This window comes from Cygnus olor, chromosome 8, assembly GCF_009769625.2.
Source record: "Cygnus olor isolate bCygOlo1 chromosome 8, bCygOlo1.pri.v2, whole genome shotgun sequence".
Lineage (NCBI taxonomy): Eukaryota > Metazoa > Chordata > Aves > Anseriformes > Anatidae > Cygnus > Cygnus olor.
The window spans coordinates 8,650,391-8,896,847 of record NC_049176.1 but is presented as its reverse complement, the minus strand read 5'-3'; the positions used below and the strand labels follow the sequence as shown (position 1 = coordinate 8,896,847).

Below are 246,457 nucleotides of genomic sequence, written 5' to 3'. Positions count from 1 at the left end.
TCTGCAGCTTGCCTTTCCCTTAATTACGCTCTGCTGCCTCCCGAGTTTTGCAGGGGCTCTGGCTTCTGTGAATCCGGGGGAAGGCAGACAGTACCAGTCAGATCTCTGCGACAGGGGAATGTGGGATCCAGCCCACATCTGCCTCCTCTTCCTCTTCATCACAAGCAGGGAGCCATGGTGGCACGGGGCTGGCTCAGGAGCAGCGGCTACGAGCCCGGCGGCGCAGGAGAGGGCACGGACTGCTCGGAGGAAAGGCTCTGCTTGGCACAACGCCGACTTCCACAAAAAAACAAAATGTCTGAATTCAACGAAATGCTCCCGAATTAAGGAGCCTTCTTTCACAGGCAGCTCACTGCCGGGGAGGTGCTGAGAGCATCGGGAGGACGTGGGGCATGGCGATGAGGAAAACGCAGGCGGACAGGTCCCCGGCACTGCACGGCCTCGCAGCAGGCACGGGAGCTGCCGCCCTGCCTTCCTCGCGAGGGAGAGGAGGAATTCCAGTCTGTGTGCTTTAATGGGAAATAAATCCTGTCAAACCCTGCGTGTTAGGTTTTTTTCATGTACTTACAGGCTTGATTGATAAAAGTGAATGTGTTGACATGATACACTTATGCACCGGCACCCGCCGTGGTGTCACCCGTCAGGCTGATTAACGCACACACCATACAACGTGTGTCGTTCACAGACTGAAAATCGGTGCACAGACAGACCCCAGAGTACCTGGAGGTGGGATGGCGCTGCCCCACGGCTGTAATTCTGGTGGCACCCCACTGCTACCGGACCTCTGTCCCAGCCTGCTGCAGTTGGCACTCTTTTCCCATTGGGAAGCCCCAAAGTGAGCAGGAGCACGGTGTTACCCAGCTGGCCCCAGGGCTGATCCCACAGCCCAGTGGGCTAGTGAAGACGCAGGGCTGGGTACAGCCAGCCCCACCAGCACCATCCCTCGTTTGCAGGGTGCTCCTACAAAGCTGAGAGCAGCTCAGCCACGCTCCGGGATGCTGCTCCCCCTCCCGAACCGCCTGGCCCTCCCTGCCAGGAAAGCGCAAAGGCCCTGGTACAGCCTCTGCAGCTCAAATCAAAGCAAGCGCATCAAAGGAGACAATAAAGCAGGGGAGAGCAGCCTTCAAAGGCGGCTGGGCACCAGGCCAAAGAGAATTTATCTTTCATCATTTTCTCCTGAAAGGGAGAAAATCCTGCCAGCCGCTCCTGGCCCTGCCTGCCTCCGGCAGGAAGCAAAGTGGGGGCGACCCCGGCCGTGCACCATGGCCTGAGAGGGATGGGAGCGGGAGGGAAGGGCCGAGGGTCCCCAGCTCACCTGCCCCGAGGGGACTGCATCCTCGGCTAGCGGGGTGCAGGGTTATTGCACATGACTCTGGGTGGTGTGCTGCGTCAGTATTTATGATCCTTTTATTTGTGAATGCCTGAGAATATCTGCTTGTTCCCACAGAATGTGCGTGGAAAAGAAATGTGTCACGGCTCGCTAGGAGCAGAAAGTAGGGGATGAACTTCCATGCCACTTGGAAAAGGTCCTTTAAATACCTGCATAATAAATGTACGGACTGCCAGCCTGCAGGTAATTTGCAAAGGACAAAGTGCTCTCAGCAAGGATAAAAACTCATCTGAAGTAAGCCTCTTTTGCCAAAAAAAAAAAAAAAAAAAAAAAAAAAGACCACATTTAATTTGGATTTAGATCAAGGTTCCAGGCTCAAGCTAAGTGCCTTTGCAAATCACACCCCATGCACCAGAACCACCTTCTGGTAGGCAGGAGAGGGCCACATGCATCTGTATCTCAGCTGTTCAAAAGAATTCTTGGTTTTCATACTTAAAAAGTTTCCTGACGATTTTTTCAGCTGAAGTACATGGGTTCTTGGTAAAAACTTGACTAACTGGAGCATGCTTGCAAGCCCTGCAATTTTTTCCTGCGTGCCCACCGTGCAGCCTGCGCACGCCTGGGCCCCCAGCTGCAGGCACAGCTGGGGCCAATAATTGGCAGGGCACTTAGCAAGAGGGCAGCTCCTGAGCCCCTGCTGCTTTAGTAGCCGGAGGTCTGGGGGTTATGCTGTCTGCCTCTGTCTTCCCTGGTGTGCAGACAAGTGGGAGCTGGGCTGTGCGCTGGGGCTTGGTGCCCACCTGTCCTGTATGAGATGAGTGGTGCAGCATGTGCTGCTTGACAAGCCTTGGCTGGCAGAAGGGCCCTAAGGTGCAGAGCTGGTGTCCCCTGGGTCGGTGAGAAAAGTGGATGGAAATATCCTCTGCTGCAGCCAGAGCCTGTGCTATGTCAGCTCTGATGGCGTTGGGACGTGCAGATTTGCTTCTTAATTGTGCTCTGTGCGTGTTGTTTGTGCACAGATGTGCTTGAGGAAAGGTAAGCATGGAGCTGTGTTATCTGGGCGGCAGGAGGGCTGTGTGGGGTGCATCCTGCAGCTGTTTCTGGGCAGCAGGGCTGTTCCTGGAGCTGATGGGGGGATGCATGATGTGGTTTTTGAGCTGGAGCTGTTTGTGGGCTGCCCCTGCTGGGGGTGAGCCTGGCCATCCTGTCCTCCAAATGTGGCTGCTGGTCCCCCCAGCCCCCACCAGCTGCCAGATGTTCCTGCCCTGTTCCCCTTCAGTCTCCCTCCCTAGATCTCTTTGAAGCAGAGAAGCAGCAGCAGAGATCCCCATGTGAACGCTCGGGGCCTGATTACGCTAAAAGCAGCAGGGCGCTGCCAAACCAGGCTCTGGAAAGGCAGCTTCTTTGGGAACCAACAAGAAGGGGCTTCATTTCCTTTAGGTCCCCAGCTGTCAGGTATTTATAGCGCATTGTTAGCATGGCATCCCTGCCCTGTGCTGTGCAAGCAGACCCCAGGCGTGGAGCAGCACCCGCGTGCGGTGCCTGGGTGCCTGCAGATTGGTACGGACCCGCCGTATCTGTAATCTGCCAGCAGTGATAAACAGCACTCATCTCGCTGCTCTGCGGAGGGGTGGCATCTAATAACTTCTCCCCGGCGGTGTGACTCTGTGCCTTCTCAATTATGTAACTGATAAGGAAAATACTGATGAGGTGACGAGCTCTCAGGAATGCAGAGCAAAGGCTTTCTGCAGCATGGCGAGGGGAAGTCCTTATGTGCTGTATTCTCAAAGAGAGGGCCTGAATTATTTACAGGGAAACCTGTAACGCCTGCACAGAGAGCAGCAAACAGCTTTATCTAAAAGCTGTGTGAAAATCAAGTGGCACCCAACCCTGAGACAGCCCAAACTGGCGGGGTTGTTTTTCCAGCATTAATTATGGATGCTCCAGGCATCTCTGTCCGAACCCTCTGCTGTGGAGCATCACTGCTCTGGGAGCTGTGCTACAGCATCATTTTTTCCTAGAGAAGACCAATCCCCATGGAAATAAGCATTGGGAAGGAGGAGAGCAGAGATGTCCTGCTCCGGCCATGTCAGCCCCTGGGGGCTGAGTGGTTTGAGGCTCGGGGCTCTGGGGCAGCCAGACCCAAACCCTCCCCTTCTGCTGGGCAGGGAGGTGCAGGCTGCTCCATCAGACAGCTGTGGGGGTAAAATGCCCCCCAGGAAGGACGGGGACAGCTCTTGGAAAGTAGTTCTGTGTGATCAGGTGGCACACGGACCCTGGGACAGCACACCTAACCATGAGGACAGGGATGCTCTCCCAAATCCACCCCTGACGTCTCAGCAAGCAGCTCCCGCTTGGGCTGCAAATTGCCCGGTTTACTGGAGTATCTCAGACCTTCCCTTTCTTTTTTTTTTTTAAATGTACGTTAAGCCCTCAGCAGATAGGATCGTTCCCACCTCAGCGTTTCCCTGTGCGCTTAATTCCCGATTTCCCCGGGAGGCTGGTGCTCTCGGCGTTGCCATGGTTACTGGTGCGTGCACTCCGCATCGCACACGCTAATGACCGGCCCAACCTCCTGTTTGTGGGAGAGGCTGCCTAACCCGAAAGCGGTACGGAATGAAAGAGTGACCTGCTGCTGCTGCTGGCTCAGAGAGCAGGCAGTGGAATCAGTGGTCAGCGCTAATCGCGTTACCGAGCCGGGATTAAAATAAGCCGAGCCCCTGGGGTCAAGCAGGAGAGCGGGCCAGCCCTCGAGCCAGGTTTGCAGCGAAGTCCCCGAGATACAAATGCACAGTGGAACATTTAAATATCTAGCACGGGGATGGAAGCATGGCATCACTGACCCTGCAGACGACAAACCTTTCCTCCTGGTGCCCATCGCCCCTTCCAGGAGCTCGCCCGTGCCCCCCAGCACCTGGGGATCAGACCCTGAGCACCGCAGCTCTCGCTGTGCTGTGTTTCCTCCAAGGAGCAGCTCCCAGGCTCGTCCTGTGGCTGTGGGGTTATTTTTTAACCCACTCCTGCTTTGGCAGGAGATTTCCTGGTGTCTCGGTGCCAGGCTCAGCCTGGGAGCACCCTGCAGGGGCGTGGGGCAGGGCTGGGGTCTACGGGCACGCTGCTCCTCTTGTGGTTTGGGCAGGGCAAAGGAAAGGCAGCGAGGGGGCTTCTGCCCACCTCTGCTCCTGCATACATCTCGGTGGCACCTGGTCCCTCTGCCAGACATGGTGCAACGGGCTGGGAGGAGGAGGAAGGTGAGAATGGGATGGGACAGGCAGACAAACGGGCACGAGGCAGGCAGCCCGGGGGCCAGTGCCGTTTTCGGCCAGGTCGAAAGTCACTTCTGCTGTCCCTGAGCACAGTCTCCGAGATAATAAGCTCTTTAGCTGTCCTTACAGCAATGAGTGATTTAAGGAGCTCAGTCTGCTTAGCTTATTAAAGAGCTGGGTAAGTAGAAATATGATTGCAGTCTTTAAGCACCTGTGTGGGGAGATGATGTATGGTATTAAATAGGTCTTTACAGCGGCTGATAAAGACATCGCAATGGTCAGCAATGAAAATTCAGCAAACTTCTAGTGGGGAAAAATGCAGTGAACATGTGTGTGAGAGTAGTTGGCAATCCAGGAGGTGGGCACTCGGGGTCAGAGTGCACCCAGGTTTTCGGTGTCCAAGCAGAAAGTTTCCGTGATCCTCCCAAGCCCCCAGATCCACAAACCTGCCCACAGGTAATGAGCAGGGCTGTCCTGAGGGAGGGAGGGATGGATGGACAGACAGACCCCCGGAGAAAGGAAGCAGCAAGTGGAGGGAAGGTAGGCATAAGGAACCAAAGCCAGAGAAAGAAGTTGAGCAGAAGACCTTCAAAAAAAGTGGAAGAGGAGTTCTGCTCCCCACGGATGTTCACAGTGCCTTCTGATTCAGGTAAGCTCTCTGCAAGCACACACAAGTTAAATTGCTTTTCCTCCTCACCTCCGTGGGCACGGATGTGCTCTGAGCTCTCCCATCACCAGAGCTGCAAATTCTTCAGCTCCCCTCTGAATCAGTTTTAACTTCTCTGCAAGCAGGATAGGGAAGAAAAATTGTACTTGGAGGAAAGCAATTAAAAATGTACATTTTTATTAAGATGCTAGGCAGAACTGGCATTTCTTAGCACTGCAGAGCAAGGACATGGAAATACAGACTTATTACCTCACCTTCAAACTGGTTGCACGAAGCTGGCCTTGGTGTGTGCTCACAGCCTGTAGCTCTGCAGAAACGCATGGGTCCACAGACATGAAGGAGAAGAAAAGCCACCTATGGAGAAAATGTTTTCTGGGCAGCACCAGGCACACCACGTCCTGCCTTCGGGAAAAGCCCTGCAGGGATTTAGCCCAGCCCAGCAGCTCGTATTGCCTTTGTCCAGCCCCCACCTTGCCCTGCCTGACCCCACGTGCCAGGTAATTGTTAATGCATGAGAATTTGGAGGAGGGGAGGGATCAATTATTTATTTAACCCTGTTCCTGAGCATGAGCGTCATGAGTTGGTGGGGTCCTGGGGAAGGTGGGTGAGCGCTGGGGGCATCCAAGCACGTTCCCTGCTGCAAGCCTCATGCGTCTTCGTGCCGGGCTAGCTGCCCCGGTGGTGGCTTGGTCCTGAGGTCTTTCAGTGATTCTCAGAGGTGTTTACTTTCCTGTCTCATGCTATGTATTTGCATACACCCAATTTACAGTTCCCGTCATCTAACAGCCTTGGTAATTGGGCAGCTGGTCTCAGAAATGCTGATTTACTGCTCTGCTGATGGCATAATGTGTGTTTGTACGTGGGAGAGGCAGCCGTGAAATGTCTCCGTCCTGAACCGAATTCCACTATTGATTCTCCTCTATTGAGTTAATATCATTGTGATCTGGTGTTTTTACCTGATGTGCTTAATGCATGGGTGAGAGCGTACCCACGCAGCCCTTTCTCCACCAGCAGTGGGCGAATGGAGATTTCCTCCACTCCTCTGATTTAAATAAACCCTTGTACTGGATTCAGCATCGGTTCTGTGAAACCCTTTGGCTCTCAGACCCCACGTGCTCTTAATCCCCAAACTCAGCCTACAGCTGCTGCCCTTCTGGCAGCTGCCTTGCGAGAGATATCCCGAAGCCTTCGCACCAACACGGAGTGGGGACTTGGTGTGCTGCTGCCCCCAGCACGCCTGCCTTCCTGGGGACAGGCAGCCTGGCTCCGTCCCACCTGGGGACAAACCCTGGCACCCTCCTGCAGCTGGTGACACTTCCCACGTGGGCACTCCGCTGCCCCATTGCTCTCGCAAGGGCCTGATAACCTCGCCGTGTCGGTGAGATTTGCCCAAAGCCTCTCTAAACACGCTTAAAATGAAAGCAGGCTTACTGCTAGAGGCACAAAGCACCGGGATTTAGCGACTCATAGCCAAATGTCACCGGAGGGAAATGCAAACTGGGGCTGAGCCCGGAGCTTGGCGGTGCTTGCCCAAGGCTGGGGGTGCCCAGGGTTGTGCTGGCACTGGGGGCTCAGAGGCGAATGCCCCCTTGGGATACTTCTGCAGCTGGCTCAAGGAGGAGAGCTTGCAGGACGAGTGCGGGCTGCAGTGAAGTGTTCCTGAGCAGGGCAAAAAAGAGAGCAATTTGGTGCTGGTGGTAGCTGCCAATGCTTGAAAGGTGCCAGGAAATCAGACCTCCCTGTCGCTATACCCAGATCGTTCTAGGACCTGGGACAACCCTGCAAAGGCACTGACCTACCTGCCTGCCTCCGCCGCTGCTCCTTCCAAACGGGGGCTGATTTCTGCTCAATCACCGGGTCAATAATGCCATCGCTTCAAACAGCTCAGACACTACCTGCCATGGCACAACTGCGCCTCTCTCAGGCAGCACTGCTTTGTTCTCCTTTGCAGAAATATCTTACGTTCCCCTTCTGCTGCCCCCAAACCTCCTTCCGCACCCCCCCTCAGCCTGCAGGTACAGATAGCAGGGATCAGCCCTAACAAAGCGAGCGAGGAAGCAATTTTGCTTATGGGCATCCATATCCCTGCAGTCCCCCAGGCCTGATTGCTTTTCCCATAATTGGTAACTGTTGCATTTTCTTATTTCCCAAAGGAAAGCTTTGTCTTTCACCACAGAAGAGACGAATGCTGGTGCCAGGTTTGCAGAGTGCTCCGGAGGCCAGGGGTCCCTTTGCAGGCTGCGGTGGCAGGGACACTGTGCCACCCCGGTAGGGCAGCGGGCAGGGTGTCTCTGCTGGATTTCCCTGCCTGACTTTCTAACCGTGGTGTTGGCAACCTGCCTGCAGGGGAATATTTTCTGAGAAGCTGTCAAAATTCCTGTGCAGTTCTTACTTACCAAGGAAGACAGCATGAACCTTGTGGGTTTTTTTTTGCTTGTTTGTAGTTTTTTTTGTTGTTGTTTTTTAATCCCAGCACTGCATGTGATTGACTTGTACACGTCCCTTAATGGGCAGTTTTGGGTAGCAGAAAACATGCACCAGAAGGATAACTTCGAGAGAGCAAGTAATGAGGAGAATGTTAAAAAGTCAAAAGCCCTGGAAGCAAAAATACTTGCACGAGGCAACAGCAGAGAGAAATCTACCAATGTATGCCTGGGGAGGATGTCATCCTAGACCACCTAAAAAGAATGGGGGGAAAAAAGTATATCCCCAGGCAGCGACCCAGAAAGAAAGGCAAGTGTCTATAGGAAAGTGTGGAGACATATTTTGGGTCACTCCTTGCCTCCCTGCCCTGAAGCCCAGCTGTCTGCAGGGTGGAAAGCTGTCCCCAAGGGAGCTGGCAGCAATCAGGAGCTGGGGACATGGGGGGGCTGCGCTGATGAGCTCCAGCCCCGAGCTTCAAGCAGCAGGTGGGCTGCAGCGCCTCGAAATGCCACTCTGCCAGCTTCGCCCATGCTAATTTTCCCCTGTCTCTTAGTAACTGGCTGTTCCAGGTTATGTTAATATGGATTTAAATTCTCCAAAGAGCAGAAAATTAAGGGAAATTATGAATCAATTTACGTTTCATCTGATTCATAAACCTACACACTCTACAAAATGAGTTGATTTGAAATAATTAAGGTTAAGAATGTCCTCATCACCTCTCCAGTAATTCCACTAGATGCGGTGCGTTTTCATTGTCTTTACTCTTGCTCTCTTTAGCATTTCAAATTACACGCCTCCCTTTGTGTTTTTTTCCAAGCTATTGCAAATTTGCCAGGCAATTAAAAAGTGATATGTAATAACAATGACAGCAATAACAACAATAAGAGCAGTCGGCTGTATTTGGTGTATTCGCCAGGTTTGTATTTTGTATATTCACCAATAGGTACAGCAGTTTGGAGAGCAGCTCTAGTCCGTGCTTTCGTGGGTGCACTTCATGGAAATGGGACTCATTCCCCCAGCCTCCTGTGTGGGGTTGTTTCCATTGCTGTTTTTACTGGTGATTATAGATTTATCAGTGGCTACAGGGGTTCTCTCCATGAGCAATACGCGTCAGCTGGGTGCAGCTGTGGCATTTCACTCCAACAGACAGCAGCTTTCTGTCCAGATTGCTTCGGTGATAAAGCAGAAGGAAAATGTCACCTCCCTGCTACTGCTTCTGAAGGTCTGCTGGGAGCGACGATGCATCCTTCCCCACCTGGGCTCTCCGGAGAACTGTCAAAGTGTAAGGTGTGGTCTTGCAAAAGGTCTCACCCCGAGCCTGGAGGGGAACCCCAGCCCTATGGGGGCCCATGGGCAGCTCAGTAGCTCCCATCCCTCCCTGGGCACGCTCTGCGGCACGGTGTCACCCTGACCATCTGCAGCAATTCCTATCCCCAAGGGCATTTTCTTTACCCTCACCCTCAGAGCTGGCTGACGTGGTCACCAGCAGCAGTCCTGTCCAGAGCAGGAGGGGCAGAAGCCCGGACTGGAGACCAAGCAGCAAACCCCGGTGGCTGTGCGAGGTGGGGGCCGTGGCATCCATGGGCAGGCAGCGCATCGCGTCAGATCTCGGCATGCCATGGAGATGCTGAAGGTATCGACCCCCCCCTTAACCACGCTCTGAATTTCAGTCTTGCCAAACAGACTCAGCAGCATTTGAAAGGTGTAGGAAATGCCCACGGGTGATGTCAGAAGCTGTGAAATACAGAGCAATTAGAGCTATGCTGGGGCAGTGAGACTTCAGAGAGCTGCTTTCTCTCCAAGGCACCCGGTCTGCGCCGCGTTTCAGGAGCTGCTCCCGCATCCTCCCACCAGACTGGGTCCAGCTTGCTGACACGGCCATAAATCACTCCTGACAAATTTAACAGCCACTCAAGGGCAGCAAGGAAGCAGTGAATGGCAGAGAATGGATGTCGCTCCTGCCAAAAAGCGCTGCACGGCCCCACGCCACTGGCTAGGGTGGGTGGCAGAGGATGGCAGCAGTCACAGCTCCGTGTGGTTATCGCCTTGCTGCCACAAGTAGAGGCTCTGGCCTCATCTCAGGGGATGTGTCTCTCCTTGCTGTGTGTCTCAGCCCTTCTGCCTTTCAACCATAAACCTCTCCGTGCCTTCTGGGGCTGGGGCACGCAGTGGGCTCCCCGGGCAAAGCCTGGTGGCTGCACCGAGCCAGATGGAGAGTGTGGGAGACCCAGGGGCTATTTGCACTGATAGCAGGAAACGTGATGGGAGTGAGCACCAACCTGCCATCTCCATCATCTCGTGGCCAAGGTAACGGTGGGAGGTGGGTTTGCCTTGCTGCATCCCTCTTCAGATGAAAACTAGCTAGCGTCAAGCTGCTCTCGTTCACAGATTCCCCCAGTTCGGTTTCTAATATAAAGATCCAATTTGTTCAACACAGCTGCAGTTTTTGGGCTCTCTCCAGCTTCCGTGTCTGATAGAGAAAGCGTGCCTCCTGTGCAGAAAGGAGGCACAAAAAGTCCACATGCAGGATTCGGCCCCATCCCCCTGCAACACCTTGCCCCCACTCCAGGGTGCAGGATGGGCACCCATGGGAATCCCTTCCACACCCACAGGGATTTCTTCCTGTGGCAAATCCAGCCCTGAGAGGGGAAGCCTGAGCTGAGCCTACGCACTCACCTCAGCCCTGTATCACTGTTTTTCCACCCACTGAGCCTTTGGGAAGGGGACATGCTGCTGGGGAATGGCACAGGGTTAGTGCAGCTCCTGTGTGGCTTCCCAAAAACGCTTCCCTGCTCCTTCAATCACTCAGCGAGGTGCCTGGTGGGGTTTATAAAGTGTCTGAGTGCAGTTTGTGCTCTTGGCTTGCAGGAAATTAAATGTCTTTTGGTTGTCTCTTAGGGTAGCAGAGAAAGAGTTCAGGAGACTTAATAAACTTCATTTCCATTTTTATTCCTGGCACACTGAATAACTCCGTCTAGCTCGATTTAGAGTATCTATTTGCTTATCTGCTGGACAAACATGACTGCAGCTTATAACAAGTTCAAAATTTAAAAAAATCTCATTTATTTATTTTTTTTTAACTTTTTTTTACTAACCCCTTGCAACTGTGAGCAGCCTGATCAGATGAACTATTGCTTCTCCCCCGTCTCACTTCCCTGTTCCCAGACGCTGACGCTTCAGAGGAATATTGAAATCCAGGCAGGGCCTTGGTGCTACAGCAGGTTTCAAATTTCTGCGATGGCAGGGATGGGCACAAAGGGAATAAGACTTTTATTTCAACCCCCATTCGTATTGTCACTTCTCACTGCACACCTGACTATGGAGCAGGTTGCAAATTGCAGAGCTTACTGGAGATGTGGAGGTAATTTGGGTGAGGGAACTGGGCTTCTGGGAACCTGGGCCTTTTCTCGTTTTCATAAAATCTGTATTTCCATCGCAAAAAGCCTCTTGGCTTGCTGCAAGTGGCAGAATTGATGCTTTTTGGCATTTGTCTTTCTCCGGGACATTTTCCTTTTACATTTTGTATATTAAAATACATTTTAAATGATTGTTATGTCACATGGAAATGGCATAGCTATTTTAGTAATTATCTATTTTATAGTTTCATACATTTTAGGGCCAGGAGGGACTATTACGGTCTGCAGAGCAGCGGCCAGAGAAGCTCACCCGATGGTTCCTCCCTGAAGCCCCGAGTTTCTGGCTGAGTGACAATCCATCTTCGGACGAGAGGAGAGAAACCCGGCTGTAATTAGAAAGCAGCGAGAGCTGGAGAATTTACAGATCCTGGGGGTGCCAGTACCTGCGGCTGGCCCCGTTGCGCACCGAGCCCTCTCCCTCTGAGGCAGCGGAGGGGCAGATGAGAGTGGCAGGGGGTCCCAGGGGTGTTGGGAATGTGCTATAGGAGAGGAAGGTGCTTTAATTGATAGAGTTACATGCGCTGCTGTACAGCCCTGGGGACTGGAGTTATTGCTGCTGGGGACCAGCAGCCCTGGACTCGTAGGCCGCAGCGGCTGCGGGGAGCCCTGGTGTGCTCAGCTGGAGGTCTCGGTGTGTGTGATGGTTATGCTGGTGGCTGCTCACGCCAACCGAGCCCACATGGCCGTCCTACATGGGCAGGACATCACCGGGGTCACAGCTCACAGCCCTGCACATGGCTCAAGAAAAGGGGCGTGTGATAAGGGTGCTTTGCACGCCGGGATGTGGTAAAGGGGGATGACAACCGATTTTTGTGGGGGCTGCTGCAGGTCCTTTTTCCCCTCGCTAGGAATAACCCCTCAGGTTTTCAGGTGCTTTGTAAGCAGAGGAACAGCATGCTGCTTGGTGCTTGGCTTCAGGCTCACCCAGAGCCCATCCCCCTGAGCCATCCCCAGACCTCCCCGCTGCAGCCAGCTCCCTGCGATGAAGCCGGCGCTCCGTTTACACCAGCAAAACCCTCCCTGCTTCTCCTGATTCTCTCCCTCCAAGCATCTGGAGCAGGCACAGAGCAAGGACAGGCTGAGGGCCAGCACGAACCCAGCTGGCTGCTGCCATCTACGGCGGGATTGCTGCAGCAGAGTGGCACCCGCAGCCCTGCGCCTGCTGCAGCTGGGTGAGGGGAGCACGGGGGCTATGTGGGATTCTTACTTCCTTGCAAACTGTTTTCACCCAGAATCCGATTTTTATTTATTTATTTTTTAATCTGAGATTAGATCCCTGGTTGCTGCATGCTACCAGGCATGTGTCTGGGTTGCGGTGGCTTTGTGAGCTGCCTCACCTGCACGCTGCAGTGGGGGACAAGGAATTAAGCAGCCTCTAATTTTATCACCAGGGTTCATTAAGTTAATTAAATACTCTGGACACGCTCCATTAATCAGCTTTGCGATGGGAGAGTGGTTTCGGCAGGAGGCAGGGAGCTGCTCGGCAGCCGCTCTGCTAATGGAGCTGGATCCAGGTTCCTGTGGTGGCACGGCGCCGGGGGGGCTCTTGACGTGCATTTTTGTGTGTCTGGGAGGAAGATTACGGACACCACCTCCAAAAAAAAAATCTCTTCCCTCCACTCTGGTGTACAAGATGTGACTGTGAAACATGAAACTGTGCTGGCTGCAAATGAGTTGAAACACAACTGCTCATTATGTGACCAAAGGTTCTCCTGGCAGAGACAATTACCCCAGACAAGGACGGGGATGTGACCAGCCGGTGGTTTCGGGACAAGGCTCCGTGCAGAGCAGTGGCACGGCTGTCCCTGCATCGTGGTGCTGTCCCAGGTCAGCTGCTGCACACACACAGGAGCAGTGCAACTAGAAATAAGTGTATTTTCCCCCAAAATGGGCAACAGTCTGTGCCAGTGCTCAGGCATTCCTCAGTAACACCACCAAATTAAGGGCAAGTTTATTGGGATTTGATGATTTCAGGGTGGGCAGTAGTCGTGTCATCTGCGGCAGGGGCACTTCTCCCCCACCAGCTCCCGAGCTTGTGCGATGCTATTTTAAACATGTACATACATCTGCATGCACTTTTCTTACAAACAGCAATTTCGGCATCTGTTCTGGCTGCTGAAGCACCTTGCAGCACTAGAATTGCGTGCTCAAATATTTGGTAAAGGACAGGATTACTTTCTGTTGATTTCGGGCTAATCACACAAAGAAAAGCGACATCTGCTCCATGAATGGGCTCCCAAGGAGAATTAACCACTCTCACATGGAAAAGAATGGGAAAGAGTCGAAGCAGCAAGATTCCCTTTTGGAAGAAGAAGATGTATTTTTAGCCCGTCGTGTGGCCCCCTCCCTCCCTCTCCCCGCAGGCGGTGAGTGCTGCTGGCACCTGGGGAGGTTTTTCTCCTCCCTCCCCATCCCCATGCTCGAGGCTGGTGATTGTTTTTCAGAGCATCCTGCTGGTGGAGTGGATTTGGGTGTTTTTTTTTTTTTTTTTTTTTTCCTAGAAGGGCAGAGTCACACAGAGGTAGCTCAGCCTGACAGCAGGCTCTCTAAGGCAACAGCTCAGTCTGTCTTCTCTTTGTACAGACAGGAGAGGGTCAGGGGATTGTCCCCACAAGCCCCCTTTGACTTGCCTCGCTGGCTGAGCCCCTCAGAAAATCACCATTTACAGCGCTTCATCCGTACACAAGGCACACCAACTTGCTGCTGTACGCAGAGGTGGTTTGAATCCAGGCCAAGGTGACCGATAAACACAAGTCAGCCGCACAGAGGTGGAGTGAGGAGCCCTGGCAATGAGAGGAGGCAAACAGGAAAAAAAACCCTAACGAGAGCATGGGACTGAGAGCCGGGCTGCCTGCTCCCCACCGCACGCAGAGGCGAGCCATAAATCAGGCAGGCATCTGCCGTGCACGCTGCCAGGGCTCTCAGAGCAGGAGGAAAAAGCCATCCATCACTGCTAACAGAAGCACGATCCGAGTTTAAATTACAGATTCTCAAGCTCTGTGTATGCAATTGTTTGGAAACAAAGCCCTCTTTAACTCCTCACTCAGCGCTGCGAGCGGGCTGAGCCGGCTGCAGCGGGCTTTGGCTGGGTCCGGATCAGGCCTGGGAAGGAGCAGGAATGGAAAATTCAGGTGGGATCCAAGATCTGAAACACACGTCCTCATACGTGGGGAAAAGGGTGCCCGTTTACCCATTTATTAGGAGCGAGGACCCATCACAAATTGCTTGGCCATGTCACCTGGTGGGCAGGACGAGGCTGTCTCCGTCCTCGCCGTGCCACCCTCCCAAGTCCCCGCACATCCCCCCGCAGATCTGGCAGGCTTGTGTCAGAATTAATCACTCTGGCAGCTTACACAGCAATTAAAGGAAGGGGCCATGTGCCTGATTATACAGCAAACAAGCCTCGGCAAACTGCAAGCACATCGCAGGTAGCTCCAGTCAGCTGCGGTGCTCACAGGGGAGAGCCCCCAGGACACAGGCTCCTCCTCGTGTTGGGGTCTTCTGGTAACGTACCACTCGAATATGGCTTCTTGCTTGTTGCACGCATAAAGCAGCTGCTCTTCCTTGTTGTAAAAGCTGACAAAAGCTACAGGTCTCCACGTCTCTCCTGATGCACCATAAAAGCTAGGGCCAAAGCCACGCTCTCTGGACTGGTGTCAAGGGGACCAGGCACCCACGGAGAGGGCAGGTCTGGACATGCAAATTCTCTGTATTCAGACAAAACCGACCTCAAGCCCTCTCTTTCTGCCCTGAAGCTGCCTTAGGAACACCATCACGACAAGCTGTGGATGAATTTCGGCCCAATGGCTGGCAGAGCCAGCACGGTGCCATGCTGCACACCCAGAGGGCTGCTGCAGGTGGCGCCTTGGGATGGATAGCACTTGGGGTCCTTCCCTCTGCCCTCAGCAACCCCCATAGCCGTTGGTTTGACATTTTATTTTATTTTATTTTATTTTATTTTAATTTTTCCCCCTCCCTGCTGCATTACGCAGCATGGTGCAGCTTGTTTCCCTCATTCAGAGCACCTGGAGAGTGGTGATTTAAGGAGCTGGGACTCACCCTGCAGCTGGGGTCAGGTCTGGGTGCAGTAGGGTGGTGTTTCTGTGGGGGCAGGCAGCAGTGGGGTGGCTGCATCCAGCCCTTGGTGCCTTGCTGCAGGTGCTTTCCAGTCCCATCCAGGTTCTTGGAGCTGAGCTGTGGGGTGTGTGGTGGGGATAAGAAGCCCCACATGTCAAGGTAAGCACTTATTCTTGAATGAATGGCTGTGTATTGATAAGTTTACTCAGAGCTGCTACAGCTGATTGTGCTGAGGGCGGTTAAGAACCGTGTTTATGCAGCGTGTTGACTTTCTCATAATGGCATTTAGGCACGCTTATCGCTAACGGGCCGCTGAGATTAGCACAGGATGAGTAAGTGCTGCATGGGCTGCCTGCAAAATGCTCAGCGTGCGGCAGCGTCGCTTCAGCTTGCCATGGGAGCTCCCTGGCTGCTGGGCCTGGGTAGTGGCATTGCGTGGAGCCCATGTGGGAGGCTCGCAGGGATGGGTTTGAACAGCCTGTAGCTCCCAGCTGGGGGTCCCAAACCTCCTGGGGGGTCCTGTGGGTCCCAAACCTCCCAGCTCTTGCTGCCTGCTTGCAGCCTGTGGTGGGGCTGGCTGAGGCTGGCAGGGAGGAATGTGGATGTTAGCAGGCACCTGTTTTGCTCCAGGGAGTGTGTTTATTTCAGAAGCGCCGTGTGTTTGTCTTTCTGAAACAAAAATGCTTCAAGACTGGGGGGTCTGTGGAGGACTTCCAAAAAACTGGGCTAATTACAAATTGAAAGGAAATGGTATTGCAAAGAGTCGGAATGTCTATGAAGGCCAAATCTGAGTTTTCAGGCTGTCCCGTTAACATTTTTTCCATGCTCCAGCAGATATCAAAGGCAGGCCTGTGGCTTTAAAAGCAACTCTGAAACTGTTCCCAGTTACACCTCTAAAATAAATACGTAAACGTGGCTGGCTGATGAGCGCTGCAAGCTCATCAGAACAAAATGTCAGAAAATGCCAGCAAGTTCCTGACCTTAATTCCAGCAGGCTTGCCTTCCTCCCCTTCCTGAACTTTTTGCTTCCTTCCCAATCATTGCAATTTAGATGCTAATCACCGGGCTTTATTAGGCAGAAAATGCATCTCATTGCTGTGCTGACCCGTGTGCACTGCTTAGCACTCCTTCCTCCTGGGACTGTGCAGGTGACTGGGGACAAGGTGACTCCCTGCTCAGCCCCATCGTGGTGTTCAAGGATGCTTGGAATGCATTTTGGATGGATACTGAGCTTTGGGATGCTCCATGCCAGCAGGGGCTTGATGTTAGCAGTGTAATCTCTACTTATTAGGCTGTTTAATTGCAGGGCCATGACCCTGAAAGAGTTTGTTGCTATAGGAATTTGTGGAAGGACATTAAAGCAAACTGCAGCGCTAAACTCTGAGCTGGATCCTACCTTTCCTATCTGAATTCCTGCTGGAGATCCGATTTTCATTACAACTTATTGCTTAGAGCTGCAAAATCTGCCAACTGCCCGTTTCCTCCCATTGCCATGCTCCGTGACGTTTCTTGTTCCCACCCACCGCCAGCAGAATAACAAAAATATTTGCATATGGCCAAAAGCCCTTGTTCTTATCGCTCCCTGGAGGAGTGGCCTGCCGAGCACAAACAGGGCTCGGTGTGTTTTCCCAAAACTCGGGCACGGTGTGTTTTGCTAAATCTCTGCCACAGTACAGCCATGGAAGCAACATGTGCAATGACGGCTATGGAGTAGCCGGCTGTAGGTACATCAAATTACTTGTTTTGAGAGGGCTAGCAGCAAGAAGAGGAGGGTTTTGTCCTCCCGGTGTGTGCTGAGCTGCTGACAGTGCCAAGGTACAGGTGTTGTCCTGCAGCCCTGTGCTGGGGGCACGAAGCTGCCCGGAGAGGCTGCGGTGCCCGGAGCACACCGAGCGGTGCGGGTGGCTTCTGCTACAGGCCGCAAGCAGCCATGAGCGTGTCCTGCCGATGCAAAGGGTGCAGAGCCCGAGTAGCTTCGGGGGGACAGGAGCGGACACCTCCGGACAGGGGCGGGCCGCTCGCTGCCGGCTCTCCCCCAGCCTCGCCATGCCGGCTGCGCTTCGGGGCTCGCCCAGGAGGTGGCAGGGCAGCGCCAGCCGCTGCCAGCCGACACCCGGAGGGGGCCCGAGGGGACACACGGAGCTCCCGGGACCCCGGAGGGACCCCACAGGGCCCCCGGAGAGCCCCCAGCAAGGGGGATGCAGCACATCTCTTCTGCGCCTCCGCTGTGCTCTGGCACTTGTGAGGCTGTTCCAAGCAGTCCTTTGCTTTTTTATATATATATATATAAATACTAATGGTAGTCCTTCAAACTGTCCTTGTGGTTACTCTGGGCTTATACAGGCCATACTCCCCTCAACAGGTCTCCTTGGCCTCGGTGGCAGCCGTCTGCTCCCGCTCGTGTGGCACACGGGACCTTTGTCCCTGCTGCCCGCCGTGCCAGGAAGCGACTGAGCAAACAGGCGAACCGGTTGCACAGCTTACGTGCATAACTGCGGGGCTCGTAATGATTGATTTTGAAAGGGAGGAAACAGGTTCCGGACTTGCAGGGCAAACAGGAGCGGAAGGCTGGTCCTCTGGTTGGTCCTCTGGCTGCTCCTTTGGGCAGCTCCCATGCCCGCAGCGCCGGCGTGGTGAGCGCTTGGCAGGCGGTGGTGCGAGGGCAGGAGAGTTGGACGTTGCCTCGTTTTCCCCAGATCATGGTTACGTTGCAGACTTATCAGGAGCGTGGAACTGGGTGAAATGTCAGGGGTATCCTCAACTAACTCCCTGGGAGCGCTGCCCAGGGCTGCAGGCAGCTCACAAGTCGTGTTTGGAGTGGCAGCAGGCAGGGACTGGGGACAGGCTGGCTGCAGGAAGAGCTGCTGCCCCTCCGGGCTGTGTTCCACATACTGCATCTGCTGACACGAGAGGTCCAAAGGCTGTAGAGGAACCCAGAGCATCAAATGCCACGGAACAGCCCCAGTCTCAGTACTGTCCAGCCACCACCTTCTGCCTGTCCCAGCCGTCTCTGATCCCCTGCCCCTTCCAGAACTAAGGAGTGAATGTTTTCAGGAGCCTAGGGCTTGCTGGCTGCTTGCCTCCTGTGGGAAATCATCCCTCAGTTGGCTTGTCCGAGTGCTGGCAGCTCTGGGCGATCCCACCTGAGCCCAGCGCAGGGAGCTGGCAGCCCGGCAGGCATTCCTGTGGGCACTGCTGAGCGCAGCCCTTCCTTATCTCCTGGCGTACCTGGCCGTGCCGGGAGCGCCGTCCCAGCCTCTGCAGCCGGTGATGGTGGAAAGTTCACCCAGGGAGCCTGAGCAAAACTGTTTGTCAGATGTGGCTCGAACAGCACACCCTGGGTTGGCTATCAATGATGTCTGAAGCTCAAGAAAAGTTTCAGTATGCTGATTCAGTCTGAAAAATCGATGGCCCTGAACCTGCCCTCCAAGGGAGGGTGAAGAGCCTGCACTGCAGTCACTTGGAAACCCAAGGCTCGTGTAGGGCCGTGCGGGCAGAGAGAGGGAAGGGCTCCTGTGAGGCACGGGGGTGTCCTGTGCAGGGGGGATGTGGGTGCCTGGTGTTCTGGGTGCCACCTCCAGTGCTCAGGAGGGACCAGCCCGAGCCCTGGTTGATGAGGTTGATGAGCCTCTGGGCTGTTAAAGCACCCGGGGACTGGGCCCTGCCTGGGGGAGCACCACACACGTGATACAAGGGGTGAAACACCCCAGCTTGCAGCCAGCACTGAGCAAGTGAGCCCCCGGACAAGTGGAAAGCAACGCTGGGGGGTTAGCCAGGTGGGGAGCCAGTTCGCAGCTTTTCAGGGCTTTTATAGGGCATGGTGTGCCCAGGTCACAAGGGCTGACCTTTCACAAAATAGAAGACCGAGATTTTTCCTTTCTAGCCTGCTTGATTTCCGCGGTGTCTGATGTTGGTGTACCTGGATACGAAGCCGCTCATCCCTTTTACCTCCCCTCAGCATCCCAGGGCTCAGCTCCCAGCCCGAGGGCTCAGAGCATGCCACGGCTCTATCCCCTCGATCCCACCAAGCCCCAGCGCCTCTTTAACCACTCGCCAGCCTTTCTCCCCCTTTTTTTTTTTATTCCCCTGTTTCCTTTTCCACCCTCCCCGGCGCCGGGCTGCAGAGCCGGGGCCGCGCGCTAGATGTCAGCGGTGACTTCCCCAGCGCCCCTTTTGGCTGATTTTTTTTTTTTTTTTTTTTTCTTTGGGGAACATTTTTTTTCCCGGCCCCTCCTTCCTTCCTTCCTTCCCTCCCTCCCTCCCCGGGGCAACGCGGGGCCCTCCGGGCGCCCCCCGTCCCCGCTCCCCCCCCCCCCCCCCGCGCTGCGCGGCGGCGCGTCCCCCCCCCGGGGCCGGTGGGCGGCGAGGGGCGGAGGGTGCGCGGCGGCGGGGCCGGGAGCGCCGCAGGGCAGCGGGGCCGCCATGCCCGCCAAGTCCAAGTACAACCTGGTGGACGACCGGCACGACCTCCGCATCCCCCTGCACAACGAGGACGCCTTCCAGCACGGCATCTGCTTCGAGGCCAAGGTGGGCAGCGGGCGCGCACCCCCCGGTGGTTTCCACCTCCACCCCCCCTGCCCCCAGCGCCTTTTTGCGCGGTTCTTCTGCGCTTTTCCCCCGGGCTCCCATCCCTTGGTGGTGCCCCGACTGTGATCCGGGAGTTGGGTGAGTCCTTCCACCCCGTCCCAAATGGTGGAGGTGGCGGGAGCGGGGTCACCCCGCTGCTTTGCCGAGGAGCCCTCCTGAGCCTCTCCGCAGCATCACCTGGGGACGCGGCCCCGGGGAGCTGGGCACCGCGGGCATCCTCCGGCGCGGGCACCCCTGGGGTGCCGTGGAGGGGCGGCTGGGGTGCAGCAGGACAGCTCTTCCCGCAGCTCTCCAAGGCGAGGAACCCTCCGTGAGAGCGGACGGAGGAGCCCCGTGCCATTTGCGGTGCGCTGGGAGAGGCCAGGGCCGCCCGCCCGAAGTCAGGGCTTGCTGTTTCTCCGTACAAATATAAACCATTCTTGCCTGCGGGTTTGGCAGGAAGCACTGTGTTGTTCTTTTCTGCTGGGACCTCTCGGGCTCTTACTCTGTTTGGGCTGTGACATCCCACAGCGGAGTGCTCGCGACCTCTGAGCAGCGCGAGGAGCAGCCGAGCATCCGTCCGCGTTGGGCAGGTAGCTGGGGGTAGGCAGGGGGGCAGCAAGCCACGAAATTCGGGAAGCAAAAGCGTAAAATCTGCCCCCCCCCCCCCCCTTTGCTATTCATGGGGGATAGGGTTGTCACGATGACGGGATACTCCAAGTGGGGTTGACTTGGATAAACGCTGGTGTAAAAGTTCCTATAAAAGAGCGGCAGGGAGGCGGGCACCTCGTACGCCGTTGTCCTCGGAGCAGAGGTGCTGGCGGGGGAAGGACCACGGGGTTGGCACCCCGTTCCGTGCAGTGGCCTGGTGGCATGCCTGCGCCCTGCTGGAGGGTGCGGGAGCTGTGCTGTTCCCCCTCTCCTCGAGGCTGGGGGGGTTTGTCTGCGGAGGCCGTTGCCTGTCCCGTGGTGGGCACCGCGCTGCGGGGAGCACAGCAGAGGAGTTGTTTATGGAGCAAACTTAAAACCTGCTTTGTGACTGTTCCTGGGAATGGCTGCTCCAATTCCAGGAGTGAAGGGATGCAAAGTGGGTTATCGGAGCTGGGTGCTGTTGTACTGCCAGCACCTGCTGCACAGCGGCACCCTTCCTCAGTCCCTTTCCCTGGGTGCTCTGCCCCTTCCCTGCCCGCCTGGGGCGGGAACGGGGGCTTGGGGGGAGCAGTGGGGCACGGCTTCGTTGCCCCCAGTGTGCTCACATCTCATCTCTCCTCCGTGCTGCTGGTGTGGCTGTGGCACCGGGGTGGCGCGTGAGCCTTTGTTAGCGCCTCTTTCTTTTATTGTGTCCTGTGGCACGCGTTACTGCCAAGCATGAGCTGTGTGAGCCCTGCTCCTGAATTTGTGTGTTTCTCCAGCAGCTCCTGATGCCAGATGCAGGATGCAGATGGCTTAGGCAATTACTCCATCCTTTTATTAGATTGGTGGAGAATAATTAAATGCTTACACTCCTTTAGTTCCTTTTATCCCCAAGAATCCCGAGCGCTTAAACTCACACGGCTCTTGTCTGAGCGAGGCACGGAGCGCACGGCGAGGCGGCAAAATGAGAAGCGCAGGTTTAGAGCAGAGCTTTGTGGGAGCGCAGAAAGAAGAAAACCCCTTGAAAGAAGAAAAACCCCTTGTGTCCTGTCCCCAAACAGCCTCTGGCAGAATTACACGGGTGTTGGTAGGCTGGAGCAGCCCAGGCAGCAAGCGCTGCACCTTCCTCCTCCTCCTCCTCTTCCTCCTTTTCCTGGTACCGGGTGTTGGTCCTCTACCCGCCAGCTGCCACCTTTGTCCTGGCAGTGGTCACCGCTGTCGGGTTTTGGCCTTTCCCAAGCACACAAGGTGATGAAAAGCAAGCAGTGCTGTCGAAGGCGACGCCGTCAGGAGATGGGCGCTGCGCTGCACGCCAGAGCCGCTCGCAGCCATATGCTCTGGCACGGGGACACCACGTCGGAGCGCAGTGTCCTCCGAGGATTATCTTAATCCATTTTCTGGAGATAAACCCCATGGTTGGAAAATCCTGCTCCATCTCCTTAGGGATGGTAATGCGCTTCACACTTTGTGAGCTGTTTTTGCTGGCCACCTCTCTTGGCACCGAAAGCCTCCGTGTCTCTGAAGTGCCTCGATCGGGCCAGTGGGAATCGGAGGAGCTGGCTCCGAGGGAAGGCAGGCTTCAATTTCTGCCCATTGTGGTCTGAATTGTTGAATAAAATCAAAAGGCAGGCCTCTGGAGTGTGCTGAAGCATTCGGATGAAAGAGCTGTGAGCTGCAGCGTGTCGCAGGGGAGCTGGCATGGATTCCCACTTGTGCAATGGTTTCCTGTTTAAATAAATGGGTATTTATAGAGTAAAGACACCTTCTGTCCTCCTCCACCTCTCTGCCCGGCGTGGCTGCTCCACTTGGGGCAGGGAGGAGGGGACGCGAGCTTGCTCTTTATGTTCCTAATGTCACGGTGCTGCGGAACAAAACCTGAAGGCAGCTCGGGTGTAGCTCTGCCATACCCATTATTTGGAAGCAGTTTTGATCCTTCGGTCCCACGCTCATTGATCTGTTGGCAGTGCCCTAATGTACGCGGTCCCCCAGGAGAGGGGAGATGTGATGTCCACAGCACTCTTGGCAGGCAGGGTTTTTGAGGTTTGGATGGGCTTTTGTTTTTTTTCCCTACCCTTAAGGGATCTTGGCAACCAAGCATTTTCTATCGCATTTGTCAGTACTTTTTCTCCACTTTTGTGCGTGGGAAACTGAGAACGAACTGAGCATCTGCTGCTGTCTATGTTTGGAGACAGGACACGGAGGAGACTTCACTGGGATCCAGTACGTCCCTTCCCGTGAATCCTGCCAGCTCCCAGCAGACGGGGTGGCTCGCCTGCCTGTCCCCTCGCGGGGCTGCGATGGTGGCAGTGCCCGCTGGCTGCGGAGGGGACCTGAAGCGAGCCGAGCCGCAGGCATCTCCCACCTGGGCCAGCCCCTTGCCCTGCTGCAGGCTCCCCTCGCGGGCATTTCTCGTCCCCTGGCCGGGTTTCCTGGCACCAGGCAGCGCTGGAAGTGGGCAGCAGGTTGCTCGAAGCTCCGCACCTCTAGCTGGCTGCGAGAGGTTGGCAGCTGCGCCCGGGGGCTGTTTCTGCTGGCAGCTCTCGAGCAGCGAGTTCGGCGAGGTCTGCTCAGCCAGGAGCAGAGCTGCGGAGTGATCGAGCCCGGGACTGCTCGCTGCGGGCTATAAATAACCTTCCCGAGTGCCACACGGCTTCTCTGCAGCAGGGACGTGTTTTTTGCCCTGCTGGTGAAGTCGTTTCATGGGCTGCTCGGCGGGTGAGAAGCCCTGGGGGGCTTTTGGCTCCCGCTGCCTGGTGGCCTTGGGCTGCGTGGCTCTGGCACCTTGTACCCAGGGCCAGCCCCGTACCCGTGTCCCCATGTCACAGGGAGCTGGCACATGACTGCCCGGGCTGGGACGCCGAGGCTTTTCCGTGGAAGGCAGCTGGCACGCTGACTTTTCCCTTCCTTCTGAGTAAGCCTCCCCACAGCTGGGGCAGGGCAGAGCGTGGGGGGCTCACCTGCCTCCTCCCGGGCCGCTCGGGGAAGCCGTGGTGCTGGGATCACCGCCACGGGTTTCCCTCTTCGCACCGTGCTGAGTTCTGGGCTGCGCTCCCCCAGTTCTGCCCTGGCCCTGGCTGCAGCCTCAGCTTTTCCCCCTGATGCTGTAGCACGGCGGTGGGAAGGGAAGGGGTGAAGCTGGAAGGCGCTGCCCTGCTTTTTGGGGGACTTGAGGAATGCGGGCAGGATTTCGGGGTGAGCACCCTGGGGATGATGCCCGCTCTGCACCGCTGCCTGCCCGCGGCTCCTCGCTCCGGCGGCTCTTCCCCCGTGTCTCGGGGCGGCTTTCGGGGCTGGCGAGGCGCCAGGCAGCCTGCCCGGGCTTCCCTGGCCGCCGGGGATGATTCAGCCCTGACCTTTGCACGGGGTCTGGCTGGCGGGGAGGCGACGTGCCTCGCTTCGCGGCTCCTCTCCAGCAAGGCTTCCCCGGCCCCGCGGACGTGGCTCAGGAGGTGTCCCTGGAAAAGCACCTCAAGGAAACTCGTCGCTGCTGGGGCAGAAGAGTATTAAACAACCTCAAGGGGGGGGGGGGGGGGGGGGGCGCGGGGAAGAAAAGCTCAATGAGCTGTGCAAACATTGCACTGGCAAAATGCGTCTCTTGGTTTTCCGGGGGACGAGGAGGCTGCGTGGGGCTGCCTCCGCTCTGGAGGCTCGGCTTCATCCCCCGTCTCGTTCCCACAGCCCGTGGCAGGACGAGGCTCGGGGCCGTGAGTAGGAGGCTGGAGGAGAGCGGGGCCGGAGCAGCCGTCGGGGCGCTTATCGCATGCGAGAGGCTGATAAGCACGGCGGTTTCTCACGCCAGCCCCGCTCCTTTGCCGGGGAGGAGCTGGCTGGAGGCTGACCTCCACGTCTGCATTTTTTGGGGGATGCTCACCGCCCTGTGAAGGGTTGTGAAGGGTTGTTCCTCTGCAGGGCACTTCCCGCTTGTGGTTTCTGTCCTCAGCGCTGAAATAACCCAGGGCCTTGGTCCATCTGCTGGATTTTGTGAAATGTGCAAAAAAAAAAAATAAAAAAAATTAAAAATACCCACTTCCAGAGCAGGGGGAGAGGTGGATGTTTTGGGGCTGAGCACAGTGTCTGTGTGAAGCAAGGTGAGGCCGATGGGGTTGAGGCAGATGGCAGCAGGATGCTCTGGTACCCGGGTTTGGGGCAGAGGTGCATCCTGCAGGGTACCAGGCACGGCGTAGCTGTCTGGTGGCCATCTCGTACTACCTCGTGATGCTTTCCAGACTTTGTATTAAAATAAATAAAAGGGGGGGAAAAAAAATGAAAGTGATTGGTGGAATAGATGCCTCATAGACCTAAATCTTGAAGTAGGAAGGCTCCGTGTAGGGTGTGTGATTGCGAGCTGGCCAGGACTGCTGCCTTTGTGGTTGGGCTTCAGCCGCTGCCGTTCAGAAGGTGCCTGCTGCCTCTGCCCGGGCTGCGGCACGGGGCTTAATTCCCATCGTGTAAGGCTTTCCTGCACCGCTGCAGCACATGATGGCCAAGCCAGCTGTTTGACGGTTATTTTTATATCCGCTCTCTTTGTGTCCTCACAGCACCAGCTGCTCGGTCCCACCGGTGCTGGGGGCTGTGGCCATCGCCTGCATCCTCCCGTGGGAGCAGGATCGGTGCGGGGCTCGGTGTGGGTGCTCAGCTCAGCCAACAGGGCTTGTTCTGCTCCAGCGTGCCCAGGATAGGATGTAAGGGGCAGTAATTAACAGGGAAGGGCCGTAATTAACAGGGAAGGGCCGGTCACAGGACAGGTTGCCCCAGCTATCGCAGGGGTATTCCAGTATCCCGTCTGTCGCAGGTGACCCGGTGCAGCTGGGGGGATTTTGGGTTACCCCCGTGGGCTTTGATGCCAGCGGGGGTAAGTGAGCGCTGCTGGGCTGCTCGCTGAAGCTGTGCTCCTTTACCAGGGCTGAAGCCTTGTGGCTGTGTGTGCTGCCATGGCTCTGTGTTTCATGCCCTGAATTACCATCACCCTCCCCAAAAAGCGTTGGTTGCAGGTCAGGAGACGTTTGAAAGCCTCCTCTCCCCCTTGGTGCGTGATGCCTGCTTAGGGAGGAGTGGTGCTGGTTCAGGGGAGCACCAGGCTCCCGCTGGGCTTTGCACAGCTTGCGCTTTTTCTTCTTGATTTATTAAAGAGATCGATCTGGCTCTTTCTGGCAAGCAGGAATACCATGAAGAGCAAACAGTGGTGCAAGCCATCTTGTGTCCCTTCATATGGTGGGAAGCCCGAGCTGCGCTGCACCCAACAGGCTGCTGCACCACCTGCAAAGGACTACCCCGCTTGAGTCATTGGAGTTGTTGCAGGGTTTTCTTACAAGAAAGCAACTCTGTTCATCTGCCAGGCAGAAAGGATGCTCGCGTGGGGACTTGTCTTGCTCCTAGGGACAGGCAGGTGGGGCAATGCCCAGTCCCTGTGCCCGCTCATGCCTGCATGCTGTGGTCCCCCGCTCAGGATCACCGCACCCTGTGCCACCCCAGCTTTTGCTCTGTTCCTTCTCCAAGTGACCCATCTTTCCGAGCTGCCCCCAGGGCCCGGTTCCCATCTGCTCAGTGGAGTTTCGAGGTCCCGCTGCAAAGGGGTCGGCGTTACCAGCCCGGGACAAGCAAAGGGCGCCTGGGTGCGGGCGGGAGGCAGGGCTGAGAAGCACCGGGGGGCCTCTGGGTGTGGGGGGAGGCGAGGAGGCTGCTTGCCGTGCTCCGAGCAGTGGCCCCTAACCTGCTCTTTCTTTCCCCGCAGTACATAGGCAGCCTGGATGTGCCGCGGCCCAACAGCAGGGTGGAGATCGTGACGGCCATGCGGCGGATCAGGGTGAGTGCCGCGGGGGTGCCCCTCTGCACCCCTTCCCCGGGGTCGTCCCTAACTCTGCAGCTCCCTCCATCAAAACATCCGTGCACCACGTGTCACGCTGCCACCCCGGAGCGTCCCTGGCACCTGGGGTACCCAGGACGTCCCGTGTGCCCCGGCTGCACACATCAGCTGCCCGAAAACGCGGGTGGTGTGTGGGCAGGTTCGCTCCTGGCTGATGGCCCCATGCGAATTTAAAGCCCCGAGTGCGGAGAAACCGGCAGCATGTGGGGCTCGCTCGGTGGCGAGCAGGTCAGGGGATGTCAGCTGGCTATGAAATCATCCGACTTCCCGAAATAGGCACGGGCAGGGTGCTCGGCGCTCCGGCTGCATAATGCCTGGCCGGCAGCCACCAGAGCAGCTCTTCCTCCGCTCCCCTGCCTGCCGCGTGCGGCCGGGAAGCCTCCAGCCTCCCCCCGGGGCTCGGCGGTGATGTTTGGGTTTGTTTGTTTCTTTGTTTGCTCCAAAATTTCAGCACGGAGAGAGCTCGTGGGCTTCTCTCAACAGCTTTCCTGCACGCTGCCCTCGGCAGTGCTTAATGTCGTGGCCTGGGGGCAAGGTCTTTGGGTCTTTTACGTATTTTTAAATTTTTAGATTTGCTCACCTTGGTTGCAGGCTGGGGTTGGGATCTGTTATGCCATGGAGAGCTCTCTGAGGTCTGTAGGCGGCTGTTTCCTCCTCGTCCCCCGGGACCCATGTTGTTCTGGGAAGAGACGTTTGGGGTAAGGCTGCTAAAAAAAAAACACACACGTCTCTGGCCCCAAAATCGCACAGCTCCACATCAGGGCGAGAGAACTGGCACAGCTTTGGGAGCTTAAATAAACCCAAATGTTTAAAAGCAAAACCAAACAAAGCAGTCCTCATGGACCGATGGAAGCAGACTTAAGCCCGGCCTAGACAATTCGTAGCTGAAGCTGTGAGTGGATGCAAATTAGGGTAAAATAATGATTTCTTCAGACAAACAATGTGTTTGAAATGTGCTCGAGCCGCCTTGGTCCGGGGTAACGCGGGACAGATGCAAGTTGTTAAAGGATGCGAGTCTGCAGATGTGGTCTGCCAGAGGGACTCTGAATTAATTTCTCGCTTTGGGGTGCTGCTTGCAAGGAGGGTGCCAGGAGGGGTGGCGTGATGGGGGGTCACGTATATGGGGCCCTTCCTGCCCTGGTGGGGCTGCGGGGGCACAGGCTGGGTGCCGGGGCTGGTGTCGGCTCGGCTGGAGGTCGGGGAAGTTCTCGAGGGGAGCTGGGAGCACAGCACTCCCTGCCCATTGGCACGGGAAAAATGGGCAAAGAAAAAGCGTTTAGGCACAGACAGGGAGCAAGAGGAGAACTCCATATGCAAGCTCTAGCAGTTCTGTGCATCACACTCAGAGCAGCTGCTGACCCTGGATTTTATGCAGCTTTTGATGCGGTGCCTGTTTTAGGGCAAACGTGGGGTCTCCCTGCTTGTTCTCGCTGCTGGTGAAGGAGCAGCCTTTGGGCTACCTCCCCGCTGGGTTTTGGCTCAATGTACCAAAGGATAAAAACGTGCGCGGAGGCACCCTGCCTGGCAGCGGGGGTCCCGGCGAGGGGGAGAACACCCTGGGAGCCCCCAGGAGCTGACGGAGGATGGGGTTGGACTGCAGCATCCCGCTTGGACGGAGCCCTGACCCGGGGAGCAGGGCAGGAGGCGCATAGCAGGCATTGCTGGCATTCCTGCGCTGCCTGCCGCCCGCCCGCTCCCCCGCAGCACAGCACGGCTCCGCCGGAGGTCTCTTTCTTGGGTCTGGAGCCAGAGAGGCTTTTCCCTTTCTCCTCCTCGCCTCACAGAGGGTGACCCAGTCCAGGTCGCTGCGCGCTCGGAAGTGCCGGGCTGGGCGTACCTCCCAAACGCTCCCTGCCTCTGCAGCCGGGAGGGATCCATGCCTTAGTCTCCTTAAGTTGTCGGTGGGCACCTGAACCTCAGAAGGTCCCAAATTCAACAGTAATTAAACACTGGTTAGAGCTGCAGCCAGCCTGCCCTGCACGGAGCTGCTGAGCTGGAGGGATTCAGAAAGGAGCTGCTGCCAGCGAGGGGCTTACTGCGCCGACGTGCCGTGTCTTCCCAACCCCAGGCACTCTCAGCTGCTGAAGAGTTGAGTTTAAAATGCCTGAACTAGCTGCAAGACATCCTTTTATTTTCTTCTTTTCCCAGAATGCTTGAGCGCTGCGGTCGGGCCCTAAATGGCAGCCCTAGCTGTATGTTTTCTCATGGTGTTATGACGTAAATACATGCAAAATGCAAAATCCTCCTGGTGCTGCTGGCACCTCTCCAGTGCAGCCCGTGTTACCTGGCCGGGGCTTGGCTCAGCCCTTCTGGAGGGTTTCGAGTCCTCCTTTTTGCTGCTTGGATTGCCGAACGTGGCCTTAAGCCAGGTTTTCTCTGGTGCCAGGGAGGATGAAATCGTATATAGTTACTGTTTTAAATGCTGCTTATGTGGAGGTCTCCTGCAAGCCTGTTTCTGGGAAGTGTCCAGCAGAGGTTTGCAGGCTCAGAACCACGAGGCTTTTCAGGCACTTTAATGCCTGGCTCCTCCAGACCTCCTACTCCGTCAGGTACATCTGATTTTGTGGGACTTTTGCTACTTCGCATAGCTGAGCTTTTTTTTTTTAAAAAAAAAAACAAATTGGCAAAACTTCTGAATTTTAACAAGCGTGTTGAAAGCCGAATTTTGCCTCCTCTGACAGCCACATGCACAGTTGGTGTGAAAATGGGTGCGCTTGGACGGTTATTTGCATAGAACACGTGGTGTCATCTGGAGCACATTTAATTTAAACCTTTGAGATATACCTGTTTGCACCGCAGAGGGTGTTTAAAAGTGTTAGGCCATTTATGTCTTGCTTGAGGAGAGGAAAAAAAGGAAGGCAAACAACACAGCCAGTGTGGTTTGTGCAGGGAAACGGAGCAGGGTTTGAAAGCAATCTGCCGAGGGTGGGTGGTGCGTGGTGGTGGGCTGGGGGCGCGCCTGGAGGAGGCGAGGAAGGCAGCTGGCTCCTTGCAAACAGCGCTGGGTGCAGGGCGAGCTAATGGCTTCACGTCATCATCCAGGACGGACAGGATTGCCTTCCATCTGGGAGGAACCGGTGGGGTATTTGTCATAATTTCGATTGCTCTTTCGGCATCCTGACAGTCAGAGCAAAAAGGGCAAAGGTTTCCAGGCGGGTTTATTGCTCTGCCAGTGCTGCTTAACTTCATAACGAAATAACCTCCCGTCTGTGTCAGACCTTGCACCGGTGTCGGCGCTGGCCACGTACCTGCGCGATGACTGGTGTGGGTGCCATTACACGCTTGTGCTTCTCTGCTCATCCCCAAAGGCCCGGGACTGTTTGAATAATCTGTTATCAGTTCCCTGCTGCATTGCCCAGAGGTGCGGAGCCGCAGCCTGGTGCAAACCTGGGTGGGAATGCCCTGGGGCAGAGCAGGGCTCGCTCCTGGGGAGCACACAGAGCCTTCGCCTGCTCTTACGGCAGGTGGTAGCTGCAGCTTTCTGGCTATACCAGGTGCCAGCTTCTTCACTGCTAGAACTAATTCTCGGTGGGTTTGGCTTCATGCAACGGGGAGGCTTGTTCTGGGTGATTCCGTGCACCAAACGGCCAAGGAGGGGACAGCGGCATCAGAATCCAGCCCACGGAGGGGCTGGGGCAGAGCAGGAGCATCCAACCGAGATTGTGCCTGCCCGGGCTGCAGCGAAATGCAGAGGAATCCTCTGTTTATGAGAGGAAAACCCCGAGTGAGTGGCCCACAGCTGGCAGCGAGCACGGATGCAGCGAGTGCTGCTGTCCCTCCGGGTTTCCCATTCAGTTCCTCGGAGCCTGCCCCCGGCTGTAGTCTCGAAGGGTAAATTGTTCTGTGGCTGTTTTGAGCAAGGGCATGTGAAAAACTCACGGGTCTTTCTGTGGTTTGGGCGCACCCAAGCTCGCCTTCCGGCTGTTTGATCTGTGTTTGCCCACAGCCAAGGCGCTGGCAGCTGGACGGGGCTCTGCCCAGGGCCCTGCTCTTAGGACAAGCTAAACAGGGTGAGTTTGGGTCAGCCCCTGGGACCTGAGCCTGGGAAACGTGCTGTGTATTCATGTTGCTTTCTTCTGAACCCTTTCCCATTGCTTCATGGAAGTATGCGATGAAATAGGTGATCCTATGTCAGGATGTGATGTATCACTACGGATTTCCACAGCGCTGTGCTTTGAGATAATTTCACCTTTCTATTTTGCCACGCATTCCCTTTTTCATGTGCCTAGGATCGCGCTGAGTCCATCGCAGCAGCATGACAGAGGATGCTCAGGTCACCATCCTCCCTGCTGGGTGGCACCGCTCAGTGTCTGGACCTTTTTCAGCTTTCTGCATCTTGTGCGTGCAGCTTCTGTTCCTTTTTCCTTTGGGAAGCCGCCTGGCCATTGCCGTATAAATCCAGCTGAAACGAATAGATACCAAGATCCTGCACGCTTGACCTGGATATCAAATACGCTGCTCTCTCCCAGACCTGCATAAAGATCAGCACTGAGCTCCTGCTGCTGTGGGGCTTGCTGAAAGAACAGTGGCATTCTGTCAAATTTCTATTGTTGCTTCATTTTGGGATCTAGCAGTTAGTGGATGGCATCCCCTTAGGCCAGGCTGTACTATTGTTTCAGATAACGTTTGTCAAATTGCTTGCAGGGGGGAAACTTGAAATATATTCTGTAAATCTCTCAGCCAGCCTGATGCCTTTGCGTGATACGCTTCTAATTTTATTGGGACAGTTTAGGATCTCATTTTGCAAAGGACTGTTGCTGTGTTGCATTGTGCTGCAGTCCTTGCGGTTGGTGTGAAGTCCCACATTGGCTGTTTTCTAACTAAAGGCTTGAAACCTTTGTCAACTTGCAGGAATTTTTTTCCAGGATCTGAGCCTATAACTCTTTACAAAACCCTCTGTAGGGCATTATTCAGACCTGCTGATTTCAAAACGTAGACTTTAGTGACTAATTTTTAATACCTGTGTTAGCTCTTGCTGAAAGAGGAGCCAGGAAACAAATGTGTGATATGAATAACTGCCTCTTTTCTCCAGCTGCAGACCAGGAACGTTGCTGCGTACTGCCAGCATCTAACGAGACCCACAGGGCCGCCTTGTTTCTGGTGCGCTAAGCATTCAGTGCTGTTGCTCATTCATTCTTTATTAATTGTCTGAATTTCATAATTGCTGATCTAGTTACGTTATTGCCAGCTTGCCTTCTTTGGGTTTGCCATTGCTGTTCCGCCCGGCCACTCTCGGCTGCTTTCCGCGCCGTGTTGCTCAAGCTTTTCACGCAGTGTGGGTGAGCGTCACTTTGGCGTGCAGTGAAACGGGTGAATGAATGAAGCCTGGCTGCGTTTCGCAAGCCGGGCTGTAAGCCTCGCTGTGTTCGGCTTCTGCTCGCCCTCAGCCGTATGGGTACGTGCGTTGTGTCACCCCATTTCCTCACCAAGGTGGAATTGGGGTGAAGCCTGGGGTGGGCACACTCCCCGGCGGTGCTAGCCCTGCGGTTGCCTTGGGGCAGCACCTCTCTTAGTGCTGATCTTGAGCACGGAGAATGTCTTTCTCCCTTGAAGGCACCTGCCAGGCGTTTTCTGGCTCTCTCAGTATCTGCGCACCCCAGGCTGGGTGCAGGACTGCCGGCCAGCCCCGGCCTCGGGAGCGACGTCCCGCGGGATGCTCGGTGCCTCTCGCCCTCCTGGTGGCCCTGCCCCGTGGGATCTTCTCCCTGCTTGGAGGAGCTGATGGGTAGCTAATTAAAAATACCGCAAATTCCAGCCAGATATGGGGTTTCCAAAGAATGTGCTGCTGCTGCTTATATTAGCAAGAGCTGATAAATAGCAGCATGTGTGCGGCTCATCGCTGGTGTCTGTGGGGCAGCCTGGTTGCTGCTGCCCCTGCGGGGGTCTCCGAATGGGAATTCTGCAACAGGGGACTGAGAAGCAGCTCTTATCCATAAGGACCTTATCCCCTTGACCATGCGTTTGGTATTGATTTAACTTTTATCCGTCCTGATTTCTCCAAGTTCCCTGTGAAGTGCTCGGGGTGAGGGCGGCTGCTGCGCGTGCCCCAGCGCGTTAGCTCAGCTAATGGAACTTGGAGGCAGAAAGGAAGGGGATCAAGGCAGCTGTATGGTGGGAAATAGCAAAGCGAGCAGACGGAATTTATTGTGGAATAGTCAATGTTATTGGAACACATTTTTTGTGATAAATGGGCGTGCTGCTGTGATCTGGGCTTATTTCAAAGCACCGAGCCTAGCTCTGCTCTGCCGCTCTCGCAGCGTGGGTATTTTTAGACCGATTCCCATTTATACCCGTCAGGACGCATGGCCATCACAGACAGTTACCAAAATTAAAGCTGAAATTGGATGGGAATATCGGCCCTGACCTTGTCAGCACAAACCACGACGACAGCTATTTTGGATGCACGCGCACCTCGGAGCTGCGCTTTTCCATATGCACAAACACAACCTCAGCTGACCTGCGGAGGAGCTTTATGAAGCAGCGTTAAGCCCAAGAACCAGCCTCCAGCTCTTCGTTTCTCCCTTTCCAAATCCCTGTGCCCCTCGGTGGATTGATAGCCACCGGCAGAACCTGACAGGGGCCGGGCAGGATGTTTTCGGCCCCGGTTCTGGCACCGTCGGAGGGAGGGCTTCCTGGCGCGCCTGCGCGTCGCCGGTGTCCGTGCGCACAGGGAGGACGCGGTGCTCGGCCCAGAGCTCTCTCCTGGCCCTGGGGGACCAGCAGGGACCTGCCTCTGCCTGCCCGAGCAATCTGCTCGGCGTCGTCCCGCCGGGGCTGGGCTCGCTGCAGGAGGCTGCCCGCTGTGGAAGGGACCCAGCGGGAGAGGGGAGTGCACGCAGCAGCGCAGAGAACGGGCTGGTGGTCGGCACCCCTTGCCAGGTGTGTGCGTCTCGTCTACGTGTGAGCTCTCCCAAACCTTTGGCCAAAGACTTGGCTCATGGGACACGTGGGCATGCTGCAGCACCACGCTGCATGCTTTGGTGTGATGCAGCCCTGCCCAGGGCTGGAAATCATCCGTGCACCTTCTCCCGTTAACGGCACCAGAACCGAGGGACCTTCCTTGCACTTTGTTGCCCTTTTCCTGCAGAGATTGTTCTTGCTCTTTGTTTTCCCAGCAACGGGCCAGGTCTGTCTCAGGTTCCCCTTCCAGGGGGCAGCTGCTGGGGCTCATCAGAGCTGGGATTTTGGTGCCATTTCCTTGTGTGGGTCAGGAAAATACAGCCCCAGTACTGCTGTTAGCATCCCAGCAAGGTGCCTCCAGGGTCCCCGCTGGGTTACGCCACACATTTCTGGCAAGTATTGCCATTTCTTGTGTTTTCGGTGCCAGAAATGGCCAGGTACGTAGCTTTCCTCCGGAGCTGTTAATTCTTGGGTTTCTGGAGCTGCGGAGCCTTGATTAAGCTCGCCCTCAGCTGTCACCTGGGAACAAGTTAATTCTTCACGAGCAGGTCATTACTGCTGCTCCTCCCAAGGGCTGGGGAAGGCTTCACAAGGCTGCTGCTTCTCTGTCCTTCCATACTCCAAGCTGATGCTGGGTTGAAGCCTAGCTTGTGCTTTACCAGCTGGGATGGGGACAGCCCGCTGCATCTGGTGAGCTTCCATTAAGGAATCTCACATTTATTTGCATTCTGCTAGCACTGGCATGTAGCGTTCCCAGTAGTCCGTCCCTTCCTGATGGAGAATGCTGGTGGGCAGATTGGAGTTTGTACCCACTGAGGTTTAGGTTTTGGGCTGAAATGAGGGCATCTCTGTTCAGGCTAATCTTTTTCAGATGCTTGTGAACGTGGGGGGATGCCGAACCCAGAGAGGCACCATCTCCCTCCTTCAGCATCTCACCTGCCCAACAGAGCCTGCAGCGCATGGTTAAAAGTTTCCCTACACTTGTACCGTGTAGGAGCCGTGAGACAGGGGCAGATAACACGTTTCTAAGGATGTGGAGGGTTTTTTTTGTGCTTTTCACACATACCCATCGCACTCGAGGCTCGTACATAATTTTACTCCAAACTGACAAGGTTACATGCGCTCCCTATTAAGTAACATATGTTACTCTGCTCTCAAGAAAGGGCAACTCTAATACTCTGCCAGTAGAAATGTGTTGTGCAATGATGCATACACCAGCTGGCATTATTTTCCATCTAAGAGCATGCCTTTGAAGTTATTTAAATAGCCAGCTCTGCATAAAAGACAGATGTTGAAAATAGACTCCCACTAACCTGAGGTCAGTGCTGAGGCTCTTGTGCTCTGCTGTTTAGAAATGTTTCTTTTCTAATTGAGAAGATGAACATGTTGGTTTTTTTTTGTGGGGAATGTAAAATTAAAGGGTAGTCTTTATTCACTTGCTTCACGGCTGCTTGGAGTTTACAAGTCATCTAATAAGTTTTTTCCATTAGTGAGACATCCTTAGTTTTCTGTCTTGAATACATTAAAAAATAAAAAGCACATCTCAAAAGTCCGTTTTCAAGCCTTGAGCATTTTAGCAGAGTTGTTAACCGGAGCTTGGAGCTGTGCAGGCCCAGGAAGAGAAGCATTTTTCTATTTCTCTTTCTCATTTCTGGGCATTTCCCTGAAGTTGTTTATTGCAGTTGTACATCTTCCGGGATCGTCACACTGCTATAGCCAAGGATTAATATAATTAATGTAAGCCTGAAATAATATTATGGATGTTTCAAAATCTAAAATTGTCCCCAAGAGGGGTAAAACACCTGGGTTGAAGGCCCAAAAACCTTTACACCATCTGGTTATTTGTAAGAAAGACGGTGACAGGCAAAGGGGATGGTGGGGAAGCTGCACAGACCCTCTTTCTTCCTTCCTTGCTGCCAGGCTGGATGATGATTTCTGTACCTTTTCTTCATAAAATAGTAAGGCTGGGCTTCATCTCTGCAAACTGGAGACATCTGTAGCCGGGCCTATCCTCCTGGTTCCCCCAGCGGAGGGAAATGTGGGTTTTCTCCTGAAGCAGCTGCTCCAGCACCGTTAGTGGGACGGGTTTTGCTTTCCCCACGTTTCCCTGCGGGTCAGTCCTTCGGCCCCGGGTGAGGTGGGTGTGCAGAGGCACGGGGCAGGTGGCCGTTGCGCTGAGAAATCCGCCGGGCTTTGGTGCACGTGGAGCCGTGCTCGGTCTCGGCGAGGAGCTCGTTAGTGCTGGGAGATCTTATCGCGCGCTTGGGGACGCAGGATGTGACTCCCTGCAAGAGCTGCTCTGGCATTGGCCCAGCATCCCTGGAAACGTGCGGGTTGTCGTCTTCTCCTCCGGATCGATGCTGGCTGATCCCTCCGCAGGCTGGGATAGAATAACAAATTGCTGATTTGAGCAGTGGCACCGTGAGCCGGGAGGTCTGAGCAAGCCCCGCGCGGTTTTGAGTTCATCCCTTAACAGCCTCTGTGGCTCAAACCTCGCTCACAGAAACTGCACAAACCTGGCCCTGCCTCTGACCCTGCCCGTAGCTACTGCTCGGGGTGAAACCCGCTCGGTTTGCTGAATTACAGCCTTGTGAGGGAGGCAGAACAAATTGCATGCTGTGGCTGTGAGCAGGGGTGAAGCAGCTCACACAAGGTGACGATGTTCCTACTTGTTCTGCAGAGCAGCGAGTGCTCCAGCTCGGCTCGCCCTGCTGCTCCCTTCTCCTGCTGCTCTCCCTCCCTCCCTCGCAGCCCCTCTTTGTGCCAGCTCGGGGTCTCTTCCCCAGGGTCACCCGCAGCCTGTGTGCGTTTTGGGGCACGCTGCAGGATAACGTGGGCCAAGGGCAGGTCCAGCTGTGCACCACCCGCAATTGCAGCGTGCACCGAGCCAGCCGGACCTGCCACCGCTCTGCTCAGCAGTTTCGGGTGGGGAGATGTCGGCTCTGCCCTTCTGATCCATCCCTGGCATCCCCCCCTCGCGAGACCACCTGCACCTTGGCAGGACAGGCGTGCACCTGACAGCAGGCTCGGCTGAGCTGCTGCCTTACTGAATTCTCTTCCTTGCCGAGCTGATATTAAATTTCAGTTAGTGCTTCACCAGGGAACCCAAGTGGGCACGAGTTCATTAGTGCTTTATTGGTTGGAGCTGGGCTTGGGTGCAAGGGAGATTATCCCAAAGAGTGCCTGTGCCCGTTGGTGCACCCATGCTAACGAGCTGGGGCTGGTGCAGGACGTGGGGTAGCTCCAAGTGCGTGGTTCAGGCTTGCAAGGGAGCTTGGCTCTCATCTAGGCATCGGGATAAAGGGCGAGATTTACGAGAGCGCTCAGTAAATCTGGCCGCTCGGTCCTCCTGAGCGCTCGCTTTCTTTGCTGCCTTCAGTTCCTGCTGGAGTTCTGCCGTCGGCACGCGGGGATTTGGCTTCGGCACGGCGCGGGCGGGCGAGGGATGAGTCCGGGCAGTGCCCCTGGCCTGCAGCCATGGGTAGGGCCAGGCGTGTGGGAGCGTCTGCCGGGCGCTCTGTATCCCCTGCGTCCCGTATAACCTGTGCTGGGGTTTGGTAACCTCTCTGCTAAGCGCCCTGCTCTGTCTGCGCAGCTTTACAGGGGCTGGTACTCACTGAAGCCCAGGCTAAAAATAGTCCCTCTAACCACGAGGTGTTTTTTGGGCTGCTATCTCTCTGAGCCAAGAATAATTAGCACTCGGGGTCACCCGGAATATAAATCCCCTGGCTCCAGCAGCTGGGTGCTGATGATCAGTGAGCAGGGGGACCCGTGCAGCAGGCGGCAGCGCCGGGGGAGTGGAGCCGTGCTCGGTGCCGTGGAGCACCCGAAATGGCACGCGGGGCTTTGGAGAGGGTCGGGTTGCCTACTGCTGAGTGCTCGGGCTGGAGCCCACCTTTTTGGGGCTAAATCGGGTTGGTGGGGTTTCAGATGCACTGGTCCTTAGCAGTAGCGGGGGCTCCTTTTTGACCAGATTTGGAGGCAGCCCCCTCCACCAGGGATGCAGGGAACAAGCCCTGCAGGCAGCTCGTGGATGGGGGATTTTGGGGCTGGCTGTCGCCACGGCAGGAGCCTGAGCTCTGCTTCCTGCAGCCCATCACCGTGGCTCCGGAGCGCGTGTGCAGGGAGAGGCAGAGCTGCGTCACCCCGCCGGGCGGTTTTCTGAGTCATCGGTATCACTCGTCCCCGCCAGCCACTTCCAAGTGGCTTTGAGGAATTGTATTCTCAGGTCTTTTGTCATTAAATCGCAGGTCGGGGCCGGCAGCTTTCCCTGCCTGCTGGCTCTGGCTGCCGGAGCTAATGCATCACGCGGCGCTGGAAGTGGCACGGAGCCTCGCGTGGGCACAGGGCAGGGCTGTGCATCGGGGCGCCTGGCTGGTGCTCCCCGTGCGGGCTAATGAGGGGATTAATTAAATCCCTCTTCTTCACGTAGAGGCCGTGGGACTGCTGTGCCAGGAGGGGGCTGTCCCCTATGTGTGGGGACTGGCATGTTGGGGATGTGGTGTCAATGGTGGAGCGGTTCTGTGAGTCCTCAGAAATCCCACAGGGATGGAGGTGGGGGCAAGGGGAGGAAAAGGGGTTCACGAGCACAGTTTCCATGCTCACAGTGCAGAGCTGTGGATGCTCAGTGCCTCTCGGGCTCAGCTGGCCAAGTGTGCGCTGTCCCCAGGGCCACGAGCGTGTGCATGGACCCACGGCTGGGGGTCCCCCACCCCACAAAACGCCGTGGTTTTACCCCAAAAGCACAGCTCCTGCAGAGGATGGTTGCAGTGCAGGAGTTTGCCCAGCCAAAACGAGCGCCTGAGCTGTTCCCCCCCGCCCACCCCCTTGCTGCTTGTCGGGCTGTGTGTGCAGGAGGGACTGGATTTAAGGGAGTCGTGGTCTTTCCCCGGGGCTGGGCCGGAGCTTTGTGTTTAGTCACTGATCTTTGGAAGTTCCTGAGTTTTATTTCCCATCCAGTGACTTCTAACTGAAGTGGGTAATCGCATTATGCCATCTCCCCTGGCGAGGCTCACAGAGCCCTCAGGAATCCTGTTTCCGTGCCGAGCCCCCCACACCCCCGCTGATGTAGCATTCCTCCTCCTAGAGCTCCCCAGCGGCCATAAACCGGCACAGCAAACCCGTGGGGCCGGGGAATCGCCCCTCTGCAGGGGATGTGGCCCTGTGGAGGTGCAGGGGGAGCAAAGCCCTGTCCCGTTGAGGGGACACATTGCTTCGAGCATCTCCTCTGGGCGCTGGGCAGGAGGAAAGGATGCGGGTTTGGGGAGCCAAGGGGCCGTAGGGAAGCTTTTCCATCCCGTCGGAGCATCCTCAGGACTAACTCAGGCCTCTCTCTGCAGTATGAGTTCAAAGCCAAGAACATCAAGAAGAAGAAGGTGAGCCTCGTCGTGTCGGTGGACGGCGTGAAGGTCATCCTGAAGAAGAAGAAGAAGGTAGGCGGCCCCAGAGCGGGGCACCTCGGGGTGACAGGGACCCGCGGGGCGTGCAGCAGCATGGTCGGGAAGGTTGGCCTTGAGTTCCTGGGGGCGGGGAGGCCCCTCGCAGTGCTCGCCATGGCTTTGGGCAGGGCGCAGTCCATGGGGTTTTTGGCTGCAGGCAGGGGAGGTCATCAGCTGGGGCTGGAGAGCAGCAGAGCCACGGCAAGCAGCGTCCCAGCACCGTCTCGGCCCCGTTCTCGATCTCGAGGGCAGCATCTGACGTACTCATTTTCAGCTTCTTCCCTTGCAGAAAAAAGAATGGGCCTGGGATGAGAACAAAATGCTCGTCATGCACGATCCCATCTACAGGTAAGGCTGAGCCCCGTGTCCGGCAGCGGCCGCTCGCAGGTCCCTGCCCTGCTGGGAAGAGGAGGGCCGCTCACGCAGAAAAGCCTCCTCCTTCCCCCCGAGCTCCCCAGGACAGCCAGTAAGCCCTTTTTAATGATCCCAATTAGAGCAATAATTAGTGCTGGGAGGGGGCAGGCGCCCGAGCCAAGAGGCCACCTCTCCAAAGAGGCACGCAGGTCTCGTTCCCATGGGTCCCCCGCGTCCCGGGGCCCGTGGTGCTGCCCTGTGTGGGCTGGGCAGAGAAATCCCTGGGCAGCCTTCACAAAGTGTTTGCTGCAGGTTAATTTTCTCAGTGTAGGCAGCACAGCTGCCAAAAAAAATAAATAAAATGGATGGGCTTTAGCAGGGCTGTGCTGCAGAGGCTGGGCAGCTGCCAGCACCCCAGAGCATGCCCTGCAAACAGGCTGCAGCCCTCCAGCCTCCTGGGCACCACGGGTAGCGTGTGTGCGGGAGGCAGACCAACGTTGTCTCCACCCTGGCAGGATATTCTACGTGTCCCACGACTCCCAGGACCTCAAGATCTTCAGCTACATTGCCAGGGATGGCTCTAGCAATGTCTTCAGGTGCAACGTCTTCAAATCCAAGAAGAAGGTGAGGATGCGGGGGGTCCCGGCGGGGTGGCTGGGACGTTTTGCCCTCTGAGCTGTGCTCAGCACCCCGTGGGCCAGCCGGGCTGACCGTGCTCTGCTCGCCTCCTCGCCCGCCGCAGAGCCAAGCCATGCGCATCGTCCGCACGGTGGGGCAGGCGTTCGAGGTCTGCCACAAGCTGAGCCTGCAGCACACCCAGCAGAACGCCGACGGGCAGGAGGATGGAGACAGCGAGAGGAACGGGGACGACCTGGACGTCCCAGGTACCGTGCCGGGGTGGGGTTGTGGGGTCCGGGGCGCTGGCAGGCACTGTGCAGAGCCGCTGTCTCTCCGCGACGTTGGCTGCTGGCTGCCACCTGCGGGGAGCAGATTTGCACGGCGGTGTGCGCTGTGGAGCTGTGGGATCTCACCCAGCGAGGAGCCTTCGCTAGGCGTCAGCCGGCATCCTCGCAGACATCCCCCGTGCTGGGAGCCCATTAGCGGGGTCAGCGGGCGCCCGAGAGCTCTCCGTGCTCGGCTGCACGCGCCGCAAGCGTTTCCTCGCGGCTGCCAGGACGGAGGCCAAAGCGGGGACCGTCCCCACGTCCCCAGGCAGTGTGGGGGCTGGCTCCTGACCCTCTGAGTGTGTAAGGGTGTAAGCGTGTAAATGCTGCGCTGCCGCCGGCTGCAGGGTTCCTCCTGGCACAGCCCAGCCTCCGCAGCTGCACTGTCCTGGGGGGACCATGCCGTCCTGGGCAGCTCCCTGCTTGTTTTTCCTCTCCACAATGTACCGGCCATGGTGTGCTGTTCCCCGGGGATTTCTGAGCATCTGGTTTTTTTAGTTGTTGTTTTTTGTCTCTTTTCCCGTAACCTCCTGTTTACCTTTACTTTTCTGTGCCTCCTACCCCTGATGGCCCATTTCCCCCGAACGCAGGGGTTTTGGCTGCCGTTCCCCGGGTGTGTTTAGGCCGCGAGCGCCGGGGAATGGGGCAGCCGAGGACAGGGTGGCGGGGGGGGGGGGGGGGGTGGTGCGTGGGGTCCCAGCTCCGTCCCTGCCCTCCCGCAGCCTGCCGCCTCACCGCTGTGGAGCGGGCGGCCGCCTCGGCGGAGGAGACCGACATCGACGCCGTGGAGCTGCCGCTGCCTGGGGCCGGCATCCTCGACTTCAGCCGCGGCGTCACCGACCTGGATGCCGTGGGCAAGGAGGCGAGCGCCGACGCCAAGGTGCGTGGGTCCCTCTGCATCCATGGGGCCAGGGGAGGGGATTTTGCAGCGTTCCCCAGCTCCCGAATCAAAGCCATCGGCCGCTGCCCTCTGGCTCGGGGCCCGGGGCGCTCCCGCAGAGCGCCAGCCTCGCCACAGCCATGTGGAAAGTGTCTGGGGCAGAGCTGATAGGGATAATTGTTTTTCACACCAAAAAAGTGCCTTTTATGTATTTATTTATTTTGATACAGTGGAAATTTCCACGGGAAACGTCAGCCTTTTGTGAAATCTTCTGCCAAAGCGTTTGTGCTTTTGTGACATTGCTGGGGGGGATGCGGGGAGGTCAGCGAGCCCACCACCGGGCAAAAACCGTTCCAGAGGTTTTCAGCTCGCCGCAGCACGGCGTGTGCGATTGCTTTGAATGCAGCAGCCTGTTCCCTGCGTGCTTCGAGGGCTGCTCTGTGCCTGGTGGTGGCTCTCTCAGGGGGCACGGACGGGGTCATGCTTTCTCTGTCGGTGTGTTGCAGGGCTGCCTCCACCCCGAGGACATCCTGACCGCCTCGCCCAGGCTGCTGCTGCCCTCGTCCGCCCCGCTGCCCGACCTGGGCACGCCGCTCTCTGCCCACCACCAGATGCAGCTCCTGCAGCAGCTCCTGCAGCAGCAGCAGCAGCAGACGCAAGTGGCCGTGGCACAGGTTCGTCCCGCCGCGAGTTCCTTTACCTTTATCGGTTACCCCAGCTTTCCTTGCTCCTTGACACCTCCCAGAGCTCCCCACAATTACTTGACTTTCTCCCTGGCCCAAGCAGCTGGTTCCGCGCTTTGGCTGGCTGGTGGGAAGGCAGCCTGTAGCCTCGTCCCCCTTTCCGCAGGGTCTGAGGCTGTGTGCTGGACTTGTGCCCGCCGCGGGATGGTTCCCGTCCCAGGAGCTGCCACTCGGCTCCTCTCTAACCCGCTCCGTGTGCGGCGTGGTGCTTCGGTGTCACTGATTTATTAACAAAAACGTTGTGCTCCGTCGTGCCGAATGCCTTTTAGCTGACTGAATGCATTACATCAACGCCTCTGTCAGGGGCGCTCGCTGTCTGCTCTCAAAAGCATGGAGTCAGTTTGTCTCTGGACGCATGGTGGTTGGCACCGGCTTGGTTCTTTACCAACAAAGCCAGTAGATCCCTGGTGTCGTCCAGGATCTGTGTCAGACTGATGGCTCTGTAGCTACGGGGACCGTTTTGTAATTATCCCTGCCTGTAATTACTTGGCTAGGGATGAAACGCCATTTAATTCCCTCGTTGACCAGAAAGACTTGCTTTTGCAAGGTGTTTCCAGATACGTGTAGAAGTTCCTTGAATTATGGCCAAGCAGCCTTCCTGGGTGCTGTCCCCAGGGGACTGGTGGCACAAGCCTCTGTCCCTGTGCCAGCGGTGACATTTGGGCTCTGCTCGCTGCTTCCCTGCATCCCCCGAGCCCTGCAGCACGCCTGTGATGGAGGCAGCTGTCAGGCCGGGAGGAGGGATGCTTTTCAGGCTGATGCTGTCAGCGCTGAGCTTTTGCACCTGCTTAGCATTTAATTGTGGTTCCACCTCTGCCAGTTCCTGCTTCGCCCACCAGCACTGGGCAGAGGGCTCCCCCACCTCCCCTGTGGTCACGTTTCAGCCAAGATAAAACTGATCTTTTCTTTTTTTATCCATCAAATCCATGCTTTCTTGTCTCCCTGGGGGTCTTGATCTGTGCTGGAGGGGGGGTGTGCTGCATGCACACAGGAGCCGGGGGTGCAGGCAGGGTTGGTGCTGTGCCAGCGTGGCTCCTGGGTGGCTCTGTGCTGCTGTCCCCCTGCCTGGAGCACGCTCCTGGGGCTCTGCTCGCTGCAGCTCACAGCAGAGCTGCCCCGCTGTCCCAGGTCTCGCCCAGCAACGTCCCCATCCTTCCCAGGGCCCTGGTGCTGGGCTGATGTAGGTGCTTGCGTAGCGGTAGCTGTGCTGAAATAAACGGACGCTTTGCCCACGGGCATTCCCTGCCAGCTTTTCCAACCTCGAGCTTTTCCGTCGTCCTCCTGCTGCGCTGAGCGTGCCCTGGCGTGACGGGGCTGTCTCCTGTCCCGTAGGTCCACCTGCTGAAGGACCAGCTGGCCGCGGAGGCGGCGGCGCGGCTGGAGGCGCAGGCGCGCGTGCACCAGCTCCTGCTGCAGAACAAGGACTTGCTGCAGCACATCTCGCTCCTGGTCAAGCAGGTGCAGGAGCTGGAGCTGAAGCTGGCGGGGAACAACACCAGTAAGTGCTCCCACCCCGTTCTCTCCCCTCGCAGCTAACGGGATCCCAGTTTTGCGCATTCCTGTGGTTTTGTGCAGGGCCATGTTAGTGCCCTTCTGGCCCAGCTTGTTGCACGTGCAGCGGGGTGCTTGCACGCAGAGTGGAGGGAGGTGTGGGGGCAGCGGTCCCACGTGTCCATTGGCTGCGTGTCTGCTCTCCCCCAGAGGCCGCACGGCCTGTGCCAGCTCCTTCCCTGCCCGAGAACCCCTCCTTGACCTCCCTCTCCAGCAGATGTGGCTGTTGGCTCCCTGCAGGAGCTGGGGTGGGAGACAGATAACCTTTCCTCCTGGCTCTTTGCAGGCCAGCAGCCCCCTGGGACTGTCCTTCCCCTGGGGGTCCACAGCCTGCCTTGGTGGCCGGGGGACACCCAGGAGGACCGGGGTGGCTCTGCGACCACCTCTCAGCCGTGCCCTTCTCTTGCAGCGGGCTCCCAGGACAGCCTGCTGGAGATCACCTTCCGCTCCGGCGCCCTCCCCGTGCTCTGTGACCCGACCACCCCGCAGCCCGAGGACACCCACCTGCCGCAGCTGGGCCCCGGCTCGGGCTTCCCCAGCGCCCTGGGCAGCCCCATAGGTAGGAACGACTGTCTGGTGAAGCTGGAGTGCTACCGCTTCCTGCCGGGCTCGGGGCCGCACGTCCCGGAGCCGGCGCTGGGCAGCCTGGAGCTCCTCAAGTTCCGCGAGTCGGGCATCGCCTCCGAGTACGAGTCCAACACGGACGAGAGCGAGGAGCGCGACTCCTGGTCCCAGGAGGAACCGCCGCGCCTGCTCAACGTCCAGCCCCGGCAGGACCTGGGCGACAGCCTGGAGGACGAGATCGCGGTGTAGGGCACGGCAGGAGGTGGTGCGGAGCAGCCGGGAGCCCTGGCGGGGCCGGAGGAGGGAGCGCGGGGCCGGAGGGCAGCGCATGGCGCTGTGCCGTGCCCAGGGGAAATAAATGGCACCCGGAGACGTGCCAGCTCAGCAGGAGCAGGGCACAGACCTCGTCCGTCCCCAGGCTGTGTCCCTGCTGCCAGCCCCGTTGTCCCGAGCACAGCCAGCCCTCAGCACCCTCAGCTTCGTGCCAGGCTTGTGCTGCTCCCTGGTCCCCGTGCCTGCCCCCGGGCTGCGTTGAGAGGTCAGAAGTAAGGGAAGCAAAGAGCCCTCAGCACCATCACAGCCCCGCAGGGCCCTGTCGTGCTGCTGGCATCGCTGCCAGAGCCCCACGGCACGCAGCTGCCCAGCAGCCCCAAACTGCGGAGGTCAGCCCGTGCCTCCTGTGCCGGGTTAGGAGGTGGTGTAAGTGGTGTTACTGGGGGGGGAGCGGCGAGACAGGCGAAGGTCTTTGCTGGGGGAATGAGAGAGCAGTTGTGGGGTGGTGAGCGGGGACGGGAGGGAGCCAAGAGCCAGTATGGGGCAGCGAGTGGGGTTTCTGCATGTGGAGGTGGCGGGAGAGGAGGCTGGGGCCGTGCTGTCAGGATGAGCGATAGTGTGGGTGCGTGGGCGAGAGCAGGGGGACACTGGGGACGAGCCTCGGAAGGTGAAGGGGTGAGAGGAGGTTGCACAGGATGGCCGGGCACGGGCAGCTTTGGCAGGGTGCTGGGGCTTGTGGTGCTTTGGGACAGGGTTGGTCCCTGCCCGAGACAGGTGGAGGGTGCGTGGGCACTGCCTGCCCCTCCCCGGGGCTGCAGAGCGGGGAGGGAGTCATTACGGGCACGGAGCGGGAGCCAGGGAGCGCAGCACGGGGTGTGCAGTCCTCCTTCCCCTCGCTGCCTGGTCCTGGACCTCCTCAGCACGGCTGCCAGGCTTCGAAGCCTTTCTGGTGTTCTCGAGCCATGTTTTCAAGTGCTTCCGTGCACCCACCGCCACCACCAGCTCCCTGCTTCGCTTTACAGACAAAACCCACCGCATTTCCCAGCAGGTGCTTGCCCGCAAACCAGGGCTGGCAATGGCTGTGCGGAGACAGACACACACAGACCCTCCGTGGGGAGCGAGCTCTCCTCCTGCAGGCACCGTGCTCGTTCGGATTCGGGGTGGTTGCTTTTTGGGGGAAGCTGAGCCCGGTTCGGGGGGCTCTGGCCCCCTGGGAGGTGATGCCAGCTGTGAACATTGCTGGGAGCTGCCCGGGAGCAGCGGGCAGAACGGGATGGAGCTGGCGGGTGGCACGGGTGAGGACTGGCCGTGCGCAGGGGCTCCTTCACGAGCCTGGTTTGCGCCCTCCAGAGGGGCAAATCCGGGATATCAGGGTGCCCCAGCAGCCCCTCAGAGGCCGGTGGTTGTCCTTAGAGGCCCCCAGAGGAGCCTTTCCCTTCTCTGCGAGCACATTTATCAGCTGCCCACTGCTGCAGCCTCCAAGAGGCCACAGCTGAAGCGATACAAGCCAGAGCCCTGATGCCCCCCTGCTCCCTGAGGAAGCGCTGGGAGAGCTGGGGGTTGGCACGGTCATTTTCCACTCCTTCCCCCCTCCTGTCCTGCTTCTGCTTCGCTTTGTCGCTTGCCTGCTGCTCTCCCCTTGGCCAGCTCTGTCTGCTCGCTGTGCCTGCGCCTAACCCCTCGCTGCGCATCTCCCCGCCTCGAGCTCGTGCTGTGCTCCGCTGCTCAGCCCCCTGCCGAGGGAGGCCCGTGGCTTCCTCCTGCCCCAGTCCCCTCGGGGCTGAGGAGCGGGGTGTGGGTGAGACCCCCGGGGCAGGCGAGGGCTGTGCTGGGCACTGCCCACCCAGGAGGAGGCTGGATGATGAGGGCAGTGGGGCTGGCAGGAGCTGGGGGTCCCAGAGGGAAGGCAGGACGAGTTCTGTGCTGGGCCTCTTAGCAGCAGCGAGGGGCTTGTTGGGAACACGAAGGTCAAAGCGACCGTGAGATGGTGGAGTTCAGGGTCCTTAGGGCAGGGAGGAGGGTGAAAGGCAAGCTCGCAAGCCTGGGCTTTCAGAAGAGCAGACCTTGGGCCTCCCCAGCGGTCTGCTTGGAAACATCCTGTGGGACAAGACCCCGGAGGGCACAGGGACCCAGGAAAGCTGGCTAATGCTCAAGGGTTACCTCCAAAAAGCTCAAGAGGTCCATCCCGTCAACGAGGAGGTCAGACAGGAACGCCGGGAGGCCTGCGTGGGTGAACAAGGAGCTCCTGGCCCAACTCAGACCCAAAGAGGAAGAGTACGGAGGGGGGAAGCAAGCATGGACATTGCCCAGGCACCCAGGGGTGAAGTTAGGAAAGCTAAAGCCAAAATGGAACTGAAGCTGGTCAGGGATGTTAAAGCCGTCGGGGCCAGTGATGGCCCCCGTGGCCCCCACCGTCTGGGTGGGGGCACCCTCACGAGGCCGCCCATGGCACGGAGCTGGGGGCAGTGGGTGACGCCAGGGGCCCTCACCGGGCTGGAGAGGCGACTGGTGGCACCGCAGGCAGCTCAGCGAGGGGAAGCACCACTTCCCTCCTTGGAGATCCTCAAAAGCTGCCGGGACGTGGTCCTGGGCAGCCTGCTCTGAGCATCCCTGCTCGAGCAGGGGTTGGAGTAGGTGACATCCCGAGGTCCCTTCCAGCCTCAGCCCTTCTGTGATTGTTTCAGTGTCCCCAGCAGTGGCCTGGTGCCCGGCGGAGCCCCCCGAGGGGACAGAGCAGCGGTGGGTGCTGGTAGCAGGGTGCCCTGGGGGCAGACGAGGGCAGGAGCAGCAGCAGGCAGGACATCTCCTCCAGGCCCGGCTGCCTTGGGAAGCAGCAGGCAGTGCCGAGCCAGCTCCCTGCCTGCAGCCTTGGGCTGGTGGCCAGCGCTGCCCGCAGGGGATGGTGACTGATGCCCCGGGGCCGAGGGGGTGCCGCTGCCCCCTGTGCGTCACCGGAGCCGGCTGGGAGCCAGCCCATGCCGTGGGTACGTGTGTGAATGATCCTCCTCACCCGGCGCTGCCTACCAAATGCCTCTCTGGCCTCTCACTTTTGTTATGGACCTTGACTGGGAATTTATAGCTCTATTTTTTGTCCTTTCTTTTTCCTACGACTGTCCTCTCTGGCCTCTCACTTTTGTTATGGACCTTGACTGGGAATTTATAGCTCTATTTTTTGTCCTTTCTTTTTCCTACGACTGTCGTGTTACTAACCGTCGACTCAGTCTATCTGGGAAACCAATCTGTCAATGTAAGTGCACTTAACCCTTGGGTGTTGTCATCAGTTGATTGGCTTTTGCTAAATAAATCTTTCTATTTCTCAAGGCTTTCTGTTGTCTCTTCCTTCTCGCTGGCTCTCTCTTTCTGTACTCCTCCTGCCCTCCACGCTCTGCCAGGCCGGGCTGGCAGCCAGCACTGGCACCCCTGGCATCGCACAGCCCCCTCGGAACCGAGCATCCTTCCCTGCGGGACCCCCAGCCCTCCCCTGCAGCTCGGCTCTGCCTGGCTTGTGGTGCCAACCGCAGGCTGGCCGTGAGAGCGAGGTGCCCCGAATAGTGTTTTTGGGGTAGAGGCGTGGTGTGGGCTTGTCTCAGGGCTGGCTGATGGTTGGAGGGTGCCCGACGCTGCCTCCAGGGTTTCCAGATGCTGAGCAGTGCTTTCCAGGCTCCGTGACTTTTCTTTTTTTGGGGGGGGATGTGCTGCTGGGAAGGAAAAGTCAGGAACGGCCTCTTAAAGGACATCAGAAGCACTGTGTCAGCGAGGGGCTGCGGCGGAGCCGTGCCTCCTGGGAGAGCAGCAGGCCCTGCTCCGCGTGGCGTTTATTGCGCTGGCGGCCGCAGCGATGGAGCAGTGCCCTCCCGCGGCGGCCGGGGCTACTCGGGTGCCGGGGGGGCCTCGGCCTCCTGCGCCTGGTGCTCCTTCTCCAGCAGGACCTTGAGCTTGCGGTAGTACGCCTTGCAGCTGTAGCCCTCCTGGGAGCTGTGCTGGATGTGGGTCTTGAGCGCCCAGAGCGTGGGGAGGACGCGGCAGCACGCCCTGCACTTGTAGCCGTGCTGCGGCACCGGCTGCCCCCGCGCAGCCCTGAGGATGTCCCGCACGGCGATGCTCACCCTGCTGCTGTTCTGCCGGCCCTGTTGGGAGGGCCGCGGCTCCTCCGAGGAGCAGGAGGAAGAGCAGATGGTCTCCGAGAGGTTGTCGGCTTCCTCTGGCTCCTGGGCGCCGATGGCCAGGCCGGAGGAGAGGTGCTGCTGGGAGGCTGCTGCGGTGCAGATGAAGTAGCTGTACGGTGAGAACCAGGGCCGGTAGATGGTGCGAGCGGGGAGCTCGCTGCCCGGCGAGGCTGCGGCTGCAGAGGGAAGGGCAGCAGTGAGTCGGGGGTCCCAGCACGAGCTCAGTCACCCACGGGGATGGGAGCAGTGCTGGAGACCCAGGAGGGGCCCAGTCCCCAGCACAGTGCTGAGCCCATCTGTGCCCAGAGCCCTGGCTGCTGGGCTGGGCTGTCTCAGCCTTGGGGGGATGCTGAGGTGACTGTTTCTGTCCCCGAGTGTCCCCCCCAGCACGGAGAGCATCCCTTCCACACCATGGGACACGTGGCTGGAGAGCCGTGCGGGATGCTGGCGAGACACCCACCAGCACGAGGAGGGCTCACCCTGCGGCCAGGTGGGGCTGTCCCACGCGGAGCTGCACAGGCACGGGGGCAGCGCTGGGGGGGGGCGAGCTGGCGCTGCTGGAGGCAGCACCCACGGCCTTCGGGATTCCTGCTGGGAAGACGTGGGGTGAGCAAGAGAGCAGCGCAGAGGCGGGCTGCGACAGCAGGACCCCCCCGGTCCCTAAAAAGCACCCTTTGCCACGTGGGGCCCCCTTCCCCTGCCCACCCAGGCAGGTTTGCCCGGCCGGAGCACTGCGTGCCCCCCTGCCTGGGTGCAGCCCGCAGGCACCAGCCTCACCGGGCAGGCTGCCGGGGCCCCAGGGGCAGGGGGGCTCCAGGCCGCCCCTCCCGGTGCCACGGGGCACGGCCCCCACCGAAAGGGACGGCACGACAAAGCTCTCCATCCCCCTGGTGCAGCTTCTGTGCCGAGGCCGTAGCGCCACGCTGCCGTGGTATCGTCAGCTGATGTCACTGAGGGCTGGTGCCACGCGGGCACCGCAGGGAGCTTCTGGGCACCAGGCGCAGCCCTTCCGAGGGGCTTCAGGGACCTGGTGTTCAGAGACCTGCTGGCTCCGTCCCTCAGGGCTGCCAGGATGCAAGGGGCGAGGTGTGGGGGTGCTCAGCCACACAGGCTGCAGCTGGTCCAGTGCAGGATGGTGCAGTAACATCGGGGTTTTGCACCCACAGCCGGTGAATCCTATTTCTGTAGGCAGCCAGGCAGGGGATCGGCACTGCACCTCACCTGGCAGCATGGAGTGAGCATGCAGAAGGGCCAGGCCTGCTGTCCCCTTGGTAAACCCTCTTTTTCTCTTTTTTTTTCCCCACAACCTGCTTCCCAAGCTGCTCGGTACCAGGTAAGAGATGCTCTTGGTGTGCTGTCAGTACCAGCATGGTGCCCTGGGCTTGCTGCTCCCTCGTCTCACCCTGTGCTGTCCCCACTGCATGCACTGTCCTGCACAGGCACGGCACGGCTGCGGGGCCACAGGAGCAGCCTCCCTGTCCCCAGATTGTGTTCCCCCCCGTGCTGCTGGTGGGCAGCTCTGAGATGCTCGCCCCCTGCAGCCCAGCTCACACCCGCTCTCTGCTCCCTTTCCCTTCCAGTGGACCAGAGCATGTTTGAAAACGCCAGCGCCAGCACGGCACCCACCCCGCGCCCGCAGCACGTCTCCGCGGGTGCCCCAGCGCAGCCCTCCCGCCCTGCTGGCAGCCAGCACCTCCGCAACCTGGGCAAGGCCGTGGGGGCCAAGGTGAACGATCTCCTGCGCCGCAAGGAGCCGGCTGGCCCCCCCGGCGTGGGGGTGACGGAGGTGAATGCCAGCGCCGGTGCCGCGCTGGGCATGGGACAGCTGGCAAACGAGGATGGGTGAGTGTCCCCGCTGCGTGTGCCCCGTGGCAGGGATGTTCGGGCAGACTGGAGGGGCCCTGGTGTGGGGCTGCGTGTCACTGCTCCGCTCTGCTTGCAGGGCCCCGGGGCTGGATGCCTTCCCCCGGCTGGACCCGCCGCCCCCCGTCACCAAGAAGAGGACTCCGCGTGCCCTGAAGACCCCGCAGGACATGCTCATCGCACCCCAGCCCGTGGGCAGCAGCGTGGCGGAGCCCCCCGAGCCGCTCCCAGCACACCCTGACCCTGCGGAGGAGTGGCTGGGGGCAAGGGACCTGTCCCCTGTGGAGCACCCTGGGGTGCTCGGTGCGACCAGTGCCTCGGCACCAAGTGGGGACCAGCCGACTGGTGCCCTCCCCGTGCCTGACCTCATCCACAAAGGCAGCCTGGAGACCTCACCCCGCACCGAGAAGTCTCCTCGGGGACCAGGGCTGGAGCATGAGCTGCCGGGGAGCGCAGGGCGGCCAGAGCCGTGCACCCCGAGCCGGGAGGCGGAGGGTCCCCATCCTGACCTGCTGTCCTTCGAGTAGCAGCAGGAGAGGGGCACAGTGGGGGCTGGCTCTCCCAAACACGTCTCTCGCTGCTGCTTGCTGTTCTTGGGGTCGCTATTTTGGGGAGGGGGGGAGCCCTAGGCTAGCAGGAGGCATTCCCGAGCCATCATTCCTGAACCCCTCCTCCCCAGATGCCCAGGAGGAGCACAGCCTGTCTTGCCACCGCTCCTGCAGCCTGTCCTCATGTGTGGCCGCAGAAGTGCCAGGACCCTCCTCATGCCTACATCTCACCACTTGTGCCAACTGAGCAGCCCCATCCCGGGGTGCCTGCAGGCTCTCGCAGCCCTGCTGCATGCTGCCCCCAGCCCCGAGGTGTTTCCAGAGGCCATCCCTTCGCAGTGCCATCTCTTTGCTGCGGAGCCCCAGCCCCAGGAGCCCTGCTCATGGCATGGAGCTGGGGGCAGCAGCGTGGGGCGCCTGGGGCTCTGCAGCTGCCCTATGCGAGGCTCCCCCCTGCAGCTCCTGCTTGTGTCTTGGTCTCAGCGCTGCCACCACAGGCAGGACCAGCCTGCCCAGGTGGGCACCCCACTCTGTGTGGACCAGCTCCCCTGCTCTGTTATTTCTGGGGGCGGTGGAGCTTCTGCATGAGACTGGGACACAAGAAGCCACGTGGTCCCCTGATACTGCTCTATGATTGTTTCTGGATGAGCTGCAGGAGAGGTTATCCAGCATGGGGACCCCTGGGCGGGTGCAAGGAAGCAGCTGTGAGATGGCACCCGTTACCTGGAGCATCCTCACCTCAAAACGTGGTCACGAACTGCCTTTGGGCAGGGCTGGGCTGGGACAGATCTCACAGCCCCACCGGTGCCACAGAGGGGAGGACAACCCAAGTGGGACCTTCTAAAGCCACAAACCGCCTTCCACCAGCAGTCCTGAGGGCACCGTGCATCCCCTGGTGCTGGCAGCCGTGCAGCAGTGCCTGGGGCACCAGAGGTGGGCTGAAGCGTTTCCTCCTGCTGCACCCGAGCCCCTTGGTGCTGGGGTAGAGAACACCCTGCCTGTAATGAGAACGCCCTGCCTCTAATGTGATTGTGCTGTACGTGGCCGGTGCCACCCCACAAACCGGTGTGTATGTGTGTGCTGCCCGGTGAACGCATACAGGGCCGTGTCGATGGAGACGAGGGCTTGCGGCCCCTCTCCGAGCACCCAGCGTCTTCCAACCCTGTGCCCCACTGCAGGCCCCGTCCCTCTATTTATGTCCTCCGGGATGCGCGTGTACTTTGGGACAAAAGATGTGGATTGCACAATAAACGTGTGGGTTTTTTTTTATTATTATTATTAATCGCTGACACCTAGCACCCCCTTTGTGGCCCCTGGGGGCGCTGAGGGGGGACCGGGGAGGCGCTGAGGAGGAACCGGGGTTGTACTGAGGGGACCGGGGCGGCGCCGAGGGAGCGCCGGGCCCCGCTCCGCCCCGTTTCCGCCGTCATGGCGGCCGGAGCCCGGCGGCGGCGGCGGCGGCCGAGCCCGGCTGCGGGAGCCGGAGGCGGCGGCAGCGGCGGCGGCGATGTGAGGCGAGGCTGAGGCCGAGGCGAGGCGGCGCCATGTCGGGCTGCGTGTGGGGCGCGGCGCCGCCGCCGCCGCTGCTGCTGGAGGCGCTGGGCCGGCTGTGGGAGGTGCAGGCGCCGCTGGGCAGCGGCTCCTCGGCCTCCGTGTACCGGGTGCGCTGCTGCGGGGACCCGCGGGCCCCCCCGGGCGCCGTCAAGGAGTTCGTGGCTCCCCCGGCGCGGCCCGGCCCCGCTCGGCGCCCCGCCGCCCGCCCGGCCGCCGCCGCCGACTGCGCCGAGTACGGGTTCCGCAAGGAGCGGGCCGCCCTCGAGCACCTCCGCGGCCACCGCAACATCGGTAACGGCGGGGGGACCCGCACCGAGCCCCGGCACCGCGCCGGGGGAAGGGATGGGGGCCTGCGGTGGGCAGCTGCGGGTGGGGACGGCGATATGGGGCAGCCGGGGGTGGGGATGGGGACCCCGAGGCGGGCGGCAGGGGACGGGGACAAGGACGTGCCCTCCAAGGTGGGCAGCTAGGGATAGGGGCAGGGACCCCGAGGCGGGCAGCTGGGGACGGAGACATGCCCCCTGAGGCTGGCAGCAGGGGACGGGGGCAAGGACAAGGATATGTCCCCCGAGGTGGTCATCTGGGGACAACAGGGACAAGGACGTACCCCTTGAGGTGGGCAGCAGGGGACAGGGACCCAGAGGTGGGCACTTGGGGACAGGGACAAGGGCATGTCCCCAGAGGTGGGCAGCTGGGGACAACGGGGACAAGGACACGTCCCCCGAGGTGGGCAGCACCCCCCGGGTGAGGCAGGGCTGCTCCCCTCCCTGCAGGCTTGCCCACTGCTGATTTTCATCAGCTGCAGAGGGGGGACAGGGCTGGCCGTCCCCTGTGGCGTCCCTCTGGTTGGGAAGGGTTCCCTTGAAGAAGCAGCTGCCTGCTGCAGGTCCCGGGGTCTTGCCGGGGGTGCTGGAGAGGAGCGGAGTGCAGTAATGGTGTAGCTGCCCGTTACCGACGCCTGTCGCCGTGTCTCGCCGCAGTGACGCTGTACGGCGTGTTCACCAACCACTACTCTGCGAACGGCCCGTCTCGCTGTCTCCTGCTGGAGCTGCTGGACATCAGCGTGTCCGAGCTGCTGCTGCACTCCAGCAACCAGGGCTGCTCCATGTGGATGATCCAGCACTGTGCCCGAGATGTTCTGGAAGCCCTGGCTTTCCTGCACCACAAAGGCTATGTGCACGCGGACCTCAAGCCACGCAACATCCTGTGGAGCGCGGAGGAGGAGTGCTTTAAGCTCATTGACTTTGGACTAAGCTTCAAAGAGGGGAATCAGGTTTGGAACGTGCTGCTCTCGGAGCAGTTTGCTCTCTCTTGAGTTGCGCGGATCTGTGATGCTCTCAGCTCCTGGGTGAAGGAGCGGAGATGACCTGATCAGGATAGTAGCTGAGCTGGTGCTGAGGGTTTCCTGGAAGGCTAAAATGTGGTCTGGCCCGTGAAACAGAAGCCAGTGTTCCCGTTCTCCCTGCGTGTCTCTGGTTACTGTTGATGTCAGTCCTCGTGCTACCCACAACCGTAGATTCCAGAGTTAACGATTCAGCTTCCTGGAAAGTTTGCTAGTTTTCATGTGGTCAGATGAGCGAGAGCTGCCAGATCTGTAGGATCTCTTTTATCATCCCTTATCGTATGTAGTAGTAATCCAGGCTTCGCCATCGGTCAATTGCATTATCTCTAGTGGCGTCCTTGTTCTTGTCTTTACTTTCATCCTATCTTCAGCAGCTTCCCTTTTTAAGTCTGGATGTTTCTTTCCCACGTGACTGGGTTGACCAAAGCCCTGATTGTGGCTAGGCAGCGTCTGTTCTGTCCTGACGTGGACAGATCTGTGCCTGTTCTGCTCTGCTCTTCCTGTTCGCTGAGCTTTCACTCCCTCTTCATACTGTCACTTGTTTATTTCGGTGATAACGGGTTTTGTAAGTTTGTCCTTTCCCCTTTTATTCCCTTCTGTGGCCTCCAGTGAAAGCAGAGGGACTGTCTACAGAGAGCCTGGGGAGGTTCTGCTGTTGGCTTGACAGAATTTCCTTTCATCCCTCCCTCTCTTAGGAACCTTCTGTGAGGGGTATCAGTAAAGCTTTTTATCAGATAGCCCTGTAGCAAATCATCCTTTAATCACTGGGCAATGGGCAGTAAGTCGTAAGTGAGCTATGACTCTTCTTTACACACAGTGTCCTGGCTTCTCCTTGCACTCTTGTCATCTAAGAGGTTTTCAGATTTTTTTTTTTGACTGTTTTACCTGGTATTGACAGTAAAGCTCGCTGATCTGCGAATATCTGAGGACTGCGTGGGTGACCTGTCCCTGAATGGTTTAGTACAACATCAGATTTTAACGTGTGCGCTCCTTAACAACTCCTCCGTGTTGTGCTTTGGTCCTCCCACTCTCTTGGCTGAGCACCGTTTCGTGCTGGTAATCTGCTGCTGTCTATCAGCAGAAAACACTCTCCTCGTGTCCTGTGTCTGGGGCAGATATTTTTTTTTTCTTCAGGTCTGTGTTTTGCTGCTCGCTCTGGGAGTTGCCTCATAATACTTGATCGTGCATTTTATTTGCTTCGACTGTTCCTTCCAGTCTGCCTTCTTTGGGCTGAGTTTCCTTCTCTGGTTCCCGTAAATATGCTGCCTGTTGGGGTGAACCTTCTGACCCTGCTTTGAATACCTACTGGCTATCAGCCTCTCCTCCCCGCCCCTGCCGTGTCCAGCTGCGTACATGTATGAATTCCTTATCTGAGTCAAGACCGTGTTCCTTGCATTTGGGACAACTCTGCTCAGCTTATTCTTGCATAACTTTCTGCAGTTACTGTTTAACAGGGACTGGCTGTACACAGAGCAAGGTCTCAGCCACGCGAATCTCTGAAAATACTTCAGATAGCAGGAGTGAAATTCCCTCTCTCTATTTTTGCTGGTGGCGTTGACCACGGCGTTTTCCGTGTCTCAGAGTGTTGTTTGGTGGGGCTGCTAAGCTGCCGCTTTCACCATGCTAGAGGTTTTGCTCTGTGCTGATTGGAGGCAGTACCCTACTGAGCAATTTGTGTATCTATTTTTTTGGTTTATGAAACAATTCTAAGCTCTGTTGCCTAAAAATGCCTTTTGTAGTCTTTATTTCCAATTGGAGAGCCAGCTAATTTTGGTTTGAACATATTCCACGGCTAAGAATTCCCAATCCTGTGCCTTCTCCAGGAAGTAAGCTTGCATATTCTTCTGTCATTCCTCGAGTCACATCAGGGCATTTAAAACGAGCCCTCCTATATCAGAAAGACCCAGCATCCAGTTTATCATCGGGCATTCGGAGGACTTGACAAAACCGCGGCCGACTGATCTGGCATCGGCTGTGAGCAGGAGGTCGGACTGGAGACCTTCTGAGCAGCCTCTCCAGTCAGCCCTTGTGTGATTCTGTGATTTTCCTGTTTTCTTTTAATCAGACAGTGTGTGGGTATTTGCCTCTGCCAGCCACAGCGGCTGAGCAGGTATTGATTGCTGCAGCACTTCCCTCTGCAAGGGGAGAGGAGGAAGAGGCGCGTGGGAAGCGCCTTTGATAATTTCCTTGTCTGAGTGGTAGATGCCTGCTTTGTTCTTTTAATGTTGTGTTTCAGAGAACAGCAGCACTTGAGCAATGGAAGCTGTTACTGATCCTCACTGCTCATTCTGAGCGCTTTGTGCTCTCGTACAGCTGATGTGGGAGCGTGCTGTGGGTGCACCGCCCTCATCCTGAAACTTCCAGTGTCCTCCGTGCTTGCACAAGGTTAACAGGCCAGTCCACCGTGACATCCAGCCACTTCCTCCAGGCAGTGCTGTCGTTCAGAGAGCTCAGATGCTCGTGGGATGGCTGCTGTTTAGCTAGATGTGTTCTCCTCCATTTTTTTCCCCCTTCATCAACACAGCAGTACAGCAAGCTGAACTGCCTTCTAACACGACTGGCTGTACGATGCTTTCTGTCAAGTCAGCAGCGGTATTTTGGTGACCCGTTTGGACGTGCCTCTGTAGACTGATTTAAGGTTAGGGCAGAGAGCCTGTATCTGCAAAATTAACCTTTTTTGTGTTTGTTTGGCCTTCTGTAGGATGTGAAATATATTCAGACAGACGGGTATCGGGCTCCAGAGGCAGAACTGCAGAACTGCCTGGCACAGGCAGGGCTCCAGAGCGAGACGGAGTGTACCTCTGCTGTGGATCTGTGGAGTCTGGGAATCGTTTTACTGGAAATGTTCTCAGGAATGAAACTGAAACATACAGTCCAATCTCAGGAATGGAAGGTGAGTGAGAACTGCTGTGGGCGTTCTTGCTTATGCCAAGCAGGTCCTCCTGCTGCTTGTGTGCACCTTGGATTTGTAAGGTAGCACCTGGCAACTAGAGAGTGTTTCCTTGATGTGTCTGTAATCCTATTGTCCTGGGAATTAAGGTTTCAAAGCCTTAGAGACCTGCCTGCCCTGTGGGACTGACGTGTCTGAACACTGCCTGTGTTCAGGCTACTGAAATCCTACAGCTCCAGGATTCTGTGTTCGGAGCCTGTGTCTCCCCAAGAATTGGGAAGTTAATTGTGCTGGCTGTAGTGCCGCGCAGACAGAGGAACGACATACATGGATGATGACTGCTATTGCACTACTATTTCCTTTCATCCCTAATTACCACTTATTTTTCTTCCCAGGCAAACAGTTCTGCCATCATCGACCGCATTTTTGCCAGTGAAGGGGTGGTTAATTCAGCCATTTCCAGCTTATCACCTCAGAGACCTTATCAAAAGGTATCTTCCTGCATTTACTAAGCGTTGCTTAAAGATGTGCCCTGTGAAGTCTTGCGCCTTGGAGCCCACACCTACCACTTTTTTTTGATGTCCTTGCCGCTATGCTAGTCACAAGTGCAAGCATTAGCTATATTAGCTGTGCTTTCATTAGCCCTGTATTATTAGCTGCTCCGAATCCCATTTTTGACAAGATGTGGGAGCTTCTTGAAGTACGATCACTTTTATGAGACTGCATGCGTGTCTGAGACAGGAGCAGAGTGGCCTGGAGAGGTGGAGCTGGAACATGTAGTGTTCATTGTGAAATTCTAAGTGAGCAACTTCCATAATTTGGTGCTGAAAGACATCTCAAAGCAAAACCTCCTGTATTATGTACTTGAAACGCTCTCAAGGGATCCTTCTGGTGTGCTTAAGCTGTGAATTGGAAGATGTGCTCTTGACTGTTCTCTTTGTACCATAAGCACCCGAAAGATAGGCTATTCCTCGGTGCTGGCTTCCAGCCCAAGTTGAATTTGATGCAGGAATGTCTCATGCAGGAGCATAAGGATCTCTCTTCTCTTGCAGCATGCTTCATTGTGACCAAGGAAAGCGAGCCTCCGCTGAAAAGGCTTTATGCAGCCCGTTCTTCAGCATTCCCTTTGGTAAGCTGTGCACATCGGCCCTGCTCGCAGCTTTGTCCGCGTATACTGGGAGCAGCAGGGGTGTGCAGCTGCTTCTGGTTCTGTCCTCGCTGCTGCTCCGTGGTGTTGTGGCACTTGTCAGCCCTCTGGTACCACGGCAGACAGGTCAGAGTGTTGCCCTTGCTCTCAGAGCTACCCTGTTCCTGTGGCCGTGTGGGCTGCCGCTTTTCCTTGGTGGACTCCCTCTAAATCCTGCTGAGATCAAACTGACCAAGGGTGTGCTGACAACATTATTCAGCTGGGGGGACAGACGTAGACAAGGCACTTAGCTGGCATTATGACCCTTAAGGTGCTTTTCAGGAGTGCTGTGCTATTTATGGGAGGCTGGTGGCTTTTACGATGCCGAGAGTTTCCCGGTTCGGAAGCTGGGAATGGGAGCAAGCAGGGCAGTGGCTGGTGGTTGCCTCTGCTGCTGCCTCCTCCTTGCAGGCCGAGCAGTCCCAGTGTGTTCTGGTGCTGGAGCCTGTCTTGGGGCCTGTCCAGGAGAGTGTGAGCCTACGCTTGCAGTGACAAAGGTCACGGAGGAGGTCAGGGCCTGCCTTTCCTCACGTCCGCGTGGCAGGTCAGACAGTTGTCACTGTCGCTTTGATCTAGCACTTTCTCTTCAATTGAGGAAAAAGGTGGTGTTCCCCAGGACTGCGTGTTCCCCCAGAACCCCCCCATGCAGACTGCAGACTGTCAGCAGAAGGTGGGCAGGGCCTGCCCTGTTTAGGCTCATATCCCTCCCCATTTTCTGTTCCAAAAGCTCCACAGTAGCATTCTTCAGAGATTGCTGGCTCTCAGAGGACCGGCAAAGAGCTCTGCATCCAGCTTTTCTGCAGCATAAATCAACGTTTCAGGCATCCAGCTTCTTGCTGGGCTAGTATTTTCTCTTTGGGCCTTGCTTTTCGTAAGCTGCTTGGTGTAGCTTGCAGTGAAGGCTGTTAAATATCACATCTTCCGAGGCTGCATCTAGATGTTGGCATCCCTTTGTATTGGCAAAGGTAAGCAGCTCATCCTGGTTTTAAAACTTCTCTTGCATTTCAGAAGCTGGGGCTGTTGTAATCAAAGCCACTTTCCATGGAAGGAGCTGAACCTTTCTGCCAGTTTTGCTTTAGAGCAGAGGGAATAGTGTTTTGGCAGTACTTCCACATCTAGTTTTAAACACACAGACCTCTAACTGTACCTTCTTGTACTAGAAAGGTGCTTCTGTGGTTAGTGCTACAAGTTTATAAAACAGCTTCGATTTTTCTTAGTTGCTGGTTCTCTCCTTTGCCTAGCTTACACGTAAGCGTGTCTGCACAAAGAAGCATTTACTGTTGCTTTCCTAGGAAGTCAGAATGTGAGCTGTCATTACCTTTCGCTTGGACACAGTTATTCTGTTTAGAGCAAAGGCAGCTGAGAATGGCTTTCCTTGCTGTTTACAGCCAAGACGTGACTTTCCAGTTACTCAGCTTCTTTCCTGAGCTGCTTGTAAGCTGCAGCCAGCTGTGTCGTCAGTGCAGTGGGCGTCACCTGGGACTCTGAATGGGAGCAGAGGTGCTGGGCAGAAAGTTTGTCCTAGGACAGAAGGGTGTTGCAAGAAGTGCCTTTGTCACTTGGTTATAGGAAGATAGATGGCTCCGAGTTGTAGAGGTTGGTTTGTCTCCCTTCTCTCAAAAAGACACGTGAAAGGAAGGACAGATGTACTTGAGTAAAAGGAGCCGCATGTAAGGCTGAGGCAATGGTTAAATGTGCTTTCAGTTCGCTGTTTGTCTGATGCTATCTCTTGGTTGCCAACAGCCCTAAGGAAGAATGGTCACAGCAGGTCTCTTGGAGCTGACTGTGACACCTCTCTTTGAAGAGATGTTCCTGAGTGCTGTCTGGGCATCGTCTAGATAAGGCCTTTCATCCTCCAGGCTTTCCATAAGGGTTTCTCCGTGTCACGTGGTAGAAGGTTTACAGTGTGTGTACTTGACTATCATCTCCTCTTGCACTGTAAAATCAAGGTCGTGCCTGTGCCTGGCAAAGATGTCAGCTCCTTGATGCGCGTTGTGTGCTTAGCTTGGAAAAGTGTTTCCAAGGGAGTAATCACCCGCTGTCTTTGCAAAGCTAGTCAGAAGGCTCAGGCTGGAGAACCGGAGCCATTTCTTCCCTTTTCTCTCCCGTTTCGTTTTCAAACGTGAGACCCATGAGCCCTGCTGTTGTGTTCAGCTGCTGTAGCTTGCTGATACAAATAAAAGTGTGTTCATGCTCTTGAAGCACTGCAAGTTGGACTCCCAGATCTTAAATTGACAGACCTGCTGGTCCCTTTCAGGAACATGAAATCGAGCTTTTGTTGTTGAAATGGCATCGTCTGTCCTTGCTGCTTTGAGTTTCTAGAAGTCCTGAGTGTCCTCCCAGATTGTGGTTCTCGTAGTCTGACATTAGTCTGGCCACCTCGTTGCACAGGAGGATCTGTGCAGCACTGCTCCAAGTCATCGCGGAGCTGCCTGTTCTCTTCCAGAGCCAAGGGTCCTGTGGCAGGGGGCTTTATTTCTGCCCGTTGTAAACTTGTTCACAGGATCAGTGCTCACCCACTTTCCTCTTGTGGCACTGACTTAGTCTGTAGCACGGCGTTAAGTAGCTAAATATTTTTCCCTTTTTCTGTTGTAAGGTTGTATGGTGATCTCAAAACCGCATGTTGCAGTTGGATTTTGAAGGTGGGGTTTCACATGGTGTTTAGGGAAGAACCCAAACATAACCTAGAGTCATCTGAGGCTCATGCCTTCATATAGCTTAAGAACTGAAGTTACAGAAGCTCTCTGGCCCATTTCCAGCTTGTCTGGTACCAGTAACAGGAGGAGCAGGTTACACAGTGGTTCTTTCATCTTCTTGCATTGCCATATACGTAAAAGATAGTTTGCTCAACTACTGCAGCCCTTGAGGTCACGTCAAGTTCTAAATGTGAGCTAAGCAGACATAATTCTAGTCTTAATTGCTCCTAGCTTTGTAATTTTAAAAGCAATTTCAGGTGCTAGCCTCGGTATAATTGCAGAGTACACTGAATCCTTTGGGAGAGCCTGTTAGCACACAGGCAAAGATAAGTTGGAAAGGGGGAAAATACATTACCTGTAAGTGCAGGTAATGATGGAGCAAAGTAAAACTATTGCAAAGAGCAGTCAGTTCTTGTGTATGTTGAGTCAGCTTCATGTTTTCTTGCTCCTTTGATTTCTTTTCTCTAACTCTGTGGGTGTCAAACAGCTCCCCATATCGAAGATTTGGTGATGCTCCCCACGCCTGTGCTGAGGCTGCTAAACGTTCTAAGCGATGCTTCTCTGCAGAGCGAAGAAGAATATGAAGGTTGGTGTGTGCTGTGCAATTCACATATAGCAATGTCATCTCACTGTTTTATTACGATTTGGGGGTGAGAGAGCAAGCAGAAGAGCTATTAATAGACAAAAGAGTAGTAGCCAAAGAGCTTCTCAGCTGAGTTCTGATACCTAGAGGGTCAGCTACACCAACAGGGAATAGGCTAAGACTGAAAGATTGAGCCAAAGAGCAGAGCTTGTAGTGAGATCTTGAAGGATCTCAAATTTTAAAGAAGGTTGATTTTAAATTTCCTATCTGGTTAAATGCTCACAGAGCTTGTGATGTATTTGTGGCTCTGAGCTGCTGCTGAACATGTACAGGGCTCTGTGGAGCCCAGGAACAGGATCCTCAAAAGTTTGCTGGCTGACTTATCCAAGTTCTCAACAGAACTGAAAAATCTTGTTCGAGTTCATGAACAGTAGCAAAAACTATACTCGGTAGGTGGCAAGGTATGTCTGTGGAATTTACGTGTCTGCTTGCTCTCAAATCCAAGTGAGCAGCAAAAGCTAGGGAGCTCTGGGGATATGAGTTTAAAAGGCCGAGTTCTGCTCGCACAAAGAATAGTTTGTAGCAGCTACTTTGATTCCTCTACTCCAAGTGCAGCAGCCAAAAAAAAAGTCACGAATTCTGAATGTTTTGGCTACTGGAAGACTTCGTGAGCAAGAGGCACTCACTGTCTGTGTGCTTCCGAGGCCTGGTGTCAGGGATTCGCTGCCTGCGGGTCTGTCCCTGGGCCTCAGGTCAGACGCTGTCCTGTTATGTGGCTGTTGAGCAGCGTCAGCCTCTGCGGTGGCAGTCCTTGATTATTTTAAATCGAGAGGAAAAGACTGTGTTGACTGAAAGTTCTTGAGGTGTTCATCTGGCCTTTTTTTGCTTCTTGGCAAACCCTAGTTTGCAATGTGAAAGACAACCGGCGCTTTTCTCTCTCAGATATCCTGGAAGACATAAGAGAGGAGTGTCAGAAATACGGACCGGTGGTTTCCTTGCTTATTCCAAAGGAGAATCCTGGTAAAGGCCAAGTAAGTGAACGGAGGGGGAGGCCGTGTAATTCCCACGGACGCTGTGTGCTGCAGGACTGCTGCTCAGCTTCTGGAAGTCTCCTGGCTGAAAACAGTGCTAAAAATAGCTGGTCGTCTTGAAGGACAGCGCAGGTTCCTCCCCGGTTAGGCAGGGTTCCCTAACCTGGGAGGGCCCCGGACAGCTTTGGGAGAGGAGCCGAAACAGGGGAGAGAGGGGGAGAAACCAAAGGGTGGCAGAGGAACTGTCGAGGATGTCGAGCATCATCATACATTTTCCCACCATTTACCAGACACGCTCCCTGCAGAAATGAGGAGCGAGAGTTAAAATTGCAGTTCAGACATGCATCTTCTTCCTTTTTAGCTCCACTGCTCTGGACTCAACTGAGGATAAAGGGGAAAAATTTGCTCAGGAACTGTTGCCTCAGTCGCAGGGGCGGGAGGGAGCGGGTGGCGTGCTGCCCCGGAGGCTTTACTTTTCCTCTCTCTTTTTCAGGTCTTTGTTGAATATGCAAACGCTGGTGATTCCAAAGCTGCCCAAAAAATGCTGACCGGAAAGATTTTTGATGGCAAGTTTGTTGTGGCTACGTTTTACCCACTGAGTGCCTATAAGAGAGGATATCTGTACCAAAACTTGCTGTAGGCAGTAGCAACAATCAGGAGAGTTGTCTCGCTCCTCTTCCTCACGTGTTTTACAGTTGAATGTACAAAAGAGCTTCCTAGCCCTGCTTCTGAGTCATCTGTAAAGAAGAGATGCGAAGGACTAAGACGGGCTTTGAAACCTTTACTGCTGCTTTGTGATGTGCAGAGGAGGCCTGGATGGCTTTAAGCGTGTGCTTGTGTGTGTGTCGTGCTTGCTCGTTTACATTAGACGCGTGGCTTCGCCTGCCCCGGCAGGCGCTCGGGTGCCGAGGGTGACCGTGGGAGCCTTGGAGGCAGAGCAGGTCTTGGCAAGCACTCGGAAGCGATGGAAATAAGACCGCTGAAACCTCGGCCTTAGCGCCTGGTTTCGCTCAGGGGAAAGCAAAAGGCTCTGGCTTTGAGTCTTGGCGTCCCCCAGAGCAGAAGGCAGCGGTGAGATCAGATCTGCCGAGCCTGCGGCGCTGCCCGGTCCCCGAGGGGAGCCGCGCGTCTCTCCTGGCACAAACGGCGTGCTGGGCTCGGGGAGCGAGCCGTGGTGAGCGGAGCTTGGGTGCGTGGGTGGGCAGGGGCTGACTGGCTGGGGATAAACGCCCTCAGAGCGGCGCCGGCCTCAGTCCCAACACAACCTGGGAGCACTTTGTAGCCTGAGGTGATGTGAAAGCTCTGTCGCATGGAGTCATCTTTCTAGCCTGTACCCTGTGCTGGCACTGACGCTCTGAGCTCTGATGCCAAATCATCTGTATGTGAGTGTCTGTAGGTGATGTTTTTGGAAAGGAGCGTGACAGCGCGCAGTATTCTTTGTGTCTCAGCAGGACTTCTGCCTGCGAGTCTTAGGAGAAATAACAAATATTTATCTGTTGTAGGTTCCACGCTTGGCTTTTCCGTGTTGTGCATTTTATTTTTGCATTAACCCATTAGACTTGTTGTAGATTAGAAGCACTGACACTTTTGGTCCTTCAGAGGTTACACAAAGGGCCTGAGGCAATCTGAGATCCTGTTTGGAAAGGGCTGGGCCGGTAACCAGACTTACCTGGCCAGATTCACGTCTTTCCCAGTGTCGGGGCAACAGCCACGGTGGGTTTTTGGGACAAGAACCTGGGCGAGCAGCATCCCTGCTTGCTCCCCCCGAGCGCTCTCCCTGCTCACGTGGCTCTAAAGCGCAGGCAGAAGATCTCTAACACTGCTGAAATACTTGAGGGCAGCTGCCTAAACTGCCTCTGACCTTCCCTGGAGTAATAACCCCAATTACCTTGCAGTTTACTTCCTCGTGGTTTACTTCTCGCGTCTAGCTGATGCTGGACTTGCTGGAATCCTGCACTTAAGTGGTCCTCTTGGTTTTTGCCCTGCGTGCGTGCGTGCAGCGCGTCGGAAGAACCGATGCCTGTAGTATTTCACGGGTGTCCGTGCTGGCGTGGAGTCCTGTCTACTATTGCCCTTGCCAGACTTTCCCAGAAAGGACCAATCTCTTTGAATTTTCCTGTCGCCTTTGAGATGGTAGATTTTCCAGGAAAAAAAATGATGATAAAAATCCCGCAGTGAGTTTTAAGGTATGATTTGCTGGTCGGGCTGTTCCCAGAATGATGCTACTTCGGTGTACATAGCTGTGAAGCAGCTTTGCATAGCTGGGGTGTGTGATTCAGTGCTTTTAAGTTAACTGTCCTTGCGGTGAAGCACCTTTAGTGTCTGGAAGGAGTTGGACAATCAGTCGGGTGAGGGTTTTTTTTTCTACGTGAAGAGCAGCGTTGAAATTGCTGACGGTACTCTGAACGTGGCTAGATAGTGACCGATCTCCTCAGCTCTAGGTTTTTGCTGTCTCTGGCAGGCTTTGCCACCGATAGGAGCGCCGTGGCCTAGAAATTCACGTTGAGTGCCACTGTGTCGGCAGCACTAAGCTGGCTGCACACGTGCCTCAGACCCGAGGGCTGATTCTCAGCTGAAGACGAGAGCCATGCCAGGATTAATCTCTAGAGGGGAGCTACAGCCTGCTCTCGCAGCACAGTGAAGTTGTTCTGCCAGGATTTGGCTGGGGTTTTGTTCAGCTGTTTTAGTAGGAACTGCGTACATCTGCAAGATGCAAACCTCTGCCACTGTGTTTTCTCTCTGGATGCTTGGTGACCAGGCCTGAGCACTGAATGAGAAAAAAAACAAACAACAACAAGCTTATTTTTTTGGCCCTCCTGGCTAGAGGTGAGGATGCTGATCTCTGTCCTGTCACTGGGTCCAGTCCCTGGATTCCCTCTGCAGGCTGTGGGAGCGTGGAACAGGGAAGTTTAGAAACTCCTTGGAGCAGAAGGATTTTATCCCTCACCATCTGCCTTCAGCTTGACAGAAGAAGGCTTTGAAGCTCACCCTGGTGTCTCAGCGAGCTGCCGGTGGCTTGGCATACGTTTCAGCCCTGTTAAAACCTGTGTTCCTTAACTCTAGATTGGCACAGCTTCCTTCCTAAAGCTTCCAGAGCTGCTTAGCACACTGAACACCAGGGTTTGGGGGTGGCTGTGCTCCTCGGGGTGCCAGCTGTGTCCCCGGTGGGTACGGCAAAGGCAGCTGGGTGTGGGCGTCCTGGCACCAGCCGGCACGGCAACACCTCGGTGTGAAAACCAGCTGCCTGCGAAGGAGAAGTCTGCTCTGGGGAGGAAAAGGATGAAAGACGGAGCCTCTGGAGACGGCAAAGCTTTGAGCGGCATCTCTGTGCTGGGTCTTCCTCGGCTCTCAGGGCTGAGGGCGAACCCTCGGCTGGGTTCTCTCCACCCGGCTGGAGGCGGAAGGGAACCCACCGGCTCTTTTGCCTCTTTCTGCCACTGGCGTGTGCGTGTGTGTGAGCAGTGAGAGAAAGTTCTTTGCGCTTCCACCTATTTACTATACGCAAGGAGAGCAACTGGTTTTAAGTCACGGGTCGGCCCCGAGCTGTTTTACTCCCGGCTTTGTACCCGCTGGGCTCCAGCCCCACGTCGGGCCGGGGCCGTCCCTCCGGGCCGGGTCCCGTCACCGGTTGCGTGCCTCCCTCCGGCCTAGGGGCGAGCTGCTGCGCCGCGCCACGCGCCCTCGCCGAGCGGCTGCGTGCTTGGTGGCGACGATTTAATAAAGGATGCTTCCACACAAAGCGCTCGTTCAACCCTCGTGCGGGAGGGGGGCCCTGGGCGCGCCCCAGCCGAGCAACCCCGTCGTCACCCGGGGGGGCTGCGAGGCTGCCCGGGGAGGACGGGGCCGTGCCCGGCCCGCGGCCGCGCCACCGCCGTGCGCGTGGGCTCCTCGCTGGGGCTCGCGGCGCTCGGTGCCAGGGCGGTGCGGGCCCCGCCGGGGGGGGTTCGCCGCACCCCAGGGCAGGACGCGCGCCTCCAGGCTCGCCCCGCGGGCTGTGGTGAGCTGGGGGGGGGGGAGGGGGGGGGGGCACCCTTGGTGCCTCGGCTCCCAGATCCTCCGGGGGGGGGTCCTGGGGGGGCCGAGGAGCGGGGTTGGGGGGGGGGGGGGGGGGGGCTGGGTCTTGGCGCCCCCCGCGTGGGGCCGTGCGGCCGAGGCCCGCCCCCGGCGGCCGCCTCCCCCCTCCCCGCTGACGTGGCGCGCGTTGCCATGGCGTCCCCCGCCCCGCCCTCCCGCCGTTCTCATTGGCCGCCCCGCTGCGCGGCGGAGGAGGGCGGTGCCTCGTCGCGGCCCAATGAGAAGGCGCGGCGACGGCCGCCGCCGCTCTCCGTTGGCCGCGGCGCGGCGGCGGGGGGGCTATAAAAGGTCGGCGGCGGCGCGGCGGGGCCGGCGGCGGCGGCGGGATGGAGGCGGAGGAGGAGGGGGCGCTGCTGGCGGCGCGGCTGGCGGCGGGCGGGCAGGGCCACGTGCTGCGCTTCTGGCCGCAGCTGGGCGCCGCCGAGCGCCGGGAGCTGGCGGCCGAGCTGCGGGGCATGGACGTGGCCGAGATCGACGGCTTCTTCCGCAGGGCGAGGGGCGGCGGCGCCGCGGGGGCGCCGGACGGGAGGATGGAGCCGGTGCCGCGGGACGTGCTGGGCAGCGCCTCCCGGGACCGCGGGCTGCTGCCGGGCTGGGAGAGCCGCGGTAGGCGCGGGGCGGGCGCGGGGAGGGCGCGGGGGGGCTCGGTCCCGGCGGTGCCGGGCCCCACGCGCGTCCTCCCGTCCCCGCAGGGCTGGCGGAGATCGCGGGCGGCCGCGTGGGCGCGCTGCTGCTGGCCGGCGGGCAGGGCACCCGCCTGGGCGTCCCCTACCCCAAGGGCATGTGCGACGTGGGGCTGCCCTCCCGCAAGAGCCTCTTCCACCTGCAGGCCCAGCGCCTGCGGCGGCTGCAGCAGCTGGCGGAGGAGCGGCACGGCGAGCCCTGCTGCGTCCCGTGGTGAGCTTCGGCCGCGGTCGGGGTCCCCGGGGTGCCCCCCCCCCGCCCCGGCTCCGAGGGGCGCTCCGAGGAGGCCCGCGGGGTTTGGGGGCGCTGACCGCCCGCGCCGCGGCAGGTACATCATGACGAGCGGCCGGACCATGGAGTCCACCAAGGAGTTCTTCCAGAAGCACCGCTACTTCGGCCTGAAGAAGGAGAACGTCGTCTTCTTCCAGCAGGGCATGCTGCCCGCCCTGGGCTTCGACGGCAAGATCCTGCTGGAGGAGAAGGGCAAGATCTCCATGGCGCCAGGTCTGCGGGCGGCAGGGGAAGAGATGCGGTGCTGAGGACGAGTTGTGGGGACAGCCGGGCTGGGCGTCCCGCTGGCCGCCAGCCTGCTCCCCGCTCCTCTCAGCCAGGCTGCCTGCTGACGGCTCCGGGGGCAGCTCCGGCGTGACGCAGGCTGGGAGGTGTCGGTTTTGGCAGGGAGGATCAGGGTGGGGTACAGCCGGGCTGGGATCCGTCATGCTGAGCCATTTCCTGGCTCGGAGGAGGAGGAGGAGGAGGAGGGTGGGCACGGGTGGCTCAGCAGGACGGCCACGTGTCACTGCGCCCCAACGCCTTCTTTCCTCCCCAGATGGCAACGGGGGCCTCTACCGGGCCCTGGGGGCACACGGCATCGTGGATGACATGGAGCGGAGGGGCGTGCAGAGCGTCCACGTCTACTGCGTGGACAACATCTGGTGAAGGTGGCCGACCCACGTTCATCGGGTTCTGCTTGGAGAAGGGAGCCGACTGCGGTGCCAAGGTATTGTTCCTGGGGCCCGCTGATCCTCGGGCTTCCCTGGGCCCTTGCCCTTCCCCACCGGTCTGCTGCACGAGGGGGAGAGCTACAGGAGGTGCAGAGCGTTACTGACCTGTCTGTGCCGTCCTGGGCACGCAGCGGGTGCAGCTGACCGCTGGCCCCGTGTCCCACCTGTAGGATGTTGCACGCCCAAAGTTTTATTCGAAGGCTGGATTAGCAGCGAAAGGGGCCGAGCGCTTGTGTTTGCGTTGGGCTTGGCTCTGGCAAACAGGTGATAGGGCTCGCTGTCCTTGAAGCTTTCAGAGCGTGAGCTGGGAAGCAGAAGGCTGTCAGCCCCTCCCTCTGGCCCGGGTGGCAGGAGGAGGAAATAAACCCTAATGCGCACAAAGGGAAGCCCTGCGTTCCTGGCTCGTGGCCTGACTGGGGTGTAAGGGCAGGTAACGTGTCAGGGCGGCTCTGCTGAGCTGACAGCCCCCTGCTGTTCACGTGGGGGCCAAATGCCAACGTTTACCTGTGTCCTCTGCCCGCCACAAGCAGGCCTGGTGCCAGGTCCTGCCCGCGCCCGCTGGGTGCGACTGACAGCCGTCACCCAGCCCTGCACCTCGCCCTCTGGCCACCGTCACCAGAGCCACCTGGGCTGCAGCATCTCGTGCCTGGCCCTGCTTTCAGAAAACCGCCCTCGTGGGGGGCCGGGATACATGGGGTGTGTTGGGGCCTTTCCCTGACGTGCTTCCCCTGGGCAGGTGGTGGAGAAGACCAACCCCACGGAGCCGGTCGGCGTGGTGTGCCGCGTGGATGGCGTCTACCAGGTGGTGGAGTACAGCGAGATCTCCCTGGCCACCGCGCAGAAGCGGGGCCCGGACGGACGGCTGCTCTTCAACGCCGGCAACATCGCCAACCACTACTTCACCACCGCCTTCCTGAAAGACGTCGTCAAGTACGGGCTTGAGTACACGCAGCTTGTGTGCTCTGCCCCATATCTGATGCCTGTCCCTTCCTACGCGATGTAGGATGGCCACCGTGCGCCAGGGTGGCTGGCCCGGTGCCTCCTTGCTCGCCTGAGTGACAGCTCTCTCGGCTTCTCGCAGCACTTACGAGCCGCAGCTGCAGCACCACGTCGCCGAGAAGAAGATCCCGCACGTGGACATGGAGACGGGGCAGCTGGTCCAGCCGAGAAGCCCAACGGCATCAAGATGGAAAATTTGTCTTCGACATCTTCCAGTTCTCCAAGTAAGACCTTTTCTCTTTTGGGGGGGCAGGGGTGGCTGTCCCTGGGCAACTCTGGGACCCTCTGGGCTGGGATGTGGCCACGGGTGATGCCCTGGGGTCAGGACGGGGAGGCAGCTCCTGTGCTGTTCAGCAGGGCTGGGCAGGCGTGCCCTGAGATGAGTGTGAGCAGCAGGAGGTGCTGTGGCCTCTTGCTCAGCTGAGCTCCAGCCACTCCCCGCTGCTGGGCCAGAGGGACTGCAGACCTACAGCCGTGGGTGGCAGAGAAAGGGAGCAGGCACGTCTCCCAGACACGACCTGACCCTTCTGTGTCCGTTCCCTCCTGTCCCAGGAAGTTTGTGGTGTACGAGGTGCTGCGCGAGGACGAGTTCTCTCTCGAAGAACGCGGACAGCCAGAACGGCAAGGACAACCCCACCACAGCCGGCACGCCCTGATGTCCTGCCACCGAGGGGTCCTCAAAGCAGGGGGGCACTTCGTGGATGAAAACGGCACGCGCATCCCCGCCATCCCGCGGTGAGTCGCTGCTCTCGCTGCTTCCCTGAAAACCCGTGGCCGTCCTGTGGGTCATAGCTGCTGGAGAGAGGAGCCTCCTCTGTGCTCTTGGGCTGGCTGGAAAACATGAGGCAGTCCCCAGCCCTCGGCAGCGTTCGTGCTCCTGCGACCAGCACTGCTGGAGCCGACGGCCGTGGGCCCTTGTCCTGGGTGGTACGTGGGGCAGAGCCGGGCGCGGGCTGCAGGAGGAGCTCTCGGCCCGCAGGAGCTGCTTCCCTTCTCATTTCAAGCCCCGTGAACTGAACCCCGCAGTCTCCGTTGCAGCCAAGGCTGCCCGTGCGGGCCAGAGGTGGCTTCCCAAAGCCTGACACAGCAGCCAGCAGATCGCAGCACCCCACCGAGGGAGGAGAGCAACCCCCGACTCACTCTGCTGTTTTTCTGTCCCACCCTCGTTAACCCTTGTTTATTCCCACTAGCCTCACAAACGGAAGGTCAGACGCCCCCCCGGCCGATGTCAATGCCAAGTAACTATCCGTGCAGCCGGGCTGCAGTGCATGGTGGCGGGGCTGCGCTTAGGGACTAACGGGCTCCGGGCAGAGCGCTGCAGCGGGGCCGCGCAGGTCAGGGGACTAACGGGGGCTCGGGGCGCATGCTGGCACCGGGGCACGTCTCACGGAGGGGTCCTGCAGGTGGGTGATCGGTGGCACTGCTCCTGCCTGGGGCTCCTTTCTGCAGAGGCTCAGGGTCAGCACACGGGGGGAAGGCAAAGGGTTTTGTGCGCTCCAGCACCGCAGGACGTGGGGAGCAGTGGTCCCAGGAGTGGGGCTGCCGGCCCGTGCAGGAGGGCAGGCAGCCCGCTGCTGGTGGGCAGCGTCAGAGCCCGGGAGCTGTTGTGAAACGCTGCGGAGTTTCCCTTCCCGGCGCAGCAGTCGGCGCAGCCCGGGCTCGTCACGCCGCGGAGCAGCGCGGCCGGCTCCGACCCCGGCCGGTCCCACAGCTGGAGGTGGCTGCTCTCCTGGTGGCTGCCAGACGCCCGGCAGCCTGGTCCCTGGAACGGGATTAAAACACGAACCGAAGGCCGGGCGGGCTTTGATGTACCGCGTGTGAATCTTAACGTGGCGGTCAGCTGCGTTTGTGTGACTTCAGCTATGGAGTTCTGAAGAGCCAGACTGCGAAACTGGTGAAAGCCCCTGGCTAATGAGGACTTGGAAATTTATGGGAAGAGGCTGGAAAGCGTTAAGAAGTGTTAAAACAGTCTGGAACAGCAGACTGCTCTGCAGGCGCAGGGAACACCTGGGGCTTCAGTGTAAGTGTGTGCTCCTGGGATAAGTGAGTGGCTGGGGAACGAGCGAGCTTGTCACCTTCATCCCCTTCACGAGCAGTTGCACCTCCTGCTGCTCTCGGGTGGATCCGCCTAGGTTCCTGGTTTGTAATTCAGAACTCCAAGCGCTTTCAGGTTTATAGATGGGCTGTCATGCTGGTTAGAATGCAGGATAAAGGATGCAACTCTTAAATTATCGAAACCAATCAGACTGCAAGGAAGGCACAGGAGGAGGAAGGGTGACTGGCTCGCTTGCAGCACCAAGTACAGCGGGGCTGCGGTCTGGGGACATAGATGCTTCTGTAGCTGCACACGTGGAAAGGCAGGTAGATCCTCTTGAAAACTGCACCTCAAGCTCTCTTCCCTTTCAGCTGCTGCTGGTATCTAAACCTTAGCTCGCACCTACGTGGAGAGCACGCGAGGCTTGACTAACCCGGGGAGCGGCGTGCGGTGGCTCTGCCTGTGCCAGCCCCTCACCGCCTGGCTCAGCCGGGGCTCCCGGCGGGCAGGGACTGATGCTCGGGGCTTTCTCCCTGCAGCTTGAAGGACGCCAATGACTTGCCCATCCAGTGTGAGATTTCTCCCCTCATCTCCTACGGCGGAGAGGTAAGGGGCATGGGACAAAGCACACGGGGAGGCTCACAGGGTGTGTGCGCGAATGCTGGCCTGGGGAACGTGCTCCCAGACCCCTGGGAGTGGAGTAGAGCGGGGTGAAAGCATCCTTGGGTTCGTGGTGACGTTACCTGCGGCACTCGAGGCTGTGGCCCTGAACCTCTGACGCAGGTGGGGTGGGAGCCTGCCCGTGAGCAGTGCAGTAGGTCGGCAGAGGAGGCGCAGGACGGCTCTCCAAGCAGCGCAGTCCTTTTAGCCCAGTCCTTTTAGCCATAGCGAGGCTGGGCTCTGTCCTCAGCGGGGAGCCCCAAGCAGCTGGAGGGCAGCACCACTGCGAGCAGCCCCAGGCAGCATGCCTGCCTTCGTTCAGCTTCCTAACGAGCTGCTTCCCGCCCCGCCAGGGTCTGGAGAAGTACGTGAAGGACCGGGAGTTCCGTGCACCTCTGATTATCGACGAGGACGGGGTCCACGAGCTGGTGAAGAACGGGATGTAGCGGCAGCCCGAGGCAGGCTGCCCGCCCCGGCTGGCCCCGTCACCTCGGACACAGGAAGGTTTCTTGCTGGAGCTGCCGGGGGCTGGTCCTGCTCCCTCTGAGCTCCCGCAGGGGAGGACGCAGCCCACTCGGTTCTTGGCACGTTGTATGCTTCTATTTATATTTTAATTTAAAAACCAAACACTTTATGGATTTCCCCTGCCACGAAGCACGGCTGCGGTGCTGCTCTTTGCACTTCAGGCCGTGGGCATTTATTTTAAACATGTATATAGTAACAGTCATTGTACATGCAGAGGATTTTTATGGTACGGGGCTGGGGGTAATCTTGAATTTTTATTTTTCTCAAATCTACATGACTATTTTTTTTAATAGGGTTCTTGTCATTGCCCGTGTCCTCCCTTTAGGTCGTCCTTTGTATGTCGCACAACTGGAATTGCCTGATTAAACCCCTGAGTCCCTCCTGTCTGTCATCTGGTGGTGTTTTGCACCTGGGGCTTTCTGCAGAGGGTCTGCTCGTGGAGCAGAGTCCGACCTCTCCCTGCTGCGCTCCCAGCGCGGCGGGGGTGGCTGGCTGGGGAGGAGTCCTGGGCCCGTCCCCTGGCACAAAGGGCTTGTTTGCAGCGTTTCTTGAGAAAAGGGGGCTGTGCTTTCCTCTCAAATTCCTGGGAACGGCTGCAAGCCTCAGACAGGTAGGAACGGGCAGGTGCGCAGCTCCATCGGAGCGCAGGGTGAAGCCAGCCCGGCACAGTGCCCTCTAGCAGCATCCGCGGCTTTGTGGGAGGACGCGTTGGTTCCTGCGTGGTGTCCCCATGCCTTGGGGCACAGATCTCCATGACGGATGTCACCGAGTCCCCTGGGGGCGGAGGTTGGGCAGCCCCAGGCTCAGACAGGGCTGTGCGGGGGGTCCTGGCTGCTGCCGGGGCTCTGTGTGGCCGGGGCGGGCTGGTGGCTGCTGGTCCCGGGGGAGGTGGGGTGGGACGGGAGCCAGGGGCTGCCGCGGAGTGCCGCGGGTGGTCTGCATCCCGCCGCCCTGTGCCCCTGCCCTGTCCCCCTGCTGGCTCTACTGGCCTGGGGAGCAGCCACCACAGGGAAGGGATGTCCCTGCTTCCTGGGGAGCAGACGGGTGCCCCCAAAGCAGGATGGGGTGCTGGTCTCTGGTGCAGGACAGACCACAGCATGTCGGGGGGATGCAGGTGGCCCCGGCACGGAGCAGCAGCAGGGGTCTGCAGGGTGCAGGGGGGCTCCGCTGGCTCCCCGGGCGCTGGGAGGGATGGGGAGGAGGCGGTGTTTGCCTTGGCTCGGCTCTGTTTGCACACTGACACCTTTGCACCAGGTCCTGGGATGGAGCCCGCTGCCAAGTTATTTCAGCGCTAATTCCAGGTGGCAGGAGGCGAGCGGGGGGGCTGGCGGCTGTGCTGGCGTGCACGTAGGGGAGCAGGGGCAGCCCGCACCGGGGTGTGCCCCCTGGGGCTATGGGGTGGCACAGCGCTGCAGCAGGCGCTGCTCCTGCCTGCCCCAAGGGGCTCAGGTCTGCCTGCCTGCCTGGGGCGAGGGTCCCCAGCGCCCCACCAGCACCCTGCCGGGCAGCCGATGGCTTCCAGCGCAGCTGACTCAGAATTTGTTTGTCTGCAGCCCAGATGGGCCGGCAGTTTGGCAGCGAGGTCTGTTTTGGGGTTTTGGAGCGAGGCGGCGGCACTCGGGCAGGCGCCGTGTCCGGCTCGGGGTGCCCAGCAGGGTGAGAGAGCTTTTTGGGGGCGTGCTGAGCTGCTGCTCGGGGAGGCGCTGGTGCGGGAGAGCAGCTCCTGGCCATGCGCACCCTGCAGGGAGGGGGCTGCAGGCACCAGCACCCCCAGCCTGGCTGCCTGGGGTGGCAGCGGGGGCTGCTTCCCTCCCGCTGCGGCACGGGCGCTGGCACAAAATCCAGCAAAAAACAGTTAAAAATTAAAATCAGTGTTATTTCTATTGCACAAAAAATTGTTGAACCCGTTATTATTTTCCTCCGTGCTGCGTCGCACAGTCAGTGGCCGCCGAGCCAAATCCCTGCCTGGAAGTGATGTAAAAGCACAAATTTCAGCGTGCAGCCTGGGGAGCCCCAGGGCTGCTCCCGCTCCCCACGTGGGGCAGGTGGGCTCGGCCGCGGCACCACCGAGCGCAGGCGCTCTGCGGAGCGATCGGGGGCCCCGAGCGGGGTGGCACCTGGAGAGGGGACCGGAGGGGTTGTGGGGGCTCCTCCATCACCCACATTTTGGGGAGCCCCTCGTGGTCTTCGTGGCACAGGAGGAGGGTCGGGCACGCGTGCCGTCCTGCTGCCTCGGGGTTGAGCGTGGAAAGAAAAACGCTGCCTATTGCTTTAAGCTCTCTCACCGGCCACAGGCTATGAATGGGTTTTGCTGTAAATTATAGCTTTGCACACATTCCCTCGGGTCGAGGAAAATAACCTCCGCCGAAAAGCCAGCCTGGATTGGTGACTGGCTCCCCCTCTCCGCTCCCTAATTGAAACCAAATGTGCAAGATGTAGGATTGTGGGATTTCTGGCCAGCTCCCAGGAATCCGCAGAATGCGAGCGCGCTCGCAGAGGCATCTTGCATCAGCCCGGGGAAGTTCGCTCCTCGCCTGGCTCCCCCAGCCCGGGCGAGGAGCGAGGAGCCCGCCCGCCCACCGCCGCCTCCCCGCTCCGGTGAGTCGCTTGGGTCCCTGGGGAGGCGTTTGCTGCCCCGTCCTGGGGTTTTGGGGGGATGTAGGGTCTGCCCTGCTCTGCCTGGGACCTCAAAGCTGGGACGGGTCCCCCTGTGGGGCGAGGAGGGGATGGGGCAGCAGCGGCTCCGCGTGGGGCAGCATCCTTGCCTGGGGTGCTGGCGCTTGGCCCTTTCTCTCCGTTTTCCCCCCTGCCAACGTTTCGCCCCGCGCCGTGCCTGGCCAGCGCTTCCTGGTGTCTCCTCCTCTCCCGCCTGCGTGTGCTGGCAGAGCCGGCGGCGGTGCTGGCCGGCCACGGTGGCCCTGCTGTCCCTCTGGTCCCCAAGCTGGGCACAGGCTCACGATACGGGGGGACATGGCACGAACCGTCCCCGTCCTGGCGCTGGGGACCCGCTGGTGGCTTCCCGTGCCCTGTGGCCGTGGCGGGGCGATGCCGTGCGTCGTGGCACGCAGCGGGAGGAGGGCCCCAGCTCTCGGCTGCCGGGGGGCCCGCGCTGGGTGCAGCGCCCACGGGGCCACGTCCCCAGCCCTGCTGCCACTGGGCTGTGCTCTTGGCATCTCCCCGGGGCAGCTGGTGGCCCTGGGGACACGCCGGGTGCTCCTCGCGCGCTGCACTACTGCGATGAGCCCGTGGCTGGGGAGACGCCTGCAGCTCCAGAAAATGGGGATGCATCCAAGCCAGGCAAGGTCTAAAATGGCATTTTGGGGAAGGAGGGGGACTACGCGTCCCGGCATGCCGCTCTGCGCTCCCGCAGCGGCTGCGCCGGTGGCACGGCATGCCGGGGGCTGTAGTGCCAGGCCCCCTACCCAAACCACCGCCTGCCTCGGGCCTTGGCACACCCCAGTCGCCTGCTTGCCCTGCACCAGCCTCCTTCCCGGCAGCGGGGTGTGCTCAGGGCACCCACGGGCTCGTTTCTGAACAAGCATGGGTTTTTTTATTTATTCATTTCCCCCCCTAATTTTCCCCGTAATTTCAGTAGCACAAGAAAGGAGGAAAAATAAAAGGAAAAGGAAAAACAAACACAGAAAAAAAACGGAAGCGGAACAGGGAAGCCTAAGGGAGGATCTCCACAAACGCTATGCAGTAAAAATTTCCAGCAATCGGAAAACTTGGGCGAACCTTTTCGGGCAAACCGTTGCAAAGCCATCCTTTTTGTCAGGGCTGGTGGAACAAAACCGGTTTCCAGCTGTTTTGCCAGCAGCGCTGGGCTGCTCAGACCATGTGCACCTTCGCCTGGCGCTGCCTCCAGCCCGGCCCCGCGGCAGGGCAGCGAGCGCTCCACGAGGAGCAAACGCCCCTCTGTTAGCCCAAATGTAAATCCTTCCCCTTCGGGAGGTGGCGGCATCTGGTACCCTGATGCTTAAAGAGTTTACTCAGCCTGAAAGAATAGTGGGAAAAAATCTCTGTGGCCATCCGTTGGAATGCAGGAGGAAATTGAGATTTTAGGGTCGGAGAGACCGGCCATCAGCGAACACCGGAGCCTCGCGCGCTTCTCACCAGCCCCAACTCTGTAGCTGAAATTCCCATTTGCAGCTGAGCTGGCTGGCAACTCAGGCTGTTGCCTAGACTTTCGGGGCTTGGAGCAGGAAAAAAGGCAATGATATATATGCGTTTCCAAAAGAAAGAGGAAAAAAAGGGGAGGAAGATCGCTCTAAGTCGGGGTGTGCGTTTGCGCTGCCCGTGGAGGGGATGGTGTTGAGCAGAGCCGCCTGCTGAATCCTACAGCCCCTGCTCAGAGCCCCCAGGTGCACGTGAAGGATGTGACCACTGCCCCCCAAAAGCCCCGTGGCTGCAGCGATGAAGCAGAGCTGGGGGCAGCCCCGGGGCTGAGCCAGGGGTGCCCCGTGCTCACCACCTGCCTGCTCCTATTTAACTGTGCTCGCCTCCTCCTGGGCAGCTCCCGCCGGCCCGGGGCTGACTCTCACCTCCCTGGTGACACCAAGATTGGCACTGGAGTGGAGAACCATCAAAAAAATGCCGCATAAATCTCGGGCAATTACCTGTTATTACGTCTCCGGAGCCAGAAGGCAAGGAAAGCGCGCTTTGCAACGTGATATTGCTGCTACGAGCCGAGGTTGTGCAATGTGCTGCTTTCCAATCCACCCGAGCGTTTCTGCCTGTTGGTCCAGGACGGTGCTGAGCCTGAGTGGGGCTGTCGGAGGCTCTGTGTGCTGCCCGTGGCCCTTCTGGCAGCAGGGGCAGGGGAGCGGGGTGCCTGAATACCAGCACAGAGGCACAGGGGGGTTTGGCTGCAGCGTGTGACCCATCCTGGCCGTGTCTCCGCAGGACCGCCGACATGCCAGCCCTCCCCACGCCTCTGCTGCTGCTGGTGGTGCCGCTGCTCTGCGTCCCGCGGGCTGCACGAGCCCAGGTCAACCCGGGTAAGCGAGAGCCCGGCAGCAGCTTGGTGCTGGGGCCGAGGCAGGGCTGGCCTCACCTCCAGCCGGGTTTGCAGCTTGGGAACTGGATGAGAGCGGTGCAGGAGTGCCAGGCGTGCCGCAGGCTGTGCCCGAGCTGTGCACGGGCAGCGGGTGCTGCCGGGGCTCGGTGTCACCACGGCCCCGCGCTGCCCCGTTTCCTCGGGGCATTTTGTGGATGGAGCTTTGTGGGGCTGGAGCTGGCGGGGAGAGGGTAAACACGGCCAAACAAGCCGGCCTTTCAGCAGCTCTCTTGGCAGCCAGGCGCGAAAAATAACCCCTGGGAAGCGGCGGGGACGCGGTGCCGAGCAGGGGACGCAGCCCACCCGCTGCTCCGGGTACTTTTCCACTCCTCGTGGGGCCGGCAGGTTTTGTCCCTTGCTGCCAGGGGCAGGTGGGGAGCAGCGAGGTGGCACGGCTGAGGACAGGTGGCTGCGGGTGGGATTTGGGGCTCTGTATTGGGCCCTCCGGGTGCCCAGGGGCTCTCCCACCGTCGCCAAAACGCTTTGCAGCAAGGATGGTGGGATGTCCGCGTGCTCCCAGTCCTTCCCTGTCCAACAGGGCAGAACCAGCCCCTGCTAGCTCCTGGCTCGATGCTTCGAGAGGGGCTGGCAGCTCCATTTGCCTGGGCAGGTGTCGGAGACATCCCGTCACCCTTTGTCCCTCCCCCACAAGCCGGAGGGATGGAGCACACTGCCTCCCCTGCAGCTGCGGAAAGGTGACCTAAATGGGGAGCGAGGGGGCAGCCTGCTCAGCACCCCGCTCAGCACCCCGCCGTCTCCTTGCAGCGGTGTGCCGCTACCCCCTGGGTATGTCGGGCGGGCACATCCCCGATGAGGACATCTCCGCCTCCAGTGGTCCGAGTCCACGGCCGCCAAGTACGGACGGTGAGTGCGGGGCACTGGCAGGGCGGGCGGGGGGGATGCTGAGACGGGACAGGCTCAGCTGGGGCACGGGGACGGCTTTGGCCACCTGCAAACCGCTGCTCTGCCCTCCCCGTGGCACTCGCAGGCTGGACTCGGAGGATGGCGACGGTGCCTGGTGCCCTGAGATCCCGGTGGAGCCCGATGACCTGAAGGAGTTCCTGCAGATCGACCTGCGCGCCCTGCACTTCATCACGCTGGTGGGCACCCAGGGCCGCCACGCCGGGGGCCACGGCAACGAGTTTGCCCCCATGTACAAGATCAACTACAGCCGGGACGGCACCCGCTGGATCTCCTGGAGGAACCGGCACGGGAAGCAGGTGGGGAGGCTGCCGAGCGCCCCGTGCGGCTGCCCGCAACCCGCTCCACCCCTCAGCATCCCCGCAGGGCACCGGGGCCGTGCCCACCGCGGTTGTGTCTCCCCAGGTCCTGGATGGAAACACCAACCCTTACGACATCGTCCTCAAGGACCTGGAGCCGCCGCTCATCGCGCGCTTCGTCCGCTTCATCCCCGTCACCGACCACTCCATGAACGTCTGCCTGCGCGTGGAGCTCTACGGCTGCGTCTGGCTCGGTGGGTGGCGTGCGCCCAGGTGCTCAGCTGCCTGTGGGGCTGTCTGTCTGTCTGTCCATCCCATCAGGGCTGCATGGGGGCCAGCTGGGCTCACCGCAGCATGGTCCTGGGGCAGAGCAGCCGCTCACCCTCCCTTCCCCGCAGACGGGCTGGTGTCCTACAACGCGCCGGCTGGGCAGCAGCTCGTCCTCCCCGGCGGCACCATCATCTACCTGAACGACTCGGTGTACGACGGGGCCTTCGGGTACAGGTGAGGAGCGGGGTCTCGTACAGCCAAAGCTGCAAGGATATGGGGTCCCCCTGTTTCCAGGGGCTGTGAGGAGCAGTCAGGTGCCCAGGCTGCTGCTGCTCTCATGGGGCTGGGCACTATCAGGCTCCCGGTGCTCACGAGAGTCCCCCTTTCCCGCCTGTGGCAGCATGACGGAGGGGCTCGGCCAGCTGACGGACGGGGTGTCGGGGCTGGACGACTTCACGCAGACCCACGAGTACCACGTCTGGCCGGGCTACGACTACGTGGGCTGGCGCAACGAGAGCACCGCCGGCGGCTACGTGGAGATCACCTTCGAGTTCGACCGCATCAGGAACTTCACCACCATGAAGGTCCGTGCGCCCCGTGCCCCCGGCCCCGTCCCTCGGCGGGCCGTGCTCACGGGCTGCCCCACAGGTGCACTGCAACAACATGTTCGCCAAAGGGGTGAAGATCTTCAAGGAGGTGCAGTGCTATTTCCGCTCCGACGCTGGCGAGTGGGAGCCCAACGCCGTCTCCTCGGTGCTGGTGCTGGACGACGTGAACCCCAGCGCCCGCTTCGTCACCGTGCCCCTGCTGCACCGCATGGCCAGCGCCATCAAGTGCCAGTACTACTTCGCCGACACCTGGATGATGTTCAGCGAGATCACCTTCCAGTCGGGTACCGGCACGCTGCCGTCCCTAGGATCCCTCCTACGTGGGGCATTCGGTGGGGAAGCGGAGCTGGGGGTGCCCGTGCCCCCGCCCCAACAGGCTCTTCTTCTCCCTTGCCAGATGCAGCCATGTACAACAACTCGGTGGCCCCCCCGGAGATGCCCATGGCCCCCACCACGTATGGTAACAATGAAAAGTGTGCCACCCTGAACCGGGCAGGACTTGGGGTCACTTTCCCATGGGAAGATGCTTGGGGGGCTCCAAAAGGGGAGAAAAGGGAGCAGGGGCTGTCCCCTCACCCCAGCACGATCTGCTTTTGCTGTCCCCTCCTGCCAGACCCCACCCTCAAGGTGGATGACAGCAACACGCGCATCCTGATCGGGTGCCTGGTGGCGATCATCTTCATCCTGGTGGCCATCATCGTCATCATACTGTGGCGGCAATTCTGGCAGAAGATGCTGGAGAAGGTAGGCACGTGCGGGGTGGCTGGTGGGCTCTCACCGCAGCCCCCTGCTAACCGAGGGCAATCACAGAGGCGTCTGTGCCAAGCTCTTCTCTGTAGGGGCAGATAATAGAGGGGTGACAGCTGCAATATGTTTGGGGGGACAAATGCCTTCCCAGTGTTGCGGCCTTGGGACAGGGCACCAGAAAGGGGTCTCTGGCCACGGTGGTGGGACCTGGTGCCGGGACAGGGCTGTGCTGAGCCCCGGAGGCCCCGTCCCAGCTCTCCCCTCCCTCGCCCCCTCTCACAGGCATCGCGGAGGATGCTGGATGACGAAATGACCGTCAGCCTCTCGCTGCCCAGCGAATCCAGCATGTTCAACCACAACCGCTCCCTCCTCGTCCAGCGAGCAGGAGTCCAACTCCACTTATGACCGCATCTTCCCACTGGGACCGGACTACCAGGAGCCCTCGCGCCTGATCCGCAAGCTGCCCGAGTTCACGCCGGGGGAGGAGGACACGGGTGAGGAACGGGGAAATCCTCCCCGGGGGGGTCACACGAAGCTGGTGCTTGAAGGTCATCCTCGTGACACTGCAGCTCTGAAGGACGTTGGGTGCCCACCAGGAGCGTGGGGATGCCGGGGTGGGAGCTGGTCCCGTGCCCTGCCATGGGCAGGACACCCCCGGCAGGGCTGGCCCTGCTGTCTCCCCTAGGCTGCAGCGGCCTCGTGAAGCCATCCCCGGCCGGTGTCCCCGAGGGCGTCCCCCACTACGCCGAGGCCGACATCGTGAACCTGCAGGGCGTCACGGGAGGCAACACCTACTCGGTGCCAGCCATCACCATGGACCTGCTCTCTGGCAAGGACGTGGCTGTGGAGGAGTTCCCCAGGAAGCTGCTGACCTTCAAGGAGAAGCTGGGGGGGGCCAGTTCGGGGAGGTGAGAGAGAGCTGGGCCTCCGTGGGGCTGGGAGGTGCGAGGCACGGCTGGGCAGGGGAGCTGCAGAAGCCTCCTGTGGGGAGCAGCTCACTCCTGCTTGGTGCCTTCATCCCAAAATGGCACCTGGATGGACCCTGGGGAGTGCCATCGGGTCTGGGCCACCCTGCTTGTGGGCACGGTGCTGGGCTGGGGGAGCCCTGCCTCAGCAGGACCGCAGGAGGTGGAGGTAACGTCTGCCCGCCGCAGGTCCATCTCTGTGAAGTGGAGGGCATGGAGAAGTTCACGGACAAGGACTTCGCTCTGCAGGGCCTGGAGGCCAGCTCCGACCGCCCTGTGCTGGTGGCTGTGAAAATGCTGCGGCGGACGCCAACAAGAACGCCAGGTACTGGCACCCCTCCCCACAGCCCCACTGGGGGCAGCTGGGACATTTGGGGGTGCTGGGGTGCCAGGGGTCGGGACCCTGGATCCTTGCTAGTCCTGAGATGCTCCCCAAGCCCCCTCCATCCCCTGAGCACACCCCAAAAGGATCAGCTCCAGGTCCCTCGGGGTATCTTGTGGTGCTTTCCCGTGGGGAGGGACTGGCGGGTTGTCCTGAAGGCCTCTCGGCCCGTCGGTGTGGTCTGCCCGACCCATGTGGTCTCTGTCCCCGAAAGGAATGACTTCCTGAAGGAAATCAAGATCATGTCGCGGCTCAAGGACCCCAACATCATCCGGCTGCTGGCGGTGTGCATCGCGGATGACCCGCTGTGCATGATCACGGAGTACATGGAGAACGGGGACCTCAACCAGTTCCTGTCTCGCCACGAGGCGCAGAGCCCCCCGGACGCCCACGCGCCCACCGTCAGGTAGTGCCAGCGGGACGGGGGTGTGGGGATGGCGGCAGGGCCCCTGCCCCGCTCCTGCCCGGCGCCTCAGTGCCCCGCCGTCTCCCCAGCTACCGCGACCTGCGCTTCATGGCCACCCAGATCGCGTCGGGCATGAAGTACCTCTCCTCCCTCAACTTCGTGCACCGGGACCTGGCCACGCGCAACTGCCTGGTGGGGAAGCGGTACACCATCAAGATCGCCGACTTCGGCATGAGCAGGAACCTCTACAGCGGGGACTACTACCGCATCCAGGGCCGGGCTGTGCTCCCCATCCGCTGGATGTCCTGGGAGAGCATCCTGCTGGTAGGTGGGGGGCTGGTGCGTGATAGAACAGTATGTGGCATCCTCTCCCAGCCACGCTCAGACCCCAAAGAGGCAGCAGGGGCATTTTTTGTCTTCGCGGTGAGCTCGGTCCTTCCCAAGCTCTGGCTCGGAGCTGGGGCTGCGGTGGAGCTCACCCCAGAAGAGGGAGCAGGTCCATGGTGCTGAGACCCTGAGGAGCCCAGGGCATTTGGGGCCTATGGGGTGGGGCAGGGTGCTGGCCCACCCTGACCCCGCTCCGTCCCTCTGCCCAGGGCAAGTTCACCACGGCCAGCGACGGTGGGCGTTTGGCGTGACGCTGTGGGAGACCTTCACGCTGTGCGCGAGCAGCCCTACTCGCAGCTGTCCGACGAGCAGGTCATCGAGAACACCGGAGAGTTCTTTCGGGACCAGGGCCGACGGTATGGACGGGATGGGACAGGATGGGCAGTGGGGACTTGGGCTCCTCGGGGACCTGGGAAAGATTTAAGGTAATGGATAGGACGAGTGGCCGGGGGGGTGAGCTGCGGGGCAGGAGCTGTCGGGGCTGTTCACCCGTGGCCAAATCCCACATTGCCGCTGTGAGTTGGGAGGGCTTTTCCCCAGGCAGCCCCGAGCGGCGCGGTGAACTCCCGCGGGACCCGCTCGGTGTTGTCCCATGGGTTTTAGTGGCGGTAACTCTCTCCCTCGGTGCTCTCTGCCTTTGTGTTTGAAGACATACCTTCCCCAGCCACCGCTGTGCCCGACTCTATCTATAAGCTAATGCTGAGCTGCTGGCGACGGGACACTAAAGACCGTCCCTCCTTCCAGGACATCCACCGCCTGCTCCACGAGCCAGCCAGCGACGAGTGACCCCGTGCTGCCCAGCCCCACGGGACCCCCCTGCACCGCCCGGACCCGGCGGCACGCCGCGGGCACCCTGGTTAGGTCTCCATTGCACAGCCTAGGAGGAAAACCCAAACAGGACGGGGAGCCGAGGCGTGGGACAGCACGGACCCGGAGCAGTCCTCTGCTGCCCCTGGGGCGGCCGCGGGCTGAGGTGGAGGTTATTTATTGAGGCGCCGCGCTCCTGGTGGCAGGACGGGGACGGAGCCGCATGCCCCGAGGGAGCAGGGGGCACCGCCAGGAGCCGTGCGGTTACGGGGCGGCGAACTGGAGCTCTCTGGGCTTTTTGGGGGATTTTGGGTCACGGCCGTGGGAGGGGCAGGAGCCCCACTCGTGCCCGCATGGCATCCAGCCTCTGCTGCCAACCCGAACCTGTGACGGCCTGCAGACAGACTGATGGACAGATGGACAGAAAGACAGATAGTAGGGCCCGCCGCGGCCCTGACCATGGCTTGTGGGGGTCGCCTAAGCCCCCCTGCCCCACTGGGACACCCGTCGGGCCCCCGGCCACGCACGGCGTGCGGAACTTTGTACTTCCCTAACCCTGTCCGCGTTACTGTGGCCCTGCTATGTTCCATAGGCGCCCCTCCAGGCGGGGGCCACCCTGCTAAGAGCCCCTCGCTCCATCACTCAGCCTCGTGGTGTCCTTGTGTGGGGGGGAGAGACCCTCAGGGGGCAGCGCGGGGACTTGGGGGCTGGGGTGCCATGGGGGGGCTGCTGGCGGGGAGTGGGGGGCGCAGGGAGGAGGATTGGGGTTGTGTGGGGCGAGGAGGGGACCGGGGGCCCAAGGGACCCCTATGGGACCCCTATGGGGCCCCTATAGGACCTCTATGGGGCCTCTGCCTGCCCCCTCGGGGCCCGGGGAGGGGGGGGGGGGGCGAACTTGGGAGAGAGGGGCGTGGCTAATTGGGGTGGGAGTGGTTAACAAGTGACCGTGGCTAAGGGTGGTGGGCGTGGCTAAGGGTGGCGGGCGTGGTCTTTCTAGACCCCGCCCCCTCTCCTCACCCCGCCCACCAGCTCTCGGCCCACCATCACGCCACCGCCCCCCGCGGCCCCGCCCCCGCCGCGCGCGCCGATTGGCCGAGGGCGGAGGGCGGGGCGGTGACGTAAGGCGGGAAAGAGGCGGTTATAGCGCGCCGGGCGGAGGGCGGCGATCGCGGTGCGGGCATGGAGCGGGTGGTGCTGGTTACGGGCGCCAGCGGGTGAGTGCGGCTGGGACCGGGACCGGGGTCGGGGACAGGGACGGGCTCCGGGATCGTGGATCGGATGCCGTGGGTTGCCCACGCGTCCCCGTAACGTTTTTCCCCCCCGTGCCCTCGCAGCGGCGTGGGGCTGGCGCTGTGCCGGCGGCTGCTGGAGGAGGACGGCCGCATCCACCTGTGCGTGGCCTGCCGCAACGCCCCCAAGGCCGAGGCCACGCGCGATGCCATCCTGGAGGTGCATCCCGCAGCCCAGGTCTCCACCGTGGAGGTGGACCTGGGCAGCCTGGCCTCCGTGCTGCGTGCGGCAAGGGAGCTCCGATGCCGGTGAGTGTCCCCACACGTGTCCCCCCCGTCCCTGTGTGTCCCGTCCCCACGCCCTCCTCACCCTGCTGCTCCCGTCTCCACGTAGGTTCCAGCGCCTCGACTTTGTCTACCTCAACGCCGGCATCATGCCCAACCCGCACGTGAACTTCAAGGCCCTCTGGAAAGGACTCCTGACCGGGTAGGGGGACGTGGGGTGGTTACTGCGTGGAGAGGGTGTTGGGGTGCTGCTGGTGTGTCGGTCGGGGTGGGTGAGGTGTGCCCTGAAGACCCTGCTCCCCTTCCTTGGCACAGACCCACAGACTGCTTTGGGTTGGAAGGGATGTTAAAGACCAGCCAGGTCCACCCCCCTGCCCTGGGGCAGGGACACCTCCCACCAGGTCCAGGTGCCCTGAGGCCTCTCCTGCCTGGCCTTGAACACTCCCAGGGATGGGACTTCCCTAGCTTCTCAGGGCAGCCTGTGCCAGTGCCTCAACCCCATGAAAAAGATCTTATATTTAACCCAAATCCATTCTCGTTCAGTTTAAAACCTTTGCCCCTGGAGCATGTCCCCATACAAGGTATGGGCTTGCTTGGGGTGGGCTTGGCAGCCAGGTGAGGTGTCCTGCAGCACCCGGTGCAGCGTCTGATGGGCATGGGGTCTAATATAGCTGGGTGCTGAATATAGATGCTAGGCTCCTTTCTTTATGTGCATTAGGCTTGATGCTAGGTCTCTGCTCCATGGTGGAGCTTGGCTTCTGTGTATCATTCCTCTCTAACTCCTGTCCTTGGCTTCCAGGAAGCTGCTTCACATGCTGACCACAGCGGAAGGTGTAATGACCCAGACGGACAGGCTGAATGGAGACGGGCTGCAGGAGGTGTTTGCTACCAACCTCTTTGGACACTTTATCCTGGTGAGGCTGCGTACAAAGATTGGGCTGCGAGTCTGGTTGATGTGGCTAGGGACGGACACAGTGGGGGCTGAGGGATCAGTTCTGCCTTACAGCTGCTGACACTGCTGCAGGCTGGAGTCTGACACACAAGGAATGATAGGACAAAGGTCTCAGGCTTTGTTAAAATAGCTCCAAGTGGTGGCAGAGTTGTCATGGCAAGGGGTAATGCAATCTGAAGGTTCCTGTGGTTGGTGGAGAGAGGCAAACCGTGCGTAGTTCTCTCCCTCCTGGGAGGGAAGGCCAAGGCTTGGTTCTGTTAAATGCTGAGGTGTTAAACAGCTGCGCTAAAGGATGCCAGCTGCTTGCAGGTGTTCCTGGGGAAACCTGGGCTGAAACTGCACCTGAGCTGTGGCTTCTCTGTCAGAACTTCTTATATAGCTTGCTGGCTTGCGTGTGGCCAGTCTGGTGAAGACTGGCTAAGACCGGGAGCAGCTTTTCAGAACAGTAAAACCATACCGTAAGGCTTTAAAAGTGCCATGCTCAGTAGGCTAACAAGTCTCTTGCAGATCCGTCAGCTCGAGTCTCTGCTCTGCGGGAACGAAAAGCCCTCCCGCCTCATCTGGACCTCTTCCAGCAATGCCAGGGAATCTGCCTTCAGCCTCTCCGACTATCAGCATGCCAAGGGGCAGGAATCATACAGTTCCTCCAAATACGCCACTGACCTGACGAGCGTGGTTCTGAACAGGAAACTTAATAAGCAGGTGACAATGGGATTTGTGTGTCTGAAGAGACTAATGAGCACCTCCTATTTGTAATTATCGTTGCATTGTCGTTACCTCGTTGCATTAATTCCTAGCAGTCAGGTATGTTTCCTAGTGCACATGTAAGAACTGACCATGGGGGCTCTCAGACTGCCAGCTTCCTGGTTGGGCAGCTCACCGCTGAGATTTTCTGTCTGTTTTAATGTCAGTGGGTTTTAGCTGAAAGCAGAAGCTTTTAGGAGAGGTTCCTACCTTCCTAAAGCTTTCTCTTTAGATGAAGAGTTGATCTTAAAGAGCAAAGAGCTGCTGCTGTAACTGTGTGGGCTTGTGGGGTGGCTGCTGAACTGCACGTAGACCACCAGCACAAGGTCCTGATGTGTCAGGAGGCTGCGTGGTGGGCTTGTAACAGGCACGGACTTAATGTGAAGGCCTCTAATTTGGGACCCCTCAAAAATCAGCCTGATCACTCTGGTTCTTGCAGTCCCAGAGACATGGGTATGTGCTATTGTTCTCTGTAATCCCCTTCACTGTCCTGCTGGGAAGTGCCCCGAGGGAAGGGGTATGTTTCCTTCTCTACTCTGGGGTACTTACAAACCGTGTTTCCTCTCTGCAGGGTCTGTATTCCAGTGTTGTTTGTCCTGGTCTCGTCATGTCTAACATGACCTACAGAATTTTACCAGTGTTTCTGTGGATGCTGCTAATGCCCATCATGTGGCTGGTGAGTGAAGGTCTTCGCTGGTTTGGGGGCACGTGTTGGAGTTGCTTTGGATTGAGGCGTTGATATGTTTCACTGCAAGTGATGTGCAGCCTGCTTGTGGCTCCTGGATGCTATTGCTGCTACGTAGCTGTCCCTTCGGTTGGGTTAGGCAAGCTGGCCCTTTGCAAGTAGCCTCCTGACTTTATTGAGGGGCTGGTGGTTCCTCGAGGTAATACTGACCTGGAGTTGCAGGCTTCTTTGGGGAAAGAGGTGGTCTCCTCCCTGCTGCTCTTGCTGGCAGCTCAGCTGTCTGTGCTGACTTGTGACTGCACTGCTGTGCAGCAGTGTTAAGTGCCTGTCATCTGTCGGAGGGCTTTCAGGGTTCTCTCTGGGTGTCTGCTTCTCGGGGGCTGTTCTTCCAGAGAAGGTGAAAGGCTTGGGGAGTTAGAGGACAGGGCTTTACTGCATCCACATGGTGTTGGGCAGAGGGCCCTGCTGGTGTCTTTGTTCTGCTATTGGTTCCTCCTGAGGAGCAAGTGGGAAGGAGAAGCAGAGAAAGTGTACCCACATCTTGTAGACCTGTCCTTTAGCACCTTGGGGCTCAGTTTTCCCAGCTGAGCTCCCCTGAGCCCTTCCTGTAGTTCTGCTGCTGGGCAGTGCTGTACACCCAGCCAGAGCTCAGCCCTTCAAGCTCCCGTTGCCAGCCTGCTGTGGGCCGGTAAAATACCGGGTTTCAGTGGCAGCAGAGTTCAGGATGAAACTTGTCCCTTGTGCCGTGAAATGCTGTTCATTTTTTGCAGCAGGCTTTGCTTTCTAAGGGCATAGAAAAAAATACTGAAAAATACAAAGTCATCTGTTCTCTATTGCCTTTCCTTCTGCTTCCCCAAACTGCCTCTGCCTTTCTTCCTGAGGATTCAGCTTTTAGGTTCGGTGCTGTCCCTGCTTGCAGCCTTGCTGCAGGTGTAGCAGGATGGGCCTTCCTGCTGGAGCTGCCCGCGTGGCAGCAGCCAACCCTGCCGGATCACCTTTCTCCTGGCAGAGGAGCAGGTAGAAGGCAGTGCCTTCTCGTGTGTCCTCCAGCACTGGTGGCATTGCGGATCCGTTTTGCCTCCTGCCTTACGTGATCCCGATGCCACGGAGACAAGGCACCTGCAGGGTGCGTGTTTGGCACCCTGCCTCTGGGCTGGCTCCACGTGGAGGTGTGGGGTCCTGGATCTGGTGGGGGGGCTCCAGAGAACCGAGCTCCTGATGCTAAAGAGGTGCTCTGGTTGCAAGCAGGTGCTGTGGCCTTTAGTTGGATTTCAGAAGCATTTCTACCCCTGGTAGGCGATCTTGTGTTGCTGAGCTTGCCAGAGAAACCTTGGGCCAAAACACTGATTCTGCCTTGTATTTCATTTCCCCTCAGATACGCTTTTTTGCCAAGACTTACACCCTGACACCGTTTAATGGAGCAGAAGCCCATGTAAGTGGTTCACAGCCTGATTTAATAGCCCTCCCTCCTGGGTAGCTCTCTGTGTCTGCAGGCTGGAACCAAGAGCCCTGCTGCAGGCTGTGTGCTGCATCTCCCCTCTGAATCGCTCCCAGCAGGGAGCCCCAGGGCACCAGCAGTGCCAGGGCTGGCCCCACAGGTGCTGGATGCTTCGTGCCCATCATTGGGTTCCCATAGAAGGGAAGGATTTCGGGAAAACCCTGTCCCTTAAATCTCTGCTCCACTGCTGTTTGTCCTAGGTGTGGCTGTTCAAACAGAAGCCAGAGTACCTGGATGCGCTTGTCAAGTACCACAGCTGTACCTCTGGGCTGGGGAAGAACTATGTGGAGCCCAGAAAGGTGAACAGGGCAGCCCCCTGCGGCGGGGGGCTCGGCTGGGCCGCGGTCCTGCCCTGGAGCAGGAACTGGGCATGTGTTGGGTGCAGGGAGGGATTGGGGTTGTTTGTGAGGCTTCCTGGGGTACCTTCAGTCCCGTGCTGGGGTCTGGGAGCTTCTAGGGCAGGCCAGGAAGGTTTGTGGTAGAGGATGTGAAGCTCAGTGTGGTGTGGGGTGAAGTCAGGCTGTTGTGCCTGTTCCTTAGTCGCATGGTCCCTCTGTGCGGGGGGCAGAGAGAAGCAGCAAGAACGGCTGCTGTCAGCTGAAGTTCAGCCCATGGCAGTGGGGCATGGGAGCTGGAGGTATTTAGGTCTCTGATGCCCGTGCTTCACACCTGGGACTCTGCTGCACCATGAGCTGGACTCGATCAGGTTCAGGGTATGTCCTGGTGTTACCTCCACAGTGGAGGTGCTGCTCAGAACAGGATCAGTGTGTGATTTCCCCAAAATATGCTCTGTCCCGTGCCCTGGGGTTGGATGCCTTTGGGTGCCCCTCTGAACACAAGTTCTGCAGGGGCATCCTGCTGTCCCCAGAGCTGCCCACAGGGCTTGTGCTGGCTGCCGTCAGCGGAGCCTCTTACTAATCTTACTCTTTTCCAGATGGATGTGGATGAAGAAACCGCTGAGAAGTTTTACCAGAAGCTGTTGGAACTGGAGGAGCAGACTCTGGAGAGATACGGTGACCTCCTAGACTAAGTAAAAGCCTGTCTCGGGGGGTTAACGGGCTCATGTCAGTAACATGGGCTTCCTTCATTCACTCTGGTGCTACTCGTGCCTGCCGTTGTGCAGGCACACGGCTTCAGACCCCATCTTCCTTCTCTACAGAAGGTGAACAGTTCCTGAAGAGGGAAATGTGAAAACTGAAGAGAAATACTTAGTCTTTCTGGTATGGGACCTTTCTGGCATAGAACTGGAAACCTAGTGTAGGTGGAAACTATCTTAACACAGTTGCGAGTTTGTTTTCCAAAAGCATGACTGAGCTGCCTACAGCTCAGGAAGAACCTGAAAACATGGTTTACGTCTGGCTTAGTGTGGGAAAGGCAACAGCCTGGGTGCCGCCGTGCCTCGTGGCTCCACCAGTCTTTCAAGATGGCTCCCGCTCGTGACCTGTGGTTAATCCTGCAGTACTTGAAGGCCCATCCTCGGCAGAGCTGCTTCTGTTCCTGCACCCGAGCTGGGGCCGGCTCTCCAGGCGTGCTCAACAAGATCTGACCTCTGGAAGTGTGAGCTCTGTCACATCTGAGGCAAAGCTCCAGGAAAAGCTGGGCTGGGCCTAAAATGAATGTGCACCCCTTGCCTCAGCTGTGAGGACGGGTGCCTTTCCAGACATGAGCCATCCCGTGGATTTGGGGCCATATATTCCAACCGTGACCATCTGGAAAGGCTGAAACTGCTGATGGTAGCTAGGTTTCAGGGCTAGACTGCTCTGTAGCACGAATGAGAGGTTACCCTGTTATTTTATCTATTTAACTGTCTTTTTATGTTTACTGTACCAAGTATTCTTCCTGTTGTCTGTTTTGGGAGCTGCACTGAGTGCCTGGTGTACTTCAAACGCTGCAACAAATAAATAATTGGAACTGACTTGTGGCCTTGCTGCAATGGGTTTTTTGCTCAACACTCGACTACTGGTTTGTGTGTGGCCTTGCACAATGAGCCCCGGTCTACCTGGGGAGGTGTGGGGTTGGGTCCCCCCTTCCTCAGGGGAGCTGTGAGCAACCTGTTTGGGCCTACTTCTCCTATTCCTTCTAATTAGGGGAAGGCATTAGTAACTTCTGAGGACTTTAGCGTGGTTTTGTGTGCTGAACACCTGCAGACTATTTCCCAGCTTTAGGCACTTGGGAGAAGTAGATGTCTCTGGCACTTACTCACCCGGACTTGTCACATAATTACTGATCTATTAGTGCCCTATTAGCGAGTGCTCAGCATGCCCAGGTGCTGCCCTGCGGCCTAGCAGCAGCAGTGTGAGGCAGGGAGGGAGGCTGAGCTCTGGCAGCTGTGGAGCAGACCAGGGCTGTGCTTTGTGCCCTTATTTATGCGCAGTCAGGGCTGTACGAGGCAGAGCAGGGTGCTGTGGCTTGGTTCAGCTGACCCCTGAAACCCTACAGGCCAGAGCTTCACCTTCCTGGTGCCCTTTCCCATGGGGAAGGAGCCACTTCCAGCAGCTGGCTGCCTCTCCTTAGTCTTTTGTGTGCCTGAAACGCTCAGCTGCTGCTTCCAGAGAGGAAGTAAGCATTTATCTTGACTGGCTCTTTTTTGTGTATTTGGGAGCTGAAGTTGTGCAGGTGTCAGGGAAGCTGAGCCTGGTGGGATGGGTCAAGCCTGTGTTGTATGCAGAGGAAGGGGAAGCATGATACTCCAACCAATCTTTGAGCTATCCATGATTTTGGAGTCAATCAGAGCTGTGCACGGGTGTCTGGGCTCATCCCGAAAGCACTTTGTGGCCCTCCCTTGAGGGTTTGGGGTTAGAGGTTGGTGAAGTGTTTGAGCTGTTGTTCAGGGTTTAGTTTCACCTGCTCGGTTGCTGTGACGGCACCTGGTACACAGCAGTGTTTGTTCTGGGCTTTGGGGGCATCTCCTGCAGGATGTGGTTGTGGCTGGTGGATGTGAAGTCACCTCTGGAGATCTCCAGCTCCCCTTCCTGCTTGAACGGAGCTGGATGCGGGAGGAACAAAAAGCACTGCAGCACAATCCCAGCCTTGGAGAGATGGGACAGCCTGGAAATAGGGAATAAACCTTGTGGTTTCCCCTGGGTTTGGTTCAGTGTGAAGCTGGAGGTGCACAGTCAGCCCAGGTGTCTCCAGTTGGGGGAGGTGGTCTGGTCTTCTACAGCCCTCATCACGGCACCTCACTGCTCCGTGAGGGTTTCTGCCCACCCTTGTGACCCCAGCATCGCTGTCCGTGCTCTTCTGCAGAGGGAAGCTTGGCTGTGCTCAGCCCCATCTCCTCCCCTCCACGGGGTGAGAAGCTGTGCGTCCTCTGCATCCCCACGGACGGCAGGGCACATCCTTTGAGGTGAGATTCCCTGGGAGGCCACCAAGGAGTTTCCTGGGCTCTCTTGCATGTCCCTGCACCAACACCAGGCTGGGTGTGTCCCTGCTGCTGAGCTCCTGGGGTGGGTGCCCTGCTGGGTGAATCCATCCTGGTTTTTGGGTGTCTGCTCTGGGTGCTCAGCAGCCTGCCCGCGGGGACGGATGGGGATGGCTCCCAGCACCCTGCCCTTGGCTAACAGGTGTCTGCACGCGGAGCTTAATCCCCAGTAATCCCCCAGCCCGTCAGGCGCAGCCAGGCGTGAAACTGGGAATGGAGAAACGGCAACTGGGTCAAGGAGAGCCGGCAGCCGCGTGCATCCCTCGGCCTGTGTCCGTCTCCTTGCCGGGTGAGCTAGGACGGCAGAGACCCCGCTGGTGCCACGGCTGAGTCAGGTGCAGGCCCAGGCCGTGCGCGTGGAGCTGACGGGCCCGTCGTACGTCAGAGGCAGCTCTGTCCGTAGCACGGGGCGCGTGGTGGAGCCGGGGTGATGCATGCGGGTGAGAAACACTGGGATGTGTGACGGGTGAGGAGCAGTGGTGAGTCAGTGCCAAAACGGGAGCCTTCTGCTCGCAGTGCCTGCTTTGGGAGCTTCCAGAGAGGCTCTGAGGCAGGTGCTGAGTGTGAAAGCTTGCTGTGGTTGCTCCACAGCATCCTGCATGCCCGGGCTGTGTGATCTCCTATCATTACTGATTGTGCCTAATCCCAAGCCACCAGATTCTTATCTCCACAGGACAACGAGTTGCCTTGCTCCAAATACAACTGGAATCCACCGTCACTTACAGCCCAGCTGGCTCCAACTACGTAGGGTGGGTGGGAGCTGCAGCCCGAGATGTGGCTGAGAGAGGAGGGAGCAGGAGACGGGTGAGGAGTGGGTGCTCTCTGCCTCTCCAGAAAGGAGTCACTGAGGACCAGAAGGAGCAAAGGAGCAGCACCCAGCTTGGCTCCCACAAGGCCTGGGACCAAATCCGTGCCTTGCCAGGATCCGTGCCCGGGCAGGCGGCTCCTGACAGATGCCAGGCCTACTCCTGATGTCAGCCTTCCTCCCGCCCACGTGGCCATGGCCCCCGGCACTTCCTTCCCCAGCAGAGCCCCTGGCAAGCTCGGCAGCTCTTCTGGCTGCTCACGTTGGACACAGGAGCCTCCCTGAGCCTTTCTAGGCTGGCTCCATGGCATCTCCTTGCTTTGCTCCCTGTGAGGGTGCAGGGTTATGGATGGGAGACACCATGCCATCGTGCTCTCATCCTCAGCAGATCCCCCACGAGCGGTGAGCCGTGGGCAGTGACCTTGGAGGAGCTGATGTTGGTGTCCCATGGCGCAAAGGGACAGGATGGGTGGTGCTTCCATCCCAGACATCCTGCTGGGGGTAGGCTAATGGCACGTGGTGGCTGTGTCCCGGAGACACCTGGTGCCTCATGGCTCAGCCACCTGCCCTGGAGCTGCTGCTCACTGCCCACCGTGTGCCAAGCCGTGTCTGTAAGCAGCTGCAACAGGTCCTGCCAGCCTCCTCGTGACCCGGGCCTCTGCCAGGGAGCCCTGTCATGTTGTTATCAGCCCTTCCTAAGCCACGTTTGCTCCCCACCTTTTCCTCTTGGCTGTGCCCCAGCCCAAGGACCCTGGCAGCAGGATGCAGGCACACCGGTGGGTCGGGTTCCTCACCGCATGGGAGCTGGGGACTGAACCACAACACCCTGGGCACTGTGAGAGCACAGCTGGTTGGAAACAGACCCGCGGCCCCAAACCTTACCGTGCTCGGCTTGCCCATGTTGGCCAGTTCTGACCACCAGCAGCGTCTGCAGGGGCTGCCTGGGGTGCGCAGAACTCTGCCCATGTCTCCCTGCACGCCTTGCCAGGTCCCCAGCTGAGATCAGGAGAGAGCAGAGCAGGGCATTAAGGACAGAGGCATGCCAAGGAGAATGCCAGAGTGGCTGGGAGTTATGTGGGATGGCCAGGTTGATTTTCCTGGAGCCAAAAAGTTTGAAGCCAAGCTGTCCTTGGAGACTTACTTCTGTCCAAGTTGGAATTCTCCCCAGAAAATTCTTTTTTTTTTTCTTTTTTTTCCCTTTTTTTTTTTTTTTTTCTGGGAGATCAGAACAGGTTTTGCATCCTCGCTTCACCCAGCCATGAGAAGTGCTTTGGCCCCTGGAAGTTGTCAGCTGGAGCCTCCCATGTTCCTGCAGGGCTGTGCTGCCCAAAACAGGGAATCTGGGGCTCCTGGGGCAGTGGATGTGCATGTGAGGTGCTGTGAGGGGATATTTCTGTCCTTCCGAACCAGCTTGCCACATCACAGCCTTTGTCTACAGACCTTTTATTTTGCATTTTCCATTAAGGTTCACCTCTAGAGGTGCTGTTTCTCATGGGTTTAGTGAGAGCTCATGCAGGGCACGCAGGCAGATGTGTGAGGGGCTGGCACTGCACCTGGGGACGCTGCTGCTGGGGCTGCTCCGAGGCAGGTCAGGGCAGCTCGAGCCACCTTAGGAGGTGAAACTGCCAGGGAGAGCCCCGCAGGAGCAGAGACCGTGGTGCAGGGTGTGCGGGAATAGAAGGCATTTGAAGGCACAGCACAGCCTCCTGGAGGACCTGTGGTTTTGGGGATGGTGGCAGGTGGCTTGGAGCCAGGAAAGCCCAGGGGAGAGGAGCTGCTGCTCCCAGGCAGCCCGGCACAGCTGCAGGCAGAGGGTCCTGCGGCTTCCCTGCTGCTGCAGGGCCTGCAGCCACAGGAGGGGTGTGCAGGCGTGAGCGGGGGGGGGGGGGCGTGCTGGTGCTCCCCAAAAGACCCAGAAATGGAGAGGCAACTCTCATGTCTGTGTCTCTGGGTATGCCAGCATGGGAGGTGGGTGTAAAGGAAGCGTGGCAGGGCACTGGTGTCAGCAACACGACCTCAAAACCCCAGGATGGTCTCGCCCAGCTGCACGCAATGGCCAGGGCATGTTGTGCTGCCCTGGTGTGCGTGCTCAAGGGGATTTGGGTTTTGAAACACAGAGAGGCGGAACCTCCCCTTGATCACAGGGGCTCGGGCGGGTTTAATTACAGCACGAGGTGGGGACAGTACCAACTGGCTGGCATGTCAGCGAGGCAGGATGTGTACAGCTGCCTGCACGCACCCGGGAGGAAGAAGGAGGGGATGAGGTGGGGTCAGGGGGTTGGATGCTCCCCTCCATCACCCTCTGGCTATTTTGTCTTGTGGTGCCAAATCTGGGTTCCTATCCTGGACCATTTTCCAGGCTGTGCTGCCTGCACCCCGCAGGTACCCCGCAGGTAGAGGGCACGGACCGTGCTGCACAGGTCCCAGTCTCTGACACCCCCAGCCTGGCACTGCTCGGTGAAGTGGCATAGTCAGGGAGCGTGGATTTCAGAATAATGCGGCTATAAGGCAGAACGTGTTCGAAGCCCACTTTTCTCACATCGCGGTGATGTGGCCTGAGCTCTGCACTCAGCTCCTGTGCAGCTTGGCTTGGCGTGGCTTCTCCAAAACCCAGCTTCAAGCTGCTTTCAGAAGGCCTTACCAGGGAGAGCTGCCCAGGACACCTGGGGGCTCATCACAGCCGTCTGGCACAGCAAAGCTCTCCTGGTTTAAAAACCCACTCTTTTAAAATACACATTCTATTCTGGCTCGGGCAGAGCTGCTCTGTGTGTCCAGGGTGCTGCAATCCCAGCTTGGCGCAGGCGTGCCTCCTGCAGGTGACACGCGTTGGGCAGCCTCGGGAAGGGCAGGCTCCCAGCACAGGTACGCATGCATTCACCCGTTTGACTCATAGGTGCAAACGCAAGTGTCACTGCTGAGTTCAATGAGGAAGCCTCTCAAATTGCTGTGCAGCTCGGGATCACGTCAGGAGCCTTCCTGCCTCGTCACACGGCTCTGCGGGACAGCTCTGCTGCACCGACGGGGCTGGGAGGGAGCGCTCCTAATCCTGGGCGCAGAGCGGATGCACGAGGGACGGGCGTCAGCGCCCTCGTCTAGCCATGTGCTGTCCCCGGGTGCGTGCAGCTCTTGGGCCACCTCTCGCCCCAGAGGCTCACCTCAGCTGGCCCTTGGCAGTCGCAGAAGCGCCGCCCTCACGAGCCCCCCGTTGGCACTGGCGGTGGCAGCATGCTCCACGGGCACGTTTCTGTATGTGGTCCCTGGAAGGCACAGCTGGGGTAACGTATAGTGCTGTGCAAGACCAAGCATGAGGATGCTAATAATGGGGCCTGCCTCCAGCAGCTCTGCTCTCTTCCAGCAGGAGGTGGTGCTGGCACTGGTGCCCACTGGGCCAGAGGCTGCGGGAGGTGAGGTGCAGCGAGGTGCTGGGAGAGCCACGGCACGCACCAGGCACGTGCAGGTGTCAACCACAGCTCACCTCCGGGCCAAACAAGGGAGATGGCGTGTCCCACCAGGGACGTGGTACCACCAGTACCCCTCAGCTTCTGGCCCTAAGGTGGCTGGGGACCGCGCAGGTGGGTGTCCTTGCCAGCTCCGTTACCCGTCTGGGTGGGGGCACCCTCACGAGGCCGCCCATGGCACGGAGCTGGGGGCAGTGCCTGGCACCAGGGGTCCTTGACGGGCTGCAGAGGCGACTGGTGGGACCGCAGGCAGCTCAGCGAGGGGAAGCACCAATTCCTGTCCCTGGGGCGGAACAAAGCACCAGGACGTGCTGGGAAGCAGCCTGGCACAAACGGACCTGGGGTCCTGGTGGACCCTGAGCTGACTGAGCCAGCGACGTGCCCTCGCTGTAAGAAAGCAGATGATCTCCAGAGAGTCCCGAGCAAGAAACCCAAGCTGTCAGCGTGTGGCAGCGCACATCCTGCCTTCCTCGGGGCTTTGTGCCAGCAGCGGCTCCTCGCCGTGCTCAGCTCCGCGCGGTGGTGCTGCGGCCCCGCCGTGCTCACTCAGGGCTGCTTCGGAGAGCTCTGTCTGCGGGTTTCCTCGTGGTGGTGTGCTTTGTTTTTTTTCCCTTGGAGGAGGGATATTCAGAGTTTAGAGAGGACCGCAGAGAGCAGAAGTGCCTGCCGCTGTCTCCTCTCGCCCCCAAAGGACAGGCTTAAACTTGTCTTCAGCCCAGACTAAATACCACCGGCACCAGTTCCTTCCCCTTGTAAAGAAAAGATGGCAACAAAGGATGTCGGTGGCGTGGGAGACCCTGACTTTTCATTCCGAAACCCCGTGGCTGATTTCTTTCCCTTCTTTTTCCAGCCTTTGAAAGTGACCGTGAGGAAAGGGCCGAAGGGGTTGCAGGGAGGGTTTGTGGGGGGACAGGGCAGCCCCCCGGCTGGCACCCCTCCTGCCTTGGATCCAGCATCACAGCAAGGAGCAAACCCGCCTGTCCTGGGGGTTTTGCTCAAACCTCCAAGTGCGGTCTGGGCAGCCCGCAGGCCCCGTGGGACACGAGCTGGGGCTCCAAAAGCGCGGGTCTCACAGCCTCTGTGCCGACAGGCTGCCCCTCGGGGGACCTCAGCTGTCATCGGCACGGAGCGACGGAGGTGGACGTGAGGGAGCTGGCGCCCGAGGGCTGTTGTTTCCTGGGAAGAAACCAGCACCGCCAGCCTGCAGCAGGGCATCCGGCCCCGTCCGGCTCCCCAGGGGGGGGAGAAGGCGCCTTGCACCCCCAGGGCTGCGGTCCCAGCCTTAGAGCCAGCATCTGGGGCTGTCCCCCGTGCCTCAGGCACTTCATCTCTCGCATAAGTCGTTTTCTTCTTGCCTGGCAGCTCCAGCCCTGCTCTTCAGGGGACGGGATGGGATGGGACGGGATGGGATGGGACGTGCCACCAGCACAGCCTCCCTGTGTCCCAAAGCACACGGAGGATGGGAACCATGCTGCCACTGGGGACAGAAAGCGAGCCAGCGCCTGGCACCTTTCTGTCCCCTCTCACGGGACGTGGCGGTGTGACACACGACGCTGGCGGGCTCAGCTCACAACCACCCCGAGAAACCCCACGCGTGGCCGCACCGGGGGATCTCAGCACCACCCTTTTCACCCGGTTCCCCCCACGCGTGACCCCCCCGGGCTCCGCGCCGGGCCTCGCCCCCACCTCCCCCCTCTCCCCTCCCCAGTCTCCCCGGGCAGGGTGTGGGGGGGGGGGGGGGGGGGGGGGGCTCGGGCTGCCTCCGGCGCGCCGCAGGTGGGAAGCACCGCCCGGGGCGGCCCCAAACCCCGACCCCAAGCCCGTCCCCGGCTCCGCCCGCCGCGGAGGCAGGCGGGGAGGGAGGCCGGGGGCGAGGCCGGGAGGCCGGCAGGGAGGCGGGGGCCCTGCCCGGCCCCGCCCGCGCCCTCCGCGCCGCACCTGAGCGCGCAGCGGCGTCCCCATCCCCATCCCCATCCTCATCTTCATCCCCGTCCTCATCCTCATCCTCATCCTCCCCCCCCCCCCCCCCCCCCCCCAACCCTCCCATGGCGCTGCCGCTGCTGCTGTGCCTGGCGGCGCTGGGAGCCGGCTGCCGGGCAGGGCCCCCCCCCGGCGGCCCCCCCGGCCCCTCCGCCGAGCCGCCGCTGCAGGACGAGGCGGACAACCAGGAGAACATCCTCTCGCAGGTCCGGGGGGGTGCCCGCGGCGGGAGGTGCCGGGGGGGGGGGGGGGTGCTGCCGTTACTGCCCCGGGGTGCTGCCCCCGGGGGGACTGGGGGGAGCTGGGGGGTCCTTGGGGGGGTGTTGGGTGGGCACATGGGGGGGCTCTGGGTGCCCGGAGAGGGGAGTCCCACGGCCGGGCTGTGCCCCCCCCCCCCCCCCCCTCCAGAAAGGCACTGCGTGCTGTTGTCTGCCCTCCGGAATAGCTTTTGGGGGTGGCTGCTGGAAAAACCCCGTCCCGGTTATGTTCGGGCTCCCCGGAGCGCTGCCTGCAGATCCCCGCGAAGGAAATTCCTGGCATTGTGTGGGGCTGCTCGGCGGGGCCGTCCCACCGCCAGGTTTCGCTGCTTGTAGGGTTATTTCAGCCGCCCCAGCCCTGCTTGCCCGTGCAAAGAAGTCTCGCCCGGGGCAGCAGGTGGCTTACGGGGTGGCTGTTCCCAAAAGGACACAAAGCATTAAGGGACAGCGGGGTGGGCTTCACCTCTAAAGCTCCTAGTGCCTGGGTCCGTCTTACACGGACAAGAACACCCTGGTGGAGGAAGGCAGCTTTCCCCGTGTAGGCAGGGGGGGCAGAAAGCTCAGCGCTTTGTAGGGGATTTGGCACCAGTTTTGGGATGGTTCCTCAAGACTCGGGGCACTGTGAGGCTCCCCGAGGGTCCTGACGGTGCCGGTGCTCAGCTGCTAGGTGACTACGACAAGGTGAAGGCGGTGTCTGAGGGCTCCGACTGCCGCTGCAAGTGCCTGGTCAGGCCCCTGGGCCGCGGCGCCTGCCAGCGGATTAACGAGGGCGCCTTCAGAGCCGAGGACTTCTACACGGTGGAAACCATCACGTCGGGACCCGGCTGCAAGTGTGCGTGCGTGGCCCCCCCGTCCGCCCTCAACCCCTGCGAGGGGGACTTCAGGCTGAAGAAGCTGCGGGAGGCAGAGAGCACTGACCTGAAGGTAGGAGCACGGCTTGAATTTTCGGGGTCCTTGTGCCTCCTGAGGGTGTGCTGTGAGAGCGGGTGGCACTGGTGACATTCTGCAGGCACCGGGGGACAGTCTGCTGTGTGTGGGCCCAGAGGCACAAATTGCATTTTCCAATAAAGTCATCCATCCAGGCTTGGGAGCGTACAAAAAGCCTCGGGGAAACTGCCACCACCAGCTGGAGGGCGTCAAAGCCCTTGTGGATGGATGGATGGATGGACAGAGGGACGGGTGGACAGCAGTGCTGTCCCCTGCCACTGCCACAGCGAGGCTCCCGGGACAGAGCTAGGGAAGAGCAGGGCCCAGGGAGCTTTCAGCACAGGTTGCCTGCTTCAGATCAAAACCAGCTCAGGAGTACGGCCCCAAAACGTGGCCAACTCATAATATTCATAGTAGCTTTTAAAAATCCCTTTTTCTTTTGTTTTTTTCCCCCCGCTATTTCTCCCTTTAAAAAAACCTTTTGAAGCCTTCTTCTTCCTATGCTTTGGAAAACAAAACTTTGTTACTTCCATATCCGCATGTTCTCAGTAAGAACGAGGCCAGGACTGACTCAGGCAGCTGCTGTGGATGATTCCCCCACGGCCCCGTTCGTCCCCCCCTGCCCTCGGTGCTGCGCTGTCCCGCAGCAGAAGGGCGCCCCGTGGGATGCTCACAAAGCTGGTTCGGTTTCTGCAGGCTGAAAGCCGATGATGTGTCAGCATGAAAGTGTGCCACAGTGCTGGCGGGGACGGTGGCGGGGTGGGTTTTGTCCTTTTTAGACACTGGCACTTCTGTATTATTCAGATTTTTCTCCCTTTTCCGCACGCGGCGGTATTTGCCCCAAGTCCTCCTGACCCTTACTGGATGCCCCACCACAGCTGGTCTAGCAGCTCTGCACAATGGGCTTGTTCCCATTAATTTGGAGCTGGGGACGTGTGGGTTTGTTCTTATTAACTTGGAGCTGGGGACGTGTTTCGTCCCGTCAGACTGCAGGCAGTCAGCAGCTCCCCGTCCGAGCTCCCTGCGCCGAGGGAAGACAAACAGGCACAGCAGACCACCCGTCACTGCGGGGAAGGCGCGATCACGGCCTGGAGTTTTTTGGTGGTCCCTCGTCCACCGGAGAAGCCCACTCGGCCGGCAGCACCGTGCCCCGTCCCCGATGGCCGTAATCCCCCGGGGAGCGCGGCCACGGGCTGGCTCCAGCTGCCGCTCCCCAGGGACCGCTCGCAGCCAGCCACGGTGCGAACGCTGCCGGCCCTCTAGGAACTGGCCCCGGCTCCCCGGGCGTTTCGCAAGGACCCGCGGCCAAGCCGCCTCACAGGGCCTGCCCAAGCACTGTGCACACGGGGATTGTCTTTGCTGTAAAAGCCCGGCCATGGGAGCTGTGAGAATGGGCTCACCGGGCACCGGCGGGGGAGGCTCCCCAAAATGAGAGGCGGGCAGTGCTCGGAGCACCCCAGTGCATGCGTCAAATATATGTGTGGGCTCTCAGAGCAGTAAAACCAAACCCACGGTGGGCAAAGTGAGGGAGATGGAGTTAGTCGGCGTGTGCACATCGGCACGATGCATCAGGGAGGGTCAGCCCGGGGCAGCTGAATCCAAGATCCCTTTTTGTGGGATCGCAGCTTGCTGCTGGTCCTCTGCTGGTGGATGTGGCTGGCGTTCCTGGGGGCTTGGTGCCTGACCTGCAGCACCATGCGTGTGCTCGGGAGAAGCTGGAAGACGCTTAAGGAAGTCTGCAACCTTTGTGATCCAGCCTGGAGGGAAAGTGCGTTTCTCCAGGGGCTGTGCATGCGTTGTGTCGGTAGTCCCGGTCCAGTTCTCAGTGGAAAGTGGATGCGTAGCCATGAAACAGTCCTTGTCTCTTGCTGCTGGCGCAAAAAAAAACTTTCCCTTACTGTCAGCTCCACTGGGAGACTGCAGAGGCCGAGGAAGAAGCTGAGTGCTGCCAGCAGTGTTGCCTGTGTTTCTCCCATGTTTATGGGGCTCTGGTGATCAGCTTGAGGCTGTTGGGAGAAAACCCCACCTCCTCGCAGGGATCCCCATGCACTGACAACGCTTTTTGGCTGTCGGGGCCACAAGGTGTGCAGCGTGGTGCTGTACACATGGGTCAGGGGGAGCAGGAGGAAGACAGCGTTCGGTCCGGGAGCTCTTCCCAGCCAGCCCGTGCCCGTGCCCGACCACAGGGCTCCTCCGCCCTCTGCTCCCAGCAGCGGGGCTGGCACGGGGCAATGCGGGGCTGCACAGCCATCCCCACCCGGGTGGGACCAGGGCAGGGCACCTCCCTACGGGGGCTGTAAGGAGGAGGCAGGAGGCAGCATCCCTCGAACAAGGTGGTTCGTCGGGGAAGCCGGCTCTTACTAGGCTGGCGCTGAACTTCAGCCCCTGCTCGCTGTTGCCTTTGTGAGTATTTTTATTTTTTTAACAAGCTTCTCCTGGTTCCAGGAAAAACAAGCACGGGATGGCAGGAGCTCAGAGTCTGATCTCAAACTCATTTTATGTGAGCTGTGGTTCGCTTGTTGGCTCCTCGGCTGCCAGCTGTGTCACTCGGGGAGCTAAGCCCTGGGGGCACGAGCGCCGCGCTCCCCTTGCACCCAACGTGCTCGGTGCTGTGCGCCATGTCCCTGCCTGCCCTGGCAGGCTGGGTGGGCTGAGGTGTTTGTCCCCTCCAGGTGGAAGTAAGGACCATTAAGAGTAGCCCATCGTCCCCAGATGCAGAGTGCTGTCTGTATAGGGACAAAACTGCTCTTTAATAAACCTCTTGTGCTCGGATACGCGCACCACCCTTGAGTTTTGGCTGCGGAAACCCTTCTGGGTGCTTCACAGCAAGCGCCTGTGCCTGACGGTGTGCTTTGTTTGCCTTGCAGCTGTCCTCCATCATGGAGATGCTGGAAAGTGCCTTCTACGGCTTGGACCTGCTGAAGCTGCACTCGATCACCACGAAGCTGGTGGGCCGGGTAGAGAGGCTGGAGGAGGTAAGGCAGGCCCCGCTCGCCTTCGGGCTGCGGCCGCGGTTGAAACCCTGTACCTGGTGCCTCGGGTGGGCTCAGAGCCTCCTTCCCGTTCCTCGGCGCTGCTAAAAGATAGATATGGTTCAGTATTCCTCTGGCTAGCACGACGCAGGGTGGCAGTTCGTTGTGCCATGCTCAGCTCCGTAGGCCCAGGCTGCAGACCAAACAGCGCGGCGCGCTCCCCGGGTCCGTGTCTGGGGCAGCAGTCCTGCATTCTTGTCGGAGCAGCACAGTCCCATTCGGCTGCAGCCAGCGGCCAAGAAGCAGTGATTTATAAAGCCAAAATTCCACTTGCAAAGTGTGTTGGGAAGGCACGGGGTGCTCCGCCTCAGGGTCAGGCAAGAGACAGCCGAGAGGAGCACGCTTGGCCGCGAGCAGCCGGCTTTCCAAACAGGGTGTTGACCCAAAAGGAGGAAAAGGGTTTTGAGGTCTGAAAATAATAAAACACCGCTGTGTGTGCTTGCAATCCCACCCTCCTCCTGCGGTTTGGCTTGTTCCCCAGGTGTTGTTGGGGCTGCTGTTGAGTCCTGGGTGAGGAAGGAAGGGGAGCGGTGACACAGGGCTGTGCCCCTGCTGAGCAGGGCTCGGCGTGGGGGGCGTCCTGCCCCGGGGATTTGTGCAAGCCTGAGGCCAGCTAGGTGAAAATGTCAGCTCGGAGGCTTGGGAAGTGCCACGGAAAGCGTCCCTGTGCTTTCCCTGCTCTCGCTCTTCCACCAGTGCCCGCTGAGGATGCTGAGCGGGGTGGAGGCTGCTGCGGGCACAGCCCAGCTCCGGGTGCTGCCCTGCGGCTCCCGACATTGCTGCGAGCAGCCGGGGCCTGCAGAAGGCAGCGGGGCTCTGCTTGCCTCCTGCCCGGGGCTGGCACCTCCGAACGGGTCAGCTGCAGGCAGCAGCTGGGAGCAGCCTCCTGTCACGGGCCTCGCACCCAGATTCCTGCCCGCGGGACCGGGTGCAGGGGACAGCTGGGTGCTGGGGGAGGTCCTGGCATCGCTCCAAAGTGTCGGGCCCCCAAGCGAGAAGGGTTTTGGCAGCTGCTCCCCGGAGAAGCAGCTGAGCGGCCCCAGGGAGCATCACAGGGCACCATGTTGGTGGTGGCCCTCTGCTCCCAGGGAGAAGGATTTTGTCCCCATAGACCAGATATTACACTCAATGAGTGACAAGGGCACAGGACAGTTGGAAACAGCCATGCTCCCCAAAGGAGGAGGGTGTCAAAGCTGCTTCTTTCTCTCCTAGGAGAGCATCTTAAATCTCCCCTCTTCCTTTTCTTACTGCAACAAAAAAGTTTGCTGAGAAGTCCCTGTGTTACAGGACTCAGCCTCAAAATTAGATGCAAATCAAAATTAAATGCCCTATGGGGTGGCAGGCTAACTGGGCTCGGGTGGGTATTTTTGGAGGGGAAGGGACTGTGAGTTTTTTTCCAGTATGACAAGGTGTCGTACACAAATGCTGTGGGATTGACCCCCAGATCTGTGGTCTGCAGAGCTAGCATCTCCTCTGGTTTGTCGTCAGCTCGCAGCTGTTGCTTCAGCTGGCAGCTCTGAGGTCGCAGATGGAGGTCACGGCGGATTTTAGGAGAGATTAATGGCAGGACAGATTCGAGATGAAGGATTGGGGGAACTGCCTCCAGGCTATGTGCAAAAGTGCTTTGATTGATGTGCCGTCTACTCGAGCAGCCGAAGATGTAGAGGACCAAGAAATTATGAGCTGAGACGGCAGCAGCCCCTCGGTGCCCAGCCCCAGGGAGAAGCAGGGCCAGGAGCCCAGAGCTCCCCGCCTCCAGGGGTCTGGGCTGGGGTGAAGCCCCTCTCTCCTTCCCAGGGCATGTCCAGGAACTTCACGCAGGATGGACGTGGGGTGGGAGCCGCCGCGGAGGAGCCTCTGCAGGAGCCCCAGCGCCGGGAGAACTGCTCCAGCCTCATCTCCAACAGCCTCCCCGACATCGAGGGCTCGCTGCAGAGGGACGCGGAAGCTGCCTACGTGCACACCGAGGTACGGCCGACTGGCACCACCCCTGCTCTGCCTTCTCCATGCTCCCAGCACCACACCATAACGCTGGGCACTCGAGGCAGCCCGGCACCGGGTTATTTCCCTCCCCGCTCAGCAAAGCCCGGCCCCAGCCTGCTTCTCCCGGCACGGCCCAGCTGCGGCCGGGACGTGGGAGGCAGCGGGACCGGGCTGCTCCCCGCGCCTCCCCCTCCTGCTTTTCCAGGTCGGAGTGCTCGGAAAGACTGATGTCATCGCGGGGCTGGCTGGGAACCGCTGGGAAGCCTTTGATTAGCGGGGCTCGGGGGCTCCAGGGATGGGCAGCACGTTACTTTCCATCACGAGCAGCTCCCTGCCAGCTCCTGCGCCTGCAGGCTCCGGGCAGAGACGTGGGCATCCCATGGGTCTGCCCCACGTGGGGATGTTCCTGTTGGGGCAGGGGTTTCTGTGCCGCAGCTGCGATGAGCAAGAAGGGTGTCTGGGGGGGAAAGGTCCGCCGGGGGTGTCCCGACCCCCTCACTGCCCTGGCAGTATGAGCTGGGGAGGTTTTGTGCTGCTCTGTGCCCTGCTGCGGCTCCTGGCACTGCAGCCTCTGCCCCCCTGCCCGTGTGATGCCCAGGACCCCAGGCTGCTCTGCCCGTGACGGGGGGACACGGCTGGCAGGGGGGTGCCTGCTGGGGGTCCCAGCCCTGCCCGGGCAGCGGAGCAAAGTGCAGGGCCGTTATCACCCCGAGTGACCTCATTTCCCAGCACTCCCCCTTCCGTGCCGTTAATTGCAGCAGGGCTTCGAAGGAATCCTGGGCCCGTCTCCTCAGCCAAATGGGCACCGCTTCAACGCTCAGTCTGTCTTTCCATTTTGCTTTAATGAGGTGAAATCTCGCAGCCGTGAGCCGTGGCTGCTGCGGCTCTGGGCCTCGGCTGCCCACCGTCGCTCGTGATCGAACGCAGGGCATGGCAAGCCCTGAGGAAGGATGGCACGACCGGTGCCAAACCCCTGCGCTTCCCCCAAAATCCTCCCGTTGAGGCCCATCCCGTAACAAGCTTCCCATCTCCTGCAGGGCAAGTACGAGGAAAGGTTCCTGAAAGACGAGACCATCTCTCAGCAGATCAACTCCGTCGAGTCCCTCCCGGAGCTGCACCTTGCTCCGGAGGAGGAGAAGCCCAAGCAGCTCCTGCAGAGGAAGCTGCGCCTGCGGAGCCGACCTCCTTCCAAGCCCACCATCGTGCGAGGGGTCACCTACTACAAGGCGCAGTCCAGCGAGTCGGAGAACGACATCGAGGAGCAGCGTGAGTCAGGTTCATGGCTCCCCCCAGCAGAAGCAGCCTCGTCCCCCGGGAACGCGTGGGCTCAAAGTGCGTGGGGACACCGTGGGGGACATGGTGACTTCGGCTGTGGGAGGAGGGACAGGAGCAGGGGGCCTGGGGACGTGGGCTGGGGGACGGGGCGCGGAGGTGCTGGGTCAGGCTGCTGGCAGGGCAGTGGAATGAGCAAAAGGAGCGAGCCGTGGGGACAGATGAGCTGCTAATCCAGGAGACGTGGTTTCTGAGAGGAGGCCAGAGCAGGAAAACTGAAACTGCAGGAAGGAAATAAAGGGGCAGGAGGTGAAAACGTGGGGTGGAGATGAAAGCTGCTACCAAGTCCTACTCCTCTCAGGGGTGTTGTGGGGCTAAAGCTGGGCATGTTGATCGAGAGTGGCAAAACCAGTGGGCAAATGTGTTCGCAAGTCATTGCCCTGCCCAACTCTTATTGGCTCAGGAAGCTCCAAAGCAGCCAAAAAGTTTGGGTTTGGGCACAGCGGCAGGGGGCTCTGGAGCTGCCTGTGGGTGCTGCTGCTCCGGGAACCGGGGCTTCAGGGGATTAGGGGAAAAAATGGGTGGATTTAGTGCAAGGAGCGTAGGGAGGTGGGAGGAGGAGCAGGGCTCCGCTGACGCCCGTGTCTGTGCGGCAGAGGACGAGCTGTTCAGCGGGGACAACACGGTGGATTTGCTGATCGAAGACCAGCTCCTGCGGCCCAGCGGGCGGGCAGGCGAGGGCATGCGGAAGCCATCCCCGGTGGGGTGGCCGCCCACCCCCAGCAGCGACCCCACCACCGCTGCGCCGGCCACCGTGCCCCTGTCCCCTGCCGCCTCCATGGGGCTGACGCCGGACCCCACCACCGTGAGCCGGCCGCCCCCCACCCCGGGGACCACGAGCGCCCCATCAGGGCTGCCCGAGGAGGGGACCCCACAGCTGCCGACAGCATCAGCCAGCGCGGTGGCACCCACGGCCACCGAGAGCCTGCCTGCAGCCACTAGCCACGTCCCTAGCCCCGCTGTGGCCACCACTGCCCAGACCCCGTGGGACACGGGGACGAGCCCTGAGCCTGGCACGGGGAGCAGCCTGGGACCCCTGGAGCAGGCGAGCACCCCCGAAACGCCGGTCAGCCCCACGATCCCCGCCACCCCGAAGCAGGCACTGGAGGAGGAGGACATCAGGAACATCATCGGTGAGTGCTCCTGCGTGTGGCCACGGGCCCTGCGTCCCTCCTGCTGTGCCCTCGGGGACACACCTGGGTTTGGTCCCTGGTGGGAGACGCTGGGCAGTGCTGTACTGGGGCACCAAGTTTCACTTGTTAACTCTGGAACCTACCGAAGCCCCCTCCCTGGTTTGAGGGGGTGGAGAGGGGTGATGCCTGCTGCGCCCGGGGAGCGTGCAGCTGCCCTGCCTCCAGCCTGGCGAGCCCCTCTCTGCTTGTGCAGGGCGCTGCAAGGACACGCTGTCCACCATCTCGGGGCCCACCACCCAGAACACCTACGGGCGCAACGAGGGGGCCTGGATGAAGGACCCCCTGGCCAGGGAGGAGCGGATCTACGTCACCAACTACTACTATGGGAACACGCTGGTGGAGTTCAGGAACCTCGACAACTTCAAGCAAGGTGGGGTTGCGCTGTGCCCGTGTCCCCGGGGCTGTGCCAGGCCCTGCTGGGCTGGCACAAATACTGTCCCCATTCCATGTTAGGGTTGGGAAGGACCCTCTTGGGTGGTGGTACCTGGTGTGGGGTTCACAGCATGGGGCAGGTCCAGCTGCCCGTGGTGGCTGTGACCTTGCTTGTCACCACGGGACGTGGGGAAGGGGGTGCAGGAAAGGGAGGACTTCACCAGCATGGTGTCTGTGCCTCTCAGGGCGCTGGAGCAACTCCTACAAGCTCCCCTACAGCTGGATCGGGACGGGGCACGTTGTCTACAACGGGTCCTTCTACTACAACCGGGCCTTCACCCGCAACATCATCAAATACGACCTGAAGCAGCGGTACGTGGCCGCCTGGGCCATGCTGCACGACGTGGCCTACGAGGAGTCCACGCCGTGGCGGTGGCGGGGCCACTCGGACGTGGACTTCGCCGTGGACGAGAATGGCCTGTGGGTCATTTACCCGGCCATCAGCTACGAGGGCTTCAACCAGGAGGTGATCGTGCTGAGCAAGCTGAACGCCGCCGACCTCAGCACCCAGAAGGAGACCACGTGGCGGACGGGGCTGCGGAAGAACTTCTACGGGAACTGCTTCGTCATCTGCGGCGTCCTGTACGCTGTCGACAGCTACAACAAGAGGAACGCCAACATCTCCTACGCCTTCGACACGCACACCAACACGCAGATCATCCCCCGGCTGCTCTTCGAGAACGAGTACGCCTACACCACGCAGATAGACTATAACCCCAAGGACCGCCTGCTCTACGCTTGGGACAATGGCCACCAGGTCACCTACCACGTCATCTTTGCCTACTGAGCCCCCCAGCCATGGCGGGGCACTGCGAGCGAGGGGCCACCAGCACCTTTTGTTATTATTATTATTATTTTTATTATTATTATTATTATTTTGTACAAATCAAAGAGTAAATGATTTTTTGTCGTTTCAAGCTGTTTTTTATGGCGGATTGTAGATCGATCCCCAGGCCAGGACCACCCCCTTTGTCTGGTGTAACCTGCTCCTGATCCCTGGGGCAGCGCGGAGGGGCCGGTGGCAGCAGGGCTGCTCCTTCGGGAGGGGACGCCGGCCTCCGCGCACGGAGGAGGAGGAGGTGGCCCAGACGTAGCCCCGCTGATGAGCTTTTTTTTAGCTGAAAACCGTCAGCAGCAAACCCAGAACCTGGTGCAAAGCTGGCCTTTCTGCTGCAAGCTACAGGTCCCGGCGGGACGCTGGTGTCCTGGCGGAGGGGCAGCGTGTCCCCACTCGGGACCACCCGACGGCCAGCAGGTGCTTTGGAGACCCCGCTGTACGATGCGGCTGCGAGCGCAGCCCCGGTGCTGGCACTTACCCTGAGGACTGTCCCCTCTCCCCCTGGAGCCCTCTGCAGCCTGCCCCAGGGGGGGCTGCAGGTGCCAGTCTGGGAGCCAGCAGCGGGAGGGGGGCGCTGTAAATACCTGTAGGTGACTTCTGTTTGCGCGCTCTGTAACCCCAAATCGTCCCCGGTTGGGATTTGCCGGGTGATGCTCTGCTGGAGGGCACGGCCAGCGGGAGCCCGGCGTGGAGGCACGGCCCTCGCCTCCCCAGCCTGGCACCATCTTGTATTTACCTGCTGTTAATAATAAAAGATCAAGTACCTTTGCAGCTGTCTGGGGCTTTCTTTGGGTCTGGGTCACCCTCCGGGACCCCACAAAAGAAACGCATGCACGGGGATGGTGCTCAGGCTGCGTTCTGCCTGCGCCTTCTCCTGGCTTTGCTGGAGCAGCCCCTGTCCTCCCAAGGGATGGGGAAACAGCGGCAAGTGTGGGGCCTGCCCAGCTCGGGGCTGCCTGCTTCAGTCCTAGAGGGGAAGAAAAAAAAAAACCCGCCAAACGTGGTACCCTGATGTGCATCCATCCTGCGCTGTCCCCCCCCCCTGCAGCCACCTCTTCCCCAGGGGGAGAAGAGGGGTTGGATCCGGGTGCCCTGGGCAGTGCCAGTGCTGTGCCCAGCAGCACCACAAGAGACGGTGCTCACCTGCCAGTCTTTTGCATATGTAAAACAGCACTAACAAGCAAACTAATAGTAATAAATAAGAGAACGATTTTATTGCCATCAGTGCTAGGGACAGACGAGAGGACTACACGGGAAGAGAGGTGCTCTCTGCCACCGGTGCCCACTGGGCTGGGGATGTGCGACCGCAGCGGTCCCATGTCCCCGACCCCTCTGTGCCAGCCCCCAGGCTCGAGATGCTGCCCTGCCACCCCTGTGGCCCTTTCCACAGCACTGTTGTGGATGCACCCACGGGTGCACCCCTCCCCGCCCCAACCGACCCACGGCACCGCTGCGGGAGCGCGGCCACCACCGCCGGGTCCCTGCCGTGGCTCCCAGCAGCAAAGGGCCCCCCCAGAGCACCGCGGGCGCTGCGTGCCTCTGGCTGGGGCACAGCCGGGGAGTTTCTTCTCGATGACTGCGCGAGCTGGCCCGCGGTCAGGTGGGGCCCGGGCCAGGAAAACAGAACTGGTGCAAGGAGCGCAGCCAAGCCCCTCGCCGAGCCCGGCTGCTTCCCAGCAGCTCCAGCACCGAGGGGACGGGGGCCGTGCGGCGCTGACTACGTGGCAAAGGGCAAAGCTTTTCCACAGTGTTGCAAGGCACATATTTCACAGGGGTGTATTGCTGCTCGCCCTCCTCCTTCGCCTCCTCCGAGCTGTTTGTCTTTCTGTGGGATCAACCTTTATTTCCTAACAGCCACACACACACACACAAAGAATAATAATAATAATAATAATAATAATAGTTAAAAAAAAAAACACATCAGTAAGTGGTTCAGACAAGGAGGGAAAGCCAATGGTCTGGCAAACCGAAGCCGATCATCTTCTGTGCTAACTGCAAGGGGGAAAAAAGTAACAACATGCTGAAGTCATTAAGCAAGGCTGATGCTCTGCTGGCTCCCGACCCCAGCTGAGCACCGCGCTGCATCCCCTCGGCCCAGCCCCGGCTGGCAAAAGAGGGCAGAGGGCTTTTGTGGTGGCACTCGGGAACCTCAGCAAGAGCCCCTTCGGGTGGCTCAGGGCTCGGGGCAGGCTGCCCTGCTGCATGATGGGGGGGTGCCAGGGTGGAGACCGGGTGTGTGTTTTGGGCGGAAGGTGCTCCTGTGTGTGTCTGTGTGCGTGTTTCGAGAGGAAGGTGCTGTGGCTGTGTCCCACCGCACTCAAAGTGCCCTCCTGCCCCAGCAGGGCTGGCGCTGCCAGGGCGATGCTGCCTGCCCCGCGAGCCTGCGAACACAGGCAGAGCCGCTCAGCAGGCTGGTAGCAGTGAGAAACATTAAATATCACCCAAAATTAAAAAAAGAAATAAGGGGGGGGTGTGTGGATAAAGAAGTACAATCTTTAGTGATGGTTATGCTGCACTAAACCACCACGCTCCGGCCAAGCCCCAGCCTTTTGCCATGCAGCTGCGTGCACACAGGTGAGGCTGTGCATGTCGCTGCCTCGGTGGGCAGGGCTCCGTAACACCCGGGCACCCCGCTCGGTGGGCACAAACGTGGGACTCCCTCTGCAGGGTGACCCCAGGAGCAGGACCCTGTTTTAGCAGCTCCACAGGTGGCCGGGCAGCACGGAGCCCTCGGGGCACGCCTGGTGGCAGTGCAGGTTGTTCTGCTTGTAGTGCCTTGGCTGCCAGTGCCCAGAGGGCTGTCGCACCTCGCTGCGTGGCACCAGCGGTACCCCTGCAGCCCCAGGCAGCTGCCCCCAGCTCCCCCGGTGAGGGAGGCTGCTTGGGGAAGGGTTTGGGGCAGGTGACGAGGCCTGGGGATGACCAGCCACTCTGGCAGGGATGGATGGTCCTGCTCCAGGGTTGCAGGGCCAGGACTAGGGGGTGCAGTCTGGATCTGGACACTGTTTCTTCCTGCTGTCCTGAGCCTCAGACACAGGCCCTCGCAGCAGTGTCTCTGGACAGGCCACCAGTGCTCACCACCAGACTTCAAGAGATGGCTGAACGGGGAGGGGAAAAAAAAAAAAATAAAAAATTCTGGACAGTGCATAAGTAGCAAGGATGGCCAGTGCCCCCTTTGCCAGTGCGGGGCACCAGCTGCTGATGCCAGACACCAGGACTGCGGCAGCGTGCGTCACCCACGCCTCTGGCACTGGGCATCACGCTGCACGGGTCCCCCAGGCCTGGCCCCAGCTGGCAGAGCTCTGCAGTCCCTGGGCAGGACAGGATGCGGCCGTTTGGTAGGGTCAGGCACAGGAATGGGCTATAAGCCGCCCTCGCTGTGCCCGGAGCCCCAGGGACCTGCCAGCATCGGGGCTCAGGCAGGGTGCACGGGCCGCGCTGCTACACTGCAGGAGCTACTGCAGGGACTTGACAATTGCCCTCAGGGCATGGGGCGTCTCTGAGACAGAGGGGGACGAGCTGTAGAAGGCGTCGGTGTGATTCCTGCGCTGCTCCCGGAGGTACGGAGGGACAGATGAACTTTTAATGTGGAGAATCCTGGTGTCCATCACTTCGCAGTCGATCTGCATCATCACTTCGTAGTCCTGCCCATTGATCACGTTCTCTGCAAAAAGAGAAGTCAGAGTCAGCTGTGCAACCTAGTGACCCAAGGGCATCAAAAAGCAGAGCTTTCTGGACACTTTTCTGGGTTGGATTGGCTTCAGCTGAAGGCAGAGGCAGAGCTGGAGCAAGGGGGGGAGGAGATGGGAACCCTTTTGTAGGGTCACACTTGGAGAGCCACTGTGCACAGCACAGCCCCAGCCTGCTGGTGACACTCCAAAGGGCTCAGCCCATGCTTAGCATGTGCACTCACATGTAGAAAATAATATAAGTCTTTTCTTTTCCACTTCTTCATCTGCACATAATTACGGATGGCGTTTGCAGTGTCTAACATTTATTACTGCAGTGTTGTTCTTGAGCTACTAAAGCATACAGCTGGTTAAAGATAGGGCTGATTTAAGAAAGCTGAATGTTTTCACTTTCTTTTATTGGCTTAAGAATCCTGTAACCCTCTTGACTGAGGATCTAGAGGAATTTCTTCACCAGTTTATTATTTTTAGAAGTTAAAAACGTGAACTCTCAAAAGAATTAACTGTGCCTCATTAACGGTCTGAGCTGGCTGCTGTACTTGCATGACACTGCGGTGTTGCTGACTGGGAATCCATGACCAAGCAGACCATGATAGGTGCAACCAAAGAGACTTGCCTTTGGGAAAATGTTTGAAAGAAAGACCTAAGAAGGAGACAGTGATGGTGCCCACTGTCCTGAGAGCTCATCTGAACAGCTGGTGGCAAGACACAGAAGCCACAAGCTGCAACCACTCACTCAATGAATATGGCAGAGCAATGGCAGCGAGGAACCGAGGCTGCCCAGGAGCCCGTCTCCCTGGGAAAAGCCCAGAGATGTTTCCAGGAGGGGAAGGGAGCTCAGCTTGCAGAGATTTTTTCAGCCCTGCTGTGCATGGCCTCAGGCTGGGCACGTTTGCTGCTGCAGAAGCTGCTGGGCTTGCAGGCAGAGGCCCAGCAGCAAAACAGGCCGTGCACATGGCCAGCATCTGCTGCCTGGACTGGAAGGTGGGAGACTATCCCTGCACAGACAGTGAGTCCAGGAATGCGAGAGCTGAGATCAGATTTCCAGGCACGACCAATCCTTGCTTTCCCGAGTGAGAAATGCTGACTGCCATCGGCAGGGTTTTCTTTCTGTGCTAAGGAGGATGGAAGATCACCTAATGGAAAGCGTATGGACTGGAGGAATGCAATATACATTGCTAATTTTTACTGTTTTCCTGGATTAACTCTGATTCTGGACGACAGCTGACAACCGCGGCCGGACCCTCTTGCACCCTGCGCCACCTGTAGAAGCCATTAGATCAAATATGTCTGGTATAGTAATGAAAAGCAGGAGCAGACCCTTGCTAAGGGGGCTGGGAGCCTGCACGGGAAATCAAAGCTCCCACCTGCAGGAATGAAATGCAGACAGCTCAATGTGCCACCGAGCGACTGAGGCCAGGAGCAGCTGTGCATGTCGCCACGCCGCGGGCTCAGATGTGCTTGTCACCGATGGCTGTGGCCATGCTTTGGAAGCTTTTCCACAGCATTAGGAGCCCCGTTCCCATGTGGGGCTCTGTTTGAGGCCACTCTGTCACCCTGTCTCTTGTCCTTTGGTTGCCAGCAGACAGCTCAGGACCGGAGTGCAGAGGGGCTGGGATGGTGCTGCGCAGGGCAGGGGCAGTGGGGAGCAGGAGGAAAGGCTGAGGGGCCCAGGAGAGCCTGGCCTTTGGGTTGGAGACAGCTAACAGGATCACAGCTCCTCAGCTCTCCTGCTGTGGAGGCGATGGCTTAAAAGGACCCCGGCTCTGAGAGAAAATCTGCTCCAAAGCCACAAGTGGGTGAGGTGGGCTGGGATGGCAGCCAAGGCCAGGAAAACCCCTCCATAAGCTCCCTGAGGCAGTAAGACTACCCTGCATTTGCCTGCAGCGGCCAGCACAGTGGGTTACCATGAGGTTCCCTGGCATTGCACAAGACAGAATAATAATACCCCCAGAGAGCAGCGAAGTGAGAGAGGGAACTGTGCTCTGTGTGGGTGGCAGCGGAGAGCATGGGAACGAGCTCGGCCGCTCTCCTCCAGCCTCCTGCTGCCCCAGCTCTGACAACCCCCCCCCCGCCCCCCCCCCCCCCCCCCCCCCCCCCGTGACAAAGTGGACCATGATTAACTGAGACACGGCTTGGAAACGCTGTGTTTTGGGCCGCTACCCTGTGTGAGAGGTGCGCTGCCTTCTGAGGCCGCCATCACTGAGGTGACAGCCGGGAGGAACGAAGCTCCCAGCAGGCCCAGGGGGACTTCCACACCCATCTTGGACGCTCACAACGCACCCAGGTCCAACCCCGTGTGTGTGAATCAGCACGGGAAGGCCAGATCTCCTTCACCTTTCGGTGCTGACAAAGGCTGTCACTGCACCGTTGTGCTGGGCCACCTGGGCCCGGCCGGGAGAGGGGCCGATGCTCGGCAAAACAACCAGCAAATGTGACCCGAAGGCAGGCAGGGCGATCCGGCGTTTGGAAAGACTAGCTCACTGACAAGAGGGCAGGCATTTCAAAAATGATTCCACATGGCTCTGTCCTGAGCTTGATTCCATTAAATTGTTTCATGATCTGGATGAGGAATAGAGAGCGTACTTATAAGGTTTCTGGAAGATGCTACGCTGGAGAGATTTCAACCACCTTGGAGTACTGGATTAGACTACAGTTTCAATAAAAGAGAGGAGCCGTCCAAAATCTTCAGGATGCGTTTCAGCAAAGGCAAGAGTGAAGTACAATGCTCGGGAGAATTCAAAACACAAGTACAAATGGGGCCGGGCAGAAGCACTGCAGAAGAAGTTGGAGGGCTGCATAGGATCGCTGTGCACAAGCCAGCAGTACAACAGGCCTAGAAATAATCAGCTCGATTTCAAGAAAAACAGCCTTACCCTTGACCAGGTTTCTAACAATAATGAAATAGAAACCCTGGACAAGCGTACCTCAGGAGAGCACACAATTTCCACGAGCAGCAGTTTTTAGGAAGAGGCTGGCTGACCGCCCCTCACACAGGACCCAGGCACGCCTGACCCCGCTCAGCGCAGGCACTCACAGCCACGGCCCCGCCGGCCCTGCCTTTCCGTGCTTCTCACGCACAGAAAAGGCTAACGGTTTTGCCTGGTGATTCCTGCATCAGAGCTTTTGAAAATAGGCACTCTATGAGGACGGTGACTGCAGCAGCAGCTGTTCTGCGGACACGTGAATACAACAGAGCTCTGTCGAGCCCTGCTGTGACCGCAAGAGTTGCCGCAGGGAGCCGAGCCGAGAGCGGCTTGCTCTCCTCACAGGCGGCTGGGTGGGAGAGGGCTGGGGCTGCTACAAACCAAGCTTTGTCCCCAGAGACAAGGAGGGATAACGTCGGTGGTGCCAGGAAATAAGATCCTAGTGGGAGACGAGGCAGGCACGTTGGGAGGAAGGCCCTGAGCTGGGTATGAGCTGTTGTCTTTCTCCTAGGAGAGCCTGATTTTCCACAGATGTAAGAAGACGCAAGGAGATTGGTCTAAAAGACCTTGAATAAAGAAGATCCTCAACAAAATCCAGGCAAAGCCCTTACTGCAGCTTTCTGCAGCCTCAGGCTTCCCTGCTGGCTCAGGGCAGCAGCAGCAGCGCCCCAGAGACCCCAGCTGTGCGTGAGGTGGCTTTTCTAGAGAGGCCCTGACGAGACACCCTGTGTCAGTCTCGGCAGTCACAGTGGCACCCACCACACCTTCTGCAGGGAGCTGGGTGCTGGTGGAGGCGTCCGTGGTGGTAGGACTGACCCGTCTGAAGGCTGGAAGGCCAGCACTGCCCATGTGTGCCCCAAGGGGCTGCTTGCCAGCCCGAAGCAGCGCACACACTGAGCCACTTCTAACGGCTCTTGCGTTACCTACAAGTGATGTTTTGTGGGATTACATAAGTGAAAAGGGAACGGATGTCCTGTAGAGGTGTCTGGGTTTATAAATAGATTTATTGCTCCTCTTTAAAGTTCAGAACATACAGCTTTTCACACTACACAGCGTCAGAACAAAACTCCCAGATGGGCTTGAGACGCTCTCCTTTGCAGGCCAAAAGGCTGTGCTGGTTATTAATTGTTAACAGCTCTAAGGCCGTGCTTCATGTAGGCTGTTTCAAAATACTAGCAAGGTAATTGTGCCAAGCACTGCAGTTCTCTTACTGCACCTTCTCAGAGAGGCGCGCTGTCCTGGGCTGTACCAAATTCCCAGTGTGTGAGCTCGGTCTGGGGAACACAACGCCGATTCCTCAGCGCTGCTCTCCAGGGTTCACAGCGGTTCCTCTTACAAACACGTTGCAAGTTCCAACTGATGAAAGATGAAGTCAGCAGTCCAAACTAAAAATGTTCAGCAAACAAAGCTGAGGGTAATAGCTACTGTTACCAATTACTGAAGAAGGTGGAAGTTTCTCTTAACCTTTGGAGCATGAGATTTTCAAAAGGCATATATGAGAAAGAGCAAGAAAACAAAGTCCTCCTTCTCCCTTTAGCAGAACTTTTCAATCAGCTCCAGGATCCCCAGAACTAGTTTATTTGATGTCAAATGCCACGGAAGTGTCTTTCCATAAGATATCACACAACCACCAACTCCTTTAAAAGCACCTTTGCTGAACACATACTCCCACCCTTTATATTTTCCACATTTCCTTCTAACAAGAGAGTTCGCTTTGCCACATCAGATTCCCCACAGAGTCCATGTCAGTGTTAATTTACACCTCCATCCCCTTCAGCAGTCCCATCTATCACACCAGCAGGAACCTAGACAGCTTTCACAGAGCCATCAGAGGTGTTGGTGGTTGCTTTGTGCTAGCTGTGCAAAGCTGACAACAATGAAGTTTGGTTTAAAGAATGATTTAGCACCAAAATACCAAAACAATTTGTACTGCAACCCGTCCCAGCCCAAAACAGAGATTATGTTTAGGGCAGCACAGAGCTCAGAAAGCACAAGCTTCGTAGAAGAGAAGGGCACCAGCTGCGAGCAGCTCTGGGGCTGGTCTGCTGAAGCGCTGCAGTTGTCCCCAAACAAACAAAATTCAGGGGGCTGTCTCTGCCCTGTCACTGCTGCGACCTTCCATCTCGTCTCCATTGAGCAGCTCCGACTGTCCGCCACATCTGGACAATGTTTCTGTCTGAAGGGTTGGTATACACTACCAAATAAGTATATAAATGAAGCAGTGTTTCTGTAAAAGCTACTAAGACTAAAAATACACTCATTGCAACAACGCAGCAGGGTTTCTAAAATATTTACAGATTTGCTTGTTACATGGGATTACTTGAGGCAAAGGAGAAAGTTATATTGTGACCCAAGTAACTTTTTTTTTTTAATCAACTTTCTGCCTCCAACTACGTCCAAGCAAACCAGTTGCAATAGTCTGTGGACCCAGCTGCCCCCAGACACTGACGTGGGTTAGATGAGATCCTGGGTGTTTCTGCTTTGCAGGTCTTCCCACAGACCCCCTCCCAGCTGGCCTCCTGTCTCCCCTTCACATCTTTCATGCTGCGCCACCACTGCCGCCTCTGCAAGAGGATGCTGGGCACGGCCAGAGGAGAGGGCCTGGTTTGGGTCTACTGGGCTTGCTCTGGTTGGTTTGGAGAGGGAGCCGAGGGCCTCTCAAGAAGAGAAGATCAGAATCAGTGGTGTTGATCCTTGCAGGCACAGCATTTAAAGCTCCCTCAGGTAGAGTATTTCTTGGCAATACTGAGGCGCTGGTGACAGCACTGGCTGTGGGCACGCTTCTTGTTGGCAGGATGGCCATATCTGAAACCCAAGCAGCTTAGGCAATGTTAACTGCAAAGAAGGGGGGAAAAAATAAAGAAAAAAAAAGAAGAAAACAAAGGCAAGGCACAGAGCAGTTTTGCTGCACAGAAAGCTCTTTTGGGAGCAAAAGAAAGGAAAGAGGCTGGAGAGAGAGCAACTCTGCTAGGCAGAACCATCCCACGGCTGCTCGGGAGGCACAAAGTGTAAACAAGTTCCCTGCACAGTCTGCAAAACCAGACATACCCACTCACAAGACAAATAGCTGTACACAGGAGAGTAGCCTAAAAAGGAATTCCTCCAGAGGCTTTGTTCAAGAACAAGGGCTGGGAGGCTTGTCAGAGGGCAGCAAGCAGGGGGCTGCTCCCTCTGAGCGCAGCAGGATGGGTCCGAGAGGCACAGGCACATCTCCAAGTCAGGGCAAGTACCAACTTTTGGGGGTAGAATAAAGAGAAAATTGCTGCTTCCCAGCCACCTGACCCACAGCGTTCACGGTTCCTCAGGTTCTGTTACAGCCCTTCTCTCAGCCGTCTCTTTCAAATCCAACAGTGATAAATTACACTGCTCTTCTTCCTTGGCTAAGCTGGAGCTTCAGGGAATGGTCCCCAGTGACTCCTGTGAGCAGTAACAGCTCGGGCAGAACCTAGCACTGTAGGTTTGGTCAGGAATATTCTTCCCACGTTTTTGGTTGTTTTTTTTTTTTTTTTTTCCATTTTTTTCACACCAAGTTTCACCTGCTGAAACGAGTTCCACTCTCTTCTGAGACCTTCCACCCTCTTTGAGGAGATGCGCTGCAGTGAGGCCCAGCTGTCGGCACCCCCCTGCACACAAAGCCTGGCCATCTACTTGTACTTTTCACTTACAGCTTTTAAGGAGATACTAACCTACAAGCCAGCCCTCCTCTTCCCTCACAAAACCTCACTTTCTTTTAAGAGTGTCTGAAGAACTACCATTTCACAAGAAAAACCAAACCTGTTATTGCACTGAGGAGGCTGCCTTATCCTTGAAATCGCTGCCCCCGAGGTCCCCAGCGGAGCACCAAGGCACGGCTTGCCTCTGCAGGAGCTCTGCTCTCCCTTCCCAGTCTATGCAAGGTATCCATGCATGCTCAGCTCTCACAGATTCAGCCAACTCGTGCTAATGTGAGACTTGATTTTTTACAGTTCCTGATGCCATTTGTCACTTGCCATTCTCATGTTTATATATCCTTAGCTGTTAACACCAACACAAGAATGCTTCGAGGTTTCCTTCAACTTTAAGTGCTCTTTTACACCTTGGTCCTCTACAGGCACTACAGATTCCCTGGCAGGCTTCCTCTGAAAATATGCTTTTATTCTTTTTTTATGCCTTAAGCAAGTTGTTCCTCAGTATCATTTCTGGCTTGAATTCTTATGGCTTGATACTAAGTCTGCCAGAAGTTGTGTTCTTTTCCTAATTCCCTCGTTTGGTTGCAGTATCTTTTGTTTAAGAGAGCTCTTCTTACTTCTAAGAATCTACTTTAATGTATTATTTAAGCCTGATGGACTTTCTAGGGTCCTTTTAAAGGTCCTTTTGCACTATCTTTAATCATTCTCCAGACCACTTGCCAGCATTTTACCCTATTGTTTTTCTTTTAATGTTTTCCCATTCTTACGTAGCCCATAACCTCTGAAGTTGTACTGTAGTATGTACTTCACCATTTCAATTTGTAGGCACTTACTGATAAAATTAACTTAATTAGTCGACTTCGTTTTTTTTCAGGAGGCAGCCATCACTTTTTCACTGACACGGACCTTTTCTGTCACCCAGTATCATTTGTACCCTAGTGCTAAAGTGTCTAACTGATTTAAGAGAGAAGGCTGGTGAGAGCCTGTAAGCACTTACAGTTCAAATGTCTTTACAGGTTGGATGTTATCCAGATAGTGAGCTGAATTTTCCACCTGTCTCACTTGGATACATAAAATTACCTCATTTATTTAGATACTGTGATCAGCCCTTGCTTGTAGAAGCGTATTTTTAATACCACCTCCTTGAAGCTTCTGTCTGCATGGGGCAAGCACTTTCCTCCATGTGAACTTCTCTGATACAATAGATTTGCCAGTTAATTAAAAATAAATAAAAACTGCACACATGCTGCAGAGTGCCTCTCTGAATGCGGCACACTAATAAAAATGCTAAGTCAGTTTCAAAGATTTCTGCCTTCCAGCTACATCAGCAGGAGATTTCCAGCTTTAAGATACAAGTGCTGGCTCAGAAACAGAGATGCCTCCTTTTCTTAGAGAGGGGCAGCTCCGTTTGGCAACGATTTCTCCATCCGCATTCACCCAGAACGTATTTGTGCTGTACAGGGAGATGCCAGCACTGCCTCACCTGGGGCTACAAGAGACAGGATGGAGGCAGAGGATGTACAAGGAAGGCACTGGTGGGTGACTGAAATTGCAAATCTCCTTCAGGTGCTCAGGACATATTTTTCAAACGCTTTCCTACAGCAACACTGACATTGGCTCACACCAGGAGGACAGCCAGGAGCACAACGGGAAGCACTAGAGGTATGGTGACCGTACAAAGTGGATGAGGAAAGCTGCAGTGTGAAGACTGGGACTGGGATAAGAGAACAAGGCAGAGTCCTGCTGGCCCAGCTGGCTGCAGTCTCCCTAGAGACTGCAATCAAAACACAGAAAAAGACTGTCTTGGACTGCTGTGTTTTTACTAATCTCTAGGTTTACTCCAGTGATGTTCTCAAGACAGAACTCATAAATGTGAACCTCATCTACCAGCTCTGTTTCAGCTCTTTATGTTTTTACAGGGTGAGCTCATTATGTATAATTATGTTTCAGATCATGGCAGAAATAAAGAGCTACCAGTAATCAGGGCTGGCCTATGTATCACAAACATAAAACTGTATTTGCCACCTCTAAATTAACACTAAGAGGAATTAGGTAATCTTAAATTTACAACATTTGAAAATGTATTAAGGCAGATCAGCTGGACTCAAGGCTAGAATTACGACGTGCCGCACAAACACAGTTCAAAACAGCTGAGATGGAGAGTGCAATCTCACAGATCAGGTTTAAAATTTCCTTTTTGCTTTGCAGCACAGCTCTCGGCACGGTGCTCACTGTAGAGCTTGGTGGGAGAGCGTACCTACGCGGCAGTATCAGCATCCAGGTTTATCAGATACCTAGAAGATAGGCTCTCTGCAGCGAGACGCGCACACACTCAGCTCCAAACTGAACCTGGCTCCTCCTGCAGCTCCATACTGGCAGCTCATGTCATGGGTTCCTTTTTACTTCTACACTGTGAATTTTATATAGCATGTCTTTTATATGGAAAAACAATCTGGCGTAGTAACTCTACACTGGCACTTGAAATACTAAATCTGAAGTCCAATTAATTTGTGACTCATTTTCTTCCACTTCTTGGACAACATGTTCCCAAGAAAATGCCATCTGTAGCATTTATCCTGCCTGTCCAGGAAAGACCAGTCACACTGGGGCTTGGCCAGCCATATCACACAAAACCTAAGAGATTTTCCTGTTAATGAAGAGGCAAAAAGACACAGAAGATCCTCTGAAATCATCTTCCTGTTCTTTTGAATACTTAAAATTAGGTTACTTATTTAGCAATTTAGGTAAACAGACCATTATGAAAAGTCACAGGGGAATAAGCCTTTATGATTTCATTTCTTGATCGTTTCCTGTCTAACTAACTAAACATGAACTCAAATGACACGGATTCCTTTTCTTTTGCATGCAGAATATTTGAATGATTTCTGTCATACTTCTTTGACTAATTTAATCTTCTCCTTCCTGTCAAGGACAATGTATATTAGCAGAAAAGTGGTGGGAAGTGCAAAATCTCTCATAGAACAAAACTTATCACAAACTTGTGTTTCAAGTTAAATCTAGGCAATGATCAATTTTGATGTTCACGGAAACAGGAAAGATGAGGGGGGCTATTCTGCTCTGGTAAACAGAAATTTTACATCACTTTGAAAAGAGAAAAGAGGTGAGAACAGCAACATCTTACAATATGACTAAAACCTGTGGTTAAAATTCCTTGACAAAGCCTGTTCTGCCACGCTTTCAGCCCTGACCTCTGGAGCAGAATTTTAGATGAGCTCAAGCGGTGAAGCACATCTGTGACACTAGCAAACCATCGTTATTACAGCAGAACCACAGTAACTCAACACGCTGCTTGTCTGACTGCACACCAGGACAGCAGACTCTCCACGTCTCAGTCCAGGCACAAAAATCAGCTGTTGCAGAGAGTCCTTGCCAAGAGCGAGCTTTGGCTTGGATTTGTCCCGGTCTGGCTTCACCAAACTACTTGTGCTCCTCAAATGTACAATTTTTGAAAATGGCCTGTAGGCTTATAGCATGGAGACATGCTGAGATATACTTTTCTATATCCTGTTTGAGAAGCCTTGCTGCTTTATAGGATTCTCAGTGACCTTCTGAAAAGACGTTAGCGGTCACCCTACTTTCATCTTACAGGCAGGTTGTAATCCTACCTACACAACTTCCAGACCCTCTTCTCATACACTATAAGTTATAAGGCTATGCTGATTTCTCAGTGCTTTCTGTTAAATCCAGACGTAAAAGCAGAAACTACAAGGGGAAGATCTCTGCAGATCATGCTTGTGCAGCCCAGAGATGAGTCCTCTGTACCTACTAGACTGGCACGAGCTTCCCAGTCTGGGGCCAAGCAGAGCAGCCATGAGAGGGAGCTACAGGGATTAAGATCTGGCTTCTAAGCACAAAGAAGGAACTGACAACACCTAGAGATAGAAGGCTACCTAAACTGTTAAGCAGCAAAGGAAAGTCAGCCGCTCGTAAATGTGTTGTTTTAGATCTTCCTCGCTCAATGACTGGGAATTCTGCTGCTTCTTCTGCAAGACGGAAATGACATCTTTTGTTTGCTTGACCCTGAAGGCAGAGGAAGTTGGAGACTATTTTTTTAACCCTGAGACATGAGAACTTATAGAACATTGTCATTTCCCAAACAGATTTTGTTTTTTATCTTCCTTCTCAGCCTGTGTGGGTTCTGTTTGCCTTATGGATTTTTCACAGAGTTTGCTACCAGCCTTGGACATCTGCAAGGGGCTTTTGCACATGGCTGTCAGTTGAAAGAACGTCCTTCGTAGCTGCGTGCAAATATCCGTGCTACTTGATGGCAGAAATCCCTCTGGTTTTGATCAAAAAACCTTACCACTATATTTGTTATTAGCCATTTTAATTGAAACGTGTCTTATTTCAGAGCACTTTTGAAGTCTGTTACATCAGTAGGGTGAGAAATGCTGGAAAGGAAGGCCGAGGGAAATAGCTGCAGTCAGAAGCTGGCCAACACAACTGAGCATATGGACTTTGCAAAACTCTCCATTCCACTCGGTAGATTTTTACCTCTAAGAGCCTCTTTGGCTGTTGTGCTTCATCACAAAAAGCAACTCTTAGGATAACTCCATCCAGGAACACACAAATTACAGAAGATCAGGCACACAAACAAGTATAACAAAGGCAGGCTGAAGACAAGTCCCATTGTGTGACATCAGACCAAGGACCTATCCAGAATATCTGCAGAAAATTCAAAACTCTCTGTTCATGGCTGTCAGTTCTCAGAAAATAAGGTGAGGAACTTTAGACTTGTCTGCTGGCTGGACGTGTACTTGCTTATTGCTAGGCAACTGATAAACTCCCCTTTTTTCAACAGCCTTGCTGTTAATGCTCTCCTCGCAGCAGCTCTCTCTTGGATCGATGGATACTCAGGACTCAGTAACCAACTCTTGTAACTTATTCCATGTACTAGCAGCTGAACTGATCCACACGAATCAGCTTCCATGTAAACAACCGCTGGCCCTGACTTCTACACTTATGTATTGGGAGCAAGGGAAAGGGGAGAGACTAATGCCAAAGGGCATGTTGACATAGTACAGGATATCCAGGGGGTTCTAGTAGGAGGATGTGCAGCCCTTCACCTCCAGTCCACTAAGGATCCCAAATCTTCACGATGTGAAGACCGTACATTAGCCCTTCCATGAAATAAACAGGAAATCTGCAGTTTAGTACTCAGCTGGTTGGTTTCCACATGGTAAATGGTCTGATGCTGGCACTAACAACACTTGTATTTGTAACTGGCAGAAAGTCCCAGGCACGAGCTATGCTTCTTCCAACATCTGCAACATTGGCATTTGCCTGGGGAAAAATACATTAATGCAAGTGTCTTCTTCAGCTGAACTTTGACTGCTATCTCCTACAACGAGTGGCTGTATGTATGTTCTCTCTTTTGCACGCTGCATGGAGAGGACTACTGGTAGTGTGCGCTGTGCTGCAGAGCTGTGGACGTCCTGCAGAGACAAAAGGCCCATGCTTGGGGTCGGAAGAGTGGCTTAGCTGTGCTGTTCTCTATAGATTATTTTGATCCAAAGACCGATGTTATAACCCACTGCATTTTTTACAGCAGTTAAGTAAATACAAGACTAATGGCAAATGTTTTCATTTAAACTTCAAGCAAGGCACCGCCTATATGTCAATTTGGAACTGGTGTAATGAGCCAACATGACTCTGAATTACAATAAAAGCAAATTTAGGAATGAAATCTACTGGAGACTTAACTGGTCTCAAGTGCATAGTTAGATTTCTAAAATAATAGCTGCAATCCAGCATAACAAACATGACTTGCTTAAAAACAAAAGCTGAAGTTTAACTGTAAATTGCAGTTGGCTTTCATTCCCATGAGAAACTGCAAGATATTTCTTCTTGGAATAACTTCTCAGCAAAGTCATACCAGGGGTACTCCCAGAACCACGTACAGTGGGACTAGGGCTACACAACTCTGCTTTTTTTCCCTCCAGGCTTATCAAGCCTGGCTTACTTAGATCCCATCAGAAAGATTTTTTTTTGACTACTAGTTGTGTCCAGAAATGCTGGGGCTTCGTAGTTGGGCAGAGGGAGGTCAAAAAGTGGGCTCAGCTGGCTGCAGGGGCCGAGGGGAGAGTTGGACCGAGTGACAGCAGCCAGCAGGGAAGTGGGACAAGGGTAAAGGACAATGAGAGCATCTGGGGAGGCAGAAAGGCAGAAGCTGATAGCAAGCACTGGCTGTGAATTGCAGGAGTGGCCTGGTGAGCATGGAAAGGAGGTTGGAACAGGGTGGGGAGAAACCAGTTGGTAAGAGGGGAGGGATAAACATGTACCAACACAGTTGTTGTCTATTTAAAAAAAAAAAAAAAGCAACACCTTAATACTTAAACATATTTCAGAGTCAACACACTTTCAGGCACCTGCACAGAAGCCCTCCGTAGAGACTTTGCTGGCTGTTCATGCTCGCAGAGTGGCATTGGGCAACTCAGGCTGAACAAGAGATGGAGCACGCAGGGCGTACTTAAAAGGTAATGGCCATTTTTACTCTTTTACAACATAAAATTCAGAATAGTTTTTATCAAGTTTTTGCCTTGAAAATGAATAACTTACTGTTATTGCTTTTTACAATATTCTCTTAAATATTCCAGCTACAACTTCCATTGTATTGAACGCACACACACACACGTCTACTACAAAGTTTTCTTTCGAGATTTGCCATCGGCTGAAAAGCACTAGCACCGCTGGACTTACATGAAGTTTTCCCCCAAGAAGAATTATGAAAAACTTTTTGAACTACAAACCAAATTCTGTTTTGTACATGGGTGTAAAGAATCAAACAAACCTTGCAGTCGAGTCACACAAGACAGTGACTGACAACTCGTTTCATTTCCTGGTCTTTGCTCACACTTGTTCTCTCCTCACTGCTGCTGGTGGGAACTGCTCGAGTGAGCTAAAGAGTCTCCAGCAGAGCTCAGAGGGCACTCAAGAGATCAAAGCACAATCAGAAAAGAATGACAGTCCTGCTGGTAAAAGACTGTCCAAGTTGTTCAAAACGTCCTCTAATGAACTGTAAAGCTGTTTCATGTTTGTAAAGTGTCATGGGTAAACTTTAGCACTCAGATAAAATTAAGATCCCGTCGAAGAAAGCAAGTGAAGTAGTTCAGAAAAAGAATCAAAGCAAAGGCCATTTCACTTGTACTCCCTTCACCTCGTCTGCCAGTGGCAGTGAAAAAGATTTCCCTTCTTCCACAAAGACCTGTCTGAGGCATGAGAAAAGGCAGAGTTCTTTCACTGAAAGTTTTGACAGTTCCGCGCAGGGAGATCCAGCCTTTTCCAGCAGCCAATTCTCCGCAGGTGGACAAAGAATTAAGGTGAGCTTAAAAGCAGAGCAGACAGCTTGGAGAAAAGCTTTGCTGTCAGCGAACTTCCAGATGCCTCTTCAGGACATGCTCAGTCCCTGCAGAGGCAGGATAGGGTGGAGGAGCAATGTTCTCAAAGGAGAGAAATGGGTTCGTCTCCAGGCAGAACTTTTTAGGGAATAATCTCCTATCAGTAATCTACTAATTATCAAATTAAACATTATGCCAAGGTACCCACTGCCTCTTACGTATCTTGTAATTTTTTTCCTAACACCTGGCTGAGTGTCACAGAGGAAGCAGTGCTTGATGCCATTGTTTACGCAATTGCTCTCCTCGTGTCTGATCCATTTCAACACCTCTACCAAGTCCCAGGACATTTTTTATTTCCTGGATTTTACTGATGTTCTGAAGAAAAATCCCAAAGAACTCCAGTAACTATAATTTCACAATGTTTCATTCTTAATAAAGGGTAAGATTTATCACTGGATTCTGATGTGTATTTTCCAAATTATATTTACTCCAATAACTGAACAGCTATCTCACTTAAGACTCAATAACATTTTAAGAATAAATACTTTGTAAATTAGAAATAGGGTTTATTCTCCAAGTGATAAAGTTCACATTTGCTTGTGATAATTCAGCTCAGCCAGAAAAGGATTTTTGTAATAGACATGAAAAGGGAGTTTCAGACTGATAAATGCCAAAAATAATTCTGATACATCTAATAAAAATTTCCCTAAGATAGCTGGTTACATATTATCACTCTAGACTTACCATACCGTAGTGCATGGGAAAACAATAATCATAAGATGTTGCAAGCCCGAACTGATGTGTTTGTTTGTTTATGGAAATTTATGTCATCGGACAATGTTTTTGGCATGCTTGAATTTAACAAAAACATTTGGGTTTATGATTCACTTGTACTGTAAAGCATGTATTAAAAAGGCATTACAGTGTATAGATAGTAAGCAAAGTTTGTACTGTCACAAGGTTCTTGATGCATTTGATGACTGTGACAGTGTGACAGTGACACTGTCTTAACTTGGCAGTTCCTCATCACATGAATTAATAATATATTTGTACAGTTCAAGTCATATCTCTCACATGGGACTAAAACGGAGGTCAAGAACATTTCTTTTCACTAACAAGCCTGTGCGTTTAGTACAAAGCTGTTTTCTCTGTAGGACAGTCTCCATACCCAATGCAACCTTTGTAGCCACCAAGTTAGAGAAGCTAGATCATATTCAAGTAACTGGAATCAGCAACGTATACATCACCAGGACTGGATGGCATTACCACAGAGTCCTGAAGGAGCTACAGAGAGAGACTGCAGACTGCTGGACAAGGCACGAGGCCTCTTGTGACAGTCTGGGATGCCAGGCACGAATGATGTGCTAGTACCCCTTTTCCAGGAGGAACTTTGTCAACTACCAGTTTGACTTCTTTTTCAAAGCTGTAACAATGTCCGCTTCGTCTAAGCTTGGTTTCCATACACAAGTCAGGCATCTCTTTGAAATTATTCTATCAATCTCTTTCATGTTTTGCACTTACCATTGATGTTTACAGCTGGCAACACTATAGACATCTTTGGTCTTCTGGTCTTATTATGTGTGGTGGCTGGCAATAACAGGTGGTCCTGAAAAACAAGGGAAAAGATGTGTTAGATCTACCCTGGAAGCATAGAGCTGGGAAAATTCCTTTCCATTCTGTGTTACAGGCATTCCACATAGAAGTATTTATGACAGCTTAGCAATTTCAAATTGTTGAGAGAGTCTTCCAAAAGTCACAGCAGTTGCTCATGCTGTGCAACCAAAAAGAAATCCCTATCGCATGCAGCAGAATATGAAAAGGCCTTGATCATGTGGAAAGAGATGGAAACTACTATTAGGCCCTAGTTCAACAGAGTACTTATGTATATGATTAAAGTAATTGAACTTGACTTCAATGATATTTAAACATGTGGTTAAGGGCTTTGCTGAACTGGAGCCTTTACTGGCAGTGCTGTCTGCTTTCTATATAAATATCGTCTTGCTATATCTATGGCAAGCTCATGCCACATGCCTCTTGCAGCAGGGCTGTATCAGTTAGGGCTGTGATGGGGTGTGAAATACGAGCTCTGCTGACAAAACCTACCAAGGAAGTCTGATGGCAAAGCTATGCTTTGGAAGTTTATTTCAGCTGGGAGGTGGCTAGGCGCTGCCGTAGGACAGAAGGGTTCAAACTGTCCCGGGTTTTTAGCAGCAGAAGCTGCGTCTGCAGGAGAAGCTCCAGACGTGGACCTGACCTGCCTGGAAAAATGCAGCCCTTCCTCAGTTCTGCTTGCTAACTGTTGCTGAACTCACATCACTCAGCTTGTCATCTGGGAAAAGAGGGTTCATACCTTATTGACAGAACTAACAGAGCATAAAGTGTTGGTGCAGGCATCTCCCATGTTGTTGGACTATGCTGATCAAAAGAAGACCACTGTATGAATGGGAAGCTTCCCAAGCTTTTCAAAGATCAGCTGCTCTGACAGAAGGTTGCTTCACCACCTCCTCTCAACATGCAGTGGGCATTGTGAGGGAAGTACGTTTGCTCTCTCCTGGTAATTAAGTGCAAAAGACTGCGTTGATATAGCCGACAAATTCAGTTTAAATTCCTAACTCAGGCTCTAAGTGAAACAACTCTGTCAGTTGCAAAGTATCTTTCCCAGGCTCCAAAGAATCAATTCAAGGGTTTATTTTCCCATGTGTTTGTCCCTCTCAGTCCCAACAGCTCCAAATTCACCCCGTGTCACTGAGAAGAACCAAGCCAGCAGGTGCCACCATGTCAAACACATGGAGACAAACTCCTTAAGAAGTTTTTGCAACTGCCAGAAAAACAGACCTGAACATCTGCCTTTCACTTCTCAAGATCCAGGCATCTATCTCACATAGGTAAAAAGCAGACAGAAGTTTGGTACTTTTATCTTATTTCGTGCTTTCCCAATAGTAAAACTCCCATGGTTTTTTATGAAACTGGCACTCAGAAACCTTACAAGCAGCTCTTCAGCTCCCTGGGTTAAGGCTAAGAACAGGCACACAAACGCCTTATGCTTCTGGACAAGGTTTTGGTAGACTGAATTATACTTCCTTTAGGACACAGCTGTTAATTTCTTAATTTCAGGAGAACTATTTTTCCCATTTTAGTATCTAATCACTCAATTGTTATGTCTAAGATTCAGGGTACTGAGTTACACACAAAGTTAGGTGTTAATATATCAAGGTATCCTGTAGATATTGCAGAAATATCACTGCTTTTCCCCACAAAAAAAGAAAAAAGACTGATGACAAGAAAAAAAAACGACTTCAATAAATGAATATAATTAAAACCATCTTGGTACCAAAATTATAAAGCCACTCCAGCACAATTCTCAGGCTACATGTGTAATTCCCATTTCATTCCTGAACCACTGAGATTAAGACAACATTCAGTAAGACAACGAACTTTTTTTCAAACAACTTAAATTTTTTCACTGAAAAACTGCTCTGAAATTCGATGGGGCCCACGTCTTAAGGGAACAGCCTGAAAGTCAGATGCCCATTAGAAGTGCAGTTTGTAACAAAGTCATGATTTGAGGACTACTTTTAACACTGCTTAAAAATGGTCAGCCTTGTCTTTTTTATTTTTTTTCAATGCTTCTGAGAGTCCAAAATATTATTACCTGGCAAAAAACAAGTACTGTACAGAGGAATTATTAGAAGTTACTACTATTTTCTGCTAACATACCTCAAAATCAGTAAATTAATTGACACAGCTTACTTTTGTTTCTAATGGCACCTTCATTTACTGTATGTATAAAATCTATTAAGAAGTGACACGCAGACTTTACAATCAGAGTCACTCTACGGAAATAAACAACAATGTCATGACAAAGTTACCAAATTACTAGATAGCAACAAAATAAGGAGAATTCCTAATTTTCCTCCTACATCATTACCTTCTTGGCAGACCTTTTAAAAAATCTTCCAGTGCAAAGCAGCAGTTTGAAAGCATAGGTAGAAAAATTGAGATAATCCAGCAGAGGCTACCAAGCTGGTCAGAGGTCCAGAGTCCACATATCTGCATGGAGAGGCAGAGGGAACTGGGCTCCCGCCTTCTTGCACTGACAAGGCTAAGGGACAACCTAACAAACCTATGACCACCAGAAGAGTAGCTATAAATATAATGGAAAAAAGCCTTTGGTGTGGTGCCAAACAACTTACCAGAAAATAAGGTGTAAAATTCAGCTTTCTTAGTTCTGCAGCAGCTAGAATCCATGTTTTTAATACCAGGAATAGATTTAATCTCAACTAATTTTACACTTCTGTGAATTATTTTTCAAAAGCTGCAAAGAAGAAACCCAGCAGATAACCACTATCTGCTCTCCTTCCTCATAGTTCTTGAAACAAAATGACCAAATGACCAAGCTGGTTTTTGCTGATCAGTCAACTGAATGGGCTCAAGCCCCTTTTGCAGGGCTGGTGCGATCCTGTGGCGGCAGTCGGGGGGAACAAGGTCACCCCATGTCGTACCCAGAGTCTACCCCCATATCGTACCCAGGGTCATGCAGCTGGCTCAGCTGAGTGGCCCACACCTGAGCTATTTCCCCTTAGCTTCCAGATTCTGAAATGCCTCCTGGAACTACACAGCACAGCAGTACGTTCATGTACCAACTCACCTGCTACACCACTCTTTTACTGGTATGGTTTGAACAGTGTGGGAACGACTTCTGCTCCCCTAGCAGACAGTGAGACAATGAAGTCATTTCCACTCACGTTTGTGTATCCAAACACGCTTTGGAGTTGCTGCGCAACTTCTCAGTGTTTCAACACCAACTTTGGAGAAGACACACACAGAAAAACCCTGTCAGTGCTACGTCCAAACTACTAGCAGGAGCTAAAGTCCAAAATGCACAGATTGTCTGGAAGTTGAATACAGCCCATCTCTACTACAAAGAGCTGGACAGGTTTTTAGTTCTTTTCTAACCTGGAGTTAAGGAAATTGATCCAGCTCCCTATCATCTTTATCTTTAATAAGCAGGACTGTCCCTCTGACAGTCAGTCCTAACTTGCAAGGTACGATGCAGAATATCATAAATACTTCGCCTGCAGTTTGGCTACCTACAACATTTTCCTGAGTCCAGAATCCTTCAAATAGTCCGCAAGTTTTATTGAAAGTAATACCTAATTATTTGTACGCAACATAAATGAGTGTAAAGTGATTAGAAATAAATCAGACATTTAGAAACATAGTGCAAACGCATTTCTAACATGTAAAACATTTTGTCCTGTCCTATCTTATTCCGAAGTATGCTGAATCGCATCCCATGTGCCATCCCACGTGCATTCAGGGGAATGTGACGCTCTTACTCATCCCTAATTTTAAACACTAGACAAAAATATCTGAAATTAAAACACCGTTTGTGATATTAACACATGGCATAAAACTGAAAATGAATAAAAGCAAATCCTACAAGTCAGCATCTGGCCCATGAGCATGAACATCAACCAGAGGCAAAATAAATCACAGCTATTACCCAACAACAGATGGCTTTGGCTTGGGCCAAGATTTGCACTTAGATGAGATGACAATTTAAATAGACGATGCAGACCTGAAAGTGCTGGCATAATGACTGGAAAAATATCGGCCTGGAAAGACAATATTTCAAGCGAGCCCCAAGCTTCAGCATTCTCATTTTGCTTTTGATCATCTCTATAGTTTGGTGATATTGAAGCCAGATGAGACGTACAGATAAATATAGATATGGATAATAAAAATCCAGCCACAAATGCATTACCTTAATTTATTAAGTTGGGATACAGAAACACATTTTTTTCCTGGGGGTAAAATCTGAAGTTATTTGTTAAACTTCTGATAACAATCACATTTATTAAGTTCTTGCAACCACAAAGCATTGAGGGCACTATATAATTAGGATATAATTAACCAGAGTTGCAAACATTAAGAAATTAGGTACCCCTATAAAATGAATATCCTCACTGAATCTTTTTGCTTTCTTGGCTGTTTCAGTGTCTGCTGATCTGCTTCTGGACTCAACAACACATGGAACTGCAATAGAGATTTTAAGGCTTCTTACGTATGATCAATGTTGTCAAGGCTCTAACAGGGATTAAGCTTTGGAGCCTCATGTATTTTTAACCCCACAGTCAACTGGCAATGGAAAGCCTCATCCACTGTGCTAGAATATTCCCAAACTGGCTGTTCCTGCAGCTTCAGCCTGAGTTGTAATATGGGTGGTTTGTTTCTCAAAGTACCTACTACCTAGAGATGCATGACAATTTGCAGGCATCTTAGCCTTCATTTAAAAAAAAAAATCATCTCTAACTCTCACAGTTACAGAACATAGAGTAAACATCATCACCGCATACTAGGAAGTTTCATTAAATGCAGGAAAAACATGCTAATCCAAAGACCTTTTAATTCATTTTTGTAAAGCTATCATCATTTCCAAAGCCGGACTCTTGGCTTTCAAATGTAAAGAACTGGCAATAGTGCTCGGTTTGGGTTTTGCAATGCATGTTCCATCAGCAATGCTGCACGCAGCAGCAAGCGCTTCCCAGGGGAGCAGTATGCCACATAATTACAGGCAATCTATGGAGCTCCTCCCCCATTTCTGTTTGTTTGAAAGAAACAACCATGAATTAACGCTTGCAGCCTGCCTGTGATGTCGGAAAATAATATTGGTGCTATAGGAAACATTTAGAGTAGAAGTACATGCATTTGTGGAGTATCCGAGTGGCATGGGACACAAAGGAACAGATTTCCAAACCACCAAGGCTCTGCACTCTCAGTATGAGCTGTGTTTCCTGCTACCCCTGATGTGACTTTATTGTCAAATCAACTCCTCTAGAGTTTTCTTACCTTCCTAGCTGATGTACTTAGGTATGGATAAGTATTTTTCAAAAGCTCTTTCAAGTGTCCTGCACAAAAGCATCACCTACCCAAAAATAATGAACACAACTTGATTTACTTTAACTTGAAATTACTTTAACGTGATTTACTTTATTACAGTGTTTTTAGCACATCTGCCTTTGTAAGCATTGGTTGTCATGCCGTTAACAGGCAGGCCGTGCCTCTGACCTTTCCCTGCTGGTTTTGGGCACGTACCCTGCAAAGTGTAGATGTGCTCCACGTGGAAGCCGTGACTCCTCTCCTGTAAGACAGACCCTATCTTTGCATCTCTCTTCTCACAGACTTTGTTAAGATGTTCAGATGAGCCCAGCCCATTAGAGATCCATCTCCAAAGAACTAATGACATAGTTTTCAAAAACAAGTGACATTTGTTACTTTACAGGAATAAAAGCTCCACAGAGACTGGACTAAAATACCAAAGGAAAACCTTAAAGTGCTGTTCTCGTAACTTGCCTTGATGAGGAGGTTTGATCTTTACCACTGCCTTGGAAATGAGCAATGTGCTAGAATATCACAACTGACAAAGCCACTGCCAAAGCGGAGAGGGCAAACAAAGCCAGGCGCCTCGGCATGCCAAAGGGTACTCTGTCCAGACAGCTTTAGAAGATTTCTGACAGTAAACAAACATCGTAGCTGGGCATTTGTTCATCTGTTTATGACTAACAGGTCTCCCAGGGAATCCTGCCTCAATATCTTCCAGCTTGAATCTTCACAACTGTGATTCTCAGACCGTATTACAACTACTGCCCATGCAGACTGAAGAGCTTCCCACATCCGACTCAAGTGCTGGCAGTTCCCCAAAGCTGCTGAGGGTACCATTTTTATTTAATCATGCTACTTTTATTACTGCCCAGCATGTCCTGATAGCTTAAAAGCTTATCTATCAACTATCCAGCCACACCTAGTGATCTCAAGATGAAGCAGATACAAACCAAGTGTTTATTTCACCACAAAAGCCGTGCATGAAATCCATGTATCATCTTTCATATTTTTTCTGACATCTGCAGGGATTTCAGGTCAATGAGATGAGACTGGAACTTCTTTAGAGCTACGCTTTTGGCCACACAAAGCCTGTGAGATTAAAATGTGCTTCCACAGGCCCCAAAAGCTACATGCAACCTCAGAGATGGCCCTGGACGAGCCCTTTGAGGAGGTGGAGTGTTAAAAACCCTGAGCCGACAGCGGGGTTGCTGGGAGAGCTTTGCTTTCATCTACCACAGACTTCACACTTTCTGAAAATTTCAGAATAATTGCTTCAGGCTGTCTGGCTGTTGCCTGAGATGTGACGTTTATGTCCTGATCTCCTAAGTAGGCCATCAAACCTGCACTGAGCGCCATTACAGTCCTTGGCATGCTCGTCCTGACTAGGAAACCCTAACTGGGAAGCTGGAACCTGGTCCTCCACACAGCCATGGCTGAACCCCAGCTGCTCTCTGGGGCATGCCTCTTTGGGCTCCAAAGGAAGCTGTTCTCGAGCTTCCTTTCCAGTAAGTTCTAGAAGGGAACTTCCTGCAGCCTACCCATGGCCTAAGGGCTGAATCTCATTTTCCTCAGCAGTTCCTGACAGTGCCAAGCACATAACGAGGCCCATGGTGTAAATGAGAATCATGCCTTGGCATATCTGTTTCTGGTTTCCTCTGTCTATTCGAAGAACAACTGAAGAGGACGTGTAAGAAAGTTTACAAATTTGTACAGGAAGTGGCTGTATAATTTCACTATTGATTTGTTTGGGTGATGGCAACCATATGGTGTCCTGAGGATACACCACAGTGGATGCAGCAGTGGTCCGCCTAAAAACGCCAGCAGTTCCTGCAATGTTGCTTTTGCTACCAGAGGACATTAAACAGAGAGGTCACTGTAGATGGGAGGGTGCCTCCGAAACTACTGCTATCCCACCGGTGCAGTCTGACCCTCACATCTGAAAAGCATGGGCATGGTTTTAAGAGAAGCTAAAAAAAGAGAAAAACAGTTAAAACCTTTACACAAACCACATAGCCACATTATTTGGCCGTTATACTACAAACCATGAAAGCTGCACTGTTTATTTAAAGTTGGGGTGTCAGCGTTTTGTTTTTTACCGTTTAGAAACCCCAGTGAGCCCATCATGGATCCTTACAGAAAACATACGACATGCAGAGATGTGGATGGGAGCGAGTGGAAGATGGGACAACGACTGCAAGGAATCCACAGAAAACCCGCCATAAAAACTCACAAGGTCTTAGCCTCTCTGCACCAGTTCTTGACAGCTCACCCTGGGAGGCCACAGCAGCTCTACTGTTTTGGGTTTAACAATAACAATTTAACTTAATTTGAAAGCGTGCTGGCTCTCCATATATTAAATTGAGCTTGGCTAGCACATATTAACACAGATTGATTTCGCAGTATGCTAAAGAATAAAGTTTGTAACTGAAAATTCAATCCCCACACCGTAATCGTAGAATTTGATCACTTTTCTACATTTTAAGTCTATTTTGAGACTGGGAGGTTGCGGGGGGTGTAGAGAAACTGTCCCATAACAGGAAAGCTCCCAGAAGTGGTGGGAATGGAGCTTCTTTTTCTGCTTTTATTTCTGCCAGCAGTGCTCCTATTCACATCAGTGCTGTTCCAGTCCCAGTGTTTCTATGCACAGGTGGTTTATACAGCTTATTCATTGCAAGCAGCAATGACGTGATGAGATACGCTTTTTATTCAAGGATTTTACCAGAAATAACTCAATCCCACGGTCAATAAAAAGTCCTGTAGTATAAGGTTACACTTTTCTGACATTCCCAGACAATCTTTTAAAAATAACACCTAACTGTGATCTGGAACACCTTCTGGTCACTATCCCCATAGAAGAGAGGGTGGCTATCCAGTTTAGTTCCCACATGAGAAACCCTTTAATGAAGGGATCTTTACTGCCTTTCATTATCAATTGTGCTACTGCCAGATGTGATAGGGCCTGGGCTGCAAAAACTAAACTGACTGGGAAGCATCTCACTGTGAACCAGAGCCTTGTGAAAATGCCAGAGACCTCAGGGGAATCAAAAATTTACCCTATTACAAGCCTCATTTTGAGGAGTTTCTTCCACTCTCTTCCAGTGGCAGCACTGCTGCACATCCAGGAGCAGGGCTCAGCCTTGAAGGTCAGCATGAAGCGTTTGTGCAGTGTTAAAGAGAAACAGGGGCCGTAGATCTCTTCTGGATTAAGAACTAAAAAGGTTATGGAGACTAACAAGGATATGGAGACCTACTGCGAACTGTCCTCCCTCTGCAGTAAACAAGGGGAGATAGCAAACATTACTAGAGCAAGAACTACTACTTCGTTCTGTCCTTTCACCTTTTGGATTGAATTTATGCCATGTTACCTTAAAGACCAAAAGGAACCTAAAAGGCAGAGGGCAAACAAGGTGACCTCTTTAGATTTTTAAATGGGCTACAAGTATCTCACACTTATACATTTATTCAGATCACCTCCAGTACCTCTTGACTTCCAGACATAACAGCAGTCAACATATGCCTCTACTTCAGAGCAAAAAATCTCTCCAGGTATAAAGACAGAGGACATGGTTTCGCAATGACTCGAGGTTAATTATGCTTTCCCGCTGCTGAAGCTGTTCCTGCTTTCCTCCTTCTGCTTGTCTTGGGCTGGGCATTCAATCACTGCCTGAGAGCTGATGCTGTCCTCCTCTGACTCCATGGAAAGCCAATCCATCTTGCTAAGATGGAAATAGGCGGTGTGTACATACATGACACTTTTCCTACCTGCCTTCCAGCTGCTAGCTGTTTTCAGTTACTGCTTTAGAGACTTCCTAACAAAGATGCAACTTTCACATATTTAGTAGCTATTAATAGATTTCTATTACATGAACGATCCCAGTCTTACCTTGAATCCATGTAAATTCATAACATCTACATTTCAGCAAGGCATTCCACAAGTCTACTTCTATTATATGAATCGCTTCCTTTCCTTTGTTTGAACCTGTGCACGACTAGCTTCATTTGCTGCCCTTTGTCTCATTTGTTATCCTACTCAGTTCCCTTTAGGTAGAAGATCAAGTTTACAACTGAGAAAGCAAGAATAAAAATGCAAGAGGGTCTTTCAGTATTCCTGCAAAGTTAGAGAAGACCAACACAACAACTTTCTAATACACAATGGAATATAATACAAAGTATTGCTTAGGTAAACCAAAGGTAGCTGTAAAGCAGATGTCACATAAAGGCAGAAAAAAAATGATACAACATACAGTTTTTCTATTTTCATGGCTTAAAATCCCTTTATTCAACTTCTACCGCCAAATAGAGGGAATTATGCCTTAAAATAACATTGAAATATTCTGATAATTATTAGTCTAATAGTAGAATCTGTCTAGTGGCCTCTGAGAGAGAATTGCTGTCTGCCTTCAGACATATAATAATATGAATTAGAATATAAGCACGCTTCCAGAAGCCAGGCCAGCTGACCTTACGTCCCACTGAAATATCTGTCTTAATCCGGTTAACACAGTGACACCAGCTGCCAAACGACCAGCTATTCTCAGCCCTCCCATTCCGCTGCAAATCTGTCCTTCTGTAATTTCTAGGACAAACCTGCCTCGTTTCTACGTGAGCTTTTTGAATCTCACTTTTGACTTGCAACACGTCCTAAATAGGAGGCATGAGATACTATCAGCATTCCTGTGTGAATATGAAATACCCTGGGAAATGACAGTTAGCAGAAGCTATATTTTTACCATAAATGTACTTTTTTTTTTTTTTTTAGTTTTGACTTTTTTTCTTCCCTTAGAAAAGGTATAGGAAAGAAAAAAACCAAGCCCTTGTGAACAAGGAGGGCACAGGACAGACTGGACAGAAATCCAGCCAATTAAACTTTTTTGCAGAACTGCTTTGCAAGGCCCAAAAGTAAAGAACAATGCATGCATTTGCTATGATGTAATTTTGGTTTGGCAGCAGATTAAAAAAAAATTCCTAAACGCAAAGTAAGAGGATGTGAAGAACAGAATTCTATGTTTAAGTAAACAGTTTTGGTTAAAATCATATTGAGAGATTTTTTAAGACTTGAAAATGCTTCGATTAATTTGTGTGTTATTTGTGGAAATTATCTGAGTTTCAAGACTAACTGGAAAAGATATGCGTATATGAATGACTGACTCCATTCTGTGCTTCTGTAAGACGAAAAACATCCCAGCTTATACTAGTTGAAGAGCTCTTCTTATGTTTGATAAGGATCAGATTTTCTTCTAAAGGCTCTCTCAATCAACCCGGCATCATAACATTAAAAAAAAAAAAGTTAGTTCTAAGTTATCCAAAAATGATGTTTCTCTGCCATTTTGTGCCCTCCTCGTTAGCTGTATAAGCACAGAAATGCAGTTCCATATTTCCCAGTTGAGTCTGTCAATTATCTTTGTAGATTTTACAAAGCTGTAAGACCCAAAAGGAATTAATTGTTTATTACTACTACCCATAAAAAGATATTCCCCTCCTTCTCTAATTCACTGCAGCAGAGCTCTGCTTTTGCATAGCATCTGCAGGCTATTAGTTTTGCAACTGCAATCTGTAATTGCAAAAACATGTAATTTAGGTAGGGCATGTGAATAAGGTCCAGGAAAACCAAAAAGGATATAATCCAGATTCTTTGCTTCTCTGACAAAACATTAACCCAAAGTTTCTATATTTGCTCGCGAGACCTCAGGTCTCCTACTGAAGACAAATTCTGGATTCCCAGAATTACTGCCCAAAATGAACACACGTGATACAAACTAGAGTGAGTTATGTTATTACCAACAAACACCTTTTTTCCGCTGCTCTGCCTTTGCAGCCCTGCCACATACAGCAGAGAGCCAACCGAAGCTCAAAAACAACGTGGGTTTTATGGACATGCTCCTTGGATACAGTATCATGAGATGGTTCAGACTGTAAAACCTGATCTCTCTCTAGACCAGATTCTCCATGAAACAGAATTTGGATGAGTAAAAGGAAATTTATGTAAGGCTTTCTCTAAATGTTGGATCAACATAACACTGGGGTTCAAAATCCATTTGCTAACGCAGCTGTGCTCTGCTTTCTCATTCTAATAAGTTCAAAGGACAGCAAAGCATTCAAACACTATGTGGTGAGATCTCCATCCTTGGAGGTCTGTAGAGCCCACCAGACATGCTACAGCCACCCTCACCCAGTGCTGGTGACAGCTTTCCTGCACCCAGGAGGGGGGGACCCCAGGGATCTTCTAACCAGCCTTTCTAAAATCCATAAGGATGTTTCAAATTTGGAAGAGTCTCTCATTATTATGCTTCTACATTACCCTTTCCCTGTTTTACTAACCTGCAGCCCACTCATGAAAAGTACTGGAGAAACATTGACAGCAAACAGGTAGGGAGAGCTGCTGAAGTCTGCTCTGGGACTGAACACTCATCGGACAAAACAATTCCCTTTGAGAGCAGAAGATGCATTTCTTATACAGCAAATGTGCCCACACATACAGCTAGTCAGGAAAGCAAGTGAACTTTAAAACCTTAACCAGAAACAACTGTCCAGTAGCGTCAAAACCTTAACATTTTTTAAATGAAGGCAATTAATTTGATCACGTTGTGTTCCATCCTAAATCATGCAGAACAAAATCTACCCCTGGTTTGAAATTACTGTCTTTTTGTGTTCTGCAGCAACAGCAACTATTTTTCTAATACGTTTTTTCTAAAAACAGTTCTTTAGCCCAAATACTGACTGTCAGCAGATGCATTCTTGAGCTGAAAACCTAGCATGGGATTTATCTCAGAACATGTTTTTCTGTCTTTAAAAAAGAATATGAATGTCCTTTGCAGCCAGGTACTAGATTCAAATAGAGTTCTGGACTCAAATATGGTTGGAGGGGATAAAATTACACTTGGCCAACAGCAACTTAAATCTCACAGTCAATGGTGGTGCATATGGAGGAAGAAAGAAAAAAAATGAAAGCAGTGAATAACACAAAAACAAGAATAGCTTTCAAGGCTAATGACAAGAAAGAATAGTAACAGCGTGAATTAAATTCTAGGTCAAAAATCACTGGTCAAAATGATTCTAGGTCAAAAAACAAATAAATGCTAGGTCAAAATCATTATTAAATAGATGCAGTTAAAGTTGCCTAAAAAGCATTCCAGTCCTACAAGTGAATTTCTGCCCTGTTGAAGGTTCCAGTCAACAGTGAAACCCAGATCTCACTATCACAGGGTGCTCTCCTCTGTTCTCCCTGTTGGACTGTCCAACAGCAGACTCCTCTGATTTCTCTACAGGAAACGGTTTCCCTCTCCTTCCACATTCTGCCAAATTTGAATAGAAGCGTGCCTTTAAATAATCTCCATCAATGCAGGTGCCACTGTCAAAACCACAAAAACAAGACAACCTAAGAGACAGAGGAGGAAACGCAACCAGACAACAAGGAAACAAATGCTCTTCCCAGTCAGCAGCGAGGCTGCATTTTTCCTTGAATCCCCTAGATTTACCCGGAGCTCCGCAATGACTTCAGCTCAGACTTGGGTGGGTCTCTGTACGTCTTGGCAGCAGGGACAGGAGAAGTTCCTGCGCCGCCGATGGCTGGACGGTGGTCTGGCACACACGGGCCAGGGCTGGTGCTCCCGATCCAAGTTGTCTTTTGTTTTTCTTAAAATGTCGGATCAGAGACAGCAAGGTTTTAATATCATGATTCAGTGGGCCAAATCCAAATTTGATGGCAGCGTTTTAAACTGTGCAATGTGTATAGCATTACAAATGCTTGTTGGAAAGATGTTTCTCATTCTGCAGATCCCAGGATATCTCTATAGCTGATGATTCATCAACTATTTATAGTTTCTTCTAATTAAAGAGATACCCAGTATAATAACGTTAAAGAAGCTGTCACCTCTGTTACTAATAATCTTAGTTAAATAAAGATTGTAAAGATGAAGTTTCTTTTCATTTTTTTTGCCTGTTGGTTTCCTCAACCCAGCCTGATGAGCTCCCTCCTCTTCAAGTTTGTAGCTGAATTTCACTTTTAAATCCCAATTCTGAGTCCAGTTGTTGCCAAATGCCTGCTCTGTTTGAAATTCTAGTATTGCTGAAGAAGTAGTAAATTGGCTCTAGAAACAGACTTCATTTTATAAGAGGAAAAAATGTTTATAAACATTTCTTAACATTTTTTCCACCAAAACAAAAACCTGAAACCAAAATAAGAACAAAATCTGATGGAAAATAGCCCTGAAAGGCATAAATAAGTTACGTAAATAAGTCACACTTGGTGGCCAAAAGGATCTAGATGCCTGACGTTGGGTATTCCTCCTTAATCACCCCCAACCTACCTAAAGATGCCCCTTACAAAGTGTACCCCAGACTAGCTGAGCATATCCCCCAGGCAGCTGAGCAGTCTGGCCCCTCATGGCCACCAGAAGTGGAAGGCTTCCTTCTTCCTCCCTCAGCCCTCATGCCTCCCCTGCCAGCCTCTGGCAATTGTCAAACTCCTCTGCGAGTCCCCTCACCTCTGTAAGCAGCAGAGAAGCAGCTAAACTTCATTTCAGCTTGTTTTTCTGATGGCACGATAAAATGGCTCAAAGAAGGACACAAGAGCATGCAAAACCAAGGAGATAACAATAACAGAAACTTTCTGGTGGTGACAAACTGCTTAATAATCTCGCTGGTATCACTGGAAGCTGCTCATCCAGCTAGGGAAGAGAAGAAATCCTTTTTTGAACTGTGGGGCGAATTCACACAAGCCGTCAAAACTTACAGCATGATGAGGGATGCAAAGCACCATACACTTTTCACGGCCAAAACAGCTGTTACGAAAAAAGCTTTCTCTCATGACAATAGATAACTTGGATCCAGTGTGAAGCCTGACTAATAAAAGGATAAATGGGGTTTGATCCCAGGGTTGTAAACCGGTGCAGGAACGTCGCACTCCTCGTCCGTCTCGTGACTGCGCGTGTGACTGCCTGCCTGTCTGCTGCAGAAACTGCCTGAGCGAGGCCACGGGCACCAGATTAAAGAGAGCGAAAGGTTGGCTTTTGGAAGATAAATACGCAGAGAGATGCTTTCTTGCACACTGCTCAAAAGACATATCAAGCTATAGCAGTCTGGGCCCGACAGTCCCAGTGGTACTGCTCTTCCTGGAGAGCAATGTGTTTTCTTCTATCAGTACTTGCCAACTCTTAACCACATTTAAAACATAATGGCTCAAGCAAATAGAAGCCTTTCATCTCCCCACTTAGGGGGAGATTAATTTTTTCCAGCTTTAGCTGCTTGACAGTTGTCTAGGCTCTCTTTAAAATCTACAGAAGGGAGGCATCTCCAGAAGGAAATTCAGTCCACATAATGGTAGGTGTTGGGGATAGGTGGGAGAGACTAAGAGGGGCTTTTCTGTCACCATTTAATGCAGAAGGAGTGCTTGAGAATCTGCACAGTGCTTGAGAATCTGTGGTGCCTGGGAGGGCATAAAGCAGTAAAAGCAGTCTGAAACAATTTAAGAAAAACACTCATGCAAACCAAACTAAATTTGGGGAGCGTGGACAGGGCACTGAGGGAAGTTTTGTCACTTTCTGTTCAGCACTGGTGAGTCCATATGTGGAATACCACGTAAAGTTGTGGGTCCCCCTCTCTCACTTCAGGTAAAGATGCATGTGGGGAAACCGGAGAGGGGCTAGCAGAAGCTGTCAAGATGGTCAAGGCCTGGGGCGTGTGGAAGATGAAGAGACACGAAGGAAGCTGGGCTGGTTCAGTCTGGTGAGGAGGAGGCCTGGGGCCAACCTAGGAGCAACCTACAACTACCTGAAGGGACCTGCAGAGACAACGGAGCCACACGCATCTCTGTGGTGCTGAATGACCCAGCGAGGTGCCGCAGCCATGCGCTGTGCTTTGGGACGTTCAGGCCCTCCCTCAGCAACAAGTCACCACAGGGGCAAGGGGCCTCCACCCACGGAGGGTCCCAAGTCTCACCCAGACCACCCCACATGGTCTGACCTACAAATGACAGCACTCCCACTTCGGTCTGGGCACCTCCAGAGGTCCCTCTGGCAAACCCTCCTGTGATTTTGGGAACGTTCAGTTTGAGTGCAATTGTCAGTGACTGAAAAACTGAATGGCAATACTGCCCAAGATTGCTAGTGGATTTTTTTCAAAATCCTTTATTTAGGATTATTTAGAAACTCCACTGTACAGGGAGGTGGTGCCAATGATGTCAAACAAATAAATGGCTGCATTTCTCTGCCTTGATCTGCACACATCTCGCTCAACGTGTGCTACTAACATCTAGAACCATGATAAATACTTTTGCCTATAAGTATTCTAATTATGTACACTTTCTTTGCGAAAGCAGAAGCCTCAAGCTAATTTTAATTTTTTCTGCCAATACCCTGCAAAATGTGATGCAACCATATCAGAGAACCGCAGAAGATGTGTTTTTATAAATAAGGGTTTTAAAAATGAGACGTCCCATTCATAACATTTCACCGAGTGGTTGGAGATTCCAGCTTTTCTAACCCTTTCAAAACACAGGAAACTTTTAAGTCAAAAAAGGGCTCTACTGGAATTCCAATCACAGAATAAAGATGTGAGGAATGATACCCAAAAGTTTTTAGGCAAGTAGGTACATCGGTGTACTCTTAGGCACTGAGACTATGAATGCTATTGCAAAATAACTGATCTGACTCTGTGGATAACATGAATTGCATAGGCACATCTAAAGCTATATATATTCTGCAGTGTTTTATCATCTGAACCATGCTCCTGTCTGAATCCTCCTTTTTGTTTTTACTATCATAGTAGTTTTAATTCTACACAAAAATATTGAACATCTTGGTCTCACCACTGCAAAATATCAGAGAAGTACTGAGCACCTTGAAAGGAATTAAATCCCAATCCTCTCCTCAAATGCAGCTGGAGGCCCATTCAACTTGTCATGAACTCATTTAATACACATTATCTTAGTCTACCTCCCCAACTCACCAATGAAGTTAAAAGTTAATTCAAGATATACCATCTATTCTACTTTTTACTTACCCAGACCACCAGCTGCAGAAGAAAACAGGAAGAGCTTGGAGAACAGGATACATTTTAGACGTGACTAATATCACCTGATGTACATCCCAGCGGGTCACTGAAATTCCTGGTGATTCTGGAGCTTCTGAAGGTTTTGAGAAGTTTTTGGCTGAGTTTCATGACCAGTTCCCACACTGCTATGAAGATTTCATGTGTAACTCATCAGACCCTCAGTGCGAAGGGAGGGAGAGAACAGTAAAAGCCTCATGCTACTTTGTTCTGGTGGATGTGCTCTCTTTCATTTACCTTCCTGCCTACCCTTTGAACCTCTCCTGGCTCTACAGACCCACCCCTGACCTGCACAAAGACAATGTGAACTCAAGGCAGTCCCTGAGCTTCAGAACATTTCCCTCTATTCCTACGATCACACAGAAATGTGTTTATAAGCAGATGTAAAGTGCACACAGTCCTGGAAAACCTGCACATGCCATTACTGGGAGGGAAACACAGACGAGGAACACAGTAACTTATCATTCAACGGGTCAAATTCAGTACTGTAATTTCATACAAGCCGAAGTACCTGTAGCAAGGCTTTACCAGGATATTTTCCAAAAGGAAAAGTGCTACGAGCAGATAAAGGTGATTTATAACAGAATCAGACAAAATGTGCCACAGCCGAGGTTCAGGGCTCTGGGTTTCTTTTCCTTCTTTTAATCCAGATCTGTCTTAGGCCTCTATTTCCTATGAAAATTAAGTTACAGGAATCGACTTTGATAAACAAATAGATAAGTTCTTAAATCAACTACTCAGACTTGGAGAGACTTGTAAGTTGCAAGGGCTGTCAGTTTTGAGCCACCTGAAGAGGTCCTGAGTCTGCAGAAGTACAACGGGCAGCAATGATTACACCTGCCAGGAGACAGAGGAGGGACAAGACTGCTGGAGGGAATTAAACGTGGATTATTCAACAGTATATGGGACATTGGGGTTGTTCTCCCTGAAAAGGTCTGCACAGTTATTCTCCTGTTTACAGACATACATGTGCAAGATAATGAGAAGGAATCACATATATGCTTTTTTACACACATTTGTTACATCCTTTTGACAAATCATATTGTTGTGGGTCAAATTCCCATCCTGGACTGTCAGACCAAACTGACATAAAACAACGTGACACAAAGGGACATACCCTGTCACAAGGCTGCAACAGTCTTCCAACCTGGCTTAACAAACACTCCACCTTCAGCATTTGCAGTAACGCCTCTGTGTTTTGCCTGAACCTAAACAGTTCCTTTCTGTATGTGCAAACATAGTTTTTTACCTTTCTGTATTCTCCAAGAGCCACAATTAACTGCCTCTGATAGAATTTACACCAAGAAAACTTGTTGTATCTGCCTGTTTTCTACAGACGACAGCACGCTCACATCCCACTTTATTTTTATACACTTTTCTCTATGTTGGCTCTTCAGAAACTGAGCTCGAGAAGTTAGGAAACTTCTTGCCTACATTGGATGCGGCACCTTGGTTGTCTGCCGGGGAGTTACAGCTCACAGCTGGTAAGCAAATACCAAACAGATGGTTTAGCAAAAGCAAAGAGAAACCCACAGTGTATTTCCCTGACGTCAAGGAGATACCCTTCTGGAGACGCAGGCCTCAGACTGCCTGAAACAGCAAAATGGTTCCTTTCCAACCCCAATTTCAGCAATCAATGCCCAGCGATTAGTTACTGAGCTCCTGATCCTGGTCAGAAACTTCAGGTTCGAGCACTCAGGACTGTCCTTAGGAAGGAGAGCTAGGTACGGATTCCCTGGGAAGTTTAAACAAGGGCCTCCCAGATGCTAACAAGTGACTCAACCCAGGAAACTCCGCTGGCCAAGGCTTCGTGGAAGGAGCCATCAATGAGGAACAGCTTGGGAATGTCCATTTCTGCAGTCTTGTATTGTTTAATACACACACGCCTGGCTGGACTTGAATCAAGAGAAGATGGACAGTGTATTTTTCTTGTACACAGGGAGCTCTTAATTGTGTAAAATTAGATTTTTTTTCCCCCTCATATAAGGTACCGCTCTTTGAGATAGCTGACACTTCGGACCTCACCTTGGGTAGTCATGAAACCACGGAACAACAACCTGTCAAGCATTGCCACGCTTAGTGGGGCTTTGCTAAACAAACTGCCAGGGCAGAGGTCCCGTGATTTAACACACCAGCCATTTCTACCTAGGACTCTTGTGGTGCACACACCCTGAGTTAGCTGTTCACGTGCCCCTCCTGCATAGCTCTCCTCTTGCTGAGAAGTATTTTCTAGTGCCAGATTTATTCACTGATCTGCTTGCCATCAGAACACAAAGAGAATTTCCTGAGCAGTGGTTTCCAGCATGAAAGATTTCTTATCTTAGCCCAAGATATTCCCAGTTCTGAACCACTGATCCAAACCCGGAGTTTTCATGAACTGTGCTGGCAGAAGTGGAGTTTTCCAACGAGATGGCGAGGAGCAAGCCACACCAGGCATGAAGCACATGTTCTCGTTCTCATACCCCTTTCTCCACTTTAACTGCCAGGAGCGAAAGTTCACCCTGCTGGGAGCTGTTATGGAAGTTTAATTTAAAAGAATTACCTGGATGAGAAGCTGCAGGTAGAACATACATATTCAGGACTCTCTAAAAGAACTTCTAGCTATTGTGGATACGATTTTGGAACAGAACTATCCTGATACTTCAGTAAAACAGAGTGAATAAAAAAGATCGCAGCTGTGGAAATGGAACTGCTGCCTTCCAGGATTCACAGAAAGGAGATCTAGATGCCAAAGAGACTACTAGTTCTTCTTATCCCTTTATGAGAACTAAGTGAATTTCTGCAGCCTTTGTCTTTCCATCGCAGCAGATAAGCTACAAGCAACCAAGAGTCTCAGAAGCAGAAAACAAGTTTTATGTTTCGGTCACAGTTTCAAAGACAGTTACAAGTTTTAAAACAGTTTAAAGATAAAAATGTACAGTTCATTATATCATGTGTCTTGTCCTAGGAGTGCAACTGATTTAAAAATAAAACCTGGAAGACTCAAGCGTTCTGTTTGGTCCAGTGGGAGGTGGCGATAATCTGTACACACTCATAATAGCACCTGGGCTCTTGATTCAGAAAATAAGCTTTGTGTGCTGTCCAGCTAAAAATCTGGCAAAAGGACTGATTCAAACTGGAAGCAAATAACTCCACCTGACCAAAATTAACTCTAAAAGAGTTTCTAAGACTTTAAACAATGCTCTCAAATGCAATACTGTAATCATGATTAACATTTGTTAGAAGGTAGGATTTCTGCTGTGGACACAAACTCTACACTTAGGGAAACCAAGCATATCTGAATTCAGCACGTTTTAATTTTATAAAGACTCTACCAAGGGCTGTCAGACAAAAACTGAAAACAATCAGAAAAAAAACAGTGCTCTGAAGCTGTGAAAGCATGAAGTCCAACTAAGAAAATACGCATGGATATTGCAAGGTGCTCTCTGTATATACTATCACTGAAGGCACATGAAAGATCATTACGGTCATTTTTTCACCCAGGAGCTTGTTCCTACTGAACACTAAGTCAATGCCTTACTGGGTGCTGCAGCTCTGGAGTCGAAGGTACCATTTATGTCTTCAGGCAGTTAGGGCTCTGTCAGCATCAATTCCATAATTAAATACTGCTACAGATCATAAGCAAGAGCCCATCATTCACTTCTGGGAACTGCTCAGAATAATCTGAGCCAAATTTGCCTCGATGAATGCAAATCCATCACTAAAGAAAAAAGCGTTACTATCTGGCACTATTAAAATATTACTAAATTTGGGCTTTTTCCTGAAAAAGGAGAACTGCTTCAGAGCTGCATTTCCGCTGCCAGCTCTCCTTCACTGCACATTACTTGTTTGTGGATACACTCATGTTCCTGCACACTCTGTTGTTGGCAAGCGCCCGTTCCCTGCTCTTAATAAGAGATGCTGCTGTCACTTCCTGCACCGAGACAATTCCCACTTCATAATCACATCTTCCTCCCACACTTCCCAGTTATACTTCTCTATCCGATGTCCACACCAATTTCATAAGCAGTGGGTCTTTCACAGAGGCTTTCCAAACCCAACAATCTTCCTCTATTCCTTGCCCACAACTCTCTGCCTGTCAAGCATGCAGCACATTTTAAATAAATGTATGCTATTACTGGTCACATCTGTCTGCAACCAGTTTAGGTTTTGGAGACATTTTTTGCAGTATGTTCTATTTTCACTGTAATTATCTCCAGTGTATGTTGTCCTTCCAAACACTAGTTTAAAAATAACAAAGTATTAGTTAGGCCTGGGACATATGAGGCTGAAAGAAGTTCAGTGACGGCATTAATATGATTCATGAAGTTCCAGCAACCATACAGAATGAAGACAAACGAATCAAGACTATGCACACAAAAGTCAAGAGTGTCTTTTGGTCCACGCCAGACATATTTGAGTGACTTGCTGTCTGTGCTTATACATCTGTCCTCAACACCGCATTTATTCTCAATTTTATGTGGAGGACAGTGAGGTTCGACGGGACCCAAGGAGATAAAAACCAGAGTGATGAAGACCTTGCTTCCTAAATGCCTTGGAGAGCCAGCAACGGAACAGACATCTCCAAATGAATCAAAACCCCACTTGATGCGACAGGCATTACCTCTCTCCGCAGGAACGCTTTTTGCATTCTTGTCCTGGTCCTCCTGGCCACTGTTTGCATCCGGCTGAGCCAAACAGCTGCTGCCCCGAAGAGGCTACGGAGCAGCTGGTACTTGCTGGCTGCTCCCCTTTGGCTTCCACTCACTACATCCGAGGTTCCTCGTTGCCCGGCTCCTTCTCTTCCTTCGTCTCAGCCTGCTCTCCTGGATGCTAGCTCTCTAAATCAAATGCCCAGCCCTTGTTTCTTCACCCTTGGAAGGGTATATCACAAGACAGGAACAAAACTTTCAGGCATTGCAGGGTAACAGCAGTGAGAAATAAAGGAAACTTCAGAAGCTTTGCTGGAAATACTGTAATGCACTGACAGAAACGTTTTCTAAGGAATTGCTGGCCCTTATCTAGAAGCATAAAACCCCCTACTTTGAACTTCCTGTTACTTAAACTTGGAGTTGTTTTGTTAAGCATGTATTTTGATAATCCCAGGATTCAAGTAGCACCACTTGCACTGTGTAAACCAACACACATTTTTAGACTTAATTTTTGATTATTATATTTCTTTCTGGAGATTTTTAGACTAAGCAAGAACAGCCTTAAGATGCTATCAAAAGCAACATTTCCCAGCTGAGCATCTAGACAACCTCCTTCTCCACCTCTCAGTCTCTTTGACAGTCAGCTCTCCCCTGCTCCCTGCCTACCAGAAATATTTCACAGCAGGGGGATGACAGTTCAAGAAAGGCCAAAAAGCAAGCTTATTTCATGTTTTGAGAGGGATACGTGGGCTTTGGGACAAGAATGTTCCAACTCAGAAAGAATCCACAGTTCAGCTAGAAAAGAGGGAAGCAAAGTGTGCAGCAGGGCAGGATTCATTTTCACTAGTGACACTTAGATGAAAACAGGAGGTTTTCATAAAAGATTTTCAAATCTGAAAGTCAATTGCAGCCATAATTTGACAGAGGTCAGCTTGCTAAGCTTCAGGGCACGATGAAGCACAATCACACACACTGCCTGCTTTCTCAGATTTTTTTTTTTCCCCAAAGAGACAAGGTCTGGCTTCACAAAGAAGACAGGCTAAAGGGTGACCTTTGCTTTGAAAATGACAAGCAGTTTTATTATGGATACTATGCCCTTAGCCTTGGCTCTTGCAGCGCATATTATTCTCAGCATCTGTATACTGTATAGGACAGGATCTTAAATTCCTAGGTCAAAGTCATTTTTTCTTTCAACGGCAAAGGTCGGGTTTCCCAGGAAAAAGAGGAATTTGTAAAAATCTTTTGAAAAACTGCATTTTAACTTGCAGCAGTTGCAAATCCACAACACTCAAACTTACAAATTAGATACTTTGTCTTTAGGAGCAGCAGTACTCTGTGAGTCTCGTTTTATCTGAGTCAAATTAAATGTGAGTCTGCCTTTTATCTGAACATGAGACCAAGTGATACATCCTTATCCACAGAAATACACAAGAAGAAGAAAACTGCATGTTCAATAACAACACCACCCATTGTCATATGTAACAAAATAGGAGAAAAGTATATGTTCGGACTGAATTTATGGCTATGAAATACCATACGAAGGCAACTTATTACAATGCAGTTTTGCCTGCAAGACGCATATGGCATCAAGTCTGCAATGAACTGCAACCTGCCTGAATAAATTCCAACTATTGCCAAAACTGTGTAGCACAGCAAACTACTACCCCACAAGCGTTTCAGCAAGGCAACGTCTTTCAGCAGCAGCGCTTTGGTCCTTCACAGGAGCTTACCTGATGACAGAACAGAAATGAGTTCTAACTGGGATGAGGAACAAGGTTAGATGACATCTCAAACAACCGTTCAGGTTATGCTTTTACTGGGCACACTGTTCTGCCACTGGGAGACCCAGGGAACATCGCAGCTACTATCTGAGCTTTGGTTGCCTTTCTGCAAAGCAGGCACAGCACAGAACTTCTATTTTGAGATCATGTTGCACCACATACATCTCTGCCCCATTGGAAATGTATGGTCTCCTCTCAAAAAAAAGGCAATTAAATTTTTTTCTTCAACATATTGTAATCCTTTGCTGCCTGAAAGCAATGTATCATCCCAAATACAATTAACACATCACAAGCTTATTACCCACAAAAGCAAAACACAAATCAGATATTTTTATTCCTAGCACACTGAGTGTTCACACAAAGATACTGACAAAGAAAGAACAAAAGCTATGATTTAAATTTGGTGTAATTACTTCAGTGAAAACTTGTTGCAGAACTTGAGAAATCCTTAAATGTTCATTCCAGATGTTGGTTTTTAGGACCAGAAATTCACATCCTCAGATAAAATATTTATCTGAAGCTCTATGGTTTGTGTGTCACGGCACTGAAACAAATTGACAAAGAGAACTTCTGGTTTTGTTGAAGCTGGTAAAGGCTTTGCCATTGATTTCCATAGGGCCAGCATTGCCCTTGCTCTAACACATAATAACCAGAATCAAATTATAATATGCATTTTTTACTGCAATATACTGTAAGACGTTGTATGTGCACTGTTTCAATGTAACTGGCAACTTGACACCAGGAGACATCTGCACTTTGAAATAAATAGAAAGAGCAGCGAGAGGGAATGTAGTGGCCTTCCTTAATGTAAGTAATTACACTGTTACCCTAAAAAATGTCATTGTCCTTAATAAGCCTACAGTGATGCCAGCAAAGCGTCTCTGATGAGAGACTCCCAGGACAGTGAAATCCACTGCTTAACCATGGGAGGCCGAGGGGACTCTGACCCTAACCACACGAGCAGCGTGGGGATGTGGGGCAGCATTTACAGGTCAAAGTAAATTGGAAGGGATGTTTTCTTCAGCTATTTACTTAACTGCTTTTCAAATTGTTAGCTACTCGTGCTTTTAAAAGCAGCTAACGTTGGCCAGAAAACACATGATTCTCTTCAGAGTAGTTCTGTTCCTACATCCCATTTTCTTCTCCTGCCTTCTGTGCTCTTATCAGCAACGTTCACCCTCTCAGACCATGATACCAGCGAAACTTCCCATCACTTTCACAGCAATCTTCGTGCAGTTATCTGTAACTCACTTGGAACCATCAGCAGCAGAAAAATCCATTCCTACATATGTAAGTTACCAAAGTAACTCTAGAAACAATCTCAAGGTCTAAATACTCCGTGGCAAAACAGATGGGAGCTCTGAGAAAGACCAGTTTCTGTGACAGGCAGTGCCAGGCCCACAGGGTAACCGCAGCGGCAGCCAGGTGTTCCCTCACGTTACGTCAACTACTTTGAATTTCACAGCCATGTTCCACTGGGATTTTAGAACAAATCAAGCAGATTTGGTGTCACAGATGTCAAAGGGCAGAAATCAAAGGTTTTGGCAGAGCAACAGACTCTGAATTCTGTCTCTGAGACCTGGGAGAAATGGAAGGAAGGTTCAGCACCAACTGCAGACTCTGACACGCTTCAGTGAGGCGACAAACTTCCACTGGGCCTCCACTCCATCTGGTGACAGCGAGGGAAAGCTACTTAAAACATGACAAGTCAGGACCACGCTTCTTCACCCCAATCGCTGTCTTTTCCACTAAGAGCAATGCTTTCAGACATTTCTACAGATCATTGTACCAGAATGAGGTCTCCATCCCCATGCCATTCTCCTCTGGCTAGAGCTAGCAGCAGAGCTCAGTTTGTCACACTCGTTTTCAAACAGTCATGGCAACTTGCTCTCGGTACTCACTGCACGGACCTCTCAGCTCTAAACAGACTCTCAAAGGTCAACCCAAAACATCACAACTTAGACCCATGCTGCAAACAAATGCCTTCTGAGTGCTGGAGTGTCTGGGGACAGCAGAGGGCCGCAGGTGTGCACGTGTATTATGGGCAGTGCACATTTTGGTACATTTCCACGTGTCAGTTTCTGCAATGCTAAAGGAAAGCTGAACACAAGGGCTTCCTAAAAGGTAAGTAATGTGAAAAAAAAATGAAATTAACGAGTTAATATCTGAAGAAATAAACCGTGACAAGCCCTGGCTACGAGGGACGTTAGCTGCTGAGGCCTGGCAGAGCTGGGAGACAGCACTGACTTCATTCAAAGAATTCATTGTTTGCTGTCAGCTACATATTTCTTGTTAAAAAATGACATTAGAGTCCCCTGGCAATTGCAGAAAAATAATTTTTGTAGTCTCTCAGAGTCAAAGCTCTTCTTCATATATGGGCTTAGTGGATCCGAGTACTACTTTATTCTCCTCTGTCCTCTTCAACAACAACAACCAACCAACAACAACAACAAAAAAAACTCCAACAGTGATAGGCACACCTGCAAGCCTTCCAATGCAAGGAAAGAAAATAAAATTGGTGAGATCATGAGAAATTCAGTCTTACAGGTACCACTGCTAACATCCTATTTAGTGCTTGGGAGGGTCTGCATAGCACAGGGCCAGACAGGAGAATAAAACCCATAATCTCCAGGCACTGCCTTCTACCTTGGGCAAGCAAGCAAGCGACATGAGTGAACTGTCTCTTAATGCTAAGGAGGAAATCGGTCCCCTCTCTCAGCTCCCAGCCACCAGTGGAAAGGAACTGTGGTCCAGAGAAAATGAAGTCAGCAGTGCTGCGAAGGAGAAAGGGCACGATGGCACCCCTCAGGCTGTGCAGGACTCCCTTCTCCTGTGCTCAAAGAAAAATCCAAGTAAGCCATTTAAAAGTGCCTCAGGGCAGAACTTGTCACTAGATCAGGTTTGCCCTATTAAAATAACAAATGAGGTGGTGCATAGAACTGCCTTCGATTTGAGGACATTTCATTCATAAAACAGAAATACCCACAGCTTTGCTGCCATATAAACTTCATAGATGGTTTTTAAAAGTCCCCAAACCTCTCCTTGTAATAGAGCAGAGCCAAGCAATAGGAATTAGGTGGCACAAGACTCACTCTGATTTCCAAGGACAGCTCTGTAAGTCCAAATGAAAGCTGACAACTTCTGGGTCATTAATCCAACAGGACATACAACATGAACAGAACCTGTGCACCAGTACTTGCATTCAGGTGGACTGCAGCAAGGACAGAAAGTAAAGAACTACACAAACACTATCCTGCTTTTTGTTCTGAGTTTCCAGAAAAAAACTTTTATGATCAATTCTCCACCCCCTTCTACTCATCCTCTGGGTAAGCAGAGCCTGGTGCTGGCTATATTTGTGTTGTTAGCTGAAAGAACAGCAGAACGTGCCAAATAGTTAATAACAAAATTCCAGTCTTGTGACACAACCCAGTAATCCCAACACTGGAAACTAATCTCATATTTCTATTCAACTCTTACAGAATCCTAATCCTAACAAAAGCACTATTTTTATTTTGCCTGAATCTTTTCTAAATACATATATCTCAAATATTAAGGAAGTTACTGTAGACCAGACCAAACAGGGACGTGTTACACAAACTTATATATGTACATACATTGATTTACGTGGGGCAGAGAGACGCAGGATTCCTGAGGCAGGAAAAAATGGTAATTGGATACAGTGGTTTTCTTTTAAGTAATCTTTTAAGGAAATAGTATGACAAACATATCTAGATAAACAGTAACATGACTCTGTCTGGTAATCACTGTTATCGCTGTCTGGAATCCTAATTCTGATCTCTGAGTTCTGTGTTCTCTCTTTGAAGGTGTGGGGAGATGTCCTCTTCAGCTGGAGCAACTGAGGACATTTCCACTCTCAGCTCTGTAACACAACCCTCTAAAGCAGGGTGCAAATCAGCTTTGCTGAGACTTGAAGACACGCCGGCCAATAATCTTGGCTGCATAGTGGCCACATGCACTCTTCTGCTGACACAGAGCTGCTTGCTGCAGGCCATCCCACCCCACCGCTGGCTTTCTTGCGTGCATGTAATACAGTGCTCTTACACGGGCACAAGATTTGGCAATGCCCAAGCTCTCAGCCTTGCAAAAGCACACATATATGCATGCCACCCGATCCGTGCCCATGCCTGAAGCCATCAGGAATGAGGGCAGCCGGGAACACATCCATGTCACAACGGCAGCTGCTGTCTTTGTTGAGGGCTCCACTGATTTCAGGCAATAATTGCTTGTAACTGAATGAGGTGCTGTAGTGACAATAGCCAGTTCCCTGCCTCCCTGGGACACTTCTCAGGACACTCCTGTGACAAGGAAACAAATGGAGAGTTGCAGGGTCCTAGGAAAACAGTGGCTGGGAGCGAGCATGCATACCACAGCTCTTTTCTGACATTACAACTGCAAAACAGCAAGGCAGGAGGCTTAGCAAGCTACGAGCCCAGGTTCAGGCCTGGGCCAAATATGCAGGACAGACAAGTCTCAGGACGCATCAAGACCTCGCAAAACAAAGAAAATAAACTCTCCCATCCACAAATTGCTGTTTTAACCACCGTCTGCCTTGATGACTTCCCTTGCCAGATCCCAAGCAGCTTCTTGCTCTTGTAGCTATCCTTGCTTCAACGCCACTCTGGCCATCACACATCTGTAATTCCAGTTTTAAAACAGCTTTTACTGTCACTAACTGTGCTGCAAATGTGAGGCTATGCCTGACAACGCTGTAGCACAAGCCTATGCTGTATTCCAGCACGGACAGAAAAGAGATTATCTGTCACAAAACAGCAGAAAAGTCCTGTACAGCCACAATATGGGACACAGAAAACCTCAAATGAGAGTATTTTAGGGGAAGATAAAAATAATGTTATGTTGAGCTAGCAGAATTAATTTGTGCACAGGGTGCATTTATTCCAGTACCTTGAAGCACAAAAGGTTTTTACACCTATTAAACAAATATCTAGTTAACCACTCTGATTATTGGCCTGCTATCATGAGTAAGTGTTTAACTACAAGTCAGGTCCAGTGGGTATTGCATAAACCCAGATCTTTATGCCCTGTTCTCAAAGCACGCATAGGCTTGTCAAAAGGCCAGTTCTCCTTGCAAAACTTTGAACACTCCACTCCCTTCATTCCCACCAAGCATCTGACCATAAAACTGCTGTGGTAAAGAGCTTGACAGAGCAATACAGTCACTTATTTTAAAAAAAAATTTGCCTCTCGGTTTCATTGAACACTTTCAGTCATCCTGATCACTTTAAAAAAAGAATTGGTTTGGACCACTTGTTGTTTTACACATGTCAAGCCAGGGCTGGGAGGAGAGTGGCTGAGGGGAAGAAATTAGCAAAGCAGATTTGCCAGTCTGCCCTGATACAATGAGGTGCACACGCAAAACGGAATGCCTTTAAGCACAGCTCTGTGCCACATACACACTGAAAGAGCTTTTAACACATTTACTACACTCACAGAAAGGTTCTGTCTCTTTAGAGCTTACTGTGCTTGGCCATGCACAGATTCTCTCTCCAAACTGTCATTGTGTTCCTTAATCCCTTCCTTGCCTGCACAATCTGCAATAGAAACATTGCACATCTGGAAAAACGAGCAGGGTGGCAGCCCGGGAAGAGCAATGAAACTCCACACTGCAATTCTTGCAGAGTAGCAGGGATCATACGCTGGCTTTGAAGGATTTTATGACTGTTTCCAGGAAAAAAGTTTTTCAATCTGAAGGCCTAGTGCTCCTGCTTATCTATGATGAGCTTAAACAACTCGACAACCTAATGTTTTAACTATACCAGTCAACATTAACTTTTCAGTAACAGTGTCTAACAAATAGTCCCAGTTACCTGATGAAATTGCATCAGCGTTTTTACTGATTTACGGTATTTTACCTCTTTGTGCAGTTTTTACTACACAAAGAGGAAGACCCCTTCTTTGCAGACTGCCTCTCACCTCCAGATACTCCCTTAATCCTGCTTCTCTGTGTTTTTCATACAATTTCGTACTGTCTTGCCCATCCACTGCAATGTTTCCTGCAAAGTTCTCTTTCCACTCCTAACCATGACAGCCATATTTTGAAAAGACCGTGATCTGTCCATTTTACTGTGAAGGTTGTGCTGAAGCATCACTTCTGAAGAAACGAATTTAGCTTCAACCTTGACTACATCATCTTTTGTATCACAAGGAAATACGCACAGTGTTAGAAACAGTCTTACAGATTCATATAAACTTACTCTACGAAATGACACCACGTAGAATGTATCTTCCCTTCTGCGAATAGCTTCAAAGAAGTCTTGATAGCTCCTTGGAGAGGCATAATACACTTGCAGCTCGTTCCCTGAGTTCCTGCTGAAATAAAGAAGGGGGGAAGGTAATTATTTTAGACACAAGAAACAACTTCAGTGAGACAATGGCTATAAACACCTGCTTTTCAAAAGAACAGCAGATCTTTATGCACTGAGAGGAGCACAAGGAACGCTAAATATAGGTGAAGACAGTGAGAACTACTGCGTACTTTTTGAAAGTTCAAAGTGCTTTAAAAGTCTTGCCCCAGGAAACTTCTTCAGGCTTAATTTTAATCATGCTTTTGAGGCTAGCAAAAAGCCACATACTAGCTCAACAACAATAAAAAGTTTCAAATCAATCTAAAATGTCTGGAAATTTGTGATGACTTCTGAAAATAGACTGTAGCAAATTTTAAAACAGTGTTATTCTGAAATGAAAAATCAGAACATTTAATCAGTTTTTGATTTTGTTTATTGCTAAGAATCTAAACCACTCAAATTGAGAAAGCTGTAAAGTTAAGCACAAAGAGCTTTTCATTCACTTGTAAGTGACAACCTCATCTTCTCTCTCACCTGCCTTTTTTTGCCTTTGGTCAATTCACAGATTTGCTCTTGATTTTCTATTTAGACAGTGGAGCAAAAATAAGATATTCATAACATTCATATAATTCATACTTATCTTTTTCACCATTCTCATCTTACTGATATCACACATGAGGAAAAGACACCGTCTTAAGTATTCTAAGCAGAAACACTGGCAAGTCAGGCAATCGTGGTACTTATCCACTGTTTATCTTGGAAAGGTGAGAAATTCCCAGCAGATATTGCTATCATCCCATTCCCACTCAAAAATAACATATTTAATCAAATGGGAAAGCTGTACTTAGACAAACCATTAGCTGGATCTTCAACCAGTTATTTTAATTCTTCCCCACTTTAATAGCATGCTATCTGTTTGCAGTAGTTGTGGCAAAATCACTGATGAGCCTGTTCCTCCCAAACTGTCTTGTGCTGACCCAGATTTTAAAATACGGTGGCTAATTTAGATTATTTTGGTATGTTTCTATAATGTACATAACTATGCAAAGAAAACAAGGCACAAATGTATCATCAAGTGATTTTCTTGAGCAACAGTAATAGCAGGCCACCATTATCTCCTCTCCTACTGCTAATCTTGCCTTGCTACAATCAGAGGACTGCAGCTGCCAAGCCAGGCTTCCCTTTAACGAGATGGGGGGTGAAAGTCCTGGGGGATTAAGAGTAGGCAGTGCTATTCTATATATCCTCATTAGCAGCCCTGTGCAAGTGAGGAATCAGATCATGTCCTTCACACACAGGAAACAAAGATCCAAGCTAATCTGAACTCGATTACTCATTCACAAAAACACGTAGGCCCACTAAAACACCCCTGAGATTCAGCATTGAAGTTGCACTGTGATAAAAGGCATCACACCCACGGATTGCTTAGTAAAAACACATCCTGAAAACTGAAATAGGTCCCACAGTTCCGTTTTCTCGCCCACACTACAGAAGATCCAGCTAGACCTGGAAAACAGCCTTTTATAACTCTAAATCCAGCCATGGCAGAAAGTTGTTCCAAAGCACTTGGAAACCACTGGGCCTTCCCTGAGCAATGCTGGTTCCATGGAACAAGTCCATCACTGGCTCCAAACTCCAGGTAATACCAGTAGATTACCGATACTACACCACGTTGACCTTTGTGCAGTTAAGGGTACTCACTATGGACTGCTCCATGAAAGAAAGGAAGAAACTGAAGATCCAAAAACAGCCACAAAGATACCAATTTTTTTTTAGCAATACCTTACCATATTACAAGAAAGCGTCATATTAAATATGTATCCAAAAAGTGGTGCTGAATCTGTCCATTTATTCTGAGATAAATGAGTCTTCATGGTTTTCGGAGTTAGAAGGGCACTCTGCTGTGCATCACCAAGCGCAAGTATGGTGCAAGAGTGTTGTTTTAAGGAGTGAGGCTGTGGACACAGTGCTTTATTCACCAAGAACCACGATTTTAATAGTGCAAAATTCAGAAATAGGAAAAAAGCTGGAGAGACCTTTAGCATTTGACATCCAGAGCCCCAAATACACATTTGCAGAAAGCCTCATCAAAGTAACCTCTGAAGAAAGCTAAAAGGACTGAAGTGAGTTGGGGGGTGTTTAATGTTTTTTTAAGTCATCTTCATTTTGATCCTCCTCTGCTTTGACTTCACTGCAACACTTTACATCACTGCTGATATCATCAGCACTACTAAGATGAATCCAGATCCTACTAATGTCCCCTTATTCACGGATTCACCCAAGATCAACAGGTCAACAATAAGGGTATTCCAGAAGGAAACAGTCACTCAAATTCCAGGCACAACACCAATATTAAAAAAGAAGTCTTGACAGTATACTCCGAATAAAGGCATTTGCATCATTAACAAAAGCTTTGTGGCTGTCTACATGCACTTATGTTAAGTATCAGAAAGCTTACAAGTAGTTTAGTTTTTGATTTACACATTTGCAGAAAAACTACTAGCTCATTAATAGTTTTCCAAAGGCAGTGCCTCGTGGATAGCATCAATGACAAAATTAGATAAACAGCATCTTTCCTGTCTTCCCAGTGATGAAGCACATGGGCTGCAGGAAGGAGCTGGGGTCCTGGCAGAGCAGCCAAATGCAAGTCAGCAACACATCAGGGCAGCAACTGCATCCTGGGCTGCACGACGGTCAGGGCCAGGAGCACAGGATGTGCAAGGAGAGACGGGAGGCAGAGGGGAACGGGGTTTGTTCAGCCTGGAGAAGAGAAGGCTGAGGGGGCTCCAACTGCAATCCTCAGCTTCCTACGGGCGGCTTACAAGGAGATAGAGGCAGTCAGTCTCTTCTGACAGATGCACAGTGAAAGGGTAAGAGGCAGCAGCCACAAATTACTACAGGAAAAATTCCAGCTGGCTACAAGGGAAAAACATTTCACAACGGCAGTGGTGAAGCCCTGGGACAAGTGCCTAGACAGCTGGTGGCATCTCTCCTTCAGGAGATACTCAAAACTCTGCTGGACATCGCCCTGAGCCACTTGAAATTAAACCTTCTTCAAGTAGGAGGTTGGACTGGACATCTCCAGAGATGCCTCACAACTTTAATTATTCTGCAATTCTGTGATTTCATGGAGCATCTAATAGCTGATGTCTCTGGGAGAAACTGGAAGCCTGTTCTATGTTCTTAGCAGTTCCAGGACAGTCACAGCAAGCAGCTGCCATGACTCACTCACTGGTCCTGTTCATTTAAACATCATTTGTCCAGAAAAAAAACCTCACTTCTTTCTGAGCATAGTAAATTATTCCATGCGGAGTTGCGTGTCACAGATTGTTTATAATAATCTCAATACTTTTTTTTTTTTAAGAGTAACGCAGGCGTGTATATAAGCTACCTTATGCTATGAGGATAAGCTTGTCAGTCATCCTGCATCTGCCTGTAGTACTAAGAAATTTTTTTTTTTTTGGCAGCCTTGTTTCCAGAACATTTGCCTACAGGTCACTATTTTCTGCCAGGACGATCCTGCTTTCAAAGCTGCTGCAATACAAATGGAAGGTCCACAACTGTCTTACTTTCAATAGCAACATTTCAGGTATTTCTCCTCAATAAAAGGTCCCCTTTATACTTCATTTTCCTTATTCTTCCTTGCCACTTCAAAACAGAGATCTTTTTAAACACTGTCACAGAGAATTCAGGAGAGAGAATTTTTATTTTCCTTAAGCTTTTCTCTCCAACTTTTCCTGTCCTCCAGGAAGACGGACAGGACAGGTATGCAGGAGAGGGAAGTCCCAAAACAATCCCCCTTTTATTTCTCCTTAAAGATTCAAATCTGTTAATCTGTTTAGGGAGGGACCCTGTTGAGTGAAGTAATGATTTTCTTTAGACTTATTGGTAGAAAGACCCCAGAAAGGAGTTGTTATATAAGGGTTCCTATAAGTGTAGGTTGAATCATTAGTAGCAGCTAATTGCCAAGGTATGGAAATTAGGCCAATAAATGTAGCTAGTCCCTCACTTAAGAAACCTGACAATGTGAAAATTGGCATTTTTCACCGGCTGTTGGTGAGAAATGAAGTTACTAAGTAAAAAGCAAAAATAAAGCAGTTGTTTTGCCTTACCTGAGGCTGGTGTCTGTATAAGGCATGGCCATTAGCTGGGAATCTACCTTCTCACTGAGGGAGCTCTGAAAAAGAGGTAAAAAAAGATAAATGCAAAACAATAAACATCTTCTTGGTTTTGCACTACATAAAATATGAAGCACAGATGTAGCAGAGTGAATATGTAAGGAGGTACAGGGGTTAATTAGTGCCCCTGGGCAATGAATGTACATTTTTTCACTGGTGACAAGTGACTAACTGAAATGGTAACCAGCAATCAAGCTGGAATCAAAGAAAAAAACAAGTGTTTTAATGCAGCCAAATTTAAAGTCACATGCTCAGACACAAATAATAGATGCAGGTACCATACACAGTAGTTGCATACGTTCTTTTAGGTCATATTCATTTTGTATCTCTGCCAAAATGTATTATCCACAGCACACCTCTTGTGTTTGAGACACGAGAAAAACCTGAACTTGCCTTACCTTTGACATCTCACTGATGTCTTTTGGACATCGGTGAGAAGAAGTTTAATATTCAACAATTTTTCTCTAGAAGTGTGTTGTGTTGCCCACAGTGTAAAGTTCCATTCCTTTTAAGGCTGTTACTATCTCTTAATCAAATGAATGACTTCAAAAACTCATGCTCTTAATTACATTCTCACTGTCGATAAGCCATGTAGATGAAAGACATTTTTTAAAAAGGGGAAATATGAACACAAATCTCGTAATTCTGTACTCTTACCAAAAATGTATCCTATTAGCAAGAAATGTTTCAACAATCAGCTGTGCCTCTTATCAGTGAGCCTGATCAATGTGCAGCAGGTTGCGTTTCTCCATCAACCGTTTAACCTTACACAACCTTACAGAGAAGTCATACAAAAGGTTTAATTTTAGAGAACAACTAATATATTTTGAGGACTGCTAAAAAATAATTTGAGACCAAGAATGAAAAATTGTATTCCCAAAAAGAACTCTGGAAACATAATCATCAACCAGAAACAGCAATTTAAAATGGCAAGTGTTTGGTAACCCTAATTACAGGCACTCTTGCTACTCTGGTATATAATAACAAGCATAGACAAGTAACATAGAATATTTTTATGTCATCTGAAATTATCCTGTCATGATACTGACTCACCAGTATAAGCCTTCCTACCTGCGTAACCCGTGCTTTCTGCTGTTGGGTATTTGACAGCCTTCTAGACCTTGTTCTTTCCACTTCATGTCTATGAACCCATCCTCGAAGTTCATGATTTAGCCTAAAAGCAAACAAAAAACAAACACAACACAGCATGAACAGATGTTTCAAAGAACAGTGGCAATATTTTTAATTATAGAAAACACTTCAAACATGCTGCAGTTTAGTACTCTTTTACTTTACCATATCTTATTTTTTACACCAGAGCAGCAAATTTAACTGAAAGATTAAATTTTAAGGGAATACATAAATAATAGGACAGAATAGAGTTGTTCAGTTGGAATGAACCCACAAAGATCATTGAGTCCAACTGGCTAAATATCCATATCCAAGTATATGAACTATGGATGCTTTAACATAAAGCAGATACAGTATTTTCTTTTGCCCAATTAATAGTAATTCTTAAATTACTAGGACAACTGAAATTTAAAAGAAAAAGATCATCAGTTCAAGACTAAATATTGGCTAAGAAAGCTAAAATACTGCAAATAAATTTGAGAGAAAGAATGGGCAAAGCAGAATGGAGCTAATTTTAGTGATACACTTGTATCTTTGGAAAAAAACAGAGCTAAGTTTTTCCTAATAATGAATAAAGCAGCTCTGCAACGTCAAATGAAGTTTACTTGTCTTGGAAGTTGAAGGGTAGGAGACCATCTTTTACGTATTTCTGATGGAAGTGGTCTTGATTTCCATATTGTAAACATTTCCACATACGAAGTGATTTCTGTTTTAAGTCATTAAAACCTCCAGGCAACCAGAAAGTTGTTATTCAGTTATTGCTAAGTGACCAGTGAGGATACTGAGTGAAAATCATTAGAAAAAACATCAGAAGATTACAAAGATCAAAGTCAGTCTCATGTCTCCATGGTAGTAGATGCTGGACAGCACAGACACTTACAGAAGCAGCGGCCACAGACTGGGTGAATGCTATGAGCGGATATAACATCATCCAGAGCCATCTGTCCACTCGCCTAACACACAGTTTACGTATGAACTCCTACTAAAAGCTTAAATGCTCAGAAAAGATTGCTTACTCACCTCAGTGACTCTGTCCGGTTGATCAGGGGCTGACAGGGTGGTGGTGGTGGTGAAATATACAATAGTGGTTCTTCTGATACTATCATCAGTGCTTTGTTATCAGACACAGAATGATCGTACCTGGGCAAAAGAGAAAAAGACACTAACCTTTGACCAAACCCAGAAAATTAAGAATGACCACCAACAAACCCACAAAGGTTACAGCTGCTGCTATGAGACCTTCAAAACAGGTGAGTAACAATTTCTATCAAAAATCAGTGGTCCCAGGCAACTCCCCCGAAGGGTCTGGTAGCACGCAACACAGGGCAGACAGATGAGCGTTAGCGGTTGCAAAATTTCTTCATGAATAGGCCAGATATTGACAGAAAATGCAGCCCATAAAATATTCCTCATAAGATGTAAACTGAGAGATCTCAGCAGAGACAACTTTCTCTTTCATTCCAGAGCTGTGAAGGATTTGCTATAGAAATACTAAATTTATTAGCCACTAAAACCATGTAGATACAAAGACCACGAACTATACAACAATGGAGCAGCCAGAAACTATATTACAACCAAGTGGCGAGGACTGTTTTCCCAAACATCTCCAACAGTCTCCAGCAGCTAGCTCAGCTATGAGAAAAAGTGAGAAAGAGCATGCATTTCAATACACAAATCCATAGCACTTTCAGCAACAAGCAAAGAATAATATTCCTTTCTCCTGGTTAACTGTATCACAGGCACTAGAACAGCCTCTTAAGAGAACCTCTCTACTACCATATCACATAAGTCACGGTCTGAAACGTGCCACATAGGACACAAAGCCCTCACCATGACTACAGCATTAAAGTGTTTGTGATTTATTGTCTTCTTTCTGCATGGCAAAATGTATTAAGACCTTCTGCACGTCTGTGCCTGGCTTTGTTCAACCAGCCAAAATACTCTACTGGAAAGGGACAATCTGATAGGATAAATCCTGTAAGGGGAAAACATGAGCTGGATTAGCCAGACTTCAGTCTGGAGACAATTATATGTTCAATTACTTACGCACTGAATGCTAGAGATCGAGGAATCTTTAAAGCAACTATATGATGAAATAATGGGTAAGGATAAGGATGGACTCAGAGATTTATAAAAAAAAAGTGCAGTGCTTCTTAAGTTCAGAGTCTGCTCATAATTGTGAGCTTCCCTTATCTTCTCTTGAGCAACTAAGAAAATAAATATTGCAACTTGAAAAGTAAGGACAGATAGATAAAACAAATATCTCAATTATGCTAGGTAAAATAAAGATCGGGAAAAAAAATCAAACAGATGAAGAGCTGAAGAAGGTCATAAAAATCTCCCTGACGCACGCTTGCTTTTATATTCTCTTCCACCACTCTCTTCCTAATACCATACAGCAAGGCAAAACTTGCCAGCTGTACACCTCTACATACTGGGTAATCCTGTGGATAAAATGACATATTAACTTGAAAAGCAGCACGATAAACTATTACATAACAAAAATAAAAAAATAAAAGCGATCATCAGCTTTCAAAACACTGTTTTTTTAAGCTCAACTGCTCTTTAAGAGCTGCAATAATACTGGACAAGAAGGTTACCAATTGGAAGGTCACTGAGAACTACAAGTACCATTGCCCTCTTCCACTTAAAACGTGTCAAAAGTTTTCATCTTACCTATTACTCTTCTCGGAAATTATGTCACCAGGTATTTTCTGCGCTGTGCTGGACTCCTGGCTAGCTGAGAACTCCAGAAGATTTCGGGTCCGGTGGTTGGAACTCACAGTGGAGTCGACTCCATTGGGATCTTTTTCGAATATACTGGAAACACAACAGACACAGCAAAACATATCACTCACATACAAATGGTCTGCAAGACAGTTTACCCTAAGGTGTTAAATACTCAGGTGGATACATTTCTGGCTGCTGCTGTGTCACATAAATAAGGTTCATGTCACATCTAATGTAAAAGCATGACATCTTTCATCATTATATTACTGTCACTCAAAGCACTAAGAGAGAGTAAATCAATTCTATCAGTTATACTCGTTTGAAGGATTTTGATGCTCTGTATTTCTTGTTGCATCATAAACTTCACCTGACGAAACTGAAATTAATCTGTAATATAGACCTGCAGGCATAAGAAAATAACTTATATTCAAATCCAAGTACCTCTATACTTCCACTTACATCGTCCTCAAAGCTAATTGACAAAGTTTATATGAATACAATACGTAAAGAAAATTTAGCTCCCTAATTCTGTGCAGCTGCAGGCTTGGAGTATTATGCCAGACATTTAACAAAACTGTACACAACTTATATATGTTCAACACTACATGGATTTAGAGACACTGGTAGGGCTGACAACCCCACCTCCGTAGTGGCAGCAGGGCACGGTCCCAATACCCTGCCTTCCTGCTCTGCGCTTGCACTGACTGGAGGATCTTCCCCCGGGGCCTGCTCAGCCACCCAGGCAGCGTAAGAACATCTGTGCTGCTCCCGAGGCAAAGCAGGGTAGCATTTCACACGAGCTGGAAAGATGACCCGACGACTGCTATATGAGATCGACCGCATCCTGGTTCAGAAGGGCGATTTGCAAGCGAGAAGTCCTGAAAGCACGAAAGCAACACCTCAACATGCCCTTCCCAGAAACTAGCTTTACTTTTCTGTAAACGTGGGTGCTTCCTGAAATACACATCAAAATCAAGTCCTAACGTTCCTGGTTGACAACAGCAGAGCATCTCCAGCAGCAACACAGCAAAAATGCAAAAATACATGACCCCAGCATGCTGAGGAGATCTTTGCCACGCACGTTGATCACTGCTCACAGAGTACATTTTAATTCATGCCCATCTCTCTTGTGCAGCAGAGCATAAACTCTGCAGGGGAAGACCTCATTTTCCTATTTGTTACGTGGCATCATGTTGCAGCAGACAATGAACGCAAATGTAATACCAGAGGAAGACAAGAACCAGCAAGGACGGGAGGTTAAACACTCCACGACTAAGAAGGCACGCAGACATAGTTGCCTAGCAATCCCCTCTCTTTGCCAATGTATCTGTGCTCCTGCTAACAGCAGCTCAAGTCTCCTGGTAAGTAATTTTGTCACGTCCTGGAGAACCGTGGGAGCCGGGGCAATCAGATAGAGGCCGACGTCGCTCGGACTGCCCCGTGTCCTTCAGGTTCCCAGGCAGCAGCACAGAACCTGGGCAGCAGAAGCCCACAAGCTGTTTTCACTAAAGCAACAGTGGGCAGAAAAATACTTACAGATAGTTTCTTACTGTAGACGCACACTAGCATCCAGAAGGCTCATTGCTTCTGCTGTGGAGAATGGAAAGCTGGGTGGGTGGCTTATTGACAGCCGTATAGATAAGGCAACACCAAGCTGTCTGATTTTACAGAACCAATCTCCACTATCTGCTATTTCTGAGATCTTGTTTCTTCTCTTCTGACTAAAGCATTGGCACAGCTGGCAGCAACTCAAGGCAGAACCAGACCGCAGGATTAAAGGTGGTGCTTAAACAGATGCCACGCATCACTGCTGAAAGTCACTCATCTGTAGAACGCTTTTCAGGCCCCTACTCTCCCATATCTGGAGCCCCGACAGCTGGAAGTTTGCAGAATTTTATTCATGAAACCAAAAATACTCATCACAGGAGATCTGAAAGTTTTACCATTCTCTTGCAATCAGTTTCTCCACAGCCCAAAGTGAATTAGCCACCTGCTGCTGGTGGACCTCCTGGGTCTGGCATTTTCTCCTGTCCTCCTTCCCTTCTTCCCTGTTCAAACTGACGCTTTGAACTAGAGAAACTTTCCATATAATTCTTTAGTTCGAGCTTGTTAAAAACCTAACCAGAAGACTCATAGCAAATCTGTATTTTTCTGTGATGTTTTTTTCTTCTTTACTTGCAGGATAGGTGTGCAAAGGCAACTCTTATCATTTCAGGTCCGAGCCTGGGGAGGTGACAAGCCTGAAGCGAGGCATCACGCATAACGTGCTCAACCCAAACTCTGAACAAAAGTAGAGAAATCAAAACGAAGTCCATCAAGAAAAAAGACATGCACTGCTGTGCGATCACAGTTAATCTTCAGTTTCTGTAATTTAGTTGTTTTAGCTGTACAGCCACTCAAAACCACACCCACCTCATTTCATTATATCAGCTTTAGTATAGAGAAAATGTCTATTTTTACTCCTCTTATACTTGAAACACGCTAAGCTTTTCCTCAAAATTAAAATTTCACTTTTGGCATCAGCTAAGTATGGGATGTTTTGGCCCAAAAGACGATTTCTTCAGCAGCAAGAGATAAAGAAGCAGATGAACAGAATATACTTTGCAGTCCCTACAGGCATGAACCATGGCTCCCAGTTCTGAGAACACACACAGAAAAACCTGAGGGCAAAATATGGTATTATTTATAGTACTTACTGCAGCGCCCTTTCCTTTACCAGGATTGTTATTTCTCCCCCTAAAAGGACTCTTTTGAAGCAGAACCTGCAGCAGTTTCTGCTTTATGCTACATGGACTACACTTACTTCCCCTATTGCAATTCATTTTTGTAGGACGATGACCAAAAGTACCTTTCCCAAAATCTCAAATATGACTAAAAAAAAAAAGTAATCGACCTTCCTTGCTCCTTTGGTTTGTGGTAATGATGCAATCACAAAAGAATTTTCATTTCTTATAGGAAACTCCCACTGCAACTCAAAATACAGCCCATCTTCCACTTTTTTGTTGTTGTTTCCCAACAACATGAGGCTGAAGATGAAGTCAATGTTGAGTATTTAAAAGGATGCCGAAGAGGATAGGAACAAAGAAAAGGAAAGGATCCCCCTTTAAGAGGGAAAAAGCTTCTGAAGACAACTATTGATATCTTAGCTGAAAATGCTGCTTAAGAAAATGTTTTACTATGACAGAAGGTCAAAGCAAGGAAGTTTTGTGGTTTTTTTTCATTATTTTGGTCCACAAGATGAGAATTTTGGAAAGAAAAAGCACGTTGGCATATCTGCTGTAAGAAATTTCTAGTATTTGTAGGAAATGAGTCGCTGCCCCACATTAGAAATCAAGAAAGATCAAGGCTGAGAAATGGCTTTATTGGCCAAGATTACCAGTTAGATGTTGGGAACTGTGATCTTTTCTGTTTGGCCACGCTTACATACCTGGAGTCCCTCTCAAAGCTTTGTAGCCTTCATCTGAGCATTCCAGATAGCACGGGCATTAAAGGGTTTTCACACAGCCACAAACACTCTGTCTAAGCTGGCTGAGCTATCACTTCATTTAAGATGCAAAACCAGATCCAAGGGAAAAAAAAGAAAGAACCACTAACTACTTCATGCAGATGGCTGTTCAGAAGTGTAGATTTGATTATAGGAGGGAAAGAAAAGAAACACTCCTGTCATGGTTTCTCCAGAAATTCAATGGCACCTGATATTTTAGCTGTATTTTTACTCCTTTGGTTTGAACGTCAGTTTGATAAACGTGAAAGAAAGCCTTGCCAAGAGCCTGAACTAAACTTCATTTGTAATTCTGGCTGAACAAACCCTATGCACTTCAAGTTTTGAATACTTAAATGTAAGTTGCACAGCAATTTCTAGATGAAAGCCAATAGTAACACCATAACAAAGAGTTTTCTGGGGACAGAATTATCTCTGAGCTGGGATTTTTCCAACAGGCTAAAGTTGGCAATGCTAGGAGCCTCCAGCCGAAGACGTTGTCATTTTCCTAACTGGTTCCAGACAAGGCTGTGACAACTCCAAACGCCCTCTGGAAAGTTTTCTCACTTATATTCAGTGAGGGCACCAGCTGCCCAGCTGCCCCAACGAAGCAGCAAGACATTACCCACTCCTCCGGTCTGCTCCTGAGCCACCCTCTGAGTGCTGGTCTGGCAAGAGGAGCCCAGCCTCTCTGCTCTGCAGGGAAGGACGAGGAAAGTCACTGGAAGTTGGAGGGACAGTCTGTGTGTTTTGTTTTGCCTTCTTTAAAAAGCAATTTATTTTAATAAAGCTGTTAAAAAAGAAAGGAAGAAAGCAAATACTGACACCAAGAACATTTGGTTTTTACTTAGAAAATTATATACAACGATTTCAAAGTGGGCTGGCACTTATTGCCAATGCTTGGGCAGGCCTGATAGAAGCAGCCTCAACTGCAAAGTTCATCAAGAGCAAAACTTGTGCATATTTCACTCCTAGCCCCAGCAGATGAACTGATGGAGAAAGGGGGAAGCTATCAGTGAGTGTTATCTGGCATTCTGTGCAGGCTCTGCGACTGCACCAGCAGGACAAGGTAAACAAGTGAGCACAGCCAGCTCGAGGCACGACTGCCAGGATGAACATGTGGCTGTGATCAGCGGGAGGAGGAAGAAGGAATCGCTTCCTGCTCCTGCAGTTGTAGTTTGTAAGAAAATCAAGAGTATTCAGTGTTAGTCAAGCTACAAACACATCAAGAGAGATTCTGGACCCTACACTCATGTCCAAATACTCAGCTCGTCTTTTTGCTCTTTATATTACAACACAAGAGCAAAGGTGTAACTTAACTTTTACATATTCTAGCTTTGGGCCACCTTCTACTCAAATGAACACTCAGCTCAGCACTGAAACTTACATTTTCACTGTCACAAATATTGAAAAAGGTTTCCCCTATTGAAGCATTAAAGCCACAAATGTCTTCCTGGGCTTTTGCTGTTTCTCCTAAAGCACTCAGAGGACTCCGTATTTCTTTGGGAGCCAGAAGGAGCTGGCTAGCACGGCACTGTTGCATGCCTTTTGCACTCATCTAACAGTTTTCACATTTCATCAGTTCCTCTCTGCTTTTACATAGAAATTAATAGCCTTTTGACTATCAACATTTGTATGACTGATTGTTTGTTAGCGTACTCCAGGCATATACCCCTTTTAAGCCCACTATCCTCCTGAAGACAAGCGGAAGCCCACTGAGGCTCACAAGAAGCAGAGAAACAATTTTTTTCTGTCCTTCACTGAGCGGTAAGAAGCCCAGGATCAGATGAACCGAGAGCAGGAAACTCAACCTGTTGTACAGCCCATAATTTGGGTGATTCTGTTCTCAGAACGTCTCTTAGGGGTGCTTCAGTAGTCAGTGCAAGGTTAGGCACCGCCACCCAGCCTGCAGCTGAAGGAGATCGCAGGCCACAGGTGTGATGTGGAATGCTCACAGATCAGCACCGCCCCCTGATCAGGCACCAGCTCAGCTGGAAGGTAGCAAGGGCCACGCAAGGTGCCTGGCTGGGGAGCTCCCCTCCATTCCTCTAAAAGCAATGGTTTCAACTAACCTGCTTGCCTTCGTGCTGGGACAGAAGGGGCATGCACACAGCTGGGAAGACCTGTTAGGGCAACAGAAGCAAACGAACAACAAAAAAAATGTTCTCTTTCAGCTGCTAGCCACTGCTTTTCATTTTAAGCAGGCAACAGATGCGTGGCTTTAGTCTGCTTTGTGCCCACATTTGGGTGTTATAAAGCATCCCACAACGCAGCTTGATCTGGCAGTGGGGTTCGGGTGCTGTGGCAGCAGAGGGGTGAGATCCAGACCATCCCGAGACCTTGGCGCAGGGCTGGCTTCCCGGGGTGCAATCTGCACGGACAGACCCACAGCTCTCAGCAGCACCAGATACTCGGGTAACAAGGCTAGCTCCTTTGCCCACACAGCCAGCGCTTTCTTTAAAGGAACTACCAAATGCTTTCTCTGACTTTCCAATATCCCATCGCTGAGGTATGCAGCAGCTCCCCAGGCTCCTGCTCGCTGTAAGACGTGTCTGTTTCTTTAATCAGGCAGCCCAGCGCTGAGGCTCAAACAATAGCAAACTTGCACAAAAACACTACTGAAGGCACCACACCTCAGAGTAACCCTGCTCTCCCACACATTAACTCGAGATTGCTCGGCTCACGTAAAGGCTCTAAGCCCCACAGACACCGAAACAGGTCTGCTCAATGGATGGCAGCTGTGGCAGCCCAAATAACGTGGCTTTGATAGCTCAGCAAGCTACACTCGTGAGACTAACAGCCTGCAGGCTAGGCAGGACAGTAATCCGGGCAGTGGTGAAAGACTTGTGTTTTGCTTACTTCATGCTTACAAGAAGCAGACTGGGGTAGCATGCAAATGAACTGCCCTGGGGTAGTTTCCTCATTGTTCGTAAAAGATGATTAACCTTACCACTTCTGCTTTTTTCCTAATGTTTGTGCTACCAGTCGAAGAAATGAGACACACCCTTAAGTCTTTCAAGAGTCAAAAACTGCTGCTTCTCCATATGCTGTACCCTGCAACAACAGCAGACAAATCACAGCTCCCAGCTACGCAGGCTGGTGTCTTGATTTGCAGGTTGCTAAGTGGATCTAAACTTTAAATAGATTATTCAGTGTCCATGACAGTCCTGGAAAGGAGAGGAAAACCCATCTGGACACTCCAGAGAGGAGCTGCAATGAAATCTCTATGAAAGGCCAGCAAATTCCAGCACAGCTGTTGTAGGTCAACAGGACACAAGAGATTTTGAAGCAGCGGCTTTCCTTAGTTCCATCAGTCACCACCTCAGTCATCTTCCATCACAAACACAGAATTTTTGGTTACATCATCAAGTCTATTTTCCAGTTTGAAAGGGATTCCAGCCATACAGACATGGCCAACTTGTAAGGAGAAAAAAAAATTAAAAAAATAAAAAATACAATAAACCTACACCAACTTCTAGACACTCCCTGTTTCAACATTTTCACAGATCTGTCTTTCCCCTCTCCAACTTCGTGTTTGGTTTTGTTTTCTGTCCACTAAATATCTGAAATAGTAGTTGAGACACATTCTGGCTGACCGGCTATCTTTATAAATATTTAAAAACTCTTGTTAGATGATGATCATGTAAGCTTGAGCAGACCGACCAGGCCAACAAAAAGTACCTAGCCAAATGTTTTTTGTAGCCCAAAAAAATAATGCTAGGGCCACTAGCAAGCATCTGGCTTATTTGCTTTGCTGCTACTGCCACAAGAAGTACAAATACAGAAGTACAAATACAAAACACAGATGCATCCTCTGTGATCGTTCTCCCTTTCCTACTTCTTATACATTTCTTTTATTCCTACCAAATAAACAAACAAACAAATAAATGAGCAAGCAGGCCAGTAGTCTGCCACCTCTAGCAACTCATTGGTTGGTTTCCTGCAAATACATTATCATCACATGTAGAACTTGTATTAAAAAAGCACAAGATAATTTATGTTCAAAGGGAAACAGGGAGAAGAAATAAAAGAAAAAGGTTCCCAAAATAAATACAGGAGTTCTTTAGCACGCAAGCTTCGTTTCCATTTGTTTCAACATTGTTTGTGCTTGTTTTTCAGATCTGGTTAGTACCCAGGCATGGTCTAACACAAATACAGAAATTAAAAAGGAAAAAAAAAAGCAACCTAGGAATTATAACAGTCCAGAAATCTTCAGATTTCATATTGTAAGCGATACAAAAATGCACAGCTAACTAGACATGTCTTAATGCCAGAAGTCAGCACTCCGAGCAGTGCCATGCCAGCTGAGAACCTGAGGGTGCTGACGGATGCACGCTCTCGCAGAGGGCAAGCACGAAGGCAGGAGACTGCCTCTCACAGATACCTGCCTCCAGATGTTGTGGTTCCAGCTCCCAGCCCTGCTGCATGCCAAAGTCTGTGCTCGCACAGCCTTTTGTGCAAACACCGCGCGTTGCCAATTCCTGTCTTGCACCTCGTGGTATGTAAGACTAAGGCAAGAGGGTGACCTCTTCAAGGAATGAAATCAAAACTGCACCCTTTTCCCTTCATACACATCACCAATCATTCTTAAGTAAAAATAAAGGGAAATTTTTATGTATGTTATACTCAGATCTAAATAATTCACAAAGATTAGAGAATAGTTCATTGACACACAGACGAGAAATTCCTGGACACCTTTCACCTAGTATAAAGCAAATATGTTAAAGAGAAGCTTACGCTAACTGAATTCCCATTGAATTACTTTTGCTTTTAATAATTGAAAGTTTCAGTTTCTATACAAATATCCAATATAAACAATCCTAAAATAGTTTAGCAGCACAGTGCGCTGTAATGCAGAGCTCCAGTTAACTCTATACATGCCACTCTGACGAGCAGAAAGCATTCCATTCACATTTGCACCGAACTTACTTTACATTCTTCTACCAGAGATATCATGGTGCCAGTTCCAAGGCTGCGGGTCGTTCTGAAAATCTTGTCATCAGTTACACGAACTGGACTCGACTCCCCCTCCAATATTCTCTAACAGGTTTCTCGGTCTGATAAGCTGGCTTCCCTACCAGACTTTCAGCACCACTCCTATATTCACTGGCTCAATGGTACAGATTATCCACACACAATGTGTTTGTCAGGAGGCAAAATTCTGTGCCAGCAGAATAATTTTATCCACTAAACATGTTTGCCAAGGGCTGCCACATCCTGGACTGCTTCCCATAAGCTGAAAATAGCAGAACAGTCCTCCACGAAGAGGACTTCAGAGTCCTCCACGAAGCATCACAAACACCTCACCTTTGACAAACACAAAATGTGGCCACGCAGCTCTGTAGGAAAGAAGGACTACCTGGGGACTGCTGCTACTGGCCCCTGTAAGCCAGGGAGGGTTTGCAGGACTGCTGGGCCTGCTTCAGATCCCCAGCCCCAACCATCCTAGCCACTTCCCTGGCTTCTCTGATTTGACAGAAATAGACAGCTAAGTAGAAAACCTATATATCTGTTCCTTTGTTTTACCTCTAGCCTTCAAAGAATCCTATCACTTCTGATTAGAAAGCTGAGAAGCATCTTACAATAAAGCCAACTAAGGGAACTGCAAAATCTGCTACAGAATTTAGGGGGTGAAATTCCCACACTTCTGCTTTGTTTGGATGTCATTCCCTCTTTGCAATGGTTCATTGGTTTTAAATAACACAATATTCACTGCTAATATGTTTGAATCAAAACATTTTGTGCCTGAATGCGGTCATGCCTCCATACAGGTTTGCAAATGATTTCCTACACAGAGGAAATGGCAACACTACACAAGGTTTCAAATCAGATTTATCTCCAGTTGGCCACTGCTTGGAAATTACATCTTCCACAGTTTGCCAACTCGGGGAATTTTTCTTTCAATGAACTGTAAGTTCACATGGACATTATCACAAGAATTTTGTACTTTTGTAAGAAGTTACAGAATGAAAAACATCACTTGCATTGGAAGCTTCTGTTGTTAAGGTCTAAGCAGAACAGCAGTCATGGCTATCGCATCCATGGAGCCACCAGTCAGTAACACCTCTGTGAGGGTAAGGAAATGTATATGGGAGGAGTGAACTCTGAAGTAATTGTTTGTATATCCCACGTTCAGGGCCTCCCAAAGGGTGTTGCACAATCAACGTTCACACCACGTTAATACAGTCTACTATTTTAACTGCAGGGTAAGCATTCATGCTGCTAGGGAAAGAAAAAAAAAAAAAAGCAGAAAGATAAGAGTAATTCCTTGCTAATATGCATTTCTCCTCACTGTCTAAATCCAGTCCTGACACAGACCACCAAGTTAAGGCTCAGTGATTACACTGGCATGCTCGGCTATTACGCTGGCCAAGAACAGCCAGGCATTCAAGAATTTCTTTTTGCTTTATCTAATTTATTAAACATCCATCAGGTCAAAAAATTAACCTTGTCACATTTCTGTAGTTCCCAGTTGTTGCATAGATATGAACACAAACCGACCTCTCAGTCTACTCTGAGAGCAGTTTCGTCCTATCAAGCTCAACCCCTTACTCACTGCTGGGGGCAGAGGAGCTGATGCAAACTTCAGTGCACTGCAGTAAGTCTTCCCACTCTCATCTTCTGTCCTGTTTCCAGGTCTCTCAAAACTAAGAGAGCTTCAAGCATTCCAACTCAAGTCAAAAATTCCAATACAAATGCTAAATGCACTAAGACACTGCACTGTATTTTACTGCCTGATAGAAAGGAAATAGTATTTGCAATAAATGCAAATACTTCAAAAGTAATTTCACCTTTATCAAATTTACTAGCATTATTAAAAATACAAACGCCAACATTTTACAAGTTTATCAGAGACGGAAACAAAGTCTTCCTCCAGACTTATCTCATCCTATTCCTTTAGTTTGACGGGGCTTTTAAAGACAAATGGAGACATTGCTGACTGGGAATCTACTGAAATATCCTCCCCTTTTGGAAAAGTGAACAGTTTCATACAAAAGATCCTTATGTTCCAAAGACAGGTTAAATAGACAGGTAAACGCAACAAATCATTATCAACGTACTAATTACAACATTAACCCTTTTTAATCTCCTCTCTTCTGTGGATTTCTTTATGAAATGAATGGGCAGTAATGAAGCATTTTTTTTCCTGCTCCCTAGTTCTTATGTCCCACTGACACAGTTCAAATGAGAGACTTTTGATTACCACTTCAACTAACCCCGCAGACTTCCTAGCTTAAAAATAAGAATAACTTGTTAAAAGAATATTTGGCAGATCCTCCGTCAACTCAGAGACAAAGACAACAACGACTCTTCAGCATCTCATTTTAACAGACACTGGAATTAGAAAAGCCCAACATTTGATTTATATACTCATGACTCTAGCTGTTCTCTAATGACAGGTATGCATAAATAAAAGTGGAAATAAATCTGCATAGTTTGAAAGTTTACAAGAAAATACACAGGACAAAACAAACAAAAAATGAATTATAAGGACAGAAATAGCTTTTTCTGACTTTTTTTCTAAAAGGATTCTAAACACAGGTCTTTAATCCCCTCAGGTATAAATGAAGCAAGCTGCTACACTCTGCATTGCTTAACAAAATGCCAAAGCCAAGAGAAATGAGAAGTACAAGATGCAGCTCTTGGTGCCAGAATGATTTCAAAAGAGGAACCATTACACAGATTAGTCTGCCCCTGTGAAGGAGAAGCATAAAGGACAGAAGACAGATTTCAGGCTCAAGGCTTAAAACACAACATAGCCTATACCAAAAATTCAAACAAAAATCACCTGGCAGCAAACTTACTACTGATTACAATCAGGAGCAAGTGTACGGGGGTAAGGCAAAGAGGAATTCTCAAGTATGTTACCTCAGTGGACCATAATTCAACATTATGAAAGCCAGTATCACCATCACACACAGGGTTCTTCTCTTAGGAGATGATACTTTGAGCTTCTGGTTCTAGACAGTAAAAAACAGAGAACACGTGAAGTAAAAAATGGCACAGACTGTTATGACAGAAGCTAAATGAACCAGATTATGCTTATTTTTTAGATTTATATTTGTCTATTTATGTATGAATACTCTCCGGAACTACTTTGAAATAAAACTATTTCTTTTGTACACTATATTCCAATTTGATCCAGTCTATCTTCTCAGTAAAATCTTCAGAAGCACCATGAAATAAGGAATTAAAAGTTACTAGATGATTCAGCAGCCCACCTGACCTAGAGTTTGTGGAAGTCCTGCTCTGAGTGGGAGGGTCCGCTAGAAACTCCCAAAGGTCTTCCAGTCAACACCTGCATGCTTCCACTCAAGTGCCTTCCACCCGAGGAACTGTTTGTACAGCCAGATCTTCATCACGGCCTCTTACCTCTAATACCACTTCATCCAGCTGCCTCTTCAGTGTGCTGTTTTCTTTCTTGAGTTTCTCATTCTCCAGTAAGGCTGCCTCCAGCCTGGCCTCTAGTCCCAACATGTATTCTTTTTTTTTCTTCCGTGACTGAAAGGCTGACTCCCGGTTTTTGATCATGCGCTGCTGCCTTCTCAAGACATTGACCTAGACAGGCAATACCAAGGGCTGTTAATAACCTGCAAGTTAAAAGTGCCTCTGCTTCATGCATAATTTCTGCTGCTCTACTTTGTCAAAAGTCTACGCAGATTACTTCCCCTACTCTGCTTCTAATGAGCCAACACGCTCAGCACAGAGGCAACTAGCTATCGTACACCTCCAAGAGTTACAGCTCGTGGATAATTTTAAAAATCAGGCCCTGCACTGTTTTCAGCTGCATTCTCAACCTTCTCCTACGTGCAGGGGACACAAAAGGTATATCAAGCAGCATTTTGATTTGATCAGTCAAATCACAAAGAAAGCAAATACGTACCTACAGGTCTGCAGGACAACAAGGATGTCCTTCACCTTCATTTTATCACATGCCATTTTACAGGTGTTTTACATTTTACAGTTGTCTGTTTTCTTAAGTCCTACAGTTTTTTTAGTCTCTCCTGCACAGAAGCCATTTCCACACTGATTACACCTGTTTCTGTACCTTTTCCAGCTCTGCTCTACGGTTTTTGAGATTTTGAATGCTGTTGCTGATCTCAGGGTGCACATTCGATGTGTATCAAGCATCTACATGGCAGTTTAACTGCATCCTCTGGATGAGTCTACATTAACATTTTAATTCAGATCATAAGTGTGGTTTTGATGCAAATTTCCTGATTGTCCCACCCAATGTGCTTGGGTTCACAGAACAGTCTCTGATGAGAGCGCACAAACCAGACTCCTGGATGAAGCTACAGCAGCAAATACACTGCAGGAGGGCACACAATGCACTGCAACCACTAGCAGGCAGGCAGTCTGCAACACCAGATGGGGACAATTCAAAGCAACCCCCCATCCCCCAACAGTCTCGACAACTCTGATTTCTTTCCCAAGCAGGAGCAGTCTATCATCATTTACCACTTACTCATTTTGTGGTTTGCACCGAGTGGGACGCCCCAGACTGAAAGCATCTTGCTGCTGACAAGGACAACGATGGATGATCGATACGGCAGAGCTACACAAAACGACTTGAAACTCTAAGCTCAAAGACTACTCTGTTGATTTCCTTTTCACACAGATTAGCAACGGCAACTGTGCTTTTTGTTTGATTAAAACCAGAAGAATTCCATCACATCATTAAGCCACAACAGGATGTGATTTAATTATGTTTACTTTGAAAGACAACTGAACACTGTATCTTCCACAGACCTGAATATCCTCCAGTAGCTACCAACACACACACTGGAGGAGCCTTTATCTCTTAGAGCATGAAAGCTAAAGAAAAAAGATTAGATCTATTTTAGAATATTAGTGTAGGAAAAAAAATAAATAAGTCACAGAACAGTAGCATTAAAAAAATCAGATACTGTGCCCCAGTTAAAGTTTGGCTGCTTAAAGAATCTTAATCACAGCTTTACAGCTCCCTCCCTGTATATACTTGCACATGGACAATATGTTGCTCTAGAGTTTTGGCATCTGCGAGGAAAACGGGCTACAGGCTGTTTGAAGAAGTCATCCTTCTTCATGATATTGCAGTCTGGTGACAAAGACTAAGAAAACACGTTACAGTGCATTAACATTTTGGGCCGTCTCCATGTTGATCTAACTGCTTTCTGTAAAGATCATTTATTACAAGTCTAGTCTGCTGCCACCAAAAGCCTGTGAAAGTGAAGCTGTTTGTACTTACTCCAGTTTTTCTCTCAAGCAGAGAGTGAAAAAGGAAGGGATTTTAATATATTCTCATTAGCCCTAAGCTTTGTGCTGATTTTTTTAAGTACTCCAACACTTAACATAAGCAAACTTCTGCAGACACATAACAGCGTCGGAGGGGAAAAAGATTCAGGCTAACCAAGGACTAGAAGGTACAGAACACACCAATTTGGTGCCAGGATCACTTCAACTATCCAGAGATGCAAAAACAAGGCATGCGTTCATGTAGCAGCTTTGGCTTCTCTGAGCTGTGTGATACTCCAAACAAGTACCGTAACATTCCTCTCTATTTATAGAGGCTTTGCATCTTGAAGTCAAACAGAGAAGAACAATTTGTTTACATCAATTTGTTTGCAGACTTGTTCAGAATTATTCACTACTAGATATATTTTGACTCTAAGTGTCTGGAAAATCTGGCAGATCTATGCGCTCTCCAAAGAAATCACAGAGTTAAAGCACTGGTGTGGTGTTTGCACACTACCGTACATCCGAAGGTACCTCTACGGCTGTTTCAGAACCTACCAGCCATGTTTCAGGCGGTGCTTATCCAGACTGCCCTCCTTTACTCAGTGTTCTCCAAATGCCATCACGAACAGCAGCTCTACCCTGCCCAATTCGAGGTCCCCGTGCAATAGCTGCATTTCAGCCTCCGCCAGACCAATTTCACTTTGACTCATTTCTCAAGCTTCCTTGAATGAAAACCAGCTGTTTGTGTCCTTGAGTTACTGTGGGTTAGGTGACAAACCCTAAAATAGTTTCAGGTCCTCAGTCAACCCTCTAGCACTTGCCTGGCTTTTCATGGGGCATAAGCCGTAACTGCGCACCTGATTCTGCCTTAAGCTGATGCAGGAAGTGGAAAGAGTTGTGTGCGCGAAACAGCAACAATGCTTACCCTTGGAAGCAGTACAGAGCTAGGCACTGCAGAGCTGGCTTGGCATCAAGATAAACATGCTGCTTGCTGAGCATTTTGATAATCAGAAGAAAGAGAGGGAACCAGTTTATGACAGACAGCTTGAACAACATCGCTTTGCACATGCGCTGAACGCAGATGAAAGGTAGCAAACGCCTCTGCTAACTTTTTTTGCAGCCTCCCCCTTTGTAGGTTGTTTAGTATTGATTTACTGCTCAAGATAGTAACTCCTGGTTCTTGGGAAACACAGAAAAAAATGACATTAAAACCAAACATTAACCAGTGATGCAATTCTTGCTTCCCAGCTTCAAAAATTACACAATTACACCAAAAAAAAAAAAAAAGATGTAAATATGGAGAGGGGAAATACTCATTGCAAAACCTCATTTTAAACAGTACTAGCTAGATTCGGCTTGTCCCACATCTTCAGTCTTTACCAAGGGTCACACATTTTACAAATAAACACTGCTACCTCAAAATAGTCTTCCAAAGAAAACTCAGTTCTTAGGAAAATTTAACCTGCATTCCAGTGCCAGCTGCACGGTACAAGATTATATATTCTTGCCACAAGCCGGCAAGAGTATCTCACACAGGTCACTGGGTAAAAGTTAATTTAATGACTAAAATTAACAGCTCTCCACAGGGTTTTGTGTACACACACTGAGAAAGTTAACACAGAGCTGCAAGTCCAAACCACTTCAACTTTACATCAGATGGCTTCTTACCTCGGCTTATGAAAGGTGCTGTCTTTGAAGATGCACCTTAAATGCAGAAACAAAAAAACCTATAAAAGTATTTCTCTGTTCTTATGAAAAGTCTATGGTTTTTCTTGCCTCTAACTCAACAGAATACAATTTAAGAGTTTATTTCATCTGACAATTACCTTCAGAAAATAGGATCCTTTAACAGAAATCCATACTTACACTCAGCAATTTTGCATAAACTAGTTTATTTTTCTTAGCAATTAAAATTCTGAGACAGAATGAAATCTTTTCTCACCAGAGTGTTAACACGAGAGGTCCCTATAAGCACACGACTAAAGCGGATTCCCTCACAGACCTCTTTGTACCTTCCTATCATTTAATTCCAACAGAAACAGCAATCTGCTTTTTTAGTTAAGAGCTTCTTTCCTTCACTGGAAGAGTGGCTTGCGTAGCCAGCACCTCCAACTGAAAAGCTCTTCGCCAGTTTCCTACTGAAGAATGGCTGCTCTGAAAGCCTTGCACTTCCCTGCTGTTGGCAAGCTCCTAAATGCGCGCCCATCAGGACAAGCACAAAGCAGGGCGCTCACAAGGTCGGGCTGCTATCAACTGATCTCAGTCTAATCCATCTGAAGGGCTGAGTGTTAAGCTAACACTTTATCCCTCTTAGGCTTGAAAGAAAGTCCTGCAGTGTTTCTTTTTACCCTGCAACATCTGCTTAGACTAGCAAACAAAAACATGTGTTGTAGAGCTCAAATGACAGCCACATCTGTGCAGCTCCGAACACCCCATATGGTGTCTGTGGCAGTCACAAGATGTTTTAACTCCACTGCTGCTGCCTGGATCCTGACACATTTGTTCTTTTTCAAAGTGCTATTTCACAATACGTACCAAAGAGCAGTTGCAATTGGTTTTTTCATGCTTCAATAAACACAGGTAAGATGTCCAGCGTTTAGGCCAATATAAAGTCTTAAAACTGCCTCTTTAGAACATCTTCAGGTGGAAATATCCATACGACTATCATTTAAAACACAGTTATTTGTTACCTCTGTTACACATTTGACTATTGAATGTCACAGACGCGTATAAGCAGTGTGATGACAATAAGGAGCTTTTGTCAATTAAACCTCCAATTCAGACAACGTCAAGGTGCCACACTAGTTTTGATTACAGGGAGTAACAAATCTAATGACCGGTGACAGATTTCTTCAGCTTGGCTTCGTATGGCTGGCTATTATCATTTACAAATGTAGTCCTCTTAATTGGTCTGTCTGCTGACACACGTTCTTCTGCTTTTTGCAAATTCAAGATTAGGTTTCCACTGCAGTGTGGTTTCTGAATTATTTGCAGCAAATCATTTTTTTCTTCATTTAAAAATGCAGCCCAGTCACAAACATGAAGAATTAATAACATTTATTATTAAGCATGACTGGCAATTCTTGGATGTTAGGAAACTGTATAAAAACACCCTTCCAAAGAAGGTAGAAAACATGCTTTTGAGAAACAATGTCCTGTACTGCAATTTATGAAGTCAAGGTGGCAGATCAGGCAGTTATATGGAAGAAAATTAGGCAAGAGTGCAAGAGGAACATCAAGCAAACTGCATGATAAGCAGATGCTGCAACCCAGACCACCACTTTGTTAAGTAAAGCTGTACCAACAACGGCTTTGGTCAAATTTATGTTAAGTTCTTTGCTGAGTCAGGGTCCATTAGAGAGGCTCACTGACATGTGGACTAGCATTCTGAACAGCAGGTACAAAGAGGTATTTGAAACACTATCACAAAGGTGACAAAATGAAATGACACAGTGGAGACTTACCATCTCCTCTCAGTTAAAGGGGAGAAGATGTCAGTGTTAGAAAAGATTTGGTAATAGTGCCTGAAAAACGATCTTGCAAGTTTTAACTGAGCCTGCAGGACAATTTGAAAATGTTAATATTTTTCTCTTGCATAGTTAAGCAAATCGAATTTTCTTTTGGTCCAGCACTGCTTTGGTCCAACACAGCCAACGAGTCTGTTAATGCACAGTGCCATTTCCCCCAGACAGGCGTGCTTTCCAGCAAGAATACTGAAAAGTTCAATTGTTCAAGAAGAAACCTCCAGAAGTTCTGTTTCACAAGAAAGGATGGAACTCCGCTTTTCCAGCAGGTTTGGATCAACAGCCTTACTGTTTTCCATAGCTGAAAGTTTCAAAGTTTGAAGAGAATGGCTTTACTATTAACAGACAGGAAGAACAGAAAACATCTTAAGAACCTGAGTCCTCTGCATCATGGAACTGGGAACAGCGCTTGTTTCTGCATATGAGAACAGTACTTGAAATTGGCCATTTGGGACTGAAATACTTTTGCAAAGTCTGATACTCCTGAGGAAGGAGTAGAAAATGAGTCAGAACTACCAGCAAATAATTAACACACTGGGAAGTCATCCAGCCAATTTGACGCGTCCCCTCTGCTCTGCGTGAATGCCAAATTAACACACAGCTAAGCCCGCTCAGCTAACCTACCTTTAGTAGAGCAGCACTGATTTGTACCTGCTGAGTATGTGGGTTAAAGGCTTCAGACACAAAATATTCCATATCATGACCTATTAGAGTTCAGTTATTAGCTATCACCACACAGTCAGAACTTACATCCAGCCCCACCGTCGGTGTGGTGCTTTGCAGCAAGGGTTTAGTCACTGCGATTTTGCCACTTGTTGAGCCATTTCCAGGAGCCGGGGGCAGCGCATTCACCGTGTGATTGTGGAGCTGCGTGGTCCCCCCAGTGACAGCAATGACTGGCTGGGAGGCAGGAAGCACCCCAGAAGCCTGGAGCTGTACCATGGTGGGCTGGGGGAGCACCACTGATTGACCTAGAACACAAGAACAAATGCGAGTGCTTAGCATATGGTACAAAATGATTTGTATGTGGTCAGCTTGTAGGGTGATACTGATAGAGGTGATACTGATACTGATAGAGGTGATAGGAAGCTTTGCTTCCCTGCCCTATATTTAAGTCCAATTCTTCAACATTTTCCCACAGGGGAAAAAGTCTCAAAAGAAGTTTGCATGGCCCTTAATCCATCCTGCAAACAAAGAGCACACATATGAAAGGGATTCATTAAATCACTCTCTCTCTTAAAACCTGCTGGCTCTTCAAGGTTAATAAAAAAAAAAAAAAAAGAAAAATCAGTACTTTTTAGAAACTTATTCTTGTTTCAATATTGCTATGCTAACACTTGATGCACACTGATCAACTTTTTCAAAGAACCTAGGCAGCTCACCTTCATCCTTCTGCTGCTGCCTTTTGTCCATCTCTACTTTACCGCTGTGGAAATGTTACTACACAGAAGTGACTCATACTATACAATTCAGAAACAGTGTAGAAAAAGATGAACAAGAAAGAACAACCTCAGTTATGCTTTCAAAATGCAAGTTAAAGCCTCAGTTCACACTGAGACAAGAACAAGTTTTTGGAAAAAAAAGTACTGCCTTATATAAGAAACGTTACACACAAGCTGAACAGAGCTTGAAGAAAAGCAAGCAGAAAAAATGAGGTAATTTCCAAAGAGCTTTGAAATGGAATTATGAACAGTCACATCCAAGAAACTTCAGTCCAAGAACTACATTTAACTCAAGCAGGTGCTTAAGTAATACTTTGTTGCATGAAAGAACATGAACATCTCTTTAATCCTTTGTAACAAGATGACCTGGCTGCCTCTTAGTAGCAGCACATTCCAGCTGAGCATTCCGATCAATATGCATGACTATGTATTACAGCACTTATCCGACTTTCTGGAAGATGAAGAATGAAGTCAATTACCCAGCGCTCCAAGATCTTTTATGTGCGAGGTAAAGGATTAGGCCTCTTTATTGCAGAGATGATATTAAAGGTATATTAAGTGAGAACTATCCTATTTAAGAACTTCAAACGGTAAATCTGAGATGCTTTCAATAAGTTTTTTAATGCATAAAGCATGTGATGCTCTAACATCATGCTTTCTTCTTCTAGGCTTTCATGAAAGTGACTATAAAAAGGAGGGTCATTCCTTACCCTCCTTGAAGATACTGGCACATCTCCATCTGGCAGCTCCAATGTGCCACGGGCAGGGGATTTTGACTAATATATATTAATCAAAATATTTTTGTGATGGAAGGGGCACTACAGAATTTTTAAATATGCCATCAAAGTAAATACATTGCACAGAAATACTTTTCCAACAGTATTTCCTCTGTAGTGCCTCATAGAAGCTATTCTCCTGACTTTTCTTCAGGGGAAAGGAGAAGCTGATCTTCACAGCGTTGTATTTATACCCAAAAATTTCGTACCCCCAACGTTCCTTATTCCAGATGGTATTTTATCAGCTGGAACATCAGACACAGTAAGAATTAGGTCACGCTGACTGTGCTGCCCTGCGTTTTAAGCAGTCAAACAATCCTAAGCATGTTGCAACAAATGTCAGCCTCTGCAGCTTTGGCTTAGCTCCTGATGGATGAGCGATTAGTAAGAAAGACAAAATTTCACTATTGTAATGGTTTCTAGATGCATTCACTGACATATTTATCTCCTTTCCCTTCCACTCCTCACCGCCTGTACAGTCAGCTGCAAAAATCTGCAGCCATCAGCTGGTGAAAACAAGCAACTGCATCTGACAATTTCCACAATGCAAGTCAACATCCCTGCTCCCTTTGCAGCAGCATAAAATAGTGCTTGGGATTCCAAAAAAAGACCCAGGCTTCAACAAACTGTTACAGAGCAACAGGAGGAGTGAAAACTTGACAATGGACAGGAAATCATTTGCCTCTTGTTAACATCAGCTTATAGCTGTAAGCAACCATTCTAACCTCCGGCACTGTTCTCATAACTTTTAACAGATTTCATAACTTCCTTTTATATGTTATTTAAGTAGAGAAAAAGCCATAAACTCACGTTCCTCCCATTCTGTGTCAGAGTTTCATGTAGGTAAAAAACTTTTATCACTCCTTCCCAAGCTTTCAAGTTGCATTCAGCCATCCTGACTGCTGGATCTTCCTTTGGTTACAGCAGAGTAGAACAGGGTTCACCCTGTGCACCACTTGCCAATCACAAGTAGAGCAGAGTGAAGGATCCCCAGAGATCTATCCAGAATAGCAGCTTTACTTCCACAATTCCCAGTGCTCAGGGAATTGCCACACCGTCTGCCATTCCACACTATGCTCAGGTAACTGCTGTTTTGCACACAACTACATGACACTAGAACTAAGGACATTTTCTCAGCATAAACCTTTTTCAGCAAAGCATGCAGCATCCCTCTTTTATTCCTACCCCTCCTGCTTCTTTTTTCCTACTCCTTCCGTTTCACCTGCAAAACCTAACTTCAGTTTAGGGACCATTCCAAACAGACATGGTGTTTACCCCCAGGACCCGGCTCAGTCATGACAATTCACCTACCTTTGGGAGGTGCTGGCTGGATGTTAACAACTGGCTGATGCTTTGGCAGCGGCACAAGTGTTGGAAGAGTCTGAATAATGATGGTTTTAGCTGGGATGCCAATGTTAGCCTGAGCCTCAGGTACAGCAGGCAGAAGGGGTTTCGGTTGTATTGAAGGCCTAGACGCTGACTGACATTTCTTCAGAGTTTTCACAGAATTATTTGCTAGGAAAGGAAGAAGAGTCAGAGTAGGACCAGAGGATCTAAAATAAAAAAAAATCCAGCAGTAATGGCTGGAAGCAGCATGGCTTTTGGTATGTTTCATCACCCATCTACGACATTTGTTAAAATTGACGTATCCATAGTTGTGGAATCAAAGTAACTCAATCTCTCCTACCAGAGCGAGAAGTGGCGCTGACAGCAGGCTTCTTCCCTGCATCTCCTTCAGGGGACGCGGGGCTTCCAGAACTCTTGATGTAGAGGGAGATGGGAGACATCTGGGAGCTACAGCTGAAGTCCATATCATCCTGCAGACGGAAAATAGACGAGGTTAAAGCTTCAGAAACACAGATAAAAATGACTACTAGAAACTGAGATAGGTTGCTGCTGCAGAAAATAAGAGAAAGGTTTTGTTCTATTTTATTCTGGCCAACGCTAAGCAACACTGAAAACCCAAGCAGCACTTTCTCATCAGCAGAATGAAGAGGGGCAGAGACCAGCAACTGCTGGACTCAGAAGCCTTCAAAAGGCATTTTGTTTGGCGAGCAGGCACACAACTGAGGTAACAGAACTGAACCTGCTCTTTTTGGAATGAATCTCAGTAGGAGAGTAAGGAAAACATTACTGAAGGAATGTTGTTAGTGCAAAGGTTGGAAAAATAAGCTGTTTCCTCTTATTCTACAAAGTTGGTCAGACACATAAATCAACAAGCTTTTTGTTTGTCACAGTTGGGTCTGAATGACTCCTGCTATCTGTGTTACGTGGAGGTTTCTGCATACAGGCACATTCTGCACTGGCGAGTCCGCAGACGATGGAGAAGGGACTGAACAACTCGAAGTGGCTGGCGATAAGGGCTCTGCCTTCACGTTTGCATCTGCAGGAGACAGACAGAGAAGTTTTACCGTACGAGTCTTTAACAAGGGGAGATCAGTAAAGAACACATTACTCTACACCAGCTATTTAATTCCTGAAGCAAGGCACAGCAGAGAGCTTTGAGAGATTAAAGACACTTAACAGCTTGGCCTGCAGGCCAGCCCTCACCAGCTGCACCCATCCTACAGAAACACTGCCTGAATTCTCACCAGAGGGACACGTTCAGCAGGCCATCAAACGGTGCCAAATTATCGGTACCATAAAGTACTAACAGCTCACCCTTGTGGTGCAGGGGGGCATTGCCACACCTGCTGAATACAACCAGCAAGTTACCTGAATAAGCGTGGCTTGTAATGTTCCAAAGGTCTGAGTCCCAAGACATCAAATCCAAGTCAAAATGAAAGTTATACAGATCATTTTCCTGAAACGACAGTTTGGAAAAACAAACAAGACAAAAAGACAACATACATTGAGACCTTCCATCAGCTGTTAGGTTCACGTTCTTACAATTCGTGACAAGCAAACAAAAGCAGAGGAAAGCAAAGGTGCTATCGCTTAGTTGCCTTAAGGCATGCAGAGATAAAAGACTTTAGAGGGGCATTCTCAACTGGACTACAAAGAGAAAAAAAAAAAAGCTTCTTTTAAAGCTTGGAAATATAGGAGAAGAGCATTTCAGTTCAAGGGCATCACTAATTGTTGTTCTGTTATCAAAACTAAAGCAAAAGTTCCAAGTCCAGTCACTGAACCACCCCCTAGACAGTACAGGCATGGTGACTTGTTGCCATCTTCTCCCTTCACCTTTGTGGAAGGATTCAATCAACGCCCTTCCATCGTCACATCTCAAAGCACTTTACAGATAAAAGCGGACAGCTGCATCAGTACACCAAGAGGAGGAGACACAAAGACTGATTTGCTCAAGATCATCTCCATGACGGTAAGTATGTACCAGGCCTCCCCACAACAAACTGACGTCGTCATCATTGCCTAAAACCAGAGACACCAATTTCGTTTTCCAACAGAAAGAAAAAAAGAGACTAAGATCACTTCCTACGCACTAGTTATCGTTCAACCTATCGTACGACAACACACGCAAGGAGCGGTGACCTGCCGAGGAGCGCTCTGCTGCCCTCGTACAGCAGCTCCTACGCTTTCTCCAGCCCTACGCTCCGTAGGCACGCTCCGTGTGTCTCGGACCGGCGCCGGACAGCGCAGGGGTTGCGCCGGAGGTGCGGACCCTGCCCCCTGCCCTCAGCCCCGGCTTCCCGACCCGGCCCCCCGCTGCTCACCTCGGCCTCGTCCCCCATCTCCCGCGGCGGCCCGGCGGCGCCCAGCAGCTCGCCCAGCTCCTCGCCCAGCACCGCCTCTGCGGGGAGAGAAACGGCGGCCTCAGCACCGGCACCGGGCTGAGCTCCGCCCGGCCCGGCCCCATCCCCATCCCGGCCCCCCTCACCCCAGTCCAGGCCGCCCCCCGCGGCCGGCAGCAGCCCCGCGGGCTCCCACTCGGCCTCCGCCGCCGCCATGGCTTCCTCCTTCCTGCTCCGCGCACCGCCGCTTCCGCCCGTCGCCACACCCCGCTACGGCGGCCTCCGACGGACAGGGGCTCCCCGCCCCAAAAAAAATAAAAAATACACAACCCCCGCACCCCCTCATATACCCCCCGCCTCCCCATGAACCCCCTCCCCTCCCCTTTTTGTACCCCTCCCGTATCCTCCTCCCTGCATCCCCCCCCAACCCCCCCACAGCACACGGAGGCAGACGTCGCACACACACACGTTTATTTATTGCCCCCCAAAACCCAGCCGGGGGCTCCCCCCTTCCCACACAAGCTGAGGGTCCATGGCTGAGCTCCGGGGTCTCATCCACACACATGGGGCTGCGGCGTGGGGTGTGAGGGGGCTCTGGGCAGGGGAGCCCCCGCCTGCAAGGAGAGGGGAGAGGGTTTGGGAGGCTCTCTGCCTGCTCGGCCTGCACCTGGGGTTCTCCTCTCCACACACGCTTCCAGGCAGAGGAGCCTGCAAGCTCGTGAGTTTTCCAAACGCCGCTTCTTCCGAGCAAGGAATGTCTCCCAGCGGGCTGCGAGGTGGCAGCGTGCCAGCACGCACCTCACAAGTTGGAGTCATAGGCTGCGTTGGTGAAGACACCTGGTGATCCGAGGTCGCTAGGAGGAAAAGCATAAGGGTGTCAGCTCAGGGGAAAAGAGGTAGTCATCGTCACAAAATCATTAGGGTTGGAAAAGACCTCCAAGATCATCTGGTCCAGCCACCCCCCTACCACCAATGTCACCCACTAAACCATGTCCCTAAGCATCAGGCCCAACCTTTCCTTCAACACCCCTAGGGATTCCACCACCTCCCTGGGCAACCTGTCCCAATGCCTGAGCACTCTTTCTGAGAAGAAATGTCTCCTAATTTCCAACCTGAACCTCCCCTGGTGCAGCTTGAGGCTATTCCCTCTAGTTCTATTGCTAGTTAATCATGCTTGTGTGAGGAAAGCACTCGTGTCAGCCATGTCTCCCCAGGGGCTGCAGTCAGGCACTACAGCAGAATCACAGGGTTTTGATGAGCACCAGTTAACACAGCCTCATTAGCCACTGAATATGAATCATAGAATATCCTGAGTTGGAGGGGACCCACAAGTTCAACTTCTCCCACTCTTATCAAAGGAGCCTCACACACGTGGACGTGGGTGACTGGACCGTAGTGTGGTGACTGCAGGGGTAGCACCCACGCTGCCTGCAGGGCACAGCCCTGGGCACAGCTCTCACCTGGTGGGGTTCAGGAGCTTCTTCTTCTCCTCTGATAATGGCGTTGAAGTGTCCATGCGGATAGTGCCAATGTAAAAGAAATAACCAGATCTTTTTAGCAGAGGGCTTGGGAAGCAGCAGCACTTAAACTGAACCAAGCTTGACAAGCATGGGATGGAGGAGGGAGGCGTTGAGGCAACTGCCTTCTCCCTCTTCAAGAGGAAAGGTGTTTTTCTGGCTTTCCCCCCAGTCTGGCTGCTGACACTTTTAGCTGGATGCAGTGTCACATTTCTAAACCCTTCCCATCAGCCCACCCTCCCTGGGTCTCTGTAACCACCCTGTCTGAAAGTCCCCAGCCAAAGCGAGCGCGGGCTGCAGGAGATGTTTCTGTACCTCTGTCGCTGAGCCGTTTGGCGAGTAAGGCAAGGAGCGTCCCGGAGAGCACAACACCAGCTACCACCAGAGCACTGCTGCTGGTGTAAACCAGGATTTGCTTTAAGAAGGGGGCAGCATCCTCTGCAACAGACCCACAACACCACGGGTTGTTACCAGAAGGATTTCACCAAGCCAAAGCTGCTGGGTTGCCCCCCTCCACGCTCAAGACGTGACACAGGAGGCTGGGGAGCGCAGCCCCACCGTACCTTTGCAGACAGGGGAATGGCTGGTCCAGTTCCCCGTGGCCTGACACCTGAGCAGCCCTGCTCCCATCTGGACAAATCCATCCTCGCAGGAAAAGGTGCAGGTGGAGTTGTACGTGAAGTTGCCGTGGGGGTGAGAGCAGTTCAGGCGGCCTCGGCTCGGGGGCTCCAGCACTGGGCAGCTGATGGCTGGGGGCAGAGCACAGCAGCAGCGTTGGTGGGATGGCATTGGGGGTGGTGGGATGGCATTGGGGGTGGTGGGATGAGGGCCCAAGGGCTGGGGAGCCAGGGAATGAGCTGCCACAGATGAGTGCTAAAGGGAAGGGGATCCTGGGGAACGCATTCTACTAATGCAGAGCAGTGCACACTGCGCTGGCCATGCATGGCACTTCCCAGGAGGCTTGATTTCAGAGGGTCAAGCACCCACATGGTGCTGTGCACCCAGTGTACACACCCCTCTTGGGGACACAGAAGGCATCAGGATAAGGACAGTGATGCAGGGGCTTCATCACTGCCTCCTTACACAGCTCCCCCCACTCCCAGCACCACCTGCCTGAGCACATGTGGCTCAGCAACTCTAACAGAGGGACTCTGGGGACAGATCCTGAGGACATGGCATCTCTTCACCAGAGTACATGATCCAGGCACACACGTGAGCACCAACTGTACCTCTGCATCGTGGGGTGTCCCCAGTCCAGGTTCTCACGGCCATGCACACACGGCTCTGCGACCCTTTCAGCTCAAACCCTGGCTGGCAGGAGAAGGCACACGTGGAGGTGAAGGTGAAGCTCCCATAGAGATGGGAGCAGTTCATCTTTCCATGCTCTGGAGCCCTGAGCATTGGGCAGGTAATGGCTGCAAGGGAGAAGAGGCATGTTTCAAGCAGGAGCCAGGGGAACAGGAGGCTGAACTGTTGGGATGAGAAGCCAAGAACATCCTGGGGCCAAGTCCAGGTCACTGACACCTTTAACAGCAGCTCTACCTTTACACTGTGGGGTGTCTCCGGACCAGGTCCTCATGGCTGTGCACTCACGGCTCTCTGGCCCTATAAGCTCAAACCCTGGCTGGCAGGAGAAGGCACATGTGGAACTGAAGCTGAAGCTCCCATGAAGGTGGGAGCAGTTCATCTCTCCGTGCTCTGGAGCCCTGAGCACCGGGCAGGTGATGACTGCAAAGGAGAAGAGGCGTGCTTCAAACAGGAGCCGGGGGACTGTGAGGCTGAACTCTTGGAACCAGGAGGACCAAAACCTCCGTGGGCCAAGTCCAGGTCACTGACACCTTTAACAGCAGCTCTACCTTTGCATTGTGGGGTGTCTCCGGACCAGGTCCCCATGGCTGTGCACTCACGGCTCTCTGGCCCTATGAGCTCAAACCCTGGCTGGCAGGAGAATGCACACATGGAAGTGAAGGTGAAGCTCCCATGAAGGTGGGAGCAGTTCATCTCTCCGTGCTCTGGAGCCCTGAGCACCGAGCAGGTGATGGCTGCAAGGGAAAAGAGGCACACCTCAAGCAGGAGCCAGGGGACTGCGAGGCTGAACTATTTGGGATGAGAAGCCCAAGAACATCCCGGGGCCAAACCCAGGTCACCGACACCTTTACCAGCAGCTCTACCTTTACACTGTGGGGTGTCCCCAGACCAGGTCCCCATGGCTGTGCATTCACTGCTTTCTGACCCTATGAGCTCAAACCCTTGCTGGCAGGAGAAGGCACACGTGGAACTGAAGCTGAAGTTCTCCTGAAGATGGGAGCAGTTCATCTCTCCGTGCTCTGGAGCCCTGAGCACCGGGCAGCTGATGGCTGCAAGGGAAAAGAGGCACACCACAAGTAGGAGCCAGGGGACTGCGAGGCTGAACTGTATGGGATGAGAAGCCCAAGAACATCCTGGGGCCAAGTCCAGGCCAACAACTCCATTACCAGCAGCTCTACCTTTGCATTGTGGGGTGTCCCCAGACCAGGTACCCATGGCTGTGCATTCACTGCTTTCAGGCCCTATGAGCTCAAACCCTCGCTGGCAGGAGAAGGCACACGTGGAACTGAAGCTGAAGCTCTCATGAAGGTGGGAGCAGTTCATCTCTCCGTGCTCTGGAGCCCTGAGCACTGAGCAGGTGATGGCTGCAAGAGAGAGGATGCACACCTTAAACAGGAGCCAGGGGAACAGGAGGCTGAACTGTTGGGATGAGAAGCCAAGAATATCCCGGGGCCAAACCCAGGTCACTGACACCTTTACCAGCAGCTCTACCTTTGCATTGTGGGGTGTCTCCGGACCAGGTCCTCATGGCTGTGCACTCACGGCTCTCTGGCCCTATAAGCTCAAACCCTGGCTGGCAGGAGAAGGCACACGTGGAACTGAAGCTGAAGCTCCCATGAAGGTGGGAGCAGTTCATCTCTCCGTGCTCTGGAGCCCTGAGCACCGGGCAGGTGAGGGCTGCAAGGGAGAAGAGGCATGCTTCAAGCAGGAGCCAGGGGACTGCGAGGCTGAACTCTTGGAACCAGGAGGACCAAAACCTCCGTGGGCCAAACCCAGGCCACCGACACCTTTACCAGCAGCTCTACCTTTACACTGTGGGGTGTCCCCAGACCAGGTCCCCATGGCTGTGCATTCACTACTTTCTGGCCCTATGAGCTCAAACCCTTGCTGACAGGAGAAGGCACACGTGGAACTGAAGCTGAAGTTCTCGTGAAGGTGGGAGCAGTTCATCTCTCCGTGCTCTGGAGCCCTGAGCACCGGGCAGCTGATGGCTGCAAGGGAGAAGAGGCGTGCTTCAAGCAGGAGCCAGGGGACTGCGAGGCTGAACTGCTTGGGATGAGAAGCCCAAGAACATCCTGGGGCCAAGTCCAGGCCACTGACACCTTTACCAGCAGCTCTACCTTTGCATTGTGGAGGTTCCTCGGACCAGGTCCCCATGGCTGTGCACTCACGGCTTTCTGGCCCTATGAGCTCAAACCCTTGCTGGCAGGAGAAGGCACACGTGGAACTGAAGCTGAAGTTCTCATGAAGATGGGAGCAGTTCATCTCTCCGTGCTCTGGAGCCCTGAGCACCGGGCAAGTGATGGCTGCAAGGGGAGAGCAGGGTCTCAGGGGAGGATATGTGTGAGATTGAATCCAGGGATTAAGCCTTAATCCTAACCTTATCAAACTGAACCTATGGTGGTGTCTTTGATCTACCTTTCCCAGCCTGACTCCAGACAGCAAGCCTCACTTCCTGAGACATCGAGGTACCGTAGGTGGTACAGGGATTTTTGCTCCACACAGGTGATTTTGTGGGAGCACTTGCAGCTCTGCCAAAACCCTGTTTATCCCCAGCACTCCCAGATTGCAGCCCCAGGGCAAAGGACTGCAGGCGTCCTACACAGAGCCCCTTTCCCTGCAGGATGTCCCCCTCCAAACACACCCCAGCTCTACCTTTGCAGTGCGGGGGGACCCCCGACCAGGCCCCCCCAGCCGTGCACCACAGTCTCTCCGGTCCCGTCACCTCAAAGCCCTCCTGGCAGGAGAAGTCACACGTGGAGCTGAAGGCGGAGGCTCCGTGTGGGTGGGAGCAATTGACCTGGCCGCTTCTGGGAGCCGCCAGCTCGGGGCAGGTGACGGCTGCAACCAGACACAGGCAGAGCTGGTGAGGATGGAACAGGCACAACCACCTCGTCCCTTGTCCCTGTGGTACCCAGGGCACGTCCAGCCCTACCGCGGCAGAAGCCTGTGCTTAGTGCTGGAGTAAACCCAGCTGGCAATGCTCGCTAGCATAACTCCATTATCAGCAGGGGCAAACAACTGACTCATCTAATTCTCTGCAAAAATAGGAAAGAAAAACCCAGCATACATACAGTCAGCAGGTAAAAACAGAGCTGCGCTCTGGAAAACCAACTGTGGGAACTTGGAAAGCCGAGAGCAGGGTCAGGGCAGCTTGCTGGATGGCATATGGGGGGACTTCCACAAAACCGGAGCCAGCTCCTGACCCTGCCGCCAGCAGACCATCACTTCACCCCTCTGTGACCATTTCCTGTAACTGCAGAAAGCCCTGGGCCACAGGCCCACCGAGCACAGCGCCGTCGGCCGCGCTAACTGCAAGGCAAACTTTGTTTTACATACAGAGAGCCTGCTCCCCTTCTGGCAGGGAGGATCCAGGGAACTCAGGGGGTGTCCATATCAGTGTATGTGCTGTGTTATCTGTGCATGAATGACCTCGCTGCTTCCCGCTGGGTCTCCCCATACAGGAGGTGCCCCTTTGTGTCCCGTATCTGCTCTGGGTCTCCACTCGTCCCGTCCTTGCGCAAACACACAGACCCACCACGCAGGGGCACGGAGGAGGTAGAGCAGGGCTCTGCACACACCCCAACCACAAGAAAGCTCAGCACCTCTCTGGGGCACCGGGAGAGCAGCTGCGAGCCCTTGAGATGCCAACAGGAAGACTTTCTCTGCCTCTGCAGCACAACAAACCGCAGCTCACTCCTTTGTGGCTTTCTCCCCCATGGTGGCTTCCTGCCCTCTGTGTCCCTCCCAGCTTATCTCACCTCATCTCACCGCCCCTTGGCCCTGCTGCCCAGCCCTGCCAGGGCACACCCGTCCTCCTGCCATGACAGCAGCCCCCGTCCCTCTTCTCTGAGGCCCTCCGGGGTGCCCAGCACCTTCCCAAGGCTGCTGGGGGCTTTGGGGAGGAGCAGACGGTGCCTCAGGTGCAATGGAGGTGGCAAGACACCGAGTCCCAGCCCGCGGCGGTCCCTACCTGCACACGTGGGGGTCTCCGCTGACCACTGCCGTGAAGCCAGGCACTGCAGCGTGCCCGCACCTCGCCGCTCAAACCCCTCTGGGCACACGAAGTCGCAGGTGGAGTTGTAGCGGAAGTCTCCGAAGGGATGGCTGCAGGTCATGCGTGCTCCTTTGGGGTTGAGCGTGGGGCACTGCACAGCTGGGAGAGACGCGGCGCCGCCGGCCCGTTAGTGGCATGGCGAATCCTTCACTGGGGCTCAGTAATAAGGGTGGGGAGCTTTTGGGGGGTATAGCCACCAGCCTGCAGCAGGCAGAGGCTGAGCCGCTCGATGCCACCCAGGACGAGCACCCTGACCCCCAGCAGAGCCCGCCAGGCACTCACCGGTACCGCATTCGTCCCCTTCGAAGCCGGGGTGGCACTCGCACCTGTAACTCTTGATGACCTCCACGCACTCGCCGTGCGGGCGGCAGGTGGAGGCCTGGCAGGAGGCTGCACATACACAGAGCGTGGTCAGGAGCCACCAGCACGGCAGACACCCCACCACGGCCCCCAGCCCTCTCCGGGGCCGTGCCACCCGCCCCGCTCCCACCTTTGTAGCACAGCGCCGTCTTCCTCTTGTTGCAGGGCTCGTCGTTCCACTTGCCCGCCTCCTGCTGCCGCTTGATGTAGATCTCCACGCAGTCCTGGTTGGAGCGGCGGTTGTTGGGCTCCCCCTTCGCCCAGTTCTCCGCCTCCTTTGTCAGCGCCTTGTTGGTGCCCACCCAGGTCCAGACGCTGTTCTGCTTGCGGATGCCGATCCAGTAGTACTGCTTGTGGAAGGGCAGGGTGGCGTTCAGGTACCCGATCTCCTCCTTGTTCTGAATGGCCACCAGGTCAGTGAAGAAGGTCCGGCAGTAGTTCCTGGCCTGCTCCCATGAGTAGATCCCTTGGTCGCTGTAGCTGTACGTCCAGGCCTCCACCTGTGTCACCATGCCTGTAGGAGAGGACACGGTCCAGGATCACCACAGAAAAAACAGAGCCTGGCTGGGGACAGGGTCGGTGAGGACATGAGGGCGAGCTCAGGCTGGCAGCAGGGCCAAGAGACACCAGCGACCAGCTGGACAAGGGGACACGAGGGGACAAAGGGAGAAGTGTGGGTGAGAACAGGCCTCAAAGAGGGTCTGTGGAGATCTGCGTGGGCCAGAGATAGCAGGAGACGAGGTGGGGCACAGGGAACAGCACAGGGACAAGAAAAGTGGGAGACAGCTGGGTCTCCCCTGCCCACAGGGGTCTCCCAAAGAGGAAAAATGGTATCAAGATGGTTCCTTAACACACATTTCCTTCCACGAGTGCAGAACTGTACCGCTTTTGTAATTCTTTTTCCTCATTTGCTTTACAATTCTACACGAGGGTCAGCCTGGTGCAAGACAGAGGACCAAGCGTGCCCCACACCCAAAAGCATCTGGCACGCCAGGCTGCTCCTCTGGGCTGGAGGCAGCCTGAAGAGTCCTGTAAACCTCAGCATTGCACAACAAAGCCTTGCAAAAGTGAAGCTGACATCCTGCTTGTGCCCACCAGGCAGGATGAAGCCCAGATTAACTGGAACCCACGCCCAGAAGCAAAGGGTACTTCGCTGAAACACTGCTTGTATAAACAGCGCTTCACATCACAACCTGATGCAATCGAACGGTTTTTGCCATGAAAAAGCTTATCCCTTCTCCCTAGAAGGGGGAATCGCCACAGCTGCGGAACAAAGCCTGAAAGCAAGGTGGGAGCCAACATCTGCTCCAAGCAGTCTGCCTGGGGTACCCTGTGTCTCAGGAGGGCACATCATATACTTTTATTATGAAGGCAAAAGTCTGGGCTTTGTAAATTAAATGCAACTTTAGGGCTTCCCAAATCTAACAAGAAGTCTACTCAGGCCAATTACTATGCATTTATATAGGCAAAATCCCCTAATTTTTTCTGTCTTTCCTTGTGGAAGATTAAACTATGTGTTTTGTTAAAAAAAAGGGGGGGGGGGGGGGGGCAGAAAAAGGTGGCCTCTAGCCGCAGCCCTGCTCCTCACTCTCCATAGGCTCAGGGTCTCAGGACAGAAGCTTGGGGCATCTCCTGGCAGCCTGCCTCCCCTCGGAGCAGCCACCCCCTACCCCTGCACACCCCAACCCAAGAAGGACCAAGGAGTCCATCCACACCTCACCTGTCCTCCACATGCTCTCCTGCCTCAATCCTCCTTGTGCTCAGCCTTATCTTACCTCTCCCTGGCCACCTGGAGCTGAGCCCCACCTGGGTGCCGTTTGCCTGGGTTTCACACCCTGATGCTCCTGCCCCGTGCAGCTGGGCACAGTGTGGGGCACAGGGCCCGCCGCACTCAGGGTGCATTTGTATTTTTGATTTCCCGGCAAAACTAAATCTCAGCCTCCACCTGAAACTTCTGCATTTGCTTCTGCTCTTCAGCTGAGCCACAAAAGGTCTTTTGGAAAATAGCCCAGACCACGCAGAATTCCTGGGGACACAGCAGATACCAGCAGGTCTTGCTCTGTGCAGTGCCAACGTACGAAGGAAACGTCCTATGGGCAGCAAAGCCCGCTGGTTTCTGTGTGACTGACAGCCCCCAAAAATAACCCCACTGCCCTTCTCCGGTTTCTCAGCTCTCCAGGGTCACGCTGGGCTCACTTACCCCATGTGATGGCAGCAATGCCCAGGTAGCAGATGCCACGAGAGCCAAGAGCCCCCGTCCTCCCAGCGAAGCGCTGTCCCGCGGCGGTGCCCTGCGTGCCAGGGAGAGAGGCGTGAGCGCGCACAGCCTGCAACACAGGAGTCTCGTGCACCCACAAGGGCACCTGCACCAGCTGTGGGTCAGATGCTGGTGCTCCCCTGCCAAGCAGACCCCGAGCTGTCCCCGGGGAGGGGAGCAGACCTACCATGCCGGTGCTACAGAGTGCCTGCCGTGCCTGGCCCTGAGCAGGCAGCGGTGCTCGCGCTTCCTCCAAGCCGCAGAGCTTCTCTCCCTCCCTGCAGCCTCTTCCCCTCCCGACCCAGCCCCGCTGCCAGCCCGCATCCTGCCCCCGCTGGGCTCCCCACCCGCAGGAGCCTGCTCCCATCTGGGGGCTCCACGGGGACCTACCTGTTGCAGGAGCCCACCGCAACGAGCAGGGCTTGGCCAAGCCCCCGGGGAGGTGCAGAAGGGCACCCCCGGAGGGGCCAGCCCCGGTCCACGGCCACCGAGACCTCTCCGGCCCCCCATCTCCACGCTGCGCTGGCAGTGGCAGCAGGAGGACCGCAGGGGGACGAGGTGTGACGAGAGGTGGCCGCGGGGGTTCCTGCACCGGGCAGAGCAGGAGCGTGGCTCGCAGCCTCCCAGTTCCTGTGCCGGATGCTCTTCTCATTTGCAGGCTGTGAATCTTCATATACTGCTCAAGAACAATTAGTTACACAATGTATTTTCCTGTCTCTGCCTTTTTTAAGTCTTTATGAGAAAGGTCCAAAAACAGGACAGAAGAACAACCCCCACCCCCCACCCCCATTAGTATCCTTTATGAACTTCCACCAATGCTCCAGGAAAATGCCCCATTGTGTCCACCTTCTTGAATCATCATAAATCTTTTTTTACCCCTCTTCTGCTTGTAAGTGAAATCGTCTTGGCAGGGTTTTCTGCAGGAATTGCTCTGCTCACTTCCAGCTAAAGGCAACGCGGGAGCCCCTCAGGTCACAAGCATTTTCCAGTTCCAAAGAAATTAACGGGGCTCCAGTGGGACTTGCCCTACACAAAAGGAGGAACCCATCCCACAGAATCCATGAACTGCTACAATGACTGTATACTCCACCGATGTAAATGAAACTCTGTTCCTGTATTTTGCCATTATCTTTGCAAAATTCTTTACTGCAATTTTCCCTTTTAATGGAAGAGCTGCAGCTCAGCCTGTACATGCAGGATTTCAGCAGCAATTGCTTTGTGTCAGCTCCGGTGCAGAGGGTGAGCAGGTTTGGGATGGGAATGGACAGAGAGGCCAAGGGGCGGCTGCCAGGGCAGGGAGACGCCTTGGAAAGATGAGGTCCCCTGGGCAGGATGGGAGCTGCCACTGCTGCGCCAGGGCAGGAGCAGTCAGAGGTGTGTTTGTGGGTGCTCAGCCCCAGGGGAGGACAGGAGGAAAACAGGTTGTGCCCCTGCTTGTTTCACTTCTGCTGGGACCGGACATGGTAGGGCAGAGCAGTAGAAAAGAAATATTCCCACCATTATTTTTGTAAGTACAAATAGTTTCTGGTGTTGTTGTAAAAACAGAAGTGAGGTAGCTGAGATGCAGAGGCTGCCCCTGCAAGGGGCAGGACATGGCCACGTACTCAGGGATGCTTCGCGGGTAGTTGAGAGTGGTACGTGTGGCAGAGAGGAGCAATGACCACAATCCTCTGCAGCTCTTCCGGGAGCTGGAAAATCCCCTTTCACATCTCAGGTGGCTCCCAAGGCTGCCTCCTACGAAGGCATCAGCATGCTGTGGGGCACGTGCTCCTCTCTGGGGGTCCCGAGTGCCCCTCCTGGCATCACAGAGCTGAGCGGGGCTCTCTCCTGCGCTTGGGAGGAGCTCCCCAAGCAGGCACACACTGCCCTTGTTTGCGGCAGAGGCGCCAGTCCCCAGGCGGCCCGGCCCATTGCCCTCCTTGCGCAATGTTCCCCTGCAAACCGCAGAGGAACCGACTCACCCTGACACAGCCCGGCTGCTGCCGGTGATACCACGGGCACCTTCCTGGGGACCCCTGCAGCCCCCGGGGGTGCTTTTTGTCCCAAAGGGGGTCCTGAGCCGCAAGGTGCCTCTGGGTGCATCTTGCCGCGGTGGCCCCTCCAGCGTGATGCCTGGCCCGCAGCCCCGGGGGAAAGGAGCACCCGATAAAATCTTTCTCACGGCTTGAAAGCGAGAACAGTTTGGCCACAGGAAAACATGTTTATCCAAGTGCCACCCCGACCAGCGCGGGGTGAGATGGTAGCGAGGAGGAGCTGGGCCAGAAGGATGGGGTTGTCCCCAAGATGTCCCTGGGCACCCACGAAGCGTGAAAAACTCCATCTGAGGGGTCAGGGGGGTTTGGGGCAAGTCCCCCTGCCCACCCCACTGGGTCCCATTGCCTGCTGACCCCTCTCAGAGCCATTTCTTTGACCCCTGCTGCAGCAGAGCTCTCAGCCTCCCACCTTTGCCCCGCGACCCAGGTAATGGAGAGTTTTTGGCTGGACATCGCTGCCACCCGTGCACCCCTGCAGGCTGGCTCCCTGGCGCCTGGCTGCGGCATCACGTGCCTGGCACGGATAAGGGTTTGCCAAACAGGATGCCGGGGGCGTAGATAACGCCAAGGTTATCTTGCTGCTGGCATGGTACGTAGTAAACAAGTGGTGCTGCCCGCCAGGGTGCAGGGTGGGTGCACGGAGCTCAAGGCATCCTGTCCCCCCCTGTCCCCTCCGACTGTGCTGTGACCCCTCCTGGGGGCTGCAGCAGCTCTGCCAGCACCCTGCCTGGCTCGTGCCACCCCGGACATCACCAGTGCTTTTGACACGTCTGGACAGTCTGTTTTAATGCAGTGAACGATTTCAGTCTTCCCATGTCTAACAGGGCAAGCCCAGAGGTGGGTTCCCCCGCCCATCACCCCCAGTGTGCTTTTGGGCCTCTCTGCCCCTTCCCCTCCCTCACATCTGGCCCCATCCCCTCGCTCCTCGGCCACGGCAGCTCCCGAGCAGAGCCACCCAGGGGGAGCGGATGAACGCACTCAGCAGTGAGAGCCTCATGTCCAGCCAGAGCCAGCCTCTGCGGAGCAAACAATGTCCTCTCCTCCTGCCAGGAAATCCTGAGGCACCCGTACACACGCAGCGAGGCCAGCTCTATTTTTCCCTGACACAGAAGCATCCTTGAGCGTGTTCTTCACCTTTTGGCAGGCCGGGGCTGAGCTTTCCTCTTCTCACCAGTCCTGGGTGAGCACCCTGCCTAGTGCTTTCTGACCCCTCCTTGTTGAGCGCGGTCAGCGGTTTGGTGCTTTCTGCACCAAACAGATCTTGGTTCTCTTTCTGCTCCATGTAGCTTGGGTGTCCTGCAGCTCCCCAGTCACTATTTAAATCACCGGGTTGTTTTCTGCAGGTGGGTGGGGGTTTACTCCCCTTCACTCTGTCCGACCAGCTCTCCGTGTGTGCCGAATGCACCAGCCATGGAAAACTCCCTTCTGCACGGGGCACCTCCCTGTACCTGGCCCAGGTACACGGGAGGGGATGTCCGTGTCACCTGAGCCCTCCCCTGCAGGCACCCTCCTTCCTTGCTCCTTGGAAAGCTCTCCTCTTCTCTCCTCTCCTCTCCTCTCCTCGCTGCTGTCCCCGGGTGCCTGCAGGATGAGCAGAGCGACGGGGACATTTCTCCTGCCTTCTCTCCCTGCCATTGCAGGGTTGGTTGAAGTTGCCTCTCTCTAACAGTCCTGACTTTGGGGGCAAGCCCCTGCAAGAAAAACAAACAAACAAACAAAAAACCCACCTAAAATAATGAGGGGAAGGATGTTCCCAACATTTTGTTGTCACCTTTGAAATTAATTCCTCCTTCCCCATGTTGTGGCCTCCCACAGCTGTGGTCTAAGAGCAAGATGGCTGCAAACACCAATTTCACTGTGCTTTGGCAGTGGACAGAGGGCTACGGGCTCTTTTGCTGCTAAGCAGGAAAAGCAAAGGGGCTTTTCCATGCTATTTTGCACTTTTCTGCTGGGAAATGGCAAGGAAACGTAGGAAATGATTTCCTAGCTTCTTTTTATTATTCATGGAAAGGGCAAGGGCTGTGCTGCAGGGCACATCCAGGTGGACTCACCGGTCCCAAGGGGAGGCAGGACAGGATCTTCCCCCTCCACCCCATCCCTGCTGCTCTGCTGGGGACTTCACGGAGCCAGACCTACACCAGGCTTCGCTCCCCCCACACCGAGACCGTACCTGGCTCCTGGTGGGACGCGATGCACAGGGGCAGCTGGCGGCTGCCTGGCTCCGACCCGGCCCCGGCGCTGTCACACAGCCGTCACACGAAGGCTTCGCGGTGCCGCACGGGAACTACGGCCACTCTTCTTCCCCAAGGGCACCGATGTCGTTCGGCGGATGCGTGGGGCTGGCAGCGGCACGGGGGACGCCGGCCCCAGCGGTGCCGCCCGCAGCGCCCGTCCCCTCCGCCGCCGGGGTGCCGCGGGGGTGCTGGGTGCCGCTGCGACATGCCCGCTCGCCCACGGGGCGTTGCTCTCCACGATGAGCCGGAGGAGGCCTGCCCCGGGGAAGTCCATGATGACCACCCCCCAGCGCACCGCCTGCCCCGACCGGCGCCACAGGTGCCGGTAGCAGCGGGGGTTGACGAAGCGGGCCACCTCCTCGGGGCAGGTGAAGAGCCCGTTGCCGGAGCAGAAGGTGAGGTGCATCTTGGTGGGGTCCCCGCTGGCCGCCGCCTCCAGGTGCCGCCGCGCTCGGGCCCATTTCCTCTCCAGGGAGAGCACGTTCCAGGCGTCACTGATGCTCAGCTGCTCGTAGGGGATGCCCAGCACCGCCTGCTCCAGCGCCTCCAGCACCACGATCTTGCCCCGAACCTGGCCCAGCGTGGGCACCTCCTCGCGGCACCACAGGCGGCCCCGTCCCTCCTCCAGCAAGCAGCGCTGGAGCCGGGCAGCGAAGCCGGGCCGGGAGAAGAAGGGCAGCTCCTCCTTGATGCGCATGAGCACGGCCTCGCCGGGGTGGGCGCGGAGGAAGCGCAGGGTGCGGCGCAGGACGCCCCGCAGGCTGGCCCGCTGGAAGGTGCAGAGGTGGTAGACGCGGAGCTCGCCCCGCTCCAGCTTGCAGCGCACGTCCAAGAAGCGCACGCCGGCCGCCAGCTGGGCCTCCAGGCCCCAGCTCTGGCACCGCAGGCGCCGGCCGCCGAACAGGCTGAGGGAATCGTGCGTGCCAGGGATGGAGAGGCGAGAGAGGGGCAGGGCGTCAGGCAGCCCCGCCATCCAGTCGGGGCAGCAGGCTGCCGGCTGGGGCATGCAGTCGAATGCAGCGTTGTGCCGGCACCACGCATCCATGCCGCGGGGAGCACGGGTGCCCTGGCACCAGGCCAGCACCACCGAGACCTACCTGGAGGAGAAGCAGCACCGTGAGCCAGGGAGAGAGCACCGCATGGCCCCCACCACTGTCCAAACCCCATGCCACACAATTTCCCTCCTGCTCTCAAGCAAACCGCATCCACACACACCCAGAGCCACCCCCCACAAGCCCATACCCCACATCTACCCCCGCCTGCACCCACAGCTCCCTTCGCCCAGCTCCCCGGGCTCCTTGCCCAGCCTGGGGCTGCGGTGCCCCGTTTCCCCCCAGTCCCGGTGTATTTTGGCCTCCCCCTCTGCACCCACCTGGGTTTGCCGGTGGCACCAAGTGCAGCCTGCTGGGTGGGGCACACAGCCGGGGGTGCAGGCTGCGACTGGCAGGCTGAGCGGGATGCTGGCCATTAACCGGGCGACACTCATGACGCGCGTCATGTCCCGCACGTGGCACGTGCTCCGGGGATTCAGGCTCAGTCCTCGCTAAGGAGAGTGCTCAGCTGACGCGCCGGGCTGGAAAATTGCTGGGCTGATCCCGAAAGGAGCCATTCAGGCCTCCACACCTCCCTCCCCAGGAATCAGGACAAACGGGATCGGGCTCCCTGGGGCTCCTTGGAGCTGTCTGTGCCCGGAAAGGCACAGCCGGTCAGGGCTGCCGTCACCGCTGAGGTGTGAGCCCCATGGCCAGTCCTGAGCCAGCCCCCCAGGGGGTGACTCACCTCCTGCCCCGAGGACACGGCTGTCCCTTGCCACCCCCTTGCCACTCTGAGCTTGGCAGAGCACCCCGCTTGGCAGTGCGCACCAAACCCCATGGTTTTTGAGGGGCTCGAAACCTGGCGGGTCACTGACCCCTCTGAACATCCTTCCCGTGACTGCTCTGCTTGGCCACATCTCACAGTGGGGGGCACGGAGACCCGAGCGGGGCCAGCCTCCGGGACACTTTCTGCCGAGCGTGACACGAACGTGACAAAGCCGGCACTTTGCAGGCCGGGATCCTGGCAGCACACCAGCTGTGGCAGCGGGGAGGAGCACTGAGGACAGCCGGGCGGGGAAAGCACCGGCAGCACGGCCCGGCCTGCAGCGCGGCGCGGCCCTCCATCATGGCAGCGGCGGGCGGCAGCGGGGCCAGATCCTGCTTCGTGCTGGGGGCCTCAGGGGCGACGGGGCGGGCGCTGCTGAGGGAGCTGCAGGCACGGCGGCTCTTCGCCAGGGTGACGGTGATCGGGCGGCGCCGCCTGAGACTGGCCGAGGAGAGCGGCACGGCCGTGGTGCGGTGGGGACGGGGGTGGCAGGGCTGGAGGGTGGGGGGGGGGGTGCTGGAGGTGCCAGCTCCCCCCTGAGCCCAGTGTTGTCCCCACAGGAGCAGGTGGTGGTGGACTTTGAGCGGCTGAGCGAGCACGCCACCGCCTTCCGGGGCCACGACGTGGGCTTCTGCTGCCTGGGCACCACCCGGAGCAAGGCGGGCGCTGTGAGTGGGGCACCCGTCCCTCTGGCAGCCCCGGGGGGGTCACTGAGCGCCCCCCTGCTTGGTCATGGGGCACACACTGCGGGCACTGCTGTTCCTGGATGGCTGTGGGGTGCTGCTCGATGGGGTGGTCTCACTGGGCAGCCCTGCCCCAGGGGGTGGGGGAGCGGTGGGGAGCCCCCGTCTGCACTGATCCTGCTCTCCTGCTCTGCTGTAGGATGGCTTCGTCCGCGTGGACCGGGACTACGTGGTGCAGGCAGCAGAGCTGGCACGGGCAGGGGGCTGCAAACACTTCGTCCTGCAGTCCTCGCAGGGCGCCAACGAGCACAGCCGCTTCCTCTACCTGCAGGTGAAGGTGAGGAGGGAAGCCGGGGTGGGCTCCTGAAGCCCAGGGGGTCAGGAAATGCCAGGACACTTGGGAACGAAGCCGGGGCTGAGGTCAGAGGAGATCCAAATGGCCCCAGGGTCCTGATGCTGGGAATAGAGAGCTCAGGGGACAGGCGTGGCAGGACAGCAGTGTCACCTGCAGTGTCCTAACCAGCAAACGCCCTGCACACAGCATCCTGAGAACCTCTGAGAGCCACCAGAAAGGTCTGGGCAAGACAGGCCCCCTGGAGCCCCCCCTCCCACCTCTGCTCCAAGCAGTGGTGGCTACACAGCCATCAGGAGGCTCAGGGTGGGTGCCACTGAGATATGAACTACCCAGGGACAGCAGCCCTGGGGACTACCTGGGCTGCACCGAATCCATCACAAAAGTCTTCTTCCCCGTACGTCCCCAACACCTGCAGGACTCGCTCCTGCCTGGCAGTGTCCCCTTGCTGGCCATGCCCAGGCTGGGCAGAGTCCAGACACTGTGTCCCCACGTCCCTCGCCCCGCCAGCCATGCACGCGCTGCAGCCCCCCTTGTAGTTTACATCCTGGCTGCAAGGGTGCGCTGCTGACTGATGCTCAGCTGTCCGTCACGGACCCAGCTCCACACAATTCCTTCTCCTGGAGAGCTGCTCTCTGTCCAGGCAGCGCCTGGCCTTGCTTTTATCGTTACTGACGTTTTTGGGGCCCCTGCTGACCCACCCTGTGGTGGTCCCTCCGAACAGCCGCCCTGCCTTCCAGTTTAGCAGTTGGCTTCTTGGCAAAATATTTTACATTTTGGGCAGGATCAGCTGTGGCTCTTCCTTCCCTGCCCTCTGAGAAGCTCCTCTCCTCGAGGATGTTTGCAGCCCTGGGTTTGTCACGCTGGGAGAGGAGAGACCTTTGCCCACAGCCACACCTAGCTGGTCTCCTGCCTCTTTGGGCACCCTGTGCCCTTTCTCCTGTAACCCTCCTCTCCTGATTTATCAGGAGGATTACACACCTTACAAGCACACACCAATCATCTGTCAGGTGATACTCACAGGGGACTGAGGTGCTGCAAGGCTGAGCACCGAGGTATTCACGGGGTGGTAGAGGTGGTGCTTGTGGTCACCCTCGGTTCATTTTGTCCCTCCTGCGACAGGGAGAAGTGGAGAAGCTGGTCCAGGCTGTTGGCTTTGATCACTGCACCATTCTCCGGCCAGCGTGAGTATGATGGGAGCAGCCCTCCGGCCTCTGCCAGGGGGAGGCACAGGGCTCTGGTGCAGGGGGCTGGGAGATGGGACCACGGGCAGGATACAGAAGGAGAGGGCTGGGGAAGGAAGCGGGGAAAGCCCCTGGTGCAAGCACAGCTCCTGCCTGCACCCCTTCCCCACCACAGCAGGGAGCGAGCACGGCCATTCCCCACAGCCCTTCCCAAAGCTCACTTCATACCCCGTGACAGTAGAGGCTTGAGTTGAAAGCAGTGGTTGGGGTACACCAGGAAAAGCTTAACCTCACTTGGAGGTCAGTTTATGTTGGGGGGTTGCTTTCCCCCATACTCTACCTGGGAGAACCAGCATCCTGGCTTTGGCAGCACCATAGGGAAAGAAGTTTGGTGTCCCAGCCCAGTCACATTTCAGGCCCCGTGCAGGTTTTTAAGCTGGGCTTGGTCCTCCAGCACAGTGGGGGACGTTGGTCTCTGGCTTTGCAACCTGACCCGTGTCTCCTCACCCCGCAGGGTGCTGCTGTGCGCGCGCCAGGAGTTCCGCCCCATGGAGTGGATCGCCCAGCACGTTCTGGGAGTCGTGGCCTGGCTCTTCCCCACCGCTTACTCGGTGCCCGTGGAAACAGTGGCGAGGGCAATGGTGGCCAGCGTGCTGCAGCCGGGCAGGGGGAAGGTGGAGGTGCTGGAGAACAAGGCCATCCATCAGCTGGGAAAGGCAGAGCCACAGCTGGGCACATAGGGCAAAACGGGTGGGCAAGAAGTGCTTGGCTCACCTTCCAGGTTCTCTTCTGAGCCAAGAATGAGTGCGTGGGAGAGCAGTGGGGCATTTGCGTGGGTGTCGGGGAGCCAGACGTGTGCTCCTTCATGAGGCAGCCCATTCTGCCAAACGCTGGTGGGTGAGGAGAAACGGTGCTCTGCTTCCTGAACCTGGGACGCAAAGCTGGGTAAGAGTTGTATAACTCAAACACTTCTCTGAACTGAGGCCTCGAATAAAATCCTGTGACTGGTCTGTCTGTGCCAGCCCCGTGTTGAAATTGCACCTGTGCGTTGCCAGCCCCTCTGGGTCGGCTCACAGAGTGCACCTTGTGGTGACACCTCCCGGAACGCAGGTGGGCAGGAGCACAGAGGAGGGAGGGAGGAGCGCAGGGTGTCCTCATGCTCTGCCGTCAGGGTGAAGGAGCCGGGGCCATCGGGGCTGCCCAGGGACCCCGCTGCCTCGCAGGGGGCTGCGCTGTGCCCCAGCTCCTGCCACTGCAGCTGTTCTCAGGCCTCCCGCGGGGTCAAGAACCGCAGTGGCTCCGCAGCTGGGACGGGGCCTTACGTGACTCCTGCGTTCCCTGCTGGCCGCAGTCCCAGCGCCCCGGGCAGTGCAGCTTTCCAGGGTTTTCTCCTCTTCGACCTCCCCGTGGCTCGTGTGTCAGTGACTTGGATGGGGAGAGCGGAAGGGAGCTGAGGTCCCTCGTCTCCATCCTCCCGCACAAGTATTTGGATCGGCGGGCTGGTACCTCGGGGACATGGCAGGAGGAAGGGGCAGGATGCTGGGGGCTGCACCAGAGCAACGCCTGGCTTAGCTCGTGTTTTAACAAAGGCAAGGCCACTGAGCATTTGTCCTGGTCAGACCACCCTTGTGAGTGCAAAAGGGATACCTGGAGAGTAATACTTAATTTAAAAAGGGAAATGTGAGGTGGGCTGGCCAGGAATAGCACACAAACATCGGAGAGGTGCTGAGGGTTGTGCAGCAGGAAGGCCGTTTAAACATGCAGGATTGGGTTGCATTGACGGAACTACGTGCCAGTGCTCAGAGGTTTTAAGAAAAGATGCTGTGCTTAAACAGGCAAGTATAAATGAACACTTGAGGTGACAAGACCTTCAAAGAAGTGAAGACTGCAAACAGATGAGAGTAAAAATAAAGAATACAAACTCTGGAAAGTTACAAGTAAAAGACAGGCCCCAGGAGGTTTGAGAAAGGCATCCTGAAGGTATAAAAATTAATCATGACTGTGTGAGAAGCAAAAAACTCTCCAGAGAGCCCGGGGGGACAGGACACAATCAGGGTATATGAAGGAGCCATCACAGGAGAGCTTAATCAGTTACTTGTATTAGCCTTGGTCGCGAACAGGCTCACACTACCATCATTCCTTTGGGGAACGTGTTTGCATGACTGTCTTAACGCACTGGGGGAAAAATGATTTTTAACTACATTTTTAGAGCACATAGCTAAAAAAAGAAAAATGCTAGTGCCAGAAGGAGCACTCAGATGAACTGGAAAACACTGAATTGGGTGAGAACGACAGTGATCCTTCCATTAAAAAGGAAATGTAGTTAAATGTGATGCTAATTTTCAAAAAGTTCCAGTGGGAACCAGGAAGCTACAAAGCAGTAAGATGGCGTTCTATAAAAGGCAAGTTGTTAGAAAGGATAATAAAGTCTTGAAATAACAGAAACCAGAATAAATATGGTGCAATGGGAGATTCCGCATGTCTTTTGAGGGGGCAGTTAGGAAGCACAAACCTTTGCTGCTTTTTGAGGAAATGGGCCGCTGTGTACATAAGACGGTCTGGTCCTCAGGGTGCATTTGGGTTTCCACAAAGCTCTCCCAAAAGGGCTCTTAAAGAAATTAAGCTGTCGTGGGAAGAAAAGGAAGGTCTGTGCATTTCTGATTGGAAATATTTTCTTAGCACTATAAAGCCTTGAAACGGACAAAACAAACATTTATTCCTAGACAAAGGTCTGCAGAAAACGCCAGTGCTATTTCTGTGCAACCCTCATTTTTGCTCAGCGGATGGGCACCGTGCAGCATCTCCCCAGCCCCTCCTGGCCCACCCGGGACTGAAGGAGCAGAGATGGGCACCCCTCGGTGCTCAGACCCCCCGAAACAGCCAGGGCAGAACCCCCGCACCCCTGTGAGCAGGAGGAGGTCGGCACGGTGGGAGCCGTGCTCCGGGCTGCAGCTGGAAGGAGAGCACGCAAGGTTGCTCGGTGTCTGCTGGACGACGTCCACGCAGACCGCCTGATCCCACAGATCCCAGCTCCCCTGGGATTTCTGACGCTGGCTTTATTGCTGGAGGTTAATGAGGAAAAAACAACCCCCGTCCCCATGGCTCCGCAGCCGGGCGCAAGGCTTCCCGTGTGGCTCTCATGGCCCCGATGCCCTCCCGGCCGGGGAGCTGTGAGAACCGCCTTGCCCCCGCCAGCCACGCTCCCCCCAGACCCAGCCGGGTGGCAATGTCACCTGCAGGCGAGTGGCACAGCGCAGCACACCCCGCAGGGCTCAAGTCCCACAGCACAGCTGCTGGCAAAGGGGCCCCGGGCTGTCCCCAGACAGATGACCCTGCCATCATCAGATGAGACAGGCCCCAAATCCGCCCCAGGGACAGGCAGGCACAGCTCTGACACTGCTCAGGGAAGGAAAGCGTGTCCCAGGATGAGCCTAAATGCAGCCCTGGGGCGTGGGGCAGCTCAGGGCCATCCAAGGTGCTGGTGCCCTGGGGTCCAGAGCAGTGGGTGGGCAGCAAGGGCTGCTCAGGGCACCCAGCAAAGCACAGGGATGCATGCTCCCACCGCCACTCATGAACACAGGGCAGGTGGCAGATCTGGAAGCTGGGAGGGAAATGTCTGGAGCAGCCAACGCTCACCCTCACCACTTCAAAAGCTGTTAAAGCACGAGTTGTTGCCCCATTTCGTCTGGGGGCTGTAGGAAGCCGGTTAGTGGCTCAGCCACAAACACCTTGCTAGCTGGGGGTTGAAATTACCCAGAGCTGGTTATTGCTGGTGGTCAGTGGGTGTGCACTGCCCTGCAGGCAGGTCACTGCTCTCAGCACAATCACTCCTGGCCAAGGCATCTACAGCAAATATTAGGGCAGCCTTAGAGCCAGGGACTTTGGTGCCAGGGCCTTTGGAGCCAGGATTTGCCCCTCGTCTGGCAGCCTTGCCCTCCAGGGCTGCCCCTACACCGTGCTGGCTGAGGCCAGGAGGAACTCGTGCCATGGATGCCCTGGCCACAGGCAGGCATTGGCTCCGTGGTTTCCAGTTTTAGGGGAGGAACCAAAGGGAACTTACCTGACCCGAGACAAAAGCTGTCATGCTGCACAGGACGAGCTCAGGTCCCTGCTCAGGCATCGCTCTCCTCTCCACAGGCAGCTGGGGGCTCGGGTGCTTTACTGGTATGGAAGGAGATGAGAAAACCAACTGAGTTACCAAAATAACAAAATTCTGGGCAGGAATCTGCTTTGGCCTTATCAAAGCATCGCTATCAGATGAAGCTGAAACATTTGTTATTGTTAAAAGATTATTTTTTTTTTATGTTTACACGGAAACGAATTGGTTTTAGAGCAAGCCTGTTACCCACCAACCAATACTCACACTGCTGAAAACATGGAGGTTTTGACATTAACCACAACCTTTAAATCAAAAGCAAAATCTTCTCCTAAGCCCGTTGATTTTCATGAAAATATTTTTCACGGAAAAAAAAATAAAGCTCACTTCAACACAACATTTCTAGCCCCCCTTCCAACCCCTGACTGGGAGCCTGACGTACCACCAAGAGGAAACCTTGTGGCTTTCTTGGAGCTCCCCAAAGCGCAGCTCGGCCCTCGCGCTGCTGTCACCCGGCCTCACCCCAGGCACACGTATTTCCCCCTGTGAGCCGAGAGAGGAGAAAACAAGAGCCCGAGGCGGCCGGGGCCAGCTGCGGCGGGACGGCGCTGGGGGGGCTGGCGGGGGTCCAGCTGCCGGCGCTATAAAGCCAGCGCAGGGGGAGCCGGGCCACAGACCGAGCCGCAGCCGTTGCTCACCCTTTTCTTGCAGCTGAGGAAGCCACAGCGTGCCAAGATGTGCAAAGGGCTGGCCGCGCTGCCCCACACATGCCTGGAGAGGTGAGAGCTGTCAGCCCCGCGGTGCCGGGCCACTGGCAGCAAGGGACGGGTGTCGCTTACCGAGAGGGATGGGATGGGACGGGACGGGACGGGGCTGCTTGCTGCTTGGGGGGATGCTGAGGGTGGCTTGGAGCTGGTGGGATGAGCCGTGATGCCGTCATCCCGAACTCTCCTGTCTGGTTTGGAAACCTCCCCCATCTGCGCTATATCGCTCTGCCGTGGATCTCGGGTTTGCAATCTGCAATGGGGGAAAGGCAGGAAAGCAGCTGTCTCTCTGCAGCAAGCACAGCCCTAGCTCTGAAGTGCCTCAAAATCCTCTTTCGCTGCCTGCGTTGCCCTCAGCATCCACATCTGTGGCTCTGGTGCAGGAGGAAAGGCTCCTCAGGGGGCTGGGGCTCCGGGAAGCCAGGGGCTCTCCGTGGGCACTGCTGAAAGCAGCGCGGGGGCTGCTGCGGGAGGCTGGGGCATCCCCGAGGCAGTGGGGGCTCTGCCAGAGGAGGAAGGTTGGTGAAACTTTTGAACACGGGGATTTCTTGGCACTGCAGAGATGCTCAGTGCTGGCTTTGAGACGGGAACCAGGTCACACGAGACCCCCTCCTCATGGACACAGGAGTCTGATGCTGCCCCTCAGCAGGCTGACAGCCATCAAGGCACGAGGGGTAACGTGGGACCCTACTGCTCCCTTGGGTCCAAGCCAAATTGACCGGGGGTGGAGCAGATACCACAGGGCTGTGGGCACGGGCAGAGCAGGACCACCTCCCCCTGCCCTCACGGAGACCTCTCAGGCCTTACACCTGCCCTGGTCAGGATACGGCTCACCCCCCACGGGTGAGCCCCCACCTCACCAGAGAGCAGGCCCCACATGCCCCCACGCGCTGGCTCCTACCTTCCCCACACCATCATCCTCCATAAGGCGGCCTCTCCTCCCGCAGCCTCCTGGGGTCTGCAGAGCCCTAGGGCAGGTCTCACCGAGGGTCTGTCAGGCCCTCCAGCCCCCCCAGGGCACGTGCTCTGCGGAAGGGGCCGCCGGGAGCCTCCTCCTGCCGCCAGCTGCCTCCTCGCCAGCATTCCATATTTGTCCATGCGTCCACCGCGCCGGCTGCTGCTGACATGCTCCTGCAGGAATCAGCCATGCAGCTCGGCAGCTCCCCGAGTCTCCCAGGGCCTTCCCCCCCTCCCAAGGGACGGTACATCCCAGGAAAGCTTTCATGGGGATGTTACACGCCAGCATCTCCCTCCCCGCTCCCATGAAGTCTCCTGGGTGGCCACCGTGGGGCAGGGGACCTGCACTCACTCCCAGCCTCTCCCGCAACGTTGGAATTTGAAGCAGATCCCATACAAAGGAAGGTTTCCCCATGAAACAGCTCCGGAGGCTTTTCTGCCTGGATTCAAACTAAGAGCTGCAGTTCTTCAGCTATAATTTCTTTGAGCTTCTTTGTTTTGTTTTCTAAGTTCGAGCCTCTCCTGGCTAGCATCTCGCTCCTGATATGTTTGACAGAGCCCATATTTTCTCTTAATGTCTTTTGGAAGCTGTTTCTCAGACTTTTTCTTGGCTTGCTCCCATTTGTTTTCACACTTAACCTTGCATGGTTTATGGCCGTCTTGATTCATCTCACGTGGACGCGGCTCTGGGATTTTGGGAGAATTTCTGTTTGTTTATAGCTGCCTTTTTTACCCTGCTGTTTAGCCTTCCTAAAAACTTACAAGACATCTGCTTGAGGACTCCAGGATGGTGCCTTTAAATAGTCCTGCCCTCCTGCTTGCCTGTGAGCGCTCAGCCCTTTTGGCTGTCCTTTCTTGCCTCCCTTTGACAGGCTTCCTTGTTTCTGGACTTTCCCGACTGAGCCCAGGATGTACTCAGGGTGGGGAGATTCCTGCTCCTGTCCCCACATCAGCAGGGACTTGCGGGGAAGCAGACACTGGTGGTTCTTCAACAGCCCAAGCATGAAGTAGGGCCAGGGCTGCCCAGGGACAGGACACAGCTCTGAGGTCCACCAGGCCAGGCTGGAGACAAGCCCCCCAGGACACAACCTGGGGAAGGATTGCCTCCGGGGCTGAGCTTAAATGCAGCCCCCGGGTTGGGGCTCAGCTGGGGCTGCTCAGGGCCAGCCAGGCTCGTTAGCACCCTGAGAGCCCAACAGACGTTGGCCATAAGTCGCTGTCACAGGGCAGGAATTTGATGGCAAGATTTTGAACAAGGTCTAAGTGTCCTCCGGGGAAGCACCTGTGGCTGTGCGAAGCCACCCTTGAGTGCCTCCGTACCTTGAGCACAGGTCGGTCCGCAGAGGGACAGTGGTGTCACCGTGTCCTGCTCCGAAGGGACAGACTGCTGGTCCTGTTCCCCCCTTCGCGACGTAGCAGTGCCCGCTGGTTAGCCAGAGGCCACATCCCATTTATTTATCAGAGGGACCATGATGAGCTGTGCATGGCAGCATCACTGCACCGGGGACACCTCAGTGCGGGGAGCGTGGGGACCTCATCACCCTTCACCCAAGGTCCTGCTCCTTCCAGGCAAGACCCAAGCTTTCTTGGAAGCATGAGGAACAGAAACTGTCCCTGCAGCCGCTGACATTTTCTGAGAAAACAGTTGGGTTCCTGGGCTCCACACGAGGGTCGCTGTCGGAGGCAGGTGCCTGCAGTGGAGGCAGGAGCGGAGCCCATGCCAGGTCCCCAGCGTTCACCCACGGAGCCTGGCGGGCAAAACAGTGAGAGAGTTGTGCAGACAGGGAAAAGTAAATGAATAAGAGGAATGGCAGTGAAATAGCAGACATAGCAAGAGAACAATCTTACACAGAAGGCATGTGAAAATAAACAGCCGAGAGAAGCGCAGCGAGCCCTGAGCTGGGGAGCTGCAGCGTGGCCTCCATCACCGCACTGTGCTGGGGCTCCAGAGCAGCACCTGGGGGTTCCGGGTCTGCAGGACCCTCCCTGCTGCAGGCACAAGAGAAAAAAAAATGTTATAGTCCTTACAAAAATGCCTAGAAAGGAGGGAGCCCCCAGGCGTGAGTGCCTGGGAGGGTCGGGGCCAGCAGGGACGAGGCAGGGAGCGCTGCCCCGCATTTTGGTGGGCGCAGAGGTTGGTGTTGCAGGGCTGGCGGGTGGGTGCAGCACCGGAGGGGCACCGGGCAGGCTGCTCTCTCGTTTCGTCTGGGCTCAGCGCTGCAGAAACTGCACAGACACCCCCTGAATCATCTGCACAGCAGCCAGCTCGGGTGATGCGATTATCCCGGCCGCAGATGGGGACAAAGTACTGAGATCAAGCTCAAGAGCTGCCACTAATTCTGAGTGCCTGGCTCAAAACGCCTCAGACAGGCTCCTTTACAGCATTAGGGCCCATTTGTCGGCGTGTAATTAATTACACGGCTTTGTGCCTGGCGCGGCGCCTCACGGTATGGTCATGCTGTGCTGCCCCAGCGTCTGTGTGCCCCCTGCCCATCCCCACACCTGACCTGCCTCTGCTCACCCCCCGCAGGGCCAAGGAGATCAAGACCAAGCTGGGCACACTCCTCCAGAAGCCTGACTCGGCCATCGACTTCATCATCCCCTACCCGGAGAAGCCGGAGAAGCCGGCCAAAGCCCAGAAGTGAGTGGGGGCTTGGTGGCATGCGGCGGGCTCCTCGCGGTGCACGCACTGGCTGCGGGCTCGGTGCCACACAGCCCGAGACGTGCTGGGCTGCGTGGAAACCAGCTTTCTGATGGAAACTCAATTTGTGTTTGATGAGATTTCATGTTCATCTGATAGAGGTTTTGCTGGAGGCGTGAGGCACTCGGATTTCTCTGAGTCATCCGCCACGGCACAGAAGTGCTAGTGAGGCGGGGCGGGTGGCTCTGGGGCCGCAGCGTGTTCCCAAGCCAGGACACGGCCCCAGGGCATGCTGAAGCTGTTCCCACCTTGCTGCTTTCACCCGGAGCCCCTGCTCTCCAGCATCCCACAGCTATAACACAGCAAAGCAGAGGAGTAGCTGGAGAGGCTGATGGTTTGTTCTGCAGGGTTAGCAGTTTGAGGGATGGAGAAGCGTGTCAGGAGGCACAACAAGCCTTCAGAAAATGTTAGCTTAAATCTAAAAGCAGAATGGTGTCCTGGATGTAGGCAATAGCCTCACCCATGTACCCCCAGCCCAGCCTCACCACGAGCCTGGGCATCTGAGCTGCTGCCCCAGCAGCTCTTACACCATCCCTCTGCCCCGACTCGCTGTCACCCCACCTTGTTGTACCTAAACGGAGCATCAAAGCTCCCGGTGACCCACCACCCCGGTTCTGCAGCCTCCAAAGCCCTTCCCTCCATCCCTCCCTGCTTCTAAGGGAACGCCTGCCCGCTGCATGGCGAGCAGCCCCTCTACCCGGGCTTTCTTTACCCCCTTCAGGCCATCCCCGGAGGAGGCTCTGCAGTGGCGTGACTCGCTGGAGAAGCTCCTGCAAAACCCCTGTAAGTCCCCCCCTTCCCATGGCCACGTCCCCTCACGCCCGGGGTCCCCTCAGGGCTCAGTGGGGACTTGGGGCCCCCCTGGCGCTCAGCGGTGCCCGGCCCCCCGCAGACGGGCTCGCCAGCTTCCGCAGCTTCCTGCGCTCCGAGTTCAGCGAGGAGAACGCTGAGTTCTGGGTGGCCTGCGAGGACTACAAGAAGACCAAGTCCCCCGTGAAGATGGCGGAGAAGGCTAAGAGGATCTACGAGGAGTTCATCCAGACCGAGGCGCCCAAAGAGGTCAGTGACCATGGGGCAGGGGATGGTGCTGGTGGGGATGAGGGGTTTTTGGGATGATGCTGTCCCAGAAGAGAGGGATGGCTGCAGGGCATGCTGTGCCACAGCCAAGGGCTTGGAGATGCCATGGCCCACCCCTCACACAGGTGGAGCCCCCATCCCCGTCACGCTCCCATCACAGGTGAACATCGACCACTTCACCAAGGCCATGACCATGAAGAACCTGGTGGAGCCATCGCCGAGCAGCTTCGACATGGCCCAGAAGAGGATCTTTGCCCTGATGGAGAAAGACTCCCTGCCCAGATTTGTGCGGTCGGAGTTTTATCAGGAGTTAATCAAGTAGCAATGCAGCCTGGCTGTGCGAGGCACTCCCTGCGGGCGGCCCTACTGCTTCTGTCTCAGCACCTACTCCTCCCGTAGCCGCTTTGCTTTCCTGACGCCACCCTGCAGGAGCACCCAGGAGTGTTGCTAAACACCTGCCCCAGTGCTTTGGACGCTTGGAAGGCCCGACATCTCCTCCCACAGTCTCCTTCCTCCCCTGCAGAAGAGCAGCTAGCAGGAGCACCCGGGGATGCTCAGCAGCCACGCGGCCGTAGGGCAGAGGTGGCTGTGTGCCGGGACGGCTGCGAGGCAGCCCATCTGCTCCCCGCTGGAGGCAGTACAGAGGATGAAGCACGATCGACTCGTTCAAAACACCGGGACTCTTTAGCAACGCAGCCCTCCTGCCCGCTTGTGTTACGTACCGAGCTCATAGTCCCCACCTGTGCTCCTGGTGCCCGGAGCCACACCACTGCGGTGGCTGGCGCCGTGCTTGGGTTGCACCTTCAGGGATGCTGCTGCAGCCGCTTCTCGCTCCGGTTGCTTTTCTCTGCAGTAGGCATGCCAAAGCCATCCTTCTGCACAAACGCAAACCAGGGTCGCCGGTTAGAGGGGAGAAAGTCATGCTGGGGGAGAAGAAAGCTGTTGAGCGAAACTGGTCAGAGCCAATTCCAGGGGAGAAAAGAAAAAAAATCAAACAGCAAAGCCAAAGCCAAAAATGTTGTTGGAAATACAAAAAATAAAACCCTGTCTTCTTGAACAGACGGCAAACTCTGCTGAGTTTGTGTAGCCTGCTTCTCTCTTCTGTCTCCCCCTCTCTGCCCAGGGCAGGTGATCCATAAGGCAGTCTCATGAAAAGGCCGCATCTTTTCAAGCGATCCGAATGCAGCCCACTGTGTGCTACAAGAACAAATGCTGTCTGATGATGGGGCAAAGGCAACTGCAAAAAGCCGCCGGGGCCTCACTCACCCCCAGATAGGCAAGTTCTCTGACCAAATGTGCTGAGCCCTATTCCTGGGGCCTGGAGTCCTCATCCCCACAATGGTTTCTTGCTGCAGCATCTGAGTGTGAGGAGCACGCAGCCGGGGATTGGCCACGTCCATTCAAAGCGAGCGGTCATGCTTCTTGCTAGCGGCTTGGACCAGACCCAGACCACTAAACTTCATCACGAGGCTCCACGCAGCCTCTTCAACACTTTCAGAATCGGATCAAAGCCCCACCAGCCCCAAATATTTGCACGCTGTCACTGCAGTGAGGAATGAAAACACCGCAGGACGGGGGCTGCATTTCCCAGGCAGGGAAGGGGAGGCAAGGGAAAGATGAAGGTGACCACAAGCGTGCCCATGGCGCTGGCTTCTTTCTGCTGTCAAGTGAACGGCCAGGGAAGTCGGAGCGGAGCGGCAGGGCGTGAGGCTGGTGGGCACCTCCTGGGGGCAGCTTCAGTTTCAGCTGTCCCCCGGAGGTGTGGGATCACCCCAGAAGGGTGCGTGGAGAGCAGGAGCCGGGCAGGAGGGCTCGGGCAGCCCTGGTCACGCAGGGCATCCCCACCACCACTCAAATGTCTCCACGACGTGGTGCCGTGACAAGCGGGTTCAGCACACTTACTCTGCCTGCTCATGGTGCTACTCATAGAAGCGCGAAATCGACCAGGCTTCCTTGCAGAAAGACCCAGACCTTTCATTTTCATTGGTGCTTTGGCAGCTATTTCCAGATACCCTCACACGTTTCGCAGTCGAACACCAACACAATTGAGATTTGGATTCTGCTGGATGAAAACCTGGGATGTCACCGGCTGCAGCAGCTCCACGCGGGGCAGGGAGGTGGCACCAGGTACGTATGTGCCGAAAAGAAAGCCGGAGGCCAGAAAGGTGAAACTGCTCCGCTGGGAATCCCACCCCAGCTCGACTTCTGCTGAAAATATCGGAAACCTGCTTTAGGTGTGATTTAACAGGTGCAGGAAGTGACTGGGTGGCCACGAAATGTGACCCCCAAAGTGTTTTGGAGATCTTGTGAAGTTGTGTTTGTGTAGAAGGGTCGTTTGGCTAATTACTGGGCACGCTCGCTCGGAAATGTAGCAATGCCTGTACCGCACAGCCAAGCTTTCTGCAGGCCCAGAAGTGTTTAGGTGGGCTAATACCAACCATCATATCTCTGGTAGCAAATACATCATGTATTTTGTCACTCTTGCTCTTATCAAGTTTGGCATATATACGAGCACTATGCACATGACATGATACATCTATACCGTTGCATCCATACATAAGTATACACACACACATATACATACTCTTAATGTTGGCAGCCAGATCCCCAGTGAGTCAGTGAGTCCAGATGCAGAGTTTTTGCATACGGTGCTTGGGATCTAAGGGATGAGTGTGAGAGGATTTAGCACAGTCCCCGACACCACCAAAGGAAACCTTGGCCATCCACCCTGGTGATGCTGACAGAGGCACGTCTTCCCAAACACCCTCAGAAGTCACCCTGTGCTCTCAGACCATCAGCAGCCCTGGCACTGGCACACCCCGCTGCCCCAGCACACCTTGTGCTCTGAGGCACGCGGGGTGCCCGGGGACCCTCTCTGCTGTGGGGCAAGACAACCCCACACTGCAGCCCGGGGCACTCGGGTTAATGCCAGGGCATTGCTTGCTGCGTGCGCCCTGGCTAATTTGGCGACCGGGCCCTCGCACCTCACCTGCCACAGGGTGAATCGCCCAGCTCTGCCCCGGCATGGGATGGCTGCAGCTGCCCACGGGGGGCTGGGGGTGTCCCAGGGCTCGTCCCAGCCCCTGGTCACGGGCCTGGGCTCCCTGGCTGGAGCGTGCCGAGTGCCCAGCCAAGGATGGGACTGAGGTTGGAACAGATAGGCTCCTTACACATCCAAGCAGCTGTCTCCCAGTTTGATGGTCTCTGTGTGATTCCCACTAGACAGATCTCCTGAGTGGTGATGCGGGATGCTGGTGGGCACTGAGGAACTGGTTGTGTTAACCCACATTCTTGTACCACTCAGTAATCCACATATAAACATATATTTCTGCTACCGTCTCAATGGACTATTTTTTCTCTTTGCACTGAAGGGGCAGCACGTCCTTACTTTCCACAGAGCACTCCCAAAAGTTGTTCCCAAAAGCCCTGGCAAACAGCAAAGGCCTCTGAGAGCTTCGGCTGCAGCAGATGTGGCAGTTTCCCAAGAAACTGGAAAAAGGAATAAAAATATCACCCCGGGAGACTTGCCTGGAGGAAACCCCCCGGTGCCTGCACGGCCCGGGCAGCCTGCTCACCCTCAGCCATGTCGCTGTCAGGCAGCAGCTCTGCACTTGTAGGATTTGTGCCCACGGCTAGGTCAAGCCCTGAGCTGAAATGTGTTCTCCTCTGGAGCTGTGAAAGGGAAAACGTTTGTCTGAGGGGCAGCTGGGCCTGCTGCAGGCAGTGAGTGCGCTTGGGGAAAGGGAGAAGCTCTCCCCAGCTGCAGTCATGCAGGACACTGGGGGTTTGCAGCAAGGAGGTGCTCCTTTGGGTTCCCCCTTCCACAGCTGTCTTTGGGGTGGCCCCGTGCCCACCCCAGCCCCTTGGTGAGGACAGTTGCTCCCCGTCAGGCACAGCATGGATGCCGGGAAGCCCAGGACCCTCCACAGCCCCAGGCTTGCAGGGCTGAGGGATGGGTTCCTCTGCAGAAGAGCACAGCTGAAGGGTATAATGGCTATTTCACCATCCTATGATTTAAAACAATCTGAGTGAAACCAGTTACAAAAGACTAATTTTAGAGGAACCTTAGTCAATGAATTGCATCACCATGCAGTCCTTGGTTCACACAATGGCACTTTAGAAGAGGCTAATGCAAACATTTTTTATTTAGAATGTATTCATCATTATTTAAATATCAATACATCTTTGCAAGAGTTATCAAGAGTTCCCAGTACCAGGGGAAAATAAAACATAGCCACATGCTCAGCTATGTTCAGAGTTTTAGCAAGCCTCTCCATCTTGTAGCTGAACATGCAGGGTGGTATGTGTCAGCACATTAATAAATACAAAATAAAGCAAATGTTAAAAGAGATGCTTCTTTGTGGACCCCAAAGCACCTACTGGAGAACCACAGCCCTCCCCTGCCATACCAAAACCCCAGTGTGAAAACAGATGTCTAGACTGGGATGCAGAGTAAGGACTACACGGCTGTCAGAGAAGCAATTTCCAGCTAGAGGAAGGCCAAGGGGAGAGCATGATCGCCAACCCAGGAGCAGTAGCAAGGCCAGCATATTCCTCCTACCACCTTCAGGACAAAGTGAGTAATGCAATTACTCAATCACAAACTCAAATACATAGCATTTTATTTATTTATTTTTTTTCCTCAAATACTCCCAAGCAGGGCCTTTCCTCCTCAGCTGTTGTGGTAGTTAGTGGTCCTATCCCATCACAAACTGCTTCATACAAATCGGGGCAGGCAAACCTGAATCCAGATGGCACTCCCAGAGTTAGTAATATACAAGTGGCAGTCTGGGAGAAGGAACATGTTCCTGTTCTGCTCAGCTATGGTATCAGGATGGCGTTCTTAGTCTGGGAGCATAACAGATACAAATATGCTCGAAATAATGAACCGCCTGTAAAATAATAGCTCTGTACAGCCCTAGAAAAGATCCTTGGCCAGTTGCAACTAGGTGTTACAGAGAGAAAAGCAGCTGAGGGGAGACCTTTCATGCAGTTTGGGCTGTAATGACCACAGAAGGCTGTTTGCTAGTCTGAAAAGTTCTGGTCTCCAAGAAAGAGTAGGAGCTTCTCGCACGTCTGATCACTGTAATGCAGCACAGCCCGAGTCCTGAGCAAATACTACTGAAAGCCTAAATATCTGGGAGCTATACGAACAGCTAAGGACCAGACCAAGTCTTTTTCACTTAAGCTGTTGCTGGTTAGAAAGGGGAGATCTCAGTCCCCACCACTTCCCTTGGCTTCCCCTGCTCCTTGCTAGGTGTCACACTGCAACCTGGCAGGACTGGTCCCTTCGTGGTTAGTGCCGGGCTCAAGTGTGTGCCCCTTCCCTTCCCTACTGCTCCCGCCCTCCCGGGCTTGGTGCTCGTCAGGAACTGCGGGCACGCAATGATTTCGCCCAGCTTTCACGTCAGACTCCAGGGCTCCTACACAGGTGGAGTCAGAGGAGGGTTTGCTACACAAACTGAGCCTGGCTTGGGTTACAAATGCTGGCTGTTGCATGACATGGGACACAACTGGGACATTAGACAGCTACTGAAGACAGCTCTGTTGCTTCATGCCAATGAATGCTTTTGCTGCCAAATATTTCCTTGCCTGCCCAGCCCGCTCCTGGCCTTGCTGCAGGTTCAGGCACACTGAGAGATGATGTTGGAGTTGCAGTCTAAGGAGTGAGTGTGGGCTCTTTGGCAGCTTTCAGGCCCACAGCCAGCACCAGGTGGGCTGACCAAGTCCAGGTAGTAGGGAGACTTGAGGAAACGGCGGTAAGAATCCTTCTCCATGAGGGTGAATATTTTTCTCTGAGCCTCATCAAAACAGGAAAGCGTAGGCTCCAGCATATTGTGGCTCGTTTTCTCCCTTGTGCATGAATCCAGGTTCACCTGTGTGGGCCAAAGTGACAGCATAAGTAGAATCTGTCCCAGAAATAGAAATGATAAGGGAAAATCCAAGTGCCCCCTAACTCCACCGAATGTGCTTAATCTGTCCTTGATGGGCAGTGGTCTGAACTGTCTGACAGACACTCTGCAGCCTTCACAGAATCTGTGCAGCTGGATACCAATACATCTCTGCTGCCAGACAGACTGTCAGTGCAGACTGACACATATTCCTCTGGGTTGCAGCCAGACAGAAAACTCAAGCAATTTCATGGGAGCAGCTGGAACACTGGCAATCACAGTCCTCTTGGGCTTCTCCCATTCGAGCGTACATGTGTGGTGGCCACATAATTAAACACACTTTCTCTCTATCTAAGTTAAACATTAAAGCAATCAAAATGACACTATTTACTTGCTAAGTAGAAGAGAAGCAGCACCCTTCAACTCTTGTGACACTACCAAACTTCTACTTTCCTGTGCTTCTGACCTGTTTCAGGATTTAGGGTGATACCTATGCCCAAGCAATGTTCTGCATACACACCTCTTTTGTTGCCTGCACAGAGATGAACTCGTCATAGATCTTCCTGGCTTTGGGGCTGAGCTTGGCTGGCGACTTGGTCTTCTTGTACTCCTCACAACTGACCCAGAAATCGATGTTTTCCTCACTGTACTCAGATTTGAGAAAAGCACGGAAGGCAGCCAGTCCTCCTACAGATTGTTTAGAGGAAAAACAGAACAGGTAAGAGTGTTGGTCATACCTGTGAAACCCAGAGCCTCAGCAAACAGCAAGTCTGGATTCTCCTTGCCAGAGCTGAATAAACAAGTCCCCTGCCACTGGCAGCTGACAACAGCCCCTGCCTCCACAGCAATAGCTCATGCAAGCCAAAGGAGGCTGGGATTCATGCAGGCCCCACAGGGATGTCACACATGGGTCCTCAGCTGCCTCCTCCCACACTGTGACCTCCAGTGGCTCAGCCAGGACAACGCAAGCAACCCATGTGTTCCCGGGAGGCCCCGAGGAGACAGCTAGCACACGCTGCAGGCTCTCAGGCCATGGGAACAGCGTGAAGGAAACCTCAAGGACATCAGTGTAGTCTGGAACCGACAAGAAGACAAAGTCTCCCATGGGCTCAGCTTGCAAAAAGTTTCTCCACTTTTTGGCTCTTGTTTAACTCAATGTTAACTGCGTGCTGCAGTCTTGCCGCTCCTAAAATCGGCTTGCACAGGGCTAAAACAGTTGCCCTCACAAAAGGGACTGCTCAGCAGTAGGCCAAAGCCCCACTCATGATACAGCAGGATCGACCCTTGGATCTGAGAAACAGATCACCACCCTTCCCAAAGGAGCTACTGTGTGCTGTTAAAAGACAAAAGGTAAAATCCCATGCTTCCCCTGGGGACTGCGAAGCACACTGACTGCAGGAAAAACCCTCAACATCTCCAGCAGAAGCGCACGCTTTACTTACTGTCATGATGGATCAAGTTTTCCAAAGACTCTGCCCACTTTTTGACTTCCTCTTGGCTAATCCTAGCAGGACACAAAGAAACACAAAGAATTTTAAGTGCTTTAAAACCATTACCCCTTGTCCTGTCGCTACACTCCCTGCCAAAGAGTCTCTCCCCATGTTTCTCTTGTAGGATCTCAGATCCAACCTACAGAAATCCCAGTTTGCAATCTCCCTCACCAGCCATGGTCTGGAAGGGAATTTTCCTGTAAAAATTGTTGACTTTATGATTTTTTATGACTGGCTGCATCTGCTGCTCAGGCATGGACCTGGGATCACTTTTACAGGTCATATCAGTTAACTCCAAAGAGATGATTTCTTTAACCTGTCAGAGAAGCACTAGATACATGGAAAAGAGAAGAACCTGGTAAATATAAACCATGTTTGCACTTCCTGTGTTTGTTCCGCTCATCATACCAGCATATCCTAGGGCTGATCTAATCCAAGAGCATATCTTGGCCTTTGGAGTCCTCCTTGCAAAGGACATCTACTTGCAGCTCAGTGAGAGCTGTGATATCTGACAGGTCTGTTTTCTGTGCCGATACTTCTGTGTGGACCATTACACAAATCCAACTCAAAGAACCAGCGTGTCTGATACTGAAATGTATCAAGCTGTACTGGGTCTTGGGATAGTCTTATTCCCCTGTGCAGGAGAATGCAGGAGCCTTTCAATGTGCACATGCCTTCTGAATCACAGAAACGTTGGGAGAAAGAAATCTCTGGAAGTCTCTAGTCCCACCTTCTCCTTGGAAAGGGACTACCAGTACTTGAGGACTATTGACAGGCTGGATTCAAACACAAAGGCATTTGGGAGGTACTAAAAAGCAGCAGTAGAAATGCAAATGAGTTCAGCTCAGTGCGGGAGTAAACAACACATTGCAGCCAACCTTTGCTTAGCTACAAGGCAGCATCTGCTCTTACCTCTGGCTCGGAGATATTTTCTCCTTCTTGCCCTGGGAAGAGCTGTAGTCACAGGAGTCTGACTTCTGCAGCAAGACACCTAGGCGATGCTTCATGTCTTTGGCACTGAAAGAAACAATTCAGGAATGCCATGAAGGTAATGTATTACAACTCCCTCTGCAGCCTCCTCGCCCGCAGTAAGCTGGTTCAGCATTGTTCAGTCACACAAACGCAGGTCACAGCTAGCGATTCCAGTGCTGACTTCTCACTCCTCAGAGTGCATATTTCAGTTGCTAAACAAATACAGCAAAGTCAGAGAGTTCATTTTCCACCTTCAACAGCACAATCTTATTGCTGAGAAGGTCATCAGCCTGGAGGGAGGTCTGGCAAAGGCGGAGGAGCTGCTGTTTTACTGCTGTTCAGGTAAAATATTGTGATAGAAAGGTATTGCTGTTGGGTAAATGTGTCAGACACCACTCCTCCCTGAATTGAATTGCCCAGCTAAACGGTGTCTGGTTCTTAAATGCTTACTGATCCTTCCCTGCAGCCCTCGCCATCTCCCTCCTTGCCACCCGACCTGGCTATGCCAGCAGCGGGGCCATGCCAGGCCAACCCCACCAGGCAGCTGGTGTGACTCGGAGGGAAGGGAAGGGAAGGGAAGGGCAGGGCTAGGGGCAGGATCATGTGGTGAGACCAGGGGTGAGCCAGGAGCTTCGCCACAACCAGCCCACGCTGACTGCAAGTTGCTCCCTTGCCCTACGGCAAGCTCCTACAAGGATGCAAGCTTAATTTTGTTCTGCTATTCAGCATGCTCAGGACAACTGTTGGCTGAGTGCACAACCTAAATATACAGCTGGTATTGCCTTCAGCATCTCTATGGATTTTCTTTCAGTTTAAGGATGAGGGTGTAGGTAAACCAGCCTTGCTTGCTGAGGGGCACAAGCCCTGGCTTGCCTCAAGGTGTAATGATAGCATAAGCAGGAAATTTTTCTCCTCCTCTTCAGATCAGAGCCTAGAAAATAGCAGGGGAATGTGCTGTGGGGCCGAGCTGCAGTAGCTGCTCAGCCTGCCAGTCAGAGCACTGTCAGCATTCCTGGCCGTATCTTATCTCACTGCCTGCTTGTGCTCATAAAAGTCGTCTTAACTACTAGAGCAGTCAGCACTCTTTCAATGGCACAGGGTGAGAGTGAAAGAAACTCATAACTTCTCCCATGGAGAAGAGCGACCAGGGCAAACACCCCGGCATCTCTGGCAGTAACGGGATGCTTGGCAGTGCCCGACGGGCTGCCTCTCAGGGCGATGCTACCCGCCACCAGAATCGGAGCGCTCCGGTCTGCAGGAAGGAGGCAGCAGAAGGAAACAAGACACTGCTGCTTGCAGCACGTCCTGCAGCTTTCTAAGACATGGAGATTCTCTGGGGATTCCTGGACAGAGGTGGTTAATAGATGTGCACTTCATTTCTTTACATTTTTGCTATATTTCTTCCTGTCAATGTTTCCTTCAAACTGGGGGAGGAGGGTGTCAGTATTTGTTTTCAAAGCCAGCATGGGAAGCTTCTTCCCCCAGATGAGAGCAGGGTGAATCTCAGCTTGTACTTTCCCAGCCCTCCACCATTGCTCAGCAACTGGGACAAAGCTCGAGGAGCTTGCTGTGGCCGCTCTGCAGGCACAGGCTGTGGGGCAGGTCGTGCTGCCGAGGGCCTGCCCAGGGTGCACAGACAGCTCTGCCAGCACAGAGATGCCTGGATGGTGCCGCACACTGGGGGGCATGGCCCCACACTGGCCCCCAAGTCATGTATGTGGCGGTACAGCCTGACCCCACACCAGCCCCGCACTGGCTGGGTCTCTGGTCCTGCCATGCTCAGCTCCTGCATTTGGGCTGGGTTTTGAGGGACGACCCTCAGTTTTTGTGGAATCTGGTCTGCCTCGCTTCCTCCTCAAAGAAATCAAGACAAGAAAATTCACCAGAGAAAAAGGGTTCAAAGGAGAAAGGGGTGCAAAGCTTGCAGCAGAAGCAGCTGACAGGAATATCAAGATGTGACAGTGCTGTGAGCTGCTTGTTTTGCTGATAGGGAGGACGGGTTTAGAGTCCCCATTGTTCACTACAAAACCTTTATGCAATTCTGTTTCTGACTAACAGAAAAAAGCTTGTAAACAAACATTTGTATTTAATCTTACAAAAGAATCAGAGCCAAAACTGCCACTTATATTTCAGACACGACGTGCAATAAACCCCTGTATCGTCAGACTAACGAGCCCGTAACAGATGCTCAGAAATAAACGGTACCTTTTTAAGCAAGTGGCTGGCAGTGCAGCGAGTCCCTTGCACATCTTGCTCCCAAGGCTGGTTCTGTATTCCAGGAAAAAATAACAACGCAGGAGGCGGCAGAGGCTGCGTGCAGGTCCTTGGCCGGCTGCAGGATTCAGTCTGCTCTCTGAGCCAGCTGCTCCAGCTCTGCTGTGTTTTATAGCCTAGCCCAGCCAGCCCAGCAGCACTCGGTGACCCAGTCAGCAGCCAGCACAGCAGCAGCAACCGTCCCCCTTCTGCCCACCCAAGAGGAAGAGGCTGACGTATAAGCTGAGACAAAGGGCTGAGTGGGATTGAAAACCTTACCAGAAATGAAGCTCGGTGTCTGGCTGCAGAGGTGGATTCTTTTAAAAGGACGGAAAAAGCTCCAGGGGCTTTCCCCTATTGCAAAAGGTGGAATGGTGCAGATGAAAGGTGGGGGAGATTTCAGAGGGGCACAGACAGTAAAAAGGGTCAGAGAATCAGTTCTGAGAAGTGTGGTGAGCTTTGTCAGCTCCTCTTTTCATTTTCCTATTTAAATCAACCTAGGGAAAATAAGGGACAAGAATTTTAAGCACAAAATGTTCACATAATCTCAACAAATGCAGAAACTGGAGCTCCAAGGAAACAAGAATGTAAATTCGCTAGGGAACTACACAGGCAGATAAAGCTGTCCTATTCTAGTCTAGAGGCATGTGGATATGTGCCTTTGGTGAGGCTGAAAGAAAAGGTCTGTGGGGCACATGACTACTGAAATACAAAATGAGTTAGCATGTCCCAGCACATTTATATGTAAGGACAGCTCACACACGTGCAGGAAGAAAAGACAGGAGGTTGAGAACATGACTACCTTAGATACATGGATACCACTAGTACTTTACTTCTCCATTTGCACTTAGTCCAAAGCCAGGCCTTGGTACTCAGGAGTATCTGGGTACCCAAGGGAAGATGATTCATTAAAACAATAGGAATAATGGTGTCTCCTCAGAGAGGACTTTCTGGCAGTGTTGAGGCTACTATGTGCTAATGGACGAACCCATGAAACACTTGGTTATGGGGATGTTTGGCGGTGACTGCACTGCCTGACTCTGGTTAGTCCCAAAGGAGAGCAGAATTGACTCCAGCTATGCTGTTTATCCTCAGTCCTAGCAGGGCGCAGAAGGCAGATGCAGGCTGAAAGCACTCCTCTGAAGAGAGGGAATTGGCTGATATTTATTGAGTTGCTGCTCAGCACAGCCTGTACCATCATAAGAGGGTATCATGCGCCATCATGCACAAAGTCTGCTCCTGATGTAAAACAAAGAAGCTTCAGTTTAGCAGCAGGCTGTCTGCCCATGTTACCCACTGTTGGGATCCCTCTTCCCAGAAACCTTTAAATACTTTGCCCATAACCTGCAAAAATTTCAGGGTGAGTTTTTCTCTCCCGTGCCTACAGCCAGCAGCATGGAAGACCCAAATGCTGGATGAGTTTACCTGCCTTGGCATACTGCATCCCCTCAGTTCATTAACTGTGCCGAAAGGCAATGCTCTAATAAACTTTAAAATGCTTTTGTACTAATGTGACTATCTTGTTGCTAGACCTGGAGTTTGCAGTTCCTGCACTCTTTGGACTAAAAGTTAGCTCTAGCGCAGGGCACTGTAAAACCTGAGCTGAATGGAACTGTAGGAAGTGACTGAACACTGCCAGAGTTGGTGCCAAAGCTCTCTGATGTCTCCTGTTTGGGGAGAAGAGACACCAAAGAGCAGAATTAGCCAAGGAGAAAATTCTTAATTAATTAAGCAAATTAAATAATTAATTATTTTTTATCTCACACTTGTAAGATACTAGTGCTGTTGGTATGAGACTTTAGCTCCTGGCTCAGGAAGCTGCCAACAGGCTGTTTGCTCGCTAGAACGGAACATGTGTGCAAAACACAGAAATTCTGCATTTTCTCTGCAATTTGGTGTGCTCAGGAATGTTGGAATCTCACACTTCTCTGTGGATTGTAAGCACATTGGCTGCGCAGTTCTACAGACACTCAAAGGAATGATGGTGTTGTCAGCATGAACTCACCTGCTGGATACCCCAATTTCTGTGTGAGAAGGCTGTGAGAATAATAAGAATTTTCTAACACTGCTCTCTCAATGGACAGCAATTAAGAATTAAGCCATTTGCAATTAAGACCATCCTCCCAGGACTTGGTATGCAGACTCCCAGAACTGCAGCATTTGAAATTTTGACTTTTCCAGTTCATCAACACACATTTGTTCAGTCTATTCCCCCTGTGAGGAGTTTGGGTTTGTATACTGCTTCTCCTCTAAGCTGTGCTCCCCAGCTGTTGCAGTTTAATATCATCTTAGCCGCTCCAGCTGGTACCCAGTGAAAAATAGCCCCTTCCATCTCTTACTCCTACCCTTGATACGCAGGCCTCTTCTCCCAGGGCACAGGCAGAGCTGTATTTAACACCAAAATCTCCTTCCTGCACGTTAGGAAAGCAGCAGCTCAGGCCAGTGCTTATGTCTGCCATGTAACCTCTGGCTCGTTTCACCTGTGGGCAGAGAATTATGGAGAAATCAGCAGTGAGGATGGGCTGTGGGTGTGCAAGGCTGGGGGCGCGGGGCTCCCCGGCCAATATGTCCCTGACAAATACTGCTGCGGCCTTGAAACATCACGCAGTCAAAAGAGGGAAAAAAAACTGAAGAGCATGAAGTAAATGCCAAGAAATTCCTCACAGTGGCCTGGGAGATGCAGCTAGAGACAGAGACATTAAACAGAGCTTTCCCCCTCATCCCCATTGCTAGGGAACAGTTCACACACATGCTCGCCCGCCCCCAAGCACACATACAAGTGCGTGTGGGATCCGTCCCTCGGCTCACAGCCGCCGGCCGTGGGAGGAGGCAGGGAGCACGAGGAGCGCTATTTCGGTGGTCATTGCCCAGAGACAAGCTACTACAGGCTGTTGCCCTCCTGCTAGCACAAGGCTCTCTCACCTCGGTCCCTTCCCATCTCAGAGCAGCGCGCTGTGGGGTAGAGGAGCACGCAGGGGTGATGGCCGCCTCGTGTCACTGGAATCAGAGAAGGCCATGACACGGGTGTTGTGAGGACGTGCTGCTGGGAAAGAGCCTCTCCTGCTGCTGCTGCCTTCTTCCCTGGGCATTTGGGTCTTCCCGTCTTGGTCTGAGTTGGCATGAATCAGCATATATCTGTGCATGACCCTGCAGGCAGCCGTATGTCCTGTCCTGGGGCTCTGCTGTGGCCTGACCTCTAAAAGGTACATAAAGGCCGAGTTTGCCTCCAGTGGGTCCCCTGGCCAGCAGAGGGATTCCCAAAAATGGCATTCCACAGCGCAGGGAGGAAATAATTCTTTCCCATGTCTCTGCAATGCACTGCCTGACTTCACACATGACCAGTGCCACGAACCTCGCAACAGGCCCAGAGGCAGCCTCTGAAGGGAAAGCGTCTGTTCCCAAATTAGCCCTGACACGAGGGGTGGGTGACTCACCGTGCTGCCACATGGGTAACTCGCTGCTCACACACAGAGCTTCTGCAAGCATGTGTATGTATCTCCAGGCTGACCCAGTCACCTTTTTGCTTTCCTTGTCTAAGGTAAGACGAACTTTAAAGGCAAAGCAGCTTTGGTTTGTTGTTGCAGCTCCTTGCTGAGCCTGCTCCTCTGTGAAGTGATGCTCTGTAGATGCTAGCATATTCAAGAAGCAGGTCACCTAACCCCATCTTCGCATAGTTTCTACAACCAAACACACAACTCAGACAATTTTCCCATGCTCTCAGGTATTTTCTACTTGCATATGCATCTACATTAGCAGATTTTTGTCACTTCTAAGTGCCTGTAAATTCCTAATCCTTTGTATTTTGACTTCAACCCTCAGCTTTGGGTTTGCCTTCTTATGTTACTACACTAAGAAAGCTGAGAAAAATCAGAAGAAAATATTTAACCTTGAATCAGAGGAAGAATTTTGTTTAGCCCAAATGGACTTTCTTCTCCTGGTTGGGGTTTGCTAATGAAATAGTTTTTTTTGGTCTGACTATTGTTCTTGTTTCTGGGCATCAGACAATAGAAAAAGCTCCAATTTGAGTAATTTGCCTTCCAGTTTCCCACATCTCTCTCTCATCATCCATTTTGATTAACAGCCCCTTAAACATTTCCTCTTAATTGCTAAGAATGTTTTGAATAACACTGGACCACAAACCAAGCCAACATGTGCCTATTCACTGATGCTTTCCTAATACTAGAAACACTTTGAAATGTTTCATTTACCCAACTTTAGTCCATTTAATATGGATTTTATGATATTTTAACCCAAATATTGACAGCAAGTCAGATTCATTTATAAATCATTCACCACCACAAATGCCTCTGAAAAGCATCATTAGGTTTGTTGGAAAAAGTCTATTTTTCCATTAAATTATGTCAGCTGGTATCAATTATATCACCTCCTTTTCAAATGAGCCTGCTCTCATCCATACTAATAGTGTTCCTGCACTTATCAAAATGTTAATAGCTTTATGACTATATAGCTTACCACCTTGTATGGCTTTCCTATGGTCTCTTTTTATGCTAAAATGTATTAAAAATGACCATTCTTGGTCCTGAGAGCTCTTTGGCCTATTCCTCCAAGAATCTTAGTGCAGCCCCCAGGCAGGCACACACTTGCTGTATGCTCACTGAATGCAGCTTACTGGGAAATCCCCTAACGAGACAGGAGCAGTGATGGACAATATCAGCACATGAGCTAAAAGACAGTGGTTTATGTACCCCTCACTTGGGGACCCCTCACTCGTGGGCTGACCGCTTCACCTGAAAGTGCCCTAAGGTACGGGGAGGAGGCGGCAGAAAGTGAGGCAGGAGGAGGGTGGATGCGTCAGAAATTTAGAGCATCAACTCCTTTACGTAGTGTACAGCTGAAACACTCCTCGTTCCTTCTGCGCCTTAGCAACCCAGCTGTGCAGGGACTTCTTTTCCACAGCTTTAAAAAGCCCAACTTTTAAATGTGGCTGAGGTATCTTCTGCCTAGACAATTACTAAAAGATGTGAAGTTACAGGCTGCAAGGCTAAATCTTTCATAGATGCAGATCTAGATAGAGCTGTCTTAACCTTGTGTGGACCTTTCTTCCTCCCTTCTCTTATCTTTCCAGCGGCAGCTGAGCAGGATTAGAGCTGCCACTGCACAAAGGCCCATGCCAGGGAACAAAGGCTACAGCTTTGTTCAGGAGGGCAAAGCCCAGGGGACGTTTTATCAGTGGGGTCATGGCTCAGCATCCAAAGCATGTTGCTTACTGCTCTGGTCACAGTTTAGTTGGTTAATGCTCTGAGCCTGCTCACAAAAGGCAGCTTGGAAGCAGGGAGCACCTGTCAGTGCCTGCCTCAAGGGTATGCCGGTTATTTAAAAGGTGATGTCTGACAAGTCCGCGGGTGGGGTTGCAGAACACCATGATTGCAGGCTAAAGAAACACAAAAGCAAAGACAAGCACCTGCAGCAGAGAAAGAGCATCCATACAAAAGCACTGCGTGATGCCAGCCTGATGTGGCCCCAGCCTGGAGGGCAATTCTAAAAGGTGCCAGGTATTAAATGGATCTGTCAGCCCCGAGGCGTGCTCCTCCCAGACTGCCGGGCAGCTAGCTGAGAAATCACAAAAAGGAAGCAGTAAAATGAGATTGCACTGAAAAAACCAGCTGATCCCAGCCTGAAGTTCTTTGACCTGCGGCTTGGAGGTGAATCAGACAGAATGAAACCACAAGTAGTAAGCACACACAGTAGCACAAACGTGGAATTACAACGCTGGGAAAATGTCACTTGCTGCAGAGGCTGACTGCACAGAAAGGCATACAGTACATAACAGACAAGTAAAGACTACTGGAAAACAATCACTGCTCAGTGAGCTCTGTTTTGCCAGGACCTCTTGCTGTTCAAAATGTATGTTACAGCAGACTGTAAATCCAAGCAGACCTTAACTCACTGTGCCACAGAAAAAAAACTGAGACGGGGCTGGGAGCAGCTACCTGTGGCACATGGTGCTCAGCCATGCCCAGCAGCTGATGCTCACGGCTCCACGCTGAGTGACAACATTTAATGCTTCCTCATTTAGAAATGCCTGCTTTTTGCAAAGAAGAAACAAATGGTCCTGTTGTTATACTTCATCCTTCTGAACTTCTCAGCAGAATGCATGTGGCTGAGATCTTTCTGTCTCTTCTGAAACAGCGTTTGCCCATCTGCTACTCTGCGTGCTGACTGGATGCTAAGGATGGCAGTTCCTGGCTCAGCTGGCAGGACTCCTGCAACCTGACGTCCCAAGGCACACGTGCACTTTGGCGTTTCACCTGGAAATCAGTTTTACCACAGGAAGAAAAATAAGGGCTTTGCACCTGTTTTGAATCAAGCCTCAAGCACCAATAACTGGCTCTTCTAACACAGGATTGCTCAGAAACTTCCACAGGGTACGGTCTCTAAATGAAGTGATTAAAATATAAATAAATTAAGAGATGCCAGGAAGAAATGCAGTTTCCACAGCAGTGCCTTGGCACTCGTGGCCAAGAGCAGTCCACGTGCCTAGTGATATTAAAACAAGCCTTCCTCTGTCCCTTGCTTGATGCCTGCACTGCTTTACCACCACTGGGTGGGAGCTCTCACGTCTTGCAGATACTGGAGTCAATGCCAGGCCTTGTCCAGAGGAATAATGGAGCTGAGGGTGCAGGACCAGAGGCTTTGGCAGCACTAAGGCAAGTGTGAGTGCCAGCAATGCCCTGCCACCCCAGAGGGACCACTGCAGGATGCCACACTGCCAGTGACTGGAGGAGACAAGCCCAGAGCACTTCCCTAGGGCTGGGGCATCACAGAGCTGCCCAGGTTCAGGAGGAAGCCAGGGAGGGAGGTCTGCTGGGAGTGCAACAAGCTCTTCATGTAAAGCAAGGTGCAGTGCAGACAAAAAACAACCGACTAATCATGCTGGGACTGTCAGGGATCAATATCCCTCTGGACTATCGCTGCAGAGACAAGCTAGCTCTAAAGACCAGCATGGCTCCGAAGGGAGTTGTGCTGTTCAGCATTATTATGGTATAAATTGACTGCTATCATGTACAAAGCGCTCAATATTCCGTAAGCATGGAGTGTTTATCTTATTTGTGCATCACTGGAAATTGCAAGCCTCTGGTGAGGGCAGCACTGACATATCGTGTTTCCTTGTTTTTTGCCTTTTTTTTTTTTAAACACTGCTGCAGTTCCAGACAGTCCAGCTAAACTTCACCCACAAAATTCTCACGTGAGATGGTGATCCTTGCTCAGGCAATTTCAAGGGCCAGCCCCACATGGAAAGGATTGCCAGACACAGACTTGGGCTTGTTACGGAGAAGCACCAGATGCCCAAAAAACAGCAAAACCTCCCCGGGCATTGCTAGTTCTCTCCCTCTGTCACTGAAAAAGTCTCACACCACAATCACACCATGCTCTGCATTCATATCCACTCTGTGAGACATGTCCTACCTCATCCCATCAGCAGCCCCCAGCAGTATATATGGAACCCTCCTTTGTCATAGGAGCACCAATGTCTTGGGGTGGCTATGGAGGTAAGGCCACGCTGAGGAACAGGACCATTTTGGCCATGCTGGCCAAAAAGGGGAAAGACTGGGGTCATGAGAGCTGGAAAGGAGGAGAGCAGGAGGGAGAAAAGTCGTCAGTGACGTACAGAGGGGGCAGGAGGCTGTGTGAGAAGCCCTAGAGATGAGCCGTGGGAAGGAGGAGGATGCATCCCATGGCATCTGGACAAGATGATCCTTGGGAACACTGTCTGACAGCCAGGGATCTCCTGGGAGACTCAGCTGTGTCCGGAGGGAGCACATGCACGTGCTGAGCAGCCTCACTGCCCTGCAAGGGAGGCTGCAGAGCTGAAGCCAGTGCCCCGGGGCTTTGGGGCAGTGTGGTGGGACCTCTGGAAGAGCTGTGCTGGGCACAGGCCTCCTGCACCAGCCTTCTGCTCGGCAACATCTCCAATTGTCTCTATTATCTCGTGCTTGAGATCCATAATGGAGAATCACTTATGTTCTCTCTGACTAAGAGCAGCTAAAAATAGCACTAATATAACAAGGATGAGAGATGAATTTACAAAGTGGAGCAAGAAAGCCCAGAAGCCCCTCACAGTCATTACATGCTCCCACAGCTCTCGGCTGTGCTTGTCAACAGTAAATGCACTTGCTGTTTGTTAGGGAAAGAAGGAAATTGCCTAAGACAGCGCCATATGCCTGGGAGGCTTCATGGTGGAGTGATTTCTTTCTGTCTCTTCTCCTTTCAGCACTCCTCAGTGTTATCTACCTTGCAACCCCGCGTTCTTCAACCCCCCGGCACCCTTCCTACCACAATACGTGGGGCTCAGCTGCCAGCAGGTATGCACAGAACATCTGGTAAGGCATCACAGCGAGCCTTGCGCTGGGAGAGAGCAGACTGATAATCTGCCATTTTCCAAATCATCGAGAAGCTACAAAGAAGCATTTTTTCCTTGTCAGAGGCAGACACTGCCCAAAACATGCATGGCCTTTTCAGGCTAACCCTCAGCTAGGGTGTTGCAATTTCCGCCCTGTGGGGACGGCCTGTCCCCTCTGTTGTGGGCTCATTAGCAGCTCAGGCTTCGAATAAGCTCTATGGATTTGTTCTATTTTTAAATACTTTTTGATAAATGAAAAGCAGAAGCCTCGGAAGAGGAATCGGCCAAGAGCTCAGGCTACCAAATGAGCTGAATCCCTGGTGCCCACAGTCCTTCGGATGGTGTGACAGGTGCTACTCGTTGCACAGTGTCTCAGCTTCAGAAAGGGAACATAGAAACAAACCGACTTGCACCCCACCACACCAGCCGCCTAAACACCTCTCCTAAACTGCAGGAGCTCCGAGCTTAAGCCTTATCTTTACAAAAAGGTCATTTTCCCTCACAAGTTCAGCCCTTTGAATCCAAGGGCCAGGGTGACGCCCCTATCTGGTGCTCCTACCTGTCTCGCACCCATGCTGGGTCTGATCACACTCTGCTCTGCATAGTGCTGTGCAGACACTAGGCAGTCCCTGCCCCACTGTGAGGCTAATGCAAAGGAAGTGGCTAATTTAAACTCTCTGAATTGTTCTGGAGACTTTTGGGGGTGCTTACCTCTCCTATTCTAACAGATAGGGGCTCCAGGGAAGCTATCCTGCAGTCGGAGCCGCTTTCAGAGTGACAAGCAGCTGATGCAAAGCAGGATCAAAGGCAGTTTGGGGAAAATAACTTGGCTAGAGGGAGGCCTGGCTCACTCCCCCGTAGCCACAATAAAACATCTGATGTCTCCCTTCTCTGCACTTCATCACGTTCCTGCTGCCTCTGTGATTCATATTATGCAACTGATTGACTTTGCAAGATATGAGAACAAAGTGTCTCCTCGCCCTGTTCCCTGATGCGCATTAAGTGTGTTAGATTGGAAGGCCGAAGCAGAAATCAAAACAAGCCCTCGAGCCTGGTTTCTCTGCTAATCACTGGTGCTCATACACTTGTTACGCTGAGGGACTCAGCATAACAGCAATCTAAAGGCGACATCCTGGGCATGCTTTCATTGTTCTGCGGAGCCGCTGTGTTGCAGCTTCCCCGTGTGCTGTGGCACTTTCTGTATTGAGCAAAACTGTCTTCCAATAGGATTTTTCTCCTTGAGGGTTAATGAGCATCTCTTGAAGCAGCCTCTGATCAACTAGATATGAAGGACGTTAGCCAGGTGACACAGAGGCCAGCTGGCAAGACAGCTGCACCCCTATCACAAAACGTCACGGAGAAAGGATTGCAACCAAGGGCATCCCCTGCTCAAGCAGTGCCATAACCTCTGAAGGCATGGCTCAAAGTATATCTCATGAAAGCTCAGCTTGCTCCTGCTGAAGATCTTACTCCCTAGGGTCATCGTATTTCAGTTTAGTATCTGCTGCCCAGCGCCACATGCCCAGGGTTGGGCTGTCAAAGGGACTTCACACCACGATGCTCGTAATAAGACGGAGCAGGCACTGTCAGCAGATGACACCCACATCACGTACCTTCATAGGCAGGGTACATCAACACGACAGCACTGAGCTTAACAGAGTTACTCCAGTGCATGAAATCTGGTGTTGACAGGAGAGGTTTTTGCTTCTGTTTTTTTCCATTTTCCTGTATCCAGCTGCGGAGTGCCTTTATATATGGCTCCTGGATAATAGAGGCTGAATCCTGCTGTGCTGCTTTACTGCTTTTTAAACTCTGTAATATATGTGCACTTGGTCCAAAACCCATCAGTCCAGTAGGGGAGACAGGCTGGGCTCTGTCAGCAGCAGAAACCAAAGTGGGCTCAAATTTTAAAGACATTAGCTCTAAAATGCAGTTTGTCTTTGTTCTGCATGAGTCACACAAGGTAATGTGCAGCAGAGGCTGGAAGGGGAACGGAAACAGCTCTAAGAGGGGAACGATTTTTTTCTTCAGTTTACTTTTCGTGTAGTCTAGAGTTGTTCATGAGTTGTTCCTTCAGTCCATAACAATATCTGCTTGATATCACAAGAAAGCAGTAACCTACCCTGAAACCCAAACTGACCAGCAGTACATGCTCTGGTGTTATTATACAGGGATATGGAAGTTATTCTCAACCGATTTTTATCCAGCTGCTACTGTATTTTCAAGAAACCTGTTTTAGTACTGGTGCAGAAACAATTTATCTCAAGCATCCTCCATGGATGAACTACCTGGTCCAATTAACCAGAGTTTACAACTCAGTGGAGCAAACACTTTCTTCAGCACCAAGCCCGTCAGATCAGACCTCCAAAGGGCTTGAGTGGAGACATACCCCCTTCCTAATCAGTCCAGAATCTTCAAACATTCAGCCAAGGAAAAGCAGTGCTGAATGCTAGAAGCCATAGAAATGCTGAATGCTGAGCCACATACAGGGCTCAGAAGCAGTGTAAATAGAGGCATGGCGGTGAGAAAAAGCACAGAGAATGGCAATGTGAGCAGTCCAGCACAGGGAGTGAAGGGAGGAAGAGCAGCGTGTGCTATCCACACACGCAGTCTGCTGAAGGTCAGTGCAGGAAGAACGGACGACATGGCTAAACTGATCCAGTTTTTACCAGGAGGAAAAAAGCCATTGGCCTGGGACCACTACGCACTGAGGAACAGGACTAGGACTACACAGCCAAAAGCCTCAGTAAGCAGTGACAACAGGGGCAGTGCAAGGGACAGCAGGTAGCTTGGAAATCGTGACAGCTGGGGAGAAAAACAGAGGCAGCTGGGATGCAGCAGCAGAGTGAAAGGCTTGCAAGACCAACACGAAAGATGACAGACTGCAGGAGAGGAGCAGCAGAGATCAAACAAACAACAACAACAACAAAAAAGACCTGGACGTATGGTCTGGAGAACAGCAAAGACTGAGGCAGCCCAGTGCTGTTGGAGAAATGGGATGGAAAAGGTTTCTGAAGGCTGGGAACGGTGCTGGAGGTGCAGAAAACCAGGCTTGTCAGCTTGAAGCTATAAACAGCATCCTTCTCGCTACAAACAACATGGGCTAAACTCTTCAGATCTGAGAATGATTTAGGACAGTAGATGTAGGTTAGAGGACCTCTGGGTGCTGTAGAAAGCTACTCCTGGTTAGCTACAGTCTGCTCATACAGTTCAGCTGCAGGCAAGGTGATAGTGTTTTTTTTTGTCATTGTTGTTTTTAAACAAAACCTTTAACAACCAGTTGATTTTATGTACACAGAATCCCTCTCTTATAGACTCTTTTACTCAGACTCTCACACTCACTTACCCACAAGCACCACAACGTGAGTGTCCAAGGGGCTGGATGAGATCAGCCACACACGACACAAAGTCATCAGTTGTTATGGAGTGGTTATTTGCCTCAATAATGCCAACTTCAGCTTCCATAAATTCTAGGCCAGGCTGCAGCCCATCATCCATTTCTTCTGGTTACAACATGTCTGTTTTTCTGGTGGCCTGTCAGGAAAAGGAATGGTACGTGTTATGCTGCAAACTCATTGTCATCCTCTGGGCAGGATGTAAGGTCTTCTGCTGATGAGACCTTATCACCTGTCTGCACTGTGACCTTATCAGGATTTTTGGTCCTGCCATAAATACATTCTCCAGTTTTACAACCAGGAATGGCATCCCAGGAACAGGGTCCTGGGAGTGGTGCTCTTCACTATCAGTACTGGCCATCCTTTTAATCCTCATTCAGTTATTTCTCCCAGTGTTTACACACGGTTCCATTCAGATTTCACTTCAACCTTAATTTCTGTCACAAATCTCTTGCACATGTTTATGTGGGATAATCAATATGTTCTGCCTTAGACATTCAGCAAGAGGTTCCAAGATGGTATTGCTCTTCAAGAAGGCTGTAGACTAGCTGGAGAGAGTCCAGAACAAAAATCGATAAGGAAAGATGAAAGAATGAGAATTTGTTCCATCTAGATGTGAGCAGATGTGAAGGACACTGGTTAATAATACATGAAGTACCTAAATGCCATGTCCATAAAAGGCTGCAGTTGCAAGGACGAAGATGATGAACTGTTCACCATGTCCATGCTGGTTAGGACAAGAAATGTTTGTCCTGAATTACAGCAAGGAAGGATTAGATGGTAGACGAGATTTTCTAGCTGTAAGATCACGAAGTACTGGACTGGATCAACTGGGGAAGGGCTTGTAACAACCACTTAGAAAAGGTCCTATGACAAACGTGCTTTGTTTCTCTCCACCTTGGAACTAGGCAAGGCCCTGGATAATAAAGCTCTCCGCATTCCTTCAGCTTGGGGTTATTCAAGAGGTGATAAAACAGAAGTCTAAAGTCCAGCTTCAACACCCACATGCAGGATTTTTGGCTAAATATTGGATACACTGCATGTCTTACTCCTAAAGATCCTGCCTGGCTGCCTCAGAGACAAACACCCAACTGCTGTTGAACAGCAGGAACCCACTGGTTCTGGGCAACTTGTCTTCAACATGGAAGATGCAGACGCCCTTCACAATCCAGAACATTTTATTTGTACCAGACTTTGCTGCTGCAGTAAACCACACTTGCCTGCATCATCAAACCTACCAGCAGTCAGGTAACTCTCCAGCTGCAAACACTGTAAAGTCCACTGTCAGAGCCTCTCTGCAGAAGCCATGCTGGCCCAGGCACATTGGGAAAACTTTAGATATGATATTCCATTCATAAAAAAGACATTGTCTCTAACACTTCATGCCTGTGTTCCCACCTCCCGACCTCCTCCTTTTTTTTTTTTTTTCTTGAGCTGGATAGATTTCCAGGCACTCTGCAACCTTGGGGAAATATAATCCAATTTTCTGGCTGGAGAAAGCAGCTCATAGTGACCAGTCCCAAGGGAAAAGATGATATCAGTGTTTCTGAGTTTCCAGTTAATTGTGTTTACTGAAGAATACATAACATTAGAATGCCTTGAGCCTTGGCCAGGTTTGTAAAAGTAAATAAAGCCAATTCCAATCTAATGTTAGAAAACTGACCCTTGAATTATTTCTGAGCTCACTTCTTCCAGCAGCTAGAACAAACCCTGATGTGTACTATGTGAAATAAGGAGCATCAGACCCATATCTTATTATTTTAGCAAATAAACGTGTCCTTCAGAAGAGCGGAGACAAGACAGGAAAACAGCTCCTTCCTCCTAGAGTTTGTCTGGTGTCCCCTCTACAGCTCACCATGTTTCCAGTCACCTTCTCCAGAGAACCCCCTACAAAACATGATGTGTCCAGGTGCAGCAGGAGCAGAGTTGCTCCCCAGAGAAGGACTGGCCAGGAGCTGAGGATGACCAGACTGTGCCTTCAGCTGAGAGGCACCATCCCACAAGGCCTGGGCAGAGCAGGCAGCACAGAGAGCTACTAAGAGCCCATCCACAGCTCCAGGGACAGATTGAGGCAGGTGACAACCAGGGAGCCCTATCAGGAACGACAGGGGAGGGGGTTGAAGATAGGCCTACCTACACGATAGCTCAGGAGAAGATTAAAGCCCATGTCCTGAGTTTAAATATAGCTCCTGGTCCAAGGCCCAGGTGATGGTGGTTGGTGCAACCAAGAGGAAATAATGCCCGCAGAACCCTGACACTGTATCTGCTGTCTGAGCCTGCTCCTTGGATGGACAGAGCTGTCTTGGACCTCCCCTTGAAGAACTATGCAGTGCTGTCTGTCCCAGGGAGGAAGACAACCAAGTTCCACTCTGATCCTTCCCTGTCTCCTTGCTTTACCTTTTTGCTTTCTTCCTGACCATGGGGTGTCAGCTGGGGTCCTACTGATTCCTCCTGTGCTCTACAAAAACATCTTGTAAATTGCTCACAGCAATCGTAATACAGCCATTTCTGCCCAGTAGAGTCCCATTAGCCAGCAGCTCTCTCTTTAGTCTCTAATGATTCAAACCACAAAGCCATTTGTCATGCTATATCTTCCTTCCCAGTGAGTAAAAGTCAATTAGCGTTTTCAGTTTTGCTCTGAAATAGCCCTGGCTCCGTCTTGCTTCTTCATGCTACCAGGAAACCTTCTACAATAATGACTTGTTTGGTTGTCCAGTGCTGTTAAAACTCTCATCTCTGTGTATCAAACACTTTAAGCAGGAGGGACATTGTACGTGCTTAGCTTCATCCCTACGCAGCAATGGATCTACACATTTGCTTAAATTTCATGAAGGTCAATCACAGGTGTTTTTGAACCACAGCCTGAGAGAAAAAGCTTGAGAAGTGCACACTTTGTATGTGTATACCTTAGGTCTCCTTTAGCAATGGCTGTCAGTCAGCTGCTGGTAATGGTTCCGATTTCTCAGCAAGACTATTATATGATGTCCAAACTTCATTCTGCCAGTACAATGTGACACAGGTTTTGTTGAGATGTTGCCTCTACGTCTGCTCCTAAAATAAAACAATCTCATTTTTCTTTAAGGTTTTTGTCGCTTGCATTTCTCTGTGGGCATCCCATACTGAATCTCTTAGCAATCCTTCTCTGGGCTGGTTTGCATGGAAGGAATAGTTCCTCCTGGGCAGTTCGTACTGTATCACCTGCTTCAAATAAGCCATGGAATAATTCCTGGCCTTTGATTTCCATGGCATCTGTTCTGGTACTTCATGGTGTAAAATGTGTGCAGCGCCCTGACCTTGAGTGCTCCAGTGAGTATGTTCTCCAGCATCCACTTCTCATGACTGTGTGGAACTTGTCTTGGGAAGTCAAAACAGGAGGCACAAATGCAGTCTGAGTCAGTTTTTAGGAGAACAGCCGCTGTTTAGATGGGACCGAACATGTGCACAGTGAATTGTTTGTGAGGATTTTGCTCATCTCTGATTCAGCCTAGGAAGCAGCTAGCAAAAACCACCCAGCCTGGCTTCAGGCCCAGCTCACACAATTAGAAAAGTATTAGTTGAACTTAATAGGAAAATCAACATTAAGCAGATAGGAGCTGGTGCAGTTGTTAAAGACAATGTAGTGTTTTTCCCTGGCAGAAGCCCAGGCTAATGGAGGGCTTCCAGCATCCAGAGCAGCCTCCAAATGAAGGCTTAATTGGCCTCTAAAGCCACTCATATAATTACAAACACTTGTAATGAAACATGAAAAATACAAGAGACCAGGACTGTGACTCGGAGGGAAGAAATGATCTCATCTGTCTCAGGAAATAAATCAAAGCTCTTTTACCTTTTTCCTTATGTTTAACCTTCTTTCCAGCTCCTGTCTAGTCTGCAGACTCCACTCTGGTGCTCGTTTCCACGACAGTGCTGAGACCAAGGCGAAATCTTACTGCTTCCTGAAATCAGAAGCACAGAACTAAACTAATGCTTTTCCCTAGCAGCTGGGGACACCTTTCCACTCTCCCACTCTTGGTGCAGGTGCTTGGACATGGGGTGAATGCTAGAATGGACTTAGACTGCCCACTGCTGGTATGCTTGGCACAAACCTGTCAGCTGCAAAACATCTGCTTGGGTGAACGTTTTATATTTTGATTCTGTCCAACTTTAGCTAAATGACCCTCCACAATTTCTGTTTGACAGGAAGAACAGAACACAGTGTTTGTGTAGCTGCTCCCTGAAACATGCATCTCTGTCAATTACTCAAGTACAGCAGCAGCAGCTGTAGCACCTGGTCCTAGCAGATCCAGGTACTTCCCCCCTCTGGCCCCCTACCAGGGACCTGCTGCTCCTGCAAAGCGTGTCCCAGAGCAAACTGGGAAGGAATCCGAGGTAGGATTCCCTCCGTTGCTCTTCTGCATTGAGACAAAGATCAATGAAATTTGTGCCATTTGGTGCTCTACAAGTTTCTGGTTCACTGAGGACGACTCGATGGGTTGTTTGTGCTAGGACAGACTCCTAAGTCCTTCTGTGAGTTCAGGGTCTCAGAGTAACAGAGGCTAGAAGGGAGTCAGGAGCCATCTAGCCCAACATTCACACAAAGCAAGGATAGCTTTGACATTTTCTCTGCATCCTTTCTACAAATCAGATGGCATCAAGTCCAACTGAAAGGCAAATCAAACCAGGCTTGCTAGGGAGGGCCTAGAAGTTTTTTAACTTACATCAAGAAGGATTTCTTTCTACAGATACCAGAAAGACAGTTGTAACAGCACCACACCCAGCCTCATCCAGTCAGTCATGCCATCACCCTGGCTAATTAGCCCACTCAAAACTTTGCAAGACCACAGCTATATTACTTTTTTTTTTTTTTTTTTTTTTTTTTTTTTTTTTTTTAAGTGTCAGTTCAAATGACATCAGATCCTTCTTCTTTTTCAATGTTGGTCATTCAGGCTAGGGACAGGAGCTGTGTGCATCTGTCACCCGTGTCTCTGTTCCCAGAACTCACAGCTGCTAAGGCAGGAGGGAAAAAACAAAATAACAACAAAGCAGGAGAAAAAACCCAGTCTCTCCTAAGGAAAGGGAAGGCATGGCACAGGGACTACCACCCCAGCCAGGACAGCAAGAAAGCAATGGCTAGTTGGGTGCCTGCCATGGGGTAGATACACACCATCGAGCACCACTTTTGTTTGGGTTGGTTTCCACCAGCCACTTGTGCCTTGAAGGCTCACTTCTCTACATGCACCTTGGTCTTCTGGCCTCATCCCTGTGTCTCTTGATCAGGGAAGCTCTGGTGCTCATTTCTGGTGTGTCTACACATGCCCAACACAGTGTCCAGACAAAGCCGCTGAGTCCTTGCTGGTGGGGATGAGGCAAGAAATTTCCATTTTCTCCAATAAACTAACTTTGGCTGGACTTATTCAGTATTCAGCCTTCTGTTATCTCTGTGGCATCCAGCTGCAATTAAACACATTGAGGCTTGAGCCTCGGTCAGTGGAGGACCATTTGTTTCATGTGACTAATGTTTGTCAGAAGCTTCTGTCCAAGAGTTTAAATCCTGCGTGAGCCAGACTGCGTCAAGAAATACCATAGGACAGTCTCACATCTAGCACTCGTGATCTTACAGTGCACCAGCTAGTCTGCTGAAGTATTCAAGCAAGCGGTGAGCATCCTATCCCACCTAGAAAGATGGTGGTTAATGTAAACTACAGCTTCCCTGGCACAGTCTGGGCACAGGCAATCCCAAAGTCACACATTTTTCCTTGCTTGTACTAGCTTTTGTATCCTTTTACAGCTTAAAATGCTAAAACGTGATCAACTCATGTTTAGCTAGAGCAAGACCTGGCATGAGCTTAGCTGTTCTCAAGTGATGATAAGCAGAAGGTTCAGATAAAGAAGCCACCTTAAAAGAAGGATGCTTTGCAGGAGCCTGAGTGAGACTTGAGACAGGCTCACCTGCGTGCAAGAGGTTTTCCTCCACTTTCTGTAGGCTCAAGCCTGGGGTTTTCCTTTGAAGTTCCTGCTCTGGCTCTGCTCCAAGGAGTGGGCTGGGGTTCCTTGTTTTCAGCTCTGCTCAGATAACCATCACAGTCAATCTGGCTAAATGAATACAGAATGGCAAGCACAGAGGTGAAGCAGTGACAAATGTTTCTTCAGCAGCCATAAAAGGACTCCAGCTCACAGTCCATCTGTTTTTTGCAGGTGAGATTATGCAGGTTCCTGCACGCACTCAGTTACTAGAAAATGACCCCAGGTGCAAACATCAAGAGCGGTTTGTGTGTTTTGCCACGTCTGCACAGCCCTGCCTTGAAAGCAGCAGAAACAAAAAATAACTAGCGTGCATACCCTCAGCTCAACCATGGATTTCTTACTGATGGAGCTGTCATTGGGAGAGGGTGACCAGGAAACCTGTGCTCTGTCTCCTGGCTCTAGATACTGGAGATTCACCAGAAGCAACAATGCGCAGGCTGGGCAGGACTTAGGTAAGAGCATCCTGGCAATTCTCAGCAGGGACAAAAGGTTTCACTGATACCCAAGGATTTTTCCTGAGGTCTCTGGGCATGGCCATATGTCAAGCTGAGAGCTTGAAGCCTGACAAACAGTCATCACAAGGCCCGCACACCATACAGGCCGCTCCACTGTCCCTCAGGAGACAGAGCTGGGCCTGCTCGTTTTCCTGCCATGCTCAGGTGCGGCAGGGCTGTCCGGGCTGCCATTTTTTCCTGTAGCACACTGGGAGATGGAATCTCAGTGCCCAGCAGAGCTCTCACAGCCCTTCCTGTCAGCAGAAAAGTGGCTGCTCTGCCAAGGCTGCTACTGCTGTGGCCCTGCATTGTACTGCTGCCCACAAAATGAGATGGTGGCCATAGGGACTCTCCCTATCCCAGGGCCTGCTGCCCCCCTCCTGAGGCCTTTCCTGGAAAAAAAAACCATCTCCTCTCATTGGAGTACTTTCTAGGCAAAATATTAGCAAAAGATCAGACTAAATGTTTGACTTTAGGCATTAAAAACATATTTCTCTGTATATTGCTACTGCTGTTAAAACAAAAAACCCTCTGCTGGGATACGTCAGGCAAATCTCAGCATTATATATGAATACAAGGAAGGAAAGTGCCTGCTGCAGAATGCACACAGCACTCACAGGTTGCTTAGACTTGAACAAAAACACTGCCATCCATGCAAGGCTGTCCTGTCCCGTTTTTGAAGGGGAAAGGACGTGTCACAATTTTTCCAACAGAGGGAGCACCGTAGCCATTGCACTGCCTGCCCCTCTGAGGTGCCTTGTTTTATCACTGGAAGTTCTGGACCCCCGTACAGCTATTCTTACCTTTCTTCCAGGGGAGGTTTATCATCATTGGCAGGATCGAGGCTTAATTCGGTCACCAGAAAGCAAAGACATTAAACTTGGAGACCATTCTGGAAAAAAAAAAAAAAAAAGTCAGCCTCAGTGACAATCTATAAAGTTAGAATGTGAAAGGCACTTGTGGATCAAGCAAAGCAATCTGAAGATCTTCACTATGAATTACAAGAAAAAAAAAGAAAAAAGAAAAAAAAAAGGCTTGTGGTCACTGTGAATTGAAATGGAAATTATTTCATACATACCACGAGGACAAGCTTTACACTATCAGTTTCCATCATCAAGCAATTTGGGCTGATTTGCAACAAATGAAACGTAACATTTCTATTATACTCACTGGCTCCAGAAATGCTGAAATTATTAAATACATTTATCAAATTGACAGGGTAACCTGATAAATGATCACCTGTTTTTCCTCAACAGAGAGACTAGAATAGCTTGCTTCCTGGTACGCATACTGAAAGTGCAAATATCACATTTTCTTCATTTTGAGGAAGTATTTTTGGCAAGCTTTGCAAAACTTATTTTTGTAATTACAGTTATTCTAGCTGTGACAGGGAAGAGAAAGACAGGACCAACAGACTGTAGCAGATGAGAATTGGGTTTAGAAGTTGGTATTGAAGTAAAAGGTTGCCATGGTCAACATTTGGAAAAGTCATGGACTGTGTCAAATCAAAATGGTAATAGTGAAGCACACCGTGATGTGGGCTAAAAGCCAGACAGTGCCGAAATGGCACGTTCATTTGTCATGAGCAGAACAGCAAGGGGTGACAGTGAGGAATCCATAAAATCCATACAGCTGCATTGAATCCAGAATGAAGAGGTGGGTTCAGTTCTTTCCTTTGTTGCTGCTCACTTCTCCTGCATACCAAAACATCTCAGATTTTACCCAGATGACCATCTCCAACCCGACTTAGCAAGTTCATCAGATAAAATTTCTTGCATGGCTGAAATGAAACATAAACATAAGTACTTTACGAGAGCAGAGTTTTATCTGTACTGTGCCCAAAGCTTTTCTAAGCCTAGTTAAGATTGTAGCCCTCTGCATATTACTGTATTGAGTAACGAGATTTTTTTGAGGATTCTTGCAAATCTGAAGAAGAAATTGGCTGGCAGTTTTGGGAAAGCTGGTGTTACCCTGATGTTTGATAGCTGAAGAATTTTGTTGCAAATTCTGGTATTAACTAGGAAGAGGAGATACTATGACTGGCTGGTGAACAGTGACAATGAGCGTCCCTGCCTTGAAGCCAGCCTCCTCACCATAGATGATTTATAACAGATTAGGAGGAGGAAACTACTACTGCAGAACCTTTATCATCTAGGAGATAAAACTGCACCAATTTACATTTTAGAATACAGCTTTTCTTAATCCTCAAATAATAGTTGAACCCTCCTGAAAAATTCCCCAGTCATTCTGAAGATTTGATAACCATTGAAATTTCACCTGGAATGATTTTTAAGTTGTATCTAATTTTAGTGGTGAGCTTCCTTTGTGTAATGGCTGAGGAGAAAAAATCAAAGTAACTGGTAGCTTTAAAATCTTCAGACGCAGTCTTCTTTTGACAGAGAGATATTTTGTAGCTCATTTTATATGTTTATATAAATATATTTTATATATTTAGTGATGACTGAGATATTTTTTCTTTTATTTGGCTTCATTTTTTACTGCTCTGATGAGCAATTCACCATACTATTTTCTAAACCCTAGCACTATTTACATCAGCTAAATCAGGACATCAGAGCAATGCACTTTCAGGAAGAAGTAACAATGAATATAACATAACCTATAAGCTGAAGAAAGTATTATTGCAAATATCTTGGCTGTGCTTTAAATAAGCATAATTCTGTATATCTGCATCAGTGTGAACTGATACAGAGGGAGGGCTAATACACTGAGGGAGCATGAGATACAGCACTACCACCATCAAGGGTGTCTTTACAGTAGAACCTGAGCTCCTACGTCCTGCCTAATTTAATCCTGAATACCTAGGGTGTGACCATCAGAACGTGTTTTGACTACTCTCCCAGCCCTGGGAGCAGCCGTCTTCCCCTGCAGAGCTACCTTTTTTATATGAAATGCTCCCCACATCTTCCCCAGCTTTGTGTTATGGACAATGCCTGGCCTAATAGTTCAATCCGTGCTGCAGGCATCTCGGAGAGATCCCCAAATCACCTTACTGGAAAAGCAGTGAGGACATGCCTGACTTACAACACTTGAG

General features: G+C 52.8%; 13 protein-coding genes across 58 annotated transcripts; 8 read left to right on the top strand and 5 right to left on the bottom strand.

Annotated features, from left to right (window-relative positions):
• The first annotated feature begins 15,217 nt into the window (after positions 1-15,217).
• Positions 15,218-51,715, top strand: LOC121074201 (nitric oxide synthase 1 adaptor protein). 5 transcript variants are annotated; one of them, XM_040565986.1, is made up of 12 exons: positions 15,218-15,339; positions 26,111-26,182; positions 38,482-38,574; positions 38,855-38,928; positions 39,450-39,558; positions 39,677-39,818; positions 40,601-40,758; positions 41,265-41,432; positions 42,834-42,999; positions 43,462-43,611; positions 49,636-49,897; positions 49,998-51,715. In XM_040565986.1, exons 2-12 carry the CDS (start codon positions 26,168-26,170, stop codon positions 50,443-50,445), a joined length of 1,785 nt encoding a protein of 594 aa, XP_040421920.1. In that variant the 5' UTR covers positions 15,218-15,339; positions 26,111-26,167; the 3' UTR covers positions 50,446-51,715. The 5 variants fall into 5 exon arrangements, with proteins under 5 accessions (XP_040421920.1, XP_040421921.1, XP_040421919.1 ...); XM_040565985.1 differs by lacking the exon at positions 15,218-15,339 and adding an exon at positions 19,541-19,707 and having other exon boundaries at positions 38,870-38,928; XM_040565984.1 differs by lacking the exon at positions 15,218-15,339 and adding an exon at positions 19,541-19,707.
• Positions 47,584-49,317, bottom strand: SPATA46 (spermatogenesis associated 46). The gene is made up of 2 exons (XM_040566015.1): positions 48,833-49,317; positions 47,584-48,231 (listed from the first exon to the last, which is right to left on the bottom strand). Exons 1-2 carry the CDS (start codon positions 48,936-48,938, stop codon positions 47,759-47,761), a joined length of 579 nt encoding a protein of 192 aa, XP_040421949.1. The 5' UTR covers positions 48,939-49,317; the 3' UTR covers positions 47,584-47,758.
• A 195-nt stretch (positions 51,716-51,910) lies between the features above and the next one.
• On the top strand, positions 51,911-62,579 carry UHMK1 (U2AF homology motif kinase 1). Its single transcript, XM_040565960.1, is given in 9 exon segments — positions 51,911-52,311; positions 53,001-53,293; positions 56,064-56,255; positions 56,648-56,710; positions 56,712-56,743; positions 57,305-57,381; positions 60,622-60,720; positions 61,660-61,748; positions 62,242-62,579. Coding segments are annotated over 9 exon segments (1,293 nt in total). The 5' UTR covers positions 51,911-52,010; the 3' UTR covers positions 62,389-62,579.
• A 3,553-nt stretch (positions 62,580-66,132) lies between these two features.
• On the top strand, positions 66,133-72,111 carry UAP1 (UDP-N-acetylglucosamine pyrophosphorylase 1). Its single transcript, XM_040565543.1, is given in 15 exon segments — positions 66,133-66,428; positions 66,515-66,719; positions 66,835-67,010; positions 67,336-67,441; positions 67,443-67,506; positions 68,247-68,440; positions 68,592-68,674; positions 68,677-68,697; positions 68,700-68,733; positions 69,062-69,103; positions 69,105-69,148; positions 69,151-69,244; positions 69,700-69,747; positions 71,084-71,150; positions 71,558-72,111. Coding segments are annotated over 15 exon segments (1,551 nt in total). The 5' UTR covers positions 66,133-66,148; the 3' UTR covers positions 71,651-72,111.
• Positions 72,112-74,067: 1,956 nt separating this feature from the next.
• On the top strand, positions 74,068-83,218 carry DDR2 (discoidin domain receptor tyrosine kinase 2). Its single transcript, XM_040565542.1, is given in 24 exon segments — positions 74,068-74,327; positions 76,632-76,726; positions 77,551-77,610; positions 77,613-77,649; positions 77,774-78,005; positions 78,112-78,259; positions 78,404-78,509; positions 78,676-78,859; positions 78,924-79,167; positions 79,281-79,343; positions 79,497-79,627; positions 79,913-79,975; positions 79,977-80,124; positions 80,316-80,519; positions 80,522-80,538; positions 80,785-80,896; positions 80,899-80,920; positions 81,192-81,383; positions 81,473-81,707; positions 81,980-82,001; positions 82,004-82,045; positions 82,048-82,125; positions 82,418-82,450; positions 82,453-83,218. Coding segments are annotated over 23 exon segments (2,562 nt in total). The 5' UTR covers positions 74,068-74,327; positions 76,632-76,641; the 3' UTR covers positions 82,557-83,218.
• Positions 83,219-83,659: 441 nt separating this feature from the next.
• HSD17B7 (hydroxysteroid 17-beta dehydrogenase 7) lies at positions 83,660-89,885 on the top strand. The gene is made up of 9 exons (XM_040565772.1): positions 83,660-83,791; positions 83,912-84,115; positions 84,201-84,293; positions 84,891-85,005; positions 85,551-85,745; positions 86,359-86,463; positions 87,848-87,904; positions 88,171-88,269; positions 88,905-89,885. The coding sequence occupies exons 1-9, from the start codon at positions 83,757-83,759 to the stop codon at positions 88,998-89,000; spliced, it is 999 nt and encodes a 332-aa protein (XP_040421706.1). The 5' UTR covers positions 83,660-83,756; the 3' UTR covers positions 89,001-89,885.
• A 7,658-nt stretch (positions 89,886-97,543) lies between these two features.
• On the top strand, positions 97,544-107,703 carry OLFML2B (olfactomedin like 2B). 2 transcript variants are annotated; one of them, XM_040564675.1, is made up of 8 exons: positions 97,544-97,840; positions 98,552-98,815; positions 101,686-101,793; positions 103,648-103,818; positions 104,871-105,165; positions 105,762-106,298; positions 106,552-106,728; positions 106,976-107,703. In XM_040564675.1, exons 1-8 carry the CDS (start codon positions 97,700-97,702, stop codon positions 107,575-107,577), a joined length of 2,295 nt encoding a protein of 764 aa, XP_040420609.1. In that variant the 5' UTR covers positions 97,544-97,699; the 3' UTR covers positions 107,578-107,703. The 2 variants fall into 2 exon arrangements, with proteins under 2 accessions (XP_040420609.1, XP_040420610.1); XM_040564676.1 differs by having other exon boundaries at positions 97,549-97,840; positions 104,871-105,099.
• Positions 107,704-108,817: 1,114 nt separating this feature from the next.
• On the bottom strand, positions 108,818-187,378 carry ATF6 (activating transcription factor 6). Of its 3 annotated transcripts, none has more exons than XM_040564677.1 (16): positions 187,252-187,378; positions 187,088-187,164; positions 186,135-186,222; positions 185,708-185,802; positions 185,107-185,236; positions 184,731-184,934; positions 181,952-182,172; positions 175,830-176,015; positions 175,326-175,417; positions 163,922-164,065; positions 162,266-162,385; positions 161,186-161,288; positions 160,049-160,113; positions 155,847-155,961; positions 126,792-126,876; positions 108,818-111,292 (listed from the first exon to the last, which is right to left on the bottom strand). In XM_040564677.1, exons 1-16 carry the CDS (start codon positions 187,319-187,321, stop codon positions 111,084-111,086), a joined length of 2,004 nt encoding a protein of 667 aa, XP_040420611.1. In that variant the 5' UTR covers positions 187,322-187,378; the 3' UTR covers positions 108,818-111,083. The 3 variants fall into 3 exon arrangements, with proteins under 3 accessions (XP_040420611.1, XP_040420612.1, XP_040420613.1); XM_040564678.1 differs by having other exon boundaries at positions 155,847-155,958; XM_040564679.1 differs by lacking the exons at positions 108,818-111,292; positions 126,792-126,876; positions 155,847-155,961 and adding an exon at positions 157,908-158,753.
• Positions 187,379-187,559: 181 nt separating this feature from the next.
• On the bottom strand, positions 187,560-198,484 carry LOC121073612 (selectin P). Of its 38 annotated transcripts, none has more exons than XM_040564640.1 (18): positions 196,995-198,484; positions 196,548-196,638; positions 194,478-194,861; positions 194,270-194,377; positions 193,904-194,086; positions 192,586-192,771; positions 192,051-192,236; positions 191,736-191,921; positions 191,422-191,607; positions 191,109-191,294; positions 190,794-190,979; positions 190,479-190,664; positions 190,165-190,350; positions 189,852-190,037; positions 189,186-189,371; positions 188,938-189,060; positions 188,566-188,596; positions 187,560-187,959 (listed from the first exon to the last, which is right to left on the bottom strand). In XM_040564640.1, the coding sequence occupies exons 1-18, from the start codon at positions 197,112-197,114 to the stop codon at positions 187,905-187,907; spliced, it is 2,955 nt and encodes a 984-aa protein (XP_040420574.1). In that variant the 5' UTR covers positions 197,115-198,484; the 3' UTR covers positions 187,560-187,904. The 38 variants fall into 38 exon arrangements, with proteins under 38 accessions (XP_040420574.1, XP_040420572.1, XP_040420571.1 ...); XM_040564638.1 differs by lacking the exon at positions 196,995-198,484 and adding an exon at positions 196,792-196,968; XM_040564637.1 differs by lacking the exon at positions 196,995-198,484 and adding an exon at positions 196,792-196,895 and having other exon boundaries at positions 196,548-196,674.
• A 923-nt stretch (positions 198,485-199,407) lies between these two features.
• On the bottom strand, positions 199,408-202,585 carry LOC121073617 (1-phosphatidylinositol phosphodiesterase-like). Of its 2 annotated transcripts, none has more exons than XM_040564681.1 (3): positions 202,244-202,585; positions 200,808-201,964; positions 199,408-200,328 (listed from the first exon to the last, which is right to left on the bottom strand). In XM_040564681.1, the coding sequence occupies exons 1-2, from the start codon at positions 202,367-202,369 to the stop codon at positions 200,879-200,881; spliced, it is 1,212 nt and encodes a 403-aa protein (XP_040420615.1). In that variant the 5' UTR covers positions 202,370-202,585; the 3' UTR covers positions 199,408-200,328; positions 200,808-200,878. The 2 variants fall into 2 exon arrangements, with proteins under 2 accessions (XP_040420615.1, XP_040420616.1); XM_040564682.1 differs by having other exon boundaries at positions 200,808-201,968; positions 202,244-202,382.
• A 311-nt stretch (positions 202,586-202,896) lies between these two features.
• HTATIP2 (HIV-1 Tat interactive protein 2) lies at positions 202,897-205,960 on the top strand. The gene is made up of 5 exons (XM_040564684.1): positions 202,897-203,199; positions 203,292-203,399; positions 203,614-203,751; positions 204,889-204,950; positions 205,465-205,960. Exons 1-5 carry the CDS (start codon positions 203,032-203,034, stop codon positions 205,688-205,690), a joined length of 702 nt encoding a protein of 233 aa, XP_040420618.1. The 5' UTR covers positions 202,897-203,031; the 3' UTR covers positions 205,691-205,960.
• A 3,550-nt stretch (positions 205,961-209,510) lies between these two features.
• RGS5 (regulator of G protein signaling 5) lies at positions 209,511-217,877 on the top strand. The gene is made up of 5 exons (XM_040564686.1): positions 209,511-209,825; positions 213,298-213,408; positions 214,190-214,251; positions 214,361-214,527; positions 214,706-217,877. Exons 1-5 carry the CDS (start codon positions 209,782-209,784, stop codon positions 214,865-214,867), a joined length of 546 nt encoding a protein of 181 aa, XP_040420620.1. The 5' UTR covers positions 209,511-209,781; the 3' UTR covers positions 214,868-217,877.
• Positions 217,878-217,995: 118 nt separating this feature from the next.
• Positions 217,996-245,180, bottom strand: RGS4 (regulator of G protein signaling 4). Its single transcript, XM_040564685.1, has 10 exons — positions 245,036-245,180; positions 244,209-244,297; positions 240,735-240,843; positions 236,860-237,047; positions 227,497-227,631; positions 225,104-226,818; positions 222,839-222,943; positions 221,879-221,940; positions 220,957-221,123; positions 217,996-220,421 (listed from the first exon to the last, which is right to left on the bottom strand). Exons 6-10 carry the CDS (start codon positions 225,145-225,147, stop codon positions 220,170-220,172), a joined length of 630 nt encoding a protein of 209 aa, XP_040420619.1. The 5' UTR covers positions 225,148-226,818; positions 227,497-227,631; positions 236,860-237,047; positions 240,735-240,843; positions 244,209-244,297; positions 245,036-245,180; the 3' UTR covers positions 217,996-220,169.
• Positions 245,181-246,457: the final 1,277 nt, after the last annotated feature.

Excerpts from the sequence above, each read along its gene's own strand:
- LOC121074201 (XM_040565984.1), top strand. The coding sequence starts at position 19,603 with ATGCCCGCCAAGTCCAAGTACAACCTGGTGGACGACCGGCACGACCTC. Across the intron at positions 38,929-39,449 it reads ATGCACGATCCCATCTACAG|GATATTCTACGTGTCCCACG; the intron begins GTAAGGCTGAGC and ends CCACCCTGGCAG. Across the intron at positions 49,898-49,997 it reads CAGCTGGCAAACGAGGATGG|GGCCCCGGGGCTGGATGCCT; the intron begins GTGAGTGTCCCC and ends CTCTGCTTGCAG.
- SPATA46 (XM_040566015.1), bottom strand. The coding sequence starts at position 48,938 with ATGGAGAGCTTTGTCGTGCCGTCCCTTTCGGTGGGGGCCGTGCCCCGT. Across the intron at positions 48,232-48,832 it reads GGGCCCCGGCAGCCTGCCCG|CCGCAGCCTCGCCGGGCAGC; the intron begins GTGAGGCTGGTG and ends TTCCCTCTGCAG.
- HSD17B7 (XM_040565772.1), top strand. The coding sequence starts at position 83,757 with ATGGAGCGGGTGGTGCTGGTTACGGGCGCCAGCGG. Across the intron at positions 84,116-84,200 it reads GCAAGGGAGCTCCGATGCCG|GTTCCAGCGCCTCGACTTTG; the intron begins GTGAGTGTCCCC and ends GTCTCCACGTAG. Across the intron at positions 86,464-87,847 it reads TAATGCCCATCATGTGGCTG|ATACGCTTTTTTGCCAAGAC; the intron begins GTGAGTGAAGGT and ends ATTTCCCCTCAG.
- OLFML2B (XM_040564675.1), top strand. The coding sequence starts at position 97,700 with ATGGCGCTGCCGCTGCTGCTGTGCCTGGCGGCGCTGGGAGCCGGCTGC. Across the intron at positions 106,299-106,551 it reads GGACATCAGGAACATCATCG|GGCGCTGCAAGGACACGCTG; the intron begins GTGAGTGCTCCT and ends CTGCTTGTGCAG. Across the intron at positions 106,729-106,975 it reads CCTCGACAACTTCAAGCAAG|GGCGCTGGAGCAACTCCTAC; the intron begins GTGGGGTTGCGC and ends TGTGCCTCTCAG.
- ATF6 (XM_040564677.1), bottom strand. The coding sequence starts at position 187,321 with ATGGCGGCGGCGGAGGCCGAGTGGGAGCCCGCGGGGCTGCTGCCGGCC. Across the intron at positions 175,418-175,829 it reads TGGATGAAGTGGTATTAGAG|AACCAGAAGCTCAAAGTATC; the intron begins GTAAGAGGCCGT and ends TTTACTGTCTAG. Across the intron at positions 162,386-163,921 it reads ATTTCCGAGAAGAGTAATAG|GTACGATCATTCTGTGTCTG; the intron begins GTAAGATGAAAA and ends TCTTTTGCCCAG.
- LOC121073612 (XM_040564636.1), bottom strand. The coding sequence starts at position 197,114 with ATGGGGGGCCGGAGAGGTCTCGGTGGCCGTGGACCGGGGCTGGCCCCT. Across the intron at positions 194,862-196,547 it reads CATTGCTGCCATCACATGGG|GCATGGTGACACAGGTGGAG; the intron begins GTAAGTGAGCCC and ends CCTCTCCTACAG. Across the intron at positions 194,087-194,269 it reads AGGGGACGAATGCGGTACCG|CTGTGCAGTGCCCCACGCTC; the intron begins GTGAGTGCCTGG and ends CGTCTCTCCCAG.
- LOC121073617 (XM_040564681.1), bottom strand. The coding sequence starts at position 202,369 with ATGACGCGCGTCATGAGTGTCGCCCGGTTAATGGCCAGCATCCCGCTC. Across the intron at positions 201,965-202,243 it reads GGTGCCACCGGCAAACCCAG|GTCTCGGTGGTGCTGGCCTG; the intron begins GTGGGTGCAGAG and ends TCCTCCAGGTAG.
- HTATIP2 (XM_040564684.1), top strand. The coding sequence starts at position 203,032 with ATGGCAGCGGCGGGCGGCAGCGGGGCCAGATCCTGCTTCGTGCTGGGG. Across the intron at positions 203,400-203,613 it reads CCCGGAGCAAGGCGGGCGCT|GATGGCTTCGTCCGCGTGGA; the intron begins GTGAGTGGGGCA and ends GCTCTGCTGTAG. Across the intron at positions 204,951-205,464 it reads TGCACCATTCTCCGGCCAGC|GGTGCTGCTGTGCGCGCGCC; the intron begins GTGAGTATGATG and ends CTCACCCCGCAG.
- RGS5 (XM_040564686.1), top strand. The coding sequence starts at position 209,782 with ATGTGCAAAGGGCTGGCCGCGCTGCCCCACACATGCCTGGAGAG. Across the intron at positions 209,826-213,297 it reads CCCCACACATGCCTGGAGAG|GGCCAAGGAGATCAAGACCA; the intron begins GTGAGAGCTGTC and ends CACCCCCCGCAG. Across the intron at positions 213,409-214,189 it reads AAGCCGGCCAAAGCCCAGAA|GCCATCCCCGGAGGAGGCTC; the intron begins GTGAGTGGGGGC and ends TACCCCCTTCAG.
- RGS4 (XM_040564685.1), bottom strand. The coding sequence starts at position 225,147 with ATGTGCAAGGGACTCGCTGCACTGCCAGCCACTTGCTTAAAAAG. Across the intron at positions 222,944-225,103 it reads CCAGCCACTTGCTTAAAAAG|TGCCAAAGACATGAAGCATC; the intron begins GTACCGTTTATT and ends TGTTTCTTTCAG. Across the intron at positions 221,124-221,878 it reads AAACTTGATCCATCATGACA|GAGGACTGGCTGCCTTCCGT; the intron begins GTAAGTAAAGCG and ends AACAATCTGTAG.